General features: G+C 45.4%; 14 protein-coding genes and 1 long non-coding RNA gene across 41 annotated transcripts; 8 read left to right on the forward strand and 7 right to left on the reverse strand.

The window, feature by feature from the left end:
* Nucleotides 1-7,199: 7,199 nt before the first annotated feature.
* On the reverse strand, nt 7,200-14,473 carry FBLN7 (fibulin 7). Of its 2 annotated transcripts, none has more exons than XM_054063032.1 (8): nt 14,201-14,473; nt 12,702-12,819; nt 11,986-12,156; nt 11,266-11,391; nt 11,031-11,168; nt 10,812-10,949; nt 9,452-9,590; nt 7,200-9,286 (listed from the first exon to the last, which is right to left on the reverse strand). In XM_054063032.1, the coding sequence occupies exons 1-8, from the start codon at nt 14,285-14,287 to the stop codon at nt 8,914-8,916; spliced, it is 1,290 nt and encodes a 429-aa protein (XP_053919007.1). In that variant the 5' UTR covers nt 14,288-14,473; the 3' UTR covers nt 7,200-8,913. The 2 variants fall into 2 exon arrangements, with proteins under 2 accessions (XP_053919007.1, XP_053919006.1); XM_054063031.1 differs by having other exon boundaries at nt 7,201-9,286; nt 12,702-12,861; nt 14,201-14,466.
* Nucleotides 14,474-15,813: 1,340 nt separating this feature from the next.
* Nucleotides 15,814-37,773, reverse strand: MERTK (MER proto-oncogene, tyrosine kinase). Of its 3 annotated transcripts, none has more exons than XM_054063029.1 (19): nt 37,621-37,773; nt 33,321-33,681; nt 32,935-33,035; nt 32,516-32,689; nt 30,780-30,866; nt 29,977-30,092; nt 27,334-27,517; nt 26,875-27,026; nt 23,609-23,762; nt 23,156-23,276; nt 21,689-21,774; nt 21,485-21,580; nt 21,090-21,170; nt 20,695-20,787; nt 20,446-20,564; nt 19,392-19,501; nt 19,040-19,199; nt 18,525-18,661; nt 15,814-16,937 (listed from the first exon to the last, which is right to left on the reverse strand). In XM_054063029.1, the coding sequence occupies exons 1-19, from the start codon at nt 37,688-37,690 to the stop codon at nt 16,466-16,468; spliced, it is 2,874 nt and encodes a 957-aa protein (XP_053919004.1). In that variant the 5' UTR covers nt 37,691-37,773; the 3' UTR covers nt 15,814-16,465. The 3 variants fall into 3 exon arrangements, with proteins under 3 accessions (XP_053919004.1, XP_053919003.1, XP_053919002.1); XM_054063028.1 differs by having other exon boundaries at nt 15,815-16,937; nt 23,156-23,309; nt 23,609-23,759; XM_054063027.1 differs by having other exon boundaries at nt 15,816-16,937; nt 23,156-23,309.
* A 9,189-nt stretch (nt 37,774-46,962) lies between these two features.
* ANAPC1 (anaphase promoting complex subunit 1) lies at nt 46,963-80,862 on the forward strand. Of its 3 annotated transcripts, none has more exons than XM_054062547.1 (47): nt 46,963-47,321; nt 47,409-47,570; nt 48,073-48,115; nt 48,303-48,406; nt 48,785-48,867; nt 50,255-50,328; nt 50,578-50,726; nt 51,242-51,465; nt 52,095-52,304; nt 52,964-53,059; nt 53,490-53,580; nt 53,699-53,764; nt 54,633-54,770; nt 55,079-55,219; nt 55,604-55,664; nt 56,193-56,380; nt 57,142-57,216; nt 58,212-58,477; nt 59,441-59,532; nt 60,460-60,608; nt 62,193-62,271; nt 62,379-62,415; nt 62,521-62,591; nt 62,718-62,896; nt 65,431-65,657; nt 66,907-67,025; nt 67,504-67,775; nt 68,092-68,326; nt 69,427-69,518; nt 69,988-70,122; nt 70,295-70,377; nt 70,522-70,600; nt 71,178-71,252; nt 71,925-72,001; nt 72,232-72,322; nt 72,415-72,468; nt 72,770-72,963; nt 73,342-73,428; nt 73,920-74,037; nt 74,906-74,983; nt 75,413-75,480; nt 77,125-77,263; nt 77,646-77,732; nt 78,265-78,360; nt 78,673-78,871; nt 79,367-79,501; nt 80,508-80,862. In XM_054062547.1, the coding sequence occupies exons 1-47, from the start codon at nt 47,109-47,111 to the stop codon at nt 80,621-80,623; spliced, it is 5,847 nt and encodes a 1,948-aa protein (XP_053918522.1). In that variant the 5' UTR covers nt 46,963-47,108; the 3' UTR covers nt 80,624-80,862. The 3 variants fall into 3 exon arrangements, with proteins under 3 accessions (XP_053918522.1, XP_053918523.1, XP_053918524.1); XM_054062548.1 differs by having other exon boundaries at nt 50,581-50,726; XM_054062549.1 differs by having other exon boundaries at nt 46,963-47,297.
* Nucleotides 80,863-83,253: 2,391 nt separating this feature from the next.
* On the forward strand, nt 83,254-105,445 carry LOC128851669 (uncharacterized). 2 transcript variants are annotated; one of them, XR_008449094.1, is made up of 5 exons: nt 83,254-83,462; nt 89,577-89,707; nt 89,908-89,948; nt 104,051-104,197; nt 105,347-105,445. It is a non-coding gene; the product is annotated as an uncharacterized LOC128851669 (long non-coding RNA). The 2 variants fall into 2 exon arrangements; XR_008449095.1 differs by lacking the exon at nt 83,254-83,462 and adding an exon at nt 88,543-88,842.
* A 5,782-nt stretch (nt 105,446-111,227) lies between these two features.
* BCL2L11 (BCL2 like 11) lies at nt 111,228-121,123 on the reverse strand. The gene is made up of 4 exons (XM_054062232.1): nt 121,039-121,123; nt 120,527-120,833; nt 115,048-115,160; nt 111,228-111,366 (listed from the first exon to the last, which is right to left on the reverse strand). The coding sequence occupies exons 2-4, from the start codon at nt 120,822-120,824 to the stop codon at nt 111,277-111,279; spliced, it is 501 nt and encodes a 166-aa protein (XP_053918207.1). The 5' UTR covers nt 120,825-120,833; nt 121,039-121,123; the 3' UTR covers nt 111,228-111,276.
* Nucleotides 121,124-132,495: 11,372 nt separating this feature from the next.
* On the reverse strand, nt 132,496-151,121 carry BUB1 (BUB1 mitotic checkpoint serine/threonine kinase). 3 transcript variants are annotated; one of them, XM_054064081.1, is made up of 25 exons: nt 150,950-151,121; nt 150,198-150,257; nt 149,980-150,124; nt 149,407-149,603; nt 148,396-148,436; nt 147,845-147,951; nt 146,449-146,501; nt 146,165-146,355; nt 144,780-144,940; nt 143,121-143,311; nt 142,208-142,260; nt 141,567-141,704; nt 140,495-140,590; nt 139,749-139,839; nt 139,282-139,363; nt 138,436-138,616; nt 137,792-137,867; nt 137,034-137,257; nt 136,425-136,565; nt 135,684-135,799; nt 134,197-134,358; nt 133,829-133,986; nt 133,561-133,738; nt 133,211-133,317; nt 132,496-132,769 (listed from the first exon to the last, which is right to left on the reverse strand). In XM_054064081.1, exons 1-25 carry the CDS (start codon nt 151,093-151,095, stop codon nt 132,574-132,576), a joined length of 3,291 nt encoding a protein of 1,096 aa, XP_053920056.1. In that variant the 5' UTR covers nt 151,096-151,121; the 3' UTR covers nt 132,496-132,573. The 3 variants fall into 3 exon arrangements, with proteins under 3 accessions (XP_053920056.1, XP_053920055.1, XP_053920054.1); XM_054064080.1 differs by having other exon boundaries at nt 139,294-139,363; nt 143,121-143,455; XM_054064079.1 differs by having other exon boundaries at nt 143,121-143,455.
* A 650-nt stretch (nt 151,122-151,771) lies between these two features.
* Nucleotides 151,772-168,093, reverse strand: LOC104059311 (uncharacterized). Of its 14 annotated transcripts, none has more exons than XM_054063426.1 (21): nt 167,990-168,039; nt 166,054-166,136; nt 165,664-165,752; nt 165,108-165,141; nt 164,066-164,180; nt 163,190-163,318; nt 162,818-162,934; nt 161,582-161,700; nt 161,299-161,400; nt 160,213-160,339; nt 158,996-159,197; nt 158,162-158,306; nt 156,268-156,453; nt 155,773-155,837; nt 155,432-155,519; nt 155,059-155,128; nt 154,292-154,511; nt 153,962-154,052; nt 153,536-153,649; nt 153,031-153,149; nt 151,773-152,298 (listed from the first exon to the last, which is right to left on the reverse strand). In XM_054063426.1, exons 5-21 carry the CDS (start codon nt 164,150-164,152, stop codon nt 152,177-152,179), a joined length of 2,103 nt encoding a protein of 700 aa, XP_053919401.1. In that variant the 5' UTR covers nt 164,153-164,180; nt 165,108-165,141; nt 165,664-165,752; nt 166,054-166,136; nt 167,990-168,039; the 3' UTR covers nt 151,773-152,176. The 14 variants fall into 14 exon arrangements, 11 of the variants coding, with proteins under 11 accessions (XP_053919393.1, XP_053919392.1, XP_053919401.1 ...); XM_054063422.1 differs by having other exon boundaries at nt 164,066-164,896; XM_054063418.1 differs by lacking the exon at nt 165,664-165,752 and having other exon boundaries at nt 151,772-152,298; nt 167,990-168,059.
* MTLN (mitoregulin) lies at nt 168,023-168,915 on the forward strand. 2 transcript variants are annotated; one of them, XM_054063430.1, is made up of 2 exons: nt 168,023-168,301; nt 168,633-168,915. In XM_054063430.1, the coding sequence occupies exon 1, from the start codon at nt 168,108-168,110 to the stop codon at nt 168,282-168,284; it is 177 nt and encodes a 58-aa protein (XP_053919405.1). In that variant the 5' UTR covers nt 168,023-168,107; the 3' UTR covers nt 168,285-168,301; nt 168,633-168,915. The 2 variants fall into 2 exon arrangements, with proteins under 2 accessions (XP_053919405.1, XP_053919404.1); XM_054063429.1 differs by having other exon boundaries at nt 168,027-168,301; nt 168,630-168,915.
* Nucleotides 168,916-170,648: 1,733 nt separating this feature from the next.
* On the forward strand, nt 170,649-191,307 carry NPHP1 (nephrocystin 1). 3 transcript variants are annotated; one of them, XM_054062619.1, is made up of 21 exons: nt 170,649-170,759; nt 170,860-170,924; nt 172,708-172,768; nt 173,432-173,568; nt 174,044-174,248; nt 174,575-174,676; nt 175,914-176,005; nt 176,442-176,484; nt 177,032-177,116; nt 177,738-177,832; nt 178,468-178,596; nt 179,780-179,854; nt 180,550-180,660; nt 182,316-182,398; nt 183,681-183,757; nt 184,608-184,707; nt 185,108-185,220; nt 187,861-187,934; nt 188,747-188,791; nt 190,562-190,866; nt 191,179-191,307. In XM_054062619.1, exons 1-20 carry the CDS (start codon nt 170,691-170,693, stop codon nt 190,838-190,840), a joined length of 2,040 nt encoding a protein of 679 aa, XP_053918594.1. In that variant the 5' UTR covers nt 170,649-170,690; the 3' UTR covers nt 190,841-190,866; nt 191,179-191,307. The 3 variants fall into 3 exon arrangements, with proteins under 3 accessions (XP_053918594.1, XP_053918595.1, XP_053918596.1); XM_054062620.1 differs by lacking the exon at nt 191,179-191,307 and having other exon boundaries at nt 184,611-184,707; nt 190,562-190,847; XM_054062621.1 differs by lacking the exon at nt 191,179-191,307 and having other exon boundaries at nt 190,492-190,794.
* Nucleotides 191,308-192,735: 1,428 nt separating this feature from the next.
* MALL (mal, T cell differentiation protein like) lies at nt 192,736-195,230 on the forward strand. 2 transcript variants are annotated; one of them, XM_054062626.1, is made up of 5 exons: nt 192,747-192,873; nt 193,040-193,140; nt 193,986-194,153; nt 194,505-194,633; nt 194,987-195,230. In XM_054062626.1, the coding sequence occupies exons 2-5, from the start codon at nt 193,054-193,056 to the stop codon at nt 195,047-195,049; spliced, it is 447 nt and encodes a 148-aa protein (XP_053918601.1). In that variant the 5' UTR covers nt 192,747-192,873; nt 193,040-193,053; the 3' UTR covers nt 195,050-195,230. The 2 variants fall into 2 exon arrangements, with proteins under 2 accessions (XP_009559259.1, XP_053918601.1); XM_009560964.2 differs by lacking the exon at nt 193,040-193,140 and having other exon boundaries at nt 192,736-192,873.
* Nucleotides 195,231-195,427: 197 nt separating this feature from the next.
* Nucleotides 195,428-210,592, reverse strand: ASB3 (ankyrin repeat and SOCS box containing 3). Its single transcript, XM_009560991.2, has 9 exons — nt 209,953-210,592; nt 209,432-209,590; nt 207,065-207,177; nt 206,393-206,528; nt 205,423-205,600; nt 204,062-204,259; nt 200,434-200,685; nt 198,087-198,220; nt 195,428-196,029 (listed from the first exon to the last, which is right to left on the reverse strand). Exons 1-9 carry the CDS (start codon nt 210,146-210,148, stop codon nt 195,746-195,748), a joined length of 1,650 nt encoding a protein of 549 aa, XP_009559286.2. The 5' UTR covers nt 210,149-210,592; the 3' UTR covers nt 195,428-195,745.
* Nucleotides 210,593-211,162: 570 nt separating this feature from the next.
* Nucleotides 211,163-227,597, forward strand: CHAC2 (ChaC glutathione specific gamma-glutamylcyclotransferase 2). The gene is made up of 3 exons (XM_054062625.1): nt 211,163-211,342; nt 219,541-219,576; nt 222,939-227,597. The coding sequence occupies exons 1-3, from the start codon at nt 211,208-211,210 to the stop codon at nt 223,320-223,322; spliced, it is 555 nt and encodes a 184-aa protein (XP_053918600.1). The 5' UTR covers nt 211,163-211,207; the 3' UTR covers nt 223,323-227,597.
* Nucleotides 227,598-229,899: 2,302 nt separating this feature from the next.
* ERLEC1 (endoplasmic reticulum lectin 1) lies at nt 229,900-244,786 on the forward strand. Of its 2 annotated transcripts, none has more exons than XM_054062624.1 (14): nt 229,900-230,099; nt 232,188-232,292; nt 233,558-233,638; nt 234,379-234,456; nt 234,600-234,663; nt 236,537-236,577; nt 238,886-239,109; nt 241,439-241,568; nt 241,999-242,160; nt 242,786-242,845; nt 243,295-243,419; nt 243,827-243,883; nt 244,093-244,168; nt 244,496-244,786. In XM_054062624.1, the coding sequence occupies exons 1-14, from the start codon at nt 229,962-229,964 to the stop codon at nt 244,565-244,567; spliced, it is 1,413 nt and encodes a 470-aa protein (XP_053918599.1). In that variant the 5' UTR covers nt 229,900-229,961; the 3' UTR covers nt 244,568-244,786. The 2 variants fall into 2 exon arrangements, with proteins under 2 accessions (XP_053918599.1, XP_053918598.1); XM_054062623.1 differs by having other exon boundaries at nt 229,921-230,099; nt 243,827-243,904.
* A 5,898-nt stretch (nt 244,787-250,684) lies between these two features.
* On the forward strand, nt 250,685-255,689 carry LOC104059313 (toll-like receptor 2). Its single transcript, XM_054062618.1, has 2 exons — nt 250,685-250,943; nt 252,400-255,689. Exon 2 carries the CDS (start codon nt 252,401-252,403, stop codon nt 255,023-255,025), a length of 2,625 nt encoding a protein of 874 aa, XP_053918593.1. The 5' UTR covers nt 250,685-250,943; nt 252,400; the 3' UTR covers nt 255,026-255,689.
* Nucleotides 255,690-260,566: 4,877 nt separating this feature from the next.
* GPR75 (G protein-coupled receptor 75) lies at nt 260,567-263,678 on the reverse strand. The gene has a single exon (XM_054062627.1). It carries the CDS (start codon nt 263,552-263,554, stop codon nt 261,959-261,961), a length of 1,596 nt encoding a protein of 531 aa, XP_053918602.1. The 5' UTR covers nt 263,555-263,678; the 3' UTR covers nt 260,567-261,958.
* Between the last annotated feature and the right edge of the window lie 7,698 nt (nt 263,679-271,376).

The following is a 271,376-nucleotide window of genomic DNA, read 5'->3' on the forward strand; positions in this document are numbered from 1 at the left end:
CATGTGTGCGCGCGCGCGCGCCCCAGCGGAGAGGAAGGGGCGGGGCTCGGCGTCACTTGCGCGCCCCATCGGGCGCGATGGCGGCCACCGCCCCGTCACGGCGGAGCGCTTCCTGGGCCGGTCCCGCCGTCTCCCCGCTTCCCCCCCGCCCCTCCCGCTTCCGCCCCGCGCCACCTCGCGAGAGCGCGAGGACACGCCCCCTCCCAGCGGCGACTTAGGGAATCACGAGGTTGGAAAAGACTTCTTGGATCATCGAGTGAAACCATTCCCATCTGCCACTAAACCGTGTCCCTGAGTACCTCGTCTACCCGTCTTTTAAACACCTCCAGGGATGGGGACTCAACCACCTCCCTGGGCAGCCTCTGCCAGTGCCCAATGACCCTGTGAAAAATATTTTCCTGATATCCAGTCTGAACCTCCCCTGGCGCAGCTTGAGGCCATTCCCCCTTGTCCTGTCCCCTGTCACTTGGGAGAGAAGGCCAGCTCCCTCCTCTCTACAGCCTCCTTTCAGGTAGTTGTAGAGCACGGTAAGGTCTCAGCCTCCTCAAAGCTACACAGCCCGTCAGCTTTTTGTGAAGGGGTAACCACAGCAGTGCACACAGGAAAAATGACAGATGTGATCTATCTGGACTTAATGTAAAGCTTTTGACATGGTCCCCCACAACATCTCTAAATTGGAGAGGCATGGGCAGGTGGTTCAGTGGATAAGGAATTTGTTGGATGGTCGTATTCAGAGAGTAGTGGTCAATGGCTTGAAGTCCAGATGGAAATCTGTGACAAGTGGTGTCCCTCAGGGGTCCATACTGGGACCAGTGCTGTTTAATAGCTTCATCAATGATATAGACAGCGAGATCGAGTGCACCCTCAGCAAGTTTGCAGGTGACATGACACCAAGCTGAGTGGTGCAGTTGCCACACTGCAAGGACAGGATGTTATCCAAAGGGGACTGGTTGTCCAGTTTGTGCTGGAGAAGTGGGCCTGTGCGAACCTCATGAGGTTCAACAAGGCCAAGTGTGAATTCCTACACCTGGGTCGGGGCAATCAGTGATTTCAATACAGGGTGGAGGATGATGTGATTGAGAGCAGCCCTGCAGAGAAGCAGTTGTGGGTACTGGTTGATTAGAAGCTCGATATGAGCCAGCAATGTACGCTCATAGCCCAGGCGGCCAACCATATCCTGGGCTGCATCAAAAGAAGCGTGGCCAGCAGGGCAAGGGGGGTGGTTCTGCCCCTCTGTTCCTCTCTTTTGAGACCTCACCTGGAGTATTGTGTCCAGTTCTGGAATCCTCAGCATAAGAAGGAGATGGAGCTCTTGAAATGGGCTCAGAGGAGGGCTATGAGGACGATCAGAGGGCTGGAGCACCTTCCATACGAGGGCAGGCTGAGAGAGTTGGGATTGTTCAGCCTGGAGAAAAGAAGGCTCCAAGGAGATCTTATAGCGACCTTCCAATACCTGAAGGGGCTACAGGAAAGCTGGGGAGGGACTGTTTACAAAGGCTTGTAGTGATAGGACGAGGGGCAATAGGTATAAACTGGAGAGTGGCAGATTTAAACTAGACGTAAGGAGGAATTTCTTCATTATTAGTGGTGAGGCACTGGCACAGGTTGCCCAGGGAAGTTGTGGCTGCCCCATCCCTGGAGGTGTTCAAGGCCAGGTTGGATGGGGCTTTGGGCAGCCTGTTCTAGTGTGACATGTCCCTGCCCATGGTGAACTGGATCATCTTTAACATCCCTGCCAACTCAGACTATTCTATGACTGGAAAACTCCACACATAGCCAAGATGGGTAATAAAATCTTTGCTTAGAGTGGGGTTTATTGGTCAGGACATGATAAAAACTGGCATTAACTAGTCTAAGAAACTATGAGCTTAATCTGGACAAAGGAGATGAAGAGAAGGTACAGTTTTATTGGCATCACTTCATAGAATGGTTTGGGTTGGAAGGGACCTTAAAGCCCATCTAGTTCCAAGTCCCCCTGCCATGGGTATGGACACCTCCCATCAGAACAGGCTGCTACAAAGACTTGCATTATTAAAAAGGAGAAAATTTAAAACTCGTGAAGAAATCCCTGATAGATCTATGGAACAAAATGCTGCAGAGCACCATTGAAGCCAATAATGAGGAAAATCGCCCTGAAATCATGCTTGTGTTGGTAATTATCATAGAATGGTTTGGGTCAAAAGGGACCTTAAAGATCATACAGTTCCAACACCCATACCTGTGGACAGGGACACCTTCCACTGGATCAAGTTGCTCAAAGCCTCATTCAGCCTAGCTCTGAACACTTCCAGGGATGGGGCATCCATGACTTCTCTGGGCAACCTGTGCCACTGCATCACCACCCTCAGAGGAGAACATTTCTTCCTAATGTCTAATCTAAATCTCGTTTCTTTCAGCTTCAAACCATTCCCCCTCATCCTATCACTCTATGATAAGAGGTTTAGCTGGGCACAGTGGCTGACGTGTGCCTTTAGGTAGATCCCAGCCTGCTACAGGCTGACATTTCCCATGTTCTGCCTTCCCATGTTCCCATAGTCTGGTAACAGAGGACGCAGCTCTAAGCATCCCTTTCTGTGCACATCATTTTGTGTTTTCAGTGAACCTCGTCCTTTTCTGCAGTCCTGTGTTTCCAAGTTCAGTACCTTTGCCTTAGGAGAGTCTGGTCCAATTCAAATAAATAGCATCAGCTGCAAATGTTGTCACCTCATTGCTCATCCTTCCTTCCATAAGCTTTATGTGTCTGTTTACAACAACACTGGCACCAGGATGGAGATATCCCACCTGCTAGACCTCTGCATGCTGAGAGCTGGTCTTTTATTCCTACGCCAGTGTTGCTGACTCTCAGCAATTCATAGTCCCCAGGAGATGCTTGTTTATTGTTCTCCAACTGTTTTAACGATATTCCTTTTAACATTGTCTTTTGAGGGACTTTGTCGAAATTTTCTGGAAAAATCCCAAATAAGTTACATCAACTTATTTTCCTTTACAGGCTTGTCTCCCTGGCCTACACGGCTTTTTGGGACATATGACTCTCTTTTTCCAGTGCCAGCAATCCTAGCAAATAAAAAAAAAAGAATTAAAAAAAAAGAAAAAGAGAACACCCACATTGGTTCCCTTTTGAGAGGGACTTTTTTTCCCCTTACACAGAGGCAAAGTGTCTTTACCCCCAGGGAAGGCAGCAAAGACTGCTTTTCTTGATTTCTTGTGGATTGTGGTTGGGACAATTCATAGAATTGTTTGGTTGGAAAAGACCTCTGAGATCATTGAGTCCAACTGTACCTGTCCACTACTAAACCATATCCCTGAGCACCTCATCTGCCTGTCTTTTAAATACCTCTAGGGATGGAGACTCCACCACTTTCCTGTTCCAGTGTGCAATAACCCTTTCATTGAAGAAATTCTTCATGATGTCAAACCTGAACCTGTCCTGGTGCAACTTGAGAACATTTCTTCTCATCCTATCACTTGTTAACTGGGAGAAGAGTCCAACACTCACCTCACTACAACCTCCTTTGAGGGAGCTGTAGAGAGTGATAAAGGTTTCCCCTCAGCCTCCTTTCCTCTAGGCTAAACAACACCAGTTTCCTCAGCCACCTCTCATAAGACTTCTCCACCAGACTCTTCACCAGCTTTGTTAGCCTTCTCTGGACACACTCCAGCACCCTGGTGTCCTTCTTGTAGTGAGGGGTCCAATTTCTGTCCTGAAAAGTCCCCATCTCTTCATTGCCACACATCCATGGAGAAAAAGCCATCTCTCTGTGATCTCACCCACCAGGCTGGTACCTGAGCAGGGCAGGAGATCATGGCTAGCTTCAGCAAAGGGTCCAGATCATCACAAAAATCCAAAATCAAGCCAGGAAACCAACTTGAGCTGGAGACCAACACCCCTGCAGCTGAGGGAAGGAAATGGGGCTTCAGGGAGTGTGGGAGAAAGGTGGGTGGTAGCCTCAGGTGGGGCTGGTGATCCCTGTTATAGCTAATTAAGGCTAATTAATCTCATCAGCATGTGAGCATCTCATGCTCACAGGGCTCAGCACTGTCTCCCCAGGCAATGGGCAAAAATTAAGGGATTTCAAATTCAGAATAAAAGCCTGGATCCTGCTTTTCTTCTAGCCTGCACAGGTGCAAAAACCCATTTGAAATCAAAATGTGTCAGCAGGAGCAGTACGGAGCTGTTTGTTTAAACATCCTTAACGTGTGTTTGCGTTGTCAGGGAAAAAGGTATGCTTGCGAGAAGCTCCTGAATGGCTCTTTTTTTTCAAAGGATAACTAAATTTGGCAACAGCAGCTTAACAAATTCCCCAGTACGCCCTCTCGGATATCACAAATATACTGGGATCTGGGGCATGGTGTGGAGAGCATAGCAACATACCTAGCAACCATAACAAATAAAAACGCCGTGGTTCAGCTCCTCATTAAAGCCCTTAACAGGATTAATAAGAGTTTTGGCGTGTGTGCTCATGCTTTCACTTCAGCAAGGATTTGAACTGATACAGACCTGTGGGGTGGGAGGAGACAATGCAGTGGTGATGGACGTGCACAAGGCATGGATTTCTCAGGAATGCTAGCTAGGTAAAAAAATTCAGATGTTAGCCTGCAGTTGCAAATAACCTGACATTCTCTTGTGTGTTAAAGAAATAATTATAATTCTTTTGTTTGCAGGGATGATTCTCATTAGGCTGAAGGTGAGGAGAAGCACAGGAATGCTGAGGATTTTGGATGCTCAGCAAGGAAAGGCTCATCAGGAAGATATTTTGGAAAAAGAATGATGAATAGAAGGAGAAAACAGGTCATGAAGCTGTGGTTGTGTTCTCTCACCCTGGCCCTGATATTTGGGCTTCTCTCCCCTCATGGGATGAAGAGGAGAGGGAGTGCTTTCCCATATAAGAACTTAGAAATTAAAGGTGCCATATTTCTCTCCTGGCACCTCATCAGGTGCTGAGTAGCCTCCATCCAAGGTCACCTCCACACAAGGTCTTCAGCCATTGCTTCCTCACCCTCTAGAACTTTAAGGTGAGAGACTGTGGATTTGGGGCTCAGACAGGATAGCCAACCTCTTCCAGGGCACATGGAGCGCATCTGGAGTCAGCTGTGCCGGTGACCGCCTCCCTTCAGCCCACAGAAGGGGAGCAGAAGCAAACCAGCTATTTTGGGGGCTCTGAAATGTTATTATCCCAATGAGAAGTTGTATTTAGCAGAGCAAGAAGAGCTTCTCTCTGCACATTCCAGGCTCTGGAAGTCTGCAAGATGCTGGAGTGGCTGCTCTGGGAAGGGGAAAAAAAAAACCCTTTAGTCAGCTCAAATGCTGGCCAGAGATTTGCAGCCCAGTCCAGACACTTGAGAGCCGACCTTAAACGTTTCTGGGGCTGAAAGGGAGATCTGCAGCCAGTTAACACTGGGAGAGACAGCTGAGCTTCCCAGCTCTGGTCCTGGCCCTCGAGGCGGGTGAGAAGCGGCTGGGAGGACGGGCATGGCTGCTTCACAAGCCCCGGCACAGTGCCAACCCATCATGGAGAGGGGAAACCAGTTCACCCTGGCCTCAGGAATCAGGAACATGGCATTTCAGGGTTGTGCTGTAAGGAAAAGCTTCCAGTGCAAGGAAAAGTCTCCAGCCTCATTAGCTGATTAAAGCATCAGATGGAAACAATTCTGCCCCGCCAGGGACTTAGCATCTTACAGGATCCTCTTTTTCAGCTCCCAGAGCCTGGCAAGGTTTGGGGGGAAAAGTGTCGCCAGTGTAAGGATGATGAAACCCATCATTTGCACCATCAGAAATACCACAGATAGGAACAGGTGATGGAGGCAGCAGAGGTAAAGAAACAGAAGCTGTTCCTGGCAGATACTCATCTGCATCTCATGGAGGAGCACATCCCCAAACACAGGGATTTCTTTATCATCCCTAAATGCTGTAACAGCACACTGCAGAAACACATCCAAGCAGGCTAAGCAACTACAACAGGGCAGACTATGCCTCTGGTGAACCAAAGGCTTTGAGCTGCCTGCTCTGTAGCCTTATTTCACATAACTTCGTTTTTTCCCCAAAGCTGTCTGTCCATCCTCAGCTTTTCCTAAATAAATACAATATTCCATTTCAGCTCAGCTCCTTTCCTGTTACGGCTTTTGTCTTTCAGCAGTGATTTTTCGGTGGCGTACGAGGACGCAGCCAGCCGCCTCCGCAGCACTGCTCTCTTATCTAAGGCGCTAATTTAAAACACACGCCAGGCTGGATTCGCAGGGATAACTGCTCCCTTTCCTGGACAAAATGCTACTTGGCCAGGGTCTGGATAGCTCCGAGGAAAATCTCATCGCCTGCTGCTCAGAGCATCCTAGGATGCAGCCGCATGGCAGAGCAGTCCAGTAGCTTGTCCTGCTCATTCCCTGCCCTTCCTCTAAGTATGTCCAGTATCACCTCCTGATCGCAGCCCTGGCTGTGCTCAGAGCTGGCACGTGGAGGATTTCACCCCCAGCATCCCAGTGAGGGAAAGTAAGACTGGGTTTCTCCAGGTGTGCCCCCACAGACCAAATTTTCTCCATTTGTTTTTCTTCTCTCCTTTGGGTTGCCCTTGGCAGAGTTCTATACTTTTGGTGGGTACCTCTACTCTTACGCGACAGAGCTTTAAAGGACATTTCCCCCCAGAAAGTTTCATCCATCCCTGTGCACGCTGAGGAAATAAAACCAGGCTCATCCTCTGCCATCCATATTGCAATCAAATCTTTCTGGCAGCATAACCTCCTGCAGGGTCTTCCCTGGCCAGGTCCAACAAGTCTTTGTCCCTGTGCTGAGGCCAGCTGTGTGGTGACACCTCCCCATGCCACCCCAGGATTAATGGGGTGTCCTCAGCAGGACAGGGAGGTCCTCCTGCCTTGGAAAAAGAGAGGATATCTCAGGCCCCTTTGAGGGAGGCAGCAGTGAGCTGCCCCATCAGCCATTCCTTTCTCCTCTCCTGGCAGTCCTCCTGGGCTTTGTCCTCCTGCAGCTGGGGGTCTTTCCCTGCAGATCCCCACCATACCCATCTAAAAGTGGGCAATCCCCAGGTCTGCTGCTGTGCAGGCACCTGTGCTCCAGGTGGAGCCAGGCCACCTCTCTCTACCACCACCCGTGACACTTTCAGAAAAGCATTTTATTTTCATTGTTGGGGTTTTTTTTTCTTTTAAGTGCTTGGGTGGAGGAGCGAGCTTGTTGAGTTTTAATTTCCCTCCACCAACACAACCCTGGGATACATTTCCCTGCCAGGCTCCACCATCCAGCTGGAGCACCCGCCAACCCAAACATCCTGCATCCGCATGCCCGGGCTCCAGCAGCTCCATTCTGAGAGCCGTGAGGAGCAGACACTGAATGTCCCTCCTTGTTCTGCAGGGAGAGGTCCTGCCCCCTTTCCAAACTTCCACAGAAAAGCCATATCCCCAGGAAATGCTGGAGCTCAGTCCCCCAGAAGATGAAGCACAGATCAGTCTCGTTGGGAAGCCTCTTCCCCTAGGACAAGGAGCAGGAAGGAATTTAGCGGGTGCAGCTCAGCGCACACACCATGGCCCCAGAGAAGACTCTGCCTTTGCCAGGGGCGGGGTGGAACAGCAGATGCCTCTTCCTTGAGGCCTCCAGAAGATGCTTTGCACTGGGGGGAAGGATGCTTGGGAATGAGCCACTTTCACACCAGCTGGCCCATTCCAAGCAACATAAGCATAAAAATAAAAATGAAGAAGGTTCTTGCTCTGTGGATCTTGAGCCCCCCCCGGATGGCTCTGGGTGACCAAAGCCCCCCGGGCCGCGCACACGCATCAGGTACTTTGCTCTGCACTGGCTCAGAGGCTACATCATCCTTTAATGATACTAAAACCAGCATAATGAAGAAACATGCATAACGTCAGCGTGCTGTGGTTAACATGCACGAGCACTGTACCAAGGAACAGGTACTGGGGGAGAAGAATGCGAGACTGGGGAGGTGTTCCCCCCCAGCACAAGTTGCAGCCTAACCCCAGCTATTCCTGGAGCTGCTCTCACTCACACAGTGGGGTGGAGGCTGCAGCTGATTGAAAAATGAAATATTCACATCTCAAGCTCCCTCAACATGGGCACCAAGTGCAACCGAAGTCCCCTCCCCCCCACCAAGGTCACAGCAGAGGGGATACATGTGTGCAGCCCTATTCAGGGGTTTTAAGGAGCTGCTGACCATGGGCTGGAGCACAGGACAGCCCTGGACCATCACCAGCATGCAACTGCAGACCCCTGGGACTCCTCCTGCACCCAGCAGCAACATCCCGCTTGCTGAGGATGGCACTGAGAGCCAGCCAGGTCCTGTAGGATGGATGCCTTCATGGATTGTTCCAGGTCCAGTCAATCCCAGGGCATTGAGATGCTGGACCAGGCCCCTCCCCATGAGCTGCCGTAGGTTTTCTTGGCATCCCAAAGGGAGCAGAGGCATGATTTTATGGGGCTTGAGTCAGTGCAAGCAAGCCCAGGCCAGCGGGAAGGAGAGCAATCGCCACTCTAAGCCTCCCTCCTCCTACCTGCACCAGCTTAACTTCTTTCCTAGAGAAAAAAAAGAAGGAATTAAAAAGGAAATAAGGGTTGTGGTTTCTATCCCCTGTTTTCTGCTGTGTGTAGACGCTGAGGCTGCAGGTCACCATCCTTATGGAGCCTTGGATGAGGATGATGCTCTGCTCTCACACCCCAGCAAATCAGTAAAACCTGCACCTGATTTCTTTTGCATCTTTTCTTCTTTTTCCCCCCACAGGTAAAAGCTGCCTGCGCAGAATAACCTTAACGCGAAGGGAAGGATGGTTGGCTGCAGAGGTGGTGTGGGGTGTCACATGGAGCTCCCATTACATGCCTGCCTCCAGGGCTGGCGCTTCAGAGTGGAGGTTGCTGAAAAAGGACTATCACTGTCAGTGAAGCTGCCCCAGCTGCCACCTCCCCTAAAACTCATAAGCAGAGACGAAGACGGTGATTTTAGACATGTGCTTGGCCTGGAAGACACGATCCAGGTATTCAGACATGTCCACATCCACCTGGATGGTCTGTGGACCCTTGAGGCTCTGCACCAGGATGAGCTCCCCAGTCTGCCGGTCCGAACGCTGCATCACAAAGTGGCCTCTGTTGTTGCCACCCACGATGCCGAAGCGCAGGCTGTCAGGTCCCGGCCGGCCGGGCGCTGCTGCTGTGGCCATGCGGAAGAGCGGGGTAGGTGTCAGCAAGTTGGATGGCAGGGGAAGGTAGTGGAAGGAGATGGTCTTGGGTGCTTGGTGGCATGACCGGCTGTCCATCGGGCAGGGGTTGCGCTCACACTGGCTGCAGAGGCAAAATGAGCAGGGAGGTTTTCAGGGAGACCCAGGGATGGGGGGTCTGTGTTGCCCACCTCGGTGGCACTGGATCCATGTGGATGCTATGTATGTCTTTGGGATCCAGCACCCAAAACCCAAAGCAGGGATAGGTTTTGCACTCCGCTGCACTTACAAGGGTGCTGTTTTGACATAGGTGACGTTGCCAGCAGGCTGGGGGCACTGGGGACTGACACACTGGAAGCTCCCCCCCGTGTTGATGCAGGTGGTCCCCCTCGTGCAGTTATCCTGGGATAGGGCGCACTCATCTATATCTGCAAAACAGGGGCGGGCAGCAGATCAAGCTCACCAGAGACCTTAAACCAACCCCACTGAGGGCTTCCTTTTGGTGGAAAATAGGCAAAAACACTTTAAAATGGGTCAAGCATCAAAAAAGTCTGAGAGCATGGCTGAAAACACCTATATCATCTGAAACCCTGTTCTGCGTCTGCTCTCTTCCCCATCTCCCCAGTCTCTTCCCTGGCCCAGCAAGGGTTAATGGCAATGCTCTCACAGCTGAGAGCAACTTATTTTCCTAAGTCTCTGCTAAGTTGTTTGAAAACACAATCTCTTTTTCTTTACACCTATATAACCACTGAGCTACATGTCAATAAAATTAGGAGCTTTGAATGCAGAAATTTGCTGGGAGCCTTAGAAAGGTACTATGAAACATCAAGAAATTAGTGAGAAAAGGAGAAAACTTGAGCTTTTGCACCATGAACTACAACAGTGAACACTTTATAGCAGAAAAAAAAAATCTGTGTTTTTCAGGAGACTTTCATATGAGCAGTTCTGGCCACCCACCATCCTTACCCACTGCTACTTTGCTTCACTCTCAACCCACACCCCAACACCCCTGTTTTAGGAAGAGCTGCCAGCCTCCAAGCTGGCCCCTTGCCATTTAAATCTTGCTTTATGAGGCTATTTGTGTTTCTTCTAAGCGACACCCTGCTCACAGGGGCAGCTCTATCACCACAGAAGGGCTCCCATATTCCTGAAGCATCACATGTATTTGCTAGTGCCTGAATCTCCACCATTTTCCTTCTCTCTGCGCTTACCACAGAACAACCTCTCTATGCAAACCTGCCAAGATTTTTACATGTGGAGATCATAGAATCATAGAGTGGTTTGTGTTGGAAGGGACCTTAAAGATCATCCAATTCCACCTCCCCTGCCATGGGCAGGGATGCCTTCCACTGGATCAGGCTACTCAAAGCCCCATCCAACCTGGCCTTGAACACCTCTAGGAATGGGGCATCCACAACTTTTCTGTGCAACCTGTGCCAGTGCCTCACCACCCTCACAGAAAAATTTCTTCCTAATATCTCATCTAAATCTCCCCTCTTTTAGCTTAAAACCATTACCCTTCATCCTATCACCTCGCCCCCTAATAAAGACACTTTCAAAGAAGGAGAAAAAAAGGGAAACAATAAAAAAGCAATTGTGCAAGTTGGGAAAAGTGGTAAACCTGCAGGTTTCCAGACCCCCCCCCTCACCTTCACAGCTCTTGCCATCACCCAGGAGGATGTACCCAGCAGGGCAGGCACAGCGGTAGGAGCCAGGGAGATTCACGCACTCATGGGCGCAGAGCCGGAGACCCCCCTCCCGCTTGTACACCTCGCATTCGTTGAGGTCTGCGGAGAGATGAGGGGAGCAGGTGCAGAGCTGAGACCCCCCCAGCCCACCCCACCGCGTCCCCCCTCGGTGTGGCTCACCCTGGCAGAGCCCATTGGCAGCTGTGCCACTCATGTGGAAGCCAGGCTCACAGCTGCAGTGCTGGGTCCGGTCGATCTGGGCGCAGCGGGGCTGGCGGCTGAACGCCGGGTCATCCGTGACGCTCCAGGCTGGGGGTGCTGGAGGGACACCATGGGATGGGGTTTGAAATTAAGTGGGGTGCCGAAATATGCCTAGAGGGTGGTGGATCACCCACCCTGGCGGGGGGTCACCCACCTGTCTGCGCCTGGTACTGGCAAGTAGCTCCAGTCCACTGCTGGGGGCAGAGGCACTTGTACTGGTTCAGCCCCTCCAGGCATGTCCCACCGTTCTGGCAGGGTCTGCTTGAGCATTCACTGATCTCTACAAAAAAAAAAAAAAAAAAAAAGCAGCCACATTTCATTTCATTTTATTTTGGGAAGCAGGAACGCAGCACACACCAGGCCGCTTTGGTACCACAAGGCATACAATAACCATTTTGTTTTGGGAAGCAAGCCAAGGAATGCTGCATGCACCACACCACTTTGGTACCACAAGGCACATGATAGCCATTTATTTTGCCAAACACAGACATTGGCTATTTCTGATGCTGCGGTGCTGCCCTGGTGCAAAGGTTTGCAGGGAGCTATTGTAGCACTGATGTCTTTTCCCCTCATCTCTGCTACTCAGCTCCAGGTAAGGCTTCAGCTGTTATTTCCAGCTTTCCTTGAGGACAAGGAAACCCCAAATCACCAGCTGTGGGAGCCACAGCATCCATGGGATGTTGGCTAGCTGAGACTTGAGCAAAGCTCTGATGCCTCCCTGTCTGGTGAATCCGAATAATCCTCCATGTTTAAATAAACCCAAATTGCATCCCACTCTTGCAAACGATGCCCATGAGCAGACACAGGCACGAAGCAGCCCTACAACTGCAGCTGCCTGCCCAGCAGCCCTGCTGTAGGCAGCCCAGAGCAGTACCTGCACAGCGGGGCTCCTGCCCGGTCCAGCTGCCGTTGGCTTGGCACATCCGTGTGCTGGAGCCCAGGAGCTGGAAGCCTGGGTTGCAGGCAAAGTGAACCTCATGATCCACTAAATACTTGGAGCCATACTTCTTCCCATCTTCAGGGGCTTGCAGGGCAGGACAGGAGGCTGCAAGAGCATGGTGAGGACATGGACAGTGCTCAGGTGGGTGCATTGTGGGAGCATCAACTTATCTATCCTTCCCCAACTCTACCACAGTTCACCCAGTTCCTCCAAGACCTGCTCTTCACTCATTATTATTCTAGAATATTGGCCTGCTGAGGTTAATGAGCAACTTCCAGTCCCACAGTGAAAGCCCAGCAGGGATGAACATCATTAGCAATGGGTATGGTGGTATTTTTGCTATCCTTCTTATGCTCCCAGCACAGGACTGTGACACTTTCTCTGGAAACATGGTTTTCCAGCCCACTCACCTCCACTGCTTTGCCAGGAGCTCTCTGCTTTGCAGCTAAGGGCTTTTGAACCTCCTCACATCTTACTGGGGTGGAGAAATGTTCAAATTCACAAGCACGAATTGCCACCTTGGGAACAGGTATCTCCATCCATGGAGATGCCCAAACCTCCATCCGTCACAGCCCCGAGCATCCCAACCTGCTCACCCCAGCATCCTCCAAGGCCATAAAAGCAACTGGTGGGACCCAGGCAGGACTCACCAGCTGGAGGCTCGGGGACAGCTTTGGCCAGGGAGGCGTGCAGGTTGCTCAGCCGGCTCTTCATCACGCGGAGGCCCTCGGCGAAGCGTGTTTCCTGCCCCTTGAGCAGCTGCTGCATCTGCCGGATGGCAGCCAGAAGCTGCTGTCTGCTGAGGCAGCTCTGTGGGGATGGGGCAGCCGCTCAGCAGGGCAAAAATCACTCTGTCCCCCCACGCTGCCGTGCTGGCTGAGACCCAACCTGCTACATGCAGCCTGCCCTGTCTACAGGGGGATGCTCACACAGGAACTCTGCAGCATCAAAGGTCTCCTGAGATATCCAATATATCTGACTTACTCCTTCACCCCCCAACTACTCAGATGTGGGAGTTTTTCGCCTGTGCAAGTCCTTAGCTCAGGCATCTTCTCCTACATCTAAATGGGTAACGCAGTGCTAGGAGCAGGGCTGTAATCACTTTGTTAGCCCTGGGAGAGATGCCATAACTCATGTTTCATCCTGCTGGAGCTAGCGCCCTGTCCCACTTCCACATTACAAAATAAGAGGAAAACAGCTGTCTTGTGAGTTCTGCCGAGGCCAGGAACACTGGTGGGACTCCTGCCTACAAACCAATCACTACCACGGGACTGACTCATGCAGGAGACGGGCATCATTATTATAGGTTTCCTGCAGAATTAACTTAAAACTGAAGAAAAAGAGCAAGAACTGAGCAAAGCCAAGGCAGTTTTAGAGTTCAGAGATTTACAGAGCACATGGGGGAGAGAGAGTGCACAGGTCTGGTCTGGGTGACACGAGGCTGGGGACAGTGGAGCTTTGGGAAAGCGAACAGAGCCGCTGGGCACAAGCCCACCTGGCCCAAGTGATTTCTTCTCCTTCCAGTCACAGTGTACAAGAATGAACTTATTATCATTTCCAAATAGCTACTGAGGGTTTACAAAGAAGGGATAAAAGGCAGCCCCAAGCACCGTGCTGTCCTCTGCTTCTTTTGATGCCGTTTTGGGGGTCATGAGCTGCGATGGGGATGAGCCGGTGCGTGCCCACAGCCCTGGGGTGCCCCACGCTGAGACGGAGGGAGGCAAAAGCAAATAGATGCCTGGCACGTAGCTCGCTTTAATAAACAGCTCTTTGTTAGGGCTGGTTTTAACTTCAGGAGCCAGCATGAGCTCCCAGTGGGATGCTGCACCGTAGCAAACCCTGGCTCTCCCGTAAAACCAGGAGGATTCTTCCATCCCAGTGGTGACTTTAGGTGTGGGGGGGAAAAGGGAAAAAGACGGCAAAAAGCATCCGGGACCGGCTTAATCCCTGTTTCAGCTCCCCCCTGGAGTTGCCCACCTGTTTGCTGGGAGCGGGGTCTGCCCAGCCCGGCTGCGCGGGCGAACAGGCACAGAGCGCACCGGCACGGCGCTGGGAGGGAAAGAGGAGAGCAGCCCTTTCTCAACTCCGGAAAGCCTTTCCAGAGGGGGGGACCCCGCCGCATCCTCCCAGCCCCCCCATTCCCGTTCACCTGGGGCGCCGGCGCCGCCGGGAGTAGCAGCAGCAGCAGAGGCGGCAGCAGCAGCAGCAGCGGGAGGCGGCCCCGCGCCCCCGGCATGGTCCGGAGCGGCTTTTCTCCGCCGAGGAAGGGCTCTCCCGGGCGGCAGCAGCCGCCTCTCCCCGCCCCGGCTCTCCCTCGCACGCCGCCCCCGCCCCACGCGTGGCCACGCTCCCCCCGTGGGGCCGGACCCGCCCCGGGCTCGCCCCGCGGTGCCTCCTCGGCCCGGGGCTTTGGGGACCTGCCCTTCGCCCGGGGGATGCTGCGCGCATCCCGCCCGCCGCAGCCGCATCCCCCGGGACGCCCGGCCCCGCTGCAGCATCCCCGGTGCGATGCTCTTCTGCAGCGGTTTGGGGTGAGTTTTGATGCAGAAAAGCCATTTCTGCTGCTGCCAGTGCGGGAGCTCACCGCCAGTCCCCTCCTCCGGCTGGGCTGAGACCCCCTTCCCCAGCCCTGCACCCCTTCCCCAGCCCTGCACCCCTTCCCAACCCTGCATCCCTTCCCCAGCTTCTGCACCCCTTCCTCAGCCCTGCACCCCTTCCCCAGCCTCTGCACCCCTTTCCCAGCCACTGCACTCTTTCCCCATACCTTCACCCTTCCCCAGCCCATGTGCCCCTTCCCCAGCCTCTGCACCCCTTCCCCAGCCCTGCACCCCTTCCCCAGCCCCGCACCCCTTCCCAGCCACTGCACTCCTTCCCCATACCTTCACCTTTCCCCAGCCCATGCGGCCCTTCCCCAGCCTGTGCATCCCCTTCCCCAGCCCATGCACCCTCTTCCTCAGACTCTGAGCCCCTTCCCCAGCCTGTGCACCCCTTTCCCAGCCCCTTCACTCCTCCCCATCCCTGCACCCGTCCCCACCCCTGCACCCCTTCCCCAGCCCCAACACCCCCTTCCTCAGCCCAGCACCCCAGCAAGAGAGGTGGCTGGGCGATGCACAGAGTACCAGCTCCATCCGCTGGAAGCGGGGAAGCGGATTGCTGTAGAGCAGCTCCTGCTATGGAAAGAGCAGAAATTCCCCTAAACGGAGACGGGGCTGCTGGAAAGGGCCAAGCCATTGCAGAGTGGCTCCATCTCCCCCAGGACCCTTCTACAGATTCCTGTTTCCATGTTGCTGCAACAGCATCAATAGCTTGCTTGGTGCACAACCGGGACAGATGGAAACCTGTTGTCTGGGAGAAGGGTATTTCAAAGCATCCGCTGTTCCTTTTCGGGCTCCAGTTGCATTTTTTGATGTAGATATTTTGCAGCATGAAATCCATCAGCCGGCTGTGTAGCAGGGGTTCAGACCATCTATAAGATTGCCCATCACAAAAGTCACAACAAATGGTGAAAAAGGGAAAAAAAGGCCACTGCATGCCAGATGCACTCTTGCCTTTGGGTGCTGATGCAGCCCGGGTGGTGGGAAGCCAGCCCCAGATGGGGCAACACAGGGCAGTTCACCTGTGCCCACCATGTGCTCCCACCCCTTGGCACCATCCACCCTGGCCATGCTCTGATCTCCCTGTCTGTCCTTTAACTATGACGGGACCTGGGAGCTCAAACACCCAAGCCTCTCAATACAGAAAAAAAAATACAGCATTTAATTACAAACCCCCATGACTTCAGCCCAGGGAACAGCAACTGGGAAGGGCCAAAATCCGCAGGGAAAATAAGTCAGGAAGAAATCCCCAACATAAGAAGGATATGGAAATATTAAAATGGGTCCAGAGGAGGGCTACAAAGATGATTCAAGGGCTGCAGCACCTCTGCTATGAGGACAGACAGAGAGAGTTGGGGCTGTTCAGCCTGGAGAATGCTCCAGGGAGGCCTTATAGCAGCCTTCCAGTACCTGAAGGGTGCTACAGCAAAGCTGGGGAGGGACTTTTTACAAGGGCATGGAGTGATAGGATGAGGGGAATGGCTTTAAATTGGAGGGGGAGGATTTAGGTTAGACATTAGGAAGGAATTCTTCATGACGAGGGTGGTGAGGCACGGGCACAGGTTGTCCAGGGAAGCTATGGATGTCCCGTCCCTGGAAGTTTTCTAGGTCAGGCTGGATGGAGCTTTGAGGGGCCTGGTCCAGCGAGAGGTGTCTCTGCCCATGGCAGGGGAGTTGGAACTGGATAGGCTTTAAGGTCTCTTCTAACCCACACCATTCTATGATTCTACGAAACAAACTAGACAACTTTATTAAAATATACCCTCTCTGTCCTTTTTCCCAGAGCCCATTGACACTCCATTCTGCGCAGGCTCCCACTTTCACAGCAGCACTTCGGAGTCCTCCACACAGCTATCAGAGCGCAGCAGCCCCGGCATGAGCGAGCTGCCAGAGGGCAAGGTGCTGGCCTGGGTCCATGCTGAGCCCTCGCTGGCTCCCTCGTTGGGCAGCAATGGGACGTAGGCCTCCTCCGTGGGGCTGCTGAGCTGCTTCTCCAGGACATACCTCGTCTCCCATTGTTCATTGTGGTGGACATCCACAGCCACCTCCGCTTGGGGAGAGCAGGGTTCAGTAATGTCCCCAGGGTCAAAATCAGAGTCCCCTTGGGGAAAGCCCGAATCCTGGGTGGAGTCTGGGCTCTCCTCAGGCAGGCTGGTGTTGATGTAGATGATGTCTCCGGATCCCCTGACAGTAGGCAGGTTTTCTAGCAGCTTCTCCAGATGGACCTTCAGCTGGGAGAACGTTGGGCGGACAGCAGGGTCAGCTCTCCAGCACGCAGACATTATTTCATACCTGAAATTTGGGAGAGAAGCTTGGTTATTGTGGAAGATGTTGCCAGGTGCTGAGCTATGTACGGGGCTGATGGGGGTGTAATTCCCTGCTTCTCTCCAAACTGCACAAACCCTGATCTGCTTTGCATTAAAACAAATCAAAACCAACTTTCTCCCTTAGGCTGTTTGCCCAGCTGCAGGGATTTATGAGCCCAAGCTGCTGTTAGAAGTCTCTTCCAGTGCCTGGCACTCACTGAGGGTCAATCAGAGGCAGCCAGCTGCAGCCCTGCAACTGCTCTCTGGGAACATCCCAGTTCTGCTCCTGGGACACCAAGTCCTTCTCTTGTCCTTCCCACAGTGCCTGTTCCCAGGCTGGATGTCAGGGCACACTGGGAACTCCCAGTGTCTCCCTGAAACCACGTCACTGCAGGATACACATCATTTCCACTGCCCTCTAACAGGCTGGATCAGGTAAACATTTCTTTGCCGGTTCCTTCAGGGACAGGCGTTGGAGAGGGGCCTTGTAGGAACCGTTGTGCAATTCCATGCAGCTTTGCTAGTTTAACCATTTTTGTATTTGCAGCACTTTACCGTGGGTGGTGGTCAAACATTTTCAGCTTTAATGGCACTGGAGAAAAACTCAGGAAGAAAACTCAGGAGAAAAAAACTGGCTCAGACACTCACAAATGCAAAGTTTTTCGGTTTCCAAATTTTCCCTTTCCAGTTTCATAGATTTTAGGCACTGGAAGGCCCTGAGTAATTAGAGGGAATTTTATTGGGCAGAGAAGTGCATTGCCACCCAAGAACCAAATAAATAAATAAATAAAAGCCTGATTCCCCCACTACAAACTGCAGAGGGCACTGCTCATGTTCCCATGGGACCAGCAAAGTGATCTCCGCACTTCCCATCCACTTCACGCCACCAGGTGCCACCAGCCCAGCTCGTCAGCCCTCTGTGCCAGCCCTGTACACACATTGCTTTCTCCTGGGATATTCGTTGGAATTTCTGTGTGCAGATTTTCCTGGATTTAAGATGTTTTTTCCTCCCAGGGCGATATGGTGCTCTGGGATCTGGCTTTTATTAGGCACGTCAAAACTCAGGATTATGCAAATATTAAAGGGTTTGAAGTTTTTGTTTCTCTGACGTTCTCATTTAAATTTGACCCACACCGTTATTCTGGCCAGCTTTCCTCTAACAGCAAACCTGTATGTGAGCTCCCTGCATGTGAAACCCACAAGGAAGAAAAGGTTAAAACCTTGCCATTTGTTAAAAATTCAGTCTTCAATAACCGTGGTTTCCAGGGACTGTGGGAGAAATGGAGGGGGTAAGGAGGTCAGTGACTCTCTCTCCAGTACAAACCCATCGTACTCCCCTTGGAGAGGAGGTTTGCAACAGGTGGGAACACAGGCATGCAGGAACGGTCTTTGATTGAGCTGTTGGGCACAGACTTGCAGGCTTTCAGCCAAATCAACAACTGAGAGCCACAGAGCACAAAGAGCAGTACCTCACAGAAACCACCTCACTATGGGCAAGCGATGCAGGTGTTTGTGGACAGACAGAGAGCAAAGGGGCTGTGCTGCAGCCCAGAAACAGCATTACAATACTCACAGCTCATCCAAGCAGTCCTCGGGCTTTTTCAAGCGCTGCCCATGGAAGAGGTACTCATAGATCTCGTGGTTCTGCACTCCTGGGTAGGGCGTCATCCCTCGGGTCGCTATCTCCCACATGGTAACGCCAAATGCCCACTGTGGGGACAAAGGGAAAGTGTACTGAAAGGACATTTCCAGGAGGAATGAATGAGTCTTTTCATGGGGAAAGGTCACTGCCCAGTGTCCACTGGGTCCTCACACAATGCTAAGAGTTGTCACTCCAGTCCTGCCTTCCCCAAAACTGGAAATAATAAGCAATGCCACAAAAGAGGCAACGGGCCCACTCAATAAACCTATTCCAGGACACTGGGCAGGCAGCAAAAGGTCAGCACGTCCTGTTACTGATAGCCGCCCTGGCTTTGCAATTCCAGGGTGCCAGAACAGCCATAAGAAAATGCGGTAACGGTGGACAACTCAACCCAGAGATCAGTTCCCAGCTCTCGCCTCCTGCTGCCTGGCTCCGTGTGGACCTACCACATCGCTCTTGGTAGTGTAGACGCGGTCAGCCAGGGACTCAATGGCAATCCACTTCACTGGCATTTTTGCTATTCGGCCTTGACGGTAGTAATCACCGCTGTAAATCTTCTTTGACAAACCAAAGTCTGCCACACACACCGTCATGTCGTCCCGTAACCTGCCAGGCAGAAACAGGGATGACAAGATTGAAAAATTTTGATGTGCCAAATTCTGAAGCAGAAACACAACACTGAGCTCTCCTCTTATGTTTCTCAAGAGTGAGGGAGGTTTTACAGAAGGAAGCCAAGTTGTGCTGTAAAACCACAGGACTTCCACCTATCCAGGATGAAGCAGAGGAAAACAAACTCACATGCAGTTTCGAGCCGCCAAATCCCTGTGGAGAAAGTGCCGGCTGCTCAGATACTCCATCCCCAGGGCAATATCAACCATGAACTTGACTAGCGTCTGCAGGGGCACAAACTGGAAAGGGAAGATGCAAGTTAGAGGGTGAAAACCCTTTGGGAAGCACATTTGGTTTGATCTGAAAAGCTTCTCTGTCCAGGGCTGGTGGCTGACCTAGTGGTCTCACTGGCTTCAGAGAGCACCAGGGGTCCACAGCAGCAGCCACTGTGGTCTCTCTCATCCCTGCTGGGCTAATGGCCTCAGATTGTAAGATCTATTGAATGACAAGACTACAGGAGCTGCAGATATGGGGACGGTTGTTTAAGCAATAACCCCAAGCACTGTCTGTCAGGCTGTGACACTGGCCAGGAAGGCTCATCCCAGAAAACCACATCTCACTGCGTAGATACCCTTCGCACCCCTGTCTCCTCCTTCCACCTCTCTGGAGTGTAGCCTGCAACTAGACACAGCTTCCTTCTTGCCTTTCCCACTGACTACTTTCAGATCCCATATTTTGGGCTAGAAAGCAGCTCTGCAGAAAAGTATCCTGGTGTAGAGCAAACCAACCATGGTTCCCTTTGCACCAATGAAGGCCACCCATGTAGCTGGATGTGTTATGCAGACGGATGTGTTATGCAGCCAGCAGGTTAGGAGAAGCTATTCTTCCCCTTAATTTGGCACTGGTGAGGCCACATCTAGATGCTGTGTTCCATTTCAGGCTCCTCAGTAGGAGAAACACATGTTGGAGCAAGCCCAGAGAAGACCACTAAGATGAGACTGGAAGAGATGGTGTACAAGACAAAGCTGAGATGATTGCGCTTGCCTAGAAAAGGCAAGGAAAGAATCTCACAGGCTTCTGGAGAGCCAGATCCTACCACTGCCACCTGACAAAGGTAGGAAGTGGGACTACAACCAAGCCCTCTTTATGTTGTAAAAAACAAAGGCAGGTTTGTTCCCAAAAGAGGCATGCTCCCACCTCGCTCCTCACAGACACAAGGCTCTCTGCTCCCTGTGCTCATTACCTGGGGAGCCATCTCCAGCCGTGAGCGAAGCAGGAAGCTGTGCAGGTCACCATATTTCATGAACGGGAGGATCACCATGGGCTTGGGGACCTGCTGGGCGCTCAGCTCAATGCACACGCCTAGAAAACACCAACAGGTTGCACAGCCCCGTCAGCAAAGACATCACACTCCCCACACAGACCTGAGCACTCCCAGGTCTGGCTCCCCAGCCCAAATCCCAGCTGGAGGACAAGGAGTGACAGCCCATACCTAGGAGCTTGATGACATTGGGATGGTCGAAGTCCTTCATGCATGCTGCTTCACTAAGGAACTCTTCTATCTCCCTTTGGGAAAAGTTATCCACTAGGAAGCAGAAAAAAGGAAGTGGCTTAAATTCCCAAGAGCTTTATACAACCAAATTACTGCTGCCATCTCCCTCCACAGCACAGCTCCTGCATGGGTCAGGGGAAGAGACCACTGGGACATGTCTGCCATCCTTGGTTGTCTGATATGAGTTCCCCTTCCTGGCTGGCACCAGGAGGTGTGGCAGAGGCCACTGTCCCCACAAAACAGTGCTAGGATGCAGAGACAGCACCTGAGATGGGTAGCAGGAGCACCAGCACCCACTGGGACAAATGTCAAGTTCTATTGTCAGGGTGACTTACGCTTCATGGTTTTCACAGCCACCTTCTGCACCGTGCTTTCAGGCTGGGTGAGATGACCCTCCATCACTGACCCGAACTCCCCTGCATTGTGGGAAAGAAGCAAGCACTTTATCCACAGCATGAATCACCTCTTTTCAGGACACCACTATGTCCTTGAAAGTCTGAAATGCTCTAAGATGGAGACTTCATTCCCAAAAGGCCACAGGGGCTGGCCTGTGTCTCAGCAGCAGCAGAAGAATGACATGAACCTAGAAGTCCTGGCACTTTGTCATCTTGACCCACCATCTCCCCAACATCCCAGGGCCTGGAGCTGAGGGATGATGTAGGCAACAGTGGCAGCCCCTGTTCCATATGTCCACCCTCAGCCCTCCAGCCTCAGCACCACCAGCACTCACCCTCTCCCAGGACCTTCCCCAGGCTGAGGGCATTCCTGTCCACAACAACATCCTGCAGCTTCTGCTGGAGCTCGCTGCTGACACCCAGGCTACCCACTGTGGGAGAGAGGAACAGGAGCTCAGGTCACCTCCAACGTGCAGACATATTGCTGCTGCGATATCCATATCAATCTCCTTGCAGAGCGATAAAAATAATACACTTACATGTAAGTTCAACGGCTCTCCGGCAGTAGGACTTCTTGGCCGTATAGTTCACTGCCAGCTCCAAATCATTCCCACTGAAAGCGTTCCTGGTGGGACAGAAACAGACCCTACTGGGCCATGTGCAGCTGCTTCTCCTCCAATGAAAGAACCGCCGCTACAGGGGCAGGTGACCTCAGCACTACCAAGGATATCGGTAGTAAAGGAGGAAATGCACATCCGCCCTAATCTTCTTCATTTCCTTCTTACTGGATCAGTGCCATTGCTTACAACATCCAAGGAAAGCAGCCGCTTGATAAACAGGGTGATCTGTCAAAGAGTGAGTCACAGAGATTTTTTTTGGAGGAAATGGGATATTCATTTCCTAACCAGACAACAGTCTGTACTGGTAGGAATAGGGTGCCGAGATCAACCGCCTCCTAAAGCAATCTCTTCTCTTGCCTTATGCACATCTCCAGTGTGTCAATGTTCTCTGTTAGCATGTGCAGCTACCATCCTTTAGACAAAGAGAAACTAAAGGCAACTTCACCCCATGACCCTGAAACAGTGGTGATGAGCATGCTGCTGGGGGATGCTGTGCAGCCTCTCTGTAAAGGGCTGTGTCCAGCTTTGAGAAACACCACCTCAGTGGATGCTCAGGAGCTCCTAGGGAGCTAGCATCGCAGAGAAAAAGGGACAATGCTACACCAGTTAGGAAAAGGATCCTTACATACTCTCAGTTTCCAGACTAGGATGGGAGTGATGCCGTGGGAGATTAGAGTAGGTGAAATTTCTTTAACAGCTCCATAAACTCCCTTACTGAAATGATGCTCTTCCAAAGGAGTTAATTATATCAGGTTCCCTGTTTGGCAGTGGACATCGAAGTGATAGCATTTATAAGAAATGCTGCTAGCACCACAACTGTTTAATGAAAACAGTAGCTCGGGGCAGTTAAATGCCACTTAGAAAGTCACAAGGGTGAGGGAGAAGTGTTGGCTTATTGTAGCAGAAAATAGCCCTTTGTCCACATTATTATAACAGCACTCATGCAGCCCAGTGGCAGTCACTCTCTGACAGACGGGACTGGTGCCTCACATGGCCATCGGACCCAGACAGATGTGGCATGTGACAAGAGGGGAGGGGTTACTCCAGGCCACAGGATATTATACATCTTTGCTCTCTCACCTCCATGTCAAAACATCAATGCCACCCTCTCATATCAAGCTGCACAAATTTACTTCCCTTTAAAAATAGGAATAGTGAGCGAAAGGTGAACTGCTGGGTGGGGAAGTACCATTGCTACAGTGAAAATACACTCTGTCCCTTCCCCTGGACATAAAAAAATGCTGCTTGTGTCAGTACCGGAGGCAGAAGCCACCTCCTCACATCTAGCACGGGCTGCTGGCCACCCACTCTTCCTGCTTATGCCACACATGCCTGCAAACTGCCCAGCTCAGGGCACCTCCGCAAGCTGTCTTCCCTTTGGCTTACCCATATTTCGTTTCCATGCATCTTTTCTGGATGACCACAGACAAGCAGAGGGTCAGCCCGACAGCAATGGTCCCAGAGATAAAGCCCAGGGCTACGATAAAGGTGTCTGCATTCCCGGAGGCTGGAGTCGAAGAGGGGGCTGAGGTTACTAATCCTAAGAAAACATCCTGTTAATAGAGCCTGTTAAAGTCCCAGTGGCTAAAACCAAACCCAGTAAAGCCTAAAGGGTTACATGGGAGAGAAGGGCTTAAGGATTGAGGTGGCATGTGGACACCGAGCTACCAAAGTATGCCGAAGGCCCTAGATTCTTGGCCTGGCCAACAGGAAAAGCATCTGAAGGAGGATGGAGAGATGCCAAATGGCACTGGCTGGCAAGGAAAGCACATGCTGCATGCTTCCCCACCTCCCCCCACTGCACCCATGCCATGCGGGCCAAGATGGGCATCTCCTTACCACTGTCAGGGATGAAGACCTCCACTGGGCTGCTGAAAGGTCCCACTCCTCCCTTGGTGACAGCAGCCACTCGGATGGAGCAGGTGGCATTGGTGGCCACCACAGGCAGGATGGCCATGCTGGTATTCTGCCGGGCTTCAGTGGAGACATTCTGCTGGAGAGAGGAAGGAAAGAAAAGCCTAGGCTGAGGAAGACAGTGGCACGTCCTTGCAGCAGAGGGAAACCTAGGGATTTATGGTGAATTGTCCCCTTGTCAAACTTCTGCGTTGCTTTGCTTTCACAAGGCCAGAGGAAATGCAGCAACAAGCTATTTATGGAGAATAATAGTCCTGCCTGCAAGAGCCGGATGGGATCTGGAAAGGAGCTGAGCAGCACTTCCCATTCAAATCTCATACCACTGTCACTCTTCGCTTGTCAACAGCAGCGGGACCAGCAGCCTGAGCCAGAAGAGAGGCAGGATAGCAGTCTTGCGAGGAAGGATGAAAGCCATTTCATGCACTGGCAGAAACATGGATTTTGACCTGCCTCCAGCCTTCATTGCAGTCGGCTTGGCCAGTGGAGGCTCACAACTACTTTGCTGTGAGCTGCTCTCTGCTGCTGGCCGGGGATGCCTGTGGCTCATGCAGGGCAGCCCATCAAGCCTCGGCACCCACACAGCCTAGGTGCTCGCCACTGCCACTCCTCCACAAAGTATCTCTGTCTGCTTTCAGCCACAGCACTCCTGGTTTGATTGTTCAAGTGCCCTACCACAGAAAGCAGATCTTAGGGCAGATATTTTCTGACTGTGGTTTTTGTGTCGAGCTAACAATTTTTTCCAGTTTTAAAAGTGTTTCCTTGCCCAGTAACATGGCAGGAGTCAGTGTGCTCCATGGCACACAACTTCTTCCTTGGTAAAAGCATAAAAGAGTCTCTTCCTTGAAAACTTCCTGTCCTTTCCTGGACTTTTCCAGCTAAAAAAGTGCCTGCTGTGGCTCTCCACTGACCCTCAGCTGCAAAACAGCTACTCGGTGGTGTCCAAAACATCCGGCAGGCTGCTGCGGCCAGCAGAGCGCTACCCTGGCTGAACATCATGTGGACGAGCAAAAGCAGCAGCTTCGGGGTATCGGTGGGCAAGGATGAAATCGGAGCTGCTCAGAGGGAACCAGTTTCTGTTCACAGTCATAAAAAAGCCACAGAATTGGATGCGAAACACACCCCAGACCCAGGAGGGTGCCTGCACCATCAGGCAGCAGAGTGAGCTGATATCAACTGCTGCCTCCGTACCAGCCCTCCTGCTTTCCTCCTGCCTCCCACTCACAGCATCCTTCAGCAAAAACACCTCCTTTCTTTACTGCCAGCCTAGAAGTTCACCAGGATCCTCTCATATCGCAGAAAGCTCTGTTGTGTCATCTGAGGACAGAGCCTAGATGATATCAAACAGCTTGCGGAGAGCATGAGCACTTTGGCAAAGTAGACAGCTGTTCTGGCAGGACAGGACTGCCAAAATGAATGTTTTTTCAAGAGTCTTGTGGTAGTTGAGGAATTTCTTCACGTCCCAGCTCCAGTAGCCTTGGCTCAAACAAAAACTGCTTAGTTTAAGAATAAAACCCCCAAGCTTTTTATATTAGTTGTGGAGCTAGTTGTGAAGAAGAGGCCTGCAGGTGGCCCTGCTCACACAGAAATACAGGACTCCCACTTTATCATGCTGGGGTTGTTAAACTGATCATTATTTTAGGGATTTCATAGTTAGCCTGTCTGGCGTCAAAGCTCAGAGACTTTATTTCTGAGTAATCAGCAAGCGCGTTGCTCTTGCACTTCAGTCTGTTTGTCCATCATTTCTAGGAGAGCCGGGGGGTGCCAGCGAGAACTGGGCACCGCACTGGCCCACACTGCTCTGCAGAAAGGTTACAGCACAGGCTCAAGCCCTTCCCATGCCTCTTAAATCTCCAAGAGCCCTTATAAAAAGACATGCTGGCCTCTGCCCTTGTCTGGCTGTATCCTGATGCTCCAACACACAGTTTTGCCTTCCATAGAACCTGGAGGCTGATGAAACAAATCAGCAACAAATGCAACTGCTTCCTTCAGTCTGAGAGGAGCCAAGCTCCTGAACTTACTCCCTGCTAGAGGGTTTTTTTGAGCCTCTCGAAAGTCAGCGTTAATGAGAACAATTATTGACCGGGGACTCACGCAGAAATTTCACTGCATAAACATTTGACTGGGGAAATCTATAAAAAACAACAACAAGAACAACAACAAAAGATAATCTCCCAGGGCTTAAAAAGCAAGTCTTGGTTTTTGCTTTCTGCTTCAGAGCCAACAATATGTCAGCAATTTTTTTCTCCATTCTAGTCACAAGACCGTAATATTGTTTCCTGACTTCATTTGGTCTGGATCTATACATGCTCTTTTTCAGTGGCACAAAAGGAGAACAGAAAATGCAGCATCCTGCAAAAAATAGTTTGTGAGTCACTTTTTCCACACCGGGTTCAGGCTGCCAGTGCCTCTCTGCGCTTTCAGCCTGGGACAGAGGAACAACAAACCACAGTGCAGAGGCGACAAGCTGGATACATCCGCACAATTATCCAGAGGCTCTCTGACCACTAGCAAAGCCTGGACAGGATACTCTTTTGCCCAGTGACAGAGGTGAGCCAGGACTGGCTGAGACATTAGGCCAACCTGATCCTAGCAAATTCCTTAAGGCTACTTCCCAAATCCTGGGACAGGCAAGCAAGGTTGTGTCAGATGACTTCATATGCTCACGGACAGGCCTCTGGCCCCATGCTTCCTTGAGCTATGGAACTCTGTGCCATGGCTTTGCAGACGAGTTAATGCACAGAATAAATCCCATCTGAGAACAGAACAACTCAAAGCCCAGGAAACAACTTCTCCCAAACACCTTACGATTGACTCCATCGCTGAAAGTGCCAAGAGATGCTGCCAAACCTTAACCACCACTCCAAAGGCCTTACCAAGGATTGTCAACATCGGGAAGACCATCTCACCTCTAGTTTAGGAAACAGGAGCCATGGTGTCAAACCTCTTGCTTCCTTCAACCAGAGTTGCTTCTTCCCAATCTTACTGACTTTGGACATTACCATGAGTGACACAGGCACGCAAGAGAAAGACCACTTGTATGAAAGAAGCAAAGATCGACGCACAAGACAGTGGACAAATGAGCTCAGAAAGAGCATATGGAAGCATCAAGACCAGACTGGACATCAATGCTTGATGCCTGCTGGGACTTTTTACAGGCTTTAGCCATTCTTCCCCATTCTCTGGTGACTTACCATCCCCTTGGAGTTCTGCCACCTGTACCAGATGTGATAGCCCTGCAGTTCACCGTGGATCCTTTCCAGGGGCGGCTTCACCCACCGGATCTCCAGGGAGGAGCTGGATTCATTGAATGACACTGTGACATTCAGTGGTGGGGTGGTCGGAGCTGCAGGAATCAAAGAGAAAAAAGGTGAGAGAAGCCAGGTGGATGGGTGCTGGGACAGTGTAGGCTAATGGAAAATGAGCTATACCTCAACTAGAAATCACATGGTATTTCCTACAGCCTTTACTATTTCCAGCAGGTGACTGCCTACGGATAAATTTTCCTTTTTCCAATCAATAGAGTAGAGATGTCCCACCCTGTAAGCAATCGTGACTATGGACCAGCGTCTCATCCAGAGAGTCCTGCCCAAAGTATAACTGCATTACTGAGGCAGAGAAACCCTTCTTAGTCTACACTACTCACTTCCTACCTCCCTCAGTGGTGCTGGCGGTTATCCAGGGGCTAAATGTTGACCAGCCAACTTCATTCCTGCAGGAAACACGGACGTTATAGTCTGCCATGGGCTCCAGCTGCTGGATGTGATACACGTGGGGAGGCACCGAGGTGTTAAAGAGCAGAAGTGAGACGTTGCTTTGTGGAACAACTTCCTTGACCTTAATTGAAAAATCAGCCCACAAACAGGATTAGTCAGCAACAATCTGCAGGGTGAGACGTGCAGCAAGAATTTTACATCTGTAAACAGGATCCAGAGCCCTGTCTCCCATCAAAACACTAGCAGGGCCTTGTTCCTGCATACTGGCTCATCTCTTGCCAAGCCAAAAGCTGATGGAGGGTCCTTCATGGGACCCAGGGCAAGGGCTCCAATGCACACAGAGAAAGAGCTGGCAGGGGGAACAGAGCAGAGATGTGTGAAATTGCCATCACTGTGGAAAGGAGGAAGGAGGAATGATTAGCTCTTTCTTGTGGCATTGAGCAAAAGGAATACCCAATAAAATTACCAGGCAGTGAGTTCCAAACAAAGGAAAGTCCTTTTTTGTATAACATATCATTAACTCACAGGACTTATCACCATCAGATGTTGCAGGACTCATCACAGATCTCACTGGACTTGATTTAACAGCATGGATTAGTTCAGCATACTCAAAACAAGTCATGCTTTTGACACAAAGAGAAACTGCTCCCCTCACAGAGTTCGCTGTTGAGCACCCATGTAGCTGGCAAACAGCCCTTGCAGCTCTCTAGGAAGTATCTCATTTCATGGGAAGCACCACAAGAGTGGCCTGGGTGGGGATGGTTGCAGGAAAGAGGGAAGAGCAAGTACACAGAACAGCAGTGCAAGCGAGACTGTTAACCAGGAAGACAACCCACAAGACATGTTTCAGTGTGAGCCACAAGCAGAAAGTCACACATTCCTCTCCAAAGCCTCCATGTGTGGTTTTGGAGTGGCAACAGACCTGTCCTCCTACTTGAGGAACAAGAGTACCCCTCTGGGTAGTCCAGGATGCTCAGGGTGATCTCAGCATCAACACCAGTGGTATCTTCCAGCCAAAACGGAAGAATAGCCTTCAGCATCATGAAGCTGAGAAGATGCCCAAGCCATCACTAGATGTTTTGGGGAAGGTAAGCAGTGATCAGATGAACGTGCAAGCCGTTCTTGAAAGCACCACTGGGACTGGTTGCTCTCCTGAGCATCGAGCCCAGTTATCTCAATCCTCAAAACGGCTTCCTGAGAGAATCCATCAGATTCATGCATTTTTTAAAAGATTAGGCTTTTTGTAAACTTAAATAGCTTGAACTTGGCAGGTGTTACAACAACTGCACCAGCATGCTCAGAAATGAGTCACTTGGTCGGTGGGCCACACTACACAAGTGAGGGGATTATCAAAGGGCACAGGAGCAAAAAAGGCTTAGTCATAGCTGTGTTTTTGCCAGAAATCATGTTTTCCAATTTGAAAGGCTATTTCCGAATAACAGACCATGAATGTTAAGTCATAGGAAATTCCTTGGCTCTCCACCCCACTTCCCGAGCTCCAGCTGGAAAGCAGCAGTGAATGCAGCGCTAATATTAGCTCTGGTACCTTTCCTCCCTGTGACTCCTTTCACTTTTACCTGGTTTCAAACATTGCCTCTCTCCATGCATTATCTCAGCTGGAGTACAGAATACCCAATATAAAAAACATCCACAAGAGAGCAGGCAATGGGCTTGAACCGTGAAACCCAAAACGCCAAACAGAAGGAGCAGGTGGAAACTACTTGCAGGACTTTACTCACACAGATGGCATTCCCTGACTTGTCCAGGAGACAGGCAACCCCTCAGCTCCTTCCCAGTACTTGTAAGGAGAAAAAAACCTCCCCTCCAAACCCTAGCGGGAAGGCTGCTTGGTTGGGAACTGTCTGACCACGAGGTAAAAGTAGGGACAAGCATGTGCCTGCAGCAACTCAATGCTTGCAAAGTCTTCCAAAAAGCTACTTGAAGGAGTTCTGGGCTTCTCTCCATGAAGAGTCATGACGATCTGACTATCTCGCCTGAGGGGAAAGATTCTCACAGCTCCCTCCCACAAGCTTCACAGGCACAAGCCCGGATGGGCTCTTCCAGACAGGCAGTTCACCTGTTCCCAGCAGCCCTTGTTTCTGCCCTCACTCATCCACACTGCTCTTGGGACAAACGCCTGCTTCACACACCCTGTATCAGACTCTCTGCAGGACTCCTTCCACCAGCTTTCACCTCTCGCAATAGGCAGAGCAAAGCTGCTCTTTGTGAGCCGACACTGCCAAGCTCATCTCCAGCAGTGTCTTCCCAAGCCTCCTATTCACCTCAGCAGTGCTCCTGCTACCCCATGTCCCAGCACTTGGGTGCTCTGCCTGCTGCCAAACTTGGACTCTTCAACATCATGCCATCACAAATTCCACAGCCATCCAGACCACAGGATGCAAGTGGGACAGGGCGCCTGCTTCCCCTTTCAAAGCCACTGGGAAAGTCCAACTCAAGTTGCCCAAACCCACAGCCTGGCCAAATCCATGAGCTTCATGCCAGGCAACACTGATCTCCACCTGCCTCGGGGCATCCATATCACGGGAAGTTGCAAGGCAAGGCGGGGTTGCAGATGCTTACCTGAACACTGCAGCTGTTAAAGGCCGAGAATGCATCAAAGCCCGGCACCCAGGATATCACAATACTGTGGGCCATTCTGTTGAGGACATTCACACTGGCAGGTGCAGATGGTATTCCTGCAGGGAAAAGCCAAGGGCAGTCAGGTGGGGGCCCAAATAAAAACATGGCATGTCTGGCTTGCCCCTGGCAGCTCCCGGGGCTCAGACCAACTGCATGTGAACCCCAGATGTGACACTGGCTACAGCCGCAGTGGCATCCTCCATCAGTGTACCATGGATGTTTCAGACCATGGGACAGGGAAGCAGAAAAAAGTCATTTGCAGAACTATTTTGACCATGTCCTGTATTTGTGAGCTTTCTGAGCTGCTTAGAGGCAATGACATATCTGGGGGAACACCTTCCTCATATCGCTGGGGTGGCTCCCGTCAGCAATGTCAAGAATTTCCACCATTTCCTATGGAAAATTGTGAACACTGCCCTGGTTGTGAAGGAAGGAAAAGAGTGATACAGCCCTTCCGAAACCTGCTCTGAGGCTGACAGTTCTGCTTTCAAATGTGTTTTTTGGTGTTTCCTCCCATGGCAGTGATACTGGGATGACAGAACTGCACTGGGTGACTGTGGTATTGTGCATCCCGCTTGATTTTAAATACAGGTTTAAAATGAGGGAAAATAACTATCAGAGTCTTAAAAAACATCTCCTTCAGTTTATGTAGAATGACTGCTAGGAAGGGCGGAGATCAGGACAGCTCCTGCTTGGACATATGTACTCAACAGGTGAAAAGTGAGCATCACATTGCTGCTTACCTTTCACGTTGACCTGCCCCGGGTTGGATGCCGTCAGCCCTTTCCTGTTGTGAGCCTCACAGCTGAACAGCGCTGTTTCATTAAGACCTGCAGAGGCAAAACCACGGACCTGTTCACTGGACCTGCACAAAACACCCAAATCACACTAATTCTTCACCTGTTGCTCACAGAAAACCCTCGAAATTTCCTTCATTGCACTGTTTTGGCAACACAGAAAACCTTGTATTTTGCACTCATCACTTCCTTTCACGGCATTTCTGCGCTGACTGCCTTGGGTTGACCCCTGTCAATCCAGCTCACCCACCTCTCATGCTGCAAGCACATGTGTGCCATCAGTGCAACATGCGGCACAGCAGGCAGGACCGTACATTTCCACCGTACCATTGCACAACCTCCTGAGTAAGCACTTGTTTTGTGTTCAAAAAGGGAAAGGCAGAAAGCAGAAGAGCCCACTACCACAGCTTGAATCAGATGACCTATTGCCTTTCGAAGATTGCTCAAATCTCCCAGCTGATAACAGAGAACGACTGCTTTTGGGGGTCACTGGAAATAACCAAGTGAGGACAGCTGCTTGCTTTCCCCTGGAGTGCTGGCATGGTTGGTGCAAGATGAACCTGGACAGCAACAGTGCTCAGGATTTTTGTCTCATGCAAAGGACTTTACTGGAGGTGCAGGGCTATCCCTCCTGTGCACATCGCTTGCTGCTGCTGCAAGGTGAAGGACTTGCCACAGTGCTCTGGACAGGCCAAGCGTTTGCTCACAGTAGCAGCAGTGCCTCTCAGGGCTCCTGGACCAGGAGGGGGACTGTTCAAATGACCTGACCTAGTATGTGCCAGTGGGATGCAAGAACATCCAAGAGGAATGAGTCACTTCTTCCAGCTTTCACTGCCTTTTAAAGCCTGTCTTTGGACGCTAAGACGAGTCAGTCATAGTCTGCCTGATAATTAGGTAGTGGCCTTCTCCTCATGAGAAAATCGAGAATTATCTCCTCTCTTTTGCCTCTGCAGCAAACCCACAATGCGCTTTATGCTACATGAAGGACTTTTCTCTCTGTGCTGCATCAGGCTGGCATGGAGACATTCTGCAGGGCCGACCCAAAGTCTTCCAGAGACATTAAGAAGGAACCACCAGTAAAGCTGCCCGTAGGAAGAGCAGTGTATATCTTGGCATGGCCAAAGGCCAGAGGGAAAATCTGCTTCATGCTTAGGAAAGAGCAGTCTGAGCGTCCTGCCTCTTCTGAGGATGAAATTTCTGGCAGTACCTAGAGGGGTTTGGATGGGAGTTCCTGCCCTCAGTTCACCTCTGGCAGAGTGGTCCCTAGGGTTGCTGAACAAGAGGCACAGAGAGTGCAGGGTCAAGCCATGTTCCCAATGCTGACGATGGAGCAGTAACAGGCTGGGACTCATTTTTACAAATGGCTCCTCTGTGGTACCTCTTCGACAAAGCTGGGCCGCCATGCCTCCGTGTGATGGACGTATTTTATGCCACACCTCCTTAGAAATTTACCAGCACTGAGCTTTCCAGCCAAGCGCCAGCAATGCACAATGCCACACAAAGATGAAGCAGGCTGCAAAGGACTTGCAACAGAGCACGGTAAAACAGCCCCAGCCTAAAACGAGGTGTGAGGCCAAGGGGACACTCTGTGAGATGGCACAAGACACGTTCCCGCTCTGCTTTCCTTGGTAGACACACAGAGGTGTCCCAGCTGGCTGTGGCAAGGATGTTGCATAGCTCACCCGGCACCGTCAGGACTGATGGTGAGATGTGGGGCTTCTCATTGAGTCGGACATTGTTGCGAAACCAGTAGATTTCCACAGGCTCCGGCGGGCCCACGGCTTGGCATGTGAGATTGAAGGGACTGTTCTTGGTGACATTCAGCTTCTCGGGCTGATGAATGAAGTGTGGGAGCCCTGCATGGACACAAGCAGAGAATCAAGAGATTCAGAGAGCTCAGCAACACAGCCCTATCAACAACTCCAAACTGTCCTGCCAGGGGCTATACCTAGCTCCATCAACAAGTCCCTTCCCATACAGGACTCCCTGTTTCTGAAGGATGGCTCGTAGGTCCCAGATCACAGTCCCTGGGGGTGTTATTCAACCAGAGGCCAATGCTCCACACCTCCAGCATATCCACCCTAGCCTTCCTCCAGCTCACCTTCCAGCTGCACCAAGATGGGATCTGACACCACCTCCATGCCAGAGATGTTTAGTTTGCAGACATAGGAGCCGTTATCCGAGCGCTGGGCGGAATGGATGCTACCAGAGAGAACACAGACCATGTCAGGGCTCTGGTAGGGAGCCTGGTCCCACACAAAGCGCCCCCAGGAGGACAAGACCACTGCCAGCCCTATGCTGGGTTTCAATCAGTACCAACCACCCCACAGCACACACCAAGCAGAAGTTGGGATTGCAAATACAGGCTTTGGTGGCTAGGGAGCATGTGCCTGTCCATTCCCAAGCTCCTACTAGCCCTCTGGCCTCCCGTGTCTCCCTGGGAGCCAATTCTCAGAGTATCCCTTCAGGAAGAATGGCACCAATTACCTGAAGGTGGAGGTCATTGCTACCTCCTCCTCATCAGATATCTCAAACTGGCTGGTGGCAATGCGGTCCACGTGCAGCTCCCTTCCATCCTTCCATAACGAAATGCCTGGGGTGTCCGGTCTGAGCAGCAGCTGAGGTACTTTGATGGAACAATTAAACGCAACATCTTTGTGCTCATTAATTACAATATGTCGCACAGTGGGGTTAAACTTAATTTGACGTAGAGAGCTGACTGAGGGCACCTCCTGGGACTGCTCTGTGCTCTGGTGAGGCCAGTGACCAACAGTAGCCACGCTTCGTGCAGGGCGATGGGACTCTGCCAGCAGGTATGGCCTTAGACCTTGATTTTGGTCAGCATCATCTGCAAGAGAAAACCTCAGCTTTGTTACCACCAGCCAGCAAGAGCCCCCCTCCAAAACCTTGCAAAGTCACACTGCTTCAACTAATGATCAAAAGCAGTTGCTCATTTACAGATGCTCCAAAACCTCAGAATCTCTAGGATACCTCTTGTAAGAACTTTGAGGCGGAAACACGGAGCTAGAGGCTGGCCCAAGACTAAATATGTATGAGCAGTACTTCCAAAAAAGACTTTTTAAAACAAACCAGAGCAGCCCAGGCTAAAGAAAGTGCTCGTTTGCCTGTCTTTCAGCAGAGGAGAGGCAGGAACTATTTCTGCTGCATTGCACCCTCGAGACTGGAATATAAAAGGATCCCTGGGCAGGAGGAATTTGGGACTTTACTCCAGCAACCCCCTTTCAGGGCCTCATTTCAAGCACTTTCAGCTGGAACAGAGAATGAGTCCCTGGCGGAGATTTCTCTGATTTAAGGCTCTTTGCTGGTGACACTGCTCCCTTTCCAGGACAGGGTGGGCTACTCTGAAAGAGGGAGATGCTCTCTGAGTCACCCACAAATGCTTCAAATGCTTTTGCTAAGCTAAGTGCCTCCACTGAGCTGCTTTTCTTGGAAAACTGGATGCAGACAGATGAAGAAATGCCTTCAGACAGTTAGTGTAGGAACCAGCTGCTGTTAAGTGTTGTTCTCCCAGGGCCTTTTCCTAGACATTTTTCCCAAGGGAAGTCTATTTACCAGCTCTTTCCAAGTGCTTTGCGTCCCCACCTACAGATCACGTAGAATACAGGGTCCTGTAATGGCGTTTTCCCCCTCCCTCTCAGCACTTCCCACCCCATACAGAAACAAGATGAAGTACACCTCTATATAAAGCAATTCCCCCCAAAACAAAACTATATTTTTAAGAGATAAGATCTAGACAATATACCACAAGTACATGCTTTAACTAGGCTGTTTCTGAGCTTCCTGAGGTTTTCACAGACACACAGAAATCTCAAGCGGAGTGGTAAATCTCCCTTGCTGCTTTCAGTAAGCAAAGGCATGGTGCCAGACAGGAATTTCAGCTAAATTAATTTGCCTCTTTCAAAAAAAAAAAAAAATACCCTGTTCACAATAAAAAAGATAATACTGCAGGTAGAAAGCATAAAATTTTTGTTTAACCAGAGTTCAGCTGAGTTTGTTTTGAGGCAGGTCTTAGCCCTGAAACATCAAAGGACAAGTTTTTAAAGCTACGTCACTACTATTGTAAGTAATGGAGCATAAGCCTAGTGTGCATTCCTGAGAGCCAAGAAACACAACCTAATTTTGAGGCTGAATATATTCCTTTGCTAAATTGTTCACTATTTTTAACCCTCAAGAAATGTTACTTCTAGACAGAAATTTGAGAAGGGATTTCAAGTTCTGCCTGGTCTGGCAGTGCAGAGGAAAGCACAAGTTTCTCCCTGGCTCTTGCACAAAACAATGGGTTTCCCTTTCACAGAGAAAAAAAAAAAAGAGACCCTAAGCTTTTCCAACCTGCTTCCTAAGCTTTACCATCCCAATACAAACAAAGCCCATGTGACTGCTGCAAAATGCAGTGACTGCCATTTAGTTACAGGCTGGGTCACCAGCTCTCAAACAGCCTGTCTGCTCCAAAAAGATTTGCCAAATACAAACAAGTGAGCAACCCCAAACCCCTTTCCTTCCCCTGTTCTTCCCAGAGGTTACCCAGGCTGAAGCCACTCACTGCCTGGCACAATCCAACTTAATTTAGCTGTTTTTATGCTCCATTTTGAAGCTCTCCAGCTCTGGCCACAGTAGTTCCCCGGCAGGGACCCCTGGCCAGGGGGAGGACACGGATGGGTGTCTGCTGTCCCTGCCCTTGGCAAGCGCTTCGCCTGGTGCAGGATGATTTCTGTTCACCCACAGCTTGCCCTGGGCAGCTTCAATTTAAAAGGCAAAGAGCAAAGGTGATCTCAGCCTTGTTTTCTATACTGATTAAGTGGAAAGAGGTGTTTGCTGGCCCAGAAATGAAATACTTTTCTCTCCGACTCATGTGACAACAGGAATTTCTCGTATCTAGTGCTGCCTTTGGGTACCCCTTCCATGTCCAGCTGTTTGGGACACGGGTATCTTCACGGTGTCTTAGAAGGGATTTTCGCTGTGTGGCAGGGCACCCCTTACCCGTGTCCAGAGCAATTTGCTTAGGGTGGGTCTAAAAGCCCACGCTATAGCCTGGTATGCCTGTGTGGGTGTGTGCCACCCTGGAGCAGCTCCCCTTGCTCCCCACAGCTTGGCCTGAGGGAAAAGCTGGCATGGAAATAAATCCATTTGCAAGCACAGTGCTGCTCTCTTGAAACACCTGGGATCACAGCAAAACTAAAAGGGCTAGCAAACACAGATCTTATTGTGCAGCCTGGCAGGTCTCCTTCTCCCTGGAAAACAGAGTTTTAACAAGAAAACCTGCTCACTATTAGAGGCAAGATACTTTATTAGGGATGAAAACAAAAAGCAGGGAGTTGCACAGCAAGTCGTTCTGCTTGAGTCCCAGTAAGGAAGGTATTAGAAAACACTCAGGTCTGCCAAAAAGCTCCCTAGCCCTGTATTTTCCATTACTGGAAGTAATTCACCTGCTAACAACAGCTTTCTGCCCAGGCACTTGTTGAGCTGATCTTCACACTCAAACAGGGCAGGAGCATGACATGACTAGGGATGATGAGCCTCTGCACCCCTGCCTGCGAGGTTTCCTTCTCCCGGTCCCCTGGGAGCTGTCAGAAGTGAATTGATCCTATGGCCATACCTGACTTCTAAATAGACTTCAGGGCTTCAAACACCGTTTGTATAAGCCAGTCCAGGATTCCTGGTTAAATCCACAGTGAGTTTCCCCCACTGCTACAGGGTCAAGACATTTAACTCCACCCTGCCCAAAGCAAACACTCGCATTCCCATTTTCCCTGCTAAGCCCCATCTGCACACAGGATCCCTGAACACAGCCTATAAATCCCCAGCAGCTCCCAGCCTGTGACCAAATGTTGGTCAGCTCTGATGATGGCACACTGTATGTGCAAAAATGCCTACTATTGCCTCTTTGCCTTCCGTTTTGCAGGTAACAAAGCACGCGGAGCTGAAAAGTCGACAGCACTGCTAAGTGTGTCCCTGTGCCACAAACCAGTGTTTCCTGGTGATTTCTCCCAGCACCAGTATGCAGCTGGCTTGCAGCTAATGGGATAAAAATCCCAGACCCACTGATCTGTTGCAATTTTTGGTCCCTGCCTGTTGCGGTGCCTGCAGCCAAGCGCTGGGACACAACGATGCTGCAGAGACAGAGCTGTGTCCCAGGACAGCACAACCCCCTCTCTCTGGGGCTGGTGGAGATCACTGCTGAGCTTTCCTTCGGGATTTAAGTTTTGCTAAGGTCGGCGGGAGATGCAGGGGACATTGGGTTGCCCACGAACACTGCCAGCAGAGCGAAACACAGCAGCATCTGAAGATAAAATGCTCCCTGTGTGCTCCGGACAAACGTGCCTCGCTGGACCCTCGGGGTCCCACCCTGGGACACCTCAGGCATTCCCTGGCATCCCAGCCTGGGATATCCCCGGCATCCCATCTCAGGACATTCCATCCTGGGACATCCCTGGCATCTCATTCCAGGACATTCCCTGCATCCCAGCTCGGGACGTCCCCAACATCCCATCCCGGGACATCCCATCCCGGGACACTCCTAGCATCCCAGCCTGGGACATCGCAGGCATCCCATCTCGGGACATCCCATCCTGGGACATCCCAGGCACCCCATCCCGGGACATCCCATCGCGGGACATCCCTGACATCTCGTCCCGAGACATCCCCGGCATCTCAGCCCGGGACATCTCCAGCATCCAAGCCCGGGACATCTCCAGCATCCAAGTCCGGGACATCCCCGCATCCCAGCCCGGGACATCCCCGCATCCCAGCCCGGGACCCCCGCACTCACCGGCCGCGGCGCGGGGCGGGCGCAGAGCCGCCAGCAGCGCGCAGAGTAGCGCGCACCTCCCGCCGCCCATCCCCGCCGACCCCGGTGCGGCCACCGCCGCGCTCTGCCGCTCCCGGGCGCCGACAACGTCCTCGCCCCGCCCGGTCCCGCCTCTCTCCGCCTCCCCCGGGAACGCGGGCAGGGGCGGGGACGGGGTAGGGACCGCGGGGAGGTGCGGGGCGTGATCGGACAGGGGGTCGCCTTCCAGTTCTCCGCAACTTCGGTGTGCGTTGAAGATGGATTTGTCCCCAGGGAGGTGTTCGGGGCTGTGCTCGCGTGTCCTTTCTTAGGATCATGGAGTCGTGGAATGATTGGGGTGGAGGGGACCTTAAAGGCCGTCCTTAAAGCCCCGGGTCACATCCCACTGGATCAGGTCGCTCAAAGCTCCCATCCAACCTGGCCTTGAACACCTCCAGGGATGGGACAGCCACAGCTTCTCTGGGCAACCTGTGTCAGTGCCTCTCCACCTTCACAGGAAAACATTTCTTCCTACTATCTAACCTAAATCTCACTTCTTCCAGACTACAGGTGAGATCTCATGAGAGCAGAGTAGAGGGGTGGAATCCCCTCTCTTGACCTGCTGGTCACACTTCTTTTGATGCAGCCCAGATACGGTTGGCTTTCTGGGCTGCAAATGCACATTAGTTGAGCATCCACCAGCATTCCCAAGTCCTTCTCCTCAGGGCTGCTCTCAATTTATTCTCTGCCCATCCTGTATTTGTGCTTGTCTTGACCCAGGTGCAGGACCTTGTATTTAGCCTTGTTGAACTTTGTTCATAAAGGTCATTAACAAACTTTATTCCCAGAGTCCTGTGCCAAGAAGGTGGGGACATCACTGGGGGACCGCATACGGAACCTTGTGTTGAAGTCTAGGAAGGGCATGGGGGGCTGAAAGCACCACTGCTTCTCATTTGCCTGGAGCAGTACAGCAGGAGAAGCCCGGACAGAGACTAAACCAAGACACAATGAGAAAAGAAGACCCAACTGAAACCTGCGTGCAACACAAGCCGTTTAATGTAAGAAATGCAATGGAACAAATCTCCTGATGGCACGGGAAGGGAACAAGGGAATTTCTGGGTATTCAGGACCGCACTCAAATGTTAGCCATGCCTGAATAAGTTTGAGACTGAGCCATTTCAAAGCCATCAGTGTTTCTCCCACCACAATTGGTAACAGACTGGGATTTGCAAAACTATCAACCTGACTTGCAAGATTCAGTGTATTTCTCTGCTGCAACCTTTCTGCTCTCTACACAGAAAATTCTTTGCAACTATGACACAAGTGTTAACTTTTTTCCCAGTAGCCTGCTATAGCCTTCCCAAAGCCTTGAAGTTAGGAAAAGGGATGTAAATTTTGGTGATTAGCACTAGGTAAGCATTGCCACTCAGTAGAAAGAAAGATGTGGCCAGAAGACAGCTCATGATGATTTATAATGAGAGCGAGGAAGGACAGTGCATTTCCCAGGCTGTTAGGAAGAGGAGAACTGTATGAAATCCAGTCTGATTTTTTTTCCAATTGGGAAGAAAAAGGTTCAGTGAAAAAAAACCCCAAATCACTCCCAGACTTCTTTGACTTGCAAAGCTGCTTATGCGCTGCATATTCTCAGGCCCTTGTTGACAAAGACTGAATTTCCCCCCTCACTGCCTCTTTTACTCCAGACCAGCTTCTCACATCTTGAAGTGATCAGCAACTAAGGAAGGGCGCGTGTCGCTAGAGGCCCGGCTTAAAGGGGAGAAGAAACATGTACTAAAGCTGCTGCAAGAAGACTGAGCAACTTCAGTGGTGCCTAAGAGCCAGGACCTTCTGTGCTGCTCCAGCAGCGTCGCTTTTTCTTCTGATTTTGAGTGCATTCCAATGCCACTCAGGGAGTAGGAGGAGATGGGGTGGTGGGGGGGGGGGGCAGGCATTTGTCCCTCTGTCTTTTCCAGATGGCTGCTGATATGAGACCATCATTTGTGGTCAGCCTTTGCCGAATGGGTGTCCTTTCATCTGGCTGCATTCCCCATAGCTGCTGGCTTTGCAGTTTTTAGGAACAAAGTAATGGAAAGGCTTTTAGACTTTGTGGGCTGCAGAGTGGAAACAGCCCCTCGCATGAGGATAATGTCATATAATTGCCCCACTAACACAGAGTGAGGAAGAAAGAGCAATTTCTACAAAAGAGGAGGAAAAAACCCTAAACAATGAGAACACGTGGGGATGTAAAGAGGATTTAAGCAGCTCTCTAAAATCCCCTAATTTGGGTCATTTCTTTACAGTAGCTTGGGTTTTGCTCAGTGTTGGTGTGAACTAGTCTCCAGCTCAAAAGGGTTTGTTGCAGTTCTTTTGGGCACAGCTTGATGGGAAGAAGTGGGTGGCGCATGGAGGGGGAGAAAGAAACAGAGAGGAGAAAAGAGAGGAGAAACTCTCATTCCAGGTTCATGATAGGGAAGGTCTGAAAGGAGCCAGCAGGAGATAGTCTGAGCACTCTGACTCCTCTGGTCACAAGCAGCTCTACCTCACCCAGCACGCTACCATCCTTGATCTCCTTTCTACAGTGCATAGAATAGAGACTCAGTAGCAGATTCAGCAGCCTTCCTCCACACAGATTGTGTCTTTCCATACCTCAGAGCCCAAACTCAACAGTTGCTGGGGTCTGCACACAAACAGCTTGTGTTTTTTGGTCCCAAGTACACCTATGGCCAGGCTCACAAGATCTCCCCAAATAGCATCCCCTATTCTCACTGCCTGGGGCTGGGCATCTGTCAGCATTTGGCCCTTGAAATATTTCACAGCCTTCCCCGGCAGTGGGAAAGGGGAAAAAAAAGCAACTGATGTCAAAAGAAGGAGGACCAAAATAAAGGGAGAACCTTTAACTGGAAACAAAGGCTGCCTGTCTCATCTGTCTGAGTGCCAGGATCCAACACTGAACCAGATAAACTGGTTGAGCTTGCAGCTCTCCAGGTGCTGTAGCGCAGGGCAGAACACACTGGAGGGAGTATCCACCTCTCCCCTTCAGAAGGAGGAGGTCAGAGCAGAATGCAGATAATTGCACAGGTATCAACTGTTTCCAAGCCATGCTTTCAGCCCCTGGCTCTCCAGTGCAAAGATTATTGGATCCATCGCCCAGGCCATCCCTCCAAGGAGGGGCCAGTACCCTTTGAGTCCATCTTCTGCTGAGTCTCCATATATATGCACACAGAGTCCTGCTCATGAGCACAGAGATGCCTGTCATTATCATTACACTTTTCTCCTGCCTGGATGAGAAGTTATAATCCCCTTCTGATAACGCCAGCAGCTCCACAAGTATTCATAGAATCATAGAATCATGGAATGGTTTGGGTTGGAAGAGTCTTAAAGATCATCCAGTTCCAAGCCCCCTGCCATGGGCTGGAACGCCTTCTCGGTTTTCTCTTAGGAGGATCCCAATGAGTGTGGTATGCACTTTCAGAGGCACCTCAGAGCCTTGGGGTGCCAGGCTGGAGCCTGAACTTGACCCTTCAGGTTTTTTCAGTTTCACTTCAGAGCACTGACATCCTTTTTTTCACAAGAGTGTTGGGAGACTTTGGAGGCGACGTAATACTTGTGAAATTGGACCATTTAGCAGAAACAGCATTCGGCAATCAGGCTTTGGGCTGTTATCTGCCCAGATTTCTTTTCCCCTTTGTTATTTCTGTATTTTTCTTTTCTTTTTGCTAAATATCTTATTTCCTTTATTTCTGCTTCCTCTTTGTGTCCATTTTTATTTCTGTTTGCAGGGGCTCCTGTTCTTTTAAATACCAAACTCTTTTGGCAGCATGTTTTTAGCTCAAGGCAGATGGCCTATTTGTGTTCAATGTTATACCCCAGACACAGGATGCAGCTCAAAACAATTTGCAGAGAAAACTGAACATTTTGTAGCCTTACTAAAATGCCTTTTTCATTGTGTTGCTTTCTTTGGGAACATGGCATGTGCTACAATCTCTTATTGGGCACACTCTGTTCCTTGGCTCAGCTGCTTCTTTCTAGGACAATTTATCCTGGTCTGCAGATTTTGTCGCAAAAGCAGAAAGTCATCTCCAAAGGTTGGACACTGGCTTGAAGTTTCCCTGTTTTGAGCCCTGGACGTTCTTACTTTCCTAGAAGTCTCACTTGTATAAATACCCATTAATGAACTGAGAGCAGCCCTAAGGAGAAGGACTTGGGCGTGCTGGTGGAGGAGAAGCCAGCAATGGGCCATCAATGGGTACTTGCAGCCCAGAAAGCAAACCGTGTCCTGGGCTGCATCAAAAGAATTGTGACCAGCAGGGCGAGGGAGGGGATTCTGACCCTCTGTTCTGCTTCCGTGAGACCTGGAGTCCTGTGTTCAGTGCTGGAGTCCTCAACACAAGAAGGACATGGATCTATTGGAGCAAGTCCAGTGGAGGCCATGAAGATGATTCAAGGGCTGGAGCACCTCCCATACGAGGACAGGCTGAGAGAGTTGGATTTGTTTAGCCAGTACTTAAAGGGGCTGACCGGAAAGCTGGGGAGGGGCTCTCTATCACAGAGTGCAGGGACAGGATGGGGAGATAATGGTTTTAAGCTGAAAGAGGGGAGATTTAGGTTATATATTAGGAAGAAATATTTTCCTGTGAGGGTGATGAGGCACTGGCACAGGTTGTTCAGAGATGTTGTGGCTGCCCCATCCCTGGAGGCATTCAAGGCTGGGCTGAATGAGGCTTTAAGCAACCTCATGCAGTGGAAGGTGCCTCTACCCATGGTAGGGGGGTTGGAACTGGATGTTTTTTAAGGCCCCTTCCAACCCAAAACATTCCATGATTCTATGATTTTTCTCCATATGGAAATTTGGTCCCTGGCTGGATCTGTAGATCCAAGCTATCATTTCTTCCAGTTGTCTTCCTACCAGAAGCTGTGATACAGTTTCAAAGTGCTCTGTAGCTTGGGGAATTCTTGCTTTTCCTAAATCTGGCTTTCCCCAGTAGGCTGCTTCTCGTTTCTGAGAAAACGATAGTGCTTATTGTCGTTGTTTGAACCAAGGATTCCCTAAACCATATGCTGGAACCAAGATTTCAAATACATTTTCAATTCTCCCACAGCTTCTACCTCCTCCTTTGATTTCTCTTGTGAAACTACTGTCTTGAAAATAAAACACCCTTGTCAGAATGTACTTCCCTTCCAGTTCCCATCGGGGCACTTCACACAGGTTTTGCTCTGCGATGACTGCCTGTCAGACAAATACAGGCTCCTTTTGTGCTAATTAAAAAAAAAAAAAAAAAAAAAAGGCATTTTCTGATATGCTGCTTGGACAGAAATGGAGAAAATACACCATTTCAGTGCACGCTGAAAGCTAGTATCTGGCTGTGATCTGTAGCCAGCAATACCCTCTTGTTTAGGTGAGCAATTATAAAGGTGAGAGGTAAAGAAAAGAGCTCCTTTTGCAACGTACAAATGGTTGAGAAGACCACAGGATAAGCTTGCTTACTGCAGACACGTCTGCATGGTAGAGACGCCTGTGAGTGTTATGGTGCCTGCAAGATGGGCAGATCACCAGCATGGCACAGTGCTGATCTCATCAGTGAAACTTGTTCTTATAAGAATAAAAATAATCTGATTACCCCGCTAGATTTTGGCAGTTGAGTACATCCCAGAGCACTGTTTCTGCATGTTTTGCTGTGACACCCAATGAAGGCAGAACAGCAGATGCTGGAACCCATACCAGCACCATTACACACAGGTGAGAAATGCACTTCAACATATCATTCCCTTGGCAAAATTTGGGGGTTCTCACCAGAAAAGCCAGGCTAACTGCCTGACACCTAGTGTGCTGGTAGCCAGAGATGCAGCTGCAAAGGTTTCGACACCCTTAGCCTTTACAAGTGCAGTGAGCAGAAGGGATGGTGGATGATACAACCCTTCTGCACTCCAGACAGGAGAACAGCCATCTTGGACACTGAACACCAGTATATCAGGAGCTACACTTTTAGCTGATGTAAGTCAGTGGAGCCCAGACTTCCAACAGGTTATGCTAATCCCTATCGCATGACCATCTAAATCTTGTGAAGGGGGTTGTACCACATGCCTGTTGATGACCACAGAGTGACAGGGTTCTGGGGGGTCCTGCCAGTCTTTTGAAATGATCTAAGGTCGATTGTCTTTTCCATTTCCTAGGCACAATGCCTTTGGAAAATAACTGCTCATACATACTGCTTAAACTGTACAGGTAAATTAATCCCATGCTGTGCGAACTTGTACACCTCAAAGCAAAAAGACATTGAAGCACCGGTGTAGAAGCTGATATAATATTTTACCTGCAGAAACAGCAGCATCTCTGTACTTGAAGGGGGCCTACAGGAAAGCTAGGGAGGGCTCTTTATCAGGGAATGCAGGGATAGGATGAGGGGGAACAGTTTTAAGCTGAAAGAGGGAAGATTTAGGTTAGATATTAGGAAGAAATATTTTCCCATGAGGGTGGTGAGGAACCGGCACAGGTTGCCCAGAGAAGTGGTGGATGCCTCATCCCTGGAAGTGTTCAAGGTCAAGCTGGGTGAGGCTTTGAGTGACCTGATCCAGTGGAAGGTATCCCTGCCCATGGGAGGAGGGTTGGAACTGGATAAGCTTTAATGTCCCTTCCAACCCAAACCATTCTATGATTCTAGGAAAGCAATAAGATGTTGAAGCATTGGTGTAGAATCTATTAAAATATTTAACAGCAGAAACGCAGGGCTGTCTCTGAGGGGAGGATTGTGTCGCAAGCCTTAGAGGTTTACAGGTCAGTCCTTTGACTGTTTGCTGGCTACAGCCTGAAGAGAAGGCATGGACAATCTGGTTCATGAAAGGTGAGACAGGTGCACGTTCACGAGGAAAGTTGATTTAGGAAGTGGGAAAGGGATGGGCACGAAAGGAATGGGCACAAAAGTGCTGAGGTGGCTGAAGTACCCACCCGCACACCAGCAATCCTGTTTTCATAGAATAATAGAAAGGGTTTGCTTGGAAAAGAGCTTCTAATATCATCAAGTCCAACCATCAATCCAGCCCTGCTAAGTCCACCACTAGACCATATACCCAAGTATGACATCTACTCATCTTTCAAACACTTCCAGGGATGGTGACTCAACTACTTAGCTGGGCAGCTGTTCCAGTGCTTGATAACCCCCTTTCATTAAAGAAACTCCTCCTAATATCTAAACTAAATCTCCCCTGGCGCACTTTGGGGCCATTTCCCCTTGTCCTGTCAAGAGCTACCAGGGAGAAGAGACCAACCCCCACCTCACTACAACCTCCTTTAAGGAAGATATAGGGAGTGATAAGGTCTCCCCTCACAGAATCATAGAATGGCTTGGGTTAGAAGGGACCTCAAAGCCCATTCATTCCACCCTCTCCTGCTGTGGGCAGGGGCACCTTCCACTGGATCAGGTTGCTCAAAGCTTCATCCAGCCTGGTCTTGAACACCTCCAGGGATGGGGCAGCGATGACTTCTCTGGGCAACCTGTGCCAGTGCCTCACATGCTCATAGTGAAGGATTTCTTCCTAATGTCTAATCTAAATCTTACCCCTTCCAATTTAAAGCCGTTCCCCTCATCCTGTCACTCCATGCCCTTGTAAAAAGCCCCTCACCAGCTTTCTTGCAGGCCCCTTTCAGGTAACGGAAGGTTGCTATAAGATCTCCTTGGAGCCTTCTCTTCTCCAGGCTGAACAACTCAAACTCTCTCAGCCTGTCCTCATATGGGAGCTACTCCAGCCTTCTGATTATCTTCACGGCCTCCTCTGGGCCCATTCCCTCAGCCTCCTTTTCCCCAGACTGAGGCCACAGCTCCCTCAGACACCCCTCATAACACTTGTGCTCTAAACCCTTCACTAGCTTTGTAGCCCTTCTTAAGATTGTAAAGATTTTTAGATATAGTATTTATTTTCCTTTAAAAAAAAATAAACCAAACCAAACCAAAAACGAAAACACTGGTGCAACCACCCCAACACTGGCATTTTGAGCAGGATTCCCCTCAGGGAACGCTGCCAAATGTGAGGCCACAGGGACAACACAACATCCTTCTCTTTAAATTGGAGAGATATGGATTTGATGGATGAATGGTTCGGTGGATAAGAAACTGGTTGGATGGTTGTATTCAGAGAGTAGTGGTCAATGGCTCGAAGTCCAGAAGGAGATCCATGACAAGTGGTGTCCCTCAGGGGTCTGTACTAGGAGCGGTGCTTTTTATATCTTCATCAATGAAGAGAAGAGAGATTGAGTGCACTCTCAGCAAGTTTGCAGATGACACCAAGCTGAGTGGTACAGTTGCCACACTGGAAGGACGGGATGTCATCCAGAGGGACCTGGACAAGCTGGAGAAGTGGGGCTGTGCGAACCTTATGAGGTTCAACAAGGCCAAGTTCAAGGTCCTGTACCTGTGTCAGGGCAACCCCTGATTTCAATACACAATGGGGGATGACATGCTTGAGAGCAGCCCTGCAGAGAAGGGCTTGGGGTGCTGGTCAATGAGAAGCTCGATATGAGCCAGCAATGTGTGCTCGCAGCCCAGAAGGCCAACCATGTCCCGGGCCGCATCAAAAGAAGGGTGGCCAGCAGGGAGACGGGGGTGATTCTGCCCCTCTGCTCCTCTCTTGTGAGACCTCATCTGGAGTATTGTGTCCGGTTCTGGAATCCTCAGCATAAGAAGGAGATGGAGCTGTTGGAACAGGTACAGAAGAAAGCTACAAGGATGATCAGAGGGTTGGAGCACCTTCCATATGAGGAGAGCTGGGTTTGTTCAGCCTGGAGAAAAGAAGCCTCTGAGATCTTATAGCGACCTTCCAGTACATGAAGGGGCTACAGGAAAGCTGGGGAGGGATGTTTTACAAAGGCTTGTAGTAATAGGACAAGGTGCAAGGGGTACAAATTGGAGAGGAGCAGATTTAGACTAGACATAAGGAGGAATTTCTTCACCACGAGTGGTGAGGCACTGGCACAGGTTGCCCAGGGAAGTTGTGGCTGCCCCATCCCTGGAGGTGTTCAAGGCTAGGTTGGATGGGGCCTTGGGCAGCCTGATTTAGTGGGAGGTGTCCCTGCCCATGTCCGGGGGTTTGGAACTGGATGATCTTTAAAGTCCCTTCCACCCCGAACTATTCTATGAGTCTATGACTTTGCTCCCGGCGATCCTCGCGCGGCGCAGGGCGGGGCCTGCATGATGGCAGCGCCCAGGCTGGCTTCACCGCAGAGCCGTTTCCGGCCTGCCCTCACCCCTACCCTCCTCCATCAGCGCGGCACAGGGCGGGGCCCGCAAGATGGCGGCACCCACTCTCGCTTCACCTCGGTGACGCTTCCTGCCCGTCCCCTCTCGGGTGGCGCCGCGGGGCAGGGCGGGAGCCGCAAGATGGCGGCGCCCGCGTGAACAGGTGCTGGCCCTCTGCTCCCCGCACTGCCGCGTCCCGGTGGTGGCTGCGGTGGGCGAAGGGGGCTGTGCTTCTGTGCCTGAAATAATGAGGATATCGGGGCCCCCATGTCGGACCACTGCGACGAGAGGGCGACGATGATTGCGGCCGGCGACCTGCAGGAGTTCGCCCCCCGGGGCCGCGAGCACTGCCGGCGCCACCCCAGCGCCCTCAGCCTGCAGCTGCGGCGGCTGCAGCCCGCCTCCGAGCTCTGCTCCTCCGACGGGGCCGCGGGGCTGGTGGGCTCCCTCCGCGAGGTGACGATCCACGAGCGGCAGCGGGTACGAGGCCGAGCCCTAGGAGGGGGCTGGGTGGCCGCAGCTGAGCCGCGGCCTGCGGGGATCCCTTAAACGCGTCTTGGTTTTCAGGAGAGTTGGCAGCTGAGGAAAGGCGTCAGTGATGTTGGGGAAGAGGTGGACTACGATGAAGAGCTGTACGTGGCCAGCAACATGGTCATCTGGAGCAAAGGCAGCAGAAACCAAGCGTCTGCCATTTATAAGGCGTTCACTGTTGACAGCCCTGTCCTGCAGGTACGAAAATGTGGAAAGGTGGCGGCAGAATGAATGGGTGTTCGCTAAGAAGTACATGCTGTTTTCAGTGTCCTGAGGTGGAGTTGTTTAGGGAAGTATGGAGCGATGAGATTTCCAGTACCTGGAGAGAATTTACGAGAAAGATGGGGAGGGACTTTTCATAAAGACATGTAGTGATAGGACTAGGGGGAATGGCTATAAATTGGAGAGGAGCAGATTTAGACTAGACATAAGGAGGAATTTCTGCACGATGAGGGTGGTGAGGCACAGGCACAGGTTGCCCAGGGAAGTTGTGGCTGCCCCATCCCTGGAGATGTCCAAGGCCAGGTTGGATGGAGCTTTGGGCAGCCTGATCTAGTTGGAGATATCCCCGCCTACGGCAGACGCCTTGAAACTAGGTGATCTTTAAGGTCATTTCCAACCCAAAGTATTCTATGATTCTATGACTATGCGGTAGTATCTGCTCATTTTTTAGAAATAATCGTACTGTATTTGATTTTAGGCCTTGTGGTGCGACTTCATTATCCCCCAGGAAAAATCTGGCGGTAAGTTTCCTGCTGACCGTAATGCCAAGCAAGTGCTTTGAGTTCAGCTCTCTTGGTGCGATAAGTTTAATCATCAAGACACCAACTCTGTTAAGACAGCCGCTCCCCCCTCAAGTTTACATTTTGTGTACAGAAGATGCCCGAGGAAAGAAACTTCACTGTGTGTTTTTTTTTCCCCCGATTTCAGGCAGTGATGAAATAGTAGAGAAATGTATCTGCATATTGCAGAATTCCTGTATAAATATGCATAGCATAGAGGGAAAGGAGTACATTGCTGCTTTACCTTTTCAGGTGAGTGCTGTCCGTCCTTTTCTTGTCCACAGATGGGCTTGTTTTCTGGCTGCATGTGGTGTTGGAGTGGGGAAGAGTGCATAAAGCACTTCTGGTGGTGGCTGCCCGCGTGCTTCACAACAAAGCTGGTGGAAGTCTGGCAGTGTGGTTTGGGCATTGCATTCTTTTTGAAGTAGTGACAGTGAATGGTATGAGGTGGGAGAGTATGGGTATGACTGCTTTGTAATCTGAGAACTTGGTCTGATTTACATTACCCTTCAAGAAAAGGCCTGAACGTCTTACATTGCTCTAATGAGATCCTCAAACATGAAACATAGTAAATATAGCAAGTACTTGGTTCTTTTTTTTTATCGTAAATCTGTTTGTGACTTTTTGTAGGTTGCAAATGTCTGGCCAACAAAGTATGGTTTGTTATTTGAGCGCAGCAGCTCTTCTCATGAGGTACCTCCAAGTCCACCCAGGTGTGTAACAAGTGGCTTTGGTTGTTTTGTTATAGACTGTTTGCTAATATAATACATGAGTGCAGGAGTTGGAAGAGCTATAATGAGACTATCTGTGTGTTTGTGATAGGGAATGGTCTCAATTTGTGCCAGAGGAGGTTTATATTGGGTATTAGGAAAAAAATTCTTTACTGGAAGAGTTGTGAAGCATTGGCACAGGCTGCCCAGGGAAGCGGTGGGGTCACCATCTCTGGAGGTGTTCCAAAAGCATGTAGACATAGCCCTTCGGTACATGGTTTAGTAGGCACGGTGATGTTGGCCTGACAGTTGGAGTGGATGATCTTAGAGGCCTTTAACAACCTTAATAATTCTGTGCTTCTATGATGGGGGAAATATCAGGAAGCAGTGGGAAAGGGCTGAATACTGACAATCCATTATATAGCTCTGATGTTGCCTTGTCTTAAGAACTAGCTCAGAGCAGTGATCCTGGGAACAGGGCATGGGAAGCATGACATGGGTGCTGCTAATCTGATTTAGTTGAGGTTTGTCTGGTGAACTGGTTCTGTGCTGCGATAGTAGACTGGAAGATTCCCTGAGGGATTGCCATTGACGTACTTTCTCTCAGCTGCAGGCTGTTTGCTTTAATTCTATAGATCATCCTGTTACCTATTTGGTGAGAATTGTAGACCCTGTGCTTTATGGTTGAGAAGCAGGTTAAGGAGCGGGATAGTGTGTTGCTGAGCAGCTTTAATGCGGCCACTTTCTCTCTCTTGGGCTTTATGTGTCCATTCCAGGCACTTGTGATTCTCTAGGCTTCGGAAGAGTTGGGACAAGAAGTGGAGGTCATGAAAATGTTCAAGGGAGTACATGGCAAAAATCATAATTAACCCTACTGAAGCTGGCCTTCTGTGAAAATTTCTCCCTTTGCTACTGCCCCCACAGAAGGGTAGTTTGAGGGCTGCTTTGTGATGGATACAAATGACCTGGTGGCTATCTGCTTATCTGGGACCTAGGAGCTGTGGAACCTGGACGCTTAAGCTGAGTCTGGGTTAAGGACTTTCTCCTCTTCATACTCTTCCTCCTCCTAAGTCAGATGGTTCCAGCTCTGTTCATTCTGGCTGTCCAGTCTATCTTGTGGCCACCAGGTGGGGTCATTATTGAGTGCTCTGGGGAGGTGTACAACAAAATTTTATCATCCTGTTTCATACACCAGCCTTTGACTCTACTCAGTTAATCCAACAAGCTTCTGTGAATGGAATATAGGTCTCTACTGTTAGATTTTGGGCTGTGATTTGTTAATGTCTGAGGAACTGGCTTGGGATTGCAGTACATGTAACAGCTACAAGAGAGAACAATTATGCATATTAACATTTGGTTTTTAAATATGCTTTGTTTGGTTTCTTTCTAGAGAACCTTTGCCTACAATGTTCAGCATGTTACACCCATTAGATGAGATAGCACCTCTTGTCTGTAAGCCTGGAGGTGAGTTTACATCTTTAGATGTATTGTTTGGAGCCCATCAGACCATTGGCATAATGGGTCGCTTGAGCGTTTTCTGCATTACAAAATTTGCAAATAATCAGCCAGAAATTGGAAGTGGGTTGTTTTAGATGCTTCATGAACAGGGAAGCTGTTTAGGAAAGAAACCCAGATTGCAGAAGAAAAGAGAGCATGAGAAATACTAACTGTAACTGATAACGCAGCTGCAGAAATGACTAACTGCTTCTTTAGCAGGTGTGTGTAGTTCTGCTAGAGTGCAGTACGTTGCTGATTGCACCTTGAGGATCGTGTTTCTCAATGTTGACCCTTCCATTGTGATGACCTATGATACTGTGCAGAGTTTACATAGTGTTTGGACTCTTCGGAGAGTAAAGCCAGAGGTACAAATTTATCATTGACTAAATAGCATTATAAACAATTTTTATGTGTTCTAATATGCCCTTATGACTGCATGTGTTAGAAATGCCTGGCATCTGTGATTTATTTTATTTATAAGAGAGTAAGATATTTGTTGAGGTGGGATGGGCTTTTTTTTAATAGTTTGTTTCATGTATTTGGCTGTACTACAGTCGAGAAGATCATGTTGGTGATGGTCATGAAGTATACTTTGCTTATTGTGATATTCCTTGTATTGTACTAGAAGGTTTTGACTCCGCTCAAGCTGTTGTGTTCTGTAAGAAAAGTGACAAACAACTTAGTGCCCTGAAATCCATGGGAGTAGTTTCTGTGACTGGGAGTGAGAGAGCATGGTGGGCAGGAATAACTTCTTAGGCTGAGCACCTGCTGAGTCATGATTTTTTAACACTTAACTGAGGAATCAAGCTCTTTGGGCATCTTCCTAGCTGTTATTGCCCATGTGCTGTTTGTGCGTAGACAACTCTGTTTTCTCTCCCAGGAGCAGAACATGGTGCTGAAGTTCTCGGAGCAGATGTTTGGCACACCACAGCATATGGCCACTAGCAGCTCTTTGACTGCTCATCTCAGAAGCTTCTCAAAAGGAGACTCTCCTGTGGGCTCCCCTTTCCAGAACTACTCATCTATCCACAGCCAGAGCAGATCACTGTCATCACCCAGCATGCAGTCCCGCTCACCGTCTATCTCCAACATGGCTGCTTTGAGGTAGGTCCTGAACACGATGCATGGACAGACAATGCCAAAGAATACAAGCTATGGAATAGGATGCACATCTGGAATTGCTGACTGTCTTTCTTTACCGTTAAAAGTCTTCACCTTAGGTGGACAGGTGCCTCCTCTGTTACAGCATCTGAAAGCCCTCTTGGAATGCCCGTGTGACCTTTGGTGTGCTGTTATCCGTATAGCACAGGAGGAGTGATTAGTGTATGCAAACCAAAGAGGCTGTTCTGTTGTCACACAGCCAGTCTGTAGTGTAGTTGGGGACAGTCTCTTCTGAGTCCCAGGAGTGTTTTCAGTTAGGTTTTCTAAAGAAAGCCATATTCAGAGGGAACAGATTGGGAGGGACTTTTGATGGAATGGACCACACAAAATGTTGGGTTTTTTTTGAAATCTCATCTAAGGGATTCAGACTAAGGTGACTGGAAATGAGTCAGATAATCATTTTCTTATGCTGGAGCGTATTGCTAAAGGAAACTAATACTAAACTAGCTACCAGTTTAGTGTGGTTTTGGGTTTTTTCTGGAGCCTCTGCTAGTGTATGAGCTCCCTGGGATTCTGTACCTGATTTTGAAAATCCCTTCCTCTTCAGTCGTGTCTCGTGTCTTTGTTTGCAGCCGCTCTCATTCTCCTGCCATGGGAGTTCATTCTTTCTCAGGAGTGCAGCGATTCAACTTTTCCAGCAATGCACAGTCACCAAGGAGACACAGTATTACCCATTCTCCAAACAGCACTTGCAGCGATACCTTCCTTATAACAGAAACAGAACCAATTGTTCCTGAACTGTGTATAGATCATCTGTGGACAGAAACAGTCACAAACATAAGGTTTGGTGCTTGCATTGGGATGTGAGAAGTTTTGGATTTCCATTGCAGGGGGGTGGAAATAAAGTAAAATAACAGCTTATTTTAATGTGTATTTCCTGCGGGTGATTCTGCCTTAAAATAGATGAGCGGGCCTGCACTTCTAACAACATTTCTGCAGCTGCCTTGAAAAGGGAATTGGGAACTAGAAACAACTTTACCTGCTGTGCTATCTATGGCCCTCTGAGCTGAGGAGTGGTTTAATGAGATCTATAGCAAAGCAGCTTCTAACCTGGTCATGGCTTTGGGGATTTTATTACCTTCTGCGAGGAGTATCTGTGTGTTACCATCAAAAGGGCAACCTAGTATTGAACAGGAGATCAAAGCCAAATAGCAAGTGCTATGGTGCATGCCAAAAAGTGGGGAATGTGGAGATTGGAGTGCTGGAAAAATCAGTTTCAAGAGTAGTGACTGAAACTGAGACTGCCAGTATGGCAACTTAGTGCACTGCTAATTGAAGTCCACTGTGACCCTACACCTTGTGGACACTGTTTTCCTTCATTAAAATGTTTGTAGTGGTTGGACTCGATGATCTAGTGGGTCCTTTCCAACCTGGTGATTCTATGATTCTATGACTGAACAGTCTGCTGATCAGAGTGTGCTGATCATTGTATCTCTTACAGAGAGAAGAATTCCCAAGCATCAAAAGTTTTTATTACTGCTGACCTTTGTGGGCAGAAGTTCTTATGCTTTTTGGTGGAATCCCAGCTCCATCTGCGGTGAGCATCCCTGTCTTGGAGTCAGGTGAACAAAGGGGAGTGCTCTAGAAATTACCAGCAGGATATGGTTTTAACGTACTTATTCTTTCAGCTAGTTGAGTCTATTATGACAACGTGCTACATCACTGGCTGTCATATGACCTGTTTGTATCTGTGGTGGTGTAAATTATTTGGGCTATTTAAATAAAACTGAAGTTGCGAGAAAACATTCACTGTAGTTTTAATTATATTCTTGTTTGTCCTTATCTCTACCCTTTAGAAGTATATTGGGAATTTTAATTAGACTAGCAGAGTGAAAATTAAGTTGACTAGCAGGGCAAAGCAAGCAAAGGAAGGAGAAAGGAACCAGGTGTACCACATTAAAAGCGACTGCACCATCTGTAACAACAGATAGGTCAGTACTTCGTTTCCTGTTTTCTCAAATCTCTAGGTGTGTAAAATTTCAAGAGAGCAATGATAAGTCACAGCTGATCTTTGGTTCTGTTACCAACATTCAAGCAAAGGACGCGGCTCCCGTGGAGGTATGTGCGCTTGTATGGACTGTTAGTTGTGGAGTGTCCTGCTTTTTCACCTGTGTTGTCCAACTATTTTCTCTTTACTGAAATACAAGAAGCTGAATATTCTACTTGGTTCTTTTAGGGTGTTAATACACTGCTGGTCCTGGAAGGCAGTGGAAATTTAGTGCTTTATTCTGGAGTAGTTCGGGTAAGTAGCAGTTTTCCTATCCCAAAATAAATCTTTGATTACAAACTGAGCTTTACAAGGGATCCTGTGTGCATTGTACATTACAAGTTGTTGGTTTAAGCTACTGTAGACCGCTGCTCACTTGGAACTTACTTGGGAAGGTGGCTGTGCTCACATACCAAGTGTAGTTTGTGCAGTGCTGGAAAGGTAGTTTTGAAGAATCAGTGGCACCTTGTGGTGCAATTAAATAATCTCTCGAGCTTGTTTTCAGTGACAGTAAGATTCTAAAGTAATAAAATGCTTTTAAAGAAAGAAAACATCAAGAATATGGAAAACAAGAATTGTTTCTGAACAAAAAACTTCCTTCTAGCACATCAGATAGTTTTAGATATTAAAGGGCTGTTGTTTAGATGGACATGATTAATCTAAAATAATTAAATCATTTTCTTAAATTCTACACAGGTGCCATATCTCTCTCTGTGCAGAGAACTTGGGCACTACAGTTTGTACACGTCTTCATGTGTGTACACATCTTTGTGTGTATGTGTATATAAATATACCGTATGTATGGATACTAAAGAAATACTCTCTGACAGTAGAACTTTCTTAGAGAAGCCCTGCTTAGAACTTTTAGTGGTAGTAGACCTGTGGCAGCAGTGTACAATGCTGACCCCATATGGTAGATCTTTCAGTTTGTAATCATCTGAAGAAAGTAGTTACATGAATCTTCTCTAGAGACTTTAGTTTAAGTACATAGCCACTTTTCTTAAACCTTTTCCTTTAAGATGTTAAAATCTGATGTCTGTATAGGTAAGCAAGCTTGTGGAAGCACAAGCATGAGGCATGAAAAAACCAACTGTTTGTTTTCCTGTGCGTTGTTCACGAAAAGGTGGGGAAGGTTTTTATTCCTGGGCTACCTGCTCCATCCCTGACAATGCCCAACCAAATGCCTCGGCCAAGCACTCCCTTGGATAGCGTCAGCAATCCATCCAAGCCTTTGAATAAGTATCTGGGGCCCCTAGAAGAGGTAAGAGGAAACAAAGTCCTGCCTTGAAAAGTGTTTAGTTGTAACAACTTCAAATGATTTTTTAGCTTTCAAGGTATCTTTTGGGGCTAAACATTTTATTTTTCTTCTGTAAATCCCTTGATAAACAACGTTTAAGATCTATTAATTTATTTATTTGATTTCTGTAAAACTTCTGAGGCAGAGATTGGAAAGTTTTATAATTGTTTTCCAAATACTTATTAGTACATTAAAAATCACAAATTTAGCTATCCTTTTCTCAGATCCTCTTATTTCAACAATGCTGAGCAGTTGTTTTTACCACTTTTCAGGCTGTGCTTTTGTCACCAGTTCCAGAGATAAGGGATTCTTCCAAACTCCATGACTCAACTTATGTTGAAGACTGTACTTTTCAGCAGCTTGGGACTTTCATTCATGCTCTGAGAGATCCTGTCCACAACAGAGTAACTTTAGTAGGTATTATCCCATAATTTGAGTCAAGGCTTTGTTAGCAAAGCAAAGCGAGAGTAGCATTTACTTATTTTGCATAGTGAGACATTGCTAGCAGCTCCTGTTAATACCAAAATATCACACCTGCGTTGGTGGATCCAGATTTTTCTCTCTGTAGAATACTATAGAAGTCACAGAATGTAATTGATTCCCCCAAGTGATTCAGCTCAAGATCTGTTTCAAGTGTTTCATGGAGCCAGCGTGTGAGATTGTAAATATTTAGTGTAGTGATTAGCCTGGAATTAGGAATATACTTAATACATAAATGAGTTTTGAGTTGACAGGAAGGGACCCTGGCTTTACTCTATGCATTTCATAATTTGACTCTTACCTTTTTTATTTTTCAGGAACTCAGCAATAACACAATGGTTCGGATTACTATTCCTGAAATTGCCACTTCAGAGCTAGGTGTGATTCAGAATCCATCACATAAAAGATGTTCTGTAATTTTTGAGGGTTCATTTTTTAAGTAGTTTATGCAGAGCTTGGGCAGTAGTGATTCAGTGCTGCATATTCCAGGTTCTGTTAACTTCCCTTCTAGAGCTGCCACCATTTATTTAGATGTGCTCTGTTGCTTTCAATGTATTACCTGGTGCATGCTTAGAACTTCCTTTGTTCTTTAATTGGCTTTGCTCTTTACTATTGTGTATACTAATGCGTGAGGAAGGGCTGAGATGCCAGTTCAAACAAAATGAGCAAAAAGGAACTTGTTTTTTTCCTCTGTGTGTGATGAATTCCAGAGGCTTTGCTCAACCTGAACTAAAGTAATAGCTGTTTGACGTTGCGTGGTGTGCATTTTATTGAAAGAGTTTCCAGACAGTTAAAGGTAGGGTCCACTAAGAGGACCTGTAAAGATTTGTAGCACTGGTTGGAGGAAGCACCACGAACTACGATGGAAAACATGCCTACCTTTTTGTTTTTTTCCTATTCCAACAGTGAAAAGATGTCTGCAAGGTCTCAAAGCTATCCTGCCCAAGGAGATAGCTGTGCAGATGCTTGTCAAGTGGTACAACGCTTATAATGCACCAGGAGGACCAAGCTATCACTCGGAATGGAATTTATTCGTAACATGTCTCATGAATATGATGGGCTACAACACAGAGAGACTGTCCTGGACACGTAATGTAAGCAAGCTCATATGTTCATTTTCCCTAATTTACATTGAAGCTGCTGAAAACTCTTCAAGGTTCAAAATGATTAGAGAGGTACTGAAGGCAGAAATAGGTTGTATCTGGTCTTAAATCACCAGATGTTGTTGAATCAATTCTATATTTCTGTGTTTTAGGAATACATTTTAGTGTGTTTGTCATGAAATGTATTTAGAAGGTATTTCCCACCATCTGTCTTGGTCAGACGAAAACAAATTATGAAGATTTTACTCAGTTTCATGACTAACACTGAAGATTTTATTAATCTAATCCATATTAAGCTTATTCTCGCTAGAAACACAGATTACAATGTTCAAAGTTCTTGGGTTTTTTCAGCTGTTTTACTGAATGTATGTAGATTTTTTTGTGAGTTTCCTGCTATCAGGTGTGTTTGCAGTACTTGCAGGGGTAAAGAAAGCAGCAAGGTATGTATACAACTGAAATGAAAGCAACTGCAGTTTATCTACAGTACTAGAATTAGCTTATCCAAATATTTCCTCTGTATTGGTAAATGCCAGATATTAGGCAGTCAAACTGAAATTCATGCACCCTACACTAGAATAACTAGCTGTGTGTAGAAAAATCTAATTGCAGTATGTGTTTTATATGAAAACAAAGTACAGAAGAACCTAAAGCAATGTTATGTCACACTTGGTTTGCATTCAGATGTTATGGTTGGTGATTCACTTATGCAACTTTGGGAGTTTTGATACTGAGCTGCTTTTTATTTCTTGCAGCTTGATTTTGAAGGATCACTTTCACCAGTTATTGCTCCAAAGAAGGCTAGGCCATCAGAAACAGGGTCAGACGAAGTAAGAAATTGTTCTCTTTTACAAATAACAGGCACAGGGTGGTGGTGTTCGGATTTGGGGTTTTTTTCTTATAGGCAAACCAGAGGAGACACCCTCTGACTACTGCATTTCATCTGAGATTACAAGCCATTGAGTGAAGAAAAGTTATTTCGCTCTGTGCAATGGCTGCATTGTGTGACTGTGCTCATCAGAGTTCCCGGTTCCAGTGAAGTAATTTGGACTCAGGAATGTATTCAATATGGGTCACAAAGCAATCCCAAGTAGTCTCCTGACAGTGTCAAATTTCTCCTAGATGCTTCATCCCTTTAAAATGAACTTCTCATTCCCGTGGCTGCTCAGACACCTTCAGCGAGTTCAAAGCGTCAAATTACATACTTTACTGAATGTACTGATTCTCATTTAACTTAGTGGAGTTTTTAAGATCAATTAACTGAGTTCTACCTAGACAGGAATAGGAAGTTTTTATGTAATCAAACAGCAAAGTGGATGAGGCTTAATATCATCCCATTTTCAGAGCTTTATGAGCCACAGTGGGCCAGCTGTGCTATTAGCTAGTTGTGGGTTAACACCTCAGTGAGCCCCTGGGGTTACAGACCAAGGTCTACAGGGAATAAAGATTAGGATCTAATGCCTGATGTGCTGTGGCAGGGCAGGTACAAGGAAGGCTGAAAGTACTGAGTGGATTGCATGAGTACTCAGTGAGGTCTCGTGCACAGAATATTGGTGCGAGGAAGGTGCTCTAGGCTTTTTTTTGTTCTCTTCTTTTAAATATAAACTTTTGTTCTTTCGTGCACGGGGAGGGGGGAAAAAGGATGAAACAACAACTGAATCTCTGTGGCTTGCACGACTTATGCAGCACATTTGCCATACAACAATCACATTTGTATTGATTTATGGGGGAAAAACTCCCCTGTAACAGTGCTTTGGAGTTGCCTTGCTGGAAGGTTGTGTTCACCATGGAACCTCTGCCTTTCTTTCCTGTTTTTTTGGTCTAGGACTGGGAATATCTCTTGAGCTCTGATTACCATAGGAATTTTGAGTCTCATCCTATTGCCAAAGCTTTGCGACTGGACCCTCTGGAAGTTTTGTCTCCAAAGGATGACTTTACACAGAGCCTTAGCTTGGATTCCTCAACCCTTCTTTTTACCCACATTCCTGCTATTTTCTTTGTTCTTCATCTCATCTACGAGGAGCTGAAACTGAATTGTCTAATGGGAGAAGGAATTCGTTCACTTGTTGTTCTTCTGGTTCAGCTGGCCAGGTATGCCCATCAACAAATTGCAGATATTCTGTATTGCGCAGTGTCTCTTGATGATGGGTGTGATTATTTTTATGAGGAATTTGGGAATGCAGCAGACTTTTCACGTATCTGAAGAAAATGAATGAATGTTTAAAACCTTACTGTGCCTAGAAGATATTTGCCATAGCAAATCTCTTGTATGGTTCTGGCCACTTTGCAACATCAGTGGGATTCACAGACCTCAGATACTCTCTGTTTTTTCTACTGCACTGTCACAACTGTGTTCATAAGAGCTGTCAAATATTCTTGTTTGTTGTGGCAGTGCCAGTACATCTTTGTGTCTTCCACGACCACCTTCAAGTTGTATCTCATGTATGTGGGTGGATAGATACAGATACATTTTTAAGTAAAAGGCCCAGTAACATCTCCCTCAGTTGCATTTGCTATTCCTACTAATTTTTTTCTGTGGCTATAGATTCCTCCCCAGTAGCACCTAATATAGCTGGCTGGCTAAATGATTCCCAGAAGTGGCATCCAGTTTCTAGTGCTGTAAAGACTGGCCTGTCCTCCCTCTATTCTCATGCCAACAAGAAGCAAGTCTGAAATAAAAGGCTATGTGTCTTTTTGAGGCTGGCAGCTGTCTTATGCATTCATGTCTTGCAGGTAACCCAGCAGGTTATCTGGTTTTAACAGCTGGAATTTGGAGGGAACTGTAGTAACAGTGGATCACCCTTTAGGCGGTGGCAAAGATGTGGGACAAGACAGAATGACAGCTGAAGAGAAATGTGCTGGGGGAAAATTAAACATACAGATTCACTGCTTAGGGAATGGGCAGTGCCCGTGCACAATCTTAGTTAAGGAAATCAGAATGTCCTTCCTTGTATCTAGTGCTTACACAAACATTAAAGTAGAGTCACAGAAATGCAGGAAGTTGGAGTGTTTTTTTTCCCCCCTCTAGTGTGATTCACCTCTCTCTCATTCTAGGGACTTAAAACTTGAGGCTTATATAGATTATTACTACAGAGACTATCCAGCTCTTGTTAAAACCTCCAGACAGACTTGCATAATTGATCAAGGTGAGTTTCAGACTTTACAAAGCTGGATATTCAGTGACAATAATGTGCATATTATCTCTAATATGGAGCATGTTCTTAACTGTTCCCTTGAAGGCTGGTCAGGACTTAATCCTGATATGCAAAACGGTGCTGGTAGTGCTGAGGTTGCCTTGTTCTTGTATTTTTAAGAGCCTCCTAAGAAGTCTGGAGTGAAATTAGCATAGTATATTCATGAGCTGGTGCCTCCAATCCAGTTGCCTCACGGGACACTCCTCAGAACAAGAACTTAGGAGGGAACCGTGGTTTCATTGTGGAAAACTTCCAGCTTAGGTTGGCTGAGAAGCCTTAGCAGACAACTGTGGAAAAGCCTGGTAGTCAGATGTGCTTCTCTTGTGGAAAGTATTACCAGGCTGCCAGGCTCTTGGTTTAAAGTTCATAAAAATTAAATCAGAGCTAAAACCACAAAACTTCAAGTGTAAATGAAGTCATATATTGCCTGTGCACCTGTTTGGTGTCCTACCAGCTGAAGCTTGCTGGTCATGTAAGATAAAATACTGTTTCTCCTGACCAAGAAAATAAAACCAAAAAGATTTCATAGCATTGCACAGGCTTTGCTACTGATGTTTGTGGACAGGAAAGGCAGAGAGATTATAGTTAGGTTGTCCTCTCACTTAGGCAATATAATGTTGAATTACAAGTCTGTTCCATTGAGGCCTTTGACAATTATACTTTTTCACTATGGCCTAAGATAATTTTTGTTCTTGAAAGACAGGTAGGTGTCTGAATTTTTCATTACTGTCTAGCTATAAACTTCCATCTCACAAGAGAGGGATGAGATTTGTAACGTTTTTTTGTTATTAAAAGAAGTACTGTAAGGGTTTGCTTTGGAATAGTGGAGAATTGTGCCTTTGCCATGAACTCAGTGTCATTGCTGTTTGTATGATTAAGTCCAAACAGGTTTCATGCATCATCCTTCATTTTTTTCTGCTGAGCCTCCAAGTATCTTTCAGTGGCTGAGTTCCTGTCTGAAAGGAGAAGCAGTGCAGCCTTATCCTTACTTACCAGGAATCTGTGAAAGGAGCAAACTGGTAGTACTGGTAGGTACTTTTGTGGAAGGAATATGTTTTATTCTGTCAACATAGCAGCACTGTGGCCAGGATTTGTCTTAGCTGCTTAATTTCCTGAGAGTGGAGTGTCCCCAGTGGGAGTTCAAATGACAGAGGGTTTAATTGCACTGTGTGTATTAGTGGGGGGAAGTTGGAGAGGTATTGAGCCTGTGATAACTAACTCTGCTGTAACTATACTTTTTGGAGACATAAGCATCTCCGAGTGTCACTACTCTGCCCTAAGCTGGCCTCATCTATCTGCATGAAATCGTCTTGAGTATCCTTGCAATACAGTTAACTGCAGTGTCAGCCTCCCCACAGGGCGAATAATACGTGTTTAGCAGAGGGAAATCCCCGTGAGTCCTTTCTTCTCTTATATTGCTTTAGTATTACTGAAGGGCGTGGATGGCTTTTAGCATGTGGGAAGAGGTATTTGGGGTTGGGAAGAAGACCTCGTGAGTGCAGAGTGAGTGGCCTGTGCTTCACTTCTTATATTATTTTTGTGGTTTGCAGTAGTGACATGTGCAAAGTAATAATGTAACTCAAAGTTAACTGTATTTTGTGAGTGAGAATTTCCCAGCTTTCTTCTTGGGCATGTGTCAACGTAAATATTTAGTTGTATGAGTAGTTGTAAGCACTAATGTGATCTCTTGGTCAGTCTTGCTCTCTTATTCACAGTTCATGGAGAAAACCTGCCAGTACAGGGTTTGGAGCAGAGCTGTTGAGCCTGAGGTGATTGAAGATAAAAATGGGGAGGAGAGGCTCTGCTTTGACCTAAGTGTCTAAGATTAGTTGCAGGAGTCTCTGATTTGAGCTGCCAGGAGTCAGCCTGTCTTCTGCTTCAGAGTGTGAAGGATTGAAGCAGCAGCTTTCGCTTAAAATTTATCTCTGCATTCGAGCTCTGAAGAACTGTAGCCTTTCCCTTGGACTCTCCCTGTATCCATCTAGCTCGGTCTTTTCTCCGACCTGTGCCTGACTTGCACATGTGAAGGCAGAGCTGGCGTGTCGGTAGCATATCTTATTGGAAGATCTTAGTGAAAAACACACAAGATTTTTACCTGTGACTTTTGCCTTTGGCATGCCAGCTTGTTTGGCAGCATCAAAAATCAAATGGGGTAACACATCACTTTGATTTGGTTGGCTAGATAGCTGCAGTGGACTCTGCGTTGAACAACTTTTCAGTTGGAGCCGCCACAAAATTACTGATATTCAAAATATGGAATAAAGCAAGTGAAAAATCTTGTCTGCAGAAAATGCATGTGTTTTGCAAGAGAAATTAAATGAAACATGAGAAACGGTGGAAATGTATCAGGGAAAAGTTTTTCTGTTCAGAAGCTTTCTCTTTTAACCTTTGAAACCGTTGTTAGGGGAAATTTCAGTTAATTGTTTCAGGATTTATTTTTTCCAAGCTTTGAGATGGAAATCTAAAGCCTAAAAGTTTATTACTTGATTCAGTTGTTTCGATCTCCTTTTACTAACAATGTTGAAGTTATTAAAGTTTTTTTCTGCCTGTTGCAATAGGCAGTATAGCACAGTAAATGACTTTCTATATTATGGTATCTGTTTTCTGTGCAGAGTGTGGCTCTGTATGTACTTGGCGATGAGAGCGCTGTATCTAATGAAGCCTCCTGTTATTTGTACAAGATTACATCAGGTAATGATGCTTTGGTGCCATCATAGTATTTCCTTGTGTCTTCTGTTTGTTACATGCTGTCCTTTTGCTTCAAGAATGTGGAATTAATACAGCCTTGTCTTTCCTAGGGCAACGGAAACAGCAGATAGAACTGGATGATGATCGGTATGGGGTTTTTTTAGTATTATTTTAAACTTTGTGGTTTTGATTTTCTGCTGAGTTTTACACCAGCTTTAATTGACTTCTCCTTTATTCACCTGTATCTTATAGATGTAGTTTCAGACACAGCACATCTGTTTCCAGCCTGGCTGAAAAGTTAGTTATTTGGATGACTAATGTTGGTAAGAGCAGCTTTTATCTTTGTGCAAAATGATAACAATTGTAAGTAATGTTCTTGTGCTTGCATAATATAGAATAGATATTATCTAGTTTTGTTAATTTTATTTTTTTTTCTCGCTAATTTTAAGGATTCACCCTAAGAGATCTGGAGTCTCTCCCCTTTGGTGTAGCTCTTCCTATCAGAGATGCAATATATTATTGCCGAGAGCAGCCTAACTCAGACTGGCCAGAAGCAGTTTGTCTCTTGATTGGGCGCCAAGATCTGTCCAAACAGGCGTGTGAAGGGAACCTGCAAAAGGGTAAATCTGTGAGTATGGGCATAAATGGATTTCGCGCTACTGAGTGTCAGACAGAGAGCTCTGTTCAGAAAATTCCACACTGTCTGCTGATGCTGAGGGCATCAGAAGGTGGAGAATTGAAGATGGAGGACAACACAGGGTCTACACGCATGTAAGGGTTCCAGTATAAAACCCAGCACCTGGCACAGAAAGAGTGCATACGTAGATGTGGAAACTGCCAATATAGAACAGATTTTAAACTTTATTTAGGTGTGCTGCTCAGAATTTTCCCTACAGAGCTATTTGATTGCCTCTGTACGTCCTCCTCAAATGGCTGCTCCTTTACAAGGTGAGAGAGGATCATTGGTACTCCATCCAAAGACTGCCATCAAAACAGGGTGACACAGGAGGAGAAGGAAGTAGGTATTTGCCAGTCTGGCTCCTTCTTCATTTGTCATGGCATGTGGTGGTTGTCTTTTAAATATTTTCTTCTGATTGTGAGCTGCTGGTGATTCCCACCGAGTTGTAGCTCACTTAAGCGTCTTTTGTTGAGAACACTCTGGAAGCCAAAAATCTTGAAATCTGGCTAGTGGCCTGCATAAAAGCAGTTAAATAGTAGCAGATTGTAGCCTTTTCAGAAGTCAGGAAGAGGGATTTGTAGTCTCAAATACATCTTAGTCAAAATCCTTTTTGCTGTCTTATCTTTGAAAGTGATGTATTCCATTTTTTTATAACAGACTTCATGACTACATGTAAAAAATTTAATTTTTTTAAAAATGAATTTAGCAAACTTTATGTTCAAATTCCGTGTCCCACCATTCATCAAAAATCGATTTGATTTTCTCCTGGTGAAGTTTTGCCTACCCATAACAGTACTGAATCTTAAAATTATGATAGATTTGATTTTATCACTTACTTTATAACAATGCCTTGAATATATGTTACCTTAAAAGGATAAAATGATCTTCAAACACCAAATTGTTTGTCATTTCTCAGGAGGTCAGGGTGGAGTTTCCTGTTTCAAAACGGACGCTGGCTACATGGGTGGTGCAGTTATGTATTGAGATTGTGTGTATTTATCAGAAGAAATTGGTTTTCATTGATCAGCTGTTAATTTACTTGCAATTCTGGTGTCATGTGTAACCAGTGAGCCTTTGGAGGACTCTGTGTTCCATCTACTCTGTGTGATTCTGTACCTTTCGGCTTGTTGAAATTCTGAGGTATATAACAGGAGAAATGACCCGTTCAGAGAGAGGTATGAGGGGTTTTATTCCTAGATTTATCATATCGATATTTGTCATCACTTGCCTTGTTATTTTTTTAAATGAATCTCTTGTCTGTGGAAGATGGACAAGAAAGAGGAATATACTGGCCCATCTTAGGGTCAATGTCCAAATTATTTTGTCAGACCATAACGTAACAGTATATTATGCAGGAAAGCTTATTTCTGCAGAACTCTATAAAAATAAAAAGAACCGTGCTTCGTGTAAAGTGACAGCCTTGTCTGAAGCGAGTGTCAGGCAAGCAGATTGGGGACATCCTCTGTTGCATCCCGACCTGTGCTATCCTTGCCATTCTTCTTTGTGCATCACTAATGTGATGTGAATAAACAAGGGAGGACGGTCTTAAATGAGAATTCCCTAAATCTTGCATAGAAAAAGGGCTCTTCCAGTGTTTCTAAGCAATTAAATGCTTTGGTATTTTTCTGGTCGTGTAGTTCCAATGTCCAGATTCAAAAAGCATTGTGGTAATGTGGTAAAACTCGAGTTAGCTGAACCAACAATATTTGGAATTTACTACCATGTAGGCTGACTGTTTGATAGGTTGCTTGTTTTTTCCAAGATTGTTGAGGGAGGGAATCCAAATTTAAGCTCTTATTAATGAAAACATCAATGATTAGAAGAACAATGCAAGTTTCTGAACAGAGCATGCAGAACAGTAGCCCCAGTTGGATTGAGGGTCAGTAGGTACTGGCCCTTCTAAAACCAGGTTGTCACTAGGGGACTGTCTGTGCCTTCTGAAGTTTAACCTTTAGTTGTAATATACATTGAAATGCTCACTTAGGTTTCTGTTTTTCACTTCAGAACTTGAAGAAAAAAAACATGTTTCCGTAGCTGTCATAGGTAATTGTGTAGGCAGGGAGGGGAAAGCTCTTTCCTACTACTGCTCTGAAACAAATAGTTCTGAAAGAAAGATAACTATTTCATATGTCACCTCTTCAAGCTCCTGCTTGTCAGTCCTTGCTTAGCAGCCTTTGCTACATCTTTGGTGTATTTGAGATACCATATCCTCTCTTGATAGTTACCCAATTTAAGTGTCCAAAAATAGTTGATTACAACATTCAGAACTCCTCATGGTCTCCCAAAAGAATGTAAGGAGTTGGTGAATAGTGTCATTCACGGTTGCACAAATCTGAGTCCATTCTGTTTACAGACCCGGTGCAGGTGATTGTGTGCTGAGTGCATCCAGGTTGTAGTTGCTGTTATTTGCTGTCTTTCTGAGAGTTAGCAGTATCCATATGTTCTACTGGAAATGACTTTTCTCCTTTCTCTTGGCCTTGCAGTCTGTGGGCCCGGTGCTGTCTTCTGATATTCCCTCTGGAACTGAATCAGAAGAGGATGAGGATGGCATGAATGACATGAACGAGGAAGTGATGTCGCTAATATGGAGCGAGGATTTGAGAGTACAGGAAGTACGCAGACTCCTTCAGAGTGCCCGTCCCGTGCGTGTCAATGTAGTGCAGATGCCAGAAGCCAGTGACCATGAATACATAGAAGAGAAAGAAAACCGGTAAAAACTGTTTCCGTTTCTAGTATTTTGTTAGCATTTCACTTGGGTGGAAAATTGTTTGACTGCTTTTGGTGGCTTAAGCATGTCGATAAGCAAACAGTGCAATATATTTTAGTCTGAATGGAACACTAAAGTAGACAGCCCTTACTGAAGGACACATAGAAGAGGGTTTGATTTCATAATCAGAGTCTTTGAAGCTCAGTGTACATCAAAACTCTGCTGTATTTAAGTTGGAGGACTCTCTGGGTTGGAGCAGTGTATGGGAAGGAATGTTAGTTTGAACCCCAGACAGCACATTGAGATCAGTTAGGGTTTGCAGGCAAATTGTAGCATGTTTGTTTTTTTTTTTTTCCACCGAAGAAGTACGAAATATAAAGCAGGATCTACTCTGTAGAGAACACGCCTCTGCAGAGAACAAAGCATCATCCATCCCTTACCTAAAACCAGAGAGCTCTTTGATCAGGACTGATCTTAGGGCTAACCAAGGCATGAGTTAGGGGACCTAATTAATTCTAGAGAAAGCACATTCACTGTCCCATTCCTCTGTCTTCTGAAATCTCCTGTTGCAGCCATTATATACCTAGTGGCCTCACAATTGTCCCTGTCCTCCTTCTTTATTCGCTCATTTTAGGCCTGTTAAAAGTATCCCCTTTAAAAAAGACAAAGGAAAAAGCAAACTTCAGAATATCAATAACGTGCAAAACACTCTTCGGCAGTAGGAAGCCAAAGGAATGCATCAAATTGTCTGACCTAACAAGCTGAGTAATCTAACAAGTCTAGAAAGTGTTTCCAGAGTAACTCATAGAGAATTGTGGTCAGCATTCTTGGAAGCACATAATTAATTCTGTACACAGGTTATTACTATGTGTGATCACTACTCATAGCAAGATCCCATATGACAGTCAGCTTTGTTTTACTTTCTCCTCTCACCTTTTTTCTAATGGGACTGTTAAATTGTTCGTAGCACAGATTTCTTTAAGTAGCACCTCGCTTTAGGGGAAAAATAGAGGCAAGTTTCAACATAATGTCAGCTAGAGTGTATCTTTGAGATTAATCTTGTAAGGACTAAATATTTGGTTCAAAAGTTTAGCATACTTAAAAAACCCCAAACAGATAACATGCTCTCTCATAGTCAGGATAAACCAGTCTGTCCTATTCCTGTTGTCTGTAGGTTCATTTTACATCACGTATTTGGAAAAATTTTCAGTATTAAGCAAGTCGCTTGGTTTTTCTGTCATCTCCCCAACAGGCTGTTACAGCTGTGCCAGAGAACCATGGCACTACCTGTTGGACGAGGAATGTTCACATTGTTCTCCTATCATCCCGTTCCAACGGAGCAGCTGCCCATCCCTAAGCTGAATCTGACTGGTGTGTTGGTCTGAGTATCTTGGTCATTACCCCATTTCTTTCTGAACCTTTTGTAATTATCATACCAACTTATGTGTGTCTCTGCAAAGAGTTCCATAGCTTATGTGTGCTTTTTGTGAAGAAAAAAGTTTATAGACTTTTTGTTACTAGGCTAATGTTATTATCTAACATTCAGCCCTTATTAGGTACATTCTGAGAAGCAGAGAGTAGTGAAATAAATTGCCTAAGGGCATGCAGCTGATCAGTGTTGGCATCATACAGGACACAGATACTCTTAAGTCCACATTGCTGATTGATCTGCTGTCCACATTGCTTCTGTGATCTGACATGCCTGAGGGGATACCCAAGGTTGTCTTCACATCAGAAGTGTTACCTAGCCTGTTATCAGTTTGTGTGCTTGGCACCGTACTAAGTTGAGAGCTGTTTCTGAAGCAGGTTGGATTCACCTAATTGCTTTTAATGATTCTGTTGTGAGCAGGCCGTGCTCCTCCTAGGAATACAACTGTTGATCTGAACAGTGGGAACATCGATGTGCCTCCGAACATGGCTTGCTGGGCCAGCTTTCACAATGGGGTAGCTGCTGGCCTGAAGATAGCACCTGCTTCACAGATAGACTCTGCTTGGATCGTCTATAACAAGCCCAAAATGGCTGAGCTAGCAAACGAATATGCGGGCTTCCTCATGGCTCTGGGTCTCAATGGGCACCTCACGAAACTCGCCACACTCAATATACATGACTACTTAACAAAGGTGAGGCCTTCTTTCAGGAACAACAGAGAGAAATATTTATAGGTCCCGAATTCTTTAAACAAAACAAGAAAGAAAAGTCAACGGATTCTCTTTGAAACACTGAATTGGCAGTTTCTTAGTGTGGCAGAATATCAGAGTTGCTTCATTAATGTTAGTAGTGCAGGACTTTGTTTAAAAAATTTTTAGCAGCTTTAATTGCCAAATCTTCGTATTGTTCACAGCTCATTGAGATAGGTGAACAGAACACTGAGACAAATTTTTCCTTTTCTTTACGCATCTGCTTTCTTTAGTCACTGATATTTGTTTCCTTTCTCAGGGCCATGAGATGACAAGTATCGGACTGTTGCTTGGTGTTTCTGCTGCCAAGTTGGGCACAATGGATATGGCTATCACGCGGCTCCTGAGCATACACATACCTGCCCTCCTGCCACCAACTTCAACAGAGCTGGATGTCCCCCACAATGTACAGGTGGCTGCCGTGATAGGAATAGGCCTTGTCTATCAGGGTACCGCTCACAGACACACAGCTGAGGTTCTGCTGGCTGAAATAGGTAGGTGCTAACCATGAAAAAGTGGGATGAGGATGGGGAGAGTCGCAATATGTGAGTGATTTGCACAGTGCATTAGGAAGCTGAGAATTTTAACATTTCTTTTAACTATGCATCTGCCATCCCAATATTTACCTCTCATTTCCCAAACTCCGTTTTCTGCCAGCAGTTTCTCTGAACTGTGCTTATCGCGTAGAAAAATCATTGAATTTAGTAGAACTTCCTTAGCAGCAGCAGTGCTGAAAATTTTGTCTGATGTGAGTTCATCTGGGGTTGCCATCTACTTGGTGAAAGGACTGCTGTAACTACGCATTCCTCCTGACCCAGGTGCCCTATTTGCAGAGATTCTGACCTCCCACAGCATTTGTGCAGATCTGGTGCATGCTATGTTCCTGATGCATTTGATGCTTCCCAGATTTTTGTTTTATCTCATGTCTGTCACGAGGTAGCTGTCACTTTGGAAACGAAAGATGGAGACACTGCAGGGGGAAAATGCTTTCTTCTTGCAAGGACAGTAATATTGGCCCGCTGGGTTGGTAGAAGTACAGCTATTGTATCCTAAACTCTCCTGTTCCAGATTTAGTTAAAGCTTTCCAAACAGCAGTCTGAGAGCTGATTCTGAACAGTAGATATCTGATTTGTGTCCCCTCTGTATGGATGGTTCTTAAGATTGTATTTCTAACAGTTGAATTCTTAATCATATTTATATGTAACTTTAGTTAAAAGAGACTGTATGGTTTATTACTGAGAAAATTGAATAAATTATAAGGGTGAAATTGTATTTGTTGTGTTTCTGGTAATTTGATATTTGCAGTCTTTTCTAGTGATACCTTTGATCTCTTTTAGAAACGGTCGAATAAGTTCAGAAGTCTTAAAGTATACGCAATTGCTACATGGCATTTTTATCATCTCTAGACTCCAGCCGTATCATTTAGCAATGCATAATGCTGCTAGAGAGAGAAATTTATAATTTCAATGAGAACTTTTTAGATTTTCTTGAGAAGGGATGATTTTTCTCTCACTTGATTAGAAATGTAGTGCTTAAACAATGTTTATTTAGCTGGAATTGTAAAAGATTTTTTTCACTGTTTTGTTTTCTCCAGGACGCCCTCCTGGACCAGAAATGGAGTACTGCACAGACAGAGAGTCCTATTCGCTTGCATCTGGGCTAGCTTTAGGCATGGTTTGCCTAGGGGTAAGTGCCTCTCTTCATTTCAACTGCAATTAGTAGAAGAATCATTACATGTTGGGACGGGGTGATAGGAGCTGTTTCATAGAATTGTAGAATAGTTTTGATTGGAAGGGACCTTGAAGATCATCTAATTCCAACGCTGCTGCCATGGGCAGGGACGTGTCCCACCAGATCAGGCTGCCCAAGGCCCCATCCAACCTCGTCTTGAACACCTCCAGCCATGGGGCGTCCTCAGCTTCCCTGGGCAACTTGTGTCAGTGCCTCACCACCCTTATGATGAAGAAATTCCTCCTTATATCTAGTCTAAATCTTCCCCCCTCCAATTTGTACCCATTGCCCCTTGTCCAGTCACTACAGGCCTTTGTAAACATCCTTTACTCGCAACTACCTTTGGTCGAATGCTTTGTTTTTCTCGTATGGAAAACATACTTAAGGTACTTCCATGTTATGTCTTCTTCTCTTCATTCCTTAGCATGGCAGTAATTTGATAGGCATGTCGGACCTGAATGTTCCCGAGCAGCTTTATCAGTACATGGTTGGGGGTCACAGGCGATTCCAAGCAGGAATGCACCGAGAGAAGCACAAGTCCCCCAGTTATCAGATCAAGGTACATATTGGTGATTTTTGCTCATTTAAGTTGAAAACAGCAGTAATTAGTCGTTAGTTAGTGAGAGGTGTGTTTCTCGATGCGCCAAGTAACTTTAAAAGCATATACATATCACTACAGGCTGCTGCCTTCCTAGTCAATGCATGCTTTCAGACCAGTTTCATTTTCACAGGAGGGAGACACCATAAACGTGGATGTGACTTGTCCAGGTGCCACACTTGCACTTGCTATGATCTACCTAAAGACAAATAACAGGTAAAAACCTTGGAATTGTTCAGACATTTTGCAATAACTTGTGATAAGACTTTAAACTGCCATATGTTGGTTCTGTTTTGTGTGACTTGCTGAGTTTTGTGCCTTGCTTATCTGGAAACCCTGTTCCTTTACTGTGCTTTGCAGATCCATTGCTGACTGGCTTCAAGCACCAGATACCATGTATTTGCTAGACTTTGTAAAACCAGAATTCCTTTTATTGAGGGTAAGATTTTCTTTTGTTTCATTTCTCAGTTTACTTAACAATACAAAAAGATGTCTGTCATGCTGAATCACTTAGATAGCTGGTAACTCTGTTGCTTGCCAGCCAAACTTATGCCTTCGAACGATTTCTGCTTGTGGTAAGGCAGCTTACTGGTTGTGCAGCACTAGACAGAGTTTATTTAGAAATATTGGAATGAGACGTTTTATGTGGAATGTCAAATTAAATGTTTAGGTAAATTTTTATTGCTTTTCCAAATTAGTTTCACAGATAAAAATAATGTTAGGCCTCAGCACCTGTTAGAAGTACTTAGTGAATTTTCATCTCAGTTTACCAGATAAACATACAGACCTTGCAAGGATTTATTCTGTGGGGTTTTTTCCTGCAGGCAGAATTTGCATCTCTTAAAATAAAAGTGATTTTGTCATCTCTGCTGTGAAGGCTGAGAAGCAGTGAAGAAGCTGTTAGTGGGTAGCTGGATTGTCTGTGTTTCTGGATGCATTTGGTACATTAAAAAATACCATTGACGTTTGTGGTGGATTTCTTTCTTCCTTATGTTTCTGCTTTCTCACTTTCTTAGACCTTGGCTCGATGCCTGATTTTGTGGGATGACATCTTGCCCAATTCCAAGTGGGTTGATAGCAACGTGCCTCAAGTAGGTATTTACACTTACTGTGTTTGGTTCCCAATTTTACATCTCGCTGGATTGTTCTACATGTGAACATTTCCTTAGTCCCATAAGCTGCCCAAGAAAATGTACGTTAATCATGTTCACATGACAGAGATGGTGGTTACATTAAGTTCCTGGACCATTACAGGAGCACCGGGGTCTCCCATCCTGTTATGCTGCAGGGAGGAGAGGATTGAGAAGGGATGCAACTGTTCCAGACAAAGTGATGCCAGAGAAAGAAAGGGGTTAAGCTTCACATTGTCCAAGCAAGAAGCCAGGTGCAAAATTGCTGCAAGGAGGTTTCGGTTGAGCATTATGAATAATTTGGATAAATGTCTGTCAGAAAGACAGGATGCTGATGGACTACATGGCTTCTTGAGGTCTCGTCCTGTTCTGTTTTCTCTCGTATTTGAGTATGTACAGTAACATTGTGCTTCTGACACAGTCTTGCCATTTTGTTTTAGAAATCTTTTAAGACCCAAGTGTCCCTCTTGGATCAGAAGTACAATGGAGCAATAGCACGTGGGGAAAAAAACCCCAACTTTTATATGCCTGTGAAACAGACGTATTCTGTATTACTTCAAATTCTTGATGCCCAGAGTTTCAGTTAATCTGTTTTCCCTGGATTAATTTTTCTATCTCTTCTGCATTTTCTAGATCATAAGAGAGAACAGTATATCTCTTAATGCAACAGAGCTGCCTTTGTCTGAAGACCTGAGTTTAGAAACACTGGCGTAAGTAACGTGAAATTTTCTTCTGAAAAATGCAGCTGAACTCGCTAGCAGTATCAATATGCAAAAAAAAATCACCCTTGATGTTTAGGCAATGTTATTCTCCATTTTCTGTAAGGGATAAGCCTTTCTTTTCAATTTGCCTTTCAATTAATTAGAAAGGAGCTTATGATGCGTATTCAGATGAGGAAAAGAGAAACATTTAGTCATTTCCTGTTTATGTTGCTTATTAGGCAAGCTCATGTCTACATCATTGCTGGAGCATGTTTGTCACTGGGATTTCGATTTGCTGGTTCAGAAAACCTGGCAGCATTTAACTGCTTGGTAGGAGTTTTTTTATTTTTTCTCTTCGATATCCATAGAGCTGTAATTTATCTTTTCTATCTGTATTTAGCATGCATTTCCTTTCTTTCCAGTACAAATATGCAACAGATTTCCTGAAGTGTTTGTCAGCACCAGCAGCTTCAATAGTAAGTTCTTTCTAGTTTTCGCTCAATGAAAAGGAGACTTCGTTGCGTGATGTCCTTTAACTCTCACCAAAACCTTAATGGAAACAAAAACATCCCTTTTACTTTTCTGTGTTACAGACAGTTTCTAGAATGTGGCAGGGCTGTGAATCATTTTTGTTCAGGACTTTGCTGGTTCTCTGCTTTCCCTCTTTCGGAGAAATGTGGTTTTCAAACCCTGGGGTAGAAAGCAGCACATTAGACTGATCAGAAGTATGCATTTGACCACAGAAGTGTAATAATGCCTTCTCTATTCTACTTGAAGACAGGTCACTATAATCTTGAAACATGCTTGAGCGTTTTGCTGCTGTCTCTTGCAATGGTGATGGCTGGCTCTGGTAACCTGAAAGTCCTTCAGCTTTGCCGTTTCATGCACAAGAAGACGGGCGGAGAGATGAACTACGGATTCCACCTGGCTCACCACATGGCTTTGGGTCTTCTCTTTCTCGGAGGAGGAAGGTAACTTGCCATTCCAAAGACAGGTTTTTTTCTTGTTTCACCTCTCCTGTAAAAGCTGGAGCAGTTTGCAGTCTACTTGAACGTTTGACTTTTCTTTATAGCATATGGATGCATGAAGAAGTCTTCTATTGCAGACGAAAGTCCTGTTGTCTTCTAGATATACTGCATTACTTAAATGCCATAGGAATATTTCTGGCTTGTCTTAATTTCTTACCACTCGGTGTTTATTTTGACTACTGTAGAAACACATTTGTAAAGTCGTTGCCTGTGTGCACTTTGTTGTCTTCCCCTTCGCTGGGACACCAAAGTACTTTGAAAACCTGTGCTAGTGGCCAGTGTTTGTTAGCATGGAAACTAATAGATAATGTTTTTCTACAGATATTCACTGAGCACTTCAAATTCTTCAATTGCTGCGCTCCTTTGTGCTCTGTACCCTCACTTCCCTGTTCACAGCACTGACAATCGGTAAGGATTTGCTACAGTTTGTATTTCCTAAGTAATCATCTTACAAAACAGGTTTTCTAGAGGCAAATGATCTAGAATTTTTACCTACGTACTCTGTGAATAAATATTTGGAGACTTTTCAAAAGTGGAAAACGGAAGAAACAGGTGAAAATATAAGATGATGTTAATGATTTTTAATCAGTGAGGAAACACAAGCAGGTTTCCTGAGGCTCTACACTGTGCTCCTGTGACCTGACTGTTCCAGTTTGCTCAGGTGAAAAGATTTTCCTGCAAGATCTGTCTGACTTTTAATCAGTTTTATTTATGATTCTTCAAGTCCTTTTCTGTTAGCTAACCCACACGTCTAAAAATACAAAACCTACTACGCTCCTACAAGTATCTCACCAGTAAAATCGAGCTGTGTTTAGTTATTAAGCTGTGTGTAATTTGGTATTTGGAGATCATTCCCTTCCTGTACCGCACAGTGCTGAATTCATTATTCCCCTCGCAAGGTACCACCTTCAAGCTTTGCGTCATTTGTATGTGCTGGCAGCAGAACCAAGGCTCTTGACACCTGTAGATGTGGATACAAACACTCCTTGTTATGCACTGATAGAGGTTACGTACAAGGTAAGGTGTCTGAGGCACAATGAGGAGCAAAGGCCTTTGAGAAGGTGTGGGAGGCAACTGAAGACTCTGATATACCAAAGGCACACTGCTTTCATTGTTGTGGCCAGCAGCCTTCAGTTTGTTTTCAAGTTGTGGTGGAGAGGAGCCAAATTCTATGCAAATAATTGAAGGGCTGTTCTCAGCCCACTCACACCTTACTTGTACTTTGATGTCACCTTGAGAGCAGAATAGAAGACAAGTAAAAGGCACCACAAAGTCTTCAAACAGTCAAACACCTAACAACTGAGCCAGGGTCCTAGCTGCCCTCTTTCTAAGGAGGAAGGACTTCCAAAAGCACAGAGATGGATGGAACCATCTGTGGTTTTAAAGCCTTCTCCCAGTTCTGCTGGAATGTGCAACTTATTGTTTCTCCTGGGTGCTTGCATTATGAGTCTTTTGCAGAAGAGTCCTTTCTCCATAATTTATTTTGTACAGGCTTACACAAGACAGATGATGTTCCTGAAAGAACTAAAGAAAGGGTTCTTGGGATTTCAGGGGAGAAGAGGTGCAGTTTGTGTCCCTTGTGGTTTTGGCAAGGAATTCTGCATGTTTGCAATACGCTTCTCAAACCTTCACTTTTCAGTTGAAGTGTGCCTGACTTGCGCAATGTTTTATGTGATCCATCCATGAGAAATACACCTTTAATTTAGGCTTATGTTTCCTGACCTCAAAGGCAATGCTAAGTCATGTATTTAGTCAGAACTCAGGAACAGAAACTGACTGACTTCTGCCTGGGGAGTTGTTATAAAGGAGATGCATCTTTTCTTTGTTTTTTTCCTCACACAAAAATGAGCTTTGCTAATATATGAATACTGGTGACATTTTGAAGGGCACGCAGTGGTATGCAGAAGCCACCGAGGAACTGATGGCACCCACGCTTCTTCCAGAACTTCACTTACTGAAACAGGTAAAAAGTCTGCATTTTAATGAGGAATTTAATCACCCAAGTTTGCATCACAAATAGTGCAAGAACAGAGACTTAGTGTCTTTTCTTTGATTTCCTGTCCAACCTTAGCCAAACTCGGGACAACTGTGTCCCATAGTAATGGCTCCAAAGGCAATTCTGTCACTATGGAGTATGTGTTAAATTATGCCACGTGCCTCTCTTTGATCTTGATCATAATGCTTTCAAGGCCTGATGTAGCAGGAAGTTCCATGTGCCAGAAAACTTCACTGTAGGAGAGAGAAAGCTAGATGCTCTTCCTTTTTGGGTGGGTAGCACTATAAAAGGGCACGTGGTCTTGTAAGGGCCCAGAAAGAACTGCAGGCTTGTGTAGAAAACTCCTAATTTTATGATTCTGGTTATATCTACTAATAAAAATGCTTACATTGACAGATCAGAGTGAAGGGACCACGGTACTGGGAATTATTAATAGATTTAAGCAAGGGAACGAATCATCTGAAGTAAGTATTCTTTAACTAATGCTTAACTGAATAGTGACCTTGTAGTAATATTTTTTTGTTTAAATTTGTACTTATAACATCTGTGGTTCGGAAAGAAGTCTGGTTTTGATCAGCTCACTGTTGTGCATTTGACAGCACTTTAGGGTGAAGAAAGAAACTGCGTAGTTGGTTTCACCTATTGATGTGAATAATTCATGCAAAAACAGGTCAGGGGAAAACCTGATAGTAAAAACCGCAGATATTGGCAGCGGGATTAAGCAGCACCAGAAACCATCTTAAACTCATGGTTTTAGTTTAGTTTTTAGTTGCTATGATGTAGTGTTTCCCAGACTGTTGATACAGTAGTTAGCTGACTGTTACTGCTTTGTGAAATACTATTTTTCTCATGTTATGTGAAGTATACAAAGTACTGCTTGCTGCATTTTAACTTGCCGTCAGGCAACTGTGAAAAACAGAAATCTTACCGGAATACAGAATCTGTGGGTAAAATCATTCTCATCTTTGTGCTTAACAGCCTACAGTGCAACTCCTCACTGTGAGGAGTACAGAAGAAGCCAGCTGCATCTTTCATCATTTAACATGTTTTTTCTAGTTACTTTAAATGCGACTATTGAGATTAAATAAGGCACTACAATGCAGCGTCTATTGGTCTGTGCCTTTAAAGATAACAAATAGGGCTGAGATGTAGTGCAGAGTCCTCCAAATCAGAAGGCACATACTGATTCATCTTCTGCACTGGAGGTGGCAGAAGCCAGCTTCGTCCTTCTGGGTTGAGCCTTTACCACACTTGAGAACTTGTTTGTCCAAAAGAGCCTTCCTGTGCTGCTGCAGCAGAAACCAGCATGGGTGACTGAGGAACTCGCTGCCTTTGGACCTAACTGTCCTCTGGGTATCCAGATGCTTCAAATCTGTTGGTTCTCATGTCACAAGATCTTGTCCCCAGACCTTTAAAATGGTAGGGACCTGTCTGGTGTTACTGTGGAGATAAATGCACGTGTGAGAAATAATTTTCCCTGTCTTACTACACGTGTGTTGCTGCTATATTGTTATGCTAAGCGGTTAGTTTCAATACAGATAATTTGGTTATTTTAAGGATGCCTAGTGCTTACAGTTAATGGTGCAACTGATACTCTAAATCAGGTAAACATGCAGCTGCTTTGCAGTGGCGTAACTTCAAACTGCTGCACACTTCTGTTTGTAGACTTGGTCAGGAATGGGGGGGGTGTTGGTTTGGGGGTTATCTTGGGGGGGTTTGGTTTTGTTTTGCTTTTTACGTGGAGAAAAGATCATCACAGCATGCCTTTAAAGCTGTGGATACCAACTTGCGTGGTTTTCCTTGGTGCTGAGTGCTCATCCTAGAAGAGTCTAACATGAACCTGCAATGACTTACATTCCTTATATCAGTAGGGCTCATTCCTTTTTCATCACCATTGCCTGCCATCACATCACCATGTAATAGCAGCCTGCCCTGAAGATGCCGAGATTTCTGTGGATACACAAATAGGACAGGATTTAAATAATCGGGACAAAGCCTAAACAGGGATATTGTTATGTATGAGTTCTTGGAGTTCACGTTTCCATTACAGGTCTGCCCCGTTGTGCATATGTATCAATTTAAAGTAAGTACCAATGTTGTTATTTCAGATCCATTCTTTCAAAGGGTGGTGTCTTGTATGTGAAGCTGAGAGCTGGGCAGCTCTCCTACAAGGAGGACCCGATGGGCTGGCGCAGTCTCTTAGCACAGACCGTTACTCACCGAAACTCTGAGGCTCGGGCATTCAAGGTATTGTTCCCAAACTGGTTTCCAGCCTCTAGAAAGGTTGAGGGAAGCACAGCAGGTCGTGCTGTGTTATTTTATTTCCAGCACCCACCTCTGCCACATGGTTATAAGTACTGAAGTTACTTGCTTTGCTTGAGGGAAAGGAAGTCTGGTGGCTTTCACAGAGGGCATGTGATGAGCTTAACCTAAGAGCAGCAATGTGAATACACATTTGTTGTGGGCAGACAGAAACGTTGGGCATGTTTTGCCCATGATATGCTTTATGTAGGTTACAGCATTCTCACTTGTGTGCTGGAGAAGGAAGGGTTGAGTATAAATTGCTATTACACTTGTGCAATAAAATAAAAAAGTTCATTTTAAGAGTGTGTTTTTATCTGTTTTTTAGCCAGAAGCAATTTCAGCTTTCACTTCTGATCCTGCTCTGTTCTCATTCGCTGATTATTTCTGCAAACCAACTGTGAACATGGGCCAGGTATGATGCCTGGATGTGGACTAGTGTGGTTTCTTGCTTGGCCAAATAAAAAGTGGGGAAAAACCTATGATAAACTGAGGGATGGAATTCAGTCCTTTGGTGGGGACAGGGAATATTCTAAGGGATATTTTATAATACAAAGGTGTGAAACAGTGTTAATCCTGTAGTTTTTGCTGGATTGGGTTGGGTTTTTTTTCACTATTGGTTACATTGCAGTTGCTGGTAGTTGTGTACACCAGTGGTATTCGTTGCAGCATGTGTTTAACAAATACTGAGAGCCCTGTTCAGTGTCTTGCAGCATTTGGGTGAAGCCTCTGCGGAAAGGTTAGGGTGTTTTGCGTTGTGTGTCCTTGCACAAAATGGCTTGAGGGAAGAAGTAAAATACAGTCACATTATGCCTAGTTCTGGGTAGCGTTGCTGATTTATGTCAGTGCATGGGTTAACTTTAATGGGAGGAAATGTGAGCAATGCAAGAACTTGAAATAAAATGTATCTAGTGTATGTGCTTTGTTAAACATGTGTCTTTTATCAGAAACAGGAAATCCTGGATCTTTTCTCCTCAATTCTTTATGAGTGCGTTACCCAGGAAAATCCAGAGATGCTGCCCACGTACATAGCAATAGATCAGGTGGAGTAAATGCTATTTTCCTCTTTAAAGCTTTGGCATAAGAGTATTGTGTGATTTTTGTAGAAGACTGAAAGGAGGAAGAGGAGATGTATTAATGAGCTTATTGGAGACAGCAGAGATTTTCAAAGCAAATTGGAAAATAACCTAAGTTAATGAAAATTGAAATTACACCAGAAACATTAGCTGGCTGTTTTTCTTAGCAGGTGCTCAGAAGGGCAGCCCTTGGCGAGGTGAAATTTAGGATTCGTGTTTCTGACAATTTCCTCCTGCCGTTCACATTCTGACAATCGCTTTCTATTTCCCCTCTGCTAGGCTGTGAGGAGATTAGAAAGAAGAGAAATGTCCGAGACGTTTGAGCTGTGGCAGATAAAGCTGGTGTTAGAATTTTTCAGTTCCAGAAGTCACCAGGAGAGGATGAGCAGGAATCCAAACCGAGGACTCTTCATGAACTCTGAATTTCTGCCTGTGATGAAGTGCACTATCGATAATACTTTGGATCAGTGGCTTCAAGGTAGAGAGAAGATACCTTTAACCCTCTAGCCATGACTGCAATTCACCGTTTTTGTCTTGCTGATCTGAGTTGACTTTTGCCTCAAAAGTACTGAAAAATGATAACTGAAGGGAAGGTATTTGCATGTTAGCATAAACCAACTTGTTTTCAGTTTAGTGCATTTGGTGTGAAGCGTTTACTGAAGAATTATTTTTTAATGTAACGCTGGGAAGTTTAGTTAGTGGGGAAGAGAAAATTTTCTCAGAGAAAATACTTCCCTAATATCACTCTGGGAGCATTTCCTAAGAGCAAAAGCAAGGGGTGACCATAGCAGAGAACAACCTGAAGACTGGCCACAGCAGAATGAAGAAGGCTTGCAAGCAAACAGCTAGCCTGCTCTATGGGGAGCTGAGGACTCTTTCCAGCAGGGTTTTTCTGTGGAAATACTGTTCTCTCTCCTTTCTGTTTCCTCCCACAAATGCTCCCTAAATTTCATCAGTGTCTTGTGTATTACAGCTGGAGGAGATATCTGTCTGCATTCCTACTTAAGTAGGCAGCCCACGGAGGAATCTCAGCTGAGCATGCTGGCTTGCTTTCTTATTTACCACTCTGTCCTAACACCAGGTCAGCTGGCAGCTGGAGGCTTGGAAGGTAAGACAGGCATGCAGGACAGCTCTCTGAACTTGCACGGACACGTACTCCTGGGTTTGGCCTTGCATACTAAAAGGAGCACATCCTGTAAATTACGTGTCAGCCTGCATTTCCTCTGAAAGCTGTCCCATCAATTTCTATCCTTGTTAATTGTCTTGAATCGGGACGTAAATGGTAGAGAATTTATGCAGGACTAAAGAAGTCAGAATTAGCCTGTATAAAAAAGGCTGTGGCTTTTTCCCGACCTGCACGCAATGATGTTTTCCCAGGCAGCAGGACCAGATAAGATGGGCTGAAATGGTGAAGATGTTCTTTTTGTTGGGCTAGCCAGACCCCAAATATCCTTTAAATTTCCTTTCCTATAAGTACCTAGTCAAAGTGATCACTTTTAAGTTCCCAGCAGTAATCCCGTTTAGGATCCAGGGAAATTCTGGGCCTTTCAATTTTTCTCTTGCCCTCCATCAGCCCATCCTGTGGCTACACCAGTCCACCTCCACACGCCTAAGGTTTCTCAGACTGCAAAAGAAACGCAGCTAGACTTGAATTTGGCAAACTCTGTGGCTTGCTTAGGGGTGCAACATGAATGTCATCACTTCTGTGTTGAGAGGTCTCTGTTGCTGAAGGCTTCCTAGAAGCCACAGCCTGGGAATCCTGTGCAGATGATGGCACCTGGACTGTAGAAGTTCCCCTGTCTCATCTTGGATGTTTTCCAGTCAGGTGCCCGAGTGTCTGTTCAGGTCAAAAGCCCCCTATGGGAAGGCGGGTTTTCTGTGTCCTCTCTACTTATTACAGGCCTCTGTTCTGGGAGTTCCTGCCATGTTAATTGAATTTGGGATTTCTTGGAATTCTCGTATGAAAACTTACTTTTTAACCAGCATTGCAACAAGATGAATAGCAGTGAGCACGTCTCCAGAGATAAACCCTGAATGCAGGCTACTGGCAGTTCTTTTATCGGGCAAATGTTACTCCAATGCATGCTCACTTTCTTTCTTTCTTTAATTTCTAGGAAGCAGCAACTTCTCTGAGCTGCTTTTGAAGTTCAAGCAGTTGAATATGCCGGTTCGGGCATTACTAAGGCTGGCTCCTCTGTTGCTTAGAAATCCACAAGCCATGGTGCTGTAGGTCCGTGGCATTTGTTCTGCGTGCGGTTACTGAACGACAGAGCCAGCTGTGGGTTGTTTCGTGCTTTTCGAAAACATACAGGTAAAGTGTGCTTGGTTTTGTAACTTCTCAAACAACACAGACGTCAGACTTGTGTCTGAATGTGGTGACCATGATCAGGAGTTATTTATAAATTGTTACAATTAATAAAAAAAGAAATTGTAAAAGTGAACTAATAATAAATTTACTTTTGTAACTAAGGATTGTTTATAAGTATGTCTTTTTGTGGTGAAGTCTGAAAAGACCTTGACTGAGAGCCATATCATTCCCTTGTTTATTTAACTTCTTTGCTTGTGATGTATCTTAATCCGCTTCAAGGAGGTACTGATTTTGGGAGACGGGCAGCCTGGATGATGACAAACTTGCTTTTCCTCTTGGGTCTCAGTCTGGAAGGGAAAGCAAGCCACCTGCCCTGCCACTTGCATTGTACCAAGTATGCTTTTCAAGAACTGGCATGATATTTCAGTCTCATTCATGCAATATTTTTGCTTTTGGTCTCATAAAGGCTGCTGTTTATCTCCTCTGTAAGTGTACGTACTCTGTAAGTATAAATTGCTCTGCTCCAACTCATCCATGACACTGCTGCACTGTTTACATATTTCTTTTTTTTTTTTTACTTTTCTAATCTTTGTTCTGCAATTAGTCAGTGGTTGCTGAGAAAACACCTGCCTCTACTATGTTACGTTATGTCTGGGCAAGAACTGAAACTACTTACAGACAATTTAAATAATTGAGCATTCGTTTGTGTTTCCTTCATCTCTGATACAATGCCTTATGTATTTCCCCAGAGCACTGAACTTGAGAGCGTGTCTGCTTCCATATTTGTTCTGGGCAGGCCAGGCACTTAATTTTTCATAAAACAGGTGGAGTTGTTCCAATAAAAGCAGCCAGAGGTTGAATGATTACTACTAGAAAAGCAGACAGAGCCAAGTTGTTGGACTCTGCTTATTCTGAAGTTTCAAATTGGATCCTAGTCTCTGGGACTTGAGCTGATCTTGGTCCCTGTTTTTTCCAAACTCTTAAGTAGGGGAGCCAAAGGACTTTTGGGAGGGGACATATGGGTGGAAAAAGACAATGAGGAGTGATTAGGAAGAAAGCAAAAGTAGAAAACTTCTACAAACCTTCTAAATGTTAAGAAAACGTTTGATTGTATTAACCAAGGCTTTCAGTGGCTCAAGATGTACTGAAGCAAGGACCTGAGTTGCAATCATATGGAGCCCATGAAAAATGTTACCCCCTCCCCCTTTCCTTTAAGCTCTTCAGATCTGATTTCCTTGGGCACCCACTTCGGAAAGTTAATGTTTAATTTCAGGGGAGATTAAGTCTTTATCCAACATGGTAGATAAACAGCTCAAAGGCAGGCACAGTGGAGCTGTAGCCCAGACACCAGCTCCTTGACCTATCCTCTTTGTTGCGTGGATGGAAAGCGAGTGGATAGGCTTTCTCTGCAAGTGGAACCTCCATCGGGTGAAATGGTGGTGATAGTATCGCATGACCTGCTGCTGGCTCGGGGTCAGGACAGGGGTTACAAAAAAGGATTAGCCCAATGCAACATGCTCAGGGGCGGAGCAGCGAGGACAAGAGGAAATGGGATGTGTCCTGAGGGAAGTTCCTGGGCAGAGCGTACAGATGTCTCAGTCCTTGGGGCAAGGGTTTGTGTTCAAGATTTTGGAAAGGAGAGGGAGAACCTAGCAGAGCCTCTCTGACAGCTGGAAAAATTGGGGTTTAGTCTTATAAAAAACACCAAAACCAAGCCCATCTCTGGAGGTCACTTCTTTGTTGCGTGAATTAAATAAACCCGTTGGCCATTATGGAAAAACCCACTTCTTTCTCTGAGAGTCGTGAGGTCAGGCTGTGCAGTCCTGCCTGTTCCTTCCCCTGGGAGGATGGTTCCTGCTGGGCTTAGGGTATGCATGCCTCCTCAGTCAGTGCAGCTTGGGGAAGTAGCTTTCTTCCTTCTGTATTGGAGAAATGTGAAGCTCACTTCCAAAAGCGAACGAAACCGTGCCTTCCCCAGCTCTCCATTCCTGATTTTTCTGAGGCTGAATGTTTTTTAGCCACCTAAAGCCCCTACCATGAACTCAGAGCAAGTTGCACAGGTTTTTCTCTTACTCTTTTGCCCTGTTCATGCTATGGGAGTAAAAGCAGAAAATTCAAATGCTGGATTTTGAGTGAAAAGCTGAGAAACCTGAGCTGAAGGTAGGCTAACGCCTCTCCCTCTCCTGCTTCGTAAATGGGTTTTTGTCTCACATTCAGAAGAGTTTTGAACAGCAGTCCAATTCATGTTCCTGCTGGCGTGAGCCTGATGCTGCATGGTGGCTTGGCAAGCTGGAAGATGAAGATGCATTTGACAACAAACTAGAAGTAAAGAGGTTTTAAGCAAGGAGGTGCAAACTGCAGCTTCCCTGGGGCTGGAGGAAGCATCTACACCCAAGGATAGGATGCTCACGGATCCAGCCTGATGCCTGGAGCACAACGTGCCCAAGACACAGCTCTGCCACCTCGGCAGCACCCTGCCTGCCATTTCTTCAGCCTCTAGGATGGGAAGGAGAGTGGGTGGGTGTGCGTGAGCGTGAGTCTCTCAAGCTGCATGAAGTCAGGAGCCCAGAGGCTTCCTGTTTCCTTTTTAAGGTTTAACAGAATTTGAAAGCAGCCGCCACCGTGACCTGGACCAATGATCGGGGCAGAGCAGCAGGGGAGTTTCAACTTGGGGTGCCTGGCGCCCGTTACAAATGCCAGCTTCGCTCTCCCGGCCCCACGTGGAGCCCCCACACTCCCTCCGGCTTCGGGGGCTGCCAGGGTAAGGTGATATTTGCTCCCGCGGGCAAGTCATTGCGAGCGGTTTAAAACACTGGTTACTTTAGCTGCTGGCCACGGATTGCAAAAAATGGATCTATGCAATAGATTTTGCAATGATTTCTGCTCCTTGTGCTGCTGTGTTGCTTGGGCCAGGCTCTCATAGGGCGAATGTTTTAAATTTGGCACGTTTAAACGGTGAGCACTGGTTTCTGGTTGTGTTCTCCCTGTAGGTCCCTGAGCAATGGGGGAGCATGTGCCGCCCCTGGGCAGGGGTGAGCTCTGCTTGGCAAGCCCTGGGGTGGTGAGAGGACTTGGGAGGTGCGTGGCAGCGAGGCAGGGGCAGTCTCAGCACGCTGGCATCCTGGCTCTGCCTGGCTAAGAGGTGGAACCCCTGCGGCATCCCCCCTCTGCCTCTCCTGGTGTGCTGCCCTGTGCCCAGCATCCCAGCACCTTAAGCCTCCCTCGGCTCCCTTGCAGGATCTGACTTGCCCCTGCTGGAAGCAAGGTGACCCATCCATTCCCGTCTTCCCATAGTGAGCCCCAGCTTGGGACGTCCTCAGGACATCCCTGGAACCCACTTCAGTCTCTGCCCACAGGCAGATACAGTTGGGAGCCGCGCTGCTTTGGCTCCCAGGGGGCTTTGTAGAGGGCAGCAGCTCTGCCCCATCACGGTGTGGAGATAAGGGAAGATGGGACATGGAGGCTCTCTGCACGGTGTGGAGATAAGGGAAGATGGGACATGGAGGCTCTCTGCCACCTATCAGCAGCTCCCCAGGGGTTCTTTCTCCCACGCTGAGGTCCCATGCCTTGATAACTGTGGGTGGCAGCTCCTGACAGGAGCCTGGTGCAGCTGGGGACAGAGGCTAGGCTCCTCTGCCTCATGCCTCGGTACCCAGAGTGCTTAGTCACCTTTCTGGGGTTTTATTTTTATGCTGCACTCACAAGCGGTTTGTATGCTCTCCCTTGGGCTTTGGGTGGAGAAAGGTGAGGTATCCTCTTGCCCCTCGTGGGGTCCCGCCACTTGCTGCTTTTTTCTATGGGAAGCAAATACATCCATCCAATGCGTCCCAAACCACGCTTGTTTGGAGTTTGTTCATGTTTTCCTATGGCTGTCCTGAAACCGAGTGGCTCTGCAAGGGGTTTAGCAGCCCAAGGGGTGCTTGCAGGAGCCTGGGGGCTGCCCCTTCCCTCGTTCAGCTTCCATCCACGACATTCTATGGCAGCGTGTTCCCCTTCCAGCCTCACACAGAGGCTGTTTCCTTTCCTAGTTTTTTTTGCTTTTAATCTCAGTGGCTCAGCACCCTCAGCACTCCACACTGTGGCCACAGGGGAGACCATGGCTTCTGCAGCCCTTCCCATGGACCGTGATGCCAGCTGTTCTGCGCCGTGCATCACCCCAGGGAATAGAGGGTCCCCAGCGTGGTGGCTGCCGGAGCACAGTGCCTGTTCAAAACCTGCCCCATCACTGCGTTCCCCACCGAGTTCCCTTTTTCGGCTATAGGGTGCACAGTTTTTTGGCAACAGTGACCTCTGTCGGCACCGCTGCCAGGGCCCTGTGCCACCAGCTTGGCCCCCATTGTCACCCAGCTGTAGCCCACCCATCCATCACTGCCCAGCATCTGCTGCCTCTATCCCTCTTCCCATCTTTGGCACAAACGGGGAAATTACTTGGTTAGCAGGTACAAATCCTGCCGTCCAACCATCATCTCTAGCCCTGGTTGCCGAGTCATCGCACGGCAAAGCCCTTGCAGCTACTGCTGGTGTTTTGGTAAGCACACATGCTGGCAGGCAGCTGCCAGCTCTGCTCAGAACCAGAGAAAAGTTTCTGAAAGGTCTTCCGAGGACAGCCCAAAACCCAAAAACCTGGTGGGGATTTAATTTAAGAGCCGCATGGCCAACCTCCATGACTCATGTAAATAGAGATGTTACAACTGGTGACTAATTCTGGTAACACTTTCTGTGAATGTTTCATCTCCATTCACATTTCAAATGAGTATTTTTCACAATTTAAGATGATAATAATAAAAAAGTGCGAGCATTTAACAGGAAAGAGAGGAAGGAAGCGTTTTGGCTGCGAAGACGTGCAGCAAGCGGGGGCTGCAGGTCATTTTTGTCTCCGTGGGAGATGCTGAACCAGCGTGACTGGTCACTGTGGCTCCTCTCTGCCCTCTGCTCCTCCGCCCATGCGACAGCAATTGCTGCCCATGGCCTTTCCTAATAACGCAGAGGGGCTTTGCCTCCTGGGAGGTGCTGCCAGCACCCATGTGGCAGCCTGATGGTGCTGTGCCATGCCAGTGGGCTGAGCGTGGCTCAGCAGCTTGGGGCCGGCTGCAGGTGGCAGTGAGTTTTGGAGGGCTGTGGGGCCGCGGTGGCGGCCGAGGGAGTGACTCAGAGGCGCTTTGGGGCTCTGTGGTTTTGCTTTCATGGTTTTGCTGTGACTTCGCAACTTGGTTTTTTTGCACTGCGGGAAGGCAGGTGCCAGCGTGCCCAGAAAATTGGCTGTACCGTGGGATCCCGGCTATCCTGGCTGGATGATGAGTTGGTTTGGGGTTGTTGCTTTTACCCCAGCTGATTTGTGCAGCTGAATCCCATAGCCAATGCAGGCAGTGGCATCTAGTGGCACCCTTGGGACCAGCATCTCCAAGAGGTGAAGCAGCAGCAGGGACCGAGCATCCTCTAGGGCACAGGCACTCAGTCCCACTGGGAAAAGCCAACTCAAAAGGATTTATCTGCAGGTCTTTGTGCTCCAAAACCACACACCATCAGTGTCCAAATTAAAACATAAACCTAAACTTTTTGCTGCTGTTTCCTCAAAGCTGCCTTCACCCCATGCCTCCCAAGCATTCTGCTCCCTAGCAGTGGGGAGCAGAATTTCCAAGGTTTATTTTCTTCTTTCTTTTTTTCCTTTTTCAGATTTTCTTCTATAACTACTTTTTTTTCTGCCCTGACCCACAGCACTGCAAGAGCTGAAGCTCTATGAATCCAGTGGTTTCTCTGAGCGGCTGTCACCAGCTGATGCTATCCCCTCTCTGTGCTGCCCTGAGCCCAGCTGGAACGGTTTTCACCCCTTTGGAGCTGCTTGTTTTCTTTTTAGAAGGAAAATTGGATTTATGACAATGACAGAAACTTACCAAAAAAAACCCCACAACTCCCTTTCTGCAGAAAACTTTTTTTTCCCCTAAAGCTTGCAGCCGTACGCTGGAGAGGTCTGGGGGTTTCTGGCAAACTAGATTTTGAAGCTGGGCCAGCAAACCGGCTTTTTCCAAGGAGATGCTAATGACTGCCAGCACATTTTCCGTTTTTGTTGCAATATTGAGGGGGAAAGGAGGTGGGAGGGGAGCAGGATGAGTGTTTTCTGACTATGTGTGCATGTGCCAGCCCTCCTTCTCTTGCCTGTGGGATGCTCATGGGGTGATTTCTTCTACCATCCCTCCAGGTAGGACATTTCCCACCAGCTCATACTCTACTGGAGCGAGTTCCAGGGCTGTGCCTGGGGAGCTCTGGATAAAGAGGACTACCCATCCCCTTGCTTTTGGGGGCAATATCTAAGCGTTAAGGGCCACGGCACAGTGAGTGGCTGATGCTGCTGCCAGGTAGCTGGCATTGGGCTCTGACACCTCCAGACCTCCACAGCTCCTGGGTTCATTTGGGGGCTTGTGATCCCTCAGGTCTCAGCCAAGTTGGCCATGAAACAACACACTGCTTCCAGGACCAGGCTCCTGTGGCCACATACTGAAATAATTAGGAGGGAGGGATCATGTGCCGATCTCTTGCCCTGCTTCCCTCTCTGCTTGCATGGTGCCTGCCAGCTGCCCCAGCCCTTCAGGGCAGGGGGAAGCCAAAAGTTCCTGGTGAGAGCCAGAGCCAACAGCATCAGTGCTTCAGTGTGGACTATAAAGAGTGCACGTCTTGGTAATGGGATGTGAAACAGCCTACAGGGATGGAGCAGCTCAAAACACCACAGGACAACGAGCAGAGATATACGATTAACACTCCGATTCCCTCTATGTATTAAAATAAGCATCATCATCGCAGCCAGCCTCTTTTATGGACTTCTACTATGAGAAATCAGTGAAAGCCACAGATGACAACATGAAGAGGGTTGTGTATTGGTGTTTTTTCCCTGGCCCATGGGTGATTGTGCTCATCAGATAAGCCAGAGCCTCTGCCAGCGACCATGCCCATTGCCAAGCAAGCAGCAGGCTCACCCCGGTGCTGTGGCTGCACAGGTTGCCACTGCAGCGACCGCAGTGAAGCTGAGGTTAGAAGCTGGTGGTGACAGTGATGGAAGGGTTAAAGCCACCATCAAGTGGTGGGAACGCTAAGTGATGCCTGGATGCATGTGCTAGGGGTGTCAAGGGACTGGTTCTCCCTGGGGAGCTCAGCTGGAGCTCCGGAGACACTGCTGTGCCAGTGGGGCAGTATGGCCACAGGGTGCCTGGTATTGCCAAACCCTGGCAGATCCAAGCTGCTGCTGCAGCCACTTTGTTGTCGTAAACCTGTTTTTAAAATAGCATGAATTTGCGAAAGGCTGATTAAAGTAGCCTCTGTGTTACATACTCCTGCGGCTGTTTGCCACCGCCTGACTCATCTCTGAACTCTAGCTGAATCAGGGAGTACAAACCTGCCGGTAAGCCATTTTCAGGGCGGTTCATTTTCTTGAAACGCATAAGAATCATACTTCTGGCCATGCTGAAACCATGCAAAACAAAAACTGAGTGTGAAAAAACAGAGGGTGAGACAGAAGCAGGGTAACAGGCATTGCCCTACAGCCAGAGAGAGGGAGAGGGTTGCTTGTCTGGGCTGAAAGGGCTTGGAGCTTCTAGGATGGTCACTTGCTGGAGCTGTTCCCTGGTGAAGGGGGATGGTTTCCATCGCCCACGTGGGAGCCAGCAGCCTTTCCCATGAGGTCTGCAGGGAGGTCACTGCTTTTTTTAGCTCGTCTGATGGGGATGGGGTTAAAAACAGAGTGCTTCCCAGCAGAGAGGCTGGAAGAGCATCTGGGTGCCTAAGAGCTTGGGGATGCATCACCTGGCTAAAAGTCTAGAGGGTCACAGGCCATTCAGCAGACCCTCCCGCCACCTCCTGCAACAATGGATTTTAGCGCCTGCATCTCATCCCCTCCCCAGCCCTCTGCTGCTGCAGTCCCCACGGGTTTGGCTGCAAGCCCTGGGAAACGAGACCTTTCCCAACAAAGGTCCTTTCCGATGAGAAAAAATCCCAAGCCTTTCCCAATGGGTGTAGCCGTCTGCTTCAGGGGAAGCAGGACCATTCGTTGGCTGTGGGAAAATATTCCTTTCCTGCAGCTTGGCAGGCGGTGACAGGGCTGTATGAAATCTCTGGCACATCCCAGACTGGGACCTGTGGCGAGGAGAAGCCAGGTAGGATGTTGGATGGATTTGTTGTGGTCCGAGAGGTGCAAGGCATCCGTGTGCGGCAATAGGTGCTGGAAACTGGTGTGTATGGGGTTTGCTGTGGGAGGATACAACTGTGCCTGGGGAGCAGGGGACTCTGCACCGAGCAGGGATGCCGGTGTCCTGACCAGCAGGGTAAAGCAGAGACCCTGTGCTTGAAGGGCTACAATTTGCCCTGACTGATGGAGTTTTTATCCACCCCGAGGACACACGCTGTCCTTTGCATAGTATGAACTACTCTTGCAGCCTATGGAAGGATGGTAAAGTCTATTTTTCCTCTGTTTCCCCGAAGTTCCTCCCTCTGTTTTTTTTCTATTAATGCTTAATATTTAAAGTTAATATTTAATATTTATAATGTTTAATATTTAAGCATTAATTACATTCAAACAGAAGCTGTGCAGGTTTGGGCTGTGGGCTCTCCCCAGAGGAGCTGATCTTAAACCCTTATCACTAAAAGTCCACAAAAGGGAGTGTGAGAAGTGAAGGGGTGGAAAAGCCACCACGGCTGAGCATCCTGCCCCAAGCACATGCCGCCTGCATCCAAGGCAGCATGAAGCCCCAGCTGATTTCCACCCTGCAGTACTAAACCGAGCTGGCATAAATTTGAAGGCAAGAGAGCAAAACATCCACATGTGGGGCCCCACTCTGGTCCTGCATCCAGCATTCCCATCATTGCTAACGAAGATCTCATTCCTTCATAGGTGATTCTCTGCCTGAAACACAAGAAGCGGAAGAGGTTTTTCAAGCAAGATAAAATGAAAGGAAGCCTATTTTTCCCCAGGTCAGCAGACCCTGCTGGGCTGGCCAGTGGCACTGGAGGAAACAGCAATGGGTGAGTCAGGAGGAGCACAGCTGTCCCACTGGGAGTAGGGACCGAGGCGGGGTTTGGGTTCTTTTTCTCCTCCTAATTGTTTTGGTCATTGCTTAATGATGGGAAATAAGTGACATTTGTGCTCACGCAGCCAGCACTTTGGGTTTTTTTTAACTCATTCCCATGAAAACATACCCAGTTCTGATATTTTCCCATCACAGGCACTGACTCCAGAGGATGCAGGGAAGGAGTCACGGTTTTGGTGAGTGTCTTCATGGGACGGGTGGCAAGGCTCTGGGACGGGTGGCTTGAGGTGCTCAGTGCACACTAAGACATGGAGTTGGTGGGGACCACCCAGATGGGGAACCTACTCACGCAGAAGCTTCTTACCTTCAAAGCCCCAGGTGTTTGGTCCAAGCCCTGATGTTGGTGAGGCAGCTGTGGGTGCCACTGGGAGCAGCAGCCCCAGGGCCCTCTGAGGGCATCGGCGGCTCAGCTGCTGGAAATCTATGTTTTTTTAAGGCTGTGCAGTTCCAGTAAATGAGAGCACGGCTGCTGTATCTCAGGTCACGTGATGAGGGTTTTTGGTAACTTGGTGCCTGTTTGACGAAAAAGAAGAAAGGAAAAACCCCACAGAGTGGTGGGGTGGCGGGAGGTGTTGTGCCTCATGCAGGTTTGTTGGCCAAAAATGAGTCAGCAGCAAGTGTGGCTGCTGCAGGAGATGGGAAAGAAGCACCCTGGGGTGCTCTTCCCTTTTTGCCACCGCTCCTCCTGCTGCTGGTGGTGCTGCTGTGTGGAGCTGTGTAAGGATGCACCATCGCACTGAGGCACCAGCATTCCCCTCTGCCCCACTCTCCTGCGGAGGAGCAGCCCAGTGTGGGCGCTGCCAAGCTCAGGGTGGCCACATTGGTGCAAGTGAGGGTGCCTACCCCCGTGACCTTTGGATAGCACCAGTTTTCTCTTGCTGGAAGCACCTGGGTGTCCCTGTGTGTATGTGGCAGAGGAAGAAAAAAGATTTTTCAACAGAGGCGTGTGTTAATCACGGCATCCTTAAACCAACCACAAAACCCACTTTTAAGCCTGAGCGCGTGGTTGCATTGTGCTGACAAAAGGGGTTAATGGTGTCAGCAGGACTGAAGCGACCTGTCCAGCTTTTGGCTTCCCCATCCTTCGTCTCTGCAGTGGCAGGGGGTGGCAATGAGGGTACAGGTCCAGTCAGGGTCTCCATCATCCAAGTCACACAGCAGCACGGGGGCTGGGAGTGGGTTGGTGATACCAGGTATCCAAACCCAACATGTTTTAGGACATTCAGCTTACAGGGGATTAGAAAGGGGGAAAAAAAAAAAAAAAAAGAAGAAAGAAAAAAAAAAAAGCAGCTCTGAATTAGAGCAAAGTTGAGTATTTTTTAAATCCTGGAGTTTCCTATGCTGCTGTAGCGGAGGTACCCAGGAGAGCTGTGGGGATGAAGGCAGTGCCTGAGGCTGGGCAGAAAAAAGCATTGTCATGGCTGAGGCAGAGAAACAGGAACTGTTCCTTCCTGAGAACTTACAAGGAAATTGATTTAAAGAACTGAGACAAGCCGAAGGATTAAACCCAGGCAGAGTGTTGAGTTCAGATGAAGGCACCAGCAGCCCCTGGCTGTGTCTGCCTCCCTGCCTACTCCAAGCAAACCCAGGGGCTTGGGGGTGTATCCAGCCTCGATTTGGATACTTCCAAGGATGTCGAGTCCATATTTTGTATGTCTGGGGCCATTCCCAGTGCTGGGTGACTTCTCGCCCTGCTCCTCTCTCATCCGGGGCTGTAACCACCAGTAAAGGCATTGTCCTGGCTTTAGCTCACTGTGCTGTAGATCATCACAGGGAGGCACGCAGGGATGTGGGGAGCTGACTGCTTGGAAACTGTCTGCCTGCACCGCCGTGCATCCCTGGCATGTGCTACCATGCATTCCCGGCATGGCAGCTGCCCGCCTCTGCAGGGCCTTGGCGCCTGTCCCCTCCCCTACCACCCCACGACACAGCGACGGCGGAGGAAAAACCTGGTACCACGGTGTTTATCGCCACGAAACTGAAACTAGTGCTCTCCGTAGGTGGGGATTTCTCTCCGAGCGTCAAAGCGACGCTCCAGCCTGGCCCCCACCAACGCGCTGCCCGCGCCCCTGCCCACAAACCAGGAGGTGGGAAGGAGGGTGGCCTCGGCCCCGCCACCCACCCAGCCGCTCTGCCCCTACCGCCAGCCTGGGCTTCGGATGGGAAAGGGGCACAGTGTGTGGCTTTTCAGACGTCTAAGGCTTCCCAGATTTTAGGGATTTATTATTTTTTAAAAAATATTGGCCGCTTGGGACCAAATCCTGGCACGAATGCACCCCACCCCTTACTCACTGGGCTCCTCAGCTGCACGTACAGCATTGACATAAGGCAGAGCTCGACCCTGGCTGTTGCACTGTGTTGAGTGATGCCTAAACATCGTTTTTTCTACCCATGGAGAAAATTTTCCATATTTTCAGAGGGCTATGAAGATGACCCAAGGGCTGGAGCTCCTCCCATACGAGGACAGTCTGAGAGTTGGGGTTGTTCAGCTTGAAGAAGAAAAGGTTCAGAGGAGACCTTACAGCATCCTGACAGTGCTTAAAGGGGGCTACAGGAAAGCTGGGGAGGGGCTTTTCATCAGGGAGTGCAGGGATAGGATGAGGTGGAGTGGTTTTAAGCTGAAAAAAGGGAGATCTAGATGAGCTATTAGAAAGAAATGTTTTCCTGTGAGGGTGGAGAAGTTCTGGCACAGGTTGCCCAGGGAAGTCGTGGGTGCCCCATCCCTGGAGGTGTTTAAGGCCAGGCTGGATGGGGCTTTGAGCAACCTGATCCAGTGGAAGGTGTCCCTGCCTATTGCAGGGGGGTCGGAACTGAATGAACTTTAAAGTCACTTCCAACCTAAACCACTCTATGATTCAAAATGCTATTTCATACTGTACTTACAAAACTCACATTTATCAACCATGTTTGACGGTCTGGCGTCTAGGAGCTTCAATAATTTCAGTCATGCTTTTATTACTAGGCTTTATATTCACATTCACAGCAATGGCAGTCATGGCAGTGGGCAGTGGGCACCAACCTCCCCTCTCGTGTGCATCAGAAATGTCACTAGAGATAACAAGACATCCAAGTCTTACTGGCTTGTTTGGAAAGAGTGTGGGTCTGAGCAAAACTAAACCACTTAAATACTGATTTACATTTGTTGATGGGAGAAATTGCTATTTGTGAGCAGAGCTGGGAGGGTCAGTGATTCCTGGTAAAACAAAGCACAAAAATATGCTGCTTTTTCTTGCGCCGAGTGCTGCTTCCAGGTTTAGGCAGGGAGAAGCAGAGCACTTTCCCACGCTGGCTGTCCCCCAGCGCTCCCCCTTCGCTCACCCTGCCTGGAAAGCAATTCTCAAAGCCTCGCAACAAGTCATTCCCAAAGCCTCAAGTCAGTGGCAGAGCTTTGCAAAACACCCAAAGCACATTGCTCACTTTCATTATCACTTGTTAAATAAAATCAGGCGCGTGATGCACATGATTCAGCAAAGCCCATCCAGCCCTGGCTGCTCCTCCTCCTGCGAACCAGAGATGGGTCCTGTGCCCTTCACACTTGATAATCCCGAACTGGAGAAAGACAGAGGGACTCAGAGCATCAAATCTGACTTTTCCTGCCGGAGATGTATTGCCCTTTTATGAGTTTACACAGGCGTGAAACCCGTTTGAAATGTTACTTTCTCCTGAGTTATTCCCTTCCTTTTCTGATAGATATTAGCTATTGCCTTCATTTTCAGATAGATATCATATTATTCCCTTCATTTTCTGAGGGATATTGGATTATTCCCTTCATTTTGTGATAGATATCTAATTATTCCTTTCATTTTCTGGTATATATGTGTTTCTTATAGAAGTATTTTCTGATATATACATTTTCAAATCATGTGGGAATGCAGTGAATCCTCTTTGTATGCATTTTCCTGGTTTAACTCACTTGTGCCAGCCTGCTGGATTTTCACTTTCCTTTTTCTTACACACTACTTTCAATTACACACAGCTACTCTGACTATTTTCTGCTGACAAGAGTCTTGAAATAAGGAGCTTTGGGCAGCGTGTTGGGGTGCTTGGGGAAAAAGTTCAACTTAGATGTGAGAAAGCTTCACTTGATCCCAATTAAAGCTGTGCTTAGTTAGTCCTGTCGCAATCTCCATTTCAAATATCGCATTAATTAAAACAGTTGGGCATTTTTCATGCCCAAAGGTAGCAAAGTCTTACAAGGAGCGGCTGAGGGAACTGGGATAGTTTAGCCTAGAGAAGAGGAGGCTGAGAGGAGACCTCATCACTCTCTAAAGGAGGTTGTAGTGAGGTGGGTTCTTCTCCCAAGTAAGAAGCGATAGGACGAGAAGAAATGGCCTCAAGTTGCACATGAGGAGGTTGAGATTGGATATTAGGAAAAATATTCTTTACTGACAGAGTGGTGAAGCATTGGAACAGGCTGCCCAGGGCAGTGGCGGAGTCTCCATCCCTGGAGGTGCTCAAAAAGCGTGGACTTCAGCACATGGTTCAGTAGGCACGGTGGTGTTGGGCTGATCTTAGAGTTCTTTTCCAACCTTAGTGATTCCGTGATTCCATGATTGTATGATTACGCCTCTGTGAATAGGGTTATAAATTAAGCCCATTGGGGGTTTAATTTTAACAAAAAGAATGGGGAAAAGGATTATCTTGACAACTGATAAAAAAGGATTCTCTTGACCAAGGGGGAGACAGGGAGGAAAAGCCTCTTTAGGTTTATTCGGTGGGATTTGAGATCTGTTTTCTTTTTTAAACAAAAAAAAAAAACAAACCAAAAAACCAACGTTTTCCAGCACTTTCTGCCCAGGGCAGTTCCCGGCGAGGGCTGCAGGGGGGGCTGGGGAGAAGGAAATGCAACCCCCGCAGCCCCCGAGCAGCAGCGCCTCCTCCAGCCCCAACACCTCCCACAGCCTCAATGATTTCACCACTGAAAACACTGATAAATGTTTTAACTTGTCGATATGTTCATCATTTTCAACATTTACAACTTCTGAGGCATTTCCAACATTTCCAACACCCTGATATTTTCAACAGTTTCAAATTTTTCAACATAAATATCTTTTAATTTTTTCAATGTTTTCAATGTTTTCATAATTTTTGAGCAAAATATTTTAATATTTTCAAGATTTTCATCATTTTTGACAGAAATATTTTAATGTTTTCAATATTTTTTGTAATTTCCAACAGACATATTTTCACTATTTTCATAATTTTCAACAGAAACATTTTAATGTTTTCACTATTTTCATAATTTTCAATGGAAATTGGTTAATATTTTCAATGTTTTCAATGTTTTCATAACTTTTGACCAAAATATTTTAATATTTTCAAGATTTTCATCATTTTTGACAGAAATATTTTAATGTTTTCAATATCTTTTGTAATTTCCAACAGACATATTTTCACTATTTTCATAATTTTCAACAGAAACATTTTAATGTTTTCACTATTTTCATAATTTTCAATGGAAATTGGTTAATATTTTCAATGTTTTCAATGTTTTCATAACTTTTGACCAAAATATTTTAATATTTTCAAGATTTTCATCATTTTTGACAGAAATATTTTAATGTTTTCAATATTTTTTGTAATTTCCAACAGACATATTTTCACTATTTTCATAATTTTCAACAGAGACATTTTAATGTTTTCACTATTTTCATAATTTTCAGTGGAAATTTGTTAATATTTTCAATGCTTTCAATGTTTTCATAATTTTTGACCAAAATATTTTAATATTTTCAAGATTTGAATAATTTTTTAGAGAAATATATTAATATTTTTAATTTTTTGTTATTTCCAACAGACGTATTTTCACTACTTTCATAATTTTCAACGTAAATATTTTTAGTATTTTCAGTGTTTTCAACGTTTTCAGCATTGCCAATATGATTTTTTTTTAATATTTTCAACATTTCAACATGTAATTTTTTGAAAATATTTTCAACATTTTCAGTGTATGTTTAATATTTCCATTGTTTTCTGTATTTTCCCATCGCAGCAGCAGGAAGGAGCCGCCTGGTCCCCAGCTGGGCTGGAAAGCACAGAGCTCACCCAGCAGCTGGGATGGGGCAACTGGGCAAAGCCCCCCCAAACCTCGCCTGGCCCTGCCCCAGCATTCCGGTTGTGTTGAACCTCATTGACCATTGTGGCTGTTAACTAGGAGGAAAATTGAGAGATGGGAGGGCCAGACGTGACGGGTGAGCAGCCACCGCGTGTCTCACTGACTCCAACGCAGTCCCATTCAGTGTGCGCCGATGGAGCGCTTCTTTCATTAGGAGCTTTTCACTAATTTCATTTTTACTCATTAGCAAAGACGCTGCGTGCCCACAGTGCCAGGGCTTTGACATTGACATTGCTTTAGTGTTCGCTGAGCCAAGGTTTGGTGCTGGTGTTCTTGCCAGCAGCCTCCGCGTCCCCAGCGCCCAGCGGAGGCACGCTCCGTTCTGGTACTGATATTTCTCAAGCCCTGGCACCTTTTCAAAGCCCTGTGAGAGAGGGAAGGGAATGGGGTTTCACCAGCTTCCTCGGTATTCTGGTGAGATGAGGTGGAGGCTTTCGAGGTAGTTGCCATCCATCCTTACTACATGCAAATATTTTCTGCGCTTGAGCTTTTCTGTTAGCAGGGTCAAGATGAAGGAAGAAAGCTGGGGAGGGACTGTTTACAAAGGCTTGTAGTGATAGGATGAGGGGCGATGGTATAAACTGGAGAGGGGCAGATTTAGGCTAGACATAAGGAAGAGTTTCTTCACCAACAGAGTGGTGAGGCACTGGCACAGGTTGCCCAGGGAGGTTGTGACTGCCCCATCCCAGGAGGTGTCCAAGGACAGGTTGGATGGGGCCTCAGGCAGCCTGATCTAGTGGGATGTCCTTGCCCATCATAGGGGGGATTGGAACTAGATGACCTTTAAGTTCCCTTCCACCCCAAACTATTCTATGACTCCGTGGGTCCAAATTGCTGGCTGGTATCCCAAAATATTTGACTCTCTCTTGCCCCCACATCCTTCTGGGGTTGCCTGAGAGGTTGCGCTTTCTCAGTGCCCTTTGTTAAACATGGGTGCAGAGGACCTCTAGAGCTGCTGGACAGGGGTGAGTTTGAAGGAATGGGAACTACGGAAATGGAAACGTGGGCTCTTTGCTCAGTGCTGTCATTACACTCAAATGCCAAAGTGATGCTCTGCTGGGAAACGTGGTGGCAACCTGGCTCATTGGTGAAAACAGGAGGGTGAAGGCTTAGCACCTGCTTGAGCTGAAGAGTTTGGGTGGCTTGCTGCAAGGTTTTTCTGCTGGCAGCGATGTGATCCTGCGATAATAAATACCAGAGGGAAGAGGCCAGTGAGCCCCATTCCCCAGCTGCCAGAAGTGATTTGTAGCTTCCAGCAGCTATAATAAGTCGGCACAGCAGAAGTGCTGAATAAGTGCTTTTTTGTTGCAGCTGAAACAAGGGAGGGCTCCAGACCAGCACCAGAGGCTTTGGGGAGGGTGACATTTCTGGGCTTCTCGCTGTCTCTCCACTGGTCTAACGTCAGCCACTGTGCTGGGTATTGTCCTGCTCCCCGTTTGGCTGCAAGATGGGGAAGACACTGAGGTTTGGGGAGTGGGGCCCAGCGTAGAGCACACCTCCCAGTGATGCTCTGTGATGTGCTGTGGTTTGACCCCAAAGTGGGAGGGTTTAGCCTGATATACCGTTTATTTGCATAGCCTTGTCTGAAATGAGTGTTTCAGGACAGTTGCTTTGGGCTCGGCATCCCAAACACCCATCAGAGCCGAGTCATCGCTGGGGCGTTTCAGACAGAGCAGTGGGGAGGCGGTTGCCTCCACACGTTATCACTGTGCACATCACGGCTGGCACAGCCACCATACCCACCAAGGCAGAGGCTTTGGCAGAGCTGGCAGCACCAGAGATCCCCCATCCCCTGCCCCAAAGTTCGCCCAAAGAGTCCGAGCCTGGCAGCTCCTAGAAGCATCGTTGCCCGCTTCCCAAAAGCTCTTGCTGGAACAGGCTGTGAGCCCTTGCAGACAGAGTGCAAGTCAGGGTACAGAAGGGATATTGGGGGTACAGGAGGGATGCTGGGGATATGGGAGAAATGGTGGAGGTGTGGGAGGGATTCTGGTGGTCCAAGAGCAATGCTGGGGATCTAGGAGGGATACTGGGGATGTGGGAGGTATGCAGGAGGTATGCTGGGGTGTGGGAGAAATTCTGGGCATGCAAGAGTAGTGCTGGTGATACAGGAAGGATGCTGGAGGTACAGGAGGGATGGTAAGGATACAGGAGGGATGCTGGAGGTATGGGAGGGATGCTCAGGGTGCAAGAGCAATGCTGGAGGTATGGGAGGGATGCTGAGGACGCAGGAGGGATGCTGGGGGAGTGGAAGGGATGCTGAGGATGCAGGGGGGATACCACTGAGGACAAAGCTGCAGCTGCACATCTCGAGGGTTTTAGTGCCTCAGGAACTCTGAGGAGCCACTCAACAGGAGGGTTTCAAAGCTAATTTTGTATTTCCTTGAGCTCAGTGCCATTTGCGAGGTCTTGCCAGTGCTGTCGCCTTACAGTAGGTGTTTGCTGGGACACGAGGAGACCCAAGCGCGTGCTTGGCAGAGAGCCCGTGCCGGCAGACAGCAAGGCATGCCTGGCATGTGCTGCTACACGGACTGACTATGCCGGTGTTAATTTGTGCTCTAAAAGCGTATTTTCACTGCTTGTGTACTAGAGATGTCGAGTGATCTCAGAATGACTCAGAAAAGAGGGAATAGGCTTGCCGAAAGAAACCACCGGGCTGTACAGCCAGGGTGAAGCGCTCACCGGCAGCTCCCCACGATTTGAGCGCCCCTCCGGTTGCCTCGCCAGCACTGGCCAACACTTTTGCACCTTCTTTTCTCTTTTGGAAAGCAAAGAATTCAGTGCTTGTGAACAAATAGAAGCAACGCAAATAAATACAATACTGCAAACACATGCAACCTTGCAAAGAACTGCAAGTCTGCTTGGATTTGATATGTGCTATCACGGGGCCAAGCAAATGAGCAACACATCATGACTGGCAGCAGAAGAGCTGCTGAAAACGCAGATTTGCATTGCTTTTGGGGAGTTGTTTGGGTTTTGTTTCTTCAGCTATGCCTTGCTTTTTTGGGCTGGAATGTAAGGAAATGGATGCAGCTCCCCTATCTTATGCATGTCTGGGAGTTAATTTGTTGCTCGTCCTGATGACCCATTTGCTGTATCTGGTGAGAGACGCAGGGGGAGATAGTAAAAAGCCTTTCTAAATTTAAGCTGGGCCTGAGGAGGAGCTTTGGCCCCATGTGGGGCTTGGCGTGGGTAACACGTGAGGCTGCCACGCTCGGCAAGCCTCGCTTAAATGTCAGGGACCTCACAAACACCACGAGCACCTTCTCTCATCATCCCCAAAGGTTTTTTTAAAATATATATTTTTATGTAAATACATTTTGTCAAACCACAAGCTGTTTCTCAGTTTTGTTTTCAGTGAGCTTTGATGAAAAGATTGGCATCTCCTGGCTTAGGCAGCAGAGAGAGGCTGAGCCGGGTGATGTGCTGGGGATGTCAGCAGCTCCCAGAAGGGATGCGGCCCGAAAGGGAATCAGTGCAGGAGCAGGGATGGGATTTCCTATGGGAGCCCTCCTTGCTGGGGGAAGGGGCACAGAAGAACTCCCATTTTCTGGTTTCCATGCTTAGGTTTCACCCAGGACGTGGCAGTGACCAGCTCCAAAAAATTCTTCCTGGGGCTTGTTTGTTAATATGCTTTTTTTCAGATTAATTCTCAGAGAGGCAAATTGCCAAACCCACCTGAAAGTCCCCATATGATTTTCCAGGTGGGTTTCATTTTCAAGCCGGCTGTTACCAGTTTACCAGCTTTAGGTAAACCCTATTTCTCACCAAGGAAGGAGGTGATATCTCCCATGAACAGACCAACTATCATTTGGAAAATTATGATGAGGCAAAATCAGATCAATGACAAATTCATTTTTTCCCCCATCTTCTTTCATCCAGCTGCCTAAAGGATGCTCAAATGGCAGCAAAACTGTGTGTGTTTGCAGAGGGGGAAGCCTGCAGCCCACAGCTGCCCAGAAGTGCTGTAAATTCTTGCTGAAATTGTCCAATATTCTGGTTTCTTCATGTGTAGTAAAAGCCTGTTGCGTAGCCGCATTTCAGGGCACTCTCCCTGTTTCACTCTTTCCATGTGAGTCAAACTAAAATGAATTTTTGTCTCTATTTTACAAGTGGGGTGAATGCTCCCCTTCACTAAGCGGCAAATATTACTGCGACCGACGAAGTGTTTAATCATGCCACAGAGAAATGGATGAGTCAAAATATGAATGTATTGAACTCTACCTATTTTAGCTCCTTTTTGACTCCAGTTTTAAAAATATGACGTGGAAGGGAGGTGGGGGAAGTGTTTGACTTGAACAGCAGTGGGACGAAAATAGTGAAGTGGAAATTCACCTTCAACTTGCCATCCAGCCCTCTGCGGGCGAGGTTTTAAATTAAATGGCTTGATAGGTAATTCTTTGCCTGGATGATGCTATTTCAGCTCAGCGTGCCCAGTTTTGTCTTCTGCCCGGGAGCCGGAGGCGTAGGAAGGGGTCAGCGGCTGCAGAGGATGAGTGGGGTACAGGGTGTTTTTTCAGGGGTGCTTTTGGTCATTATTTCTCGGTGCTAAATAGAGGAAGAATAAGTTTCAAATGAAACATGTTTTGTTTTGTCACAGGAAGTGGAGAGAGCATTGGGAGAGTTTGACTTTAATATATATATATATATTCTGGCCAAAAAAAAATGATATATTTGTGTCCAGTGTAAAAAGCAGATAAATTTGGGTGGAGGGGAGCAGGGTTTCAGGACCCCTTTCCCCAAGCATCCCGGGGGACAGAGGCTCAGGGCTGCGGTGGTCCAGTGGAGGATGGCAGCCCTCCGCAGAGAGGCAGCCAGCAGCTGTGCCCCGTGCCAGAGAGGCCAAAATTGTGGCCAGCTCCCAGCAAGGAGTGAGCACCCCTTTGGCACCTCCGCTTTGGGAAACCGTTTGAGCTTTTTTTCAGGCAGGGCTTGGGCTCCGGTGCTGACGGCAGCGGCAGCCTCAGGAAAAGGAGCTGGGTTTCACAATGTCTCATTCCTCCCCCAGCCGGGCTGCCCTGCTGGGTTTGCTAATTCTTTGAAAAACCCCAAAATTGGTTATTTAAAAGCCAGGGGTTCGCCGGGGATGAAGCGCATCACTTCCCTCTCCGGCAGCCCGGGAGAGCATCGCGCTGCCCCAGCAATAAACCCTGCCGAGCTAGGGTGAGGGGACGGCTGTAAGACTTTCCTTTCAGTTTAACCACCCCCCCAAAAATGCCAAATTTCAGCCCCCCTCCGGTCCATCATGAGGGCTGGCAGTGGCCAAAATGAGCACCCGCCATTGGACTTTGCTCTTCAGCACTTGGATGACTTTTGTTTTATTTTTTTCAAGAAATACCTTCATCCTGCGGTATTAATTTGCTTTTTTTGGTTTCGCTATTAATATCGAATAGGTGCTAGATCAGCATCATTTGTTTTTAGTGGTAAATTACAGCTCAACTGATTTAATCTACGCCGCACTTCGAAAAGGAGGGCTCGGCTGGAATAGCTGGGATGGCGTTGTGCCGAGGACTGGGAAAATACGGTGGAAAATGCTGTTTGGGACAGGGGAAAAAATCCAGTGGGTTACATTGGAATGATTTTGGCTTCTTCTGGGATGGGGAAATACAAATGATTCAAATTAAATTGAGGATACTCAGACAGGGCAGAGGGTGGGTGGGAGCTGGCTCAGCGCTGCCCATCACTGCCCTGCACCTCATCCCTGCCTTTGGGATTAAAATTTAGCCAAACAATCGTTTTGGGATTAAATCTGCCCTTTTTCTCGTTGCGCTGTGGCTTTTCTCTGCATGTATTCAAGGCTGTACCTTTGCTGAAAGGTTGCAAACAGTTTTGGGAACAAGATGTCTGCCTAAAGCATGACAGAATTGGCCACAAATTGCAGATGAGACTGATAACAAAAGCCAACAACATAAAATATGTAGAAAAACAACACGTTAAAGGCTACAAGACCACTGAAGGGCTTTTTTTTGTGTGTGTTTTTTAACCAGTTCGCTTGCGATGGAAGTGAGAACACCTGAAAAGAGAAATGCCTTTTTTCTTTTTTTTTCTTCTCTTAAATCAGATGCTCCCTCACCAAACCATGGCTGAACCCAGTGTCTGGGCTGGGCAGCACTGCTGGCACCGCCTGGGTGCAAGCAGCCCCTGCCCACACCAAGCCCAGGCAGCTGCATCATTCTCTCCCAGCCCGGTGACTTGTAACTCTTCATTTCGACAGCCAACAAGGGCAGTTGAATGGGTTGGTTTTTTTTAACCCGAAATACATTTTATATGAAACACACCGGTAACTCTTGTGTTTTCTTTCTCAAAGCAAAGAGGAAAACAGCCTGCAGCTACCTGCTCAAGGGGTGGGAAATTCTTTGTTTGAATAAATCGGGTTTAGCTCAGAAATTAGGATGAGGTTTTTGTTTTTGTTCTACTTATTTAATCTTTGTTTTTATAAATAAATACAAATAACTCAAACTGAAACTCGATGGCTTTGGTGATAATAAAAGAGCAGCCCTGGGGAAATTTTCTTCATTAACATGTTCTTTCACAGCCCACACTCAGGGTTTCGGTAGGAAAACTGCTTAACCTTTTCAGCAGCAGAAGCAAACACTTTTTTGAAGTCCAAGTGTGCTAAAAACCAAGGGTTTGCATCACGAAAGCTGGTTGCGCATCACCGGGCTTTGCCTTTATTTTAGGGGCCATGAGTGCAGAAGAAATTATCTCATCCCCCTCCGGAGTCCCCCTGCCCTTTCTCCCCTCAATTCTTCCCATGTCAGGAGGGAAAAGGTAAAATAAAACCCAAGAATATATTAAAAAATAAGACGACTTCTTTTTCTGTTGTTGTTTTCTTGGTTTTGCGGGGCAGCTCTGTGCTCTACCAGGTCTCTTACAACATACTAGTTTTTTAGTATTTGCAGCTCACTTCCTGTATGAGGTTAGTTTGTTTATCATAAAAACCCTATTTTTAAACCCATTTCTGCCAATAAGTATTTTGAATGTTAATGTCATGTTCTTGTGGCTGTTCCCCTCTCCTTCCCGGCTGCTGGGAGGGCTCTGCCGCTGCTGCTGGTTCTGGTAAGGGTGGGCACTGGTATGCTGTGCCTCCAGCATGAGGAGGGTCTGGGGGCCCAGGCAACCCTATGTCTTCTCCTCTGATGCTCAGGGGTTTTATTTGTGTGTTTCAGGAATAAAATAATAATAATAATAAAAGGATAGGAATTCAGAAAAATCCTTTTTTTTTTTTTTTTAACATGGGGCTCTCTGCAGCCAACCAGTGGCTTGCAGCGATGGCACGGGGACATGCCAGGATGCAGTGAGGCAGGGATGCATCTCTCATTGACCTTTCTTTTCAGTCCTGGACCTATTTTCTTCGCATACTTCCTCCCTTGCTATCCTCCAGCCTGCACCCTACAGAAACACCAGTTAAAGCCAATTAGTGCTGGATCCGTATTTCAGTGTGGGCAGAGGAAGGGATGCTCAGAGAAGGCATGGTTTGCTGCCCTGTGTATCCCTCCCTTAGGGAATGGTTATCACGCCTTCTTCCAGCTTTCTGCCCCATAATTAAAAATCCAAGGTAATTATGTCTTTTTCAAAAAGTTTTTCACTTGGCACATGACATCCTTAATCACACTGAGATGAAGCATGTTTTAATTAACAGCCCATGAAGCTGGGAAGCGAGGGCAACCCGCGTGCCCTCCTGGGAAAATTAACATATGAGCCCGTCAAAAGGCCGTCAAGGAGAGATTTATCAAATCGGGGAAGAAAATGCCTCGTATCCCCATGAGGGTCTCTGCCCTCTCCCAGCACCGGCTCCAGTGAGCCATGCGGTGCCGAACAAGGCATTGCCACAACATCAGAGGTCTTCTTGGCTCCATAGACCCAGAATTTGCAAGGTAGAGTTGTGTCGCCGGTGGGAATAACCTGTTAGTCTTGCTTTTATAGGGTAGCTGAAGTATTACAGGTCTTAGTTTTAGAACTCATCACAAAAGACTTGGAATAAATTTGGGATGCTGGGGAGGGCAGCAGAGCTTGAGCAAGTGACTTCCAGGCACCTTGCAAAGCCCTTGCTTGTCGGAGGTGGGAAGGTGCCCTTGGTCATGCCATCTTTGGGCTTGTCTTACAGCATATAAATATTTGTTGAACCCTGTTATAGGGTCTATAATGTTCCCACATTGTTTCTAGGAACCTTCCTGGCCACATGTTGGAACAGCCTGAGCAACCTTGCCTCTGGCCAGCGATCTCCCATCCCCATCTACACTGGGTTTGACCAGAAGAGAGATTGACCATCCTAGAACCTACCAGAAACACGAGAAAAACCTGCTGGAAACAGTGAGCTTTGTTGCAATATGAAAATCAGATGCAAAGCTTGGTGGATATTTTTAGCTGTTTAAGGCTGAACAGGTGTTTGAAAGGTCAGACACGAGTCATTGGAAAAAAAAATACATGTACGTAGAGAGAACAGGCCTGACAGTTGGTGTCGTCAGTCCTGTGGCACTGGATGGCCATGGTATGGCTGTTGTTGGCGATATGGCTCTGCCAAAGTCATGATGCTTAGCCCATATATGATGGATTCTTTGGCTTGTGTGACCTCCAAGCCCCTCTGATAAGTGCAACACGCAATGTTAGCACCTAATTGGAAATCTCATTGTTGATTTTGGTTGCTCATCATTCCTGAGGTAGGCAGGTGTTAAGTGATGTAGGAATGTCCCCGCATTGGTTTGGAGCTGGTTTGGCCGGGCTAAGGTCTTATGTGCCCTCAACAGTGTGTGCACAAGGCACTCGACTGGAGAGGGTGAGTGTAGAAAGGATTCCTTCTGATGGACACGGGGTTCTGTGGCAGTGAGGCTTGCAGATGGCTTTTTCCATGAGCAATTTTTTTTTCCTTTTCAAGGAATAAAGGAAGTTTGTCATCCTTAAAGCAAAATTGCATGTGGTTTTACTTAGCTACTAAAGGAAAAATTTAAGACCACAGAAAGAGAGGGTCTGTCTTTTGGGTATGTGTCTTTCATGGACCTGGGTTGTGACCACTTCGGACTGGCCATGGCCAACCTGGACCATTGCCAACCTGAACCTGGCCACAACCAAACTGGGTCATGACCACCTTTGATTTGGTTATGACCAACCTGGGCCACAAACACTTTTGATCTTGGCCATGGCCAACCTTGACCTGGCAATGACCAATCTCATGACCAAAGGTGAGATTCCGCCAGCATTTTGCACTGCAGTGTGTTGCTAGTGGGGCAGCGTTTCTTTTCTCTGTTGTCTCACCAAGGTCGCTAGGTTCAAGCAGGCAAGTCCTTCCAACATGAGTCACGGCAAAGATAAATGGAGAACATGAGGTGTGACGACTTGCCTGCACAGGCCAGTGGGCTCCCAAACACTAATGGGACCAAAGAGCCATGGGCAGAAGGGGGCTGGCAGCTGCCAAAAGCTCGACTGGACAATAATGCCTTTTTTTTTTTTTTTTTTTTTTTTTAGTTAAAGAAGCCCCCAAAATAGCACCTGAAACCAATAAACTTCCCTTTCAGGAACTTCTGTAATTTGAAACACATACGAGAACAAAAAAAAAAAATCCAGAATTTTTTTTACATTGTTTGTAAAGATGTTTTTGGCCTTATTTTTAAACGCATTTCGGCTGGTGGGTACTGAGGTGTGGGAGCGCTCAGCACAGTGGCAATGGGCACAGGCGGTGGATTCCCAGCGATTTCTCAATCTGCTTTTCCCCCCTAATTTCTTCCTGCCTTCAGCTTCCCAGCTGACGCATGGTCCCACTGCATTGCATCACGCAACCCAAACCCCAGCCACCCTGCTGATATTTCAGAAGAAAGCGGCTAAAAATATCCCTCAGCGCCTGGCACACAGGATGGGCCAGCAGCTCATCTCCTTTGAGCAAAAGAGAAAAAACCTGAGAACTGAGCCCACAACCACACTTATCGGCTTGGTTTGTGCCTGCAGCATTGCCACAGACCTTCAAAATGGGAATTAAGCAGGATGCCAGGCAAGAAGGGAGAAAAGCAGCACCAGCCCAGGTGCTCAGGTGTGATCATCTCGTAAGATATTGGTTGCATCCACAGGTCCCATCCTATAGAATCATAGAACGGTTTGAGTTGGAAGGGACTCTAAAGATCATCCAGATCCAACTCCCCTAGCATGAGCAGGGATATCTTCCACTAGATCCACTAGATCTTCCTCCCTGCCACACCATTTTTGGCATGTGATGCTTTCTCTCCTCTGCAACAACTGCATCGTTCCTCTTGTTTTATTTATTAGCCTTTAAAACAATTAAGTGGTGTCTTCCAAAAGAAGTATGCGTACCTTTGTCTAAGGGGAGCAACTGAAGCCATCCCTGCACACCTTGGCTGGCCCATCCCTGTCCCACGCTTGTTCCTGCCACCCCCTACTTAATTAGAGACCTCTGCCATCACTTCTTATCTGCTCTTTTTATGCCAAAATCCCTGTTGGAGTGATCTCACCAGACTATTTTTCCAAACCACAGCTGATGCTATCAGTTGCTGCCATCTATTTATCTGCAGGTAAATAAAACAAGAGGAGTAAGTGGAGAGGTGGGCAGGGCTGGGAGCTCCCTCCTCCCTGAGGCACCTGGACATCAGACAGGGGGGTCAGAAACAGGGTGGAAGGCCAAGGCAAAGGGTAGGTGGGATGGTAATTTTTACAGGCAGATTTTGATTCTACTTTAAAATAAAATAATCAATAATATGGAACAATAAAATAAAACCAGTATAACAAAAATTAAAAAAAAAAAATGAAAAAACAATTTTTAAAAAGTTAAAAATAATACACAAATCATAGAATCGTTAAGGTTGGATAAGACCTCAAAGATTATCCAGTGCAACCATCAGCCCAACACCACTGTGCCTACTAAACCGTGTCACAAAGTGCCACATCTGTACTTTTTTTTTAACACCTCCAGGGATGGAGACTCCACCACTTCGCTGGGCGGCCTCTTCCAGTGCTTCACCACTCTTTCTGTAAAGAATTCTTTCCTAATACCCAATCTGAACTGGTCCTGGCGCAACTTGAGGCCATTTCCTCTCATCCTATCATTTGTTACTTGGGAGAAGAGACCAGCGCCCACCTCACTACAACCTCCTTTCAGGGATCTGTAGATAGCCAGGAGGTCTCTAGAGCCTCAGTCTCCTCTTCTCCAGGTTAAACAATCTCAGTTCCCTCAGCCGCTCTTCATAACAGTTGTTCTCCAGCTTCTTCATCAGCTCCATGCCCCTTCTCTGGATGCATGCCAGCCCCTCAATGTCCTTCTGGTAGTGAGAGGCCCAAAATGAACACAGGATTGAAGGTGCAACCTCACCAAGGCCAAATGAAACAATATAAAATAAACACCTGTGCTTCCCTGAACTTCACCTGTGAAAACTGACTGGGGCCAGGAAGTATCCCAAGGGCAGAAGACTGTGCTGAGCAGTTGGGTTTGAGCCCATTTGATGCAGACCCGGACTGCAGAGATTGATAAACGTGTGGAAAATAAAAAACAATCAACCAAAACACAAAGCACTCCCACCTGAGGCAGGAAAGATGCTGCTTTTGGGCTTTGGGAACACTCCAGACAGCGTCTTCCAATCCAGCTTCATGTAACAGATGCATTTTAGTGTCCCAGGAACCTCAGAGCAGAGAGAATGGCCGGGTACATGCCCAGATCCTGGATCCTGGGGAGAACAGGTGATAAAGCAGCAAATCTCCCCTCCCCAGCCCTTCCTCAGGCGATCTCCAAGCCCCCGAAGGAAATAGCACTCGTGACAAATAGTTGAAAATTTTTATTCATATAAAACTCATATTAAGAACATAAAAGATTGCATCTTAAAAAAAAGGATCTGCAACTATTTACAGCAGTATTGCACAAGTAAAGTGGCAATTACCCTGTCCAAAATTCATCAGTGCAAAACACAAGTAAGCCAGGGAAATTGCAGTAAAAACGCTACATATGCTGGGTCCTGTGAAATGAGTTAGTGATTCATCAGCACATCCGCATGCGCTGGGGCTGGAACTGATGTTAAAGCTGCTCCAGGGAAAGTGGCTGAGATGGAGGAAAAATGTGGCTTTAAAAAGAAGGGGGGGGGAAGATCATGGGGATGTAGAAGCCAAATTCCCACTGAATTTCACTAATGCTGAGTCTTTGATGTGCCTAAATCACTACTGGGAAGTGGGACTCAGGCACTTGGATAAAAAATAACAATCTCATTATCCTAAACCATAATGGCTGCGCTGCCAAGAGAAGACAGCGCTTTGGAAGGTAACCTATCACTTATTGCAGGGACAGGGAGGAGAGAAGAGGGAAAACAAAATCTTTACAGGAACTTAAATAAGCAGAAAATAAATATACATCATTTCTACAAGTTACAGCATTATGGAACAGTAGAGTGCATTAATTACACAGGGGAAAAAACAAAGAATCTACAGTATTTACCAAGATCAACTCTAAAAAAGTTTAGGAAATAGAAGTATTTTTTTCCTTTTTTTTTTTTGTTTTTACTTATTTATAAGCTGTACAAAACTTACATGAGAGAAAGGAAAGGAAATACATTGCACACAGATATTTGGCTCAGATGATGAAAGTAATATGGTGCACTACTCTAATAAATATTCAGGTATTTACAGTTACAGAAAAGAGGAGAAGCATTAACGCATCACGTGGTATCGCCCGGGAATAAATCTGGTTTCCCTGCAACCAAGGAAAACTCTTCATCACATCATTTTGGCAGAACCGAGACCACAGATTAGGCTTAAAATGACCCAGAGCATCAGCCAATACAGCTAAAATGAGCCTAATCACAATTTAAAAAAAAAATTAAAAAAAAAATCATTCTTCTGTTTAGAGGCTTTTTGGGGGGGGTTATTGCTAAACCAAACAACTCTGCAGGGGTGAAATCTGTTTTTCAAGGGCTTTTTTTTTTTTTTTCCTATGCCTGGCTTTTAGCTGAGAACACCTCCCATAGAGAAGTCCCAAGCAGACAGTGCCAATACCTTCATTTTTTTTTCCCCCCCTTAAAATTAATATGGTTTTTTGTCTCGATCATTGGCTGGGGCAGGCTGGCAGGGAGAATGAGGTAAAGTGCTCAGTGTTTCTTTGGTGTAAAGGGACACATTCTGGATGGCACAGTGCTGGGATGCTGTAAGGCTGTGAGACCCAAACCCACCACTTCATCCACTGATGACTGATGAAACTGAAAAAAAAAAAAAAAAACAACAAAAAAACCCAAACCAAACTTGTTTGGTTTCCCCCTCTGTTGCTGAATCTTATTTTATATTTTTTCTTTGAATTTTATCAACAGCCATGCAATTCCACTTAATTTCCCATGGGAAACCCACAGCAGCAGCCACGTTGCTGGAGTTTTCTATAGAAACCCTATAGGAAAAAAAAAAGTGATGGCTCCAGCACAGCTGGGGCTGCAGGCATCAAGCTCAGAGCACAAGGAGCAGGAACTTGCACAGGCCACGCTCACCAGATTACTAACCGCTTGCTCTTTACCAGTGCAAAGGTTCCCCCCACACCCTCTCTAAAATTCCCTCTCCCAAATAACCCTTGTGCTCCTGCAGCTAAGGCCAACTCCTGCAACCAACGCTCATCTTGCAGGTCCAAAGAAAGGTAATAAAAAATTAAAATAACAATTAAAATTTGCTCTGTAATCCTGCAGAGGAGTGCAGTCAGAGGCACAAAGCCCCGCACCAACACCACAGCTCTTTGCCTACCCAAAAGGTTCACACAGCCAGTACGTAGAGGTCTGATTGTACAGTTTGTCCATCACTAAAAACACTAGTCATACATGGCACTCAGCAGCATCTCCCTGCACACATACTGCAGGAAAAACCACGATCATAGGCTTGAGTATGGTTTTTCCTTCTTTTCTTTTCCTATATTGCTGGTGAAACCAGAAATAAAACCATGGGATTTGGGTTTGAGGACCACTTGCACCAGACAGAGGAAAGGGGCAGCTCTGGAGGCAGAAGGGAGTACATTTGTGCATAGATACAAGGGTGGCCAGAGCAGCCACCCCACCAAAAGCATGCAGCATGCAGCAGTCCCTGCCACCCGCAAGATGAACCAGAGACCACAGGCGACCTAAGACGACAGACCTCCTTCCAACAAACCCTTAGGACTCCTCCTGAAAGGCTGAGTCGTCTCCAGGTGGAAGGGGAGATGCCCTGGGATGGCATCAAGCACCAGGTCAGGTCTTCCCAGGAGAAAGAGGGCAGTTTGGGAGAAGACACGGCAGTCGGTGGGGAACAAACCCCACATGGCAAGTCCTCAGGTGAATCTGTACCAGGTTGGCATCCTGTGGCACCTCTTCCAGCTGCATCTCAGCACACCAGCATCCAGAGTCTTCACATTGCCGGACCCATCCCTTTCATCCCACTGCTCCAGGATGTCCTGTCTGAATACAGAGGATCCCAGGAAAAAAAAATCCGACATCTTAAAAACCCTCCTGAGTTCAACAGCAAGGTACAAGCCAAGACTTAAAAACAGTTCCTGAAGTTACAGAGCAGGAGCTGTCGTCTCTGGGTGCAAAGCTGCAGTGTGCTAGGAAAACTGTTCTTACCTGCCTCCGAGAACGTTTTATTGCTGGATCACTCACTCACCAACATTATATATAATATACAATATATAAGCGTTTTCACACTTTTTATAGAAAGTATTTGTAAAAAAAGGCAACCTGGTGGATTTTTTTTCTTTGTTTGGTGGGTTGGTTGTGATATTTTGGACCCTGGGAGTCTGACAGCTTAAAGTCTCGGAATTCAGAGTATAAAAAAAAAATATATAAAAAAAAAAAATCAGTCAGCAGGAAATAGGCTATTTGCGTAATGCAAATGAAAGTAGATTTGGAGTAACATTAGGTATTTACAGGTAAAAGAAGTGCTGATTTAGATCCCTCTGCCCTTCTTCCATCATAGCCATCCTTTTTCATGGGCAAGTGCCCAGGAGTCAAAGTGGGAGGCGAGGGCTCAGTACGTCTCTGCAGTAAGGTCTGCAAGGCAAACTAAGGCAGCTCTGCCCATCAGCTGCCTCAGGCTTTCCTTTTCCCTGCTGCAGGGTTTATCCCAGGTGAGCGGACAAGTTTCCAGGAATGATAACAAGAAAATTACTCCACTGTTGTTGAATATTTTCTCTTGAGACGCTTTTAGAATAATAAAAAAAATTAAAAAAACAGTTGAGAGAAATGCAATGAACACCGTTCTTGGACAAAACCCTGTATCGGAGAGTCCCAGCAGGTCGGCATAGGATGTCCACCCTCATCCGATGGCCCCTGCAATGCATCCTAGGGGAGAGGCAGGGTGGGAGCAAGGCAGCACAGGGAGCCCTGCATCTGTCCATCTGTCTGTCCTCCCTGGGCTTTCCCCATGAGGAAGTAAGTCCCAGCACCTCAGGATGCGCTCAGCATTCACTGCATCCTCCAGAGGAGGCGGATGATGTAACGCAAGAGACGCAAAATGACAATCTGGGGGTTTCCCACCTGGTTATCCAAGAAACCCTAAAACGAAAGAGGAGAAAAAAAAAAATAAGAGGTGAAGGAAAACCAAACAAAACTGACTTTAATTTCCAGCACAAAGCCCCTGTGCTCTAAACAACTTGTGCAATGCCACACAGATATTTCAGAGGTAAGAAATCAAGCATTTTACAAAGAATGAAAGTAAACCCCATGACCTTTCACGTTTTCCTTCAATAAAAAGCTTTACGATACTCGAAGGGTCAAAGCTGCCAGCGCCCAGCCACATTTGTCTTGAAGGTGGATGCCAGGCACCTCTCGATGGGATGTCATGGGCACAGGGGGCACATGACGCTGCAAGGAGGTTTGAAATATGGCAGAGGAGCAGTAAGCTCTGCTAGCACAGCAAGGGGGGGTTAAAATCCACGGTGTGGGATGGCTGAGAGGAAACAAAACAAAAATAATACAAAAAAAAAAGAAAAAATATCCCCTAGCAGGGACAGCAGCATCAGTTTCTGCACATCTAGGTCCCTGCCTGTGGCAACTACACACGGATTTTAGTTCAGACCGCTCCAGGCATAACCATCACCTCATTCACAAAACACAGCAAATCAGACATGGCAGTAAAACACCCTTCCCTGGAGCAAGGGATCTTTGTATCACAACAGTGTACAATGAAAAGAAAACAAAGGAAACACTAAACGAGTATTCATTTTTAAGCCGTTGTTTCAGGGCAGAAGACCAGCCAAACATCACCTCTTTCCCTCTCTATACTGTCCCAAAGCAATCCCATTTGGGCTATATTCAGTGCAGTGGAATCATGCCTGTGCATGCCCCAGAGACAGAAATCACGCTGTCTACACCAATATGCAAACTGCCCTCCCTGCTACAGGCGTGTAACACAGGCAGTCCCACGAGCCGGGTGCTGTTACTGTGAAAAGACAATGCTCAAGCATCCCCAGCCAGATGCCTGGACTGAGCACAGCTCCCATCCCGTGGCATCGGGTCCTTGCACAAGTGGTATTTGCCCACCTGGCAGCTGCCTCCTAGCAGCACAATGCAAAGCCTGACCACCAATGTGGCAGAGAGCAAGGAGAGAAAGACTAAAAAACCCCAAGGGGCTTCGAGAAGGACACAAGAGAAATACCAAAATTGGAGGTTCTTTTAATAAACAGGTTAATTTAAAAAAAAAAAAAAAAAGGGAGTTGAAAGTTCAGTTGAGTTCAAAGATTTTCTACCTCCACATGCGGCTTGGGCAGCAAAGCTTGGGCCACACGGGGTGGGCAAGAAATGCACCCTCTGCCAGCAAAAGCCTCAGCATGGAGCTGGTCTCTATGGCCTGAGGGTCCTATGGCCATCTCCACTTACTGGACCCACAGCTTCACTGGGACAAATACAGGCTGGATGGAGCTATCTGACTCCCTATTGCCTTGCCCAAGGGATGGCCCCCAGGGGTGACACACCAGGCGCATTGATGAGGAACGCGTGGCCCCGACCTGTCCAACAGCTCCGACCTGCCCAGCAAGTGCTGTGTTGGCAGGGCTCTTAGTTCCCCATTTGTAACCTCACGCTTAAAGGGCAAACCCCAGTGAGCAACACAGCCTGGAGTGCTAGTAAGGCATCCTACCTACCCCTCCTGCAGAAGGGCTCCAGCTCTGCAGAGACCACCTTTTCTCCAGAACCACCTGCCCACTGGCAGAAGGAAAAGACATCTTTCCATAAAGCTACCACCAAGCACATCCAGGACAAGAATTCTACAGCAATTTTTTAATGCTCTGAAACCTCCTAGTTTCTCAGCTCAAGCAGCAAGAATTCATCAGATACTAATTAAACCAGGTACAGAGTGTTTTTAGGGTTATGCATGACAGCCTTTGCTCGTGTCATCTAGCAACCAGGACATGATGCTCTGTGTTTCAGTTCTCTCCCCAGGGCAGCAGGTTGGAAGCTCGGCCACGGTGCTGAGAACCACCTTGTGCAAACCTGCACGATAATTTGCAACTGTACACTCGTGCCCGATCCTGCTGCCAGCTTCACACTCACCCTTCAAGGACCAGTGGGGAAAACCCTTCCGCAGGCCATTTCAGTTCTCCCATTAAATTCACACCCTCTTATACTCAGGGCAGCATGGATCACCGTTTTCACTGGGTGATGTGATGTGCCTTGTACAGACTTCCAGTGTGCAACCTCCCATATGGGACAGCACGGAGGGAGCCGGTCTTCACAAGATAATGCAGGAAGGATATGCCTGCATTAATCATAAACCTCTTCCCAGAAGGCACTCAGGTGGCTTGCCTGCACTCCAGATTTAAGGCACTGCTCCAGGAGTCATCAGGGAGAAGATACTCCACCTTTCTGTCAGTCTTTCTGGGTCAGCTTACCCCAACAGGGCACCTTCAGGTTTCTGAATGTTGGCATGAATGGCTTAGTCCCTACCTTTCATTGAAAATATGTCCTTTAAAGAAAAAAAGTGGGTATTTCACATCACAACGGATCAGTCTGGATGAGTGAGGTCTGAAGATGCACATTCCAGATTCAAGATAAAACACAGCTTATCTTCCGTTTGCTGCAGGTCAGGAAAGCCAAAGCATTCAGAAAGAAAAATGGAGCTGATTGGAGAAGTCCCCAGCAAGGCGATGCAGAAAGACTGTGCGGAAAGAGATGGACCACAACAGCCTGGCATCCATTTTAGGAGTAAATCCCTGCCTACAGGCATCTGCTGTACAGACCCTGGGAGCGGCAAGGAAACACACTGCAGGAGTGACTCACAACCCAGGCAGCACGGATAAAGATCCGGGCAGTCAGCATTTCGTCATCTAGTCCGCTACTGTAACGTGCTTCTGACTCCTCTTCCCACAGATTAGCGCAAGGGCAAGTTGATGGATCAGGAACCACATGCGCAGACATGCAGCCGTCAATAACGTTCGGCAGGCAAGTTACTGGCTAACAACCCTCTTCTAAAAACTTACTGTTACTTCATCTGTCTGGGTTGGTTTGTTTTGAGGTTGGTTTTTTTTTTTTTTTTGCATTACCGCTACCTATTTTTGTTGCAACACTTAAAAGGTGAGAGAGTTTACAGTATTATAAACACACATTTCAAAACAGCTCTGGCAGATTCTTTGTAAGAAAAATAAGTTATCAGACCAATTCTATCCCCGTTTCTTATTTGCAACTGCACTTTCATGTACACGATACTCCACAGCAGAAATGTGGGAGCTGAGCACACAAACGTGCTACATTCGCTCCCTACCCATTGTCCCAGAAGTGCTGGAGTGGGCACCCGACTGCTCCCCAACTCCCAGCTGGGCACCACTTCCAGAGAGGCTCTTTCCAATGCCATCCCAAAGATATCCCAACACACCAAAACTTTCTCCGCCTCCTCGCTTTTAGAAATTTCTTCCTTATTATTGTCAAGTCCTTTACCAAACCAGCAACACACTTTATGGACTCTGGGTGCTACGAAAGATACTGCGACCTTCATACCCAAAACCCTCAAGTCTCAGTTTAAAGGTTATTTTTGATTGATTTAGTGACGCTGCAGCAGCAGACGACGACTTCCCAGCCCAGGCAGCACACCCCGAAGTCCAGGCAAATAAAACCACCCGCGCATCCTTTTCTACATTTGACTGAACGAAACATTCACCGCAGAACTAGTTTCCAGAGATGATTAAGCTTTTCCCTTTTAGAGACCATGTGTAAAGAAATGGAAAGTAAAAAGATGAAAGTTACCCTTCTTGGACAATAGGAGGCATTGAACTCGTCTCCAATGCGCCGCAGCTCCTGTGCAATCCAGATTTCTGGCTGTACGTCTTCTGCTAGCGAGTGAGAATGCCACCGGGAAGCTGCATGGAACAAAACCAGAGCATGTGAAACAGAAAAACAACAACAAAAAAAGGAATACTCTATTAAACTCAGAAAGAGTTGATGGGCTACTATTAGTTTTTTATTATTATTATTCCTATTTTTATTTTTAATACAGTTCCTAGGAGTTGTGCAGATGCCAGACTGCCAGTGCCAGGACATGGTATGCAGAGCAAATGGGTCTTCTTGCATAAGATGTGCAGCACAGCAGAGGCTTTTATTCCTTGTTAGTTTCACATTATTAGGCTTTTATTCATTCATTCCTTTATTATAGGCTTCCCTTAGGAGGACCTCCTCTGGCACATCCAAGCATTGGTCCCCTCTTAAATAAGGGGGAATGTTGAAATCATAGAATCCTAGAATGGTTTGAGCTGGAAGGGACCTTAGAGCTGACCAATTCCAGCCCCCTGCCATGGGCAGGGACACCGCTCTCTAATTCCTTTCCTTAGCAAAGTCTTCTTTTCCTCCTCTTTCTAAATAGTTTTCTTTTCTTGTAGGCACAGCGGCAACTTCTGCTCGAACCTTAAAAAAACCCTCTGTCTGGATAGTTTAACTGAATTCTCACATTTCTTCCCCAAACAGTTCTGAAGTGCTCAACGAGAAAAGGAAAACGATTGGTTTTGTCGTACTGAGAAGAAAGCCACAATTTGATTTGTACGCCCAGAAACCACACTTCCAGCAGACTGATGGACCTTCCATCTGCAGGAGGGAATCGGGATGCTCGCCTCTCAAACAGCATCTTCCTATGCTTTCGCAGAAAACAAACCTGACACAAGAGAATAGTGCTGGCTTATGAAGAAAGTAAAAGAGCTAATGAATCAATTATGCTCTACTATATACAGCTATTTCAGTCTACATTTTAAGAAGTTATTAGACATGCGATAAGGCTACTGCACAAACCCCAAATACCCAGGGGATAAATGAGCAGCCTGTGACCCAGGCAGGTCCCAGTACCTGCGCTGCCCCTCTCACAAACACAAAGCTCTGGATCCAAGTAAGAATCACAGCCTTAAGGAAAAAAAAAAAAAACCAAAAAAAACACAAACCAAAAAAAGAAAAAATCTAGCCTCACACAACCCAGAAAAAAACCACCACACAAAACAAAACAGAGCGTTTTGGGTTTTGGCACGACAGCTTAGAAGGAATCACAAGGGAACTGAAATAGCTTCCAATCTCAAAATATTCAAAGGATTAGTGGGGAGTAAAAAAAAAAATAAAATTAAATAAAAGCCTGGCTCCAACCTGACTGGAAAAAATATCTCTGAGCCAAACTAGCACTGCTTGGCTCAGAGATCTGTTTTGTTTTCACACTGTAGTAGCACAGGAGTAGTACCCGCCGCCTGCCCGGGGACGGCCTCGGCGTATTTATTTTCCTCACTGGTGAATGAAACACGGCACAGCCCTCGCGATACTCCACCCTGACACTCCGGGAACGCAAACAGGATTTCTGCTGGGGCGGGGCAACCATCAGAAATCCCACCACTGGCCCAGGCTGCTTTTCCTGGCAAGAGCAGCTAAGCTAGGGGGAAAAAAAAAAAAAATAGGAGACAGGACAAAAAGATGCAGAGAAATCCATGGATACAGCGAACTGGTCAAGGGGAAGAGGTACTGCCCCTTCTCCATCCTTTCCCCCTCATCTCCATCCTTCCCCTCCCTCACCAGCATTGCACCCAAGAACTCATCCGCTCAAGAGATGAAGGCTGGGGTTGGTGGCTGAGAGTGAAATCGGGCTGAGGTTTTCAGAAAGGACTTTCTGTGGCGCTGCCGAACGGAGCTGTCAAAAAAGGGTCCAGTCATAACTGGTCCCAAAACCCGTCAGAGGCACTTTCGGGGCAGGGGGGGCAATCGTACAGCGAGCCAGCACCCGACAATGACGGTGAGATGGCTGACACGGGGACAGGGACATACCAAAAGGCCATCAACTCCTCCACAATACCTGCATCTCGCTCTAGATCCCGAGATGCTCTGGCCAGGGACCAGGCTCGGTCACCCAAACACACCCACACCCACCCCCCCACAGGCCTGAGAGAAAACCTCTTCTGAGAAGAGCTTTAGATGAACTATGCACAAAGCTCAGAGCAAACAGCAGCAGCTCTGAAAGCAGTGCAACAGGAATGACACCAGCATCTTCTCAGCTGAAGGCTTCCCCTTAAATTCACCTATTACACCTGGAGGATCTCTTTCACAGGCAAGGAGAGGTTCGCACTGCTGCTCTCCCTTCTTCTGTAGTGTGGGAAAACACACCGTGATCAAAATAGCACTGAGAAAACCTATTTACAGGGCACATGCATGCGCCTGCTCCAAATACATCTCCAAAACCCACATGTAAACCCAGAACTTCACGTGCCTTTAGACAGAGTTGTTCTTTGAACAAAAAAAAACCCAAAACAAACAAAACAATTGGGTCCTGTTAAGAGCCAAGGACTGGAAATATTGGTAGAAGACTCCCACAATTCCACCAAAGAAGAGGTGGGTTTCTTGCCTCAGGTGACTTTATGGCAAGCACTCCCACGCCACGCCATCCCTAGATGTCATGAACTCATTCCTGTTCCTCTCTTACTCATCACCAAAAGCATCTTCCCAGATACAACAGACCAGCACTGCAGCACCACTTCCCATCCAAGAACATCCTGTCATTACTTTCATCTCATTTTCCCAAAAGAAACAGCTTTGAAGGCAGTCGGCTGTATCACCTCACACTATCAGAGCAGCGAGACAGCCTCAAGCATCACTGCCTGCCACCTCCCATGCGAGGAACAATTCTCGCTCCAGCAATTAGCTCACACACCCGCATGCAACTGAAGGCATCCCGTAATAACCCAGGGCTGCCTCCACCTTTTTTGTCTGGCAGAAGCCCTTTCAGTGCTTAATTATTATTTGGGATGTCATCACTGAAAAACCTTGGGGAATGTTTTATGGGATTTCGAAGAGGCAACTTCAGGGCAGGGCTCGAGCTTGCTTTGCTTGTCCCGCCTTGGAAACAGTCCACTGCTGCCCACGGGAGAGGCTGAGAGCACCTATCACACACAAACTGCTCTTGCTTACAGGAAACGTCTGTTTATTATTATTATTAAAGGCCACTTGCTTATGCTTCCTAGAGAAGCTCTCCATCTCTCAGCCTGCAGTCTGCATCTTAGAACAGATAAAAATCAGCACATCAAAACACAACAGAAAAAAAAATTATACCCTTTGCTTCCTTGCAGAGGGACTGACCCGTTTCCGCACGGAAAACTTAATGGCACGCATCCGGCAGGACACTGCCAAGGCAAGGAACCAAGAAAGAGGTACACAGGGCAGACCCAGAGCCCCTTCTCGAGCCCAACAGCATGCTAAGTCACTGCCTGGGATTTGCAGCCTCTGACAAGGGATAAAACAGTTCCACAGCTCCGCACTCCCAGATTAATCACATTTGAGATTAGCCAAGGGTCCCATTTAAATAGCTTGAGTATTTTCCATTTGCTTATAGCTGTTTAGGATGATGCCCCTAGCAACAGGAACAGAAAAAAGGCTTCAGTAAAACCAGAATTTCAATAGCTTTCCTACAGCCATGAAAAAGCAGGAGCACAGAAAAATCAGGGAAAAATTAAGTTTCTTCTTGGAGTACCACAAAAAAAGTCACTCACTGCTAAAACATTGGCTGCAGCTCTCCCTGCCGAGGAACTCCAGCATCCTTGCCTGCTCGTGCCACGTGTGTTTGCGCTACAGGAGGTTGTGAAACTTGCATTAAGCTGTAATTACTGCAATAATGTCAGAAAATCTTTCCTAGGGGCATATTACAGTAAGCCCTCTGCAGCTGTAACCACAGCCATTAACCAGGGAGGGAGAAAAAAACCAACAAAACAACAAAAAAGATGTTTTGATCCTGTAAAGCTTGGAGTTGGCCTTTGTTAACCCCCTGGGAGGGCTACCAGCAGTACCTGTCTCACTTCCACCTTCCCATAGTTTTGCCTGGTGGAAGTTAAAAGGCTTCCTCCAGTTAAAAGGAATTAATCATGAGAGGGGAAAGGCACTGCTGGATGGCTCGAGCAGCTCCAGCAGGTGTGTTTTCCCCACCACTAGAGGCTTCAACCCTGCCTTACCTGGTAAGCCACATGTAAACACACACCCGCCCGCCACCACGCCACTTTCAAGCGCCAATTTTGGGGTTTGCCAAAACAAGAGGGAGTTTTGCGACCCTAGCACCTACGACACCAGGCAGTTCGTTGAGAAAGAAACAGGAGGGGAAAAAAAAAGAGAGCGCAAAGATGCTTACCTCACAGCAGAGAAAAGCAAAAAGCAGTGCATAAAGCCCTGCGAGAAGCAAGCCCTGAACTAGGAAGCTGGATTAAACAACTTTGTCCCCTCCTCCCCAGGCAAGGACTGACCTGTCCCAGAAAAGAATGAAGATAATAATAATAATAAAAAAAAAAAAAAAAAAAAAAAAAAAAAAAAAAAGCACTGGATGAGTGGGTGCTCCCCAGCAGCACTTTTGCTCGGCAGGCCCTGCCAGCTTGCAAAAATCCCACACCCCTGGCTGCCTGGGCGAGTGTCCAGCCTGCCACCAGCCCCAGATCGGCTGGATCACCCACCGCCAACTCTGATGGGCTGCTGCCAGCCCCTTGGCTTGTCCTGGCACAGGTTCAAGGCCTCAGCAGGGCCCTTTCGCAACCGTCCCACAGGTGCAGCGGGCACTGGGACAGAGAAGGAAGGGTGCAGCAGGTGCTGGGACAGGGCTGCTCCAGGGAAGGAAGGGTGCAGAGGGCGCTGGGACAGGGCTGCTCCAGGGAAGGAAGGGTGCAGCGGGTGCTGGGACAGGGCTGCTCCAGGGAAGGAAGGGTGCAGTGGGCGCTGGGACAGGGCTCCAGGGAAGGAAGGGTGCAGTGGGCGCTGGGACAGGGCTGCTCCAGGGAAGGAAGGGTGCAGTGGGTGCTGGGAGAGGATAGGAAAGGTAAAGGAGGCTCTGGGACAGGGTTGCTCCAGGGAAGGGTGAAGCAGGTGCTGGGACAGGGCAGCTCCAGGGAGGAAGGGTGTGCAGCAGGCAACTGGACAGGCAATTGGACAGGCAAGGAAGGCTGCAACGCGTGCTGGGACAGGGCTGCTCCAGGAAAGAGCGAAGCAGGCTCTGGGACAGGGTTGCTCCCGGGAAGGAAGGGTGCAGCAGGCGCCGGGACAGGGCAGTGAGGGAGGCTGCATCGCGGTGCCAGGATGCTCGAGCAGAGCCAGCGACCCAAACCAAGAGGCGAGCCGGGATGCAGGAGTTGCTGCCGCAGGAGCGTTGCATCACCGCACCCCAAGCCGCATTCTGCGCGTTTCAAGGCGAAGAAGCGCGGCGAGGAACGGAAGGTGCCGGGCGCCCCCCGAGCCTTACCCATGGCGCTGAGGCAGTGGCTGAGCGCCTGGCAGGGCGGGCTGGGGGTCTGCGTGGCTTTGTCGCAGCTGAGCGGCGCGGGGCTGCGCTCGGCGTCGAAGGAGAAGTACCCGCTGGAGGAGCGCGACATCAGCGGCGACCTCCGCACGAAGATGAAGAGCGGCGAGCGGGTGGCGAAGGGCCCGGGGCTGCCGGGGGAGCCGGGCAGGGCGGCGGGGGCGCCGGGGCGAAGGGGCCCCTCGGCCGGCAGCCGCTCGCCCTGCAGCTGCGCCTTCGCCTCGGGGGGCTGCTTGGCCATCGGGGCTGCCTGCGGGGCGAGCGGCGCGGCGTGAGCGGCGCGGAGACACCCCCCCCGCCCGGCCCCATTGTTCTGCCGAAAGTGCTGAGCCGGCAGCTCGGCGCCGCGCCGCCCCCCGCCGCCATCCCGGCCCGCCCGCACGCCGCCCCGCTCCCCTCCCGGCCTCCTCCGCCTCCTTTTCTTCCTCCCCCCGACCCCTCGGGCCCCCGCTCACGGTGCTCCCCGCCGGCTGCGGGGCGCCCGGCCGCGGGCTGGCGGCGGTGTGCGCGGCTGCCCGTGCGCTGCCCCGGGACCCGCAGCCCCGCCCCGTGTTTACAGCGCCGCGGCCCCGCCCCGCCGCCCGCCCGGCAACGCGCCGCCCCGCACCGGGGGCGCGCGGCACCGCCCGCACCGGGGGCGCACGCCGCTCGCCAGCCCTGCCAGCCCCGCACCGAGGGTACACGGCACCCGGCAGCCCTGCCAGCCCCGCACCGGGGACGCACGGCACCGCCCGCACTGGCAACGCGCCGCCCGCCCCGGGGGCGCACGGCACCCACCAGCCCTGCCAGCCCCGCACCGGGGGCACACGGCACCCGCCAGGCCCTCCCGCCCCGGGTCCTTACGGCGCCGCTCCCGTCCCGCCATCCCCACTCGGCACCGCACGGCACGGCCCCCGCCAGCCCCTCTCGCCCCGGCACCGCGCCCACACCGGGACCGCCAGCCCTTCCCGCATCGCTCCCGTACAGCACCGGGACCGCACGGCACCGCTGCGCTGTGCCCCCCCTTTCTCACACCCGCCTGCCCCCCCTGCAGCAGCCCCGCACTGGGCGATCCCGCACAGCCTGCCAAGCTCCCCCCCCGCGTGCACACACCTGCGCACACCTGCGCACGCCTTGCTGTGCGGGCACACACGGCTCACGCACGCAGTGCACTGTGGGCACACTCCTTACATGCATGGACTTGCTCTGCGCACACACGCGTTACGCGGTCCTGTACAGAACCCTTTGCACACACAGCCCCGTGCGCAAGCACACATTAAACTTTCCTGCAAGCAGCCCCTCGTGCACACATGTTACACACTCCTGTACACAGCCCTGTGTACACACCTCCATTACACACTCCTGCACACATGCGCTGCCCCGTACACACACACACTACACACATGCTCCTGTACACACCGCTTGCACTCATGTTGCAACCCCTTCCACATCGTGCAATCACACCCTGCACACAATGTGCACCGTGCACGAACCCCTACACGCACACACAGCTTACACACTGCTGTGCACACCTTGCTGCACACCCACTGTGCAGGCACACAGAGCTTACAGACACCGTGTACTGTGGGCACACTCCTTACGTCCATGGGCTTGCTCTGAGCACAAACACGTTACACACTCCTGCACACAGCCTCTTGCACGTGCACACAGTACCCACTCCTATACACAGCCCGTGCACACACACTGCCCCATGCACACACAGTACACACACCTTGCTGCACACCCACTTGCACCCACACTGTAAACCCTCCTGCATCACGCAATCGTGCCCTGCACGCAGTGTGCACCCTTACACACATAGGCTGTGCACACACACTTTACACGCCTTGATGCACATCCACTGTGCACACAGCTTATCTACACCATGTCCTGTGGGCATGCTTCTACATCCACAGGCTGGCTCTGCACACACACATTACACACTCCTGTACACACTCATTGCGCTGTGCACACATGCATTACACTCTCCTGTACACAGCTCCTCACATGCACACGGCCGCTTGCACTCACCTGCCCCATACCCACATATTACATGTTTTTGTACACACACGCATGCATGCTCACTGACCATATACATGCACTACACACTTCTTGCACAGACAGACCCTTGCACACATGCTGCCCCGTACTCTTGCATTACACACTCCTGTACACAGCCCCTTTGATGCACACTGCCCTATGCACACATTCATTACACCTGTACCCAGCCCCTTGCACATATCACAGCCCCTTGCACATACCCATTACCCATTCTTGTACACAGCCCCTTACACACATAGCCCCTTACACATGCAGCCCATTGCACACACATGCGTTACACACACCTGTACAGAACCCCTTGCACACACAGTCCTGTGTACCCGCTTTTTAAAGAGCACCTCCTTGCAACCTACGAATGCCCCGCCACGCACCCCTGGTTCGCACCCCTGCACCACACCCCCCCTCCTACTTCACCCCTTGCACACCCGCACGTGTGCACACCCCACCACCACTCCCTGCTCCCCACCTTGGCATGAGGCCGTGTGTGCACACTGTTCATCTCGGCACCTGCGTGACGCCAGCATCCCAGGGCGAGAGGGAGGTTGGTGGCCCCGGCAATCAGTGTCACCCAGCGTCACCCAATTTTACTGTGGAAATAGAAAGAAAAAAAAATAGAAAGAAAACACCAAACCCCGGCAGCCTCATTTACGATATGTTTTGCATGAACAATCACAATAATATTTTGTGGTGACTAACTCAAACCTGCGCCCTGGCAGCCGGGAGCTGCCGACCACAGCTTCCTCTAGCCCCATCGCCCGTGCTGGGGAGCGCGGCTGGGTGTCCCACTGGCAGGCAGGGAGACCCGCAGATCCACCACCTCCTGCACCGGCCGGGGGGCTGCAGTGTCCTGCTCCAGCCCATGAACCATGGAGGGAAGCCTGGGTGAAGCTGAGAGTCACTTGTGTCTCTGCAGCCAGGGTTGAGCAAGAGGGACACAGCCAGGGCTGGTTTTATGGTTGAGGTGATGCAGGGAGGTGACCGGGGCCATGCAGGTCCATCATCTGCCTTTCCTCCTGTGGGTCCATCACGCTGGCAGATGGCATGGCACAGGGAATGAGGCTCTGAATAAAGGCACTGGCTGGAGAGGAGAACTGTGCAGAGGGAGCACCTTGGGGCACCCCAGCACGGCAGAGGGATGGGAGCTGCTGCATCCTTCGAACAGCAGCATCATCAGCTGGTGGGTAAACACTCACCATGGTACAGGGACAGGAGCTGGTTCATCCTTAAAGCAGAGCATCACCAACTGGTGGATAAACACCCACTACAGAGCAGAGAAGAAGGACCTGGCACAACTTCCCCCAGGGGCTGAGCTTTGCTGTTGGAGCAGATGCTGGGGCAGCACATGGGCCCCCCATCCCACCTAGTGTCCTCCCAGCCCACCCCATGAGCAGAGAGTGATGCCCAGAACTTTGCCAGCCCAAAATGAGGGGAAGTCTTCCCTCCTTCCAACATCTTGCCTTTCAACACCTTGCCCTCAACTACTGTGCAAACATTAACTCATGCACAAAGCCCAAGAACAGTGTCTGCTTCGACATCCAGCCCTTGCATATGTCAATAAACACCCTTATAAAACCACAGATGTCAGATACTTTTGCTAACTCCAAGGGTGGCTGGTGCTGTTCGCCTTCCCCTGCTGCAAGGGAGGGAATTTTATCGGGGAAATAAAAATAAGCCCCAGCAAAACCCTGAGAAGCACTGGCAAAGCTCTGATCCATGCTGGCTGAGATCTCGGCGAGCAGCCTATGGCGCTTGGGTACATCTTGTCCCCCAGCTGCCATCATCAGGGTGTGTCTTTATCAGCCGAGGCTGGGGCTCCTTTGCCTCACCCCTGCCATCGAGGCCAGCGGCACCGAGACGGGCTGCAGAGGATGGCCCCATTGCCAGCCTTCTGGGAACCAGCTCCAGCCTCCCCAGCCTCAGCGGGGCTCATTAGCCCAAATACCTCCTCCTTGCCGCTGACAGGGTCGCGTGCCGCCCAAGCGCCGGGATGATAAATGTGCTCTCAGTTTTCAAGGTGACCCTGCCCTCTGTGATGAATGCTGCTCCATCCGCTGGTGCTGGCACCTCTCTGCCTCCTGCAGGAGCTGGGGAGAGAGCTGTAATATCTCTAGATGGATCACAAAACTGTTTCGATGAGAGATTGGAAGGTGGCCCTGGCTCACAAAAGCTTGTACTGGGATTGTAAACCATCTCTTGCGGGAGGTCTCAGGGCTGGAATCCTCTTGTCTAGCCCCCAAAGCAGCCCTGCACCTGGCTGATGTGTCAGGTCCCAGGATAGTCCAACATGCTGATCTTGCCCGCTGCCAGCACATCTGTGGCTGCCCTGGCAGCCACCCCAGTGCCAACAGCTCTGTTCATATTCTCCTCACACCACTCCGACACTATGGGAAGGAAAAGGACCTGTTGGTGTTTGTGTGGGAAAAAATTACTTGGGAAATTCATTAGGAAATTTCATTAGGGAAAAATTTGAAGGCAGGGACTAGGAGCAGAAGGGAAAGGCTTGAGATTCTCTCTTGCCAGCTTGGCAGCATCATCACCTTTCCATACGGGGGTCCTGCTGGCAAGACAGAAGCAGTGCTGAAAACTGGGCTTGTGCCTCCTTTCCTGGCTCTCCAATGGCAACAGTACCCACGGCACAGAGCCGATGTGGCTCTGCAAAGGATCACCTGCTTCCAGAGCACTTCCCCTCAGATCCAGGATCCACCCAAGGCTTTTCCCCCTGTCAGGGACTGCAGAGCCCCTGGGGGTGCCCGTGGCACTGTGGCAGAGTGGCTTGCAGAGGCACCAGGGCTGTCAGGGGGCACGGGACTGCAGGCAGATGCTGCAACTATTTCCACCTCCTCGTTTATTTTGGTTTCTGAGAGTGTGGTTCACATGAACAGAAAGGTGATGGCGAAAGCATTGTGCAAAAACAGGCTGTCCTCTCAAACACCTAAATTTAAGCTGGTTATTTCAGTGCATTTTCAGGCCTTATGCACGACCACAATTTTTTGAAGAGCTGCTCTAGCCACCAACTTCACCCCCTCTTTCTCCGAGTGCATTTTTCCCCCATGAATCACGGCACCAGCCTCCTGGAACAAACCTGTTTCGACTTAGTCCTTGTTTCTGTTGTTGTGAACTATCTAAAAGGTATTTGCACTGAAGCCACATCCCAAAGGTCATCTAATTTCTGGCAGTCCGGCATGGCACTCATCAGCAGACACACATGAACAGAAGTGGAGTTTGCAAACCCTCCTCTTGCCACCACCTCGGATCCCACAGTATCCATTTCCCAGCCTTCAGGGATGCTGGGTTGGGGATGCCACATCACAGACCTCATCCTGTGGCACCAGCATGTGTTAACGGCCAATTAGCTGAGTCCCCTTTGGACCCACTGGCATCCCTGTTGCAGAGATGCCACCAGGCATACAGCACTTCCTTGTCTCCCACATGGAAATTAGAAGGGAGAAATTAGAGGGGAAGCAGTGAGCAATGACTAACAAGGATGGTGGGGGATCCCATGCAGCCTCGGCATTCTGGTCCCCCCGTGATGGGCAGCACTGCCTGGCTGCATCCCTCATCCAGCCCTCCCTCTGTGCTGTCCCAGCAGATGGTCACTGCTACCAGGAAGCCTGCAGGGAGGAGGGACAGAGGAAACAGTCACTGTCTGGGGTGGAAGGACCCATAAGGCTGCCAGCACAGCCTTAGTGAGCTGAAATTCCCCAGTATCACAGAGAAAGAACACCCCTAAAACACCCCCCCGACAAAGCTGCTACGCACCAAACCCATTTTGAATTATACAATGCAGCAACGGAAAAAACCCGACAACAACTTCTTCTCCAACCGATTGTGAGAAATGTTATTTCACTCAGCACTGGCAGATAAAATCAAGCTTAAGCCACATGCCTTAAATACGAGGTTTTATCTGAGCTGGGTTTGGAGCCTGACCTTTACCGCGGCGCGGTGCCACGTTCTCTGCTGAGCACTGCTGGCTTTCAGCTTGGGGAGCGCAGGAGCAGGCACAGCACCTGAGGCACCTCCAAGGTGGCATGGAGCTGGGGGACAAGAAGAAGAAATGGAATGAAAGGAGAAGTTTTTCCTGGGCAGGAACGGGAGAGAGGGCTGGAGGGGCTAAGGAATGGATGGGCTGCCCAGTGGAGCGGGACAAGCAGGCAGCACAGGTGGGTTACAGCAGCCTGCAGCAGGGCAGGCAGCTGGGTGCAGATGTGGGGAGAGCAGCCGTGGGATGTGCATTGAATTGCCACCAGGCTCAGGCACCTGCAGGTGATGTCACCAGCACCGAAAAGTCCCAGACCCTGCCCCACCTCAACCCTTCTTCCACACAAAGTGCGACTCTGTTGGAATGATCAGGCATCACCTCCCCCATGCCTCAAGTCTACATCCCATGTGAAGGGCAGGGACCAAACCCAGGTCCTCCGTGTCCCAGCTAGCATTGAGCCACTGAATTTAAAAAATACAAACTAAAATAGGGCCATTAGTCCTCCATCAGCTTGCTCCATGCCCCTAGCAGCTACTATGAACTTGCAAAGGTTATATACATATAAATAGGGTTGGTTTCTTCTAATAATATAGAATCATAGAATCACTATGTTGGAAAAGACATCTTAGATCATCGAGTCCAACCATTCCTATCTGCCACTAAACCATGTCCCTGAGCACCTTGTCTACCCGTATATATACAAATATGTGTATTTATACGTGTCATAAAATCATAGACTATCTTGAGTTGGAAGGGACCCGTAAGGATCATCGAGTCTGAACCATTTCTATGTGGAATATCATTATTCTTTACCCATCCATAGTGGTGATGGTGATGCAGTGATGGGCCAAGGGACGGTCCTGCAGCAGCCTCTTCCAGAGGCAGCAGTGGCTGAGAGCAGTCCCATCATGACCCAAGTGGACCCTGGACTGGGACATCCCCCAGGAGCTGTCGCTTTGATTCACTGCTGGTCTGAGGTCATTTGTTACCCAGCCAATGGGCATTTCAAGCTGGGTGAAGTTATTTGTTGTCCATAATGTGACTGAGTGACATTGCCTTGAGTGACATTAATGTCTCACTTGTACAGAAACCAGGACCGTTGCTTTATTAGCATGCATCTAACTAATTAGTGAGCTGCCTACAACTTTTTACAACATCAGGGGTTTTTTTATGTCTTAAATGTTAAAACTAAGAAATTTGACCTCTGCCAAGTGATGGTAAGGAGATGTTGCCAGCAGCAAGAGCTTGGCAAGGCATACTTGGTGATGGGTTACCACCAGCAAATGATGGAGGTCCTGGGAGAGACCAAGGGCCAGACCCCAGCTGGGGGCCCTGGCTCACCACCGAGGCATGGCACAATGGCAAAGGGTGAAAAAGTGAGTAAACTTGGGGTTTCTGCAGAAGAAAAAAGCAAGCTACCCACGCACCAGGAAATCTCTCCTCTCTGTGTGGGTGGTGGAGGCCCCAAGATGAGTTATCTCTAAAGAGCAACTCTGGGGATACCTAGAGATCTTCATCAATGTGGATTCAACGCGAGACGAGGAGGAAATATCAGCATCGCCAGCTGGGGCTTTGAGTTTTTGTGGTGGTGTTTTTTCAAAGCTCTTTTTTAGCAGCTCATTTTAAAATCAGTTAGAGAATAGAAGCCTCCACACCCCCAGGGTGTTTCTTTATGGACCCATCCCCACAACCTTCACACTGCTTGGACCCCCCTGGGACGGTTTCACCCTTTGTGCCTCCTGCTTCTCAATGCGATGTGCACCCAAGAGGATGACAGGGGCAGGTGGCTGCTATGGGGACTTCGAGTTAGGACTTAAGGGAAGATAATGTGGCATAGGCAACCTAAACCTAACCCCACACCAGCATAGATAGGCAGCATCCCTTTGGCCATCTCAGACTGCCTCTCAACAGGGCTCCGCTGTAATAATTTGTAGTAAAACCAAGAGCACAGAATGGTTAAACGCAGGTTGTTGCAAGTAAAAATCCCACCCGGTGCATCCCTGCAGGTACCCTTGGAGCTCACGCTCACCTTCCCTGGGATGCTCTTAGCCACCACGCAGGGGCAGGTGCTTGGAGACAGATGGGAGGCTTGCCGTGGGAGAAGGGATGCATGGCAAGTTATAGCTAACACCTATCTACCATATATAACAATATATGAAACTCCTACACCCACACAAGCTCCTTCTCCACTTGCGGGGGTGGGGGGGGGGCTGGGGGGCTGACATTTAAGTTGTAGACACTCCCGGCTGGCTGGTGGCACAGCTGGCGGGGACACACCTGTACCACAGCTGAAAACATCACTACCCTCAGGTGGGGCAGGCAGAAATTAGCTTCAATTAGGGACAAATACATTGGGAAAAATTCTATTGCACTTGTAACACAGCATCATACACCACTCTGTGAATGTACAGCACATAATGATGAGACCAGGAGTTGAAGAAATAAATATATGTATATATTTACTCTCTCTTTCTCTCTCTCTCTAAATACACACATAAAAACTAGAGCCTGGCAGAGATTTTTGTCTGGATGGGGAACAGCTGGCTCAAGCTCAGCTCGTAAGAAAATTAAATTAAGGAGGAAGGAGGAAAAAAAAGCATCCCCAGCACTGAATGTTTTTATTTCCACCAGCTACAAGGAGACTGCTCCAGCTGACTTGCTTCACAGTGCAACTTGCTGCAGCTGACTTCTTAACCAGCTGCTTCGTATCAAACTCACAGGCTTTCCCTATGCCACAGAAAGAGTCAAAGCAGGCTGCATTAGTAAAGGTAATCTGAGAGTTATTTGCCATAAAGGCAGGGAGAGGAGCCCCAGCTGGAGGGAGATGCTCGCCACTGCTGGCAGAAAGATCTTGCATTGCTGCGTGACATGGAAAAGGTTTTCCCAAAGCCAAGAAGGAGCGGTGCTGCTGGTCTCCTGAAACTGCAGGCAGCTGTGGAGCCCAGGCACACAGCACTGCATCCTATGAAGAGGCTTCAGTCTGGGACAGGTTTGCTACCAGCAGCAGGGAGAAGAGCAAAAGCTGGATGTGAGACCTAGGAGGTGCAGAATAAACAGCTTAACAGTAAATTACCCACAATGACACATTTGCTGGAGTCAGTGCCCCTCCCGTCAATACAGGCTTTCTGTAGTGCATTTTGATTTATGAAAATAACAGTACAAGCGTTTCCAGCCCCTTTGCGCACAGAGCAGCCTGCAATTCCAGCTCACTGTGCAGTCACATTCCCCTCTGCAAACCAACTCATCCATCCTTGCTTGCGGCTAACACAGTATCTCTGCCCTTTCACAGCATCCACAGTTGTATCAGCTGGCCTGGGCTTAGCTCACCTAGCCAACCACTGGATGCTTTTCAAGTTGAACAATTTAAGCAGAGGAAAAATACCCCTGAAGTACACTGAGAGGCAGAGAGATTTATGAAAGTCTGTTGTTTGTCTCCCTCCTGTGGATAGATGCACAAATAAAATTGATGCCCTCACCTTTTCCCCCCCTGGCTCCACTGATAAAAATATCCTTTTTTTCTATCCATATCACGAGGTTGTAAACCAGGGCACTGCATGAATGTGACTGTGAGCAGCACAAGGATAACTGCATCCCACAGACTGCAAACCCCTCTGGAGCCCCTGTGAAGCATGCCACCCCAGGAGTGCTCTCCAGCATCTCCGTATATTAAATCCACACAATACTGATATGCAGTTTGAGCAAGGAGGATTTGCAGGTACTAAAGCCAGGACAACAAAGTCCACATGCCATATTTTTGCCTGCCACACACATGTGAAGCACTAATTTCCCCATGCGGTGCTGCTAGCTCTCCTCTCCTCTGTTGGTTATCATCTCTACAAGTCACACTAAGGTCCCATCAATCCTGGGTATGGCTCCTCATTTTATTCATGGACAGGAAGAAGGTCCTCAGCAAGAAAAGTGTCTCAGTACTGGGACTGTCCCAGTAATCGTGGCTTCTCAGCAGCACTCTGTGCTGTGCTCTCAACCATTCCTTACTTACCATTGGTGAGGGATCAGAGCACCTCCAGTGTGTGAGGAGCAAAGCCATGCAGGCATTTGTCCCCCAAGATCAATTGGCAGCCACAGAGGCTCAAAGGCAGCAATAAGCTGCAGTGCAATTTCTTCGGGGCCTGCGCAGCTCACTCTAAGATGGGGCACAGATGAGGAGCTTTTGTGACCGCTTGGGAATCCCAGAAGAGAAAAGGAAAGGCAGGTCAGGTCCAGCAAGGAAGCCCTCCAAAGTGATCAGAACTGTGACTCCAGAGAAAATCGCGGACTAGTTTTAGCAGCAAGTCTCAGCTTAGCAATGCTGAAGGATGCAGAGAAACAGAAAGAAAAGTTGCTCTCTGGCAAGGGGAGCTCAAGAAGCATTGTCCATCCTTCACAGTACCTATTGGCCATGTCCAGCTATTGCTGGCATCATTTTAGATGTTTAGCTGCAAGAATGGACACAGGGAACAAGTTTTTCTTCAAACAAAGGCAAGCAGAGAAAACCTCCACCCAAGAAACTTCTTTGGTGTGACTGAATGCAGAGATGTTGCTTCAGTGAAGCAATATCTGTTCTCACCCAATGGAGAGCTCCAAAGCCAAGGAAGACAGCCCAGCATGGATGTTGCTGTGGAACTGGTGTGTTCAAGGTGCCTGCTAGATTTCTTTGGGGTTTGGGTAATTCAAGTAATTCAAGTTATCTTGACATTTGATAAAATAACTATAAAGTCAAGCCAACCTCATGCAATCTCCAGTGAGCAACTCATGTAGGCAGCAACAACTCAGTGTGTTTGTCTATGGCCACTGCAATTAAGAAAGGTAAAAACAGATAAAAAGGAATAGGGGGCACTTTTAAAGGAATGCCTTTCTGGCTTTTTCCCAGAGAATTTTGACAATATTCTGCCACAAAGGAAAACAAAACCTCCCAAGGAACCAAAAAGAACCCTTTCGATTCCTGTAAGGAGAGATATTTACCTGTTGGTTTCTACCGTCTCTAAATAATTGTGTTGTGGCTGGTCAGAAGTGATTTTAACAAAAGCAGCAAGTGTGATTTCAGTCCTATCTAGTCTAAATCTAATCTGCAAACCTCAGTTTTCCTCAACCTAGAAGCTCCCGAGAGCAAGAGTAGAGCAGGAGGTTTGTGAACATAGGTGTCCCAAGCCTCAAAGATTTGCAATACTACCACTCGGAGCAGTGTTACTCATCTGCACATTCATCTTGTCACCGACTTAAAAAAGTATTCCCTCCCATCCATTAATTTTCTCTCAGAAGAGCCATTGCAGATGAGAGACCTACAGACAACCTGCCTTCCTTCCATCTACCAACCATGGACTTTTCCCTGATCAGGTGCAGAAATCTACGCGAGTGCACACTCTCTAGCCCACATTCCATATGTGCTGTTTCACTTCCAGTTGCTCTCTTCACTTATTTTTGAAGAGATGCTGGAATCTACCACAATGTTAAGGCCTGGAATTATATCCCCATTTCCAACAACTTGTCTCACATTTCTTCGTCATTCTCAAGACCTCAAAAACACTTTACATTTCAAAGATCAGCCTGCTCTTTACCTGGCTGGACTGCATTTATCCTCTGTACGCTTCCCGGACGTTATACAAGACCTAAGGGTTGCCAGTGCGGTTGGGTTTGCTTTCTGACTTCCCAGGATCTCTTCAACACTAATAACTCCTTAGTCTTCTTTAAAAATCACAGGGCAGGTTGAAAACAATTACTTCATCTGTACAACATTGGTCATCAGCTTCTTTTCCCCTTACACAATATTATGACAACATGCCCATGCCTCCCAAACCTGACAAGTTAAATTAACAAGTAATTTTACTGTATTTTTTCTCCAAAAAAGCATAGAAAAACACAAGTTATCATTCCTGAAGTTAACCTCAAGGGCATTTATTTTTGAAACAAGCTAAAACAAAAATATTTCATATCAATAAAATGCCAGTCCTCAGTAACTGTGCAAGCCAAATGCTTATTTTCGTGACCGCTTGTGTTCTATGAGCAACACAACCAGTCTGTTCCAAAGGAACTTTATTTCCTTTGCATATGACTTGCAAAATAAGTCCTTCAGCCTTTTGCGCAGAACTGCTAGAGAAGGCAGGCTGTGGCAGCTGGGGATGTTCAGCATGCTCTCAAAGAACTCTTTCCACAGGTCAGCATTGGCAAGCCTGTAAATGAACAAAAAACCGCACACATAGTATTTCTAAATTCAAGCTGTTAAAACATTCTTTCCTATATTCATCCTGCTCCCTCCCCAGTTAGAGGCTGGAGAAGCTGCAGGCATTGCTGTAACATAATGCAGTTTCCATTGTGGCATGCTGCTTAATGAACCAGTGGGATTTTCAGTCACTAGTTGCTGTTCCCTCCTTCCAGGCAGCAAGTAGCCAAAGATGCCGTGCAATTCACCACGTCCACTGCCAAAACACTTCCTGTGCTTCAGACAGTGAATTTTATGAAGCGGCTCCCATGCACTGAACACCCACAGATTTTAGGGCACCAAGAAGTGCACAGAACACTGCAAGCTGTATAGAAACCAACCCCAAACAAACCTGGTAGTAATGATGTGTCTTTCTAGAGAAGGGAAGGTTTTGAAAAGATTTGACACTAACCTTCTGAAGGCTCCCTCAGGCTTCCAGATACCATTTTCATTTTTCACTCGCATGTAGGTACCAAAGAGCATACAGTAGACCGTTGCTGCAACGCCAAAGTAGTCTGTCTAAATAAAATATACACAGATTTCACATTAAAAATGTATTGAGACCACAAAATATTAGCTGAAAAACACTCTGTGGAGCCAACAGGGTAAGCTCTGTAAGAAAGTGGTTCACAATCGTGTTTTAAGGCAATAAGCTGAATCTACAAGCTTTACTACAAAGTCTAATATTTCTACACACTATTCATTCACGCTGCATGTATGCAGTAAGTTCGAAACATTTAGGCTGTCTATGCAATCTCGTACCTGGTAATTCCACGGTTTCTGAGTCAGCATTTCAATGCACTGAAATCCAGATGTTTCGCACTTTGCAGTAAATGCTGTTCCTTCAGGAAACAGTTTCATGTCTATGCTCTGTCCCAAGTCAATGAGCGTCAGGCCATGAGAGAGACCATCTATGTCACAAGTATCATTGTCCAGAAACCTTCAATCACGACATGAAATAATCACATAAGTATCAAGGTTATGATGTCATGATATGGTGGCATCTCAGGTAGCAAAGGGAAATACTTGCCTTTCTCCAAGTATGAAATTGTCAGGCTTAATGTCACCATGAATGATTTTGCAGCTGTGGAGCTCTTCCACCATATGAAGAATTTTTACAGTAAAGTAGATTACAAGTGCTTGAGGCATCACCTTCTCAGGAAGCTTTTTGTAAATGTTTATGGTATTCTGTAAGCAAAAAAAAAATAGGGAAGAACCATCAGCCACACAGAAACAACTTGATATGGATTACAAGTCCATGTTGATTAACGCAGAATATCATCAAAATGAAAATGGATATCCCAATAAAGTGGAGAGTAGAGGATATATGAATATTGTACTGTAACAGCACTCCAAAAACAATATAGGTGTTCCAAAGCACAACCTGGTCACACTTACTAGCAATGTTCCATAGTTGTGGAGCTCACCAACCAAAATGCTTCCATTTTGAAAGAAATGAGCAGAATAAAAGTGGATGTAGAGATGGCGTATGCTTGGATTGAGCCTTTCTGCCAGCTGTGTTGCTATATAGAACTCCCAGGGGTTGGCAGGCTTCTGGACCTGTAACCAAAAAGCTGATTTACTAGGAAGATCTATTAGCATTAAAGCAGAACTTCTTCTCAAATTTTTTTTTTCTTTTTTTAAATGGCAGACTAGGCATTTTTCCTCTTGATCAAATAAAATAAGTATATGTACAGTAACCTCAGGTCAATACGCTCAATGATTGATCCTCCTGAATCAAGACTTCAATTACATGTGACAATTTCATTCTTGCTTACACACTCTTGTGCTATTTAAAATGTCAGCCTTCCTGCAACATGAATGTTTCTGTTGGCAAGAGACATTTTGTGTAAGAGGGAAGGCTTTTGAAGTCAAATCAGGAAAATCTTTCTGATTCCTTCTCCTACTGGTTTCCCTGCTACACTGAATACCTGACACTCAAAAATCCCTTAAGCTACCTCTCCACACTAGAAAGCTTTCATAAGTGAAGGTGTTACACTGGAAAGATTTTTTGCCGAAAGATTAAATCTTACAGAAGAGATCCACAAAGATTCCAAAAGCAGATCTGATGTGGAGAGGCAAAGGGGATGTGCGTGTTGACAACTCAACCACATAACCATGTTTCAGCCCAACTGTAGTAACTGTACACGTGCCTTCCCAGTCAGCAGCAGATGCAGGATTGCATGACCTCGTATAACCCTCATGGGCTGAGCTGACCTCACAGTTGCACAGACTTCCCTTTTGGCAACGATTCCGATGTAAACACATGCTATCATCTGTTGCTGATTCCTACACAGAAGTAGCCTGGAAGAAGTCAGGGCAAAGTAGAGAGGGAGCTGCTCAATCTACAATTGCCATCAAGACAAGGTTGTTTATTAATAGAACTGTACCAGAGAGATATCGTCCAGCAAAGGCTACGTCAGAGCCAGCTGCTACCAAACAGGCTGTCTGCACAAAGTGCAAAAACGCTTGTGGAAAGCTAGTAGGCACGTATCTGGAACAGAGTGGCCCTTTCAGTGTGATCTAGTAGCCAGGGCAGTTTTATAATCAATCCAGATACATGTTCATTTGCTGTGGACTTGGAGCACCCGCACAAGTAGCTGCCTTTGTTCGCTAAGAAAGATAGCCTGGCTGCAATTCTTACTCCTTAGGGTACTTGTGACTACTTTATAAAGATGAAAAGGCAAGTCAAGAAGATAAATAACTTCTCACATAGAATCGATCAGACATCATGGCACTCAATCTGAACAAGGCCTTGAGGACAGGCCAACATGCTTTACTTCATATTTATAAATACAAAAACTCATCAGAATCCATCCAGGGTAGGTGTCATTACTACAAGATTCAGGAATTTTCCAACAATATTCTGAATCAACACTACTTACCTTGAATATTACTTTCTGATTGTTTTTAGAGTTATTTGCATCCAGAAAGGAAGCCTGATAGACTTGAGCAAAAGCTCCCTCTCCCACCAAGCAGTCCACATGGAATGAGGTGGAACCTTTAAAAGATTAACATCATCAAGTTCTACTTGCAAACTTCACAGAAGAGACATCACTACTCAGAAAAGAAAAAAGCAAAAAAGCACCAGCCTATAAGGGTTATTGTTTTAACTCAAGTGCTACTCTTTCTCAACAAGTCTCTTCTTGCTAGCCAACCTTTCTATAGAAGACAGCCTGTTCTCAACTCCTGAGAACAAGAGTGCCACATAATAAAAATCAGTGTTTCTATTTCAGTCTGACTCCCTGGAAGTAATCAGATTCCAAAGTGCATTTCTTAAAAAGCAAACACTAATGTTTAAGTCATACAAGTGTGTTGCAATTACTGTCATACAGATTTAGTTGACACAGGACCGATGCTCTATACAAAGTCTGAGAGTTGTGTCACAGTTTACTAGGAAAGGAAAACTTGGAAAACTCCCTACTCAGAATGCCTAATAAAAAATGCTTATGCTACAAAAAAACAACAACAACAAAAAAACAGGTTTAATTTCAAAACTGAGGTTTAGATATTCTGGAAGCTATCTGGACATACACGCAAGTAAAGTGAATTAGAAAAATACTTCAGAGGTTCCCAGAATAACTGCAAGAAATGCTTTAAAGTGAAATGTTTCAAGTAGCTTTTACCCAGTGGGAGGTTAGCTTTCGGTCTGATGGACGGAAGAGTGGATTTCCATTCAAAGTAGTCGGCATAGGTGTGGAGTGGTTTAGGAAGCTCCGATAAGAATTTGCAAATCAATTCCTTATCCCAAGGGTTCTCAACAAGAACTTTATGGAAAGAAGAAACATATTTAAGAATAGTGTCACTTCAAAGAGGTAACACAAGCTTATACTTGAATGAGCGTTACCGATTTTAAAGATAAACAAACAAAACCCACACAAAATCAGAGGGATAAGTTACATATTCCTCAATTTTGACAATCCGACTTTTATAGTTATGTCTTTCCTGTTAAATTGCTCAGAAAGACATGTCTCTGAAGCATTTGAGGTTCAACTAGTGAGGAACCCTCAGGCACTTCCGAGTACTCCTGTACTTTAGAATATCTTTGGCATCATGTGATGCAGGTATGACCTACACTTTCTCACATCACTTGTACACAAGAAGTGATCTCCTTGCAGGAGCAACAAGACAGTTTGCTTGCTGCAGTGACCATGACCACCTTGATGTTGGAACAAAGCACTGCTGCAAGAATATGACAATGTTCCAGTCTCAGACTTGACAGAAAGAACAGGTACCTGCAGGTCTAACAATCCAAGCTGTCCTGTCCTGCTCAGTTCCAGACAGCTTTTCACGGGAAATTTTGTCCACCCCAACAGATGAGGAATATTCAGTTCTGTTCATGGCAGTCTGCTCATGTAATCTTTGAGGAGAAACTATAGCAATTCCTTGAACTCCGTTTCCTTGTTTCAAGACATTTCCTTGAAGCATTCCTTGTTCTGCTATGTGTTCAAGAGCAGGGCTACATATTTAAACCAAATATTATTAGTTTACAGTATTGCCATGGTATTTTTTGCATCCTGAGTAAGCAAAACTGTAACAAATATCTGCGCTTTAACCTTGGCCATAACCAATACAGAAATTAATAAAATGGACGTTATTTAAGAAAACACGATCTGGTTATATTGGTCTTAACTCTGGAGAGTTGCTAAACCCATAGTCTAGTAACTCTCAAGTTCATCAGCCAATAAGTTCAGCCAATATTGAAAAGAAAGCAGTAGGTTTATATAAGCAACCATTAAAACTTCCTGGATGGTTAACTTTTAATTTAAACATGTTAGAAAAAAAATTAGATCATAGGAGCATTTTCAGGAACTTGATCAACATACCCAGGTTCATTCACTCCACAAAGTGCTGAGATGTATGCTAAGCAGTTAGTCTGACCCAAACATGTCAGCTCTAGATTACTTGGAAAACTTGAATCAAGAGCAGCACAGCAGACAAAGATTTTCCCAGCACTCTCAAGTCTCAAAAACCTTAGCAAGTCACGACATACCTCAGCTTCTTAGCTTTTTTCTGATAGTGCAGTTCTTCAGAAAACTCCAAATCCATTTGCAAGTCATCCCTACGGGCTGAACAAAAGGAGTAGCAACAATAGCAAATGTTTTTCCCAAAAGGTAAGCATACTTAGAGTATCCTCCAATATAAGAGGGTTAAGTCATGCTGTAGCTGTGAAAATTGCCGTGGTATCACAACAGCTAGAACTGAACAAGCCTATTTTAAAATACATCAGGAAAGACAACAGCTTGATTTCTTAGAGAGTGTATTCCAAGACTAAAGAGGAACAGACAAGCATAAAGGTGCCTCCAGAAGAAGGTGATGCTGGGACTTAAGTCAACTTTTTTACTCTTTACAACTTTGGAACAGTTCAGAACAGCAGCTCAACAGCACAGTCAAAGCCTCTCTTGTCCCTTGCCACCTTCTCTTATTCCCCCAATTAAAAATTCTTGGAAAGCTTACGTGCTGAGCTAGCCCATGCTCCCAGCTGCTGTTCTGCAAGGAACGCATACTTAAAAGTAGCAGCAGTGGGAGTCAGACCTACATGGTATTTGGCAAGGCCTGCAAGGTGAGCAGGGCACAGAAACAGAATTATGCAGTACTCAATTAGATGCTCTCAACGCGAAGTATTCATTATTTCACCTTTGTCCTCCAAAGCTTGTCGTGAACGACCTGACAGGTAATTAAATGGTGTTGATACAAGCTGGGCAGCTCGTGCAAAGTCTTTTGTGTTGTTTGGACTGGGAGCTAAAGTTTTATTGCTACTTGGTACATTCCACACCGTATAATCATCCCTCAAGAACTCCGATGTCCCTGTTTCTTCCTAGACAGGAAAACAAATATATAAAGATTTAAAAATAAGCCATTAGAACTATCGTGCCAGAGCCACACTGTAACCTACTAGCAACCCCTGCAGTCGGTTTTGATAACGTTGCGTCTGCGTGTGTTAACTTACAATATCAAAAACATAAAGTAACAGCAACTTCAGGTTTACATAGTTTTATATCAGATCTGAATGTGGGCAATAACTAATACTACAGCTAAATGCTAGGTAACAAAGAAATTGCCATAGAAGAGTGAAAAAGCTTATCTCATTACTTAGTGATTACTTATACACAAGCAGACTGAATTTGTACACATCTCCTTGGCTACCAAACTGTTTTAATAGCCACTAACAGCTAAGTATCTCTTGCTCTCTGTTCTTCCTTCTCCAAACATCAAATCCACACATCAGCTGCAGTCAGATTTGTTCTAGAGATTGAGCTCTCCACTACCAAGCTCCTAGAAGTTTTGTGAAAACTAAAAACTGATAAAGTTCATTCCATTGTTTGGAAATGAGAAAGGCTATTTAAAGTTCAGCTAGGTATCAGTCACAAGAATATTGCAGGACTGGGATAGAATAAAGATTAAAAAACCCACCTCCAATATCCCTATAAAAACATAACTCATTTTTCAAGGCTCATTCTTGCAGTAAAACCAAACACTCACTTCTGTACTCACTGTACAGTCAGTCAAGGGGCGTTTTCCAATAGTTCTGAGCTCTTCTGATTTGTTTTTATGCTGTGGGATCCTGACAAAACAGGTAGTTTAGAACAGCTTTTCCCCAGAAGCTTTCCCAAGCAGAGTGATCATAACAAAGACTTGTTGTTTTCAAATTTTTTTTTAATTCTTTTTTTTAAGGAATCCCATTTGCAGAAGTTGCAGTAGCTCAAAGGAACAAGCTATGCACAGTTATCCAGAAAATTAAGCATCTCAAGAACACAATCCAAACAGGAAAGTTGTGCAATTCCATAGAGAAGCAACTACAGCTTTCTCATGCCACTTCCACACAGCTGCTGGTGACTGTATTCAAGCCAATCCTGCATTAGCAGGCACTGCAGAAATATATGGAATAGAATCAATCCTGTGTGTAATTCTTAATAAACAGAACTAACTGTTACTTTTTTCCTTCTTACCCATTGTTTTCTTTTTCATTCTCATCTTCAAAGATAGAAAATGCAGGCACGACAGGGGCAACAATATTAGGTTTTGGACTTCCATCAGGATCTTGAAAATAAAAGATAACCATTATTTTCTTCACCCAACAAAGATTATGTGGACAGTCACATTTTCACCCCTAACCAGGCAACTGATGGGCATGGCTACATTCAGCTAGACCAGAAGCATCCTCAGAACTGCCACTCAAATCATCTCTCCCATAAGTTCTTGCAAATGTGGAAGATTTTTCCATCTCAAAACCAAGACTGGTCAGGAGTACAGAAGCCTCTTTGGCTGTGTCTGACCAGCTGTGAAATGTCTCTGTGCTCACGGTTACAAGCTGGTGCTACTGCCTGGTTTTCAGACAATTTTAACTGTTATAAGCTGGCAATTCAGCTACTAACACGTAGCTTGCAATATGTTTTAGAAATGCACTTTACTCACATGAAGTACCAGCTGTGCCCGTTTCGAAGTCAGGGTTTAAACTGACTTATTCAAGTAACTTATTCAAATACACACAATAAGCTTCCTAACAGTAAAATATTTCTGCCTGTCTCAGATTGTGCATCAAAATTTAGAACCTGACAATAAATTAAATCATCATGAAAGAAGTAAATTAAATCACCATGCTTCTTCACACCTACTCAATTACCAGAAATGGTGGGAGGAGTAAGTGGGAAATAAAAGTGAAATGTCATGGACTGAAAAGATAAACAGTACACACCACTTTTTCTGCAAAAGATTTCAAATTGCTCCTCGCTTTCTTCAAGAGGATATGGTTCAGGCAAGATGGGTGTTTGAAACATATCCATGAGAAATCCTTAAAAAAAAAAAGATGGAAATAAAACTCACAGGAATATCACCTCCAGTAAAAGAAATTTTCAGAGGTTTTTCCAGTGTGTAGTAGTCAAATCGAACACCAATTCATTGTAACATCCCTATCATTTCTCAGTTGTCAATTATTCCTTCATATTGCATTTCAATCCTCCAGAAGACTGAAAAAACACAGAAAGACCCAACTTGTCCAACATATACTTGTTTTTTGACCTCTTCTTTTGCTTCCTCTTCAAGATGAGATTTCAAGTTCTCCTTAATCTTCCTAGATGCTTGAAAAACTAATGAATAATACCACAAGATTTTTGGGTTTTTTTTCCTTTTAGATACATATTCAGCTGCAGCAGTTTACTACGTGTTAGTGGTTAATGGGCTTACTATCAAAACAGAACAACATTGCAGAAGAGCACAAATTGGATAAAATGGTACTAGGATATTATTACTCCACGTCTGACATCAGAAATATAGTTGTGATTTCCCTGTTAGGATTTTGAAAAGGCAAATGTTTTGAATCGACAATGTCCGTTAAATAATCAAAACCCCTTGTTTCAGCTTTGGGGGAAACTCAACATCAACCAGAGTTGATTTATTAACTTCCTAACATTCTTCCACATGAGTTTATTGTGGGTCTTCAGCTCAGACACAGGAATCCCTGACTGTACTGACAAAAGCAGCTCGGAGATCTTGCTGTTCAGTGAAGCCTGGCAGGCATATCACCAGTGACTTATCCAGGATTTTACAAGATGTGGCTGCTGGGATGTTATTAAAGCATCTGTTTCTGGTCAAAAGCTTTGGGTCATCCAGACAATTGCAAAAGAATACCAAGTTAACTTTATTTTCCTTTTTAATTGAGTGGTGCACATGTCCATCACTAGACAGCCTCCTTGCATATTTGCCCATTGAAATACCAGGGAAGATCCTATTAACTCCAGTGGAACTAGCATGTTATACCAGATGCTTACCCAATGCTTCTTTTGTATGAACTGTAGGTGAAGGTTGCACTTTGAAGGGCGTTGCCGGCATTGTTCCTCCCAGTGAGGTGTTTGGAGTAGCTTGAGAAGCATTTCCAGAAGCAAAGGAAGAATTCCCAACCCTAGATGCTACAAAAGAGAACAGCAAGATAATTTCTGAAGCAGGCTTCCTTGTTTATTAACCTTTCATTAGCTAGCAAAATGTTCGTAAGAGAAGTAAACAAGATGAGTAGCAGAATGAAAAAACAGAATTTTTTGAAAGATTTTGGCTTGCTCAGAGATCCGCATGGCAGGTTCCCTAGCAAGACTGCCCTGAAGGGCAAGACAGACCTTGGATAGCTGGGTGGCCTCTGAGGACTCTGCCTTCAATTTATTGGAACGATCCCTTCTCACACAGAAAGTCAAGCAGGCAGGAAGCCAGCAAGGACAAACAGCAAACTCCAGATCAAGCTTGAATAAAAGGAATTGCACAAAAGGTGGAAATAGGGACTGGCTCTATGGAAAGGATATAGAGACGTTGCCCAAACATGCAGGGATGGTGTTAGGAAAGTCAAAAAGCTTAACTAGGGTTGGAACTAGTAGCCACATGCTATTGATACCCAGCCAGTCTTTATCAAAACTTGGCTTATTACCTTCCTTCACATCTGCAGAAGTAGGTAGTCCACTGGATCTCTTGTTAGGGTGCCTTCAAAGGAAAGATTAAGAACATGAGCTCAAAATAAAAGCTATTATATAAGTTCCAGCTTCAGTTCAAGACTTAGCAGCAATGCACTCTAAGCAGTAAGGATGTCTTTCCCAGTCTAGAACCGAGATAACATGACAGACAGCAACTACTGATGCTAATTTTTAACCCCATCATTGACTCTTTTTAGCCACATAAATGAAGCAAGCGAGAAATCCTTTAGAATATTATTAGAGAAAGTTTCTTACACAGTTGCTACAGGTATAAAACCTGAAAGGCAGTAGTCTTTTAAAAATGTTAAAATGCTGGCATTAAATATTCTGATAGTTTGCCTCCAGGTAACTCCATGACTGAATGACAACTGGTTCCATTTCCTCTTGTTAGCCAAGCGTATGCATACATGCTTGCTTTGCCAACCTAAGTTTGTCCCTCTGCCCTCCAGTTTTCTTTACAGTATTAGCTAAGCTACATCAGGAAGAGCACAGAAGATAAATATGAGCACTTCTTTTTTTCTCTAAAGAACTTCAGGGACAAGATGTAACATATGGGATCTGCATGAACTGAGCATATCTCCCGTTGTGTATTTCTGGCATGCCAGGAACAGCATCACTGAAGAATGACTTCAGTTACACACTGAATTTGTTCTTAGTCATTACAACTAAAAGACAGTATTAAAGGAATTGAAAACTTAAATAGGGACTGTAAATTACTCAAGTTTGATCCATGTCTAAATATTGGTTGCCACAGGCTACTTCAGATTTTTATTTTCAGAAGAGAGACTTTCTTTAGTCAGTTCTCAGCTGAAGCATAGATATGGAAGGCTGCATAATTTGCAGAGCAAGAATTAGCCTGTTTATACGTACTGTTCTTCAGTGCACCAGTTAAGAGCCGAATCAGGATGTGTCTGTTCCCGAGCCAAAGCATTATTGAATGGAGGGTGTAACAAACTGTTGCGAAGTTCTCCAAGCTCTAGCTGAGTTTTGACTGCATCATTCTTATGTGTTGCTTCCCACAGGGAGGTTGATGTCATCCAGTGGCCAACAGGATTCACTGACTGCAGTGGAAGAGAAGTGGATGATAAAGTACTTGATTGAGGTTGGTCTGGCACCACATTTTGGGTTTTTTGCAAATCTGAACTTTGACAAGATGCCATCCAGTTCGGCTGTAGAGCTGCACTGGGTGTCACATGTGGATGCACCTTTAGAGATGAGAAATGTTCTTTTACACTCAAAAACCCATATACAAGTATAGCCATTGCTATTTTCCCTTTTAATTCTGCATAACTAGAACAGCTTTTCACACATAAGAGAACTTTCATATGCAACTAAAAACTAAATCGTGGAGAAGCAAAAACAAACTTTTCTGTTTATCAATTAAAATATATTTAATCAAGTATTAATGTTATGCGAGGTGTCTCTTCTAGTCAGGTATTGCAACCTGAATTCCAGATTTAGTGAACTCTGGTAACCGTCTAAAGCATGGTTAAGTTTCATGAGATAGAATCACAGAATCATAGAATCATTTAGGTTGGAAAAAACATCTAAGACCATCGAGTCCAACCGTAAACCTGACATTGATGAGTCAACCACTAAACCATGTCCCTAAGTGCCACAAGCACAAGTCTTTCAAATATCTCCAGGGATTGTGACTCAACCACTTCCCTGGGCAGCCTCTTCCATTAGTGGACAACTCCTTCTGTGAAGAAATTTTTCCCAATATCCAGTTGAAACATCCCCTAGCACAACTTGAGGCCATTTCCTCTTGTCTCATCACTTATCTCTTGGGAGAAAAGGCAAACAGCCACCTCGCTACAGCCTTCTTTCAGGTAGCTGTAGAGAGTGGATAAGGTTCCACCTCAGCTTCCTCTTCCCCAAGCTAAACAATCCCAGTTCACCCACCCGCTCCTCACAACCCCTATGCTCCAGACCCTTCCGCAGCTCTGTTGCTCTTCTCTGGACATGCTCCAGCGCCTCAATACCTTTCTTGTAGCGAGGGGCCCAAAACTGAACACAGGACTCAAGGTGCAGCCTCACCAATGCCAAGTACAGGGGGATGATCACTTCTCTGCTCCTGCTGGCCACACTATGTCTGGTACAAGCCAGGATGCTGTTTGGCCTTCATCACCTGGGCACACTGCTGGCTCGTATTCAGCTGGCTGTTGACTAATGCCTCCAGGTCCTTTTCTGCTGGGCAGCTTTCTAACCATTTGTCCTGAGCCTTTAGAGTTGCATGGGGTTGTGGTGGCCCAAGTGCAGGACGCAACACTGAGCCTTGTTGAACAGCTGGCCTCGGCCCACTGATCCAACCTGTCCAGATCTCTCTGTAAAGCCTTCCTTCCCTCAAGCAGATCAACATTGCCACCCAATTTGGTGCCATCTGCAAAGTCACTCGATCCCCCCATCTAAATAATTGATAAAGATATTAAATAGAATCAGCCTCAACACTGAGCCCTTGGAAGCATCACTTGTAACCAGCCACCAACTGGATAAGTTCATGAAGACCTAATTACCGCACATACTTACCATAGTCTTATTTGGTTCAGCTGATGTTGTAGATGCTGGTTCCAGTCTAGTTTCCTCCAAGTTTTTGGTGAGCTGGGTGAGCTGTTCCAGCTTCTGCTGCAGGGCTTGCAGTTCAAGGACAGCTGATTCTTTTTTCCTCATGCAGTCTCTCTCTTCTTCTTCTAAGGATTAAACAATGATATTAAGTGAGACAGTTAATCAGTACCCAAATGAGTGCCTCAATACAGACATTATGAGGCTGCTCAAATTTTAAAATTTATATATATATAGATATATATAGTCTGTGGAACTGCAGGATGCGACTCAGGTCTAGAGGCATAATTTTGGGAGATTTCCCACAGGATTCTGTCTAACCTCGCAGCCCTCATCCCTCAAGGGAGGGCTGCCCAACTTTATGTCAGCAATGGCTTGACAACCAGCAGCAGCCCAAATGCTTTTTAGCAGAGTTCACGTGCTAGCCTACCTTTCACCTTGTGTGTACTCGTGATGCCAGACACAAATACTTGTTTTAAGAATGCATTAGCATCTTCCACTGAATCTCTCCCTTTTCCACTGAGTGGAGTTTATCCATTCCTTCCTTTACCAAACGAGATAATTACTTCTTTCATCCAGCAACACCCCCTGGCAACTTTACCCCCCCTCCCCTTCCTATGAAAGGTCAGATACACAACTAACTCCCTCTGGAACAGTTGCTCTTTATTTGCACTGAGTTTTGGTTTTGCTTCTCTAGGACTTAATTTTTCTATTTGATAGCCCATCTACTTCCTCTCCAACATGTCATCATTCAGCAAACAAAGGTTTTACCTCTTAATACAAATTTTGCCTTGAGACCATCCCAGCTACAAGCATCACTGACTATCTAAGGGGCATCCCATGGCGGCGTTTTGTCAAGGTTAAGCGAAGACAGAGTGCTGCTTTCTTTGCTGCAGTGTGTCTCTAATTGACACAGACAAATTGTAGCATCGTATGTAACCATGTGACAGTTTAAAGCACACTCTGGGTGCTTTCTGATCACAGCCTACCAAGATACCCTCGATCTGGAATGACAAGTGGCAGAAAGCTGCAGCTGGAACTCACATCGGGGTAACTAATACAGCTAAGAGTTGCTTATACTTCCCTTCCATTTCTCAGAAGAAATACCACTCTAAGACAACCTAGGCTTCAAAACGCAAACCAAAGAGCTGAGCTTAAAAAGTAAATATTGATGTCGTTATTCAGCATATTACCGGATGCTTCCAAGCTCACCCCACCCTATTCCTGTACAGGGACGCTAACTTGGGCTTTGAGAGAGTTTTCAGGTTTCAATAGAGAAGTTGAAAACAAATGAATGCAGCCAGTTTTCCAATATAATAATGATTCTGAAACAGATAGAAACAGAAGAATACCCAATTCTTGCTGTCTTCTGAAGCGCTCATATTTCTTGAAGTATCTCTTGGCTCTTAGCTCCTCAAATGAAAGTTCAGAGCCTTCACATATGAGCAGGTTTTTATCATACATGGCAACCTGCTCACATTCAGCAACAGCAGATGACGACTTAGGAAGAACTTCAGATTTGGAGATGAACGTAACGTACTTTCTGTGGGGAAAAATAATGAAAAAAAATTCTATTCAAGTTTATTTGGTTTAATTTTCCCACAGTCTGTCTTAAAAAAAAAAAACAAATACTTACACTTCTTCTCTTCCACCAGAAGAAGAAACCTGAGCACCAGCAGAATTGGGACCCTAAAGCAGGGCAGAAAAAATAAAAAATAAATAAGAAAGAATTCCAGTATGCTATTTAACCATCCATTTTGACAAGATCAGCAACCAGAAAGCCCCCAGTATTAAATTCCATTTGAAGAGATGACAGTTCAGACCATGAGCATGCAAGAACAGATCAGAAAGAGCTATATGAGCCCTTAGAGCCTGAGGAAGTTTGTCCTGAAGAATTAACTGTGTAAGTTTGCTTCAATCTCCGAGAGCTTTTGGAAGACAAACAAGATCCCAGAGAACTGAGGCAGTTAGATGTAGTTCTGTAAACTGCAGTCCAGCAGGACACTAGAACTAATTGACTAGGTAGTGTCTATTCAAAACAATAGGAATGCAAGTTACAGGTCACCTGAGTTTGTTAAGAACAGACTGGATGACCTGACCAGATTTCTTTCTTTGACAAGCTATCCAGCCTCAGGACAAAGGAGCAAGCAGCTGACATAGTAAGTTTTAAGCTCTATTCCATCATCTAAGATATCTTTCAGCATTGGCAGGCAATACCAAACAGAAAGAGCCATGAGTACTTTAGAAAACAGTACCAAGTCGAGAAAGGTTACATCATTTTCCTACTCGCAGTCTTTCAGTCTTTAATTTCACCCCCATTCACCTTTCATCTGTCAGTAAATTTTAACCAGCTTTATCAAACCTCAGAAGAATGAGTGTTCTATTCTGGCATTTAGCTAAAAGGAGTTATAAGTAGTATGGCTTCTTTTGTTGTCATTTTATTGTGGGAACTACAAAGTTAACTGAAGATGTCTACAAAATATGAACAGAACCTCACCTGGAACTTGTTAAGAGACTGACCTGTCAAGATACAGAGGGGCTCGTGAACTGTGATAAAGTCATATCCTACTTGTTTCCAAGCCCAACAGGCTGAGTTCTACAAGAAGCCAGCATCCCACTAAGGACCAGCCCAGAAACTTCTCTTCCTCTGACATTGTATTTTATTTGGTTTTTAAAGAGTATTTAAAGAAATAATTTGAATTTCACAACAATTCAGTGTAGTTTCCAAGGAGTATGACTGGCACTGCATCTATTGATAATATTATTCCTCTAAAGGATGCTAACCAGCTGGATGGATTGCTCTTTAGCTATCATTCTGGAAATACATCAAGTGACTAAAAAGTGTGTCCCAGAGATATTTCCGTGAAAATATGACGCTTACAGCATAAAAACCATCAGAAACATTTGAGATGCATCAGATATGCTTACTACATTTTATCTTTTTTATTCAGCCAAGCTCATCGATCTAAATTTTATGCGAAGGCACCACATTTTTCCCCACAACTTGCAAGCTGCTACTAACACTCATTTACCTGATTTTTGCAAGCATACATTGGGTCATTAAGATTTGAAACACTTTTTCGAGGAGCCATTTGATTTGCAGCATGCGAAGTTTGAAGTGGTTTTATAACAGCAGAACCTAGGGCAGATAATACATTTTTGCATTAATGAGCAGAAATAATTTTCTTATTTATGAATTTCTATTAACTTTAAGCATTGGAAAACAAATATGTCTTTTTGAATACACTCCCCTTAAGAATCTTAAATATGGCCAGGAAAAGAGGGGAAAAAAAATTAGTTTCTACAGGAAACTTATTTTCTTCAGTGACAAAACTCACTGCTTGAGGTAAAAGATTCGTAAAATCATAGAATCCTTAAAGTTGTAAAACATCTCTAAGATCTCCCCGTCCAACCATCAGCCCAATACCATGACGCCTACTGAACCACGTCCTGAAGTATCTACACACTTTTTGAACACCTGCAGGGATGGAGACCCCACCACTTCCCTGGGCAGCCTGTGCCAATGTCCAACCAGATTCATCTAATGGAGCTACAGCTCATAGAAAGATATCTTTAGCCTCACCTTGCAAAGGAGGATTCTGAGGATCATAATTCTGCAGCCAGCTAAAATGCAAGAAATATCAGTTATTATCATTAAGCCACCAGTCCCTCAATCCTCCCCACCTCCCAGGAATCTTTTATTTCCTTGACCTGTCATCATGTCTTAAAATATAACACTAAAATACTTGTGTCAATAACAGGACACTTATTATTGTACACGGACATACCCTGTCAGCTTTGCATTCTCAAGAATTAAAAACCCCGTCATCAGCAGCAACATACAGAAATCGTGTTCTTGTATTATCATTGCCAGAGAGAATGCACATACATCATCATGACAAGCATATCTCTAGTCCTTCCAACAGCCTAATGCTAAACTCCAACAGGCACCCACTCTCAGCTAAATACTGTGTGATAAGGACGAGAAACTGGGTACACTCATTACTAGCAATATATCCCCAAGGTGGACTAAAAAATCCAGCTCAGATCAGGAACTGGACCTCACTGCAGTTTCAACTATGGACGAAAACCAAAATCAAGGAGGATCCAACCCAAGCAGCAGCTCAAGTATGCATTCATCTGGCTTCATCAAGGGAAGCACAGGCAGCTACAGGGTGAACTACAGCCAAATACACTCTGGAAAGCACAGGGATATCCTTAAGTGGAAAAGCTAGGTGCCTTTTGCATGGCAAACTTGCTTGAGCTTCCAAATAATGAAGCTCACACACAAAATTCCCAAGTTAGGCTGCCCAAAGCAGGACAGACCAGGCTACACATCTTTATAGTTTTGATCTACTGAAAAGAAACTAGAAAGGAAACTAATTAAGGGATTTTCTTTCGAGGTGCTACTTCACTGAAGACATCTTGGCATAGTTTTACTCAAAACATCCAACAAATATTGAACAGCAAAGCAGCATTGTTAAGCTTGTATCTACCTTTCACGAAAACAATAATTGTTCTACCTCTGCTACCGCACAGGGCACATATACAGCTATCTGAATAGCTCAACAAGTGAAAGCCATGTCAGAATTACCAATACAGTTGTTGCAAGTTCTCTCCGGGCTGTGCTTGGTTGTGAAGTCCTTTTTGAAGGACAGTTTCCGCACACTGCACATTGCCTTCATTTACAAGCTGCTGAGCCCAAGCAACATAGAAGTTTGATGCCTTTGCACCAACACCCTGTCCATACAGGTAGTCAAAATATTGGCATGGAGAACTGATGAACTCTGCCTGCAAAAGATAGAGATGCATAAACCATAAGCACTTTCAAAAACATCCAAGGATGTTACAGGCAAAAAAAACCCAATAATGTTTTCTTAGTTACCTTTGTAAGAACGCGTTTTTTCTTAAGGTAAAACCAATTGGTAGAGAAGATACCTCTCACAAGCCAAACAGCTTAATAACACAGCTTTTAAAACATACGCTATCCTACAGCAGGACTGAAAAGTTCTCCGAGGGCCTGGAGAGAGCAACATATCTGAATTCCATGCCACATCCCTGTGGTACCCTTTTCCTCCCACAACTATTTGCAGTCACAGAACTAGAGAACAGTGGGACAACTTTAATTTTTTAGGATATTTGAATTCCCAGAAAAGCATATACCTACCAGCTTAATGCAGTAGTTAACAAATCGTGGATCTTGGTGGTACCTCTTGTCGCTTAAGAACACCTTCACAAGCTGCTCCAGGAGGCTGGGTAAGCGGCTTTGTTTTTCTGGTAGGGGAAGACATCCCTCTACCCACTGCACGTACCTGAAATACAAGCAAGTTACAATCCCATTGCACGACACAAGCAATGCTGACACTCAGCCACGGCCACACTCACCTGTCCCATGGCTCCAGCGGGTCAGTCCCCCGGTAATTCTGAATCTGAGCCTCATAGCTCCTGCAAAGCAAGGGCAGGGCAGGCTCAGCAACACTCCCTCTCCATGTGGGTATAAACGGGAGAGGGACAGATTTAAGCTTGATATAAGGGAGAATCTCTTCATCATGAGAATAGTTTAGATACTGGAACAGATTGCCAAGGGAAATTATGGATGCCCCATCTCTGGCGGTGTGTTCAAGGGCAGGCTGGATAGGGCCTTGGGCAGCCTTATCTAGTGGGAGGTGTCCCTGCCCATGGCAGGGGAGGTGGAATTGGATGGGCCTTAAGATCTCTTCCAACCCAAACTATTCTATGATTCTATGATTCACATAAGGCAGTGACACTGCCACGGCTTGGGCAAGCAAACCACTTTTGGGACAAAGACTAATAGGCCTGTCCCCTACCCCATACTCTAGGGCCCAAAGTTGAGGCCTGGGGAACCCCCTGCACCCCAGGGCCTAGCGCTGAGGCCTCCACCACCCCCATATACCCAGGCCCAAAACAGAGGTCTGACACCCCCCTACCCCGAGGCTGAGGCCTGCAAACACCCCACCTCCTCAAGCCTAAGGCTGAGGCCTGTGCCCCCCCGTATACCCAGGCCCAAGACTGAGGCCTGCACCCCTCCGTATCCCCAAGGCCCAAAGACTGAGGCCTGCGCCCCACCCCGTATCCCCAAGGCTGAGACCTGCGCCCCCTCACTGCCCCCCGCTCACCGCGCGGCCGCCTCCATCCCAGCCCGCCCCAACCGCTGCCTCCGATTCAAACCCGCGCCGCCTCCGCCATTGGCCGCCCCGCTCAGCCAATCCCGCGCGCTTCCCTGGAAGGCCACGCCCCCTCCGCAGGCCCATTGGGTCGCCATGGGCGGAGACCACGCCCCCTCGGCCGGGAGCTGGACCCCGGTGGCATCGCGGGGTCCCTTGCCAGGCAGAGCGAGGAAACTAGATCTACCAACGCGTTCCGCTTAAGCGGAGCCAAAGGGTGCGGGAGGCAGTGCCAGAGAGCATTATTCACTGAGCAAGCCTCGTTCTCCGCTTTGCTCGGGCTCTGTGCACACAAATAAACATGGAAATCATAGAATCACGAGGTTGGAAAAGACCTCTTGGATCATCAAACCCAACCATTCCTATCTGCCACTAAACCATGCCCCTGAGCACCTTGTCTACCCATCTTTTAAAAACCTTAAGGGATGGCGACTCAACCACCTCCCTGGGCAGCCTCTGCCAGTGCCCAATGACCCTTTCTGTGAAAAATTTTTTCCTGATATCCAGTCTGAACCTCTGCTGGTGCAGCTTGAGGCCATTCCCCCTTGTCTTGACCCCTGTCACTCAGGAAGAGAGCACCCTCCTCTCTACAACCTCCTTTTAAGTAGTTGCTGAGAGCAATGAGGTCTCCCCTCAGCCTCCTCAAGGCTAATTGGGATAAGCGCATGGGTCCCGGTGCCTGGCAGCACCGGTAAGGATACAACAGAGCACACCCAGCCCCCTCCCATCATTAACTCTGATAATCAAGTCATTTTTTCAGACTGCTGAATTCAATGCACTAAAGATGTTTAATTCAGCATACACTGGTCCATACATGCATATAAAAGTGCTGTAATACAAAATTCCAGTTACAAGAAGTATTTCATAACATACTGAATATGGCACCATTACTCGACTGGCACAGTCAGATACACTGATTGTCCCTCCGCTTTCCCATGAGGTTATTTCCAGTTTAAACCTTTATATAAGAGTTTACATGAGATAAAGCTCCTTTACATGACGAAGCTGTCATCGGCATCAGCTGCCCCTTCCTCTCTGCAACCTGGTCCTGATGTGCATGAGCAGTGGCCAAAAGCAGCCAGTTCCCCACATGCTCAAGACCCAGGCAGCTGGGAATCAGCTCCACCTCCTCAACTGCTGGTGGATTGCCCTCGTTACATAGCACACTCCAAAGTCAGATTACTGGGTACCATCAAGGGTAGGGGACAAGTTTAAGATCTCTTCAGCTGAAGGGCCTTCATCCTCAAGTGGTATCTCTGCCTCAAACATGCGCTGGAGCAGAGCATCAACTGTCCTGTACCCTGCAAGTGGCCAAAGAAAGAGTAACTGTAAGCATCCTTTCCTGCTTGTCAGCATAAGTTAAGTAGTGGCTACCTTAAATCAGCTCTTACTCAAAGGCTGCTCCCCCTGTTTTACACCAAACGGGTAAGAAAACAAATGCCTCAAATGACATTCCCTGGTGTTTTACCCCATATACTTTTAAGCACGGTGAGCGTCTGTAAAGAATAAGACCATTATTTTACTATTTTAAGCACTTCTATTTCCATGTCCTTCGGTGGACTTGCCATCCCAAGCAGCTACTGTGCTGAGAAGCACAAGACTGGAAACTGCTAAGGTACAGCAAGAAAGCCAGGAGAAAAAGTAAGCTAGCGGAAAAGAGCATATAGTCACCCCGTAATCCAAGCCAGGAGGAATGCAGAGTGCATACAGGAGGGAGAAAAGCAGAGAACGGGTTTCGTGGCAACAGCAGAACCTCAGCCACCAAAGCAGTGTCTTCACAGACTGGCTACTGCAGGCAAGCGTGTGCAGGGGGGTCTAGGTAGGAAAGAGGAAAAGGAGTCACTACAAAACTAGAAAACCAGCAAACAGCGTCCAGAGTTCTCAAAAAATCTCCAGCTGGGTTTTCGCTGCTTTTATAGCACAAAGGAAGCAGAAGCACTTAGCCGCTTCCCCAGAGACACAGCTACAATCTGGGACAGTTCAGAGTCATGACTCCTCAAACAAAACAATGCCCACACTAAGGCTGCACTTACGTTTGGAGGCAATTTTAAACAGCAGCCCTTTAGACTGCTGCTTTGTTCCACCTTCCCCCTCAAAGTCATGCTCATCTCTTTCCATGTTATCAAGGAGCTGTTCATCCTGGAGCTCATCCCTACACAAGAAGGACCAGAAGTTACTCCACGGGCAGCACATCCTACTGCAGGGGCCTACACGTACCCTGCAACAATGGATTCTCTGGGGCAGGGCAAGCAGCAGTCATGGTGTTAGTCTCCAGCATTTCCCCTGTCCTCTGGAGAGCATCCCTGGGGACTGGAAGAGCTCAGGAAGGCAGCCACAAAGCCAACACAAGAAGCCTTCTGCTATAACATCTAGACCATAGCTACATGGTCACGACAGATTAGCAAGAACTCTGTGACAAGGAAGAGGAGGCCCAATTCACTCCTCGGGACAGAGGGAGGCATTCTGCTGCAGTCTCACCAGTCCCCAGCCAGATATGCCAAGCCAGCCACATCCAGCACAACCCTTTTGGGATCTTACTCTTGAACTCCCATTCCCAGCTCCTGGATTTTCTGTTCAATGGCAGTTTCTACTTCACTCTTCTCTAGGGAATACTCCACAAAGAAAGCTTCCAGAATGAATGACACAAAGATGCTGAAAGAAATGAGGAGCAAAATTACAGAGCAACATTTTCTTACTGGTATCCCCCCTCCTTTTGGGCATCAACTACAGTCACTGTATTCCCAGGCTTATCTTTCAGCACTCCATCCCTTCCTCTGCTGGAGATGGGGAGCTCCAAGACCAAGCAGCACTCAGTGGAGTTAAGAACAGATGCAGCATATTCCTCCTACACATGTTCTGCCTGTTTAAGAGTCACACGTGTGACACTGTGACCATCGGGACAACTCTGGCAGGAAGCAGAGCCTCTCTTTCCCCCAAAATGGATGAGAGCAATGCAAAACTTACTTGACAATAATTATCACCATAACAATGTGGAAGGCAATGAAATACAGCTTCGCAGGCTGAACTGTCACATTGGCAAATCCATTGGCAAAAAGTATAATGCGGGTCAAGGGCAAGAGTTATAAAGGAGGGGAACATCTTGCTGTAAAGTAGTGCTGAGGGAAAAACCAGACAATACTGTCCAGCAGTGACCTGAACAAAGCCCTCTACAGGGAAGCATTTCGCTGTTGTCTGGCACTATGCACATGGGTGCATGCAAAACAAGGGGAAAAGCAGTGTCAGGTAAGAGCATGGATCACCACACTCTTGTTTGGACCTTCCACCAAAGGATATCATGCCACTGATTGACTACAGTGAGCTCCATCAGGACAATGAAGGATGATGCAAAGTTGTTGAAGTTGTTCTTGCAGTATTTCCCACGGGCAAACAGAGAATCCTTCAGAGCTGGGTTTCCACACTCCATGGCATGAGGAGCATTCACGTCTGCTGGGAAGAACTGGATTTTGCCTTGGAATAACTCCATGCCAATGATAGCAAATACACAGTACACAACCTGGGAAGAGAAATACCATTGCATGCTTCTCCAGTGAGCAGCAAGTTTAAAGTTTCAGCAGGTTTTCCAGTTTTTACAGACAGAGCAAACTCCTGAGGAGTGGGTTGGAACTCTTAAAGCCTGTGCTGCTCAAGGGTAATTACCAGGTGGGAATAATAAGCCAAGAACTACAGCTCAAAGATCAAAATTAAATATTCTCATATCATGAGAGCTTATTTTTAGGAAATTTGAGAAATGGGTTTCTCATTCAGTTTCTTGCCCAAATCACAGTTTGATTCCCTACAGTGTAAAATCCAGACTACACAGAAAATCCTCACTGCCCCACAGAGCAAAGGAGAATGTCCTGACCTCGCAACCAGCAGGAACCCCGCCCTTTGGCACACATTTACATGTGCCATGACCAAGAATCAGAATGGACACTTACAGTTCCAAAGGCCATCCATCCAGAGATTTGCATTTGTCCTCTTGAAAACAGCATAAGCATGAGACTTAAGACATAGTCCTGTAAAACTGGAGTGCTTTGAGCTAAGATATCAGGATTTCTTACCAGAGTCAGCCCACCGAATGTCAACATTGTTGGGACGATGTTGATCAGCGTATTCATGATGACCCGGAACCTACAGCAAATGATTCATGACAATACTTGCTGTGGGGAGGCTCCTTTAAAGCCCACGCTCGCTCATTGTCACACCCCATCCAGCACATGCCCCCCACACATGCCCCTATTTATGAGTAAATCCCCAGAGAGGCTGCGGCAACTGGGCTCATCTCAGTCACACTGGGACAAGGCCATGGGATGCTTTGTTCAGTGGCCACGCTCAGTCCAAAGCAGCCATGCAGAGCAGCTAGGGGCACTCCATCAGCCAGCCTCTGACACAGCCCCCACAAAAACTGCTTTCCTATCCCATTCTCTTCATTACCTTTTAAAGCTGTCAACTATTCTTATTAGCCTGAGGACTCTTAGGATGAATACAATGTCCAGGATCTGTTGGCTGTTGTACTTTGTAGCTGAGAAAGGGAAAAAGGTTTTGTTATGGAAAATAAGCAGAAAAGCATAGAGATAAAGCACATTCTTACACTTGTTACAAGTATGGCCTTGTTAGAAAAAAAAAATTAAAAAAAAGACTGAGTTAGTTCTCAGAAACTCTATAGGAAATTCACTGTCCTTTCTAAAAGCCTCCCAAGTCCAAGGTGATGCCAAAAGATGACTCAAGACCACCGAGTTTCCCAGTTGCATGCAGACTGCTTAAGCTGCACTTACTTGACTTCAGAGTGGTATTGAGTATCGTTGCAGTCAAGGCAGCAAAGATGATGAGGGTATCAAACCTAGCAGAAGGGAAGGCAGTGCTGTTAGATTTGTGGCAACAGAGAACAGGTGCTTAAGTTGCCACATAACACATGAAAGTAGTAACCCTTTTCCCTCGCATCTGTGCCAGGTACTCCTGCACCATCTCAAACTACTTGCAGAGTGGAAAGATGGGAAAGTTTTTTTTAGCAAAATGCTTTCCTCTGCCCAGCCACTATCTTTACATCCTGCAGAGTCACCTTTGACTGAGCTAGCAGCACAGGGCAGAGAACAGTAGTCTGCCAGAGCCAGGTTAGGCTAGTAAAGAGCAATGTGTCCTCCAAAACATATAATCATTTTAATTACACCTGAGTTCAACATCTCTCCAAGAGACTTTCAGTTCTCGAGAAGCCTAACAAAGATCCCATCACACTTCATACGATATTTAATACAAGCATTCAGCCCACTCACCAGTTCCAGAACTGATTTTTGCCAAAGAATGCCCTTGGTTCATAAGTGTACACTTTCAGGAGAATCTCAATTATATACAAAGCAAGGAAGACCCACTCTGCATAAGAAATATAGGGTGATTCTTCATCCAGAGCAATGAAGATAGCATTTATTAGAATGATCACATCGTAAGTCCAAACAAAACCCCTGCAAGAAGAAAAAAGATAAATCACTTTGCCACTCCCAAGAAGATAAAGGTTAGAGTTATTTCAGGAGTTTTGCCTCCTCTCTCAAACACTGCCATTTGGGTAAACTACCTTCACCTACCAGTTCTCCCCAAATTCAAGAGTTTAGGAAAGTTACTACAGAGTAAGTACAAACCTTCAAGGTACACCACTCCCAATGCTCTCAGTGCTAAACTAACTCTTAAGAGACTGACTGCAGCTGTTTCTAAGAAATCAAGCAGTAGCTCCCAAGCAGAAAGACTGGATGAGTAAAATAGAACACTACACCAAACTGGGAGCGGTGGCTGGTACACGAGACAGGTGTGCTGCATCAGAGGGACCTGTACAAAGAGGAATCCCACCATGCTCAAAGAGAAACGCAAAGGCCTGCCACTGGGAAGGAAATAACCTCAGGCACCAGTGCAGGCTGGGAGTCAACAAACTGGAGGTCAGCACTGCAGAGGAACTGAGGGGGTCTTGATTGTCAAGTTGAATATAAGCCAGCAATACACCCTGGTATACTGGTGAGGTTGCATTTGGAGTGCTGTGTCCAAAACTGGGCTCCCCAATATGAGACATGATCTTACTGGAGCAAGTGCAGAGGGTCACAAACACAATTAAAGGATAGGACAATCCGACACACTGCACATCGAGAGAGCTGGGATTGTTCAGCCCGAAGGGTAGAAGCACCAGGGGGATCTCAATATGTACCTATAAATGGGAAATTACAGAGAAGACGTAGCCAGACTCTCCTCAGTGATATCCAGTGAAAGCACAGGAGATAAGGGGCACAAGTTGAAATACTGAATTTTGATTTAAACAAAAATTTTTGTTTGTTTTTAAAACTGATGATGGTCAAACACTGGAACATGTCACAGAGCTCTGCCAGGGGAGGTTCAGGTTGGATATCAGAAAAAAATTCTTCACAGAAAGAGTCATTGGGCACTGGAACAGGCTGCCCAGGGAGGTGGTTGAGTCGCCTTCCCTGGAGGTGTTTAAGGAACGGGTGGATGAAGTGCTGAGGGGCATGGTTTAGGGAGTGTTAGGAATGGTTGGACTTGATGATCCAGTGGGTCCTTTCCAACCTGGTGATTCTGTGATATGTTATGGAGCCTCCAGCCCTGGAGATACTGAAATTCTAAGTAGACATAGCCCCAGGTACCCTATTCTGACTGATCTTGCTTTGAGCAGGGCTAGTACACTAGACCATCTCTAGATGTTCCTTCCAACCTCAGTAGTTTTGCAATTCTGGAAGACTCGGATGTGAAACAGAGCACTAGTAGCTCATAGTACCAACTTGCTAAGAGCTGATGAAGCAGCACAATGCAGCTTTACAGCAGAGACCACTGATGTACGATCACCTTTAAGAGGAGCATTTACTCTGGTCCTTCAAGGCAGGCCATAAAGCACTTCTTGCTTTCAGGAATACACATTTACACTCAGCACCTATAGAAGGTCTGAACAAATGGGACTTGAAGTAGTACATACTAACCATTAGCCAAGGCTAGTTTCTCTGCACCTCTGCGGGTAGGCTAAGAGCAGAGTTGGTCCGCAGAATATTTAGAACCAAACTCCGCAGTGCTTGCCTAAATGCAGTTTGCACTTCACAGTAGGACACCCAGATGACCATTTGCTCACAGTACCACCACTTCGAACGATAAGAGCCATTCGCTTCCCCAGTAAAAGCTTACCTATGCCTAACCATGCTGCGCAGGAACTGACTCGCTGCTGACTTGTACACACGAGGCATCCATTGCCCCAGTGGATGGCTGCGTATTTTCAGGGTAATCACCTGGATGTTGAGGAGATCTGCCAGTTGTACAAACGACTTCTTGTCTGCAGTAGGGGAGAGCACTCCACATCAGCATGCTATCATTAAAAGTAGATGACACCTGGCAAATACAAACCTATACACACACAAGTTGCGGCAATCTGGACTCAATACCTGTTCACTGCAGCAGGCAAAGCACATGCCCTAAGTGGTACTCAACACAGAACAGGCTGAACTCTGTACTTAAGCAGCTCCTCTGCCCCATTCCTGGGGGACTGGCTCAAGCCACAGGCCAACAACCAGCACAAACCTTTAATGATCAGGATGGGCAAGATCTAGCATGAAGAGACTGACTCATCCCTCCTGATATCCTGTCTCCAGCAGGAGCAGAGCAAGAGGCTCCAGAGGACCGTGTGGGAAGCCACATTGCTCAGAGGAACCTGATAACAAGGGAGGCTTTCCTCATCCTGTGCTGTGAACAGGAGGTCTCATTCTCCATGTCAAGATTGTCCTGATGTCAAATGGCCATGAAGAGTCACCCACAGCATACATGACATGGGCTACAGCATAGGCAGACAGAAAAACCTTTCAGGACTTCAGCAATCTGGAAGGAAGCAGGAAGAGGGGCCTGGAGTCCCTCTGGGTCCACTACAAACCACAAGTCCCAGTGCCAAAACCCTTGAAGCCTCAGGCACCTGATCCTGGGGGGGGCTCCTCCCCAATCCCTTAACCACAGCAAGGCCCCGCTGCTCACCTATGAAACCCTTCTGCTCATCATCAGATATGTGTAGCAGCAGTTCTCGGTGGGAGTTGCTGATATCAGGAGCCACCAACTTGACAAGCTGCTTCCACTGTGCTTCTCGAACCACAAACTGTGCTCCCTCCTCTTCCTTCAGGAGGTTGAAGGCCTCTATCATCTTGTGGCGCTTCATGTAAGCAAGCTTACGGATCTCATTCTAGAGAGAGTATCAGGATTCAGGCAGCTTCAGTTACCCTTGCCCCTCCTTTGTTTTTTTCATGGCACAGAGATGCAAGAACAGACTTGGAAGAACACATTTGGAGAGATTAGTCCAGCACAGTCAATGGGGTCACAAGAAATGCAATTTAACAGGCAACCACAGGTCTTCTGCACAGCACTCTGAAAGGTTCACTAGACTGTTTGCTGCTGGGAGATGCATTGAAAAACCGGAAGAAGAGACAAAGGATAGCGTCTAACAGGAAGGAGATGGGGGGGTATCTTTTAAAGATCACAGGATCTGCATGCCCACAGGCCAGAGAAGCAAAGTGGATGTGTCAACACATGCTTCCCATCCATAAGTGAATAATGCTGAGATCAGGGGTGGAGATCCTCTTCTGCACACGATTACAAGCAGGCTAAAAAAACCCTACACCCTCAGGAGACCAACACCTTTGGGAAGACAACAGACTGCTTACTGAGAAAGAACCAACCACCTCGTGGGAGCACACAACAGTTTCTGGCTTCCACACTTCGATTACAAGTACCGAACTGCATCTACTCGGTCTGAGTGGACAAAGCAGGAGTTCCAATTTACTTAGACAACCTTTTAAGTCTCCTTTACTTTTAGAGCACATGCAGTGACAGCAGAAGCATGCTGTGTATTTACAGCCAACTAAAAACAGCCTCCTGCACAGAGACAGGGCTTTTGAGCCAGGACAAAGACTGGCAGTAACAACGTAGAGCCACGTGTCTCCTATCTATTGCAACTTCTTGGGTCCACAGCAGTATAGAGTATTTAATTGTTAACTGCTAAAAGCAAAATTCACAATAATCCCCATGATATGAGAGGTGGGCCTGTGCTTGTTCCTTGCAGAGCATCATCAGAGGCAGGAAGCTGTAGCCCCTTCTCCACGTTTTCCAGAAGCGGAAGCTTTCCAAGGGAAGGACTTCCTTACAAGGTTATACAGAACAAAATGCAGTTACTGATCACCATTCACCCCTCTAAATATTACCTTCAGGTGTTTTTTGTAGTTGTTGTACACAACAGCCAGGAAGAGTGACATGAAGATGTAAGTGTTGACAATGACAAAGGCAATGAAGAAGAGGGCATACCATGAGCTGAAGTCAAATGCTGGCATCCTAGAGAAGGGGAGAGAGATTGCCACTTGCTGAACAGATTAGAGAAAAACAAGAGAAACCACAAGAAAAGTCTTCCAGGTGGAGTCCAAAGTACTGCTTTGGACAGCCAGATCAAACTCGCCAGACCCAAACTATGCGAAAAAAAAAACCTGTGCATTAGTTCAGTTACAGAATAGTTTTCTTCCACAAGGTTTTCATCGTAGTTTATCAGTCCCCGACTGAAGGAATGCACGAGAGAAAGCACAGATATTAAGCTTCAGCCAGCGTGGCTCGGTTTAAGTGCAGAGACTTAAGTTGAGGTCTCAGTCATAAACTGAGAGATATTGGCTTCACAAACCCTCCACACACTCAGACCTCTCATTCCACTTACTCTAGAAGGACAAATTGCATTTCTCAGTCTAAATGCCCAGGGGCCCTGTAACATCTCAGTTCTGCTCTGTACACCTCCAGCACAGAGACAAGTGCGCCATTCCTGCCTGATGGCAGCTTCACAGTACAAACCAAAATGGGAATACAGTTAGAACAAATGAGGGTGGAAAGACTAATCCTCACAAGTTTAACACAGCTGTGCAAATTAAAGTCTGCATAAAAAGTCCCGCAAATATGACAAGAGAAAACATCAGATGATCACCGTTCCTTTTCAGTAAAGGGTTTTAATCAGAGTGTGTGTGTTTCTCCCTCACGTCTAAGTCCTCACCAGCTACTAGGTCATTTGGAAAGCTGTATTTTTAACCATCTTTTGGAAAAGCCTTTCTAACCTCAGATTCTGTTTCAGAGCCATTTAAAAAACAGATGGCTGACAATTTATGAAGTCCCTGCAGGCTGGAAAAGTAAAAGCCCTGTTGCCACTCTGAAATACTTTGTTGTGCAAAATACAGTATTGTTCTAATCAGAGATTCTGCCACTAGGAGCAGGACATCAGCATTCACAACAGAAAACTGCAAGCTCAGCATACATACATGACATCTGGGCTGTTTGCTGTCGTCACCAGCACGTAGAGGTCAAACACAATCTCTAGATAGTTTCTGAAATATGGCAAGCCTTCAGCTGTCTGGAGATTCCTAAGAGGAAACAGACAATCTAGAGTTAAGCACAGAGATCACATATCCCACTACAGGAACTGCACCTCTCAGCAGTGCTTGTATTCACTATTAATTGTTTGGAGTTGCCAGATTCCATCCTGCCTGAAAGCATCACACTCATTTTTCCCCACCCAACTCTGAGAAAAAGAAGTATTCACACCTCTCACCAAACAGCTTCAAGGCCATGAGGGAGAACATGAGAAGGCTAAACATGAAGAGCAAGAAGACATAGGTGATCTCTGGCAGCGTGTTGCGGATGCTGCGGAAGGCTCTCCGAATCTGCCAGAAAGAAGGCAAACATTTAGAGGCAAGGTGGTATCTGTTTCTCCCCTCACTATCCCATCCAGATCAAACACCTACAGAGGAACAGGCAAGCAAAGTGGGGCACAGGTACTCTCCTGTCACCTGGCAGGAGAGATTCTGACCCAGATATGCTAGCTCTGTTCTGCTAAGTCCTGTGCAAGAGTACCAGGCCTTTCGCCCTCGTTCCCCAGTGCAGATGTTAGGACAGACTTTATCTACATATCATCACAAAGTCAGCTGGCCAGGGGACAGAGGGCCCTGTGGCACCACTGAGATACTCTTGCTCCCAAGGACTGCTCAGGGACAGAAGCCCATCACATCAGGCCACATAACACATGCTCTGAGCCTGAAAGTTCAATTGCTCCCTCCCCCCCAGGCCTCAACATCACAGTGGTTTATTCATTCATAAGTCCAGACCAGACAGTCTTGGGCAGCAGGACAAAGATCTCCCTGTGACAAGAAGAACCAGAGTCCAAATCACCCATCTGGACTACAGGTTCAGTTTCTGAGAACAGTGTGACACTTGTGCTTGTTTGCTTAGAAGAATTCCAGAAATAAGTAACCTGGCCCCTTACCCAGGGAGAAAACGTTCTCAAGCACAGTTCTGCTTGTGTTCACACCTCCTAAGCACAGCATCTAACTCTGGTTGCAAAGGGAGGCTGTTCCTCCAAACAGGCTGAAAGAAACAGCCCATGGGCTGACCTTACAAGAAATGTTCTCTCTTCTCCAGGAAGTCTTACACTTTGTTAAGTATGCTCTTCCGTAAGTCATCACAGCGTCTTCTTGTCGAGAAACACTGGTTCCAGCCCCAAGCCCACTCAGGGCTCTGGAAAGCAATAACCCAGCCCTACAGGTACAGGGAGAAGCCTTCTGGGACTTTGCACAGAAACCCAAGCAGCACCAGTACTATCGCACCCTTTTCTCCATCTCAATTCAGGCCGCCTCCAAGAGACACCTTCACTCAGAGGAACACAAATTCCACCATTTCTGTCCCAAATCCTTTCTACTAAATCCCCTGGATCTCAGAAAGAACATCACTGTCCAGAAATGGAACCCTTCACCTGGACTACATCCCACCAGATCTCTTCCTTACCTGGCGACTCTCTGCAAAGTTGATCAGGAAGATGGGCCTCACAATTCTTGACCATCGAATGCTCCTCACATTGTACATCCTGAGGACCCCATATATGGCCAAGTCTGTTAGTGATAACTGCAGCAGAAAGAAGGAAAATTCTCAGAAGCAACACTGGAAATGTCTCTAGATGGTGAAGATAACACAGCTAGCTGATACAAAGAACGCACACACAACAGTTCTGTGAGAATAAGCCCATCTGTTGGCTGATCTGGCCATGGCTTTTGTAGAGTCCTTGTACATCAGATCTATGTTACCAGAAAAGAAACAGGAAAAAAAGTCACCTCCACAATAGCCACATCAACCTTGGATGCTCTTCTAGGTCTAACTCACCAGGATTGCAACCATGATGCAGATGTTCTTAGTATCCTTCCAGAACACATCGCGAAGGGTGACTTTTGCATAATGTGTCAGTCGGCCAAAGAACACCAAAAGGCACAACACCTCGACCAGAGAAGTGACCTGCAGAAAGAGAAGGGGTCCAAGTCAGGCCAACTAAGAGCAGCGCTAGCCCTCTTCTTCACAGATGAGGGGGCTTTGAGCAACCTGATCCAGTGTAAAGTGTCCTTGTCCATGGCAGGGAAATTGGAACTGGCTGATCTTGAAGGTCCCTTCCAACCTAAACCATTCTACGATTCAGGCTGGAGAAAAATCAGGCAGAGCCAGTAAAATTTTTCCAGTGAGTTTGGTGTCTGCTCTTTTACAGGTTCACGTATCTGGCACTGAGCAATAGTTTAAGGCTTCGTTTTGTGAAATTCCCTGCCACAATCAGGTTAAAGCCAGTAAATTTGTATTTGCTTAGGATTCGAGGTGCACATCTCTCACAAGCACACCCAGAGCAGAACAAATAAAGGCTGTAGAAAAATCAGTCCTAAGGGCAACACTCAACCTTGCTTTCAGAGATGATGACTGCATTTGTGTCATATAGAAGGCTGGAATTGCTCTCAGAAATGCTGAAAAGCAACATGACTTGGTTCACAGTCACATCAGCCATTGCTGATGCCCACGACGGCTCCCAGAGCCCCTGTTTAGCTCCTACGCCCATTTTTTTTGTCCTCGTTTCACTAGATCAAAGACAACAGAAAAAAGATCAGTAGTAATTATCTCTTGACATCTTGTCAACTTGTTTCAAGTGAGAAATCCTCACTTGCTCCACTGAGCACCACAACAGTAGTAGCATTACTGTTTCAACACTGCCTGGAAACTTACCAGGAAGGGGAGTGGATACACAGCAGGTTCTTCAAACACCGCAAGCGACAGGTTAAGAAAGATGAAGAAGTAGGTAGCTGTTCGCATAATCCAGTGATTATAGAGATAATAAAGCCTGCAGAAAGAAGGCAGTGGCACCATAAATAAAGGCTTCAGTGCACATACCCATGGGCTCACCAAATCCATCATGAAAGAACAGCATGTGCTGTCCCAAACCACCAGGGAGGAAGAAGGGTAACAGCACAATTCTTGCCAGCCAGGGATTTGACATTTTGTTTCCTGGCCGTTCTTATAACCTTAGCTGATGGACACTGTACTCCCTTTAAGGGAGTAAAAAGCCCAGAAGGGTGGAACACAGACATTCTTCAGTTTAGTTTAAAACTGCAACATATAGATTTTCTAAAGCTTCTTCCTTTTGTAATTACCCTGTTCCTTAATTTGAGTGCAAATTTCTGCTAATCTCAGTTATCCACGCAACACACAAACTGAGTCTGATTAGGTATCTGACATCCTTTATTTGCAGGTTAAAAAGTAAAGAGGTAAGAAAAGCCACCACAGAGAAGTACAGAGTTGCACAGTAAACTGTTTTCTATATAGAGCTTAAGCAGTATTCTGTCCTCTATGGCAGAAAAATCTCTGGTGAATGCTAGTAATAACCATGAACACATCCAACTCTGAGTCTCCCACGGGAGGTTTCACACAATGGCACGCAACAGTGGCTCCTCCAGGGAGATGTGGAGCAGATCTGCAGACCGGTTTCTCTGCCAATGAAAAAGCTGCCAACGCTGCCAAAGAGTCATCTCATCTGCCCAATAAACACCTGCAAAAGGGCTACAGGGCAGATGATTATAAAGATGACACGATATTATGCCCTTAACAACAAGGCATAACCCCTGCCTTGCTCATTTCTATTACGCTGTTTATGCTAAGCATACTTGGGCGGGACAAAGCTATAGGCACACAGCCTATTTCTTCAAAGCAGACAGACATCAGAGCTACACAACAAGCACAAAGACTTTGTAAGGGACATAATTAATCATACCTGTGTATCCAAGATGACCAAGAAACTTCATTCGCTAAGGCATGAGAAATAAGGAAGAGGGAAGGAAAGGTTTTGTGGAGAGCACTATAGGAGCCATTAATGCCCACAGTCTGTTGTATTGCCTCTCCCTTCTACAGGAGCCACTTTCTCTCAGGTTTTACATATGGAAATAGTTAACCTAAAGCAATCCAAGCCTGACAGAAAAGTCAACTCTCTGACCAAAGCTGCTCAGCCTCTTACCAGCAGCTAAAAGGGAAAAGTCACCGTTGCAGGCAAAATGGTCCTGACTCAGGCAATTTCACTTCTCACCAATTTACACAGGCTTTTAATTACTCCCACCCCTCGCAGCTACCACCTTTTGAGACACAGTTGAGCAGAGTTGCCACACACTGCTTTGATTAGCTGAAGTTTTGGTGTGTGGTGGGTTAGCATCACCCACTGCCAAGGCAACTGGTAACAGCCATGGCCACCTGGCACAGGGCTGTTCTCCCACACAGGCCAGCTGTGTGGCCCCCTGCTGCCGCTTACACCCAACACGGCCACACTCCAGCACTACCTTCCTCACAGGCAAGAGGTGACCAAGCTTTCCATGCTCTTCATCCCCACAGAGTGCTACAGCTTCCATCTTTATTTAATTTTTTTTTCCTGCAGCAAAAAACAAGTTTTTATTTCCTTTCCCACCCTCAACATGTAGACATACAGAGCCCCATTCAACACAGACATTTCAGCTTAAATCCAGTTCTTTGCAGCCCACCCACCCAAGCACCCAGCCAGCAAACCCAAGGTCTCCAGCCTTTTTTGGCTGTTACTTTTTGGACACCCTGTGGTTGGTTCTCTCCATCCCAGCTTGAGTGCCCTATAGCACCGCACACCACCGAAGAGACCAGCACAGCGCCCTGCTCCAGTACAATGGCATAGGTGTTTGTGGGGACACAGACCTCCTTACCTGACTGCCTCCGGGGAGGTCTTAAAAGGAATATTTCTGTTGTACTGTGCATCGGAGACAAACACTGCTGCCAACAGGAGATTCTGTGGAAAGAATATAGATGTCTAGCCAGTAGGTGTGGGGCTTGAAGCAGATAATTAAAGGAGGTCCCATTCATCACATACAGGGTCCAACACAAAAAAGACCCAAGACTGTGCCTATAACTCCCTTTATTTAACAAATTAGGACAATGAACTATGATCACCTTCAAAATAGTTCCCTTCTGAGTTGACACACAGCTGCATACAATGCTGCTAATGTTCAAAGCAAATCCAGATCATTTTCTGAAAGACTGTTGAGAATCTCCACCGATTTTGCTTTCATACCTTCTACCAACAAACAATGGGATCCTTTGAGCACCAACTTGACCTTTGGGAAAAGGGAGCCAGGTCTGGCAAATATGGTAGGTGCTCAAGAGCAATGTTGTTATTAGCTAAAATCTCCTTCACAGACAAAGTGCTGTGGGCTGGCACATTGTCTTGATGTTAACTCGATGTTCACTTCTGCACACCAAGATTTTCTGACCAAGGATAAGAAAACACCTCTATTTGAACAAGCATTCACTTGTACTGATCAAAACAATCGAGCTTGTTTCATTGCGACAGGATAGAAAAAAAATTCTATAACCATCTCTGCCTCTCCTCTTCCACTGCTGGGTCTCTGTTCCAGCCTCATAGATAGCAGTGAGAAGTGGTACGAGAGATGCTTTGGCTTAGCATGCCCACATCCGTCTTCTCCTAGACGGGACCCATCACCCACCCAGTACTGCAGGACCCCCATTCCGTATCGTAGGACCCCTGTTCTCTGTGCTGGGATCCCCATTCCCACAGTAAGAAGTGGTACAAGGGATGCTGCAGCTTCAAACACCCACATTCCTCTTGTCCTAGATAGGACCCATCACCCACCCAGTACTGAAGGACCCCCATCCCGTGCTGCGGGACTCCTGTTCCCCATGCTCAGACTCCCACTCCCACAGTGAAAAGTGGTATGAGGGATGCTGCAGCTTCACAAGCACACATTCCTCTTGTCCTAGACAGTACTCAATATCCACCTAGGGCTGCAGGACCCTTGTCCTGTGCTGCACAATGGCCATTCCCCACAGCAGGACCCTTGTTCCCATAGTGAGAAATGGTATGAGGGATGCTGCGGCTTCGCATGCCCACATCCCTCTTCTCCAAGATAGAACCCATCATCCACCCAATGCCACAGGACCCCTGTCCTGTGCCACAGGACCTCCATTTCCCACAGCAGAACCCCCGTCCTGTGCTGAGATGCCTGTTCCCCACACTGGGACCCCCATTCCTGCAGTGAGCAGTAGTATGAGGGATGCTGCAGCTTCACACACCCACATCCTTCTTCTCCTATCAGGACCCATCACCCACCCAGTGCTGCAGGACCCCCATTCCGTGCCGTGGGACCCCCATTTCCCACAATGGGATCCCCATCCTCGCCCTGCGAAGTAGTACGAGGGATGCTGTGGCTTCACACGCCCACATCCCTATTCTCCTAGACAGGACCCATCACCCATGCAGTGCTGCGGGACCCCTATTCCGTGCCATAGGACCTCCGTTCTCCACGCTGGGACTCCCATCCTGCCCCACAGGACTCCCGTTCCCCACGCTGGGGCCCCCATTCCTATAGTGAGAAGTGGTATGAGGGATGCCCTGGCTTCGCACGCCCACATCCCGCTTCTCCTAGACAGGACCCATTACCCACCCAGCACCGCGGGACCCCAGTCCTGTGCTGCACGGCGCTCGTTCCCCGCACCGGGACCCCCGTCCTGCGCTGCAAAGATGCCCATTCCCCACACCAGGACCCCCAGTGCCGCGGGATCCTCGTCCCGTGCCGCTCGACGCTCGCTCCCCATAGCGGGACCCCGTCCCCCCCTCCCCACTACCTGCGCCGCCGCCGCCTCGGCCATGGCTGGACAGCCGCTGCGCCCCCGCCGCTGCCACCGCCTTTAAGGGAGCGGCCCCGCCCCGGGGCGGGGGAGGCGGCGCGGAACAGCGGCGGGAATGGGGCTGGAGGCGCTGGGCCCGCGGGCCGTGCGCTGGGCGCTGCTGGCCGCCTTCGCCGCGGGGGTGGCGGTGGGCTGGCAGGCGAACCGCGCCCGGAGGCGCTTTCTCCGGTGGCGGCAGCAGCGCCTCCAGCAGCGCCTCGACGCCGCCCGGGAGAAGCTGGAAGCGGCCTGACACCAGGAGAGGTCCCGGTGCGTCCACTGGCTCCCTCCATGCCTTCGCCGTGGGTCCGGGATCCCTCCGTGCCCTCGCCGTGGGTTCGGGATCGCGGCTCCCTCCGTGCCCTCGCCGTGGGTTCGGGATCGCGGCTCCCTCCGTGCCCTCGCCGTGGGTTCGGGATCGCGGCTCCCTCCGTGCCCTCGCCGTGGGTTCGGGATCGCGGCTCCCTCCGTGCCCTCGCCGTGGGTTCGGGATCGCGGCTCCCTCCGTGCCCTCACCGTGGGTCCGGGATCCCGGCTCCTTCCCTGCCCTCACCGTGGATCCCAGAGCTTGACACAACCTACCCGTTGTCTCCTCCAGCAGCTTCGCCTTGGTGGATGCAGTGGGAGCAGGACCAGGATTCACCCCACACTGTCGTTGGAGCTGGTGAAATCTTTCTCAAAACGCTGCTGGAAAAGGACAGTATCCCTAGGATGCCACAGTGTCGGTTGTCCTTCGGAAGACAAGATCCTGAACTGCAACAGGCTGCCTTAAGGAAACACTGAGAACAGAGGAACAGTGACAGCAAATGTATTTCCATATTCCAACAGGTTTTATGTATTTGTCTGAGCTCTTAAGTGCTGCTGCTGCATTAAACTAGGGAAAACCACAACACAATGGTCCTGAATGTGTTTATTTCTCCAATACGTGCAGACAGTCCTTATGGGTGCTCGTAGCATAGTAAAGTACGCATGTGAAAAAGCAATTAAGTGGTGAAATAGCTGCACGTGTTGGCAGGATGAATGAGCAAACCAGTTGAAGCGTGCTCATGCTTTGAGCTCTGAATTTCCTCTTCTGCTTTGAATGAGGAACTGCGGAGTGGCTGTGGAGGGTTCCTTCTTCCCCTCCTATCACTAGTGAATTCCAGAAGAGCATTTTCTTGAGACTGAGAGAATGGGGTGTTCCTGCTTTGCACAGAGAATTTACTGTGTAGAGTGCTGGTTTTCAACTATATTACTCAACTGTAAAATTTTTAAAGATTTCAAGGGGTAAAATACTCTCCAGTGCCTCTGAAGACCAGGAAATGCTGACTCGTGGCAGGTTAAGTAGTTCTGTAGCTTTTTTGTAAAAAGAAGGTTTCAGACCTCTAGATGTTCCTTTAATGAGAATGCTGGGGTGTGCCCTACTGTAGGGTATCCTGCGCCTGCAATCAGCAGAACTGGTGTTCACTGAAGCTTTTGTTTCAAACCACATCTGCTCGGTTCAGGTCGTACCTGCTTTAACAGTGAAGCATTGGTACTTTTTCATGTTGTTTCTTTCGATGCTTGTAACCTCAAGACAGTCAGATGGCAAGAAACAGGGGTGACCATGCCGATGCCACATAGTGGCCTTGTCTGCCTATGGATGCCATTTTATCAGGGTGAGAGGAGCAACTACCAGTGCACATTTTCCAGCACAGAGATCATAGAATCATTTGCTTGGAAAAGGCCTTTGAGACCATAGAGTCCAACCATACCTGTCCACCACTAAACCATATCCCTGAGCACCTGGTCTACCTTTCTTTTAATACTTTTAATACAGGGATGGTGACCCAGCCTATACCAGTGCCCGATAACACTTCCAGTAAATAAATTTTTCTGATATCCAATCTAAACCTCCCCTGGCACAACTTGAAGTCATTTCCTCTCATCCTACCACTCGTGACTTGGGGGAAGAGACCAACACCCACCTTGCTACAACCTCCTTTCAGGCAGTTGTAGAGAGTGATAGAGCCCTCCTCATCCTCCTCCAAGCTAAACAACTCCAGTTCCCTGAGCCACTCCTCATGACCCTTGTGCTCCAGACCATTCCCCAGCTCTGTTGCCCTTCTTTGGATGTGTTCCAGTGCCTCAATGTCTTTCTTGTGCTGAGGGGCACAAACCAAAACATAGGATTTGAGGTATGGCCTCACCATTCGTATTACAGGGGCGTGATCACTTCTCTACTCCTGCTGCCAACAGTTTCTGGCTCAAGCCAGGATGCTGTTGGCCTTCTTAGCCACCTAGGCACACACCAACACTCCCAAGCCCTTTTCCACCAGGCATCTTTCCAGCCACTCTTCCTCCATCCTCTGGTGCTTCATGGGGTTATTGTGGCCCGAGCACAGGACCTGGCACCCACAGCCTGATCGGTAGCCCTGGAGAGGCAGGAACAGGATTCCTTGGCAGAGGAGGGTAGCACGGGCAGGATTCCCTGCAGGGTGGCTGTCAGCCCCCAGGCCAGGCCTTCCATGCGCGGGCGAGACGCTCCTCCCACCGAGTCGCGCTCAGAGCGTGGCCGTGCTTGGCCCCGCCCCCATGCAGGCCGTCCCGAAGCGCCTACAACTCCCAGCGTGCCCCGCGCCGACGGAAGTGACGTCACACCACTGAACCTTTCTTCCCACTCTGCGGTTGCCTAGCGACCATGTCGGTGCGGCAAGCGAGAGGCCCGCTGCAGCGGGTGCAGCGGCGGAGCCGAGAGCTGCAGGAGCAGGTAACCCGTGACGTGCCCGTGACGTGCCCGTGACGTGCCCGTGACGTGCCCGTGACGTGCCCGTGACGTGCCCGTGACGTTTGCGCGCTCTGTGTTGCAGGTGGAGGCGCTGCGGGCGGAGAGCGCGGCCCCAGCCCGGGGGCAGCGGGAGGCCCTTCGGCAGAGGTGAGGCCTCCTCCGCGGGTCCCTCGTACCTCCTCCTCCCCCTCTATTGGCGTCCCGAGGCCCGGCTGTGTAACAGGAAGGGCCGTAGAGTCATGGAATTATCAAGGTTGGAAAAGATGCCGTGAAAAAGGCTAAACTCAATAATCAATGCCAGTTTGATTATTAAGCAGGTATTGCTTTAATAAAATAATATCATGCTGGACACACAGGGAATCATTTCACCTAACGTGTGTCCATTGAGGCTGGTTACAGGACTTTTATACCGGTTCGACATACATACTCATATGGATTCCGAGAAACACTGGTTACGTATTTGGGAAATATTGGTTAAACATCAATAGAACTCATTATCATATCTTAGCACCCACTCTCGAATGTACCTCACAGTTGCTTTGTGTCTTCAGAATCTTTTGATGCTCTTTATCTTATCTCCTTCCTCACTGTGTCCTCTTGGTGAGCTCAGGTCTGTCCTTTGTTCCGGCTAGGGAACTGTTCTTGTTTCAACCAGTGAACAAGCTAAACTCTTGTTACAATCACATTCTTATTGTAAGCTGGCCAAGATTTGATTCTTATTGTTCTTATTAATCTTAATGGTTTATTCCTTCCTTTAGTCTCTAAGATCTTCCAGTCCAACCCTCAGCCCAACACCACCGTGCCTCTAAACCATGTCCCAGACTGCAGCGTCTACACTTTTTTTGACATGGAGACCCACCTCTGCCCTGGGCAGCCTGTGCCAACGCTTCTTTTGTTAAAGAATATTTTCCTGATATCCAATACAAACCTCCCCTGGCGCAACTTGAGGCCATTTCTTCTCATCCTGTCACTTCTTACTTGGGAGAAGAGACCGCCATCTACGTCATTGTACCCTCCTTTCAGGGAGCTGCAGAGAGGGATGAGGTCTCCCAGTACTGAGGGACCCAAAACTGAACACAAGGTTCGGGTGTGGCCTCGCCAGTGCCAAGTATGGGAGGACGATCACTTCTCTAGTCCCATCAGCCTTCTCTTCTCCAGACTGAACAATCCCAGTTTCCTCAGCCACTCTTCATAACCTCTGTGCTACAGACCATTCATCAGCTCTGTTGTTCTTCTCTGGACACGCTCCAGGACCTTGAAGTCTTTCTTATAGCAAGGGGCCCAAATCTGAACACGGTATTCAAGGTGCGGCCTCGTCAGTGCAGAGTACAGGGGGAGAGTCACCTCCTTGGTCCAGCTGGCCATACCATTTCTGATACCAGCTAGGATGCTGTTGGCCTTCTTGGCCACCTGGGCACTCTGCTTACTCATGTTCTGCTAGCTGTCGACCAGCACCCCCAGATCTTTTTCTGCCAAGCAGCTTTCCAGTTGTTCTTCTCCAAGCTGTCCATCACAAGAACCATCTTCTGGCTGCTGCGAGCAAAGCCCCTTAGAGATACACTCCATTCCCTGTCACTTTCGGATCAGAAGAAGGAGCAGACAGTTCCCTGCACAACTTTCCATTTTTCTCCTAATTGCATGGGTCTCATCCCTGCACTTTCTCACTCTTTTTTGTCCAGGCAGAAGGAACAGGCTGGCTGCTTCCCAGTCCTCAAGGGCTGAGGTAGTTTTTAGTGGGAACTTGCACATCACAGGTAATGACCAGCTAAGCTGATGTGTGGGCTTGTAATGGTATTTGTCAGGCTGCGTGCACACAGTGCTGGCAGAAGTTCTGCATATCTAAATTTGCACATTTCAGTAAGCAGATTGGGGTCACCTGTCCATCAGAATTTTAAGGAAATGCTGTCTGTCTGTCTTGCTTTTGACGCAGATGTGTGGAGCTGAAGAAACTGGTGGAAGAGAATACAAACGCTCTTCATGATTTGAAAAAAGTAAGTGTGGAGACAAATTTGTTAATGGTTTTCTGCAAAATGGATCACAGAGAGCATTTGGAGAAGAGTTGCCTCCTTCAGTTTTAAATACCTTAGGGCAAGCATGGTGCCTAGCACTGCCCAACTGCGATTGAGATCTCTGTGACCATAGAATCATAAAATGATTTGAGAAGGGACCTTAAAGCCCATCCAGTTCCAACCACCTGCTATGGGCAGGGACACCTCCCGCTGGATCAGGTTGCTCACAGCCTCATTCAACCTGGCCTTGAACACCTCCAGGGATGGGGCAGCCACCGCTTCTCTGAGCAACCTGTGCCAGGGCCTCACCACCCTCATGGTTAAGAAATTTCTTCCTAATATCGTCTAAATCTCCCGTCTTTCAGCTTAAAACCGTTCCCCCTTGTCCTATCACTGCACTCCCTCATAAAGAACCAGTACATTATGTTTAGCAACCTAGCGTGTTGTATTGCAAGTGGAGAGTGCGTATTTTAAATCCAATGTGAAATTTAGTCTTGGCTGAGTAAAAGGGCAAGAAAGATGTCACTAAACCGGGAGTGACAGCAGCCCAGGAAGGTGAAAGCTTGCAAGATGTGTCTGCAGAGCTAACTTTATAGGGTAACTTTAACTTTGATTCTTTGAGCAATGTGTTGTGTTCTTTCTCAGGCTGATGAGCCTGCGCCTGTGGGGAATTACAATCAGAGGAAAGAAGAAGAAGAAAAGCTATTGCTAAAGCTCTCTCAGCAGCTGCAGAAACTTGTTCTTGTCTTGAATCAGGCTAACGTGACTACTAATTCTGCAGCGTAAGTAGTTTAAACAAATAAATACAATAATAAAAATAATACAATAAAAAAATAAAATCTGCACTTTAACAGAATTGTACATGTATGACTGAAAACAACCCTGAAAAATTGTTAGCTGATCCCCTTTATTATCTTAACATACAGTTAAAAAAGAAATGCTGAAGAGCCAGCTCTTACAGGGCTTGTTTTCTCGGTGGAGTCAAGAACAACTTGCTGGAATTTTCTGACAGTGTTGGTTAATGGCTGAAATATAACATTGAGAGCATGCAACGTGGTCTGCATACCCAGGGAGGAATTGCCGCTGGGATTTTGGATTTTTTTCAGAACAGAACAGAGAGTGAAACACAGGAATGAAAACTCTGTTTTCTGTCTGGATAGTGTCCTTGCAGGGAAGCCCATGTTGCAAGGTTTTACAGCAATTTCAAGAAGTTTTGTTAAAATAATAATAAAAAAAAGGTTGATTTATTTTGGGTAGGGAAGAGGAAGATCATAAAGATCCTCAAACAGAAGATGAGAGTGAGGAAGCAGATGAGAGCAAAGATGAAGAAAGTAGTGAGGAGGAAGACAGTGAAGAAACAGATGATGAAGATGAGGATAAATTGTTGGATGATCCAGATGTTAAGGAATGTATTGCAGTTGGGAACTTCAATGCACAGCAGGAAGGGGATCTCACATTTATGGTAAATATGTCTCTGAAAAAGTGTTTTAACATGTTAATACTGCAGATTTCTGTATTAAGCAATGACTATAGTTAAATACAGTGCTTCTGGGATTCAGCCAGTTCCTTGCGGGAATCAGGGAGACAGGGCTTATCCTGATGTACATTTGCCATGGTGAAGCCCAGTGTCATTTTGCCACCTTCTGTAGTGGCAAGGTCTGTAGTGGTAATTTTGAGATCTCTGCTGTGGGAAAAAATTAAGGTTTTGTGGTTTTTTTTAAGTTGTGGCTGGAGCCATTTTGAAATATTTGGTTGTCTTTTGTCTCCCTCTCTCCATTAATGGCAAAGAAAGGTGAGGTCCTGCTAATATGTGACAAGAAGGCGGATGGCTGGTGGGTAGCCGAAAACTCGAAAGGGGAGAGAGGCCTTGTTCCTAGAACCTACCTTGCGGTTAGTGTGCTTCTTCTGTTCTGTTCTCACCTTTATTTTACATACATTCATGATAACTGCATAAAATTGATCATAATGCTTCCACGGGGACACACAGCGGGGTTTTGCCTGTTATTTGGAAATAACACTGTGTTTTTATGTGTGTATGGAGATAGCTAGCAAAAGCAGTAATTTGTGCCTTGTGAAGATGTGACGTAAGTGCAGAGCTAATTCTTGAGTGTGAAAGTCATAATCTGTGTCTCTAGAGGTCAATTCTGAAGACCTCAAGCTGCTGTGGTCCAATTCGGATTTTTTTGTAATTTATACAAAGCGTGAAACCATGTAAATGTTGGAATATTTTGTAATTTGATACAGAAAAACCTTTTAAAAATAAATTGTAAATTTTGAATTTTCATTTTCACAGCAGCCTACATGGGTTAGTTTCTATATTTATGCACATACATATCCTGTGTGCAATTGTGGTGAACATAGGGCCATGAAAATGATCAAGAGGCCAGAGCACCTCGCATATGAGGACAGGCTGAGGGCGTTGGGCTTGTTCAGCCTGGAGAAGAGGAGGCTGCAGGGAGACCTTCTAGCATCCTTCCAGTACTTAAAGGGGGCCTACAGGAAAGGTTGGGATGGACTTTTTAGCAAGACCTGTTCTAACAGGACAAGGAGTAATGGTTTTGAACTAAGGGAGGGTAGATTTAGACTGGATGTAAGGAAGACATTTTTTACAATGACAGTGGTGAAACACATTCAGGGGCAGGTCAGACCGGGCTCTGAGCTAACTAATCTGGTTAAAGATGTCCCTGCAGGAGGATTGGACTGGATGACCTGTAAAGGTCCCTTCCGACCCAAAGCATTCTATGATTCTGTGATTTAAATGTGATTGCAATTTGGATGCAGTGAGTTCTGTTAGTCCAGCCTTTACGCTGTGGAACAGAGTTTTCCACAATGTAACTATATATTGAGTATCTGACATTATGCTTCATGGTGCTGATGTATTTCATCTCTTTAGAGAATCTGCTTTGCAAAGGCATTCTTTTACTTCATTTTAGCAATACTCCAGTCCCTTGCTGTAATTGCAGAACTAAGAGCCGTGTTCTGCAGTTACGGTGCTCTGGGAGGATACATCACAGACAGAAAATCTCCTCTTCTAAACTATTAACACATGCTGTAGTTGGAGAAGGCATTTTTAAGAACAGAATTACAAAGAAATCAAGCACTTTGCCATTTTGAATCTGAATTACAGATCCCTGATGAAGATGACGAAAGCCAAGAGCAAAGTGAAGAACACGTCGAAGTGGTGGATGAAACAACAGATGGAACTAATATTAAAAAAAGGTAAATGGAGTGATGTGAAAGCAAATAACTAAAATTGTTCTTCCTTCTTCTTAAATCTGGCAGTGTATGTCTTACTGGGAGAATACCTCACAAGGGGTTTTGGTTCTTTACCTTTCCTTTTCAGTACAGTAGTCACTAGGGATTTTTTCAGTTTGCAGGCACACTTTTACTTGAATGGATTTGTTGTGGCGTTTTGGTTTGGTTTGCCTCCTCTCCCACCATAAAATCAAAGAATGACTGGGTGATGTATCAAGTTATGTTCCAGCTCATGAGGCCTCTAGCAGTTAGTCCTTGTGGCTGGAAATAAGATTATTAGTGTCTCAGATAAATATGGTTATTAAGCTGCTGCTTTCTGAAAACGAACCAATATTTAGTGTTTAAATTTTTGTCCACACAAGGATTATGTGTTATAAAAAATACATTCTTTTTCTTCCAGAACAGATTCTCACTGGAGTGCTGTAAGACGAGTTATCACAGAGGTAGGTGTGTATCTTAAATAGTAACTTTATCTACCATGTTAATTATTTTGTAGACTAGCTTTGCCTATTACCAAACACTGTTTACTATATCACAGACTATTGTTTTTCATTAGCATCTCTTGGTTTGTTTTATGTAGTAAGGAGTGCTACAAAAACCATTCTCTAGTGCTTTAAAATAGGCTGCAGCCCAGCCTGTGTGTCTGAATTGAGGGTGCAAATAAGATGTCTTTTGTTTTTTGCCACAGTAGTAGTATATCATTTATTTTTCAAGGGTGTTATAATTCTCTGTAACTGGCTGCTCTGATGGTGCTTTGAAGTGGAAGGGGGTTTAATGAGCTGGGAGTCTGGTAGGGTTCATACATGAAACAACGTAAAAGTTCCTGAAGATGGGCCAGACCCGCTGCAGATGAGAAGAGGTGACTGATACCCCAGGTCTCTGATACTGGTTGCCTGGGAGTTTGAAATTAGAACAGAATTATCTGATAAGCAGCAGGAATACTAATATCGTTTTTGGGTTTGTTTTGTTGTTTGGTTTTTTTTGTAATAGAATGACACAGTAGAGGTACTAGCGACCATAGGAGCAGTTCCTGCAGGATTCCGCCTATCCACACTTTTCCAGCTCTTGGAAGAGGGTAAGGTTTTCTCATTATAACTGCAGTGCAGGATTCTCAAGTGTCTGTAGTGAGTTTCGTATCCTAGTTACTAGCCTATAGGACTAAAGTCCATATTGCTTAATTATAACAGGTATATTTTACCCATCAAATAATGTATAAAAGAGGGTTTTTTCCTTCCTTAATTAAGTTTTAATTTATCTGCGTGAAGTCCCAGCCACCCAAAGGCAATGACAAATTTCCTAATGATTTCAAAGGTTTTCCTCTTTGGAAGATATTTCTATTGATGTTGCAGAGAATTATGATTGGTTTAGTCTTCCCTTTTTCTTGGAGATCTGTTGGGAGTCTCTTCACCAAATATATTAGACAATTCATATTTTCTTAGTCTTTTTATTTAAAACTGTTTCAGTATCTCTTTTTGTTGATTTATTGTGCTTCTGGAATGAAATACTGCTGAACTCTTTTACAAATAGCAGAAGTACCTTTTTAAAGGGAGCTTAGAGAAGATACCTCCATAGTTGTGTTTGGACCAGTCAAATACTCAAATGGACTTTACCCCCATCTGAATTTTGGGTGTCATTCATTTTGTGGCAATAAAGGTCATGCAAATATTATGAATTTTTAAAATTACTCTTGTTGCAGGCAATCAGTTTCGAGCAAGCTACTTTTTGCAGCCTGAACTTACTCCGTCACAGTTGGCTTTCAAAGACTTGGTGTGGAACTCTGAGAAAAATACTGTGAGTATTACCGGTGAGAAAGCAATGATGCTCTAGCTTTGAAAAAAAAGCCAAATGGTGGGATCTGTAGATGTGAATTGCTAGCAGTCAAAAAAAAGTCATATTGGTGGGTAAATATTGCTGTGAAACAGATGATAGATTTCTGTGTCAATCTAGGCTACTCAGGCAGTAGATGTTACTGCATCCTACTCTGTAATAGGCAAAAAAATCAGTACGAGCGTTGGATATCTTTGAAGAGTCATGTTTCATGTTACATTTTGTGGTTTCCTTCCCTGTCTGGGGTGAAGCGAATCTGCATGGGTGACTCATCTGAATTTTTAAACCATTAACTTCTGCTAGGCACTGTGAAATCAGCAATTTAATTTGTCTGCTTTCATTTTACATAATGATTATGTCTTGATTTGCACCTTTTTTAGAATATCTGTCACACTAAAATATTTGTAGCAGTCTCCTTAGAAGAGAGGTAAAGGCTTATGAAGAAATTCTGTTGCTGCTGCTAATACTACAAGCTTTGTGGTTGGAAGAATCCATTCTAGTGAACACTACACTCTTATCATCTCAGTAAATAAACACAAACCTGTTACTACATGGAGGAGGAGCCAGTAGTTTTAATCCTTATGTTGTCTGTGTTTCAGATTTATCCTAGACCAACTCGAATATCCCTGATTGTAACTTTAAGTAGCTGTAAGACAATTCCTCTCCCAGGAACCAGTATACAGGTTCTCAGTAGACATGTTCGTCTCTGTCTATTTGATGGCAATCGGGTAAGTTGTTTGGTTATCAAAAAAATCTTCATGAGGTGTGGATCTTTCAGCACCTTTCGCGCTCTGGTTCCTCTGGTAGCCAACTCCTCCAGTTGTCTCCCTCAGAGAGAGTGAGAGAGAGACACTCACTCACTCTTTCTCTCTCACTCACACTCTCCCCCAAGTCGCTTAACTTCCTTTCTGATTTGTCTGGCTTGATACTCACCTGTGATCACATGCTAACATACGCACTCTCACTTCCCTCACTTGTGGTCATCGCAGACACGTATGCAAGGCTCTGTGGTCTGCCCAGTTGCTGGCATCTTGACATCTGCACACGCAGGCGTTAAGAATGAAGGGCCCATTCAGCCAGAAAAGTAGTTATGAATGGAGTTTAATGAAAAAGCAGGACAGACTGCACTGATCAGGCACTGTGTGTGGTGGGGCATGAGTACTTATCCCTCTATTTTCCCACCTTGTTACTCCACAAAGCATCTCGATCCCTCCCTTTTTCTGCCTTTGGTTCCTCCCCTGAACATCCCATAGTAAGTCATGTGCGGTGCCAAAACTCTTTTCCCCTGCATGCTGCAGTGTCTGATATCCCTAAGCAGCAACCTCTTTCAGTCTTTAAGGTGATCCAGAGAGCCGCTCCTTTTGACTCATCGTGATAAGTGTCACACACGGCCCCTGTGCCTCCCTGGGAGGGGTTAGGGTGAGAGCTCCATTCCTCTGAGTCCATAATTTCTATTCCCCCACCTGCCATTGTACCTCTTTGCTCCATCATTTGCAGAGATGAGTGTTTTCTGAGCTGATCTCTCTCCTATAATGAGCCTGGGAAGAGCTGGGTCAGGGTATTCAGATTTCCCCACCTATAGCTGTTTCTCTGTGCTCTTCTGTGTGTAGAGCAGCTTTTTATAACAAAATTCAATGCTGATAATCTGGCCATTTTCTTCCTTGCTCTTGGGGGCAAAGGGGCTGTTGTTGGTGTAGATTAAGTAAGGATGATTGGAAAGTGCTCTGTGGCTTCAGAGAAAATCTCCTATATACTCCTTTAAACTGGAACCATCTGATGAAGAGAAGATGTAATTTTATCTTTGTTGTGTGCAGGGTTGAATGAATGTGGGATAATGCTGCATTTTCTTAAAGCTGCATGTCTTTCCAGAAAAACTTGTCTTAGCTTTTTTTTGACACTATCATGTTTTAGGTGCTGAGTAACATTCACACAGTGAGAGCTACGTGGCTACCTAAAAATCCTCAAACGTGGACCTTTTCTCCAAAGGTAGGTACCTGACTCAGAGAGTGACGTAGCCAGTAACTATCTATTTACATCTTCTTATTCAGTGACATCTATTACCCCTGGTATTTGTGCTGAAGTAAAACATACTGTGATCAAAATGAGTATGCAGAAAAGAAGACTTGCTGAAGTGCATGAGTTCAAACTAAGCTCAGTGTTTTAGCAAAAACATTTTTGAGAAAAGAGTCAGGGGCAAGGAAAAGTAGCAGGAGGGAGTGGTCCAGCCAGTGGCGTTGGTTAACTTTGAATCCCTATCAGGTGCATGGTGCTCATGGATATGGGAAGAGACCAGCAGCTTTGCATGTGACCTTCTCCTTTTGATTTCATTGAAAAGAGGTCACATTCTTTGTCCCATGTTTCAGGTGCCGTGTAGGGCCATGATCACAGCACTAGTGTTGCTATGCTTTCTTGGAGGGAATTAAGTGCTTTTTGACATCTAAAGCTATTTAAAAGATTGTCATCACACACACACGAAAAAAGGACTTTGGTAGCCTAGCTGTGCTTTGTGGCAAGATAAAGGGAGCAAGATTTCAACTGAAATTGGTTTTCATAATTTTCTTTCCTTACGCAGTGGGATTGGGTCTGAGATCTTATGTGAAAGAGTGATGTGTTCAATGGCCTTTAAAAATCAGATTTTTTTTTTAATAGGTACCTTTTTTCCCACCCCTTCTCTGTATTAGGTGATGGGCATTTTACCCAGCTTGCTTGACGGTGACTGTTTTGTCAGGTCCAACTTTCTGTCTTCAGACATCGGTATATTATTTGAACTTGGCATCACTTATATTCGCAATGTAAGTGTGTAAAGTTGCAGTATAAATCATTCTAGGTACAGGTTTATAAAGTGAACCAGCTGTCCTGTATTAGATGTTAAGCTGCAGTATCCCAGCAGTAAAACTGGGATACAAATGAAATTTAGCTGTATTTTTCCTAGCTTACTATAAGATTGACTTCCTTTTGGCTTCTGGGAGGGAGGACAAAGATGCTGGGTTTTGGAACTTTATGAGAATAAATGACTTTATGAATGTGACTGTACCTTTACTTATGTTCAAATAGCTTCTGTTAGTCTACCAAAGTTCTCATGTAATATGAGCACAAAGGACTAATTATCTCTTCACTCCTGCATTATTTTTTCTATCTTTGTGGTATGTTTCAGACTACTGTGCTATGCAATTTGGAAACTAAAATTTTAACTGTTTAAATAGCATGGGTATGGGTTTCTAGTTGTGATTGATACAGATCTATCCCAGCCATCTAGGACAGGCTAGTACAATGTGAAATGACAGAATAGATAGTAAAGCCCATGGGGAGGACAGTGCATGCAGGAGCATAATAAATAGTAATACTTGAAGGATATGGTGGCTTTTCAGAACAGGTCCCTGTTGTGAAAGATCTCGGCCGCTTTGTCTGCAAGACTGACTCAAGTCTTGCTGTCTCTTTCTGAATGTTTAATTGTGGTCACAGTCCTCAAGTGAACCTTGGCAATCAAGTAAATGATGGGTGGAAGATGGAAAACGGGCTAACCAGAACAGTCAGCAAGCAGGATATTATCTTGTAGGCAAGGGAATCCTGAAAAGATGGACAGAGAAGCTGCAAAGAGGAATATTGCTGTATTTTGTCTTCCACTAACACCTGCATGTTAGGGTGCAAGGGTGCAGTGCCTGTGGAGATGTGGGGGAGAGACTCGCTGATGATGGAGTGGAGATGCAGGACTGTTGTGCAGAGAGTGTACATCTGTAGGGTGCTGGATTCTATAAGACCTGGTGATGAACAGCATGTTGGGAAGTGATGGTTCAAAGAGACCTAATGGGGCATAACACCCCTCCTTATGCTAATCAGACTAGGTAGAATTATGCAAAGTTGTCTGCTTCTGAGTAAGTTTAAATGAAGTCTGGAGTATTTACAAATTTCTACCTGTTATTGCTTTTGGGGTCTGGAAATGGATGGGCTGTCACACAGGATCAGCTCCCTTTCCCAGGCACTGTTTTTTGTACTATGAATAAAGCCTTGCAACGCACAGGGTCACTGGCTTGGAAACTGTTAACTCTGGAACAAGATGAGTAGAGCCTCTCCGTAAATTTTTTCCCCTCCTTCTTTCTGTCCTGCATTCTTTAGAGCATTAGTGCAGGTTTAGGGGCTTTTACCTTTCAATCTGTGCATTTCTTTTTCGGGAGCTTGATATACAGAGGTTTCCCTTAAATGTATATTTCTTGGCTTAATAAATCCTCGTCTCTTAAACACGTTCATGGGCCATCAACTTCAGCAAAACTGTATGTACTCTTTGGTAAACATCTTCAAACACCTGTGAATGTGACATAGTCAGTGTTTCTTTACTACGTATCTGTGGCTTTTACCATTTTTTATGCAATTATTCTAAATAATTGTTTGTGGTTCAATTACTTATTCTGGTTTAGCTGCTCAAGTTATCGACTTTTCTGGTTTTTTCTAGGCAACAGGTGAAAGGGGAGAGCTAAGCTGTGGCTGGGTATTTCTGAAGCTTTTTACTTCTAATGGAATGCCTGTTCCTTCCAAGTAAGTTTATGTTTTCCTTTTCTCTCTTTTTGCTATTTATATATGTTTTAGGCTAGGAGTAAAGATCATATTTTATACTTATGCCCTGATGGGGCAGGTGAAATTCAGACTAACGTGCAGGTTGTACCGGGTCTTTCAGTGAGAACGTTGGTCCTGCTTCCACACCCAGTGTGTGTAGAGTAGAACTAAGTTGATGTGGGAAAAGTGCTCCCTGAACCCAGCTTTCAGATTTGAAATGTTGCAAGTTAGTATGTGTTTAAAAATATTCTTTTAGTGCAATTTTCAAACTAAAGAAATGTCTCAGTTAACAGGGAGTTATTTAGAGTTTTCTTTATATAAAATAGAATCATTATCTAAATTGAAGTTGACAACGTCCTTTTTTGGGGCTCTTCTTTATATCCACTTCACTGTATATCCCTTATCCATTTAAAAGTTAGGAGATTTGGTTTCTGAGACTTGGAAGCAGAGTTGTTGTGAGTGAATCTTTTACTGTTCACTTGGAGCGTGTGAATATGCTTGTATATTGCAGCTGATATACAATTAGTTCATGTTTCTAACAATCCTAAAGAATACTAAAATGTGCATATTTCTGTTTTGTTAAATGTACAAAAGCTTTCTGTTAATTTACAGAAATTTTTCATTGTAGAGCAGACTTGCAATACTTGATTTTTACCAAACACACACACACACACATATATATATATATATATGCATATTCTGAATATATTTGGATCACGGGGCAAAAACAATGCCACTGGCGACTTTTGCTCTTCTACAGGCCTCTTCCTCTCTCCCAAATCTGATCTGTAACATTGTTTTCTATCACATTAAGTTAAAGATGGTACCTAGAGGTGAAATTGCATACTTATTTAGACAGTGACTTGCTCTTGGCAGAACTAGGACTGTATTATTCTTCAACACTTTAAACCATCCATATCTAAGTATCTTTGATACTTAAGCCGTGACTCCTCAAAAACATTAACAATTGCTATATAATTCATATAAGAAAAATATTAGAGTCACGTGAGAAGAGAGTCAGTGTTGCTCATTTCTTTTAAAATAATTAACTAGTTTCCTCATATAATACAGGTTTCAAATCTATCATTTGAGTTTTGGTTACTTATATGAAATTACTACACCTAACTAATAAAATACGAGTCATAACCTCAAACACTGTGTCAGTATTTTATTTGAGACAGCAGGTTTTTTTCTTTCTCAGAAAGCGGTGATGCTGTTCTTGCGCACCCTTACATCCTTTAACTGTGCTGCTCTTCTATCACAGGATGTACAAGCTGCCATTAAATGGTGGTACTCCCTATGAGAGAGGCGTTGAGGTCGACCCATCAATGTCAAGAAGAGGTGTGGTTTCTCCTAAACATTATATAAATAGAAAGATACAACAAATGCTATACCTATCTTACAGCATGCAGCTCAGACAGGGCTCTGATTAGCATGCAGTTACCACAGCCTTGTTTTGTCCTAATTTTGCATGAGAGAGAGAGCTGATTGTTTGGGATGGTGGGATCAAAACTATCTGCTAATAATGATGTTCCGGTAATATCCAATGTTCACAGGTTGAGGATTATTTCTGATATATATATATTCAATTATTTCTTTACCTGCACTTAACATTTCTTGGCTATCGGTGATGGTGCAAGGCTCAGCAATAACACTGGTTGGAAGAGCTCCTAAGCCAGGCTCTTCGAGTCCCATCTCATCAATCCCACATCACTTATGCACAAATTCTATGTGTGCATAACTATGCTACAGAACATCTATGCTGGTTCTTCTCTGCGGGGCTGAATAAAGCTCCACTACGAGTTGATTCAGATGATAGACGACTTGTATTTTAAATAATGGTGACCATGGTTTCCTCTGGAAGCTGTAATAACATCCATTTGCCAGTGGCACATGCTGCAAGCTGTAGAAGGCCTTTACTTTTTGGGTTAGGATACTTCACATTACTCCACATGTATTATGAGTCCATCGTCCCAGAGAGAGGTAATAGCTTCTGTTAGACCAAATGTTGACATAGCTGATATGTTGATATATTTTCAGATGTTCAGTTCCTCCTAGTTTTTAGATCATCCTTAAACTGTTACAGTTTTAGCAAAACTTCTCTTGCCAAGTTTAAATGTCCATTCTTGTAATATAATTCTTAATGCTCTTTCAATATTACAGATTTCACATCGTGTATTTATTTCTTAAGCAGGTGATGGTGTTTTTCATCAGCTTCTAACACTCAAGAAACAGCCTGTGCTTGAAGTGAAGCTGAGGTCTTTGAGTGCAGAGTCAGAAGACATCCTGAAGTGAGTATTCTTGTGTGCTGCTGTAAAGTGAAAAAGTATTTCAGATAGCCTAGAATGGTTCCAGAGATCTAAAGTGTTTGCCTTCCCCAAAACACTGGCTATGGAAAAACGCGAAGGTCGTGCCACTTGACCTGTTTGACATTTTGTGTTATTTTGTTGAAAACAACTAAAAAGTCTGTACATTTAGGTAATATCGGAAACGGCAACGGCAGGAGTCTGGGTGTGATAGCCTTATTGATGTGCACCTTCACAAGTTGTGATAGATTCATGGAGGTGGCAATACAAGCTAATATTCGTCTCCATGAAGCTGTCGATATTCTCAAGTGTGGGTGAACAGTGCTTTGTAGGAGCAGTTTTGAATAAAATAATCTCAACAGCATGTTATTGTTTTCCCCACTAGTTTGCTCCCAGAAACGTTAATTGGCAGTATGTGCTACATCCACCTCTTGATATTTTATCGACAAATACTTGGTGATGCGCTCCTGAAAGACAGAATAAGCACACAAAGCACAGGTAAGAATTGCTGTTGTGGAGGAGAACTATGTATTGGAGAGTGTGTTAGAGAAAGATCAGGTTCCTAAGAAGAATTCTTTCTGCAGAGTCTCCCATTTGTAAGAGAAATCAGGGGTCTGCAGGAGCCACTCAGTGATACAGGGTACCCAGAGGATTTTGGTCCTGGTATTGCTTGCACTGACTGGCCATCTCACAAGGTTAGAAAGTCACGCTCCGTGTGTAGAGGATTTCTGTGTTTTAACTTGCAGTCTGCAAGTGTTGCAGGGACAAATAGAAAGCTGTTGTCCCTTTTTATTAAAAGAGAACAACCTCTTGCTGCAAATACTACCACTTGATGTGTTTATGTTTCAAACTAGTAATATTTTAACTCGTGTCTAATCTGTTGCTCTCTTTCATATCAGTTCAAGTTGCAGAATGCAAAATCGACAAGAGTTTTCTGTCAAGTGTTTTCCATGAGATTCTCCTTTAAAAAAGCCTATGTGGATAGGGAAATGTTTATATCTAAATAAATAAATAAAAATAAAAAGCAAATAAAGACGAAGGATTATTTGGAAGAGAAATATTTTCTTTTCACCACCCATGCAAGGAGAGATTAGACTTGCACACGGGTTTACTCCTTCATTTCTACTGTATGCGTGTTCTCTGAGTTATAGAAGAGATTAGGCAGGTGGTTTTGTCATTGAAGCTAAGTCATCCTCTTTATTTATATTTTTAATTATTATTTACTTATTGGCTAATGCAGCAGGAAGAGACAGAAGTGGAAGAGTTCTGGTTATAGAACTCAGTATCTTGCTCTGATTTTGCAACTCTGTATCTTATTCCTTCCACATCTTTCCTTCAACAGAACTGTTATAGTTTGTAGTCTTTTCCATTTTAAAATCGATTTGAAATATAGAAAAGTTACAGTTCTTAACTGTACATCAGGTGAATTTATATTGGTGCTGCAAAGTGATTTTCTTGTGCTTTCTCCCATCTCTCCTCCGGGCTGAATTCTGTATCATCTGTTGCTGTGGCAAATAAATTTCCTTGTGCACTTATTAACATTTTTAACTTACAATCTTTAGCCATACTTAAGCATCTGAACTATGGGTTCATCTTTCAGAGGCACTCAGAACTTAACCCCTTGTGGTTTTCTTGGATTTTATTTGTATTTAATATACGTTTGGAGTCTGCTCATTTAGTATCTGAAACTGAAAGTCATACCCTGTCATAAATTAATGCTTTATGTAATAAACTTACCACAGAGAAACTGAAAATGCTTAGATTTTAAAGGCCAGCTGAGAACTGTGGTACTTATTTCATTTGATCTTTCTAATGTAGGACAATAGATGAGGCTGATGACCTGTCCTGGAGTTAAACTGCATCCATTTGGATTCAGACTTCATTTGAAATGGTTTAAAGGCTTTACCCCAGCATTTCTGAAGTTGTTCTGGTAGCCATTTTCTATTTTATTTCTGGTGTAGCAAAAGATTTCTCTTATTTCAAAATCAGCTATCACTTTAGAAATGGACAACTGGATATTTCACAAGAGCAATCAGTTCTGGCTTGCTTCTGTGAAATGTTTTGGTATTAGTAAATGGTTAGTGTATACTAAACTTTCCATCAACTTCAACACGAACAACAGTGTGCATTAAATGTTTAAAATCACAAAGAAAGAAAACACTTCAATAAAATTCTTCTGTGTCACTTATAGCACTCTTGTAATCTTATAATCATAGAATCATTAAGGTTGGAAATGACCTCTAAGATCATCCAGTCCCACCATCAGCCCAACACCACCGTGCCTACTTAACCATGTCCTGAAGTACCACACATTTTTTGCACGCCTCCAGGAAAGGGAACTCCTTCAACTTCCCTGGGCAGCCTGTTCCAATGTTTCACCACTCTTTCAGTAAAGAAGCTTTTCCTCATATCCAGTCCAAACCTCCCTGATGCACCTGGGGGCTGTTTCTTCTCATCCTATTGCTTGTTACTTGGGAGAAGAAACCAGGACCCACCTTATTACAACCTCCTTATCTTATCCACAATCTCATTAACTAAGATAACAACAAGACCACTGCACCACTGAGGCTTGAAATTTGCTGTGCTTTGTAGCAGAGCACTTGGGTTCCTGCCAGTCCCAGCTCAAAAGGAGACCCGACACTCACCTGAAAGGCACGTAGGAGACCTGTGCAGTTTGATGGTGTGCCCCGTCTGGTAAACTCACTATGCCACTTGTTACCTGGTTATCTTAAAATCGCACACAACACAAGCCGGATTAAGGTAGAATGAAAGTGTGTTTATTCATAACATCCAAACAGGACAGCACAACTGTTTATAAAAAAGACAGGTGCAGAAATGAGGAAAAACACCTCACACTGCCCTAGGTGCAATCAGTAAGGTCTCTTGTTTGCTGGCTTCTTGGTTTTGTGTGTCTTGTTTCTCAGATTAACTCTCTCAGCCACTGTTTGCTGCACTCAGAATGCAGTTGATGCTGAGCTTTTTTACCTCCTCTGCTGCTTCACAGTACTGTTAGAGCTAATTTTCTCTTTGAAGTATTCTGAGGGGAGGGGATGAGCTGAATACTTTGATGTGTTGATACCTCAAAAACTGTCCTTTTTTTTTTTCCTTAGCCTTCAATGTGTTTGTTTTCTGTTTCAGATTTAATCTGTAGTCCTATACTAGCAACTTTCCCTCAACTCATGGATCAACCAGACCTGATGGACGCACTTCGAGTATGTTATCTACATAGCATTCAATTACATCTGATGTGTCAGGATTTCCAGATAGTTTGCAAAATTAGAACTTTCTTTATTCTATGAAAAGATAAATGGAAAAGCCAAGCAGCAGCAAAGTTCTGTAATTGTTTTAAGTATATGCAGACTTCTTATGTCTTGGTGCCATCAAAACAGCAAGAGAACCCTTGAGTACAGTCAGAAAAGATGCAGAGACATAAATGGGCTAAATTTGAGCACTGCTAACCATGTAGCCACAGCCAGAGAGTGCACAGGAGGATTAGCTGGCTGAATGTGTGCCTGGCTTCTAGGACAGTGCTGCTTTCCTGACAGGAAGGACCCAACAAGCTTCTGACTGGTGGGATAGTGGTCACTGTATTTACACTGCAGTTCCTCACGGGCATCCTACTACCAGACAACAACAGCAGAGTTATTTCTGCCCAAAGGCCCCCGCTGTTAGAAGTTGTCAGCCTTTGGGGTTAGGCTCTATTTCTCCATGCTTGTAGAGAGGGAAGAAAATCAACCTCAGTTGTGGCTGATCTTTCTGAAAAGTAGATCCCATTGATTTCATTTATATGGCTCCGATAGTTCAAATTTCCAAATCCTGTCATCTGTAAAATTTGGTGGAATGGCTGTTTGCTTAAGTCAACGAAACCAGCACAAAGGAGTCATGGGGAATGTGAGGAAAGTGGGACTGCAATGGGAGCTTAAACTACTGTGGGATTGGAGTGAGAGAGATTTTTGCAGCTAAAACTGGAATGGTAGTGTACCTCCACAATCTCAGTCTGATTTTACATTTAATTTCATTTTAGAGTGCTTGGGCAGATAGAGAAAGAAAGTTGAAGACATCTGAGAAGGTAATAAATGACAGTTTTTTCTTTTGATGCGTATTCAATGTAATTCGAAGTAAGACCTCTCTGTCCGTGTTATTGGGGGTTAACTTCTTTTCTCACCATACATTTCTTAAGAAAATGTGATATGCTAAATGCACTTCTTAACATTTCTTACCCATATTTATGACAGTAAACTAGTAGAAAAAGGAATATTAAATTAACTGGTAACTTTTTGTCTCAGTGTTTGCATATGCTTGTTACTGGGGAAGCTGTTGTAGGTTCATACCAAAAGTATGGCTCCCTTTCATAACTCGCTTCCAATATTTGTCTGGTAAAAGCTTTCCACTGATACAAAAGATGCTGTGTGTGTCCACAAAATAATCCTTTCTCCTCCAGCCCTGAGCACAGTCTGCCTGTGCACCCAAATGCACAAAAAAAGCACCCAAATTCTCCAGATCTCCCTACATCAGGCAGTTGTAATCTCCTATTCTCCCATTTTGGCATACAGACAGCTGGAGAAGAACTGAATTGGCCGTGTCACCAGGCTTACCTACACCTTGTCCTACCTCCTGTCCTCTAGACAAAGAGAAGGCATAGGTAACTGGATGAGAAAGGCAAGTGTCTTGATCCAAGACACTTCACTTGAGAGCAGCAGTGAGCTATTTCATTCATTGAGCATGCTACCAAATAGATACACAAGGAGATCTCCCTGTTCACGCAAACAAAACAAAGTGCTGTTGAGTCAGAATTGGTTTTTCAAGGCCATTGATCCAAAATGAAAGCTGATCTACTCAAAGAATTATTAACTCCTTGGTATCCCAGAACCATCCAGTTTTACCTGATTTGTCGTGTGCCACTCCCATGGTAGGATTGCTGCCTGGCAAATTCTTACTCCTCCTTGTGTGCTTATATGATGTTTGGTTGCTAAATCTCCTGCTGAAATGTGAACTGTTCAATGCCAGTTAAAGCACTCACGTCTCTGCAAGAGTCTCTGTGTTCAATAAGTTTTCCAGGAGGCAGTGTTCAATGTGTGTGTCCTTGCGTGAAGGGGTTTTTCTAGTGTGCATGTGGAAAATGCGGCACACAGATTTTGTCTGGTTAAAATGGTCAGGATCTTTCAGTGTTTGATAAAGGACCAGGAAGCTTCTTAACCACTGGGATTTGCAGACTGGTCTTTACAGAGGAGGGTGTAATTCTCACCACACACAGAATGTCCTGTTCAAGTGTGAAATAACAGTACTTATGTTGTTAAGAGTTCCGTGCTGCGAAGAACATGAGATTGTTGCAACTCTGCCCGTGGCAGGAGAGGAATTAGTGGAGTTTGGGCTTTCAGGGTGGGGAGGATGTGGCACTTCCCCGGCAGCCGTGGCAGTCAGTCTCAGTGGAACAGTTGTTACACACTGGGGCCTTTAAGAAGAAATATGAATACCCCGTGAGTGAAGGGCTCTCAGTGACTGTTGTAGAGATCACCGTTTGTGGTGACACTGGTGAGGTTTGGCCACATAGTGCTGCTCTCTTGTTTGGAAAAGTAAGTGGAGTGAGAGCAGCTTTGTGGATCTGTAGTTTATATAATGTCATTCTTGGTGGCAAGTTTGAGGCTCAGCCGAGCTAACTAATGTTTGTCTAGGATAGTCAGATCTCTTCCCGTTGTTATCCTGAGAACTGGGGGTTAGTTTTATGTTTTCTTGTTGGCGGGTTTTGGGTTTTTTTTTTCCTGTGTACAGTACTTCTGGAGAAGAGCTCAGCAATGCCATGTATTTGCACTGAAGCACTTTCAAATACTCTTCTCCACAGAGAGATCGCGAATTTCTGAAGTCTCTGTTTGTCCTGGTGTACCACGACTCTGTCTTCCCTCTCCTCCATTCCACTTTCCTCCCTGACTACAAGTGGGCTGAGGAAGAGTCCGAAGCATCTCGCTGGAAGGTGATTGCCAACTTTTTGAAAAGAAGCAGAGAGAATGATGGTGCACTTGAGTATCTGCTGTCATCAGAGAACACTCACAAAGCCTTCGATATCTCAGAGCTGGCTTATGATTTCTTAGGAGAAATGAGGAAGAGCAATCCTGGAGTATGAATGGAGTACAGAACAACATAGGCTATGTAAGAATGGGGTAACAGTATAAATAAATTTGTACAAAAAAGCAACTGTGAACTATGTGAATTATAATGACTATTTCAACATATTTAACATTTTGAGAGACTAAAACGGTTTTATGAGTTTAACTAATGGAAATTATATTTTACTTTTTCCCCTTTACAACTTTAGATAAGGTTGTGGTTGTCTCTTGCCATGTGTACCTGTTGTAGCCATGTCCTGTGTTGTATTTTGCCTAAGCTGAGCAAATGCTGAGGCAGTATTTCTCTCCTCTCGTGCAGTTTGCAATTAATTATTTCCACTTTTGTTTTAATCAGGGTGAACAAAAGCCTCTTTGTCCCAGTACCCAAGCAGACTGGTAACAGGCAAGGAAAATAGCAATGATCTTCAAGAATGCTGCTGAGCAAGGCCAGCCAGGTTATGAAAAAAACTCATCTCTCGTCCAATGGGTGGACAGATGGTTGCTCTTTATTTAGACTGGTTTGCTGTTTTTCTTTCCCACTCAGGAAAAGGTTGGGTTATTCATAGGAATGTGCTTTGACCCACCTAATACAAATAAAAGCTGCTGAGGATTCAAGGCACGCTGCACTTCCCTTGTGGATGGCAGTGCTGTACGGTAGATCCCTCTGTGCTGACTTCCTCAGGCAGGCGCATGAGCTGTGGGTGTTCCTCAAGTGGACCAGGGTGTTAAAGGTTGCTTTGCCCTGAGTGCTTTGTAACCACAGGCCGTGTGCACTGCCCGCTCCTAGTGGGAAGTTATCAATCTGATTTCTCTTTTTGTGCTGGAGTGTCTGGTTGCTTTCTGCAGGGTGATGGGCACGTTGCCACTGTGCCCATGGAGGGAGGCCGGCACAGAGTCACACGGGGACTTAAGTCCAAGCTCGGTACTAGTTCTGTCAGTTATGAAATGCTTTAAAATAAGATCTTTCAAATCATGTTGCATGGAGCACTGACAGCATTTGAAAACCAGAGCCTCCAGAAATGTTGCAAAGCTGTTCCCCCAGCCCTACGAGAGGCTCAGCAGTAAGAAACATCACAGCTTTGATCTTTGCTCTTTGTGCAAGAGCTTGGCATGGAAGCTAAATTCCTAGGGCATCACTTGTCTCGCCTAATAGAGAGATACCTAATCTTACTAGGAAGTCGTCCTGCTTCTTCTGCAGAGTATTGCCTGAGCTAGAGAGGACAGAGTGACTTCACTTGACCATGAGGCAGAGGTGCCACCTTCAGCCTTTCATCCCACCAGTTATTGGTGGGCAATGGGGTGAGGCAGAGTTCTCTTGGAAAAAAAAGCATGTGCGTGTTGAATCCAAAGTGCACCTGCTGGGAAGTAGAAATTGTAGCTGCCCTTTGGACCTTTCTGGGCACTGAAGAGCACATGGGTTAACCCACTTGTCTTTTACCAGTGCATTGCCTGTAAAACACACTTGGCTGCAAGTGTTTGAAGGCTGGACGTGTTTGGTGGGTGTTGGGGACTCTTGACATGAACACGGAGCAGAAACCTGAAGAGTGAGGGGAAGAGGCAGCAACAGTGGAAGCGGAAATATGTCAGGCTTGAAAATACAACAAAGACAAAAATTGATTGCAGGAAATATTTCTGCCCTGGCATGGTGTAGGCTTTTTTTCCTTTTCCCTCTCATTAAAGACCATGAATTAATTGTGTGCCGGTGGCAGGGCTGGGGTCCCGTTGTTTTCCTGTCCCAGTGCTGGCAGCAGAATGTGAACCCAGTCGTGATAACTGGAGGGCTGTGGAGGGCTCCCGCAGCCAGAGGAAGCGGTGTGGTGCCAGCCTGGGCTGGTTTGTGTGATTACGTTCCCCACGGGTGTGTCAGTTAAAACCCCGCACGGGAGCGGCACAGTGCAGGCAAATGCGAGGAGAGCTGAGCTGGAGCGGTTGTGTCAGCTGAGAAGAGATGGCTTCAACAAGTTCCGCTGTGGCCTCCACGCAGCCCACCTTGCCCTCTGGACTCGCCGTCTTCAAAACCGTCCCCTATGCGTTCATCCTACCAGAGATAGTGAGTATGCCGAGCTTTGCTCTGTTACAGCACCCCACTAATAACTCTTGGAAATCAGGGAGCAGCCCCCGAAACAATCCTGAAGACAGCAATAATGGAAATAACACCTTTCCCTTTAGCTTATACTGAATATGTTTTTTTTACAATGGGTATCTTTTTGGAACAGCTTGAGGACAAGATATGTCCCATCTCCATCTCAGAGTCCATGTGAAGGTCGTTGGCTGCCGTAGGGCTGGGAGAAGCTGGAATGCTGCTGATGCCTACAGGGTAGGAGCAGCTCCAGTTATTGAGTAGAAATGGCTTAAAAAAATCAAGAGAATTTTGTTCACTGTATGAAGTCTTTCCAAGGGCTTGAAGGCAATTGGATGGCTTGTGTGACATTCCATGAATCTTTCAATTTTATGGGTCCAGAGGGCATCTGGTCTGACTGGCTGAGATAACTGCCAGTGTACTTTGACATTGCACGGTATTGGCAACCCACACCATCCACGCTCCACTGGCACAATCGCTCTGGGCGGGCTTTGCTATGGGCAACCTGTGGGCTCAGCTCCACGCTGCACATCTGGGGGAATCTCATCCACCACAGAGCAATGAGAGCTTATCCAGATAACCCCGCGTGCTGTTTGTGCCTAGTAAATATTTTAGGTGGATCCAGAGAGGGCGACTCATTCTGGGCTGGTTTGTGGAGTCAGGAGGAGACTTCCTCATGCCGTGATTTCAAGCCCAGGAGAATTAACAAGTGGGCAGGGCTGGGCAGACACGACACATCCGACACATCCGTTGGCCTTTCCCAGATAAAGGCATGTTATCTGGCTTCTCCATCAAAGCCCTTGGGGCAAGGTGTTTCCTTGTGTCCAACACAGCAGCAAACCTTTCTTTCTGTAAGAAACATTTTGAAGTGTTCCCCAAAAGTGTTCAGAGAAACTTGTGCCAGCTTGCGGTGCTGCTGCTGTGCTGGGATACTCCGGGAGGTTGAACTGCACTGCCTGAAGATGCATGGCTTCCCATGGCTGCTGGGGCTGGCCTGGGAAGAAGGCAAAGAGGGACTCGGGGAGGAGAAGGGCCTTTCCCCATCCTGTGCTCAGTAGAGATGCCTGTGTTTTCTTCGCCAGGTCTGTGGGACCTGGGTGTGGATCCTCGTTGCTGCTACCTCCGTCTCCTATCCCCTGCTGCAGGGATGGGTGATGTACGTGTCGCTCAGCTCCTTCCTTATCTCCCTGCTGCTCCTCATAAGCTACCTCTTCGGCTTTCACAAGAACAGCGAGAACTGGAAAGTGCTGGTAAGGAGGTGCTGGGACATTGGCAGACGTTGGCAGCAGCACTGTGGCTGCAAGACCGCTGTAGCTGGTGATGGTTTAGCCAGCCAGCCACTGGCTCTTCTGCAACCAACCAGCCCTTTTTCCTCCTTTGGCTGCAATTGGAAATGCTGAGGGAAGCCGTGCTGTGCTGTGGGTGCTGTGTGAGCACACAGGAGGGTTCGGCATGGTATGAGGGTTTGGTCCCAGTCCCTGTCCGGGCGTGTGCCCCAATTGAGCACTCACACATGCAGAGGATACACCTCATCCTTAGGGCAAATAAGAGAAGGATGAGACCAGGCAGACATTGGTCCTCTCTGCTGCTTTGTTTTACAGGACAGTTTGTACCACGGCGCCACAGCCATTCTGTACATGAGCGCTGCTGTCTTGCAAGCCAACGCAGCCATCGTCTCTGAGTTACACCCTAACTCTCCGCTTTACTACCAGCTCAACTGTGCCGCATCGGTGAGTCAATCCAGAAAACCCCAGGCAGGCCACAGCACCCTCAATTCCCCTGGGTGAGATGCAAGAGCAATGAAAGCCCCAGCAGAGCTATTCCAAGCCCAGCAGCGTCACACTGGTGACAGCTTCAGCTCCTTGTCTCTGTTGTGTCGTGCAGCCTGCATGGGCTTCTCGGGATCCAGCAGCTCACAAGCAGCTTTACATGGCTACCTCCTGGGAAACTGGGGGGGCTATGCCTCTTCTTTGAGGCTGGAGAGAGCTCTAGGCTGGATGGTTTCCCCAGGCTGAGAGCACTGAGAAAATATGGCATTAGACATTCCCAGCTGACCCCAACTTTTGCTTTTCCTCTCATGCAGTTCTTTGCCTTCATCACGACCTTCCTGTACATCCTCCATGCCTTCAGCATCTACTACCAGTGAGTCTGGCAGCGCTCACTTCACCTCTGCAGGACGAGGGCCTTCCCAGAGCGAGGGATGCAGCTGTTTTCCACCATGGTGTCCCTGCCCCAGCCCTGTTACCCACCCCATGGCAATGGTGGTTGCTTCTTCACTTCATTGAAAGAGGGATTTTTGTACAGCGGTGTCACGGCAGAGAGCTTGTGGGGACATTTTCCGCCTGGCCCAAGGGCTACGCAAGGGGAGGGGCTGGGTGCAGGCTCCAAGCCAGCCTCCCACTCCGATGTTCCACAAAACATAGACAACCAAGGAAAGGAAAAAAAGAAAAGCAGTCCCCAACACATAAATTCATAACAATAATACAATATTGTGTTCCTTGACTTTCAGATCATTTTATTTGGTATGTGCGGTCCCTTAAAATAAAGCATTTACTAACAGTGTCTGACCAAATAGATTTCAACCACGATATAAGCTATGTTCATTGAACAAGGTAATTTTACTCCGTAAGAGTGAAAAATTTCTTTTCAGAACCAGAATATGTTCACAGACTTAGAAAGCTACGACAGGCTTTTTAAACATGTAAACCATAGAACTAATAGCAAGCTTCTAAACATAGTATAAAATTACAGCATGAAAAGACTTTTTACTACAAACAGTTATTTACAGTAGTTCTTCTCCAATGTCTGCTAATTGCCATTATGAAATCTGCAGCCACGGAGCTCAGTCACTGGCAGCACCGTCACCTTGCACCGGCGTTATGTCCCTCCTCTCTGCATCTTCAGCACTGGAGTGACTGGTAGAGGTAGCTCCCTCCTCTCTCTGCCCCAGATAATCCTCGGCTCCCAGAATAGAGTTGGCACGCAGTACGTCTAAGTAGAGAAGGTAGTCCTGGAGATAAGTTGGCAACGGCAGTTCTCGGATAAACTGGTCTGATCGCAAATGTTCACTTGTTAAAACGGACCGGATCTCAAGACGACAAAGATGAGAGAGGGAAGGAATGGAGGCTGGAAAATTAAAAAACCGAAGTGAGCAGGACACCATGGGATTACATCACTTGCCTTCAATTACCTGGTTTAGCTGGATCCCACCTGAATCCCCCCAGTCTCTGGCAGATAACAAGGCAGAGTACTCCATAGTGAAGGGCTGCTGCCTGCTAGGATCAGTGTGTTTGCAGGTTGCCTACAGGAGCTAGAAAAGTTACCTTAAACTTCTAGAAACAAAATGTTAAAGAATGATTTTATCCTTAAACAGAAAGTTTAATCTCACCAGCCTACCAGCTGCCTGCCTGGGGACAGAGGCGCCCGTGCTGCTTTACAGGGCTTAAAGATAAGTCTAGAAGTAAATCAAGCCACAAAATAATGCAAGGGAAAACACTTTTAGGACAAGTATTAAATGACAGCGTATGATGCCAAATGTTCTAATGTTGCTAAATGACTTAGGGCAAGCGCTGCGCCAAAAGATACACAGGCACGTCTGTAAATGTGCATGTGCTCAAAGACAAACTTGCATATTATGGTTCAACATATCCCAATAGAGAACTCCAGCGCCTCCAAATTCTCTTGGAGTGGCTTCTCCATTGATTTTTCACAAGGGATCTATGAACTGCAGTCATTTCTGTGCTCCAGTATAGAAGGGTAAGTATGGCAGGTGTGTAGCTCCACAGGACCATACATTTGCAAGCCTTCTGGTGGAGGCAGGAACACCAGTTCTTGGACTTCCTTGCACAAACCCATCATTTTTTATTTCCTGTGCTCACTCACATGACCAGCTTATCTCAGTTCAAGTGCCTGGTATTCCTCAAACAGGGAAAATTTGTAGTTTTAGCTTGAATATAAGGAACATTTTTTTCCAATGAGGGTGGTGAAACACTGGCAAAGGTTGCCCAGAGAGGCCCCATCCCTGGAAACATTCAGGATCAGCTTGGATGGAGATCTGAGCAACCTCATCTGATTAAAGATGTTGATGCTTCTGCTGGGGTGTGTGGACTGGATGGCCTCTAAAGGTCTCTTCCAACCCAAACCATTGTATGATTCTATGAAATCTGTCTCTCAGCACAGCAGCCGGCGTGCTTGGCCTGAGTGTTCTTGGCTGAAAACTTTCAATCTTTCCTCTCTACCCCTTGCTTGTCCCCTTGCTTAACCCTGCTTTGGCTTTGGTTACTGGATGCTATTACAACACAAATATATTTAACAATAGTGAAGCAAACAAAGAAAGAATTTGATATAAATTTCACAAAATATCCTAATTAGCATTGATTATTCCAAAGAAAGTCTTATTAAATAACATCAACATAATTTTAGATATTTTAAAAATTATTACAGCTGCTTTTAAAGAAGAATTTGCTTTGAAATGAGTCCCTAACAAAGACATCTTGAGTGCAATTTTTCAGTAGCATAATGCAAAGGTCAGAGCATGACCTGTACAGTAGAGCTGCTTTTCTGAAGGCTGAACGCTGCGAGCACTAGTGTTTTCTTGGACAGCCAATTACTCAATCTTATTGGCTGACCACATTTTGATTTGACAATCAACAGCTAGAGTTGGAGGTATTAAGTATGACGATTCATATAGTTTGCATTTTCATTGCTGTCAAACGCAGAACAGGTGAGAGGCTTCACTGCAGATACAAATCAAATTAAAAAAATCAAGTCACTGGGATTTTGTCTGGAAAACAACCAAACAATACTGATCGTCGTCCCTTACGTCTCCCAGGAGGCTGAACAAATCATTTAATGAAGGCACAACACTAATATACAGTCCCTGCCTGTACTTTATAGCACATGCAGAAACTTAAAGTGGACAAGATAGCCTAGACCGAGAGCACGTACTTGAAACATAATTGTGAACCAAACGATGTAATGAGTAAAATTAATTCAAATATGTTTTGCTTATTAGTTTGTTTACGGTAGCTGCTTTTTCTGCTCCTCAGTTTATGAACAAGCAACGTCTGTGGACTGCTTGAACCTTCTCTGCCATTGTGCCTCAGCACACAGAGCTGTTTCTCGCTTACAGCCTGGCAGCAGACATACAGAGACCTTTTTTTTCCCCTAACTGTATCGCTTACCAAAGTGGCTCTTAGGAGTCCATGTGAACTTCTCTTTGTAGTCTGAAAGGTCTCTCTGTACATGTGGAGGAAGCCTCTTCCAGTCCGTGAACTCCAGGATGAAATTAAGGGCACTCTCGCTCACAGAGAAAATCCTGCATAACAACCCACCCCCATAAAGTATCATTTGTCACAACAGCATAAATACAACGATGGAAACAATGCATAGAAAACTTTACTATTTTCTAACAAACCCTTAACAACCTACATCCTAAGCCCAGAAACAGAAAACCATTAAAGAGAAATTCAAAGTAATTTTGACAGCCCAAGCCTTTGCTAATGTGATTTTATCTTCCTCTTTCTTCATAAAATTTATAGTGTAAGAGAAAGGTATCTGCTCTGAAATGTAAATGACTCGGTAATAGGCAGCATTCTCCTCTGCACTAATTTCTTATTCCATTTCCACCTTATTTTTAATAAGATGTCAAGTCACCAGAGCACTATAAGCATTACCATCACATCCAGGGTAAAAATGCACATATATTCAGATACTTATTTACTAAACGAAAAGAAACCCTACAAAATCTGCAAGCGTTTCCAACTCTCCATCTACCAGAGATTTCATTTGTATGTATTCAGAAAGCTGTATGATTTACATTTCAAATCTTTTATTTAGAACTTGCAAAGAAGTTCTAACAATAGCTCGACTGGATGAAGCCTATAAGGAGGTTTATGTACCGGCACAACAACTGCTTTGCTATCACACACGATGACAAGCCAGGCAATTTCAGAACAGCTTCTGTGCTAGATGGGTACGATCCTGAGTTTTCATCTGAATGGAAATCTAAATGCTCTAAACATAAAAAAAAACAGACTAAAAGCTTTTAATACACTTGTTTGTAAGAAGAGATTGTCGTCAACAGTATTTTATGTCCTTTCTAGTTTTTATTATTTCTTTTTTCATATTTGACTGAACTTACATACATCCGCTGAAAATCATACAAGAGAGAGCTGACTGCCTACCTTTCTTTAAAAGAATGGTGATTTTACTTTTCCCACTGGCAATTAAAATTGTCGGTGCTCTGGACTAACCAGCTGATGACCCATTATAGAGTTGTTCTGCACAATGAGCCACCAACAGTTAATGAACAATATGCAGAAATGTCACTTGCTGTGTACTATCCTGTTATCTTCCAGGAGGGCATAGTTAATATTGAACTTAAACTTAAAAAAAAATTAGATTTGTGAATTGTGATGTGGCAAGTGTTACTTTAAAAAGTAGATATTTAAACAAAGGAAGTAATTGACATAAAAGTATTTGTGGATTACGTAACAAAACATAAAAAAGCATCACATATGCTATACATGGACAGTGAGATTTTTTTCAGTTGTTGAACTGCAATCTTGTAGCACGTTTACTTTTGTAATCACTTAGTCTTCTGTGAATAAATATGATCTACAGAAGCACAGGTATACCATACTTTATATATGCTCCTAATTATTGTCCAGAAAGCTGTGGATGCTAATGATTAACAGAATCTCACTAGGTCATAAATGAACGCATTTAAAACTACCAGTTATATTTTAATCATGACATCTTAACAGGATCTGAAATCTAAATAAATAGTCAAGTAAACCTTAAAATTCTACTCCTTTCACACAGTTAAGTAAGGCATGTCATGAGTTGATGCACCTCGCGTTATGTTGTTAACAGCTGAGGCTTGTAGTAGTAAAGTCTAAGCATCAACTTTATGGACAAGAAAAAAATAGGAGAAAATAGAAATACTTCATAATTTAAACACAAGTTTCACTCTGTATGTCTAATTAGCTATAAGACATCACCAAAGTTATTTGTATATGCAAAAACTTTTAAAAAAAAAACAGTCTGGAATTTTTGTCACATTATTTTGTTTAACCCAATATCTAATTGCATCCCTTTCCTCTCCTCCTAGCCCTGGCCCAGCTTCGCTTCACTTTTCTTTCCCATCCCCCCTGACCTCTTTCATGGTATTTCTTCTTCCCACTATTCCATATTCCCACACCATTATATACCATTATTATATTACCAGACACTCAATTTGCAACTAAATCTGGGAGCTAATAAGAGATGTTTGGCATAAAAATCATGAAACAATGCCTAGGGTAGTGACAAAGCAATCTCCATTCTGGTTTTTTGCCTAAAAAAAATTAGTTTTACTGAATCCAGCCGTTACCTGTGAATGATTTATTTCAGACTTCCCATAACCCTCGACACCCGGGATCATGGCAGCTGATTATCAATTCTATCCTCCGTGTTTAATAACACTGGCAACAGCTTTGCAGATGTGCATACAATATTTAAGTAAACAAGACAACATTATCTGCTTACCAGAATCTGTGCATTAAATTCACTGGATTAAAACCAGCCAAGAGTAGATAAGGCAGCCACTCCTTGTACTCCTCATGCGCTTTAACTGTGTAACGTACGAACTCCAATAACTGGTCTCCAGAAGGCAGTAAACAGCCCAGCTTCAAGAAGCGTTGGAACAAAGTAAACTTTTCATGGAACAGGCAATATCCCAAATTAATCCCAAGTAAGGTGATCCCATATTTCAGGAAAATATCAATGAAAGAAAATAACCTATGAACAGCACACAAGGAACAGGACAACCTGTTAGTATTTCCCCAGAAAGCAGGTACCATTTCGCTTCTTACCTCTGAGAAAGCAGATGTCTTCTATCAAAAATCCCCCCAACCCAAAGACAAACCCAGCACACTGTGATGATCACAGTTCTGTCTGGAAAGCATCAGTTTAAACGGTATTGTAGAATTAGCTTGGGAGAACACAGTCCCTACATTTAACTCATTTGTTCTTTTTGTTCTGAAAAGCCTACATCTCCAACCAGGTTTCAGTCCTGCAAAGGAACCTTTTTGACTCACAAAGAGAAACCACCCAAAGTCATCAATTAATGGCACCTGAAACCCACAGGTATCCCCACACGCTTGCTGTAAGTGGAAAGCACTGTAACTGCTTGATTGGCTTCATCTTAAAAATATGCTGTATGCAACAAACGGACAAGATGGGAAAATACCAAACCACTTGGAACTCGAGGACCAGCCTTGTGTTCAAACTCGTTACATTACATCCAGCTGCATTTGCAGGAAGCTCTGCCACCCACTAAACTACTGTAAACACTTTAAAATATTCTTATTCAAATCATTTTATCAATTATAATATGGTAATAGGATAACGAATAAGACTATGACCAATAGTGCTTTTTACTTAGTAATTAGATTGCATATGACTTCCTAGAAGTGGTGATACATGTTACTTGTCTCATTTATCGCACATTTTGGCAGTTACCTGGTCTGCAGACCTTCCTAAATTATTTATTATACACTATGAATAGGACAGAAGGGGGAAAACAATATCCAAGGACTTTTTAAAAGAGTCTTTCTAGGAGTCTGCGATGAAAATCAGTTATAACAAACCCTACGAACTGTTTCACTGCACACTTTATATGTCGCGTATCAAGATAGCGGAAAGCCCATTCTGCCTCATACCCTCATGCGTGATTTCACATGCATCAGAGTTTGGATCTGGGGGAGTTCCTATCTCAAGCAATTCAAAATTATCTGCAGCCTGACCAGAGACACAAGAGGCTGCAACAGGCACCATCGCTGGGATGTCCTTTCACTACTAAACCCAAACCACTCTGTCCTTGATTTTTGTCTTTGAAACAAGCTCTTTCAGTTCAAGTAGGATAAACTCAAAGTATTACTCCAGTATTTTGACTTCATGAACACCACGAAACCAGCAAGTTCTTTATTACAACTATGGCACTGTAGATTGATGGCATTCATTTGGTAAAGTTTCTAAACATTTTCCTAAGACAACTGTAAGGATACGCAATCCTGTTAATAAACAGCATGCAACTGGTACGCACTTTGCAAAAACATATATTCAAATGTATTCAACAAAGACTATCCCAGTAAAGTTAATTCTTACAACAGCCTGGAGAAGAGGAGGCTCCAAGGAGACATTATAGTGACCTTCCAGTACCTGAAGAGGCTACAAGAAAGCTGGAGAGGGACTGTTCACAAAGGCTTGCAGTGATAAGACAAGGGGTAATGGGTATAAACTGGAGAGAGGCAGATTTAGACTAGATAAGGAAGAATTTCTTCACCATGAGAGTGGTGAGGCACTGGCACAGGTTGCCCAGGGAAGTTGTGGCTGCCCCATCCCTGGAGGTGTTCAAGGCCAGGTCGGATGGGGCCTTGGGCAGCCTGATCTAGTGGAAGGTGTCCCTGCCCATGGCCGGGGGTTTGGAACTGGATGATCTTTCAGGTCCCTCCAACCCAAACCATTCTATGATTCTATGATTCTTTATCCTGGGTAGGGAGCAGGGGGAGACCATTTCATCAAGAACATAATTTTTAATTGGAACAGGCTTTCTTGTAAAAAATAATTTCTCCCGTAGCCTCTACCCATCTGTGTACAAGCCTCAACTGTTTAGAGGATTCAGGGCACTGATGCTTATCCTCCAAATGTCAATATTTTGTCTAAAAAGGTTTGCAGACAACAAACTTTTGGAATATAAAATGAAAATGTTGTGTATTTTGATTTTTCTTCCTTACATAAAGGAAATTGGAGGAGGTCACATGTGGAGTAAAAGAAGCAGGAATGAGAAACCGAAATCATGATTCCCAAATATAAGCCAGCCAAGAGCTGTAATTTCACATCTACTGGATAAACTCCTTTGAACAAAATTAACTACTACCAAAACCTCATAAATTTAAGTGGCAGCACATACGCAGTGAATTTTGATCCGTGTACATGAAATATTCTTTTAGAATATCTGTTTTAAGAACATTTAAAAGCCTTTATGAAGATATTTTCCTCAATGAAATGTGCTAGCCACATAACATTTGTGCACATTAATATTCCTGAGAAAGTGTGTCTACAAAGGGTGAACTAACCAGGGTCTTGGCAAAATATGAAAGGACAGACAGCAATCAGCAGAAATAAAAAGAAGTTTTCAAATGTATTCTCTACTATATGAAATTTCTCTGTTGTTTTAAAGCATAAAGCAGTTACCAGATAATTACTCTCAAGTCTCAATTAAAATCTACAACATAATGACATTACATATCTACACAAAGGTCAGAACTGCCAAGAAGTGACCAAGATTTAATGTTCTACCTCAGTTTGAGCTGTGCCACTATTCAATCCTTGGAATATTATTTTATATGTTGAATTATTTTGGGAGGAGCACAAGATGAGCCTGGGGACAGCAACAACTAGATCTACAGTAACAGCCCACTCCTCCACGAAAAAGGAAGAGGAAACTTCAATACTAAAGCAAAAAAAAACAGCAATAAGAACATGAAAAGCACTCCAGTGGCATTCCATATAGATACACTTAGGAATAAGGCTTTTAGACTTTATTATTTTTCCTCTATAATTATAGCCTTTGCATTATGTAGTAAGCATTGTTTTATTTCCTGCTGAATGCTAAGGATGCACGTGACTCACCAGGCACAGAAATAAATAGGTCCTGATCTAAAAGAAAGTATGATTCAGTTTCCGAGTTCTCCTTACAGCTATAGTGTTGAGTTGATTTATTCTGCTTGTCCTATGCATGGGGCTGTCATACAGAAGGAAAACACTTTTCCAGCAACTCATCCTCACTGAAAAGTATCTGGCTGCTTAAATCCTTTTGATCCAATTACAGCACCAAGTCATGTTCCCAGAGGACAGAGATGTGTTGATGTTTTGAAAGCACCAAAACTGCAACCATGTTCTACAAGACTCCTCTTCAAGGAGCTGCTTCCCCTCGGAGATTTCAGCAAAGTTCTTCAGCTCGTGCGTGCAATCCAAACTGCACACACCATTCAGATACCTACAGTTTTCCTCCATCAGCTGAAAAAATGAGGAAGGCAGGCAGGAAAACTGCACATTTAAATAAAGGTCAATATAATTGTGAATAGCTTCAAAATACAAGAGGTGTACCTACTTTTTTTGGAAGACCATACACATGGGAGACACGCAATCAAATTTAAGGCACTCTTGAGCATCTGGACTGTAGCCTTCTCTAAGTAACATTTCCAAACATTCTTTATTACCACCATAAACTGCTGAGTACACAGGGCTCACTTTGCCTTCGCCTTTGTCACAAATCCGATCAGTAATTGGTATTAGTAACTCCAATATCCTGCAAATATTTAAAAACGCTATTTACTTTGTGAACTCATGCAATCATTATTTTTTAAACGTATGTTTATATCTCATACAGTTGTTATGACTTAAGAAGGAAACTTAAGTCATATCTATGACTACTATCACTACTGAGTTTGCATGAAAGAACAACTTTCATCGTGTCACACATAAACCCATGACAAACATTGTGCTTTGGCATGGATTTAGGCTGGCAATAAATATTTTAATCCGAACCAGAGACACGTACTTCCTATCACTCAACAATCCCTTTTAGCAATCAAGTAACTCTGCATATTAAATCCAGAATTCATAGAAATCTGGAAGCAAACTGAAAGTGTGAGTTGCAAATCTCATTGAGATATTGAAACACAAAAATCATTCTATTTTGTAGCTCACACCTCTGGTCCACGTACTTTCCAGCTCAGGAGGATCAGTGACAAACGTGGACTCCTTTGCACCTGCAACTTGCTTGTGCTGCTCAGAGGTCACCAGTTACATACTGTTGTTACAAAGGTAGCGTTTGATTTAAAGACATTTCTAGTACTGCTGACTTTGCTAACCCATCTTCTGTTTCTGAGAAAGTGTGCAAAACCCAGATTCCTCACTACCTACTCGAGCCTGCCTTTTTCATCGGTTTGAGAAAAGGCATCAATTTGATGTGAAAACTTTAATAACAACTCAGCAAAGCTGAGGCAAAGCTCAAAAATGCACTTCTGAAAGGATTGAAAGAACTGGTTTGTGGCTTTAATTTTCTGGCTGGTTCAGCAAATTATTTATTTGCATATGATTACTTCTGGTACTTAATGGTCAGGATTGTAATTCAAATTAAGAGCTGTCCAATTTATGCAGAAAGCACATGCTATCATTATTTACATTTTAAAATGTAAAAGTAAGATGGCTGAGTGAATTGGTATCTGATTCAGCACTGTGGAAACATCTATATACTCATTAGGATATCGATCACACTCAGATTAGATGCTGAATTCAAAATGGTTGTTCACTTTATTGAGACTACTAACAGACATTTAAAATACCAAAACAATAAGAAATTCTAAACCATAAATTGAGAAATCATTTGTCTTTTAAAGCTGAATATCCTCTTTGGAGTAGGTCTTCATTAGCAGAATCTTCTTTCTGAATCTCTTTTTAATCACCTACCTTTTATGGCCCATTTGAGCTGCTGCGTGAATAGGTAACTGCCAGTTATCGTTGTTGCAGTAGAGGTTTGGATCTGCCCCTTTTGATAAGAGCAGTTCCACACATTCGGTGTGGCCCTCCTGTGCAGCAATCAGCAGGGGGGTGGCTTTATCCTTGGCTTGACAATTCACCTCCGCACCTGACAAAAAAAGCCAATGCTCTACATCACCACTACACCACACAAAATAAACATCACATTAAAGGTCACCAGTGATTGGCTTTCACACAGTCACTTCACAACCCAACAAGTTTTCCACAACAATAAGGAAACATTTTTTAACTTGTTGCTAACTTTTTAAACAGTCAGTGCTTAACATTAACTCTGTCAAAGATCAGCACAACATGAAATGGGCATGCAGGTGGAAAGGCAGAGGACCAGGCAATATTTTGATCGTAATTGTTTTCTGAGATTCAGCCCCAAGTGTTGGTAGATCAGTTAGTATGATTCCTCCCATCCTGTCATGGTAGTTTCAGGTTTAAGAGTTACACAATTAATTTTGGTTGTAAGGACACATGCACTTAGACACATAAAACTCGTTGATTATGAAAGTGAAACTGTTGCTGCCACTATGACCAGACAGAGTTATCTTCATTTAGCCTGAACAATACCCTTCACAAGAGCAATGCCATCAAAATCAGACCACTAACGCAGTGCCATTGAGGGTTTCTAGAACAACCTGGTGATCCTAAATATTTCTGTTAATCTTTTCTTAGTCATTATCTCCTACCATCACTTGCTGAAAACTACACTGAATTAGTGCAACAAGACTTAGACAGTTAAGATGGTTTTGCATACCCATCTGCAACTAAAGCTACATTAAAAACACTAGAATTTGAACTTGTGAAGTGCAAAAGGAGAACTAAAATGGTATCTGGCGACAGGTTGAAGGAAGTTTTAAAACAATGAAGATAAACAAATGATCTCTATTACCATGGGATACAAGCAGTCTTAAACTCTCCAGCTTTCCATACTGAGCAGAAACAAACAAAGGTGTAATTCCAAAGTTATCTTTACATTCCTTGCTTGCTCCTTTCTCCAGGAGTATTTCCATTATCTCAGTGTATCCCTGAAATAAATATTTTTATTCTTAGCCAACCAAAAAACAGGGAATGGACGTAATCTTTTTTTCCACACACACTCCAAACAGAAAAAAGAAATAACAGCAATATAGTCAAGATTCTCTAGATGCACCGAAAAAAATAATGTCAGAAAAAGATCAGTTTAATTCAATTTTTTCACATTTACTCATTAACATGATGCATATAAATGGAAATTTAACTTCTTTATTAGAACCATTAGGCCAACATATTTCTATCCTGTAAATATGTCATATCTCACTGATGAAGAGATACTAAACAGAACTCTATTCTCAAACTCTCTCTATGCAACACTTATAATACTTAATTATTGCTTCACAACATACATCTCATGGAGTTTCAGATACACACTTCAGTGCATTCCAAGCCCTTCATCATGTGGACAGTCTTAAGACTGCTATGGTAGGCTAGGAAAAATTACCCGATAAAAAAGGCAAACAAATAGAAAAACTATCACTTGGAATACACCAGCTGCAGAGAAATGATACAACACACTTACACGTACCTGAAAAGAAGCTTCGTGCAAAGAATTCCATCCAGACCAAGAATGCAGTCCTTTAACATTTGCTCCATGTTGGATCAGAAACTTTACAATGTCTGTGTGTCCATTTTCAACAGCTTTGCACAGAACAGTAAAAAAAAAAAAAAAAAAAAGAAAAGAAAAAACAATTCTTATCAAGAAAAAAACATTAGTTGGAAAACTCAAATGGTCTCATCACTGACTTCCTGACACAGTAGTCGTAATTCTTTTAAACTGGCCTTATATCTGCTTACTTGCCTTTTACTTTCACATTGCCAGAACAGAGTAGGAGAATTGGAAATTTATCCACAAAAATTTTAGTTAGACTTGTTAAAATTCCACCTCCACAGATAATGAAAGCAAGTCTTCCTCCTCCCTCTTTCCTGTGGAACACAGAGACCATTCTGCAGCAGGCACCTAACTACACGACAGTTGCAACAGCCTCCTGAACTTGTGAAGTTCGGTGGATCTCTTATAACAAATTTCTCCAAACTTAAACTTTTCAAAAGTTGGAAACTGTTTTAAACAATTATATCAAACAAATTTATAAAGTGTACATTTAATTTATGCCAATGCATTCGTTGGCAAAGCCTCCTTTAGCATCCTGATTCATCCTCAAGTTTTTGCCAATGACAATCCTACCAAGGCACATTTCCCATGTAACAATAACAGCTTCATATAGTGATAAATGACCTGTAAACGGTTGCTAATGTTTGAATAACTTTTAGAGTATTAGCACAGAAGCGGCCAAAGGAGAGCCTCTGGCTTGTGATGCTCAATGTCTAACACAGAGCGGTGTCATAACCCCGTTATACAGCCTGGACTAACCTGACCACAACCTTTTTCCTACTTAAAAATCACTTGGATACACAACCCCAGGACTGTTTCTTGGCCCTGTCTAATCTATGTAAGCACTTATACACAGTGTTAATTACCATTATCCAGTATGTTTTTAATTATGATTTCCCCACAGTGCTACCTGTTATCTATTGTTTTAAGCAAATAAACTATATAGTCGATTCAAAATAGATTTGCAATCAAAGGTAATGTGGCAGCCATGCTGTTTGTCTGGGTACAGGGGTGAGTAAAACAATAAGTACATTTAATCAGACATTTTAGACCCTGGGGATTCACTATAACAGAAGTTTCAAGCATTTAATTACGTCAAACATAAATAATAGAAAAAATACTAAGATAATGGACCTCAATTGCTAAAATAGGAACTGCAAAAGGAATGAGAGGCCTTTCCATATTGCTGGGAAAAGCCCGTGGTATTTTTGAGTATCCTCAAAATATTTCAGGATCATCAGACAGGCAGGAGACTTACACAAGGTGCGTTCCAGGTGATGATTACCTTATGTGATTTTTCTGGTATGGGATTAAAGTTTGTTCAGTTGTATGGTTTTGTATAGACAAGACAGACTAGGCTTTTGGAAATAATAGTGCAATTTATTAGCATGACTTTTCAATAAAGAACTGGGAACGTAAGTAAATTAAAAAGTTCCAAGCCAATGCTAACAATTGGGGCCACGGGAAAGCAAGAAATAAAACCTTTTTTAAACCTCTTAAATGTGAAATTGGAAAACTAATGGTAGTTCATGAATTTTTATATGTTTCCAACCCAGCAATTTGGACATACTGATGCAGTAATCGTGAGGAGATTGGGAGGAGTTGACTGACAGGTGAATTTGTCAGGTAATTTTGGGGATGACATCTACCAGGCACCCCTAAAGACCCCCTTGGAGGATGCACAGAAGGTGCAAGGTATGACTTGGCGTTTATTGTAATAACATGTAAATAAGTGATTACATGCAAAATGAATAATGCATGGCTTTGTGTAACTTCATATATAAATGAAGGTCACAAACCCCTTGAGGTGTGCTTGATTTGAGGAAAGCCTCCAGGCAGCTGGGATTTGTGCAAACATGAATCAAACAATGTCTCTCCCAGTGATGTAGTTATTGGCTTATTGCACACTGGGTGAGGGATCCAACTTTTTTGACAACAACATAAGTAGGGAGGAATGAAAAAAAAAAAAGACTTGAAACCACCTCATAGATGTAATCCTACACCTCCTAGACCCTTTCTGTGCTAGAAAGAAACAGAAGGTAATGCAGAAAACCAATATGGCTTTTTTTCAGTTTTGTTTTATAACACAGTCTGAAGCAGATTTAACCGTAAATGAGAGGTAATTTCTAGACCCACTACATCTCTGAATCTAAAGCCTAACATTTAAGCTACAAAAATGTAAAACGTAGTAGACAGTGAATAAACTCTGGTGAGTTTAAAGTCAGTGAATAAGCTTTCCCCCACTCATTGATTGGTCTACGATTTCAAGAAAGCTTGTGTCACCTAGGAACAGTGCAGTGGTCTCTTCGGTGGTAACTTGATTGGGGTCTGCCCCAGCTTCCAGAAGAACACGAAGACTTTGCAAAGACCCATGGCGTGCAGAGAGGTGCAGGGCACACAACCCATCAAAAGTCTTGGAATTTATGTAGTCATCAGATGAAGCTACAAATGAGAATAACAGAGGAAAAAAAAAAGAAGTGTATTTTGCAATGAATTTCAAAACATGAGCAATGTGGCCTACAGCATATTCACAGACGTGCTGCTATTGACTCTTTTGAACAGCACTGTCAGTTGTTGTTGGCCCTACGCAGACGCTCGCCTTGGACAGAGAAAGTAAACTAAAATTGTCATTCAGAGGCTAGAACACGCCAGTTACTCTTTAGCATAGCTAGGCAGTGTCTGTGAAACCACACAGAAATTCACAAAACACATAGGAACAGGGTAAGAGAAATCTATTTAATTTATATTTTATATCATGGTAACTCAGCAGAAAATCACACTATTTCACATCACATTTTCCTTACCTGCATTAACCAGCACCCTCAGACATTCACTGAAATTGTGAGCTGCTGCTTCGTGGATCGGCATCCACCCTCTGTTATCTTGAACGTCAATGCTGTATCCCTGCTTAATTAGTTTCCTCAGCATTTTAACATTTCCTTCTCTGACTGCAAGCCCAACGACAGAACATCGATCAGAGTACGCCTCCGTGAAATCCATCCTTGCTTATGGCAAACCTGCAGGAGGAAAGAAGAAAGGGAAAGAGGGAGAAGAGATGTCTGTTAGTACACAGATTCACAGAATTGTTTGGGTTGGAAGGGACCTTAAAGCCCACCCAGTTCCAACGCCCCTGCCATGGGCTGTGAGAACCTCATGAGGTTCAACAAGGCCAAGTGCAAGGTCCTACCCCTGGGTCAGGGCAATCCACGTTTCAGTACAGGATGAGGTATGATGTGATTGAGAGCAGCCCTGTGGAGAAGGACTTGGGGGTGCTGGTGGATGAGAAGCTTGACATAAGCCAGCAATGTGCGCTCGCAGCCCCGGTGGCCACCCATGTCCTGGGCTACATCAGAAGCAACATAGACAGCAGGTCGAGGGAGGTGATTCTGCCGCTCTATTCCTCTCTGTGAGACCTCATCTGGACTATTGTGTCCAGTTCTGGAATCCACAACATAAGGATATGGAGCTGTTGGAACAGGTCTAGAGGAGGGCTTCAAAGATGATCAGAGGGCTGGAGCACCTCCCATACGAGGACAGGCTGAGAGAGTTGGGGTTGTTCAGCCCAGAGAAGGCTCCGAGGAGACCTTATAGCGACCTTCCAGTACCTGAAGGGGCTACAGGAAAGCTGGGGAGGGACTGTTCACAAAGGCTTGTGGTGATAGGACTGGGGACAATGGCTATAAACTGGAGAGGGGCAGATTTAGCCTAGATACAAAGAGGAATTTCTTCACCACGGGAGTGGTGAGGCACTGGCAGAGATTGCCCAGGGAGGTTGTGGCTGCCCCATCCCTGGAGGTATTCAAGGCCAGGCTGGATGAGGCTTTGGGCAGCCCGGTCTGGTGGGATGTCCCTGCCCATGGCCGGGGGGTTGGAACTGGATGATCTTTAAGGCCCCTTCCAACCCAAACTCTTCAAAGAGTCTATGCTTTAAGATGTCGGGTGCCACCTCGCTCACGCCCCGAGCTCCCTGCCCCCTCCCTGCCCCGTGTCCCCGCCGCCAGGCGCAGCCCCGGCAGGGCCCGCCCCGCCCGCAGCGCGCAGCCTCGGCTCGGGGCAGCCATGTGGGTGTTCGGCTACGGGTCTCTCATCTGGAAAGTGGATTTCCCTTACGAGGAGAAGATGGTGGGGCGCATCCTGGGATACAGCCGCCGCTTCTGGCAAGGCAGCACCGACCACCGAGGCGTGCCGGGAAAGGTGAGGATGGAGAGGGGAAAGGGGGGTGACTCGATCCATGCCAACCGGCCGGGCTCTTCCCTTGGGAACCTCGGGGGAGCAGGCGCGGGCAGCCTTCCAGCATCCCGGCTGCTGGACGGCTGCCTCCCCCACGCCCCCGCTCGGAGCATCCCTGCTTCTGGGAGGCTACCCTCCAGTTTCAGGTTTAAACTTCTAATTCCCCCTTGCCCTGTACAAAGTGGTTCCACTTCGCCTTCCCATTCATTTTGCCGTGGGAAACAGTATTTCCCTAAAGCTCAAGAATTCTTTTCCTTCTGTATTATCAATCGAAACAAATAAAGAAGGTAAGGAACTTCAAAGAGGAGAAGAACGACAGGTTGGAAGGGACCTCAGGGATCGTCTGGTCCAACCTTTGTAGGTGATACATAGTTTAAATGAGATGTCCCAGCACCCTGTCAAGCTGAGCCTTAAGAGTGTCCAGCGTAGAGGAATCCACCACTTCCCTGGGGAGATTGTTCCAATGTTCTCACAATGAAAATTTTCTTCCAGAATACAATCAGAATCTCCCCAGGAGCAACTTTTGCCCTACCCCTTGTCTTTTCCGCTACACCTTGTCTTTTCTTCATGACTCCTTGTAAAAAGGGAGTCTCCATCCCCTTGGCAGACACCCTTTAGATACTGGTACACAGTGATGAGGTCTCCCCTAAGCCTCTCAAGGCTGAACGAACCCAGTTCTCTCAGCCTTAAATTTTATGGAAGGTTTCCCAGTCCTCTGATCATCTTAGCAGCCATGCTCTGGGCCCTCTCCAGCCTGGCCGCATCGTGGTTATTTTTGTTACTCTAAGTCCATTATAACAGCTCAAAAATAACTCAGTCACTATAGACATTAATGTAAATAACTTAAGGAGAAATAGTGGAGTGTCAGGCTTGGAAGAGAAGGCATCTCAGTAAGTAAGCCCAGAAGCACTGACCTGAGTAACCACCTTTCCATCAGCTTTTTTACTTTCAAATGAAAACTCACAGGGGAGGAAATATTTGCCTACAGGAAAACTGTGAAGGGGCTCTTTATCAGTGAGTGCAGGGCTAGGACAAGGGGGAACAGTTTTAAGCTGAAAGAGGGGAGATTTAGATTAGGTATTACAGAAGAAATGTTTTCCAGTGAGGGTGGTGAGACACTGGAACAGGTTGCCAGAGAAGTTGTGGCTGCCACATCCCTGGAGGTGTTCAAGGCCAAGCTGGTGAAGTTTTGAGCAACCTGATGCAATAGGAGGTGGCCCTGACCATGGCAGGGGGTTTGGAACTGGATGGGCTTTAAGATTTCTCCCAACCCAATCCATTCTATAATTCTATATTTACTGTCTGGAAAAAAATAAAAAGCCATCACAAAAAAGAAATTAAAATTCCAGAAGCGAACATTCCCAATTTCATGTGAACATATATATCTATTTAAGCCACAGGAGTGAAAATAATATAGTCTTGCTCTTCTCTGAAGTCTGTACCACACATAGAAGGGCTACTGCCCCTATGTAATTCTATATAGCTCGACAAATGTTAAAGAAACAATAGATTACAGAAGCACCCAACAAGTTAGATGGATGACTTTGATGTGGCAGGAATGTTATTTATAGCTGCAGAATCTGCTCACGATTTAGTCGTCAGAAATACAAACTGATCATAAATATACAGAAACCGATACTTCAATATAGCATTCTAATGATTTATCTACTTTTAATGCTGGCTTAGTATCATGAGAGTATGTTTTCCTGATGCTCCCTAAAGCAGTTGTCTAGCCTGTACTTTAGTGAGTCCACTCTAAAACTGCAATACAGTTTTAGAATAGCTCCTTCAGAAAAGGCATAAGGATTCTTTTTAAAAATAAAACACAGCATGCTACACACAGCATGGAAGAAATTTTCGACTAGTTGCAAGTAGTACTCGTTAGAACCTCCAACACCGTAAAATAACTTGCACAGTACTTAATGATAATACAAGACCCCCCCTGCATTCAGTTCTCTCCGATGCAAATCACTCTGCTTCAGGTACTAGCATGAGTTGGGCATGTATTTAAAAAAAAATAATTAAAAAATTTAGTGCAAAGAAAGAAATTCTGCACAAGCAGACTCGGCAGGCATGTTTTTCAGGTCAGAGCAGTGCTTTGAAAATGCAGCTGTCCCGTTCTGAATTTAAGCCAGGAAACACTTTGCCACGTTGCTTTTAAAATAGAATTGAAAGCCTGGCTTTGCCACCCAGCTTACCACCCTGTCATACACACAATTCCACACCTCACCTTGCTGGAGAGATGCCGTGCCCTGTGGCTGGCTCGACTGATTGGAGAGCTACCATTTGCTTTCTCAGTGTAAACACTAATTTCTCATCTATGAGTCATACCCTTTTAAAAAATTATGTTTATATGAGCACTGGGAAGTTTCTGTGCCTCTCATGAATTTGGATAGTTGAAAACCATGTGCAAAAGTTGTAAGGGTGGGGCATAATAAGAGTGTGATCCCATCAGCCCGCCCTACTGAGGAAAGCCTGCCTCAAAACCAAACCAAACATCACCAGTCAGAGAAAGTCCTACTCTCTAGGCTTCTGAAAGGAATAAGTCCCACACCAGCCAGTTTTTCTTCCTTTTTGCAAGTGTCCTCAGTGACCTCATTGCATCATGTTCTGCTGGGCTGGCTGAAAGTCAGGGGGATACTTAGAGTGACTGTCTTTGTGCAGATGTTGTGTGTACTCGGGTCCAAGAGGCTTAGACATTTTTAATTCTCTCCCACTCAAGATGATACCCAGAACCATCATCTGCAGGCAAACAGAACTTTAAAACAACAAAAAAACCCGCACAGGTCCACACTAGGTTCTGTTTCTATTTGGATGCTTGTTTGGATAGACTGGTGGTACAGGTCATTGTTTATGTGGACTGGTTAATGCATTTTGGTTTACATCTTATATAAAACACTTAGCATAAGCAAAATACACTTTTTTCTCAGCATCAAGAAGGTAATGCCTTTTTGTGTTCCTGAAGTCCATGAGTTGTTACTCCTGCTTGGAACACAAAAAGCCTCCCTCAGCATCCAGTGAGAAAACACGCAGCTAGGACCTCCCATTTCACCAGGCCAAAGGCTCTCTGTTATAAAATCTTTATAATATTTGACATCAGAGATGAAATACATCTCTTGTGTGTGAGCTAAGAGTGTAACTGTTCAATACTACCACATTTTAAAGAATAGCAATATACCAATAGCCAACAAGTTTAAAAACCCTCTAAAAAGGCAAATAAAAATTTCTTCATGCAACCTTCACAAAAAATGGCAACAAAAATGCAAACCTCCATCCTTGACATCAATCTTCTCAACCATTAAAATCTGAGGGTTTGGTTTTGCATGGAACAGCACAGAGATGTAAATGTATTCAAGGGCCACAGCATGAAATTATGGTTTAAACAATATGGTTTAAAAAAAAAAGTGAAGTTTGGCTACCTGTCCTTAAAATCTTCCTACCTCCTAGCTTTGGAGTGCTTGCTTTATCTGCTCTCCTTGATCCGGCACTACCTACTCAGCTTGACTGCACGGCACACTGACAGGCCTGACATTTGGGGAATCTCAGTTCTGGCTCTGTCAGAGTCTGTCCTTGTTTCTAGCCCTCTGATGTACTTGAGAAGGGAAACCTGATGACATAAATAATCCAGCTCCAGCTGTCTGCTGCCACTGTCCAAACTGAAAACTCCCAAGTGTCTGCATGCATGGAATTACGGGGTCAGCTAATGTTAAATCATTTTAAGATAATGAAAGACTTTTACTTTAATAAAGATGAAATGGAGAAAAAAAGGAGGTTAGACTAGAGAATCTCCCAAGGTGCCTTCCCACCTTCACGATTCCCTGATACAAGCTGGCTGTTTCTTCCTGTTGGATGGCTGCCAGTAAGGGAGCTAAAGGGAGAGGACAGATAGATAGGCTCCTGTTACACCATAATAAGCCACAGGAAAAGGAAGTAGAAAAAGCTATGTTTTATTTAAACAAACTTGTGACTTTAAGGAAACCCTTAAAATTTTTTACATTCCTACTTATTAGCAAACTTTCACCTCCCTTTCTGAAAAAAATTAAGAATTATCAAGCTAAAAATATTCCTAAGGTCATATTTCCTTTTATTCCATCTCACTTTCATATCCAAATGCAAAAATTGATTCCTCTATCAGTAAACATTTAGTAATTTTAGTGGCTAAGCAGTTTGTAGTGCCACTGAAAACAATCTAACAGTGGAAGATCTTATTTCATTTGACCCTACTATTTCATAGCATACATCAGCTCCAGCTCAGGACTGTCCTAAGGAGCTCTGTCTCCATGCAGATGGACAAAGCCCTTATGCCGGGAGAATGATCATAGAGTCTAGCAGAGACTCTGCACCATGTTAATGCTATCTTCCTCTTTTTACAGAACTTAGGGCAGTAAAACCTAGAAAAATGTCCCATCACATGCACTCTTAAGGCAGGAGTACATTTGGGAACTCTAGTGCACAGTACAATTGAGGGCCTGAAGAGAAATACACCACCACAAGTTGAAATAACTTGTATTTAATTTTCTGCAGTGGCTCCCCTTCCGATTCAGAGAGGTGATGGCCCGTAGCACTACAGAAGCCTTAAGAAAATTCCCACGTGGCCACAGACCACACTGTTGCCCTAGTCTGATCCAATGCAAGGATGCCTTTGTGAGCCTCCCTGGCAGCAGGCTACACAGAACCAACACACATCATCCAATTTATTCAAGTTTACCCTTGCCAGTACTCTCTGGACATGACAAAAATGGGCTTGGTTTGTATTATATAACTGGTCATTTATATTTGCTTAGCCAGCAGATGCAATACCCACGGTTCCTTAATGGTGTTTGTTTTAGGTAGTTCCATGCAGGACAAGGACTCTGCAAACCAATACAATAAATATCCCGTCCTTCCCTAGACAAACAGATTGTTCTTTCATCACACAACCCGTCTGAAGATTAAGTCCTCTGCAGTACTTTACTTTCATGTAGTATTTTGGCTTCAGATACAGGCATTCCTGGTAATAAAGAGAAAATTGTTTCTATCGTACAATGTCTCTATAATCTGCAATTTACAAACTCTTAAGTGACCAGTGTTGAGTACACAAGTCAAAGAATTATTAATGGCTATGGAAAAAACTGTTAATAGAAAAGCAAGCCATCTGTATATATATAAACATATTTATGGATACATGCACACACAATTTCATAATACATTTAAAGGAAAAGAGTAGAGCCATTCCAGTCTCACATTAACATATGGAGAAGTATCCCTGCTGGCCTAGCTACGTAGCAGTTATGTCAAAGAAGCACAACAATAAAACGAAAGACAGAATTTACTATTCGTGACCTTCTGGGATCAACCCTTAACATGCATAACAACAAAAGTTTCTGTATTACCTACTATATCTGAGTCTAACTTAGGGTCATTGTGGACAGCTTTATGCGAAAAGCTGTCTTTGGGAGAATAAAAACAGTAAGTTGAGTGCTTGGGAAATGGATAATTGTCTGTGGAGGTGACTAGCACATGACCCAGAGGTAGACCTGTATGGTGACTAGTGTGTGGATTGCCAGACACGCCATCTCACAGTGGTTATGCAAATACAAAATGTCTGAAGAGGGGCAGTTGTCCTGATTAGAGAAATGTGGAATTGCTTCTGTATAAAGAGAAACAAACTAAGAATATCAGAAGCAGGAACACTTAAAAAAGAGAGAGAAGACAAACAAAAATAATTATGTATTTAAATTGTGGAATTCAGTGCAATAAGATTTGGCAGCAACTACATAAAAAGACTAAAACTGTCTGGACAAATCGGTAGAAAAGGGAAGTGTTGCCGACTAAGACAGAAAGACCCAAGCACAGGTTTTAATGCTCTGTCAGAGGTAAGAAAGTGTATTGTGGAATAGAGCCTTCCTATTTGTTTGTATACACCCCCCAAACACATACATACATGCCAGGAGCTTCTTAAAATAGGTGCCTCTTTGTGTTTGCTTCTCTAATAGCACCAGGTGCGTAGGAGGAGTTAAGACAGACAGCATACTTAAGTGAGTGACCACTGGGCTTTATCTTAGCAGGGCAGTTTTGAAAGTATATCCCCAGTTTGGTAAACCTAAAGTATTAATGAAAACATTTGATAATTGGAATTTTGCCATCTCTTGAAGGAAAGAAAACCTTGCCTCATTTCACTGTTATTGCCCAGAACAGATTTGTTAAGATACAAAATACATGTAGATAAACAGTCAAAGATGGATTTAGCATAACTTCAGGTAAGTCTTTCAATACTGTTACTACCAGAATGTTGACTACTTGTCTTTGAGAACATAAACTGGATGCAAGCACAGCAGTCCCGGTTAATTCACTGATGGAGACTGGGTTTAAATAGACTAGATGAACAGATGCATTTTATGGCTTTAAATTGGAGGGGGGGAAGATTTAGACTAGACATGAGGAAGAAATTCTTCACGATGAGGGTGGTGAGGCACTGGCACAGGTTGCCCAGGGAAGTTGTGGATGCCCCATCCCTGGAGGTGTTCAAAGCCAGGCTGGATATGGAAGATGCCACTGCCCACAGCAGGGGCCTTGTAACTAGATGATCTTTAAGGTCCCTTCTGACCCAAACCATTCTATGATTCTAAGTTTTCTTACATCATCATTTCCCAAAAGGAACACATAAGTTATCTTGATTAATCATGGTGCAGACCTGTTTATCTGAAGTACTCGCATTGTGATCAATTAACATTCATTTAGTTTTGTTGCCTTATTTTATCAATCAGATCAAGAGTAGATGGCTGATGCTGAGAGAGAATTGGCGTAAAAATGAAAAAACAAAAGCAGTTCCTTGGAGCTTATAAATACAGTTTTTAAGATTATAAAAGATCTGACACTAAATAAGTAATATCTACACTTGATATTATCTAAACTGCTCAGCAAAAACTAGATTTCATATTTGGCTTGTTTCCAAAAGAGCGCATGGCTTGCCAATGACTCGTTGTCAGTGAGAGACACATGGGTGTAGGCTTACCACAGAAAAAAGCATGACACGTCAATGAAACTATTAGTGATGGGTCATAAAAAGACTGAGATGCAGTAGCCTGAGACTGAAAGTTAGCAAAGACTAAGTGAAAGGCATTCAAGGACATCAAGTTCAGATTATCTTTGTAACTCCTGAGAGAATGAACTTCTATCCTACAACTAGAATTGAATGATGCTAGTATCTCTGCTTTTCCTTTCCTCTAAACAAAGACACCTGGAAACCTGCTTGATGCTCAAATTAGCAATTTTAAACTATAGATTTAGTTCTCCATAGGGTTTTACGTTTTAAAATTGTATTCTCTGGGTTATATAACAAACTTTAACAATTTTCTTTTCAGTATTTACAAACTGTCTTCTTAAATCCTCCTGCAAGTAACTCACTGGAAAAATAGGCCATACCAAGGTATCCTCCCTCTGCCCAGTAAGAGAGAGTGAGTTGGGAGGGGAAAAAGAATGGAAAATTAGCTTATTGCAAAATAAACTTCTTTTTTCAACTTTGAATAACATGGTGCTTATTAAAAATTACTAGCATACTTCTTTGTTCAAAATCATCTAATTAGCTAGGAGCTTTTAAACCTACGGGTTGCCGTGTGTCACAGTGTGCAATTGATGCTTTCTAAAATCCAGTTAGTGCAAACCAAGCCCGGAGTGGTAATATCTTGCTGAGTTCTACACAAGCTAAATTTCTATGTTTCGTTATTTCCATGCCTGTATATAAACTTTTTGAATACAAGTGAGAAGGTTCACCTCGTTGTCAGTGAGGAGATTAAAAAATTGCATAGCACTATGGAGAAGCAACACGACGGAGGACTATTTTACATTAATGAATTATTGTCACTGCTTTAAACAGGAATAGAATTTAGTCCAAGCAGCGCATACAAAGCAAGGGCATTCAAATCCTCCTTGTTTACAACTGCCCTTAATTTAACTTACATGTTGCAGACGCTTTCCACTCAGAATTTAACATTTTGTTTATCAGAGTTTATCTAATACAGAAATAAAAAGCTACTCTTGGAAAATACTTATACTGGACCTCAAAGAAATAGACCTTACTGAGATTGTCCTGGATTTGATCTCAGACCCTTTCATTGCTTTTCATTAGGGTTGCTCATGATTTAGGGTAAAAGCCTCTAACGATTTATTTTTTTAATTTTTAGCCTGGAAGAGTTGTGACTCTGGTGGAAGATCCTGAGGTACAGTACCCCTGTTCTGTCTCTGTAGTGTACAGAATGCCCTGTTGCATTCCCAGCTTGTTTAGTAAGTCTCCATTAATTTTTGCTTCTCTATAAGCAAATAATCGAGTTACCTTTAGTGCAATTAAAAGGTCTCTCAAAATTTATTGGAGTTACACCATTGAATCTTGACTGTTTCAAATAAATCAATGTAAACTAAGGAACTGGAAGTAGTTTGGGTCTACTATTACTAAAGGAATATTTTAAAGTATTTTTCCGGAACACTAATTTCAGCTGTTCAGTTATAAGAATTTTACTTTCAGCATATGTATAGTGCGGACAATGTGCCAGTAGGAGATGTTGTGTCAGAAATTTTGTCCTCTTGAAATAAAAACTGAAGCAAATCAATATGACATTGCAGTGATAAGAAAGGAGAATACCCTTGCTGTATCTTTTGCTACACAGATAAAATGCTTAAGGAATTAAATGCCACAGCCATGCTTTTGGTTTCTATGTAATACTGTGAAGTTAGCTCTTGTTTAGAGAAAACAGGCATTGGTCCAACTCTCCCATTCCTGCTTATCTTTTGACCTTTTCCCTAGGTGTCCCTTGGACAGTGCAGTGGAAGTGTTTGCAAGGGGAGTGCCTGGGCTGGGGAGGGAGGGGGAGGCGAAATAAGGCCCAGGCTTACAGTCATGTAGGCTGTAGGAAAATCATCCTTTCTCTGCTTATATAAGTACCTAGACTTACATTTTACCCATTTATAATTCTGTTTGTGAGTAAAGAAGCTCTCTTTACAACTATCCACTATTTTTTTTTTAGGGATTTTAGCCACCAGAAAGCTCTCAGTTAGACTGCTCACCAGCTAGGACAAAAGCGTTGAGCTAGGCTGGGGAAGCCTGGGGGATGCGATGGCAGGATACACCATGGATGAGATTGCTTTCCCACCCCCTGCTCATCTTCCACACCACCCCCATCCAGCGGCTTGCTCTATTCTGGCACCTTGCTGGGGACAGCTGTGATGATTGTGTCCATCCAACTTTACACTGCTCCATGATGTGTCCCTGCCCATCGCAGGCAGTTGGAACTAGATGATCTTTAAGGTCCCTTCCAACCCAAACTATTCTATGATTCTATTAAATCCCTGCAGGTACTAGTGCCTCCAGAAGCAGGAAGGAAGGATGGCATGGATGCAGAGGGAGAGCAAGGCCACATGACATAAGGCCATAAGACAGGGTGGATGGGTATTTTGATAGTAATTTTTATTTACAGTTGCTTATCCATACATTTACGATATTGCCGTCTTACCAATCTATGGTCCCCGAAACTGCAGCCACAGAGAGAGGCAAGTTTAGCAGTAATTGAAAACTTCCAACTGTTTTTCACAATTAGCAAAACCAGCAAAATGCAAACCACTGTCCCTCATTGTGATTTTCTGTACCTTTCTAGTAGAGTTTTTTTCACTTTACGGTACTGCTGGGTACCATTATGTTACACAGACACCTATAGAGACAAAGAATGCTTATGGCTGTTGTCACTCAGTCTGTATTGTTAAGCAAACTTATTTGTTACCATAGAAACTTTTTTTCCTTTAGCAAACTAGTTTTGTTTGGTTGGGGTTTTTTTTACCCCCTTTTCTCCAGAATCTGGTGTGGCCAGATAATCACACTTTACACATCAACATCCAATGATATGACAAGTCACTTGCTTTAATATCAATTACTCATTCTGTGGTTTAAAAAGGTAACCTTATTTTGAGGATATCTTCGCAGACAGCAGCAATTACTGCACACACCCACCAGACACTGTGGTGAAAATGGCAGTGGCACTTTTATGCAGCTTTGTGCTAGCCTGTGTGTCCCTTTTCACCAATGATACACTGAAGCATCTGGTTTAATGTGTTATTTTTACTTGCTCCATCTGAATTTTTTGTCAGTTAAGAGGAAACCACATTGAAAAAAAGCTTCATACTCCTTGTCAGATTCCTGGATTGTAATTTTTCGTCATCTGAAACAGGAATTCCCTGTACCAAAACCTAAATGAATGAACCTGTCTGCTTTAAATTTCTATCACCACAACACCTGCATGTATTTTCCTATCAACACCAAAGACAGTCCAAATGGCATACTTCAAACAAGAGCGAAACACGTGCAGAAAAGGCTGCTTTCAAAACAAACATTTCCTGGGGTGAACCCACATCCCAGGTGGCTGCGGGAAAGCAATGAACCCTACTCATTAGTGCTGTAACTCTGACAAAAGATGCAGTAGAAAATTAACTCCAGATTTTTTTAACAAAATGCCTTTGCCCAGCATATTGTCTGAACTGCAAAATTCAATGCTCATGAATTAACACTACCAGCATCATCTGATAGCAGGATTAAATACTAAAATCCAGTTTTAGGGTGCGGAAAACCCCAAAACATTAATTGCTTTATCATCATTAGGGTAGCACTGATACATGTAACTACTTCACTGCAGGAAGAATCAACATTTGATATTGCCAGTAGAAAAAATAGACTACCATTTATTTTAACACAGTACTTGTAAGGAACATTTTGTAGCCCTTACTGGATAACAGACCATAATTTGTCTATGCAACTTCAAAACCAACCCCTTCACAAATCAATCCCTACACAGATCTCTCCTATTTGTTTATATAAATCTTGATAAGGGACTATAACTAATTCACGCCACAGATAAATACTTTCTCAGAGATGTTAGCTGTTAAGAAGATAAAGAAATATTCAGGTTCTCAAGATGGTAATGAAATTTATCCTAACAGTGTTTGCTGAAGTGCTGGATGTGCCACATTTAAATGTGCAAAATGAAGGTTCATCTGTCAGCTTATTCTTCTGGTATTTGGTTTCATTGTGGTAACATCACCACACTCATCACCCAGGTACCTGTAACAGATGTAGGTGGCACTGTGGACCTTAGAAATAAAACTGCAACTAAATAGAGAAAGGACCTCATAAAAATTACTTTGTATTTGGTATACTATTTACAATTTTAATTTTCACATACAAATTCTGTGAGGTCAGGAAGATACAAAGTATCCTTTTTGGCAGCTCTGTAGTAGCCAAGGCTATTTACTACTTCACATTTAATTGTAACACGAAATTGTTTTGTGAAAGGCCTCAGCATTAGGAAGAAAGTGGGTGATTGATCTGCAAAATCAGCATTTTGACTGAAACTTTCCTAAATAAAACAGCCCTTTTGGGACTCTTTCTACCAACACTGTGAGAAATAGCTATAAAAAGACTGAAAATGGAAGGTTGGGGGTTTTTTTAAGATAATTTTACCTAAATCAAATGGAATTACATTAATTTTTTGGTATCCTGTTAAACACTGCTTGGATTTTATTTTCTTATATCCTTCAACAGGGTTGTGTATGGGGTGTTGCTTACAGATTGCCAGCTGGACAGGAATGTGAAGTAAAGGCATACTTGGACTTCAGAGAAAAAGGAGGCTACAGGACCACAACTGTCATTTTCTACCCGAAAGACTCATCAGTGAAACCTTTCGATGTATTGCTGTACATTGGAACTTGTGATAACCCTAACTACCTTGGTCCGGCACCTCTAGAAGAAATTGCTGAACAGATCTTTAACGCAGTTGGTCCCAGTGGAAGAAACACAGAGTATCTGTTTGAACTCGCTAATTCCATCAGGAATCTTGTACCAGAAGATGTGGATGAGCATCTCTTCTCCTTAGAAAAACTAGTAAAGGAACTCTTGGAAAAGGATCAAAACCTAAACTGTCTATAAAAGAACTTCTTTTAATGATCTTGCTTCATCTCCAGAGGAATGGTTTTGTTGCACAATAGGTATATTACTTGGAGGTGCGTTTCTCTGTACTATGCTATCTAATTTATTTTAATATTGCATTCAAAAGAGTAGCTGATCATTAAAATGCACTGTTCCAAAAATCATTATTTCAGAAGTCTACAGAAAGGAGATCGGGGAATTGTTTTAGGTTTGAATTTGGTATACTGGGTTTTTACCCAAAGGCAACATCTTCATGAAAATCTCAAGAGAACCACTCTTTATTTCATGATTTATTTTATTATTATTATTTCAGGCTTAAAATAAATCTTTAGAATATTTTTAAGATCAAAATCTGCATTCAGATATAACTTCCATTGAGTTAAGTAATAGTTCTTTCTGATTCAAGATCACAGGCGTGGAGCTCATTGCAGCAAAAGAGATAAATATTACATAGTTGTTGGAAATTGCACAGTGGAACATTTCTATCATCAATGTTCAACTTCACTGAAATTAAGTTATTCCACAGAATTAGTCATCTTACCCTTTATACATCAGTTTCTCCTTAAATGCAGAGGATAAACTATTTCATTGTCAAGGAAATAATTCTTTCCCTTGGCTCATTGTGTCAAACCCCCAAAAGCCAAAGCACAGGGTACTTTGGCACAAACAAGCCATAATGTATCAGTGCCTCATGTTATTTCTTTAATATAAAGAGTAAAGCCAAAATGTTAAAATTAACCCACAGTACGACTTGAAGCCACAATGCAGCAAGAACATTCAGAAACTCTCATCTTTATTTGCCTTTAGAGGCTGTTCTAACCTCATTTCTTAAAAAAAACTCACCAATCTCTGACAATAGATTTTAAGCCACTAATTTTTAACTGCTGTTTCAGGGATTCACAGACTAAAAGCAATTAAGAAAGGAACCCTCTTTTCAGTGAACTGACATGTGTTATGTGGACATCCAAAAAGCATTGGAAAGTCACCGGTTTAGGCTAGTAGGCTTACTTTGTGCAAAACGTAAGCAAATGGAGTTTCCGTCCCAGCAAGGACTGGTCTTGCTTCTTAAAAATTTAAGTTATTTTTGTTAACTTTTATCAAAGTATATTTTTGTATGTTAATACAGGAAAGGTCTTATTTCAGATACCAGGTAACATCATATTTTCTCATGCAGAGAATGTATAAGTGTTTAGTAGTAGCTTGGAGGCCTGTATTTTGCGTCATTAACTGCAAAAAACGTATGTTCCTACTATCCAGGTTGTCCCTTTCTCTTCATTATGTTTTCCTGTTCTATGTTCATAATTGCTTGAAAACATCAGGGTTATCAAATTAACAAGCTGCTATTATTTTACCTGGCCACCTACAAAAGCCAGCAGGAACATAGATGAATGTTAATAGGAAACGTGAGAAAGGCAGCTGAGTAGAAATGAACAGATGAGTAGAAAATAGAATATTAAAATTGAAACCTAAATATGAGATAATGAGACCACTTAAAATATTTAACAAAAAAAAAGCTGTATTTTTTACATACCTGATTATGATTTTAGAATGCCTCTGGCATATCTCAGGGACTGATGCATTGAGAAAAAAAAGTGTATTAGTTTTTAGCACTACTGTTTACTATTCCCAGTTGAATGTCACTATTATAACAGTACATAACGAGGTATCACTTGATAGGCTACTCTAAACTGAGGAAGCAAAACCTCTGATCAAAATAATCACATGTAACAAGGCCCCATTTTTCCATTAGTACATGAGTTACTCGCAAATTGATGGACTACCCTTCAAAGGTCTTGATTCTCCATTGCACCGGTTTAAGACTGACCGAACTGAGCAAAAAAGCAACCCCAACTAGTTCAGCTGTAGAGCAGGAGAGAACAATCAGACTTTGCGGCTGTCTGTATGTAAGGACAGTCATCTAGGTACCCAAAGCCAAGGCTGTTTGAATGACTTCACAGATGGGACAGTGATAACCATTACCCAATTCAACATGCTCCATTACGCATGCATTTATTCACCTTGATTGAAAGCGTAAATCTTGAGTGTTACTGGATACATAACTGTTACTAAAAATGTTATGTGTGATGTGTTTTAAGAACATTTAAGTATTGAAAAGAATAGTAGCCTCAAGAAAAGCCGGCCAACAGCAACACTTCCTTTCTTGTGTTTAGTTCAGATTTAAGCATGCTGTAGTGAAGCTAAACATGAACAACGGCAAGTCCACTCTATGCATTTTTTAAAACTCTTCCCTCAAAAACTTACCCTTATTCCTCAGAACAGGGCAGGGGATGCTTACGCTCAGAACCGATCCACACCCATTAGTGATGGTTCTCTCTTTAGAACTCTTACTTACTTAAGCACTGTGTTGGGGCATTGTGATTATGTATGGTTCTACATTTTGTATCTTTAATTAAAATCAGGACATTGTTGGTTCATTTGCTTTCCAGGTTCATAAAACTTGCAATAATATCTGTAATGATACATTCCAGTTTGTGCATACAACTTCAGTACAATAAAAATGCATTACAGTTACTAATGGTGCTGGAGAAAGACATTTCCAGAAATGTTATGCTTATATAAAAGTGATTCCATATTAGGATGGACATTGATGTGTGTCTTAATTGCATCTTGTCATAAAATGCTGTTAGATCTAATGATGAAAAAAACCATACAAGAGCTAGCTGCTATTACACAGTCAAACTGTGTCAACATTAGGAATTAAAACACTGGAAATACACGTTTGTTCTTGCTGTATGGGATTTGAGCCGCAACTCTGCCCACAGCTTCAATCACCAACAAAAGCCCAGTATGCTTTCATGTCTGTTACTTGCCACACAAAAACCCAACTTACACTTTTGTATGTCATATATGCTTAATTTCTTTTCTACTGGTTAGAATTAAATCTGAGACTCCTGAGGTAGTGCCAGGAAGGAAACTTCCGCAAAACACCTTAAAGGAAATAAAGGGTCTTCCACTAAGAAGGCAACATGGCCAACAGCACTGATTAAGTGTCTCTATACAAATGCATGAAGCTTGGGCAACAAACAGGAGAAGCTGGAAGCTAGCGTGCTACTAGAAAGCTATGATCTGATCTAGTTGCCATCACAGAAACTTCGTGGCACAAATCCTATGACCGGAGTGTGGCTATCAATGGCTACAGTCTGTCCAGAAGGGGCAGACCAGGAAGGAGGGGTGGAGGCATTGCCCTCGATATCAAGAAAGGGATAGAATGTGAAGAGCTGTCTTTGAAGGGTAGCCACAAACAGGTTGAAAGCTTGTGGGTAAGAATAAAGGACTGAGGAACCAACAGGAAATGTGTGGTTGGTGGATAGTACAGGCCAGCTGATTAAGGAGAGCCAACCGATGAACCCTTCCTCCAGCTACAGAAGGCTTCACGCTCGCTCACAAGCTCTCATCCCACTGGGGGACTTCAACCACCCTGACACATGCTAGAAAAGCAGCAAGGCAAGCTGTAGGCAATCCAGGAGACTCCTAGAGTGCATTGAAGATATTTTCTTAACCCAGCTAAGACCCCCACCCGAGGGGATGCAATACTGGATCGGATGGTTACTAATAGGAGTGAACTTCACAATGACATCAAGATCAGAGGTAGCCTGGGCTGCAGTGATCACGAACTGGTGGAGTTCAAGGTCCCGAGTTATATGGGACAAGCAAGGAGTATAGTCAAGACCCTAAATTTCATCAAGACCAGACTATTTCTAGACTGAACTGCTTTCCAGAAACTAAAGTGATGCAAATCTTTCACAAAGATAAGTAGAAGTATGCAATGTTTGATAATTCTGAAAATCACTTTAACACATTCAGTAAAACAATCTTCACTGCAAATGCAAGAGTAATATCATGTCATACTGCAGTTCTTTACAGCTGACAAAAAACGGAAAACACAGTCTTAACAGAAGCTCTGAACACTTCAGGCAATTTTGCTAATAAGTGTAAGAAAAAAATATACTTTTTCATTCAAACTGTCATGGATAACTTACCTCTTAAAGTGGAAAAAAACCAAACCACACTTCGAACTAACCCTTAAAAACCACTAACCCTTAAAACCTAAGGCAACACAGTTACAAAATTGATTGCAACACCCCCCATAAATATTATATGACTATTTTATACATTATTTCCTCAAGTTGATCCTGTCACCAGCTGAACTCTGGTTTGTACCCCTTCCCTTCTTTTCTTTCTGGTATGCATGTGGATACATGCTGTCCTCAAACTAATGAGCTGAGGATGTTGAGAAAACACAATACTACAGCTCCCCCATCCGATCTACTTCTGTATGTCTGGTCTTTGTGGGAAAAAAGAAAAAAAAAACCCAGTCATTAGGAGATGACTTTACACTCTGTTCAGCCAAGCCGCTGACTGGCAGAGGGGATGCCAACAGGCATCAGGATAGCAGGCCCCCGGCAGAGCCTTGTATCCTGATTTTGTACTATGTGTGCATATAATTGTCATAAGATTAGAAAGACTGGTTTTTCAAGTAATAATGCTTCTCTAACAGTCTTCTGCAAAAGCTGGACACTGACTACACACTCAGTTTGATCGCCAGCTACAGTACAGCCCCTACTATTCCAATCTCATACTCCCTCTGTATTCTTACATTAATTTCCTTGCTCCTCCACCTTTTTATTCAAGCAACTTCCCTTCAATTATTCCACTCCTCTACCTCAAACAAACATTTTGCCTGCATCTTTCTGGTCTTTAGCAACTTAGGTCTCTTCTCTGCAGGTATTCTTCTGACATTCTCATCTCATTGTGCATGTACTTGAACTGGAAGAAGAATTCTCCTGGTACAGCTGTATCTACTTTGGCACCAGTTTAACAGGAAAAAAAAATTATGCCTCTAAGTAAGAAAATTATGTCAGGAAAGCTCAGAAGTATTGAGTAGATCCAAATGCAGCTACTTAGTGAAGTTTTGAGCTACCTCAACCTGTATTATTCAACCAAGGGACTACAAACCATTTACTTAAAACAGTTCAGACTCAGCCAGTTTCGCAGAACACAAACATGAAAATGTGCACACACATCACACTGGCAAAACAGGGACAAAGAACAGCCCAACCCAAAACATCTTAAACCAAACCACCCGAATTTGCAAGGCATCATACAATGGTTTGGATTGGAAGGGACATTAAAGATCATCCCGTTCCAACCCCCATGCCATGGGCAGAGACACCTTCCACTGAATCAGGTCGCTCAAAGCCCATCCAGAGCTGCCTCCACCACCACCACCAGGATTGTTCCTGCTACCATCTGCTTCCTTTGCCTTCGCACACCGCTTTCATTAAACACCTGTGCCCCCTCTGCTCGTTAGGGTTTATAAGAATCACTAAACACTGCCAAAACATTACATTTATTGCCATACATCACACTCACCCTATTGCTAACTGCAAAACAGACAGTAAACAGGCCCACTTGTCTCCTTCCTCTAGAGTGTCCACTTCATTCCAGCTGTATAACAACTTACACTTCAGTCTCAATTCAATATAGAAGTGCTTCATTGTATTTATCACAACATGAAAAGATGTTCCTTACTTATTTTGTGTCTCCCAGACCTTTTCTGTACCACAGGAATCTTGCTGGCAGGACTCTATTGGTAAAACCTTGTAAAAACAGGGGAGTAAGGAAGGCACTGGTGCAGCAGCAGCCATTCCCCTCTCAAAGGCTGCTTCTCAGGCAGGCAAGTGCCTGAACTCACGCAGAGCTCACAGGGCAGCTACCCCTTCTGCTACCCCCTCCAGCTCCACCACCGCTCGTACAGAGTGAAGCGGGGTGGAGGAACCCACACAGAAACCATGCCTCCCCAACGTGACCCCCCACAGCCTCCCTGTCATGTCCCCCCGACACTCTATCTATCTATCTATCTATCTATCTATCTATCTATCTATCCATCCATCCTCCCTCTCTCCCTCATTCCCCCTTTCTCCCTATCTTCCTCATGCAGTTCCTCATTCTCTCATTCCCTCCTTCATTCTCTCATTCTGTCTCTCCCACACTTTTTCCTCCCTCATTCCCTCCCTCCCTCCCTAGTTCTCTCATTCCCTCTCTTATTCCCTCATTCTCTTCCTCCCTCCCACATTCTCATTCCTTCCCTCCCACATTCGCACTCCTTCCCTCCCACATTCTCTCATTCCGTTATTCCCTCATTCCCTCTCTCCTTTCCCCCTCCCTCCCTCATTCTGTCTCTCATTCCTTCACTCCTTCCTTCCCTATTCCCTCCATCCCTCATTCTCTCATTCACTAATTCCTTCTCCCATTCCTCCTCTCATTCCCTCTCTCCCTCATTCTCCCATTCCCTCTTACTCTCCCTCTCCCTCATTCACTAATTCCTTCTCCCATTCCTCCTCTCATTCCCTCTCTCCCTCATTCTCCCATTCCCTCTTACTCTCCCTCTCCCTCATTCACTAATTCCCTCTCCCATTCCCTCCCTCCCTCATTCTCCCATTCCTTTCTCATTCCCTCTCCCATTCCCTCCCCCATTCTCCCATTCCCTCTCCCATTTCCTCCCTCATTCTCCCACTCCTCACCCATTCCCTCTCCCTGCCCGCCCCCACTCACCGCCTCGGCCCGTCCGCGGCTCAGGCCCCGCCCCCGGAAGCGGACGTGGCGGCGCGGCCCGGCATGGGGGGCGGCCGGCACCGCGCGCTGCTCTGCGGCCTCCTGGCCGTGGCCGCCGTGGCCGAGGGCGGACGCGCCCTCCCGCACCTCAGCGACGACGTGCCCTTCAGGGTCAACTGGCCCGGCACCGATTTCAGCCTGGTCCGTACCGGGAGGGGAGAATGGAAGTCTGAGTGGGAGGGGGTGGGAGTCCGAGGGGGGGCAGCGGTGGGGACTTGGGAAGGGGCGGAGGTCTGAGTGTGGGAGGGGTGGTGGTGGGGGATGGGAGTTTGAGGGAGGTGACAGTGGTGGGGGGTGGGGCAGTGAGTGGAGGGGTGGAAGTCTGAGAGGGGGGTGGCAGTGATGGGGAGTGGGGCAATGGGAGTCTCAGTGGAGGGGTGGCGGGAGTCTGGTGGGGAGAGAGTGATGGGGCGGTGGGAGTCTGTGTGAAGGGGTGGCAGTGGTGAGGAGGGGGGAGTCTGAGGGGAGCTGGCAGTGGTGGGGGAAGTCCGAGTGGGGGGGATGGCAGTGGGGGCTGGCAGTGGTGGGGACTGGGGGGTGGGAGTCTGAGAGGGGGTGCAGTGGTGGGGAGGGAGGATGGGGTCTGAGGAGGGGGAGGAGGGGACTGGGGAAGGAAAGTCTGAGGGCGATGGGAGGGGGTGGGGGAGCCTGAGAGAGGGGTGGCGGTGTTGGGGAGTGAAGTGGTGGTGGGAGTCTGAGGAGGGGGTGGAATGGGTGGAAGGAGTCTGAGGGGGGTAGTGGTAGGGAGGGAGGGATGGGAGTCTGAGAAGCTAGGAGAGTCTGGGGGGTGTGGGAGTGGTGGGGAATAGGGGCTGTGGGAGTCTTGAGTGGGGGCGGTGGCAGCGGGGGGGGATTGGAGGGGTGTGGGAGTCTGAGGGGGGGTTGCGATGGGAAGTCTGAGTGTGTGTGGGAGGGAGTGGAGGTGTGTTCGGGGACGGGTTGTGGGGGGAGTGGGAGTGTGTGTAGGGATGTTTAAGCTGGGGGTTTATGGGAGGTGGGAATGGGGTGTGTGGGGAGGAGTGAGTCTGGGGGCAGTGAGAGGGAGTGGGGGTGCATGTGTGTGAGAGTTGAGTGGGCTTGCGGGGAGCGAGTATGCGAGGGCTGCTTGGGGGTGTCTGTAGTGGAGGGAGGTTTGAGTGTGTTGGGCTGGGGTTGGTAGGGGTTGGGGTTGTGTAGGGGGGTGAGGGAGGGGATTGTGGGAGTGGGGAGAGCTGTGTATGTTGGAGGGGGTTGGGTGGATGTGGAGTGGGGTGGGTGAGTGTGTTTGAGAGGTCTCTCTACTCACTCCTTGGAGTCCTCCTCCCTCGACGTGCTGGGCTGTTGTTGCTGTGCAAGAGTAACTCGGGGTGGCAGGAGTTACTGGTGCAGTGGCCAGAGCTTCATGCTTGGTGGTTGTTTGTGAAGCCCCTCCCTGCCACAGAAGGGGGTTTGGCTGTTCAGGAGGTGCTTGGCACTGCTGTGCCAGTGCCTGCCTGCAGTCCAGTGCTTGGGCAGTGCTGGCAGGCATGGGTACGTACACGTGCACCAGGGTGGAGGGCAAGCATTGGACCATGCCTGCGTCTGGGAAAATCACATCTGGGAAAATCTGTCCTGAAAGTCAGCGTGGGAATGGCTGGTTGCAATAAGTCATGGTTGGAGGTGTTTCTGTGGTAAAGGCCTTCCACAAGGATGGGGGATATTTTAGGAGGAGTAAGAAAGAAGTTTGCTTGAAGGAAAGCTGTGGAGGGACTCTTTATAAGGGACTGCAGGGATAGGACACAGGGGAACAGTTTTAAGCTGAAATGGGGGAGGTTTAGATGAGCTATTAAGAAGAAAAGTTTCCCTGTGAGAGTGGTGAGGCACTGGCACAGGTTGCTCGGAGCAGTGGTGGCTGCCCCGTCCCTGGAGGTGTTCAAGGCCAGGTTGGATGGGGCTTTGAGCAACTGATTCCGTGGGAGGTGTCCATGCCCATGGCAGTGGGGTTGGAACTGAATGGGCTTTAAGGTCCCTTCTGACCCAAACCGTTCTGCGATTCTAAGATGATGGTGGAGGAGGGCAGTACAAGGCAGTACAAGGATGGAATCAGAGAAGAAGGCAGGCAAATACGAGCAAGCTTAAATGCCAAAGCCCAGTCCTGTGATATGATTAAGATATGATTATGTTCCACTTGCCCTGTAAGTTAACTGTACCATTCATGAATTCAGGAATATTTCTAACAAGTAGCATTAAAAAGGTTGGCTCTTTTCTTAGCCTACAACTGGTGTCCTGTACAAAGAGGATAACTACATTATAATGACCACTGTGGATAAAGAAAAATATAAATGTATACTTCCGCTGGTAGCCAGTGGCAATGAGGTAAGTTCAGTCGAGTCTTTTTGTAATCATAAACTGTAGATAAGACTTTACAATATCTTTTCAGTTACTTTTTTTCAAAATACGGACTTCTTTCTGAAAAAGGAAAATCATCTACTTAATGCTTCACAATTTCACAGTTCATAGCAGATGCCTTCACTTTGTATTACATTCTAGCTCTGCACTAAGTGGGGTCAGTCTGAACAATCTTCAGGTCCTTATTTGGCAACAAATTTTTGTTATAATGCTCCTTTTATCACTGGGTCTTTCACTGAGTGGGAAATTTTTGTATTTTAAGTAATATTGTCAAATTCTAGGCTAGTAAACAACTATAAAGGTTATTAACACCGCTATCATAACCACTTGTATCTGTTCCAGTAGTGTTTCTGCCACCAGTAATATACTTTATTCTCTGTTTCTTAATTGGAAATCTAAATGCACAGCGTGGAGTTTAAATTTAAAAAAGTGTCTAAATACATTTGTTTGCACAAGATAAGGTAGACTGAGGAGATCTTTGGTGAGGTTTTATCATTTGTTTTTTGTTCCCGCAATGGTTCATTTCTTGACGCTGTGAGAACTTACAGACCAGCAGTACTGCTGGGTGCCCGCATTTTAGCAGAGCCCTCATCCTTTAACTGGTGTACGGAGTGTTTCTGCGTAGGTGAGGAATCTTTAGTAGTGCAGGGGACATAGAATCATAGAACAGTTTGTGTTGGAAGGGACCTTAAAGATCATCTAGTTCCAACCCCCCCTCTTCACACGTCTCTTCAATAGCAAGCACATATATAGAGCAAAAATTACACAGAAATAAATTTCCTTAGTATTACATATGCTTTTTCAATCCATTTTTTTTAAATTATGGAAAAGCTGGGTGATGTGCTGATTATGCTGCATCAGCACCTGACTGACAGGTGAAAAGATTGTTGATGCTGTTTTTCTGTTCACATCCCAAGCTGCCACTCTGGACACGAGCAAGTTGAGAACTCCTACTCTTTTGCCATGTGTGTATTTTTTAACCTGCAAAACTTTTGTTTTGACTCTTTTTTTGTGTGACTTTTATTTGTCCCTTCTTACTGCACTGAATTTTTTTCTTTTTTTTTTTTTTTTTTTTTCCACTAATCACTGCACAGCTCCTACAGGGCAGGAATTAATGAGGTTTTGTACCATTTAATTTTGCAATACAATTTTTTTTTGTTACTACTACAAATGAATATTAACTAACCAAACTACCATTAATTTTAAAGTAACGAAATATCCTTCTATTCTAGGAAGAAGAAAAGGATTACAGAGGTCCTACTCCAGGAGAATTGCTGGAACCTCTTTTTAAGCAAAGTAGCTGTTCATATAGAGTATGTTATTTCTGTGTTGATAATTTAAATGCTAATCAAAAGTTTACAATCCATTCCATTTCAAGGATTAATGTAGTAAACTGTTTGGATAGATCAGGTACTAATTTAATTCAAAATAAGGCCTCTGCAACTTTATGACTATATCTTAATATTGCTGATAAAATTCTACATAATTGAAGATGTTAGAATTCAAATAAATTTGGTTGCTATAGTGGCAATTTGAAAACGTGGATTTAAAACATTTAATCTCAGGAGCTAAGCTGATAACATGTAACAGTCTAGTGAAAAGCATTTTTCAGAAAGTCCTAGAAGACCAGAAAGAACGAACATGCCTCGAGATATTCTGAAAACTTTCCGTTTTTTTACCGGCTATTGTGCCGGTTCAATGACTCATATCTTTCATTACATGGATGACCATAATACCAAACAAGCTGGTACTGAGAACCAGCGAGAGCAAAAATGGACAAATATTATACCTGCACAACATCCCACACAAGTCCTTGAGGAAGGAGGAGTGGGTCCAGCCCAATTGGTAAACAGGGCATATTGATGGCTGTTGCAGAGTCACTACAGCTTAACCCCAGTAATTTTGGGGGCAAATTTAGTCTTTACATCTTAGTCAATGTTTTGGGGTTTTTTTTTTCCTTTGTTATATCTATGTAAAGTGTAAGGAAACTTTGCCTGTTATATTTATTTGGAACATCATCAAAATATATGTAAATAGAACTTTTTTTTTTAAGATTGAATCTTACTGGACTTACGAGGTGTGCCATGGAAAGCACATCCGTCAGTACCACGAGGAGAAGGAAACGGGACAGGTAAGCTCCTTACAACTTAGTAGTCTCGACCCCTTTTTCTGCTGGCATGTGTGTGCTTAGCTCCTCCAGAAGCCTTTAATTCACATGCACTTGAAGTGTGGAGAACAGTAATTGAAATTCATTCTAACTTCTTTCGACTGCAGAAAATTAACATCCAGGAATACTATCTGGGTAATATGATGATGAAGAACCCATTATCAGAACCAGGTTTGTCTTAGATTACTTTATTTTGCTGATGCTAATTTAATTGTTTGGGTTTTAATTCCTACTCTCTGGGAAAGATGCTGTATAAAACTGATTCCCAGTGCAACAGAATAGAATTTTTTCAATTAATTCCTTTTCAGCGCTTTACTTTGTATCCATCCTGTCAATTTCACCATGCCGTCTTATTGAGTAATTAATCTGCCATAGTTATTGTCAGGGGAAGAAAATACATAGTATAAGAAATGGAAGCAATATATGCCAGACCAGACTTTGCTAATGTAGCCTCTTCCTGAGTGGGGAGAGTCTTTCAAACTGTGAGCAGAGAGGAGCGTGTAGCACATCTTGGGCTCTGCTATGCTGTAATAAAACATAACTTGCAGACCCAAATGCTTGCAGCCTTTGTAGGTAAATTTGATCCCTGGAGCTATTTGAGATTCTCTTTTTTAGGGGTCCTGGCACAGATCAGCAGAAGAACTGGAATGCCTAAAGCAGGACTTTGGTGGGAATCAGCTCACTGAGCCCCAAAGTCAAACCGCAATTTACAGTAAATAATTTTCTGAGCACTTCAGTATTTCTTGCCTGTAAATTATTGTAGACGCTGGAAATTCTGTGGTTATACCTGCCAAAATCTGCTTCCCTAGGTGAGCACTTCGGCAGTATAGTAGTCCAAAGATCTCAGAAGTTCCACAAAGTGTTCATTCATCAAAGCTGACCGAAACAGTAGAAAAGACATAATAGAGTTGAATTTTTTTAATTCTAGGCTAGGTTGTAAAAGGTGGGCACTGCCTTTTTTCTCTTCCTAAAAGTGATTTAACTTGAATGCCTCAGTCTTGGAGGGAATTTAGCACTATTAATGCCATTCTTTTTAATTCCTGTCTGCAGCCTTCAGTTAGGTATCTTAGTCCTGAAAAGAAACAGAGCTTCAGAAACTGCATTGTTTGACATGTATTAATGTGTTACAATGCTTGTTAGTGCTGTTGTTATTCCTGTGCAGAGATGCCTGATTCTCCCTAGATGCTGCTATACAGAAAACAAAACATTTATTGTGAGTTTATCCAATCTTTTGTGGAGCTACATGCTGAAGTTACATGTGATGATACTTCAAGTTACCATATCTGAGCTTTTTAGAATGTTGACCCTCTGTCCTCCCTGCTGAGGTGGCAGGCTCTATTCTTTCTCTGCTTTCTATACATCAGTTCATGCTACTTCTCTTAAAAAATAATGTAGATGGTTTCCCACGTCATCGTAAGCTGAATCCACAAATGCAATACAGTAAGTGTGGAGCAGCTGAATGGGGAACAGCAAGGCCCAATGGCCTTTTGCTCACTTAATTCTGAATGGAGTCCAGACTCTCCCAAAGCAGTTTGGAACGCTAAGCATAGCTCTGGCCTGTGACAACTCGTAATCCCTGCCCTGTAAGGATGTTTACTGTCATGATTGTTAGAAAGGCATGCAGTCTGGCCTCCCTTCTTCCTGCACCAAATGTATCCTCTGAGGCTGGCTAGTGGGTGGGCTTAAGTACTTGCCTATTTACTGCCTCCACCTGCAATTCACTCACATTGAAGAGAATAGTCAGCTACCTCTCAAAGAACAGCAGTAGTGACTTGTTCTGCCCTGACTGGCCTTCTGGTGGTGCTGGGACAGGATTTGGCCTGTCCTACAAACTCAAAATTGTTTTAAGATGGTGTTTGCTCCGCACCCAAGATCCCTGTTTATTTCCTTTCTTTCCTCTTTTGCACCTGCAAGTTCATGAGATTGACTCTCGACAGTGTATACACAAAGTACTAGCAAATGCACACAAGCTTCTCTGTATATGATTTCATGTTATTTCGAGTTCCCAGACTTTATGCTTACCTCATTCTTAATTATTCCCTAGATCGAGAAGAGAAGGAAAATCCAAAAGAGAGTACAAAAGAGGCAAGTGAAAAATATCTGGTTTTACTTTTGCCATCAACAGTGGAGGCAATTTATATATCATGAGATGATGCAATTAGTTCCCTACCAGAATCAGTATTGAAAAATGAAACTCTGCTGCTGAGCTGCAGTCTTCTCAGTTTTGATTATCAATCCCAGCTCAGAAAGCTCTTTCAGTCTAGCTAGTCAAATTTCTTTCCCTTCTACTTATTTACATTAAGGTTACAATAATTTTAAAATTAAATTAGATGAATTATATACTCTTATTCTATGAAAACAACACTCATGACCACAAAGTCACACTTTGGTCTAGTGACAGTTATTTTTCCAGCTATGTTGGAGATTCCTCTAGTGACACTTTCATACATTTTGGCTAGGGAGAATTGCTTGACAAAATCCTGTAGCACAAAATCCCTAAGATTTGTTAGCTGAATTGATTACCCAACCCATAAGACTTGGTGCTTCCCTTTTCTATTAGAGAACTTTTCCGTTTGTTTAAGCTGCAAAACTCCGTTCTGAGTTACTAACTTTATAGCAACACAGTGGAATTACCTGAAGTGTGTTGGAGTTTGGAATTAGCAATAGCAGATTTCCTTTGTGGACATAATGCACCTACCCTTCATTTTAATTCTGAAATGAAATCTTTGTTTACATGTTCTTTGTAAAGCTGATGTATGTAGCCCAGAGTGGTTCTTCTGCAGTGGATCTCAGAAAATACACGACTGATAAGCATTTTGGGGGAGCAGACCCGAGTCAGAATGTGGCCCATTCTAATGGCAGTGGCAGTTATGCCTCTTGGGAACTCAAGAAAGCTCGGTTCTTCGTAGTGTAACTTTTTCTATTTTTTTAATTCAGAGGAAGTTAAGTCTTTTACTGACTGTTCTTTTCCACTGTCATAGTTTCAGTCCATAAAGAATTTAGAGTTGCAGTTGTGTGGGATTTCTAGTTGTGAAAGGGAAAGAATGCATAACGATATGGGTAGTGCTTAAAGTAACCAAAAGTTGCTGTGACTAAAGATTTATCTTAAATCCTACTGGAGTGCCTTTCAGTTGTGTGTGTGTGTGTGTGTGTGTGTGTAAAACAGCTCTCTCTGTTTAGATTTCTTGAACAGTTACCTTCAATGAAATCTGTAGGCATCATTTTTCAATTTTTAAGGTAAAATCAGCTGTTTCATTCAGAAAGATAGAAACTGAAGGCACTGATACCCTTTTCGTCAGCTCTTTTGTATACAATCAGAATACGTCCTCATTTCTCACCTTTGACCGAATATTGAAGTGTGGAGTGGATAAGCAACTGGAAGCCAAGGAGCACCCAAGCAAGTAAACTGCCGGCATGTTCATCCTTTAACTTTGATGAATGTCTCATCATTCGTGATGGAACAGTTTTCAGGAGGACAGGGTCAGTGGACTGTGACAGGTTTTGGTTTGAAAACCAAAGTAGGTGAGAGATGGAAGGGTCCCAGCTCCACAGGGCTAGTGTCCTGACCACAGGAGGCACCACCACCTTTAGCACAGAGCCTGATTTGTCGTGCATCAAAACCCTTTACTAGCCCAAGCAACACAGGCAGAAAAAGGTCTAGTGTATGGGCTCCAGCATGATGTTTGCACAAACAGAACTTTTGGTATCCAGGAACTTGAGTTGCTCCTGAGAGAGAGGCCAGGACAGGAAATTTTACCAGCTCATGGAATTAATTTCTTGAAGTGAAAACTGGAGGAAACTTGAAGGAACAAGTCCGAGACACACTTAAAGTGTGTGAAAAGTGGGACTTAACCTTGTTTATATCTTTAACTTTCTGTGCGTCACGCTAACAGGTGGCATGGGATTCTATGGACAAGGAACGACTCAGGCTGGCTATGCCAAGAAGTGTAGTGCAGGGATCGGGATGACTTTGCAGAGGGCATTTTCAGATTCTTCATGGCCTGGCACTGAAGGTAACGTGCCAGACCTGAGCTAAGTCTGGCAGAGTTACTCGCCTCTCCCTGTCTTCTAGACTGTGGGGTGAACACAGCTGGCTTGGTGTTCTTCCAAAACTTTGCACCCCACTGGCTTTCTTAGAACTGAAACGTCAGGCAGCCTGTGCAGAGAAACAAGCTGCTTTTGCAGCCAGAGCTTGTGTGGCTCGGTGTATTTGTGCAGTGCTGTGTTGGAGGTGATAAACCAGAACATGTTTGGATGTTGCAGAAATATCAAGTAACTACGCAAGGGCTGGTTTCAGTTAATTAATGCTGCCTCTGTACAATATAATAGCGTTTTTCATTTCAGAAGAGTCAAAGAAGCTTTACTTTGATTCTTAATTTTTACTTTCGTTTAGATACCTACAAAAAATATAGAAGGGCAGATGACTCCGTACTATCCTGTAGAAATGGGAAACGGCACGCCTTGTAGCTTGAGACAAAACTTGCCCAGATCCAGTACAGTGATGTACATCTGTCATCCAGAAGCTAAACACGAGATTCTTTCAGTGGCAGAAGTTACAACCTGTGAATATGAAGTAGTTATATTGACTCCTCTGCTATGCAACCATCCTAAATATAGGTACAGTACTCAAATTTTGGCTTACATTATCACTTTATTTTCATTGGTTTCTGTGTCTGTATGTGTTTAAGTCATATACCCAGCTGTGGTTTCTGGTGCAGAGCTGTGACACTTGTATGTACTTATTTTGGCAAGTGCAGTTTTGTGAAATCTTAGGTTTTCGTGTTAAGTCGCACAATGTTTGCATTTTCTAAGTCTCTACAGATTGATCCCATATGAGAAGCAGATGGGAAGTGTAACTTTATTTGCAACAGGTAAATTTCCAGTCCTGATGTTCTTGAGAAACACAAACTAGGTCAGATTCAGAACACCCTGTCTCCTCTTAGCTCGTGATTTCAAGGTCTTGGGAGATGATTGTTTTAGTATTCAAAGACTGCAGATTGCATATGTGCGTTATACGTGTGCATACTCTCCCAACTCCTCTAACTTCAGAAAACAAAAGTATGTATGGCCTTCAGCCAAAACCTTAACATTTATTTGAGTACTCCTGACACGAGGAGCTACCATGTCTCTGTCCTGCTTTATTGCCTTACCCATAGCTGTATAAGTAATTTTCATTTCAGTGTTATTTTTGAAAAAATCAAGTGTAGAATTCTTCCCCCACCTTCTTGAATTGTACCATACATCTAAGGGAAACCCTTACTCTCAATATTACAGATTTTTGACCTTTCAAGGGTAGTTAACAGAATTGCAAGGTGAGCATGACATATATGCTAAGGGGAAATAACAGGAGTTCTGAGTTTCCAGTGTACACGTGTCAGAAGAAGTGAGTATTTAATTACCTTTCTGAAGTAGGCAACAAAGCCCAAAGGACAAAATCTTCAGTTTTGCCTTTTATAAACACTTGCTGGTTGGAGTAAGTTATGCTATTGTTAAATATTTATTATCAATTACAAATTTTCTCCTGTAGATGGAGTTGGTAACTATGTTACCTGCTGCACTTACCTGTTAAGCCTCTGTATCAGTAGGAAAATGTAGAAAATGCACAGGCAAGTTGTTCTATTGTTTGATAAGAATAAAATCTTGAGCTGCTTTCTCCTTCCAAAGGGAAGGCATGGAAGGCTTTCTGGCCGCTAGCAGGAAATACTTAAAATAAACATAGAAGGTCTTTTTTCTCCCACTTACGTCATTTTAGTAAATAAAGGTAGGTGGAGACAGCAGGCTGGAAACACTGCTCACCTCAGTGCAGAGGTGATGACAAACAAACCTCATGTTAAGCTGAGTGCACTTTTCCTGTCGTGTTCCTGAAACAGTGCTGAGCAGTGCTTCAGCCACCTGCACTTTTCTGCTACACCCACTCTTATCTTATCCAATAATGTACTTGCGTTAACTTAGCAAAAGTACATCCCTTAGTTCTAGTCATTGTTCTCATTGAGGTACAATTTGGCCTTTTTTAAATTGGTGGGAACTAGGGACAGGGAGGGAGACAGGGAAAAGGAATATTTGTGCTATCTGTTACTGATAATGTAAAATACAGATAAAAGTAGGCCGCCTTGGTACAGGACTTGTTTAATGTAGAATGTAGTTACTACTTAGAAAATGCTTTCAGATTCTTCTGACTAAAGTGGGGATTATCATACAGCTACTACTGCATGTTTCAGACTTGTCCTAGGAGGGCATCACAAAAAGCCACTCTGCCTCCAAAGCAGTATCTGCACACTTGTTTTTGTAAATAAGCTTTCTCTAAAGAGGCCCTTTTCAGTGAGACGAGCAATGAAAACTGAACAAATGCTTCAATTATGAGTGGGATTTTCACTTTGTGTTCATTTTCCTTTACTATTTTCTGTTAAGGCTTATTTGGTGTGTGACTGAGGTCTTCATTTGTGTAAACAAAGGCGAAAGCTGGGTTATTCTGCTTTCTCTTTTTGCTTTTTTTTCTTTCCTGAAATAAGCTGCTTTTTGCAGACATGGCTCCTGAAGAGAGCGGTAGGTCTGTATGCAGTATGAAAAGCCATGCATGTTAGATAATATCAGAATGTATTTTTAATTACACAGGAACTGCACCTGTCAAGTTTAACCTTTGCTGTTTCCTAGCTTCTGAGAGGGTGTTGTGGAGCCATGACACTACATTCATGGTACGCTTACAATGTGGTTTGCCTTTCAGTACTCAGCCTTTTCCTTTTGACAAAAAAGGAGTTAGAGTGTATTGCCAGTTGTCTGGCAGTGAGACTGTGATGGGCAAAAAGCATATTTACATCAGTTGTAAGAACAGTGTAGGATTGCCTAGAAAAATCCATACACCTCAGCTCAGTCAGAAACTTGCAGCAATAAAAGGGTATGCCTTTACTTTAAGGCACATTAAGTGACATATTCCTAACTTGTTCGGCAGGTTCAGGGCCTCCCCTGTGAATGACATCTTTTGCCAGTCTCTGCCGGGATCCCCACTGAAACCCCATAATCTGGAACAGCTGGAGAAACAGCAAGAAATGATGAAGATGCCTTTTAGAAGAATTAAGGAGGTAGGGCTTCTTTAACAGAAAAAAAAAATATTCATTTTCCATTTCGTAATACATACAGCTTTCAGTTCTGTGGAATAAGTTCTCTTACCCAACTTTGTAAGACCCTATCAGTCTTTCAGACTGTCTTTAAGCTTGTTGAAATCATCTGTACCTTGCCTTATTGAGAAGGAAAAATAACGCAAGTACGTTTGGGCTACTAATTTAAAACTTTTGTAGCCTTCTTCACCTACAGCTTACAAACGTGTTAAGTTTTTGACTTTTGATCTCTTTTCCAGCTATGCTGGAGAGAGTGAAAACAATGACACTTTTCCTGATAGCCATGTCACTTATTATTGAGTGAATTCATGGAGTTTATAAGGTTTTGCTAGCGACATAAAGTCTAAATGGGAGATTATTTTTGTGTCTGTATTTGTGGATGCTTAAATTTCAGGAAGAAATGCATTCTACAAAAGAAGAGAAATTTTCTTCCATTCACAAGCCTGTTGCTGTTGGAAGCCATCAGCTGTTAACTGTGGGAACGACCCACATCTCCAAACTGACCGATGACCAACTCATAAAGGAATTTCTTAGTGGTTCCTACTGCTTCCATGGGGTGAGAAATAAAGCTATGTATAATAAATGCCTACTTGTTAATTGCATGTACTGGTTTATGTATTTGATTAGTTTTTCCATGAACTCTGATAGTTACATTCTTATACACCTAATAATTGCCTTTTCCTGCATTAATATAGGGAAAGCATATATACCAAAATCTAGACCAGTAAGGTATCTTTGACCTTTCTGTTGAAATCCAGTTTATTTGAGCAGACAGTGAAATGAAAGTGAGTAACAAGAATTGTTCAGTTCATTTTGTTAATGAGAACAAATAATAATATCTGATCAATTTATTGAGAGAACAGTCAGCAGAGGAAAGGCATCTGAAGTTTCCCCTGTCTTTGAAAGAGGAAATTCTTTACAAGATGAATAGGGGAAACACAAATAGTTTAAGGAATTTAGTCCTATGTGGCTCTGCTTAAACTCTTCTATTCCATCCCTTGCCTGTGTCAGTTTGCCTAATAAGAGCGTCTGTCAGTGCAAACCTTGAATTGACCTACCTAATTAATAGCTATGGAGTTTTACAGCAGAAGTAGCCAGTGGTTTAGGGTCTGGATGGAAGTGGCTGTGGTTGTCCTGGGGGTTTTGTTTACTTTTAATGCTGAGACTATACTTCTCCCCAGGGTGTTGGCTGGTGGAAGTACGAATTCTGCTATGGCAAATATGTTCATCAGTATCATGAGGTATGTTTACAGTTTTATGCTTTGCCACTAGATGGCTGTGGGGGTGAAAAGGTGTAGGGAATCTGTCTGATTTGAAAAAAAACCAAAACAGCATCCTTGTCTTCTCTGATCAACATCTTGGGCCTAAGAAGTTGGATTTCAGAAAAAAAATCTATATGTTGCCTAATTTTATGCACAGGGATTTAGGTCCCATGTGAGGTAGAGCACAGTGATAAAACTGAAAAAGTGTTGGTTTTCTACGGAAAGCTCTTCTGGTCATTGAAACACTGGCTCACATCAACTTGACTCTTCACCCTGACACAAGATCACTCATAGTTTGTCCCAAATGCGAGAACATGTTTTGGTACCGCAGCAAACTTGCTCTAGAAATGACGTTCTTCACATCAGTTAAATATCCTTGCTGCTCATTGTATAATAGAAGGTGTAATTATCAGCTTTTCCTTTTTTAGGATAAAGAAAGTGGCAGGACTTCAGTGGTTGTTGGTACCTGGAACAAGGAGGAACACATTGAATGGTCCAAGAAGAATGCTGCTAGAACGTACTACCTGAGAGAAGACGGCACACAGACAGTTCGGTATGGTTACAGACCCCACGATGACTATTCCAGTATCTGCTCCTGAATCAGTCTCATGCTTATGCTAGAGAAGAATAAATGCCAGGGCCCGCTTCTGCAGTGTGTGAATAGTCAGTTTATAAACAGACACAATAACCTGTTAAGAGCCAGGTGTATAGATTTCCCCCCAGGTCAACATGCAACATCAGAAAAGGTAATTCAACACTTTGGATGCGATGCAGAGAAAAATCTTTTAGTAGCAAACAACTATTTGCTTCTACAATAACCAAAATACAGCATGTCGGTACTTCGGTTTGCATATTGGAGTGAAATGTTTGAATAATGAGGTAGTGCTTCACGTAAGTTAGGGATGCACTTAAGACTTGTTTAATGTTTCCAGACTTTCTCATTCCAATCTTTTCTGGCAGGATGGTGTCTCATTTCTATGGAAATGGAGATGTTTGCGACTTAACAGACAAGCCAAGGCAGGTGACTGTGAAATTGAAGTAAGTCAGCTTTTCTAGTAACCTGATGTTTTGTCTCTACTGCTTATGACTAAGGGGAAAGCCCCTGTTGTCCTCAGAAAGCAATGACTGTCAGCTTAGGAAAAACGCTGTAGGTACTGGGGAGACACGTGTTCTAGTTTTGTGCTTATTACATGCTAAACAGGATAAAATTTCTCTTCTATTTTCAGATGTAAAGAATCTGATTCCCCTCATGCTGTGACCATATACATGTTAGAGCCTCATTCTTGCCAATACATCCTTGGGGTATGTAAACAAGTGCTCGGATTCCCTGAGATCAGGTGCCACGTAGTAGAAGGTGTCTCCTGGTGCATGTTTGAAATAGTCCCCGCTTCCAGTGACTCTTCACAAGACTCCCGTAATGTCCTTCACCCCAAACACGCAGCTGCTAACCAAGCACTGCTTTTTGTTCACTTGAATTTGCTTAGAGAAAGGAGGGTCAGTGTTAATTACGCTGTTACCTTGTTAATATGCTGTATGCTCTTTAGTCAAAAGTAAAAAGCACTTTTTAGATTTTATCAAGTGATGCTCAAGACCTGTCTTTAACATTAGTTTACCTCTTTTATGCTCAAGGTGGAGTCTCCAGTCATCTGCAAAATTCTGGATACAGCGGATGAGCATGGGCTTCTCTCTGTGCCCAGCTAAAGCCCATGAAGCCCACAAGCCATAGCTGTCAGCAACCCCGCTGGCGTTCTCCACGCGAACATCGCGCCTGTCAGATGACAAAGGCAGAGAGAACTTGTAGCCAACCAACCTCACCAGCAGAATTCTATGAGATGAGGGACTCGTGAACCACTTTGTGTATAACTATGTGTATATAAGAGGTTATCGATAAACTTTTAATGATTAAAATCTTGTCTTGCACTTCCTGTTTGACTTGCATATGACGTGTTCTACGATCATCGTCGCCGTTAAGGTATCAATTATCAGCTTTAAAAAAGCAAAGGAAACGAGGTTCAGCTTCAAAGTGAGGAGTTCAGCTGCCCCTACAATGAAGATGCAAAGCAGTGCTTCTTGCTCAGGAGCCTTCAGCAGCCACCGCACTACGAATAATGGTTCTGCTGCCATCACATACTTTGTCCAAACACCAGCATTACCTCAGCTTGATTACTTGGCACTGTATTAACATCACAATCCTTCCTCCTGTTACCTTACCCCTTCAACTGTTATTTCTCTTCTCAGCCTGGGCTGCTTTCCAGGAGTGTGTTTGGGTTTTTTTGTATTAACACAGTAGAGTTCATCTTAATATATTTATTTTGCTGAGCATTCTTACTGATGTCAGCCAGGTTTGCTGTTTTGCTTCTAAGGGTACGAATATAACAACACTGGTGCTCTACAATCAATGCGTTTGTGGCCAAATTGTCCATATCGGCCAGACTTCTGGACTTCCGCTTGTGGTTCCTGTGTCTGAGTGGTTACTTTCCCAGTGACAAAGCCTCAGAACGTTCACCTACCTCTTCAAGGACAACAGCAGGATGGAGACCTACTTTCTACTAGCTCGCCTACCTTGCAAATAAGATTTCTGCTGCAAGCATGCCAAGTTTCAATCTAATGGCAAGACACATCCCCACAAGGCAACTGAAGTATTTATTACTCAACAGCAGTATCTCAAGTCCATTATGCTTCTAAAAATAGCTGGTTTTAAATAGGTAAGGAAAAAAAAGAGTGCAAACCCCTGGTTTGCTGACACCCAATGCAGTCTCAAGGATTTCCTTCCCTTGGGAGAACATTGTGGGGCTGTCAGGAAGCCAATCCCTTGCTTTTGTCAAGTGTGACCTTGATCACTTGTTTTGTGGATTAGTTACTCCAAATCACAGCCAGGATTACGTGCCAGCTCTGCCCTGTGCTGAGAAAGCATTGGAAGAAGCCCAGAAATGATGGATTTACAGCAGACAAAAAGCCTGCTGACCATTTGCCTTTTGGTTCAGTTTCACTGCAGCGAGCCTGAGCACTTCGTGCGAGGTCTGCAGTGATGGGCGTGCGGTCAGGGGCAGGAGAGGGGCAGTGTTTCCATCTGCAGCAATGGGGGGCATTGTGTGTGTTGCTCACGGATGCAAGCCCACTGTTTCCTCTTTTCTAAAGCTGTTGTGCAAGGTACAGGAATTGCATAACTGATGTCAGACGGAAATCCACCAACTGTTTGGCATATGACTAGCAGATTACTACCAAAAATACCAAGTTAAATTGCTGGATTGTTGTAATGGAACCACTTGATTGTCTCATAGAGCGGATATCCAAAACAGCGGCAGCACAATGATACAGCATTTAAATTCAAAGTCGTTGTTCCCATTCACATCCTTATTTTGTGATGACTTAACAATGTGACAGAGGAAACTGAAAAAGGGAGAAGAGAGGATTCTACTTAAAATTTCTTTACCCCCTGGAAGAGAGGCTTCTACCCACATTTTCCTCCCCTCTCCAATCTTCTTGTAAAACATTAGACAAATAAGCAAAATGTTACTTAGGTTTTAATCGCAGAATGATGTGGGTTGGAAGGGACCTTAAAGATCACCCAATTCCATCTCCCCTGCTACGGGCAGGGACACCTTCCACTGGATCAGGCTGCTCAAAGCCTCATCCAGCCTGGGGAGGAGACATCCACAACTTCCCTGGGCAACCTGTGCTAGTGCCTCATCACCCTCATCATGAAGAATTTCTTCCTAATGTCTAGTCTAAATCTTCCCCCTCCAATTTAAAGCCATTCTCCCTTATCCTATTGCTACATGCCCTTGTAATCCTTTACTTAGCCAGCAGCTTTTAGAAAAGAAAAGGCATGAAAAACAGCGTTCTCCTGTCTTTAGATCTTTAACTTAAGCTTCCTAAAGTTCATTTTCTTGCCTGAACAGTCAACAGGACCAAGGTTCTCATTAAGCATCTGGCAAGAGGTGGTGCTGAATGCATCTGAGCCCTGTTTTGACCCACGGTTGTCTTGGGCGACACACAAGCACCTGTTGCATGATCTGCAAAGCTTTAGGAAGGATTCCCCACCTCACTACTTACGCAGCTTCAGAAAGGCATTTCAGCAGCAGCTCCTCCAGTTGCAGTGTTACCTCCAGCTGCCTTCACCCCCAGTCTGAACTCAGGTCTCACCTGCTCAGGTCCACAGCAGTGAAGACACATCCCAAGTCAACACTCAGTAAGAAAAAAATCAACACGCATTTAGCCTTAGCTTCCCTAAGCTGTCTTTACAGCGGGCTGGATGAACCTTCTCAGAGTTAAGGCTCGGGCAGTGGGTAGAAGTGTTAGATTTGTGCAATCCCTTCTGATAGTTTTAGTTTGAATCAAGGCTGCCCCATAGCCACCTGGCTGCTCTTAGGAAAGACAGTGTAGATACAACCTTAGTGCTCTGCTGGGTGCCCAAGCCCCACATTTAACGTGGATGAAGGTGCCACCAGTGCTCACTGCAGAACACAGACGTCTGGCATGGGTTGGGGTGGCATCAGACTTCCTCGGCATCTATCAGGCTAGGTCATACACGAAAGGAGGAGAAACCACAACACGCTAAACCCTCAGTTGTGGTCATTTGATCAGAGGAAGAGATAAGAATGGATATTTTTGGCAGAATGTAAAGAATTCCACTTCCTGCACAGGAGAGAAGTCCCCAGCACAATGGGGAAGTGCAACCTCTTTGACTAAGCAGTCACAGCACCTCAGTGCCCCATTACTGCCAACTTCTGCCTTTTTACGAGCAAACTATGCTGCTGACAAAACCATGAAATCCGTACTCAGTTCTCCATATTCCTTCCCTTTGCACAGGAAGCAGCCTGCTCACGGATGTTCCTACCCTGCATCCGAAATACTTGCCAGCACACAAATTCACAGAACACGCTTTTCTCCTCTGCCCTCTCCCATCTTTTCCTGACCAACAGCTGATTTGGGCAGAACTACCAAGATGGGAGTGAGGGGAGCAGGAAAGATGCATGCAAAAAACCCCCAAAAGTACCATAAAGTATGAGTTGATACTGCCAGAAATAATTAATCCCAACATAAGCTTATATTCTAACACGCTGGAATCTAAAAGAAATGGGCAATTGAGTGTAACTTGCTGCTTCAACCCTCTCCCAGACAAGCCTTGGAATATGGAAACCTGGCAGTACTGAACATAAGGGGAAAACCCAACCTCTTGTGGTATGCAGAAAGCACAAAGCAGGTCTGAAGGGCTGCGGGTTTCTATGCCAGTTTGCTTAGGCTTTTGCCCAAGATATTGTGCAGGTTTGCTCCTCAGCCCAAGTAGCAGAGTTGTTTCCATGCTCATTTAAGAATCAGTGACGTGGAAAATAACATGAATGGCAGACAGCAAATTTGCAGCTGCGGTGCTGATATCATCTGCAATTAGTCAAAGGGAATTACATCAAAGGAAAGTAGATTTGGGAAAGAGAAACACACCCCTTATCTGAGATATTTACTTCTATGAGAAATGTTCAGAGAATGAGCTGGTTTAGCTCCCAGAGAGCAGGATCTATTCACACAGGAAGAACAAAACATCAGTAATTAGTATTTACCACCCTGCCCAGCTTACCTGCACAGGAAAACTCGCTTGTGGCTCCTCCTGCCCAACGTAAACCAGTGCAAAAACAGCAGTGCTTGCTTCTTGCCAAGACCTGCTGACAATTAAATCAGAATCTTCTATAGAAGAGTTGTGTCAGAAATTATGTGTTTATTTGCACTTCCAGTCAAAGACACGGCTCAAATACTGCAGCCATTAGAATTTGGACAATAGGAGTTCATAGAATTGCAGAATCATTAAGGTTGGAAAAAATCTCTAAGATCATCCAGTCCAACCCTCAGCCCAACACCACTGTGCCTATTAAACCATATCCCAAACTGCCATGTCTACGTACTTTTTTGAACACCTCCAGGGATGGAGACTCCAGCACTTCCCTGGGCAGCCTCTTCCAATGCTTCACCAATCTTTCAGTAAAGAAATTATTCCCAATATCCAATCTAAACTTCCCCTGATGCACCTTGGGGCTGTTTCCTCTCGTCTTAATACATTCCAGAGCTCATTTTCAATTGTCATTTAAACTCACAAATTATTAATTAGCTGCGAGACTGGATCAAAAAGAAGAGAGAATATTCACATAAGACATCTGCACAGCTGATTGATAGGCATGGCTGAGAGAAGCCAGTAGCTCAGAGTGTGAGGTGAGACAATCCCCAGGAAGTTTCAGTTAGCTGAAGGGGTGAAATAAGATGGTCGGTCTTGGAAAGATTTTCTGAAGTGGTAAAGAAATCATGACCATGAAGAAATCATGGCCAATCATGGTCATGAAAAAATGACCATGAAGGTCATCCAGTCCAGCATCCCAGCAAGAACAGGGACATCTTTAACCAGATCAGGTTGCTCAGAGCCTCATCCAACCTGACCTTGAATGTTTCCAGGGATGGGGCATCTACCTACTCCTTCTCCCTGTGCAGAGGCAGATGAGCATTTCCTGGTCATAAATACCTGCTGTATAGCTACACAGACTTGGCTTGCGGTTTCTATCCAGCACCCAGATCTAAGCCCACCTTAACAGCAGAAGCCCTTTTGAGGTCTGTTCTGAAGGCTGTTGCTCATACTCTCTGGATTTAAGCAGGTCTCACACAGGTTCATCTCTCCTCCCTTAAATTCCATTTCCAGAATAAAAATATATCCCCTGCAGAGAGACAGGGAACAAGTAGGAGATGACCTGTTTCAGGAATGAAACCATTTTATTGAGTCCTTTTGGTGAACCACAAACCCTGCCTTGGTTCTGGTCTCAGCCACGTTGTGTGCACTTTCCCTACTCACAGAGACCTTTCTAGAGTGCTGCTCTTCCTCCACAATCCCCAGAACAAGAGGTTGCCTTCAAAAAAAGGACAATAAATGAATACACAGAATGTGTGCTGGATTAAACAAATATTAGAATAATGCCAGCACAGCATGTCAGTAGGATAACAATTATTGTACCAAAAAATATCCTTTGTCGCTTCCAGCTGTAAAGACGCTGGTTTGGTGGGCCCTGGGCTGGAACAGAGGTGGTCCACCTTCCCAGAAAGGGAATTACAGACTGTGTTTTGAGAGCAGCGCAGCTTATATATAGATGAAGGAAGGAAGACTGGTCTGGGAGAAATGGTGTCTACAGGGGTGCACCCTGAGTTGAAAGCAGGAGCAAGAATGTCTCCTGAAGCATCCAAAAAGCTTTTAATTTCCTGTCTCTTCTACTAAAACAAGTTAGGATCTGTCTGAAGAATGGATGTCTTCAGGGTGATTTCCAGAACCTGACAGGGCAGGGGAATGCCCAGTCAGACTAGAAAGGGAACACAAACAACCTTTGGGTTTTCCAGCCCCGTCAGGACAGCACAGGGGAGCCTCTGGGCTGCTGCAAGAGTTTCCAGTCCGTGGTAGTTACAAAAGAGTGGGTAATAAAATCAATAGCAAAAAAAAGGGAACAGATGACGGAGCCCTACACCTTGTGCAATCTGTTGACTCCCCTTCTGCTGGTATCTCAGACTGAACTAGCTGCACAGAATGTGTCTTTCGAGGCAGCAATACAAACACTGAGAAAATCTCCAGCCATTTTTCACTTAAAATGCACAAAAGGTGTGATCGCTCACTTTACAGGAGCACTTCCGGCACACCAAACCTCGTATTTAAATGTAAGAGCCCAACACAACCCCCTCCCCATCTTACGAAGCACAAGCCACACATTACGGAAGTAAATCAGTTTTATAACCCTGTGGCCATGCTTGGTGCTTCCAGACCTTCCCTGCGGTGCCCAGGTAGGAGTGAAGCCAGCAAATACCTTGGGACCACACTGTTAGCAGCAGCCAAGAGTTAATAAAAGCAATTTTCACCTTCCAATTTCCCTCCCAGCAATAGGCTGAGCAGCTGCTGGTAGTGGTTCAGCAGTTTTTCCCAGAAAGAAGCATCTGGGGCCCCAGCCCAAGGGAGCAGGACTGGGTGGTGCCCGGGGGCGGCTCCCGCTACAAAAGGAGGTGGCAGTGGCAGTGGCAGTGACCGTGACCGGCGACGCGAGGAGCAGCAGGAACAGAACGGGTAACAAAGAGGAAGGGGGGTGGGGAGACTTTGAATACCAGTATGCTCTTAGCTCTCTGCCAGCCTTCCATCTGCACCGCTTTTAATGCCACGGAGGCCGGCTTACCTCTGCGGTGCCGTGGCTCCCAGGTGTGGGTCATCCATGCTTGGTGCGAGGCAGGGATGCGGGGTGACGTGACGCTGGGGTCCTGCTGGCAGCGGAGGGTCCAGGGGATGGGGTTCCTTCTCTTCGGTTAAACTCGACGGTTCAAGTCTGGTGGGCAGCAAAGAGAACAATGGTAACACAAGGTTGCTCACTTGAAGGTCGGCACCTGTGGTTTTGGTAATAAACACAGGACATGGACCATAGGGTCAGGAAATTAGCAGGAGGGAGAGTGAAGGCAGGAGTGGAGGTAGGTCGTGATGCTTCCAGGCAACGTGAATTCTCCAAAGATGAACACTGCATGGGCAGTGACATCTCCTGGTGCAGGCTGCCCTATACAAGCCTCTGAAATCGTACTTCAAAGCAGATTTACTCTTTTCCTTACTCCAATGGGTAAGGATAAATTAATGGTGATGGCTAAATTCCTGGCAGAGAGCAAGCTGCCAAGCGGATGGGATCACAAGAAGATAGGTGGCCACTCAGTTATGTGGAGCTCCCTGCCACATTACTGTTGACTGGCTCTCTAAAGGAGGTTGTAGTGAGGTGGGTGCCGGTCTCTTCAACCAAGTAAGAAGTGATAGGAGGAGAGGGAACGGCCTCAAATTGCACAAGCGGAGGTTTGGATTATGCCAGGAGATTGAATATTTAGGAAAAAAATGCTTTACTCTAATTGTGGTGAAGCATTGAAACAGGCTGCCCAGGGAAGCAGTGGCATCTCCATTCCTGGAGGTTTTCGAAAAGCCTATAGATCTTGCACTTCAGGACGTGTTTTAGTAGGCACAGTGATGGTGTTGGGCTGATGGTTGTACTCAACGATCTTAGAGGTCTTTTCCAACCTTAATGATTCTATCATTCTATGAATACACTACTTTAGTGGCTGAACAGCTTTCGGACATGTCAGACTTATCAGGGTGTTACGAGCCAGGATGAGAGATGCAAAACCGGAGTTGCAAGCAGTGGTTACAAAAGTGCATTTCAGATTACGGAATGGAAAGACGCAAAGGCTGCTCACTGCCTGCTTGGGGCGGGGGGGGATAGAAAAAAAAATGTATAAAGAAATCATTCAGACCTCATCTACAACGATCTGAAATGAACAGTGCTCTCCTCCATATTGTTCTCTGATACCATCCTTTAGCACTGCCTCTTGAAAATAACAATGAAGCAAGATGTATTTTTTATGTAGATTAAAAGGGACCCATAGATACAACTAATGAAACAATTTCTGTACTTGCAAGTAAATTAGGATAATTTTTTTAGGGTACACATTAACACAGAGCATATTATAATGATGGATTTTACATTTCTTTTCTCCAGGATGAGGATCCTTATTGGAAGTCTTCATTTCTATTTCATTTCTTTCCTATTCAGTAGAGCAAATGGATTTCTAACTCTGAGAACACCTGCAGCCTATACCTTCCCGGCTTATAACTACTCCTATTTAAACCTCTCTTCTGTATCAGAAGCACAAGCTCCAAAAGCAGCCAGAGCTCTCAATTTCTCACATAATGTAATTGAAAAAATAACCAAGAGAGATATGGAAGGTTTTGATGTGCTAGAAGTTTTAGACCTTTCCTACAATCAGATTAAGGACATTGAACCTGGTGTGTTTGAGAGTCTGCTCAGCCTTGTTTCTGTGAATTTATCATTTAATGATCAGAAACTTCTTGTATCAGGTCTTCCACCTCACCTGAAGCTCTTACCCACTAGCCAAGCCTCAAGGACTTTGCTGCTTCACAAGCATTTTGACACATCCTCAGAGGCTGCCCTGGAGCCTTCTGCATCCGCCAAGGAGCTGCTCCATTCAGGAAGTCCTTCTGTCCTGCAAAATGTTAATCCGAGGTTCAGGCAAGGTACAGAGGATCTGCTTCGAAGAGGAGAGAAAAACCCAACAGTCTCTCCCACAGCCAACTTAACGCCTGATTTCTGCGGAATACCAATAAATGGGATACTTGATCTGTCAAACAGAAAACTCTCCGAGGAAGAGCTGACATTAAAACTGGACGAGGATCTCTGCCAAGCTCAGATGGACAGTATTTTGGAGCTTGACATTAGTCACAGTGACCTGGAAATGGATCTTCTATCGCTGTTCATCCTGTTTTTGCCACTGAAAAATGTGCAGTCCATTGATGCCAGTCACAACAAATTAACAATTAACATTGAAGATGTAGAGGCGATCTGTAAGTTCCCATTCAGCAAGCTACTGTTTTTAAACATCAGCAACAATCCCATAAACAGCTTGAATACGCTGTGTCTTCCTCCAACCATCAAGGTAATCGATTTGTCCTTCACCAACCTAAGTCAAATACCCTGGAATTTTGCTAAAAAAATGATTAACTTAGAAAAAATGTATGTGCAAGGAAATCACTTCATATACACTGTACGTCCACAAATCACTAATGAGACTCAAAATTTGCCCCCCGGAACTGTACGTATTAACGCCATTTCATTTGTCAGAAATGAGGCCGGCACACCCATCGAAAGCCTTCCGAAGAAAGTAAAACACCTCAAAATGTCCAACTGCTCCATTGTAGAACTGCCAGAATGGTTTGCTGGCACAATGGAAGAATTATTATCTTTGGATCTCAGCAGCAACCGGATTTCTGTGCTTCCCGAGTTACCTAGCTCCCTGCAGCTCCTCGACATAAGCAACAGTGATATAAAAATAATACCCCCTGGTTTTAAATCTGTCTCCAACTTAACAACACTTAATATTCAAAATAATAAAATTACGGATATGCATCCTGAGTATTTCCCGTTGACTTTAACAAAATGCGATATTAGTAAAAATAAGTTGAACATGTTGTCATTAACCGATGCCCTGGAGAAATTTGAGTTTCTTAATGTTTCTGGAAACCTAATCACCAGACTGGAACCTGCCAGCCGCCTTTCTGTGCTCACTAATCTGGACAGTAGTCACAACCTGATTTCTGAACTCCCTGATCACTTTGGGAAATCTCTTCCAACGCTGAAATATTTTAATTTATCAGGGAATAAGATCTCCTTTCTACAGCGTGGCTCTCTTCCAGCTTCACTGATTGAGTTAGACATTAGTGACAACGCCATCACAACCATAGTGGAGGACACTTTTGGCCTGTTAACGAGTTTGAGTGTTTTGAATGTTCAAGGTAAACATTTTTTTTGTAACTGTGATTTGTACTGGTTTGTCAATGTCTATTTCCACAACCCCCATTTGCAGATAAACGGCAAAGAAGATCTCAGGTGCAGCTTTCCACCGGATAGGAGGGGCTTGTTGGTGGAGAGCAGTAACCTCACGCTTCTGCGCTGCTCCCTGGGCCTCCAGATGGCTATTACAGCTTGTGTGGCCATTCTGGTTGTTTTGGTGTTAACGGGCTTATGCTGGCGGTTCGATGGGCTGTGGTACGTGAAGATGGGTTGGTACTGGTGTATGGCAAAAAGGAAGCAGTACGAGAAGAGGCCAGAAAACAAGCCCTTCGATGCTTTCATTTCATACAGTGAACAAGACGCAAACTGGACAAAAAAGAACCTGCTGGAAAAACTGGAAGCCGATGGATTCAAAATATGTTACCACGAGAGGGATTTCAAACCGGGGCATCCCGTACTCGGTAACATTTTTTACTGCATAGAGAACAGCCATAAAGTCCTTTTTGTTCTCTCTCCCAGTTTTGTAAACAGCTGCTGGTGTCAGTATGAGCTGTATTTTGCTGAACACCGGGTCTTGAACGAAAACCAGGATTCCCTCATCATGATTGTGTTGGAAGACCTCCCGCCCAACAGCGTGCCACAGAAGTTCAGCAAACTCAGGAAACTGCTGAAAAGGAAAACCTATTTGAAGTGGAGCCCCGAGGAACACAAACAGAAAATGTTCTGGCTTCAGCTAGCAGCTGTCTTAAGAACCACCAATGAACCACTTGTGAGAGCAGAAAATGGGGCCACTCAGGATGTGTATGAGATGGAATGAGCTATAAGAACGTGTAAAGGCTGTGCCTGGAAAGTCTGTGGACAAATAAAAGTGTTTCCGTGTTTACGTTCTGCAAAGGCCGCTGTGTTGCAGCAGGGTTTTGTCTCAGATCAGTTGCAGGAGAGGTTACTAATGGGTTTGTAGTGTGCATTACTCCATCCAATAAAAGAATCCATTATCCAGAGGGCAGAGACCTGAGCACTGATAAACAGGTTTTCCTTCTGAGTGCTTGAGTCCTTCAGCTATTTCCAGCATTTTTCAAAATGCTGTGGAAGACACCTGAAAGGAAGAGCAGCTGGAGTCACACTGTGTATCCTAAAAGTCTTTTTGAGATCACTGCAGTGAAAGGCAATGTCATTCAACAATAAGGTTGTAGTTCAGATTCTCAGCTTTAGCACAGCTTCAGATGGTAACACACACTGTGTACACATGAGAAAAATGCAAACTATGACAGTACACATGTGACAGCTTCTTTCTGTGGCTTAGTGAGAAAAGATTACAGATTTACTTCATGTAGCCATCTGAGAGATGCAATAGCAAATCCACACTGCTGCATCATTTGGTTTAAGTGGTTGGTGGAAGAGATCAGACTTTTATAATCTTTTATAATTACAGGTTAACGTATGCAACAAATCAATAAAGCTGAGCATGTGAGTCTCTACTGTTAAATAACTAGCACAAGCTTTATTTAAATGCAATTATCATAAATCTCTGATGAATAAGTTAAGAAAGTTCTGCATATTGCTATTTAGTATAATATAGGGGAATGGGTATAAACTGGAGAGGGGCAGATTTAGACAAGACGTCAGGAAGAATTTCTTCTTCACTATGAGAGTGGTGAGGCACTGGCACATGTTGCCCAGGGAAGTTGCGGCTGCTCCATCCCTGGTGTTCAAGGCCAGACTGGATGGGGCCTTGGGCAGCCTGATCTAGTGGGATGTTGGGAAGGTGGATGTGGAAGGGATGTGGGAGGTTGGATCTGGATGATCTTTGAGGTCCCTTCCAACCCAAACTATTTTATGATTATATGATTTAGACTTTGGGAAATTTCACCCTGATCCATTTCCAACGAATCCAAACCTCTGCATAGCCCTTTTCTTCACCTAGTGCCACCTAATTATTTTATTTATTGTGTTTGGAAAAATAAAAAAAAATCAGCTGATCCAACTTCCACATTCAAGGAAAATCAACAGACTGTGACGGAAAATAAATACGAGGTGAGAACAAATCATTTAGTATAGCACAATCTGGACTGGCTCATAAGAAGTGTGAACCCAAACCACTTACCTGCAGATGATTGCAGAGCCAGGAATGGGGCAGCACATTTGAAACACATACTCTGAAAAGGAACTAGGGCTGCTGTGACAAAGTAAGACTAATACCAACCTATTTGATGCCAAAAGGGGGAACACAAAACAAACATAAGGAGATACAGGCAAATACAACTCTTCCACAATGTATTTGGAAAAGGAAAGGATCCAGCTGGAGCAGTACGTGTTTTTTGCCCTCCCTGCGCTGCTTCCGAGTAAAAAGGAAAAAACCCGCACTGCAGCATGTAGCACGTTTGACTCTTGGAACCAAAGTTCTAGGCCAGTTGCTGTAACAAATGAAAACATTTTTCTAATACTAAACAAACTCATTTTAAATAGGAAGTGACAACAACTTGTTGTCAGCATTTATTAGCACATAGTAAATGACATTTCAAAGTCATTTTACCAGTACTGATTAAACTTAAGGATAGTGTACTTGGTACATCCATGAAGCACAGTGCTTGAGCCTAACAACAACCAAAGAGCTATTCAAATCAAAGAAATCTGCATCAATTGCCCTGCAGGACAGAACTAGTGCTCACAAAACCTAAAAGTTCTTAGAAATTCCCTCTATTCCCCTTCTCCCATGTTGCCAATTCTCCAGTTCTCCTCCAGTACAAATGACGAGAAGTGGAGCAGCACTCACCATCCTCTGCCATCTCATTTATGGAGAGTTTGTACTCTGTGCAAACTCACCTTTCCTTAGCAACCACGAGGAGTTATGTACACTGTCATGAAAACAGAATTATTTTCCTGTTCTTTAAATTGCTGGCAGAAAGCTACTGCAGAAAGAGACAAGCTGGGACCTTTTTTCCTCTCACATGCAGCACGAGCAGAGCTGCTTGTTGGTGCCCAGTGGCAGGACCATTTCGGTAATCCTCCACTGGCATCAGTGCAAACACACTGTTCCTAATTCTTAAAAAGAAATTAGAAAAACCCATTCAAACCACACAGAAAGCAAACCTTGAAAATGTCCATAGGACTCTCCACCATCCTTCCTGCAAAGACTACTCCGTTAAGGTATTACACCATCTGCTTTCTCTCTGTTTCCATTGTGAACACCTCAAGTTGCTCTCCGCGGCCCTGCTTCACTACCTGGTGGAAGGTGAAGAGAGAACAGTGCAGGTAAGCACAACTCTGCAGTTCAGAAGTCTCTTCACTTTTTATTCCGTGTGCTGCAGGTGGAGGGGTACTGGAGATTATATGGGGGGTAATTGTCACAGCTTTCCTAACAAGTGAGCCAGCAATGTGCGCTCGCAGCCCAGAGAGCCAATTGTATCCTGGGCTGCATCAAAAGAAGTGTGACCAGCAGGGCAAGGGAGGGGATTCTCCCCCTCTGGTCTGGTGAGATGTCACCTGGAGCCCTGTGTTCAGTTCTGGAGTCCTCAGCACAGTAAGAACATGGATCTATTGGAGCAAGTCCAGAGGAGGTCACAAAGATGATCTGAGGGCTGGAGCACCCCCCATACAAGAATACCCTAAGAAAGCTGGGCTTGTTCAGCCTGGAGAAGGCTCCAGGGAGACCTCATAGCAGCCTTCCACTACGCAAAGGGCCTGCAGGAAAGCTGGGGAGGGGCTCTTTGTCAGCAAATGCAGGGATAGGATGAGGGGGAACGTTTTGAAGCTGAAAGAGGGGAAATTTGATTAGATATTAGGGAGAAATGTTTTCCTGTGAGGGTGGTGAGGCACTGGCACAGGTTGCCCAGAGAACTGGTGGCTGCCCCATCTCTGGAGGTGCTCAAGGCCAGGTTGGATGGGGCTTTGAGCAGCCTGATCCAGTGGAAGGTGTCCCTGCCCATGGCAGGAGGGGGTTGGAGCTGGATGGGCTCTAAGGCACCTTCCAACCCAAACAATTCTGTGATTCTGTGATTCTATGAAGTGATAAATTACACACCTAAAGCATACACACCATAAAATACCACAAGATATCACAAAATTATTAGGCACTGATCCTTTCTGACTATCGTCTGTCCAATTTTTGCATGTTGACCTCCTCAGCCTGTCGAGCCCTTCCTGCTAAGGCAGGATGCCTCTGCGACTTAGAAAAAAATGTGCACCACTGTATAGAAATCTCTGTAGTCTCCAGTCTAAAAAGATCTGAGGTAGTGCCCAACTGCGGAACATTCTTAGCAACATTTTGAGGTTGCGTAGGTATAGTTTAAAGTTATTTGGCATTACAGACTTCTAGTTTTTATAAGTAAAGGTCAAAAAGAATACAATACTGCAAGCCAACAGCTGGAAGAGTCAACGCTATCATCATAAGGCAAGACTTACGACTTAAAAAACCTGGTGAATTGTAAAACTCTTTCAAACACTTTTGCTCCTAAAAAACAACTAGAAATCACTTGTTAGTGAGATCAGCCCCAAGTAATTGATCTTCTGGGTTTTTTTAACAAGTTTATTTATGCTTTCTTTGAGGATACCCCTAATTTCATGAGATACCCTGGCCAAACTGTTAACAGTACACCACACACTACAAACACAGATTTTCAACCATAAAGCAAGAACAGTTCTCAGGCCAGATATCATGACAGCCACCAACACTAGCAACTTCAGAAGCAGCATAACCTGTTCCATCACAGTGGGGTCATCCTAACTAATCTCAGAAGTCAAAGATTGCTTTTGTTCCTGGAGTATAAAATTCTACATGTATTTCAAAACTTGTCAACATTAACATTCAGGCTCGCAATATTCATATTAGTCACACAAAGTACCCGTTAAACCTTCCTAGTCCTTTCTGCACAGCTCTGCAGCGATGCGGCCCACAGCATATGGACAGGAAGTAAGGAAAGCATGCTTTATGAGTCTTGGATTTGCAGCTTTCATACTTGTGAGATGCTTTCTTGTTCTTATGTTACAGACTGCACTACCTACAGACCTTTTTCTAAACTGTTCAGTATTGACGTACTGTCATCGCTTACTGTCATACCCATCTCCTCTCTTTGCACAGATTTTTTTCCATCTCCTTCATCCAGCACTGTCGCTTACCCCTCAATTCGACTCCTGCTTTATTGACCTTGCAGTCATGCTTTATTGATTCTGCACTCAGCAGAAGAGAGTTCTGAAACAACAAGGAAGCTAAAGGGAAAAAGAGAAGTTATACTCCAGAAGAGTCTAAAACAAGTGACTTTTTTGTAATAAAATGAGCAATTATTTCAGTTTATGATTCACCTCTAAGAAATTGTAATAATTTTCAAATTCCAATCTCTATTTGCTTACACCCATAAGCCACCCCCAAACACAGTTATTTAATACAACAGATACTTTAAATCAGATTTTATTCCTACTGCAGATTAAAGGGCATATTCCTTTGCTATCCGATGCTATAAATGTATTAGCACATTGGTTGTATTAAGAACAAAACTGGCACCAGGAATTAAGAGCAATATTATAAAGTACTTTAAAAGGACTGCAGTTCGTCTTAATAACACATCAGGTAAAGGCAATAAAACTGCCTGCTATATTAAGGCCAAACCCTTCCAGCTTTACTCCCCCATGAATACTTAATGGGAATCACTTGTATGAATAAAGTGCAAAGGATTTTATCTTCTATCACATAGTGAAGTTCATGTGATCCAAAACAAAAGCACAGCAGGAGCCTTTTGTTCATACCTCCAGCAAACCTCCAGACTGCTTAACACTAAATCCAGGCTCCATGCGCACTTTCAGGTCCCTTAAAGAACAGACAAGACCCAGTCTTGCATCCATCTGTGGGGTTCTACTCTATACTCCTTCCAAAATCATAATTACCACTAAGATTGTAAAGCTTGAGACAAAATGACACAATCTCTTTTTTTTTTTTCCTCTCCAAATTACTACATTCTGTGCTAAAGAGAATCGTAAAGACAGGAAACCCAAACAAGATGGATCAATTCTTATCTTCTATAATTACCTTAGGAAGAACTGTGTTATTCATTTATAGAGAAAAAAATCCAGGCAGAGAGGAAAGACTTATGGAAATGACTTCAATTTTACATTTGTATTAGGAAAGTTGTTCACATCCATTTTATTGCAAGAAAGCTATCTTGAATTATTCAAAATCAATTAAAATTCAGAGTGTTAAACAAACAACAGTGTTCATAACGTAATAGTCTTCCAGGAAATCTTGAAAACAGTTTAGTTAACAAACAGCCTAAACCAATGACAAGTCACACGTGGCAACAGTATGAATGTTTTTTGCTCCTAAAATACCAAATCATTATTCCATCACAGTAATTTTGCTAAAGATGTGGCGTTTTCCTATAACGAGGCACCACAAGTCTGTGGCACAATTATTTCAGAGATACTAAGACTTTGCTGAAGTCCATAAAATTTGAAAGGAGATTGCTTGTTTTGAAAAGATCTGGCCTCTTAAAGCAACAATAGTCAGGAATTTAAATGCCTCCAAATAACTTCTTTTGTGAGGAATTCCCACAACATGTGACATAACACAAATGGTTCAGTTGATAAAAAAATATTTAACTTCCATTATTTGCTCGCCGTGTAGACCAACAGATGAAGTTTATAAGTAGACAGGTTATTAATCTTTAAACCAAACTGATGTTAGAATTCTTAAGAAAACCTCAAAAATTTGTAGTCATCTCATTATGTGGTCAGTCTGCTTTTAAAAATGATCACAGCTGTCAGTTCTACCTGTAAGGAATATCAGAGCCAAATCCTCACAATTCCTGCTTTTATACAGAGTCACACAAAAAATAACCCAACCAGCAACACGACCCTTTGCGCAACAGTTTACGAATCAGAAAATTCTGGAGGTGACTGCATTACTAATAGTTTATCAGTACTATACTACCGTAATATTCACCTTTATCCTCTAGTAAAACCTATAACTGGATATTGCACAGTTATTTCTATCAAATGCAAAATATTTCCCTAAATATATTATTTTGGGACATATAACACCATTGATCCTTAAAATAAATGTACAACAGAAATACATATATGTGTATATATACTTCAGAGGTTTCCTACAGTGCCACAACACCTCTCCAAAGTCCTTCCTCAGCAGAAATGTAAATACTATTTTTAAAATGCCTTTTCTCACTTTAGGAAGCCACGACTGAAATCCTGAACTTCAGCTGAAGTTCATGCAAATTTTGCCATTCACCTCAACAGAACCAGGAGCTCGCCCTCCGAACAGAAAGGACTTCCGTTATTATGGACACTTTCTACAACAAAATACCATCATTTCTTTCAACCTTCTGCAACGGAAAACATTTAAATTAAAGTATGGCAACACCAAGCATCCTCCCAATTTTTCCTTCATTAAAGTACGCAAGTATGCCATTTAACAGGTAATACTTCTGCTGCAGCCTGAGATCGTTCTCCGAGATATTCTGTCTCTTTATAATACTTTACTACTCTTTTCTTAACTTGTCCAGCAGTTAAGTTTAGTAACAAATCATGCTAACAATTCCAAATGTCATCTAAAATACAGCTGGTTTTGACTGGCCACACAATTTCAAGAAAGCGTCATGGAAGCAATATCCGAGTATTCACTTCAAATGCAAATAACTGGATATCAACACGAGTAGCATATTTCTTAATTAGCAGCAACAGTGTATCACTGAATTCAGTTTATCACTAAGGAAAGCAAAGAAGGTATCAGAACCCTTCCTGAAGGTTACACCGAGGGCACTGGTATCTGCTTAGTCGAAGGGCTGTCACAGTCTCGCACCACATCGTTGGTGGTGTGATAATGCATGGCAATGTAGGATTTGGCAAATCCAAAAGTCGAGTTCACTGGCTGTAAGCTATTTGGGGTGCTCACGTCCTGGGAAGGGCTGCTGTTATAGATACTGTAGTAGGGCTCGATTCGCGTGTTCATGGGGGTCGAACTGCTCTGTGCATAGTGCTGATGCCCGACAGAAGCCTTGGGGCTCAACACGCTCTCCTTAGAGTGACTAGGACCACAGGCTTGGTCCACAAGCTTTTTCTGAGGTTTTGGAGACAACATGTATGCTGAATTAGTCTCATGGTGGGACGACTTGTTCCTGTTGACTTCCAGGCTGCCTTTGCCCACGGCCCGAAGTCTTGTCTTCTGCTTACAGCAGAAAAAGACGAGGGCTACATACTGCAGGCACCAGAGGACTCGTCTCCGAAGCCCGGCACTATTGCGAGAATATATAAAAGGATTCAATCCAGATTTGAAAAAAATGAGGGTAAATCCACACAGCTCAAACTGGTAGAGAACAAAGCCACCGTTACTGGACAGCATATCCTGCACCAAAGAGATGCCCAGGGGCAGGCAGCAAACCAAGACGGAGAGCACGATGACGACACACGTCACCACTGCCCTAGAGTCTTTGGCAGCGGACAGGTTGACTGCCGACACAAGCTGGAGCTGGCCGGCGGCTGTGGCGGACATCTGGCCAAGCTGATTGGCATAGCCGTGCGTCTGGACATGCTGTGGTTTGCTTTGGTTCCTGTACAAGGCGAGCACGGCGCTTTTCACACCCTCCCCAGCTCCGGTGGCTGGGGGACCCACGAAGGGCTGTGGTCTGGAAGCATCAACGGCCACCACGGGCGGACACTTCCTCGCTCGCACATTCCTTCGCAGGGCCTGGGCAATCATGACGTAGGAGACGGCCACGACGGTCACGCAGCAGATGAAGTCAGCAACGTAGAGGTAGAGGATGACTTTCCTCTGTCCGCCGGCGAAGCCGGACACGGGAAGGCAGAGGCGCGAGCCGCGCGAGCCGAGGGTGGCCAAGGTGGCCAGGGTGAAGCTGGCGGCCCAGAGCAGCAGAGCGAGGAGCAGGGTGCAGGGGAAGGAGGCGGCACGGTGCGGCTGCCGCCCCAGCACCATGCGCAGCCGGTGCAGGGCGATGACCGCCACGGTCTCGAGGGACACGAGGATGAAGCCGGAGCTGGTGAGATGGAAGGCGAAGCAGAAGGCACCAGGGACGCCGCCGGCCGAGCCGAAGAAGAGGACGAAGGCGAACATGGGGGCGGCCACACCGCAGAGGAAAAGGTCGCAGAAGGAGAGGTTGAGGATCATGAAGTCGAAATCGGTCCTGAATTTCCTGAGGGCCGGGTCGAAGAAGGACAGCAGCACGATGAGGTTCCCGTAGGAGCCCAGGCAGAAGACGAGGGCGAGCGGCGCGGCGCAGGCCGCCAGGGTGGCTGCGTGGGCGCCGTCCCGCGGCTCCGCGCTGCCGTTCGCGGGCCCCGCCGCCCGCCACGACGCGTTCATCGCCGGCAGCGCCCGCCCCGCCATGGCGCCCGCGCAGCGGCACCGCCCGCCGCGGGGAGAGGGAGGGACCCGCGCACCGGCAGGGACCGACCCGCACCCCCGCAGCTCGGCAGGGACTGACCCGCGCTGCTGCTCCTGCACGGCTGCAGCCCCGCACCCCGCAGGGACAGAGCCGCAGCCTGGGAACGGCAGACAGACCTGCACGGCTGCAGCCCCGCAGCTCGGCAAAGACAGACCCGCACTGCTGCTCCAGTAGAGACAGCCCCGCACCCCTGCAGCCCCGCACCCAGAAAGGACAGACCTGCATCCTTGCAGCCCCGCATGGACAGACCTGCACTGCTGCTCCTGCAGGGACAGCCCCGCACGGCTGCAGCCCCGCACACTTGGAGCCTTGTGCACCCACACCCCACAGGGACAGACCCGCACCCCTGCAGCCCAGCACCCAGCAAGGACAGACAGACCTGCACGGCTGCAGCCCCGCACCCAGCAGGGACAGACAAACCTGCACCCTTGCAGACCCGCATGGATAGACCTGCACTGCTGCTCCTGCATGGACAGATCTGCACCCCTGCAGCTCTGCAACCCAGGAAGGACAGACCTACACCTTTGCAGCCCCACACCCAGCAAGGAAAGACCTGCACCTCTGCAGCCCTGCACCTGCACCCTGCACAGACATACTTATACCCCTGCAGCCCAGTGAGGACAGACCTGCACCACTGTAGCCTTGCACCCGCAGCCTAGGAAGGACAGACCTGCACCCCTGCAGTCCCTCACCTGCAGCCTGCACAGACAGACCTGCACCGCTGCAGCCCCGCACCCACAGCCCAACAAGAACAGACGCGCACAGACCGACCTGCACCACTGCAGCCCCGCAAGGACAGACTCACACTCCCCACAGCCTGGCAGAGACAGACCTGCACTGCTGTGTGACTGGGTGAAGCACTGGTGCAGTTTCCAGGCAGCAGCTGCCACGAGGAGAAGGCATTTTGTAGGGCACACGTAGTGCAGAGACCCTGCTGTACTTCTCAAATCACTTCTGGGCCTGCAGCTGCAGTTCCAGCTTGGGAAGATGCGGTGGTTGCACAACTGTGCAATCAGCTGCTTTGATGGAAGGGGCTGTAGCAGCATAAACTGGTTTTAATCCATTACATCCTACAGTTTGCACCATGTCGCCACACTAACTCCCAACAGCTGCCAAAGTGTACCACGCCCTGTCCAGCCTCATATGGAAGCATGATAAGGAGCCCTTCCTCCTCCAAAAGGCACCAACAGCATCAGCCCCGACCAATGGAGCTGGGTACATGGTCAGGGCCAGGGTCCTGAAACTTTCACAAAGCAGAGACACAGTTAAGATAATGCAGCTGGAGGCCTTACTATGTCACATCTCAGCCACGCCCTTACCAGGGTACCAAGTCAAGAGCTGGGCACTCAAAGTGTTGAGGTTGCTCCATGTTGACACCTGCACAACCCAAAACCTGTTGATCATTATAATTTAAGGCAAAGCTTTTCATCTTTCCCTGTTCGCACTTTTGCGTTGCATGGGCTAGGGCTGTGTTTCGTTTTTCTGTGCCCTGAAGCACAGGATCTGAGGCAAAGGATCTTCTCTATTCCCATAAGGGAAAAAAACCCAAACCCAACAACTAAATATCAGTATTGTTTATCTGTTTCATGCCAACTACTACTATCACAAGTATAGTAGCCGTCATTTAAAGTGATGGAGAGTGCTGGATGTCTGAGCACTTAAAAGGATTGTTTTGAAATAATTAAATGGGTTTGATGAAGTTGTGAAAGCCCCATCCCTGGAGGTGTTGAAGGCCAGGCTGGACAAGGCTTTGAGCAACCTGATCCAGTGGGAGGTGTCCCTGCCCATGGCAGGGGGTTGACCCTGGATGAGTTTAAGTTCCCTTCCTATGATTCTATTCTATGACTTCAATATCAGGCACTGGAAATGCAGTTGGTAAAGATGAAAGTGCAGCCAGGCAAAGCACTAAGTGGTAAAGCAGACCCAGTACTTTCGACTTTCGCATCGGTACTCGTCTTATGCTGCACATTTCCACATATACTCATTATATACACACACACTAATCTGTATAGCACCTTAATAATCTACCGCCAGCACTCATGCAAGAGCATAGCAGTGCTTTGTAGAATCATCAAGACAGCAACAAGAGCACTAGGTTGACAACTGAAAGCTTGGCAGTGCTATTTGCTCATTTACTTTTCAATGCATTTCTTTCGCCAACTAAGAGCAATTTTGTTAGTAAAGCCATGACCCACAGCAAGAGTCCAGCAAGGAAGCCTGGCATGCTAAACAAAATTCCAGCAGGCAATTGGTCCAGATTTGTTGTTGGGGTCTGTGGCTGGGAAATACCAGTAGCCACCAGAGCAGGCGGCAACGGTGCCTTGCAACCCAGGCAGCTCGGTCAGCTGCATTTGGCCTTAGTTTTGCTCTTAAACTTCTTGCATAGACAAAGGAGAAGGTCCAAAACCCAAAATACCATTTCCATGGTTTCCTGTGGCTTCCAGCTATGTTCTGTCTCAGCTTAGCTATCACTTTTATTTCCGCTTTTGCTTATATCTTTGTTCTCCGAGTCATGGTTGAGTTCTGTGGGTGAATCCTGGCCCTATTGAGTATGAGTTGTTTTTTCATTGACAAGCTGGGTTCTCCCTCTTTGAATTTTCTTATTTATAAACATCAGAGCACACTGAGCTGCATGATTAACAAGACTGACAAAATATCAGCCTAATGCAAGAGTGAATTACTGTGAAGTGATTAATGCTGAGGAAACAGTGATGGTTGTTCTCTTCACGTGAAACTAATGTACACGCAATATCCACATCCTTCCAGAGCAGGTAATGCATCGCATTTCAGTTGTGAACAAGACACTGTCTGAAAGCTGACCTTAGTTTCACACTACGTCTAATCCCAAAATTCACATTTTGGCTATGACAATTTCTGTGGTGTCACTTACCAAAACACAGGAGTAGTAACACATTTTAGAAAATGAGTCCTTTAAAAAGGTCATAGAATCACAGAATAGTTTGGGTTGGAAGGGACCTTTAAGTCCATTCAGTTCCAAAGCCTTGCCATGGCCTGCGGTAGGCACCTTCCACTGGATCAGATTGCTCCAAGCCTTGGAGGACCTCCAGGGATGGGACATACATGACTTCTCTAGGCAACCTGTGCTCACCACCCTCACAGGAAACCATTTCTTTCTAATATCTAATCTACATCTTCCCCTTTTCAGCTTCAGATATTTCCCCCTCATCGTATTCCTGCACTCCCTGATAAAGAGTCCTTTTCCAGCTTTCTTGGAGGCCCCTTTCAGTACTGGAAGGCTGCTAAGAGGTCTCCCCTGTGCCTTCTCTGGCCTAAACAACCTAAGCTCTCTCAGCCTGTCCTCTGTATGGGAGATGCTCCAGCCCTCAGATCATCTTCATGGCTTCCTCTGGACTCACTCTAACAGATCCCTGTTCTTCCCGTGCTGAGGATTCCAGACCTGAATGCAGGACTCCAGGTGAGGTCTCATGAGAGCAAAGTATGGGGGGAGAATCGCCCATTCCAGGCGATTCCAAATGCTCAAACCTGGATGAGTACAGTTAAGACTTCTTAATTTCCAGTAGTTACTAGATTAGCAGGTGGAAGCACTCATATACAAATAAGGCTGCACATGCCTAATTTTAGCAAGCCCATGAGGTTTAAAGGAGTTCGCAAGACCAAGACTCTGATCTCTTACATGCTTTTGAAACCACTACACGAGATGCTGAAAAAATGGATTTAGGAGTCAAAACTGCCAAGACTTGGACCATATAGAAATTTAGCTATTTTAGAACTACTTATATGCAAAATAGCAAATAAAAATCTGCATTTTTCTACTCAACTCAACTAATGCAGTGCTTAGCATTAGTTGAAGAAGAGCAAAGGTGGCTTTTTTGTTTTGATTAAGATGTTTAACCCTACTCTAGTTATTAACCTTTGCCCAAGTAAAAAGTGATAGCACAAGAGGAAATGGCCTCAAATTGCTCAAGGGGAGGATTAGATTGGATACTAGGAAAAATTTCTTGAAAGAGTGGTGAAGGATTGGAACAGGCTGCCCAGGGAAGTGGTGGAGTTTCCATCCCTGGAGGTGTTCGAATACCATGCAGATGTGGCACTTCAGGACATGGTTTAGTAGGCATGGCGGTGGTGGGCTGACAGTTGGACCAGATGATCTTGCAGGTCTTTTCTGACTTCAGTGATTCTATGATATGAAGAAAAAGGTGTTTGTTGTTATAGCCTGTGAGCCTCAAACATTTCAGCAGATAAACACAAGCCAGATAGTGTTTTGGTGATGCACATTGAGAACCACCGCAGACAGGCATTCAGCAGAGGCCCTGAACGCTGCAGGAGGCAGGGAAGGTCGTTGGAACACAGGGCTTGTCCTCAGGAGTGAGGGGATAAGCTGAGGCAAAAAGGATCTCCATGGGAACACAAAGTACTGTGCAGTCCCCTCAGCACAGCAAAGCTGCTCTTTTTAACAGAGCTGCCAAAGTTTGGGGTGGGGGAAAAGAGTAGTGGAAGAAAACAGCCAGTTTTCGCAAGGCAGGAATCAGAATCGCTTGCACAAGGGACCAGGTTATTAACTCCTCCTTTGCAGTGCTCTTAAGCCTTTCCTTCAACCAATTCATTAAACCCACATTACTGTCCAGTACTGTCAAGCTTCTCAAATACCATTCAGTCTCAGAGTTGCAAATGTAAAAGGAGAAATTGTGTTCCCAAAACATTTCTTATAGCAGTATCAAGTTTTGCAGATATTTACACCACAAGAATCAGTAAATTATTTTTAATTGTGTTAACCTGCCCCCATCTCAGCCTAAGAGCAATATCTTACAATTTTAAGAACACTTGTAGGGGAAAGAAGCTGGAATAATAAAATAGAGGCAAAAGCCAGGAAAGAATAAGTAAAAGCTTTTAACTGGTACTCTTAACAGAACCCTTTCTGGGTGAACTCACTTAGGCTTCTACCTAGATTTATCGTTCCCCTCACTACATTTATTGCTAAAACAGATTTATTTGGATTACTGCTATTTTTTCCTGAGTATGCCAATCAGAAATGACTGTGCTTCTCATTTCCCAGTACACCTCACTATTCCCCAAATAAAGCAGGTGCCCAGTTCCATCTCTGGCAGCAAAGCCTGCTCAGGCAAATCTTAAAGCCCAAGCAGGGAAAGTAGGCTGAACTTCCACAGGCCTTTGCAGAAAAACGCAATCTAGAATTAGAAAAGAATCATGGTCAGCAAGGCTCCCTCTCCTATTCACCCTTTGAAAAAGTCTGCCTTGTTATAGGGTGCAGCTAATTCCTCTAAGCACTGTGCTCTAATCTATCAAAGATAATTTTGCTAATAATCTTTGTAGGCAACAGCCTAAGCTTTTATTTGTGCTGAGAGAACTCTTGATTCAAGACTGTTTTAGTAAGAGTCACTCTCCTTACCAGTGAGAGAGTACTAACCTTTTTTTCTCCTCTTAGCTCATGGAATTTCCCTTCTAAATAGTTCCCAATAGCTCTGAGAAGCACCTGTTGACCAAGAGAGAAAAAATCCTCAGTGCAAAGCAGTTACAATTTGCTTGTAACTTGTGTGCATTGCCTTAAACAGCTGAGCAATATTAATATTCTACATCTTCCACACAGTTCAATCTTCTGCTGTAACCAAACCTCCAATTCCTTGAAGTGGACTCTGACTTCACTGCTCCCATAGTGCTCCAGGTACCTTGTTGAATTAACCACCACAAAACCCCTTCCCTTGGGCATGGTTACCTCCAGCCTGCAGACAACCTAGTAGTCTAGATCAGATCCGGGGAACTTTCCCCCTCTCATTGGGAATTTGGTTCTCCAGAGCCTGTGCAGCAATGTGGCCGTACAGCGAGAATGTTGTGATGGGTAAACCCGCAGAAGTTGCCTTCCAGTTACTGCACAAGCCAGTGAGAAGGTAAAACAAGTTAGCTGGTAATTCACCGCAGAGTTAAAGTTAGCATCTTGCAAGGACAACAGCCAGCAAAACTTTCTACTGATACTTTTTACTGATAAGTAATGTTTGTTTCTGTTTCCCTTTTAAATCTTACCAGATTATTGTGTTTTCTACAGCACAAGCGAAAAGGAAGCATGACAGCTCTGCTGCAGGATTCCAGGAAATCTGAACCTGTGGAAAAAAGTGCCAGACTGAATGGAGTGTGGGGTGCTGGGGATGACTAACTGTGAAAAACTGACATCACCCGTGTGTACCCAGCACAGGACTCCCAGCAGCCTGGTAAAGAAGTAAAAAGGATGAGAAGGCAGATAGCTGGACATAAGATGAACACACTCATAATATACCATGTCAGAAATAACGATACCCTTTCCTTTTTTTTCTTTAAAATCCATATACAGATTACCCAAACCCGTTAATAACACGTTCCACCAATGCTGAGGCAGTAGTGCCACCCAAAAGCACAAATTAAAGCCTTATTTGCCTAATTGATAATTTTCCTACACATTTTTATCAAAATAAGCATTATGTCTCTGTTGTGGTTTCAGCAGATTCACAGATGTGCAAATAAATCCTCTTAGTTACAGAAATACAGGAGATCACTCCACTCTTCATACAGTTACTAAAGAGTTACTAAACAGTAAAGTCACTGCAACTTGAGGAAAAAACACTCCAATAAATGAATTCCACCTTACGTTATTGCCATTCTTTGGTGCTTCAAACAGCGATGGTCACTGAGATTACTTGTGCAGACTGACACGTAGTCACTGAGGCTACCAGACCATCTCTAAGATCTTTTTCTATCTCCCTTACTGCTCAAAGGGAAAAATTCCTTCTCTCTTCTCACGCTAGAAACGTTTCCCTCTCCAGACTGAGGTATTGCAATCGTTTCACCTCTAAGGCTTTAGGGAAGAAAAAGGACAAGACATCAAAGTGACAGAAAGCTCCAATCTCATTACATGTGTATATTGCTTGGGGAAAGCCAAGGAATAAGAATAGCAGTCAGGTTGTGGTATTTGATGAAGAATTCAAAACTGTTCCTGCATTCGCAGAACAGGAGATTAACACCTAATCTTTCACCCACAAAAAAGTCAGTTAGTACTAGTTTGTTTGCACTACCACAGGTGTATTTTATCCTACAGAACTGTACTTTGAACAGGTACTCTATTTTCTGAGCAATTTGTTTGGATCAAGTAATTTAATGCTGATTATAAACAGCAGTTGTGAATCAATAACGACCTACTGATCTGCCATCATACCCGACTAGAGAATGATTATCTGCAGAGCACTGGATCCTCAACACAATTCCAACTACACTTCTAAGCGCAGATACATAAAGAAACTCCCAACCACAGTAAAAAGCAGCTGGATCCCACAGCTGGCTGCTCTTAGTGTAGGCAAAATGGCACTTATAATCTGCTCCATCAGTTACTCAGCCAACACACACACATTTAAAGAATCCTCTGCAGCAAATACTTCCCATTACTTTTAAAGCTTTTCTAATTCTATCAGCAAAACCTCCTCTACTTCAAAGTAATTTCTCCAATTTTAAGCATATTTCTCAGAAATCAGTTGTTTTGGCAAGCCTCATAACATACAAGATATTTTTACGTAAATACAAAACATAGTTTCCTAACCATTAGAACCAGATCACAGAAGCACAAAATGGTTCCTGTTGGAAGGGACCTTAAAAATCATCCAGTTCCAATCCCCCTGCCATGGCCAGCAGTGGACACCTTCCACTGGATCTCAAAGCCTCATTCAACCTGGCCTGGAACACCTCCAGCAATGGGGCAGCCACCACTTCTCGGGGCAACCTGTGCCAGTGCCTCACCACCCACAC

This window comes from Cuculus canorus, chromosome 3 (genome assembly GCF_017976375.1).
Source record: "Cuculus canorus isolate bCucCan1 chromosome 3, bCucCan1.pri, whole genome shotgun sequence".
NCBI classification, from domain to species: domain Eukaryota; kingdom Metazoa; phylum Chordata; class Aves; order Cuculiformes; family Cuculidae; genus Cuculus; species Cuculus canorus.

Bases quoted from the DNA above. Each gene is read 5' to 3' on its own strand.
- LOC104059311 (XM_054063417.1), bottom strand. From the start codon at position 168,013: ATGGCCGAGGCGGCGGCGGCGCAG. The intron at 155,520-155,772 runs GTAAGTGCAGCT...TCCCTTTCTCAG, and splicing joins CAATACCACTCTGAAGTCAA to CTACAAAGTACAACAGCCAA. The intron at 153,650-153,961 runs GTAAGTTTTGCA...CATTTCTTTCAG, and splicing joins ATGGTGATAATTATTGTCAA to CATCTTTGTGTCATTCATTC.
- BUB1 (XM_054064079.1), bottom strand. From the start codon at position 151,095: ATGGCGACCCAATGGGCCTGCGGAGGGGGCGTGGCCTTCCAGGGAAGC. The intron at 150,258-150,949 runs GTGAGCGGGGGG...CTTGCTTTGCAG, and splicing joins GGGATGGAGGCGGCCGCGCG to GAGCTATGAGGCTCAGATTC. The intron at 146,356-146,448 runs GTAAGTATTTGT...TTTTCCCCACAG, and splicing joins TCTGGTGGAAGAGAAGAAGT to AAAGTACGTTACGTTCATCT.
- ANAPC1 (XM_054062547.1), top strand. From the start codon at position 47,109: ATGTCGGACCACTGCGACGAGAGGGCGACGATGATTGCGGCCGGCGAC. The intron at 53,060-53,489 runs GTGAGCATCCCT...TCAAATCTCTAG, and splicing joins GAATCCCAGCTCCATCTGCG to GTGTGTAAAATTTCAAGAGA. The intron at 58,478-59,440 runs GTATGCCCATCA...CTCTCATTCTAG, and splicing joins CTTCTGGTTCAGCTGGCCAG to GGACTTAAAACTTGAGGCTT.
- ASB3 (XM_009560991.2), bottom strand. From the start codon at position 210,148: ATGGATTTCACGGAGGCGTACTCTGATCGATGTTCTGTCGTTGGGCTT. The intron at 200,686-204,061 runs GTAGGTACACCT...TGCTGTTCATAG, and splicing joins TGTATGGTCTTCCAAAAAAA to GTTATTTTCTTTCATTGATA. The intron at 198,221-200,433 runs GTAAGCAGATAA...GTTGTTATGCAG, and splicing joins AATTTAATGCACAGATTCTG to GATTTTCTCTGTGAGCGAGA.
- GPR75 (XM_054062627.1), bottom strand. From the start codon at position 263,554: ATGGCGGGGCGGGCGCTGCCGGCGATGAACGCGTCGTGGCGGGCGGCG.
- CHAC2 (XM_054062625.1), top strand. From the start codon at position 211,208: ATGTGGGTGTTCGGCTACGGGTCTCTCATCTGGAAAGTGGATTTCCCT. The intron at 211,343-219,540 runs GTGAGGATGGAG...TTTAATTTTTAG, and splicing joins ACCGAGGCGTGCCGGGAAAG to CCTGGAAGAGTTGTGACTCT. The intron at 219,577-222,938 runs GTACAGTACCCC...ATCCTTCAACAG, and splicing joins CTCTGGTGGAAGATCCTGAG to GGTTGTGTATGGGGTGTTGC.
- MTLN (XM_054063430.1), top strand. From the start codon at position 168,108: ATGGGGCTGGAGGCGCTGGGCCCGCGGGCCGTGCGCTGGGCGCTGCTG.
- MALL (XM_009560964.2), top strand. From the start codon at position 192,772: ATGGCTTCAACAAGTTCCGCTGTGGCCTCCACGCAGCCCACCTTGCCC. The intron at 192,874-193,985 runs GTGAGTATGCCG...TTTCTTCGCCAG, and splicing joins CGTTCATCCTACCAGAGATA to GTCTGTGGGACCTGGGTGTG. The intron at 194,154-194,504 runs GTAAGGAGGTGC...TTTGTTTTACAG, and splicing joins GCGAGAACTGGAAAGTGCTG to GACAGTTTGTACCACGGCGC.
- FBLN7 (XM_054063031.1), bottom strand. From the start codon at position 14,287: ATGCCGGGGGCGCGGGGCCGCCTCCCGCTGCTGCTGCTGCTGCCGCCT. The intron at 12,157-12,701 runs GTGAGTCCTGCC...ATGCTCTTGCAG, and splicing joins TGTCCCCGAGCCTCCAGCTG to CCTCCTGTCCTGCCCTGCAA. The intron at 10,950-11,030 runs GTGAGCCACACC...ATCTCTCCGCAG, and splicing joins TGCCAATGGGCTCTGCCAGG to ACCTCAACGAATGCGAGGTG.
- LOC104059313 (XM_054062618.1), top strand. From the start codon at position 252,401: ATGAGGATCCTTATTGGAAGTCTTCATTTCTATTTCATTTCTTTCCTA.
- BCL2L11 (XM_054062232.1), bottom strand. From the start codon at position 120,824: ATGGCCAAGCAGCCCCCCGAGGCGAAGGCGCAGCTGCAGGGCGAGCGG. The intron at 115,161-120,526 runs GTAAGGCTCGGG...TGTTCCATGCAG, and splicing joins CCACTGCCTCAGCGCCATGG to CTTCCCGGTGGCATTCTCAC. The intron at 111,367-115,047 runs GTAACTTTCATC...CTTTCGTTTTAG, and splicing joins CCTCCTATTGTCCAAGAAGG to GGTTTCTTGGATAACCAGGT.
- NPHP1 (XM_054062619.1), top strand. From the start codon at position 170,691: ATGTCGGTGCGGCAAGCGAGAGGCCCGCTGCAGCGGGTGCAGCGGCGG. The intron at 178,597-179,779 runs GTAAGTTGTTTG...ATCATGTTTTAG, and splicing joins GTCTATTTGATGGCAATCGG to GTGCTGAGTAACATTCACAC. The intron at 187,935-188,746 runs GTATGTTATCTA...ATTTCATTTTAG, and splicing joins ACCTGATGGACGCACTTCGA to AGTGCTTGGGCAGATAGAGA.
- ERLEC1 (XM_054062623.1), top strand. From the start codon at position 229,962: ATGGGGGGCGGCCGGCACCGCGCGCTGCTCTGCGGCCTCCTGGCCGTG. The intron at 230,100-232,187 runs GTCCGTACCGGG...CTCTTTTCTTAG, and splicing joins CCGGCACCGATTTCAGCCTG to CCTACAACTGGTGTCCTGTA. The intron at 233,639-234,378 runs GTATGTTATTTC...TTTTTTTTTAAG, and splicing joins AAAGTAGCTGTTCATATAGA to ATTGAATCTTACTGGACTTA.
- MERTK (XM_054063027.1), bottom strand. From the start codon at position 37,690: ATGGGCGGCGGGAGGTGCGCGCTACTCTGCGCGCTGCTGGCGGCTCTG. The intron at 30,093-30,779 runs GTAAGCAGCAAT...TTTTCCCTGCAG, and splicing joins GGGGCAGGTCAACGTGAAAG to GAATACCATCTGCACCTGCC. The intron at 21,775-23,155 runs GTAAGCCAAAGG...CTGTCCCACCAG, and splicing joins TGCATGGAAACGAAATATGG to GAACGCTTTCAGTGGGAATG.